General features: G+C 40.0%; 4 protein-coding genes across 14 annotated transcripts; 3 read left to right on the top strand and 1 right to left on the bottom strand.

Moving 5' to 3' along the window:
* The first annotated feature begins 14305 nt into the window (after window positions 1-14305).
* Window positions 14306-27606, top strand: oaz2a (ornithine decarboxylase antizyme 2a). The gene is given in 6 exon segments (XM_074678217.1): window positions 14306-14505; window positions 22971-23037; window positions 23039-23119; window positions 25445-25617; window positions 26059-26144; window positions 27192-27606. Coding segments are annotated over 6 exon segments (648 nt in total). The 5' UTR covers window positions 14306-14395; the 3' UTR covers window positions 27323-27606.
* An 8312-nt stretch (window positions 27607-35918) lies between these two features.
* On the bottom strand, window positions 35919-42261 carry psma4 (proteasome 20S subunit alpha 4). Of its 2 annotated transcripts, none has more exons than XM_074677651.1 (9): window positions 42198-42261; window positions 41723-41746; window positions 41157-41199; window positions 40813-40975; window positions 40633-40710; window positions 40457-40545; window positions 40132-40262; window positions 38256-38379; window positions 35919-36180 (listed from the first exon to the last, which is right to left on the bottom strand). In XM_074677651.1, exons 2-9 carry the CDS (start codon window positions 41723-41725, stop codon window positions 36026-36028), a joined length of 786 nt encoding a protein of 261 aa, XP_074533752.1. In that variant the 5' UTR covers window positions 41726-41746; window positions 42198-42261; the 3' UTR covers window positions 35919-36025. The 2 variants fall into 2 exon arrangements, with proteins under 2 accessions (XP_074533752.1, XP_074533753.1); XM_074677652.1 differs by lacking the exon at window positions 42198-42261 and adding an exon at window positions 42016-42134.
* A 10304-nt stretch (window positions 42262-52565) lies between these two features.
* On the top strand, window positions 52566-220142 carry LOC141797038 (unconventional myosin-IXAb-like). 10 transcript variants are annotated; one of them, XM_074678429.1, is made up of 45 exons: window positions 52566-52928; window positions 97906-98875; window positions 142098-142192; window positions 144738-144800; window positions 147098-147197; window positions 151014-151067; window positions 155827-155924; window positions 157264-157390; window positions 164431-164520; window positions 172963-173079; window positions 177264-177398; window positions 188595-188716; window positions 190208-190349; window positions 192963-193158; window positions 194854-194973; window positions 198503-198578; window positions 198695-198832; window positions 198990-199029; window positions 199148-199270; window positions 199450-199530; window positions 199650-199760; window positions 200018-200140; window positions 200221-200370; window positions 202744-203045; window positions 203391-204527; window positions 204743-204827; window positions 205274-205474; window positions 207316-207413; window positions 207606-207709; window positions 207835-208052; window positions 208140-208256; window positions 208375-208563; window positions 208656-208703; window positions 208918-209029; window positions 209755-209816; window positions 211672-211864; window positions 211998-212126; window positions 212239-212344; window positions 212541-212672; window positions 212952-213075; window positions 215034-215087; window positions 216313-216333; window positions 216557-216777; window positions 217134-217276; window positions 217368-220142. In XM_074678429.1, the coding sequence occupies exons 2-45, from the start codon at window positions 97973-97975 to the stop codon at window positions 217751-217753; spliced, it is 7386 nt and encodes a 2461-aa protein (XP_074534530.1). In that variant the 5' UTR covers window positions 52566-52928; window positions 97906-97972; the 3' UTR covers window positions 217754-220142. The 10 variants fall into 10 exon arrangements, with proteins under 10 accessions (XP_074534530.1, XP_074534525.1, XP_074534524.1 ...); XM_074678424.1 differs by lacking the exon at window positions 205274-205474 and having other exon boundaries at window positions 52567-52928; window positions 155824-155924; window positions 207606-207697; XM_074678423.1 differs by lacking the exon at window positions 205274-205474 and having other exon boundaries at window positions 52567-52928; window positions 155824-155924; window positions 207606-207697; window positions 207832-208052.
* Window positions 220143-222175: 2033 nt separating this feature from the next.
* Window positions 222176-225339, top strand: LOC141796835 (protein PML-like). The gene is made up of 3 exons (XM_074678114.1): window positions 222176-222669; window positions 222842-222893; window positions 224541-225339. The coding sequence occupies exons 2-3, from the start codon at window positions 222842-222844 to the stop codon at window positions 225077-225079; spliced, it is 591 nt and encodes a 196-aa protein (XP_074534215.1). The 5' UTR covers window positions 222176-222669; the 3' UTR covers window positions 225080-225339.
* Window positions 225340-232517: the final 7178 nt, after the last annotated feature.

Genomic DNA, 232517 nt, shown 5'->3' with positions numbered 1-232517 from the left:
CACAGAGATGTAATTTATTAATATTCAATTTCAGACAACAAAAAACCCATGTAGTCCTTTTAACAGCCCCTGAACATCTCTGACCTGTTGACTCCTTGGCTTCCTATCTTGCTTTGTCTGCGAGTCAAGATTGCTGAAGCAGAATCTGAGAAGAAATACATCAGAACAGAATGAGTGGGGGCAAAAACTTTGATAAGAACTGAAAACGATCAGCTGTGATGGAGCAGGGATGGACTGAACATGGATCTAGTGCAGGGGTGGCCAACCAATCAGAGACCAAGAGCCACAAAAATTACCATGGTACTACAAAGAGCCACATCACACATGTGGTTTTAGAAACGCACTTCCTCTTGGACATAAATGAAATGATATGAAATTAATCTAGATCTAGATAGATAGATAGATAGATAGATAGATAGATAGATAGATAGATAGATAGATAGATAGATAGATAGATAGATAGATAGATAGATAGATAGATAGATAGATAGATAGATAGATAGATAGATAGATAGATAGCTATGAGCACATGATCAATTGAGAGGAGCACATGTAGAGAAGAGAAACTGAAACTTAAGTATATGTCTTACCACCTAAGTATTGATCAATACTGATCCCAATGTTGGTATCAGTCTATCAATATTTCAGATTGATTGGCACACCACTACTCATAACAATATATACATATGTATTTTTATGAATGGATCGAAGAGCCGCACACTGAAAGGTGAAGAGCTACATGCAGCTCTCGAGCCACAGGTTGGCCACCCCTGAGTTAGTGGAAATAAGCCATTGACACTAGTGGCTGCCGGAGGGTTTTCTTTTTGTCATTATCAAAATTTTCAGGCTTTTTGTCTTTACTGAAAGACGACAAGACAGTAAATTAAGCAGGAAACAGAATAAGAGGTCATGATTTGAACCTGAACCTGGACTGTCTGCTTGATTGCTAGCCTTGTAGAGCCCGCAACAGTCGAAATGGTGTGTCTTGTTTTTGGAGGTCATGAAAAGCCAATGCTGGTGATAACTGTTTCTGACCAAAAAGTAAAGATTCTCAGAGCAACTTTACGCCACTTTCCACAAAAAGTTCTTTCTTCAGTGGCTTGTTTGAGAAAAATTCATTTGTGTTGACACTTAAAAACAAACCTATGTCTGACTCAAAAGCTCAAGAAGGACAGACAAGAAGAAGAAAAATGTAGAAATTCATCTTTTTATCTTTAACTTTCGTTTTGACTAAACATACCTTTGTGAATACCTGTGCTAAGGTCTGAAAAACCTGTTTAGAGGGGCATGTTTTGACATATTTGGACTGGAATGATTGCCACAGGCTTGTTGTATTTTCACACTGTACTGAAAAAGAGGTCACGTGTTGTAAACAGTGGTACATATACTTTTTTCTACTCTGTAAGACCTACCATTGCAAGAACACTCACCAAATATGAAACTGTAATCTCTACAGAAATGTCAGCAGCTTGAGGGCCTGCATAATGCCAGGATCGAGTTCAAAATAACAACATGTCCACAAAGATAAGGAAACACAAACATGCAGTGTACAAGCAAGAAAGGGAAGCAGTTTAACAAGAGCAGAATAAATATACAACATGAGTAGTAGCGTGGGAAAGGTCCTCCTGGGAACTGGGCCTGATTTTTTGTCAATGAATCTCATAACGCTGGGCTCTGACTCCAGCACAACAGAGTTTTTGGTTCCCAGCCGAGCAATAGTGTCACATCCACGACTTCATTGTTCTCCAGTTTCCTCTCTGGTTTCTTTTCCTCTCCTGTGATGTTTGTAGAGTTTGTCATGTTGTTCCCTGGAAGGAGCCTTCTTATGAACGTGGCCTAGGCCCCGTTGACACTCCGGTTCCCACGATCCCTTGCCCTTCCTGTAGAGTTACTGCTTGCTCACGGCTCTGGACAGGAAGTTGGTGCAACAAGGCCACGTAGAGTGCCGGCTAATTCAGGCCTGCTGTCCTGGGTTTCCATTGTCTTAAATGGGAATTACGTGAAGGACCATCATCTGCCTCCCATGAAGCTCATCACCCATGAATAAGAGCTGTGCGTGCCTTAACTTTCCGTCTTTCATAACCAGGCAAAAACATTGTCCAGGGGAAGGTTGGTTCCAGTTCAGAGGTTAGAGAGCAGCACAGGCCATCCTGTCTAATTTTATCAGACAAATCAGCAACATCTGACTTCACTGGCTAGATCATTCTGTGGTTTAGGAGAGGATAAACAAACAGGACATAACAACAGCAGGTTTGGATATCACTGACACGGTCGGTTTGAGGATCTCACATCTTTAATCCAGTTTAAATATTTGGACAGGTATTGGTCAGATTATCATCATCATCATCATCATCATCAATTTTTAACATTTGCTGGAGATAATGTTCCCCTAAAGATAGGTTTCAATAACTTTTATGATATCAATCTTTTTTTTTATCATTTCCAGCAGTCATCTGGTTTTTGAATCCCTCGCTGGACAGATGCCTTCTCATGTAAAACTATCAAGTTTTCACTGTGCATGCATTGCAGGTCCTTCTACAGTCCAAAATGTTTCAGGTTGATACTTTTGAGTTGCAAAATTGCCTCAAGGTGTGAGTACACTTTTTTGTGTGTTTATGTGAGCATAAAGGAATGGTGATCCATCAAGGTGTATGTACCCCACCTCTCGCTTAAGCTGCATTTCCACCAAGCAGTCTGGTTTCGGTTCAGTTCGGTTTGGCACAGTTTGATACAGTTCAGCCTGATCCCGTTTGCGTTGCCACAGCAAAACTGTGCCCTTTCGTAGTAGGCGGCGTGTAAGCTGGATGCCGTAAGCCACAGCTGTTAAACAATAGCGTGACGCCATAACAGCACGACACAGTTTACCCTGCTAATAAATCCAATGAAAAAGAAAAATGCGACACAGTAAACAAAGAGCATAGATAGAAGACATGCAGCATTTTACCCTCTCTGTGATTGGCATGTTTCTTTTTGATACAAAGTGCAATCAAGCTTTGTTTCAGAGAAGTCTGTGTGCCGCCAGGAGAAATACAGCTGCTGTAAGTGACGATTCTTTCGACCAATCAAAGGTCTGCAGTGTTGTAGCTCCACCTTCCAAGAGCGGATCGAATCAGTCTGGCACCCATACAAAAGGGTCCCAAAAAGCGAGATGGCTCGTCTCGGTTATTTGAGGATCTGTCCCGGGATAAGTCAGTGGAAACGCTGTAAAATGCGCGCCGAGACAAACCAAACAGGTCTTGGGGGTAATGCGGCTTTAGTGACCGTCATACATAAAGTCATACCGCCAAGCATAACTTTTTGTTATGATTAAAACATTAGAAAAGCACTCAGGGAGTGCAGACTGCTGTATATATATATTGTGATTGTCACCAACACTTTAGTCCTACTTTAATGTTATACTCCCTTTCAGCAGACTGTCTGCTACAATTTGGTGTCAGTTGGAGGTTTTTATGATAATTTGTTACCTGACAGTGTTGAAAATTATGATGACCCAGTACATATTTCATATTCCAGATCTTAGTATCCAGAATATTGCTAGGATCTGGATCCTACTTTTACATCTGCCAGAAATTATGGTGACCATGTCTTGTATTGTTTTGCAAAGCAATCCGACCATTTACCATGAGTTATTTACACATGTGGTGAAAACGGCCCAATCTCACAATGATAAAGAATCCTTCGAAGAAATCCAGAATCCAGACGGTGATCCAGATCACTTTCAAAGTTTAATCACTTCTTCCTTATCCCATTTTAAACATTTCCTGAAAATTTTATCAAGATCCGTTATTTTTTGAGTTATGTTGTTCACCGACAACCAAACAGACAAACTCTTCCCAAAACATAACCTCCTCGGTGGAGGTAAAAACGTCTGATCCTGATGGGTTCCAAAACTTGACCAAAACTAAATTTTTGAAATTATATTGAAAGTTTAAAATCCCTCTGTGCTTCATCTTTTCTTTATTATCTCATCATCTCATCCTCTGGATTAAAATGACAGACTGGTTAATAAGTAAAATCTCAGGGGATATTAGCTTTCTGCCCGCTCTGCATGGACCAGGTGGCCTTCACGCTCAGTACGCTCGGTGCTGGGTACTCGGCTAATTAAAGTCACCCCCCTCCTCCTTTTTCCTCCCAGCCTGGACGCATATTTTCAGCAGCATGATAAAACCATAAAGCCGCGTCATGGGGACTCTGTTAAGTGCTCTGCTCGGGACAGTAAAAGTGCTGCTGCATTCCTTTTCCTCTCATGTAGCTGGGGAACAGCACAGGCTCTTGGTTATGCTGACTGGCTAAATGAGATGTTGCATAATAGTTTTGAATTATTCATCTTACTGTAGTTCTTCGTGTTGTAGGCCTCAGGCCAGAGCTTTAAGGGTTTTTTTATAAATGTGCTGGGAGAAACAAAGTAAATAATGCATGCATGAAAGAGTTAAGGCATGTGAGTGTACTTGAATTCAATATTTATGAACACACATACCAAAAAGAAAGAACTTGTTTTCTTTACCCTAAAAGTCTCACACTCAGGGGAGGAACTTACAGGGTGGAGGGTGGAAATGGGACAGCAGGACTTACATAATTAAACCCAGAGCTGATAGACTTCTTTAAGGACGAGCAGCTCTGTTGTAGCTTGAGGCATGTTGAGTCTGAGTCTGAAGTAAAGCCCACTAAAAAAGATTCAAATTCGACCTGCACAGAGCCTGAGCAGCTAAGATGAACATCCTCCAGTTCAGGCGACAATTCTGTTCTACAAAAAGCTGAAAGGTGCAAAAAAGATAATTGGCAGCAAATGTGACGTAGGTTAAATGTTTTTTGAATTGTTTCACCATAAAGTAAGGAATTATGTACAGCAGGGGTAGGCAGCCCAGAGAAGCGGTCCCCAACCTTTTTTGCACCATGGACTGGTTAAATGTCAGACAATATTTTCACAGACCGGCTATTCTTCTGTCTCCACACTGGCTCTTTTAGCCTGCCCAAAGACACTTTCCAAATGTGTTTGTTTTTGCCTAGTTTTGCTAGCTTGGGGGGTCCAGAGTCAAGAATGAGTAATAGACAGGTATGACAGAGAGAATCCAGTCATTTTTCCAAATAAAACATCTTTCAGAATCAGACAATAAATCAAACTGGAATCATGCAAGTTGAGTATTTTTTATGTGCAGAGTTTGTCTGTTTGTCTGTGAACAACATAACTCAAAATGTAACTAACGAATCTGGATGAGATTTTCAGGAAATGTTCAAAATGGAATAAGTAAGAAGTTATTACATTTTGGAGGTGATCTGGATCACCGTCTGGATCCAGGAACTTTTTTAAGGATTCTTTATCATTGTGAGATAGGGCCATTTTCACCATATATGTATATAACTCTACCATAAGTGGTTGGATTGTTTTGCAAAACAATACAAGACAAGGTCACCATAATTTCTGACAGATGTAAAAGTACGATCCAGATCCTGGCAATATTCTGGATACTAAGATCAGGAACATGAAATATGTACTGGGTCATCATCATCTTTAACACTATCAGGTAACAAATTATCATACAAACCTGCAACTAACACCAAATTGTAGCAGACAGTCTGCTGAAAGGGAGTATAACATTAATGTAGGACTAAAGTGTTTCGTGGCAATCCCAAATTGCCACGAAATGTCTTTGGAAGGAAGAAACCTCAACAACCTAAAGTACGAAACAAAGCAACAGTACCGTGAGGGAAAAGAGACAACGTTGTCAGCAAGGCAGCAGGTTCAAAACCAGGAATCAGTCTGTAACATCACAAAATTTAAAAAGGGCAAAAAGAAAGGTTGAAGACAGGCAGAGGGTCAGAACTAGAAAACCAAGGTGCACTGTGCATATTGATCAGGTGGGCGTGGTCAACTGGCAGAGAGCAGCAGAGGTGAATGGAAAAACATTAAAACCAAGGGTCAGACTGTGACACAACTAATCTTTACTCAGCAGAGTCAGAATGAGACGTTTGATAGACTGAGAGAAGCATTTGTTCAGGCAGGCCATGAAGTCAAGCTCAGTCCACAGAGCATCACCTGCCCTTCACACCAGCTGACAGCTCAGCTGATAACATCAACACATCCAATTAGCAAATAGCAACACTGCCATTCAGTTTAAACTGCTTTAACCGGCCTCTTCTTACTGCTTCCTCTGTGAACCTCTTTACAACCCTCCTCTCCTCCAGCACCACCATTTATATCTGATTTCACCAGTGTTGTATGTATTATCAGTGATGCTTGCTCTGTTCTGTGTGCCATTTGTGCTGCATTAATCTTTTATCAGTGCATGTGTTGAGATTATTAATGTCTACGGTTGAAGTCAGCTGCAGGTCATGCTTACAGCTCCGCCTGGAAACAGTAAGACTCCTGCAGAGCTGCAAACAGACTGAGAGACAATCAGCTTATAAAGGTGCTGAGTATGACTGCAGACAGTGAACAGAGCTGAACTCAGTGGGTACAGAGATTCATCGTGTGAGTGGAGCTTCCTGAGACAAAGTGACACGTGTGAGAGGATTTAAGGAGCTGACAAACGCTGCTAAGTTTACATTTCCCCAGAATAGATGTAAAAACTTTCAGTTTTAATTCAATTATTATTCAGAGTTACAAAGATTTATCTGTATCAGGACTCAGGGCTGAGAAATAGTTTCTGTTTCTATTTTAGGCAGCTGTCAGAGTCTGAAAGCCACAAGGCTTCATCCACACCCTTCAAACCAGCCTCCAAGACGACACACTGTGATCCGATCTTCCCTCGCTGTGTGACTTTCGGAGTATGTGTAAACAATAAAATCATGTGAAGAACAAAGTGAGCAGCTTCTCCTCCACCCTGTGGATACTTACACACTGAGCTCTATTGTTGATGAACCTCACCCACAATTGAATCTCTCATCATTACCGCCGTCATCATTATCGTCATCATAACTTCCACTGATTCCCCTGAAGATTTGACAATTAAGGATGGGCTGTGCAGTCTGAGGAAAGGACTTTTTGTTTTACAGACATTAAAACATTTGAAGATGCAAGGCGTAGCGTGTCTTTGTGCTGTGATCACCTGTAACAGTAAATCCACCTTCCGGAGAGGAACAATGAGAGCTGTAATGAGATCAGGAGTTTTTCCAGGGCTTGTCTTGCTTGCCAAACACACACATACAAACACACACATGCATACATGAAAGCATTAACAATAAACAGAGCAAACATCTTCTTCATCCCTTGTTGCTGCTCTGTAATGGACTCCCTCGTTTAGCTACAAGCTGGAAACCTGAAGACAGTTTATTCAGTTAGCGTCCCACTTCTGAAGTTTCCCTCCTGTGTAATGCATATTTTGTTTTTACACATTTTATGAAAGGAAATTTGATCTGGTTATTCTTCAGCAGGTGTTTTCCATAACCTCACCTGACCCGTTACATTCACCATTCGCCAACATGTAAACATGTTTTTTTGTATGATGAAGATGGGTCAAATCAACAAAGTGACCCAGAAATGAAAATACTGAACAGAAAAACTAACTGAAAAGACATAACAGAGTTCAAAAGTCCTGTAAAGAGTATCTACCACACTGCAAAAAGTCTTATTTCCAAATGTATTTGTTTTGTTTCAGTGCCTCTTTGAATATCTCATGATGGTTAAAGCTGTCGTGAGAATCTTTTAGCTGTTCATAAAACTGCCTGAATTTAAAAATGAATCTTTCTCACCTAAAAAAAAATAAGACCAAAAACATACGAGCTCCTTGTTTTTATGTAGGCCACCACAACAACCTTTTTTAACACCTGGCAAAGATTTCGGATGAGAAACACTGCTATATTGTCCAACTCATTAGCTGCCAGGCATTTTCAGAGCATTTGGATTGATCTTTCAAGACCCACAGAACATTGTGATCTATAAATATGTAAACCCTGAAACCACCAAAAGAAAGAGCAGACTCTCTTCTTTCATCAGGAAGAAAAACTTGGTTCTACCTTTGTCTATTCTTTAGAAATCAGCAGTAGAAAAGAGGCTAGTTTCACTACAAACACTCGTTTTTGACCAAAATACGGAAAACACAAGCTTTGATTTGTTTTTCTCCAAGGACAATTTCTTGTGAGGAAAATGTTTCCATGAACGTTTTACTTACACATGTTTTCAAGCTAAAGCCTTGTTTATACTTCTGCCTCCATTTGAAAACGTACCCTACGCCGAAGGACGCAGTAGCTTGTGCAGGTAGCCTGACAAACACCTATCTATAAATATAACGACACATCAAAATGACACAGACTGCGTACTGAGTGTGAAGGATTTGGATCAGGTAAAGACCTTTAATGTGAAAGTGTGTAAAGCTGCAGTACCTCAACTGTCCTCTTGAGGCTTTCTGCCAAAACCAAAGTAGGAAAAAAAATAAAATCTTACCAAGTGTTTTTATCTTGTTTTCAGTAAAATAGAGCCCCATCTTTTAAACTTCTACATGATCTCTGTCGTCTTTTCTCACGTACACAATACAACTGTTCGAATGTGAGCTGCCTGAACTTGTTTCGACCTGCACCGCTGCCACCTACAGGGATCAGTTTGTCAGTACACTGGTCTACAAGCCTGATATTGATGGACAAGCTCCACCAGCCCGCCCCGATAAAGAAAACATGTGGTAATTGACGTCTATAGATGTCAATGGCAGCCAGTGAGTCGACTGTAGTTAGGGCTGAACAATTAATCGATTTTTAACCGACATCGCAATGCAATAGAATACAATTTTCAAATCGCAAAGGCTGCAATTAGAAAAGAAAAAGTTTCATGTACACAGACCTGAAAGGGGATATAGTAACTTGTGCTTGTTCTCCCTTAGAACCAGCAAAAGTCAAAATGCTGTTATTTTCTAACAAAAAAACCCTGTGGGCTACAAAAATCCATCCAGTAGATTGTAGAGCCATACCCCTTGGTCACTTTTTTCTGTATGCTTTGTTACTCTTACAGACAACTGAAGGTCTGTAAAATTTCACAGTGTTCCTTTTTCTTTTTTAATTAAGAAATGCAAAAAAGACTTGTTTAAAATTTAGAAGCTCTGCTGTAAAAAATACAGGTGGAGAAAACAAAAAATCCAGAACACTGGCGAACTTCCAGAGAGAAAAAAACTTTAACAAAGCAATGTTTCGGTCATAGACCTTTGTCAAGCATGCTTGTCATCTGTTAAATTTGGACTCTTTTGTCTTCATCCGACACACCTACCCGAGGAGTAGATGTGCGAAGATCTGTGCTGTTTCTAAAAACACAGGAGGATGATCAGGAAAAAAGAGGTGCTGCTTTGTCCACTAGGGGCGCCAAAATCAATACAAACTGAAAGATCCTCACTGGAGCTTTATGGAAAAATTCATTGACCTGACAAGTCCAGGGGCATGACCTCTCAAATCCAGATTTTTCATTATATTACTATCACAAATTCAGGATTTAATTAAGTTAAGAGTAAAAATAGCTGCTGATGCCAAAGCAAAGTTGTTTTTAGGTTTAGTTTCTTGTTGCAAGTCCAAAGTTTTGTTTTGAAAACTTATAAACATATGGAAAAGACTGATCAAGACTTTTCAGGTCAAAATTAGGTTACATGAGATATTTTGACTCATAATGATGCAGCGTTCATCATGCAAAGAAGGTATTGATGTAAGACACATAGGACCCAGAATTGTCGGTACTTTCTCTGGTACAAAAATTTAGTTGGATGTGTTCTTTTGAAACTTAAATACTGAAATGAAAATCATGAACTTTTGAGAAAAAAGACAGGTAAAGACATGCACTCAGGATTTCAGTCAGAAATTAACCCAATGATGAAACACTTCTTCTTGAACATGCTTAAGCGCTCATAATTCCTTGATCTGGCCCAGTTCTTATCACAACCTAACATCTGGCAACACTAGTAGGACACTCCTCAAGCAACTTTTTCTTTTGAAGGTATCCCCTGCCGGGCCCGTGCTGAATATTTCATCCTCAAAGCAGAGATACTGTGTCCCGTGTGGTTCACATGATCTGCCTTTGTCTGCGGTGTGAGGAGCTCTGTGGACTAAAGAAAATACCGGGTCTGGGGCTGTCGGTCACAAACCACATCGAGGTGACAGCTTGAAACACGAGAAATGTTTTGCTTTTCAGCCAACAGCTCATGTGCAGCTCTGTGACGCTGCTCGAGGTGCACTGAGATCATCTGATGGACAGTTTGTCCCAGAAAACCAAGATGCTGAGGGATCACCTGCGCTTTAGACCGGCTCAGATTTCTGCTGTACATCTGCAGCTAACAGTTAAAGGCAAGACCGGCTCTTTGCCTTGTGGGAGAGTTTGTTGTTTTGAATAATATATCATGTCTGCTTTGTTACACTCCATTAAATAAGATATTATGTATAGGAAAAATGTAACAAATTTGTGTGCAGCATATATATCCCAAGAAAACTCAAAACAGCATACATTCTTTGGGATTTATTTTATGAAGCCTGCATTATTACACTTTTCCTTAATTCGCTTTTTTATATCTTGGTAGCTGATCAGCTCTGGTCCACGTTTCTGGTCCAAACTGCACGATCTGCTCTGCAAATAGAAGTGCAAGTGCTTTTGCCTTACTTTCAGTACAAACTGTCAAGACTTGATATGAGCCACATTCACCTGAACTTTCACTTTCTGTGCGGATATATAAGAATGCTGTGTTAATTTCATCTTCTCTGTTTTTACACCCACTATAACCACATTGTGTTCAAGCTTGTCATGTGGAAACAGCAGCTCTCTGTGAGTGTTTGAGAGAGAAAGCAGCACAAATAGGGCAGTGGGGGAAACAACCTCAGCACATTTCTTTTGCATTCTGAATAATGAGGCCAAGAATTTGACCCAGTCCTCAGTATTTGTTTGCAGGCTCAGTGTGACTGATTTAAAAACGTTCTGATAGTCTGTCTCTTGGAGCAGAAGTAGGCCAGCCGGTCCACTTCTTTTCACTCAAGTGTGAATGTTAATGAGCCTGCTTAATACTTTCAGATTCATGTTCATGTTCATGTTCATGTTTCTCATAATTTAGTTTAAGCTTTCATTTAGGATAAAAATGCTACATTTTCTGTCAGTGCACTAAAAGACGTTTATTTAGCCTCTAAGAAGGCTTAGTCTGACACGTGGTTTAAGCTTTTTGGTTTGCTCTTACGCAGGAGAGGTTGATGAAGTTTCACATCCAAGGTGTACTACACGGATAGCGCTCTTAATCTTGTTATATCCTGTCACCCAGTGTCAGTAAAGGCTTCAAATAAAACCTAATACCATGAGGAGTTTTTAAGAAGATGTTTGTTTCTCTAGAGCTAGCATCCATAGCTGTGTAAAACTTCTCCTTTGTGTCTTTTCTAAGCTAGTTTTGACGTGGTGACAAATGTTTTTACCGTCCCTCCATGCAAAAATGTTTTGGCCTATTACACTACATGGAATCAAAAGCTCTACTGGCTGATCTTTTTCTGTTCCTGTTTCCAAATTGGGGATTTCAAAACACCGTTAGGGAGATCCTGAAATGCCTTTCAAAAATCAAGAACTGTTCACAGTTGCATGTTTAACCCATTATTGTAAAATGAAAACAAAAATGGGTCAGATATCATGCAAAACCAGGCAAACAGAAAACATTTCATCTGTTTTCCACATTTCTTTGTAGACGCAAGATCACTAAGGTGACTTAGCCAGGGTAATGAGTGTATCAGTGGCTGCAGATTAATTTAAGAAACACAGCAGTATGTGCGAAAAGGTGGCCAAATCCTCTACCAATCAGCTAAGTTATGGGTCTCCTTTTGTCTTTGTCTTCATTTTGGATATTAGTCTATCAGTGAATTTCCAAAGGTCTTTCTCCTGCATCGATGTTTTGATGTTAGTGGGCTAGTTTGGGGAAACTGTTATGCGTTGTCTTTGGTACAGACAAACCTAACACCTGGCTTCATCAAAGTTAATTTGATGGTAAATCAGAAGCAGCTTATCTTACACTTATGGCTGTATTATTATCAGCTTGTGGGGTACCTAAACAAGACATAAAAGTAACATATCCTTATGCATACATAGTAATTATGAATAAGGAGGTTCACAGAGGTAAGCCAGTCAGCTGTAACTTATCTGCACTGCGTTACACCAGTGATTGCCTCTGCTTGACTCATGCAGTATTTTACAAAAACTATACAAACCAATGAACACATCAGATCATCAGAGAGATCATACGAGGGAAAAAGTTAAAGGGACATATGGGAAAGGGTGTTTGGGTTAAACTGGAACCTGGGCTACCAGCTTAAGGACTTTATAAACTCACAAACATTCACTCCTAAGCTGCCACAGCCTTATACCAATGAATCCTCTGGGAGAGCGATTTGGGGCTGAGGGCCTTCCATAAATGGTCAAATGACAGTGTTTGAGTATGAAGCTCTCTCTGAACTTTTGAAAAACTATTTCCTCACATGACCTTTCCTATCACACAGATCCAATCAATATAACTGCTTATATGTAATTTGTTTGCTCTGTTAGGTTCTTATCCTTAATCCTGGACAAAAACACGATCATTATTTAATGTGAGCAGATCAGAAGCTTAGGTCATCTTAATAAAGATCTACAAAGACAGATTACAGATGTGGCTTCTGTTATTCAACAGTCGGGAGTACTTTAATGTAAATAACATGGCTCGCTCCTGACATAGCCGCTGTATTTTGGACAGCACTGTCTCCCCGTCTGGACTGCACTCACCGTTACATCATGTGGGTGCTGTTCCATACTGGCTGGCAGGTGGCACTGACCCCTGTGTCCCCTGTTCACCCAGGCAAGCTGGACAGCCAACATTTGCGCAGTGATGTGCCAGGATCAAGTAGCTGGGCTGCTATCTTGTTACTAATCGGATAATCTGTTTGGCATAGGGGCTCTTTTCCATTCCTCCTTACATAACTGTGTCTATGTTCAGACTCATGCTGAGAATCAGGGCTAAAAGCTGACCACTGCCAGGGGCGGAAAGACAGTTTTAGAGGAGGAACAGGACTCTGTGGTCACATCCAAGAGGAGGTTTGAAACCTGATTTCATAATTCAAGTGGATCCCTACACAGGTTTCATTTTGACAAAGGGTTAAAGGTCAACTTTTATGAAGTACTTCAGAACCTCAAAAATACTAACTTTGATCAAAGAGTTTTATTCACTGCCCCAAGATGGTAAGAAATGGCCTGATGGTGAAATCCCTGACAGCCAACACAAAGGAGACCAGTTTGTGTAACCTCAGTCAGCAATCAGCCAAAATAAAAGCTCAGAAAAGAACTAGTAACTACTAGATGCTGTTACAATATCCTACTACATTATTGACAAAAAAGGTGAATGAACAAAACAGGTTTGGCATTGAAATCAATATTAATTATAAATATTATTATAAATTATAATTCAATATTCAAAATTATAATACATTTGATATATTCATAAGAAGTTTATTCCTCAGTTAATTCCCATTTCTTGTGGAACATAACAAGCTTTCTGATTATATCAGCAAATGTTTGTTTGACATGTTATTTAGTGGTTCTCTCTAAATCCTATCACTACTGACATTGCATGCATTATTTTGTACTGTGTATTAAATAGTGTAATGGACAGTTGTAATTGTTCTAGATAAAAAGAGAACTGATTTTCCCCCAAAATCTATCCCCCCAAAATTAATTTAAATTGAGAAAAGTTTACGGAGATATATCTGAGAGGAACTATCTATTTACTCTGGCTTTTATGTAAGTCCGTATGCTTTTTTAAATTTTTTAAATTTTATTGTTTTATTTATTTTAAACTCTTTATTTTGATTAATGTTGCTGCTCCTACATAATTAATTTTTTGTGTGTTTTTGTTAATATTCATCGTTGACTTTTATCCTTACCTTTATTTATTTATCTATCTGTTTATTTAAGTATTCATTTATTGTAATAATTGTAATACTTCAAAGACAAAAAAATATATGCAGTCAAAATTGTGTTTAGTTCTCTATTTGAATGTTGTAAAAAGTCAGTAAACAGATAAATAAACAGGGGGCACCCGTGCTGTTAAAATGGGTTAGGTGTCAAGTTTAATAATAAAAATTAGAAAAAGAAAATGAAAAGAAAATAGATGTGCGCTGGAGTAGTTCTAAGTAATATCCCTGTCTAATAAGTGATACTGCTCTTTTTATAAATAATTTTGTTTATATTTTAGTGTGATTTTTTTCATTATTTGTGAGTTTCAACCGTTTTTTGTTACTTTGTTTACCTTACAACTGTCTCACTGCCTAGTATGAGGAGTTACCCATAATGCCTCGCTGCAGCTATAAAAGCCCTGTCCTGCTTCTCTCAGCTGCAGACTCGCCGCTGACGAGCGACACAGCTGAATCACTCCGAAGTTCCTTACTGAAAGTCCCTTTAAAGACGCTTGCTGCAGCGAGGGTTTACCCAGAGTTACGAATGGTTAACTTGTCTGTGGAGTTTTTGTCGAATAGTAACTGTTTTAGTTGTCAAAAAGGACCTAAAGATCCGTGTTTCCTCGAAGCTATCATGCTGAACACAGAGGAAAGGTAGGAGGATGCTCATTTTGTTCTGGAAACATTGAGAACAGATGTTAACGGTTGTTTCTCTGTGGCGGTTGGACGGATGGGTGCAGTGTGGCTCAGTTTGTTAAGAGGAGACTGAAGACATAGTGTTTTAATAGCTCTAAGGTTTGAATTTAACTAACACAAAAAGTGGAAAATAATATCGCAATGTCTCATATTAATCAGAAATTTCAAGAACTGTGAGCACACACGAACACGACCTGCAGGTTTTCTGTTTACTTACTGGTATAACAATGGAAGATAGCTCACTGACCGTTTTTCTACTGTTTACAAATTTTGATGCTGCTGATAAATCCAAATAGAAGCTGCCAAACAGACAGAAGTTGACTGTCAGAAGTGTCGTAGGATTAATATAAAGAAAAGAAACTGTATTACAACTTAAGAGCTTGCACAAGCTAGAGTTAACTTCGTGTGTGAAGGTCTCAAAATATCACACTTTAAACAGGAAACTTGTTCCCTTTAACTGTCACTGCTTCTTCCGGGAGCCTTGAAGCTGTTTTTCTTTCGTATTGCCTGAAAGGAAAGTGTCTGAACAAACATGTATTTCACTTTGTTTCTTATTTTCATGACAATAATATAATTTTTAAAGGGAGAAAACTGAATTATAAGCGTTTAACTCACCCACAATTTAGCATAGACTTGGCATTTTATTTTATTTTTTTCTGTACATGTTGTACTAAAACAGGTTTTTATATTCCCCCATACATTTGCAGCATTTTAACTTTCATTACTGCGTGCTATTAGTCAAATTCTGCTGTTTTACACACTATTGTCCCTCCTATTGCATCACGAGGTTGTCCCATTGGGAGATTTGTTGTCTCTGTTGCAGTGATAAGTCTTTTGTAAGGTGATTTAGACAATGTGTGTTGTGCTGTGCCTTCTCGGTCTGGAATAGACTCATATGCATTGTTTTCTTCCTCCTGGGGAGTCATTATCCGACACGCACACCAGGGGAGAGCTCCATTGATGCTGTGTGCCAGAGCAGAGATTATATTAGCTCTCTGAGTGTTATAGCTCTGTCAGCTAAAGGCATCAACTGGCCTACATCAGGCTGCTTATGTAACTACCTATCCTCCTCTCCTCTCCCCTCCCCTCCTTTCCGTCCTGGTGCACTTTTCAAGCATCAATGAAATCCATAAGTGCGTGTGTAAGCAGTTTACATTCAGCTAGAAACAGCTGGAATATCTGACCTGAGCAGAAGGACATCTTCCATCTCTTATTCTGTTCAACAGCAGGACAGATCCTTCACCTTAAATCCTCTATGGATGACTGCAGGAGAGGCTGCATGCATTCACATTTTGCTGCAGACTGACCTCAGATGAACACACCGACCTGCTGCTGCGAAACATTCTACATCAAAAGCGTCTGTTAAACGAAACTGTAAAACTGTAGAACATCCGGACTGTCAATGCACAATGAACTCATTGTAAAATCCTGCCTGAAGCCCAATGATGGGGACAAAACGCTGCACCAGGCATTCACACTTTGCATGCTAATATTTACTTATCAGATGAAGCCCTGGATACGCTGGCTGTTTATTCTCAACATTTTACACATCAGATAAAGACTCAGCTCTGGCTAATTTAGTGGTGGCTGCAAGGTTAGTGAAGAGGGTGGCTGAGGAAGGAGAGAAGAGCCAGGAAAAATGATTAGTGAAGAAGGACTTTAAGTGAAACAAAAGGACATTCACATTAACTTTGGAAAGTATTTCGATGTAGGAGAAAGACCTTACTTCAGTGTAAAGCATTTACAAAAAATGTTTTCATTTTGGAGGCCAACATTTCTCTAGGGCAGCAGCTATCAAATATTTTAGTATTCGAGTATTCTACTGAAAACCCCATCGATTAATCGAGTAATCGGATAAAATACATTTTTGTTTAGTTAAAGAGCATTTATTTTTTAAATGAAAAATTTTCTCTTCAAGAAATAGAATTTTCTGATACAGCATGTCAATAAGAGCACTTGCTTTGGTAGCTCCAAAATTTGTAAACACACTTTGACACATTTTTTGTGCCTTGTACATCTCATCAAATGTTGTGGACCCAAATTGCACCTGTTTCGTAGAATGACCCATTAGTCTCCAAACTCCAGAAAAGAAGCTACATTTGTTGCTAGTTGCTATTTTGTATAAGAGGTAGCTTGAGGGGTCTGAAAACTCTCTTAATATGTCCTCAGCTCTATTTGAAATACCACTCTTTGATCTTTTATAAAATTAAACGATTCCTCGAGGCGGAGAAAATTACTCAAGTAATTTTTGTAATCGAGTACCTCGAATCATTCGAGGAATCGTTTCAGCTCTACATTTCTCTCAAAACTGTTGTCACATTGGCAAAAAAAAAAGACTTGAAAAAGGCTCCTTACATTCTTAAAAAATAGAGAGGAAATCATTTGAATAAATTTTGTTTCAAATTTGTGCAATAAAAGGTCAAAATCCCAATTTCCCAAAGCATAATTTGGCATAAAATCACAATATTTGCGCAAACAAAGTCCAACATGCAGTTTTTAGACTACACAGTAATGAATCAGTTTTCAGTTTCAGGACTATCAAAAGTGAAGAAATTAGGATAAAGTATAGAACACTGACAGCATATCTCGACCTCTGTATTTCCTGTGGCATGGCTCTGTTTATCTCAGCTGACAAGGCTTGAGCTCCCTCTTCAGTTTCCTCACTCTGTAATAAACACAAACACGTGTTTTTGTTTCCATTCCCTCTCCAAGTTTTTAAGCACACTCGTTGGCATCTGCTGGTGCCATCCATTGGAGTACAGTGTGGCAAACAATCAAATGCGGTGAACCACCCAATGCTAGAACACCACCACAGATAGCTTAGAGCCAGACACACCCTCTCTGCCTCTCTGCTGAAGGGTTTGATCTCATTTCCTGTCAAAGCTGATGTTTTCAAAACAGGCGACAGACATGTAGGCTGGGATCCAGTGTTTATAAGACAGTGGATGACTGTTGTTGCTTTTGTATTTCATGTTTGATGTCATAGTGCTGTTTACTGTTACCTCTGTCTGACCAAAACTGTGTCAAAACCAAAGCAGATTAAAGAAATCTTGGAGAAGGGGGGATGATAAACCACAGTCAGCCTGCTGTTTTTCATCTATGTTGTAAGAATCAGATTAAACTAGATAGGTTTTTTTTTTTAACTTTTGAATAAACTTTTACGCAATATTTTTAAAACCAAGACAGGGACTAAAGATTTTTTTTTTCTACAGGCCCAGGTAAAATATCTTGTCGAATAAAATGATATTGTTCATGCTCAGATATCCATTGTTTCTCAAAGGATGAACCTCAGACAGGTCACCACTTGTCTGTCACTCACAAAGATTAGCATAGCATGTGATAGTGGACGAGGTGTCTGGACCGTAGACTGTATAATATATGAATGAAGTCTCTGTGACATCATCCTTCTGTTTCTGAAATAGAGTTTTGAAGCCTGTTGTCACCTGAAGCCATATTGGAAATGCTTAACTCAAGAAGTGGGTTTCAAGCCTCCTCACTAAGAGCTATAGGGTACCTGCCTCAAGTGAGCTGGGCCTCTGATTGGACAGTCTGAGCAGTGTCAGACTAAAAGCTGTAAAAGTTTTAAAGATGTTCTTTACTAAAAATCCACTTTTGAGCTTGGTGTGTATGTGGTTCCTTGTGGTTCCAGAGCCGGCCTAGGAAATGCTATTTTCAGCTTCATATTTTTACAGCTGGAGATTGCTGCTTGATCTCCTCACAGGAGCGTGTTTAATCAACAATAAAACATTGTAGCCCAACCTTGTTAGTCAGCAGTGAAAAAAAACTGTCAGTTAAACAAATGTTGTGAAATATTATTGTTACTGACTTGAAATGCTGACTATATAATGTGTCTCAGCTGAGCAGCCACACACCACAGGTCACAGCTGCAACTCAGGTTAAAGGCTACTGTCGTAACTCTACTACCCTCATGTAAACAAACACAGGTGGCCGGTGTCATCTGGTAACTTGTTGCAGTTTGTCATCATTATGATCTAATAATACTACCTATGTCTGGTTAAACTGGAATACAACTGATCACAACCAGCACAGGCATGTGAACCTTGGTGGTGCTAGCTCTGCTAGTGTCAGCCACACCCATCAAACCAATTTCAAGCTGTTTTACCTGCAGACTCAGTGATCTGTTTTAGCTGTGATTCACAAGTTGTGCTCAGTGTTGTGTGTTTCTTGCCCGTAGATGAGTCAGTTAGTCAGAATGAATCACACCTGTAGTGTTGACTAGATGAAATGGAATCTTAAAGTTAAGTGTGTATAACTTCAGAATGATTTGTAATAAACTTTATGTTCAGTAATTCCTTATCTGGGTCATCGTGGAAAAAGTGGAAAAGTCTTGACTTGTACTGATGAACACTTTACATAATGACCTGTGCTGATGGTATCTATGGAGCTGAAGAAACTTCCACACCCTTTCAAAAAATGCTTGTGTGCTGTGCAGAAAAACCTGGGAGCTCGGATCTCATCGAAAAGTGAAGGAGATGGACTTGTTGACACTGGTTTAAAGTGATCTCAAACACTGGTTCATGTTCTAAGATCTAAACCTTGATGTGTTCTCCTTCCTGTTGATGGCCTGCTCAGGTTTTATTTTCATGAACTCTCTTAAGTCAATATTGACCCATTCTCACCCACGCAGACACACTCTCAGAAAAGTGTGTCACGTTATTTGTTTAAGCATCCTGTACTATGTGTTGGTTTGGTTGGATCGTTAGTGTTTGTTTTCTCTTTGGTCGAGCACATTCACAGTTTGGCCCCAGGGGTCGAACTGGGATTTGAACAGGGTACGTCAAACCACACTAAGGTTTCAGAGCACGTGTGCCTTTCCTGTTTCTGTCTCGGCATCTTTTCCGACCCGCTGCTCTGCCAAACCTCCAGAGGTCAGAGGAGGTCTTAGGACTCTCCTGTTTATTTCCTGCGTACAGCGACATGATGTTTACATCTACGGCTTTAACGGTTTCACAACTCTTCTTCAGAGGGTCTAATAAGCTTATTTTTGTTTACTACCTCAGCTTAAACTGAGTCTCTTTTCCATTGCTAAGCTGGTAATTATAGTGTTGAAAGTGGGTTTATGTTTCAGTCTTCTTGGAGAGCCTACCGCAGCACTTCCTGTTTTGGATGAGTCGTGTGTTTCTTGGCTGTGGACCAAACTCCACTCCAGCAGCGACGGCCAACCCCAGCAGATCATCCTCATGAAACAATCCACCTGAATCAGTTCTCAAAACAACTCCAAGCCAAGGAAGGGCAAACTGGAAGTGGAAGCGTTCATCCTCAGGAATAAAAAAAAAACAGTTTCTCATGCTCACCCCTCCTTGCAGGATGGGACAATGACGCACTTGGCATCTTTGAGCTGTGTTGCAAGACACAGATGATTGAATCCTCAGCAGCATATAAATATAGCCCAGACATGTCAGTGTGCTCAGCCTTCATGCTGCTGCATGTCGTCTGTCTCACCCATCAGGGTGACCTTTTTAAAAACCTCACCTATATTCTGTTTTTAGTGCGGCCTCATGACCTATCGGGGGTCTAAAGGCTGTGGCTCTTCAGTTGAAGTGGCATCATGGGATGAGAAGGAGGGGAGGTGGAAAGGGCTGTGTGGAGTGCGGCTGAAATGTCAGAGGACCAAAGTGTTGCCTTTCAAAACAAGCTGGCATTTGGTCAAGGACGGGCTCTTGTGTCCGAGTCTGAAAGGGAAGATGGAAAAAGAGAAGTAGGTCTTGACATCTTGGCGAGCGCGTTTATCTCTTCCTGCATCTGTGTCCTACCTGTTGTCCCCGATACAGTTTCCATCAATGTTTATGGGACATGAATCCAGAGACATTCTTGGCTCCCATTACTCCAACATCCACCTCCTCCCAAAGTTTACTCCTTTAAGAGGCTTGTAGTTGATAGAAAGTTGAAGTTTTACTTCTTGAGTGTTGTTTTTTGAAGCAATGCTGTACATATTTAAAAAAAAAAAAAAAAAAAAGTGACTTATTTACCTCTGCCAAGGAGGTTATGTTTTTGGGAGAGTTTGTTTGTCTGTGAAGAACATATCTCAAAAAGTAACCAATGGATCTTGATGAAATTTTCAGGAAATGTTCAGAATTGGATAAGGAAGAAGTGATTAAATTTTGCAAGTGATCCAAATCACCATCCTGATCCAGGATTTTTTTAAAGGATTCTTTATCATTGTGTGATAGGGCCGTTTCCACCATATGTGTACATAACTCCACGATAAATCATCAGATTTGGAAAACAATACAAGACATGGTCACCGTAATTTCTGACAAATGTAAAAGTACGATTCAGATCCTGGCAATATTGTGGATACTAAGATTCGGAATATGAAATATGTACAGGGTCATCATAATTTTCAACACTGTCAGGTAACAAATTATCGTACAAACCTGCAACTAACACCAAATTATAGCAGATAGTCTGCTGAAAGGGAGTATAACATTAAAGTAGGACTAAAGTGTTGCGTGACAATCACAATATGCTTGGAGGTCTGCGCTCTCTGAATGCTTTTCTGGTTTAAAGATAAACTTCACTAAAATTCTTTAAAACACAGCAAATCAGAACAATTCAGCATCCTTCTGTAGCATTGAAACATGTAGCCTGACTGGTCAAAAAGTGTTTTATCATTCTGACTTCTCCTTTGTCTTCCTTCTTACTCCTTTGTACTTTTATTACCGGTTAACCTGCATTTCATTGGATTGATTAATCAACCACTGGATTGTTTTCTGAATATTGTGTAATGCTTGAAACCATTGCCAAAACCCCAAACTATTACCATAACAGAGAAATAAAAGCAGCTGCTTGGCTTTCTTGTTATTGTGTTGGCGTCAGATGTTTGGAGTTACAACATCCGAGCACTTCAAACAGCTTCTGGAAGCTTCTTCTATTTTTGCATCAATAGAAGTCACATAAGCTCCACATCCAGGTCACTTTACTGACAACAAATAAGAAAGAAGTCCAATTTTTTTCTGCCTTTGAGGTGTCGTGTGGAAAAACTTCCCTCACTGAGTGTGTGCAGTTGCTGCTCCAACATGAACGTGCATAATGAGCTTTGTTTTCCACTGCTCACCCTCTTGGCTCGTAGCTACGCAGCCCAGGTAGTCCAGGCGACCAGTTTGCTCTGCAGGGAAGCTCTGCTGCTCGACTCTTACAGGTTATTGATCAAAAACAAACCGGTGTGTCTTGTTTGTTCAGTTTCACATTGTAAGAAGTTTTGTTTCAAAATGTTGTAAGAGCCTTCGAGGCTGTTGAGGATGTGTAATCATCTATGAGGCCAAAATATGACAAACCCTAACCCTCATGTCCAGGCCCGTCTGGGATCGTGGGCCTGCTGCCATCACGTCTGCTTTCAAATTCACGACTGTAACTCAAAACGCTGGAGATGTGCGTTCCCGAAAGCCTCCCTGAGCTATTTGCAGAGGTGTTTACAGATCATGTGCTTGTTTAAGATGCATGCCTTCCACCTCACGCACAACCAGGAGCTCTCTGAACGCTGTTGTGGGACTCTGGTTATAAACAAACTGCCTGTGCTGGAACTTAATTCACTCATTCTCAAAGTTTGTCCACACCACATCCCATCACATCACGTGCTCGCTGGCCTTGTTTTTGCATTATGACTTGTGAATCCTCACAAGCTGGATGAGTGTGGTTTTAGTCTGAATCCCAGTTGGAGTGAAATCATAATGTGGATACATGAAACAAAATATGAAGTTAGAAAAGGGTCTGCAGATGTGAAGCAACACGTGTTTTAGTCTCACTTCTGCCTTTGAGTCACATTACCCTGAGGCCTTCTGTTCTGTATTTGCGCCTCTATTTTAAAAGTGCAACATCCTGAAGTGTGTTTTTTGAATCCAGTGCCACGTGACTTCCTGTTTTCTCTGCTTTTCTTTTCCGAAAACCATTTCTAAATGCGCGTGTAATACCAAAAAAAAAAAAAAAAACATCTGGAAACCCTTTAAAAAAAGACGGCAGTTAAAAACAAAACAGGTTTTATTGTGTGCAAGCTCATGAAAAGATTTGAATGCACGTGCAACAAATGTTCTTGGCCTACTCCATGAATAATTTCCTGAATCTACGGTTTTATTAGAGTTGCTAAGGAAGAAAATGAGCCTTGCTCAGTTTAGTTAGTGACTCATGAAACAATAGATCAACTCCTTAACAGCCATCAAGGCAGCCAAGACCAACAGTGTCAAAACAGTGAAGTATAACAAACACTGAAGTGGGCAGTGGAGAAAATGTAGAGTCACAGCACACCAGAAGCCCATGAAACTGCTCTACTTCCTTACTTCCTTATTTTATCTGATTGGAGTTAAATTGTCCTGTTGCCTGAGCGCTGTTTTGATTTCTTGTAATGTAACTTTGAAAACTTTCCATCAAGTACCCAGCCCTAACCTCTCCATCTTTCCCCTTTCCAGTTCGTGGTTAGCTGGGTCCCGGCTGACCTGCTCCATCCCTCAGTCTCCAGGGCCTCTGTGGTGCTCCTGATGCCCCTCACCCACTACTGAAGATCCCGGGTGGGCGAGGGACGGTCAGGGATCACTCTCTCGGCGTGCTACTACACAAGGTGACTATTCCCAGCTTCACACAGAAACACAAATAAACTGTAGTTCAGTGTTTGTCAAGTAGCTTCATGATGACAAACTGAGGGCAGAACATCTGGACCCATGATGCAAAAGAGCAAATGGTACAATCAGCAGGAAAGTGAGTTCATCTCTCAGGGATGTGTGGATACTTTTGGTGTGGAATCTAATATGAAAATTTTATTTAGCTTTTTTTTTTTTTTTTTTTTACCAATATTGAAATCTGTACATAGCGGTTATCAGTCATAATAGAGATATCAATATCGGATATCAGTATCAGCCAAAATTTTCATACTGGTGCATCCCTAGAAAATATCTTGCAAACAAAACGTGTACAGTGCATCTAAAAGTGACATAATACAAATAATAATAGTACTTTTATTTATATAGAGCTTTTACAAAAGAAAGTGAACTCATATCTTAATGAAATGAAGTTTATTGAGAAATTTGGACGATTAATGATACAGAATGCTGTTCCAGCAGTTGATCCTGGATGTAATAAATGCATGGTTCAGAGAAGGAGAATTGTAGGCGGAAATGTTTTTCAGTGAAAGGAGGAAGTTTTGGTAGCATGCTGTTCAAATATGAGGCTAGTGTCCAGAAGTATGTAAGGTTGCAGGTATAGAGTGATGAAGAAATAGTGGCAGCATCAGTTGTTAGGGAGACTTTTTGGGTGGTTTTAGTGGAGGATTTTGGGGGTTAATGGTTACAGAGTCAGATTTGTTGCTGTTAAGTTGAAAGAAGTTGGTATGTATCAAAGTTTTTGTTTCAGCGAGTCAGTCGGTGAGCCAGGTCGGTCAGTGTCGTGAGGATTGAAGAGTTAATAAATTTGGACATAATCAGAACAACAGTGAAAATGGAAACTGTGTTTGCATATGATATTACCGAGGAGGAGAATGAATAGTAGAGGACCTAGCATGGAGCCCTGAGGGACGCCGTGTGACAGAAGAGCAGTGGAGGAGGAGCAAACGTTAAGAAGGATGAACTCTGGTCAGTTAGATTAAAAACATATTTGAGGCGAATGTTGTGATAGATGTAGGGTGTCAGAAGTTCTAATGAGGTCTTGCAGGATGAGAATCAGGATGTTGAGGTGGCAGAGTCTGCAGGTGGGGGGAGGTCATTGTTTAGGGTGCTTTTGGTCCAGGTTGAAATGATTCAAACAGGTCATCTGAGGTTAGTTGGGCTTTGATTTGAGCAGAGACAACAGTTTAATGGTTTGACAGATTAATTGTGGCAGAACAAAAGCCTGCACGTGCTGTTCTGATTCGCATAGACGCTTCAGGTAACAATTGTGTTAAGTGGTTCTCCACAGCGAGTCATACCCTCATTTTTAAAGCTTAAAACCCCTTTAATCTGCTTCATGTACCGCTACAGCTGATTGATTCATTCATTTGTTCCAGTCCCTCTTTAAATGATAAAATACTGAGTTAGTTCAGTCGCTCAGCGCTTAAAGAAAACCAGACAAAACTTAATGAGGTACAATAACAGAGTGCAAACTATCTTTTATTGGGGAATGTCTCCACACTGGATCCTGTGTGTGTGTGTGTGTGTGTGTCTCCATGATCGCCTGTCAACTTGTACCCCAGACATGGGACTGACTGTCCCTCGGGAGATTTAGAGATTTAGGATCAGACAGATCAGTCACAACTGTCATATTGACGTCCTCATCTGTCCTCAGCCAACAAGACAAAGCTCTGTGTAACCTCACTGCTCTGGCAGCTTTGGCCTCAGCCTCCTACAAACATTTACACACTGACTTTACAAACTGATGAAAACACATCGTAAAATAGTGTTACTTGATTTTGTTTTTCAAACTGCGCCAGCGTTTTAAATCCTGTAAATGCTGACATTCTGCAGCCGCCATATCACACCAATGACTGTAAATGCGTGAAGCGCTGCGGGGAGCAGAATGAAGCCGTAAACAAAGAGGCTACACATTTAATAATGTGGGTATCCCTGTTGTTGACAGTGACCTCGTGCTATGCTGTCACATGCGCGGCAAAAAAAGAAATGATATGCTGATATCACAGTGAGTTAATTAAGCTGGAGGTCAGAGCAAATGTCAGGAACACTGCAGGACATCTGTGCTGCAGACATGATCCTCAATACTGCTGCTGCTTCCTTGAGATGACTGCAACCACTTCCTCTTTTACTCATTGCATCCCATTTTTGGGTTTGAAGTTTTGAAAATCAAATAAAAAAACATTGCCTACAAAAAGTCCCAGCAACAACTCTATAATTGACTTTATTTTTTATATTTTGTGCTTCATTAATTGATCCGTTCTGTGTTTCCCACCTGTCCTAATCAGGATGAAAAGTTAACAGTGACGCAGGGCGCTCCAGGGAGTGGGAACCCCTCTCTTCTTTGCTTCCACTACCAGCTAAGTGAGCGGCGCTCGGCCTTCTGGGATACCGTTCTATCAGGAGACAGCTTGTTTCTGGAGATCCCTGCTGGGTTGCTCGTAGAGGGGAGCAAAGAGGGGTAAGATGCACCTTGATTGTGAAATGAAGAGACTTGATTCACTTGATTCATCCTGACACATGCATAAATCAACCTTTAACTGAACATCAGTATCAGAGATGAGACAGAATAAGAAGGGTGCGTCACATTTGGGTCTAAATGTTAAGAGCATCAGATGCTTTTTTATTGTTGATTAAGGCTAACTGATAAAACATTTCTGTTTTAATTCCCTGCATTGTTGTAACCTCTGTAAGGCCACAGTAACCTTGCCCGCTGCGGGCACAGAGCCCACTCTCTCGTATGAGCAGCCACTGCTGCAGCTGCCACTGCATTATTATGTAAAGTTGCAGCTCTTATGTAAAGAGAAAAAAATAAAAAAACTTTGTGCGTCATCGCCCCGCTCTCTTATCACTGGCTGCCTCTCTTTCTCTCCCCCTCTCTGTCTGTTCTCGTCCTCCTCAGGCTAACAGCTCTGCTGGAGTTTGCAGAGGAGAAGCTCAAAGTTAACTACGTGTTCCTGTGGTTCCACAAAAGCAGAGAGGATCGATGTAAGTTCTTATTTTTAAAAGCAGCAAAAATACATTTTACAGGCAGCTATGTTTCCTCGCAGTCTTTTTTTATATTGATCGGAAAAAAAGAACATTTTTACCTGTGTGCTCAGTCAATAGTAAGGATTTTTCTGCATGTAGAATAGAAAAGAATAGAAAATGATTTATTTATCCCTGAGGGTAAGACAGTGTACAGAAAGTGCAAAAAGGTCCATAACAAAATACATGACGACAGCTTGTCTGTCATCCTCCTGTCAGCAAGCCTGCGTCCTGTCTGCTCACAGCAGGTGAAGTTCTTTCAATGGCGTCTGGCGTGAGCTCCATTAGCAATCTCTGTGAAAAGCATGATGCTACTCTGTCTTCTGGTATTCCCTCTGTTGCTGGGTTAGCATGGCTAGCTCATCTATCTTATTGGAGATAGATCTTACAGTCCCAATAACGATGAATGGAAGGACAGGTTGATGTTGTCACTTCTTAACTCTCACCTGAGAACCAGGACGTCATCCTCACCACCTCCTCCTCATCTTGTGGAGAAACATCAGGCCTTGCACCAGTTATCATTGACATGCTACAGGATGCTAACAGCTGATTTCACATGTAAACAATGCAGTCATGGTTACATGTAGGATCTCCAGACAAACACAGGAGAAAAAGTAGTAAAAATATCACTGAAGGCAAAACCAGTTTGGTGTCCATGACCAACAAATGAGCCACACAAAGTAATGACCCACTCCAAATACAAAGATGACCAAAAAGAGACGAAAAAATTACATTAAATGGACAAAGAAAAGAGAGCTGTCACAGCATGCAGCCATAACCAACTGGGCGGCGCCTAGCAACAATGTAGAGCTGGATTTGACCAGAAAAATAGCCTAAGGATCAGACTTTGTTGTTGGTTCCTGTTGACTGAACAGGCCTTTGCATGTGTATTAGCATAAAGACAGTCAACAACTTAAAAAGTGAGGAAATAAGCCCTGAACACAACAATATTTAAGGCTCAGCACTTGAGAGGTTGATCTAATCAGACTCTTTTGGTTTCCTCCTCAGTGTCCATCATCAAGACCTTCCACTACATGGGCTTTGAGATGGTGAAGCCGGGCAACCCCATGGTACCCGCCCGGCCCGATCTAGCCTTCATGGTTTACTCTCTGGACAACAGCAGCTCAGACGAGGAGTGACTGCCACACAGTCCCCTGACGCCTCCCTCGCCCTCCCGTCCCACCCCTTCCCTCACCTTCCTCCTTTATTCTCTCCCATTCAACCTCCACCTCTCTTCTCAGAAACCTCCCTCAGAGAGGCGTCTGTTTTTGTTTTTTGTTTAAAATAGACTTGTGATTTAGGAGGTGCTTCAAAGTGGTAGGATTTCCACCCCCACCTCTCTTCTTCTTCTTCTTCCCTTCCCAGAGGATCACTGCAGATCAGAGAAGGGTAGCTCGAACTAAGCCACCACATGCATCATTTTGTTTTCCTTGGTGATTCCTCGCTTGGCTCTATGATTTCTTTGTGCTCTGATCAACAACACACGACAAGGAAGGGGCGATGTTTGACAGAATAAAAAATCAGCATATCTCTCCTCCACCAGACAGCTTCAACCTTTTATAAGAAAAGAGACTTTGGTTTGTCTTTGTGTGCTGTAAAACATGCGGTGCTGGTGGGGGAAAAGAAGAGGAACTTAAGGGTTGGATTTAGTAAACAGGAAGGAAAAAAGCTTTTCTTTATAATATAAATGATGGTGAACGCCTGATGTGTTACATTTATCCTCAAAGTAAACATTTCTTTACAGTTCTTCCTATTATATGTTAAGGCATCATTCCAGCACACGTTGGGTTTCATGTTAAACTTTTTTCTCCTGTCCCACCACAGATGTTAGTCTGCACTCTGTGACACTGACGTCACAGCTGAGAGGCAGCGTGTTTATTGAATGTTGCAAAGAGGAAGCTGTCGACTCATGGGGGGTGGGGGGGCAAACATCAGATGTTTATTATTGACAGGCTAAAGAGGGAGATAGCCACTCTGTTGTTTTGATTTTAATGCTTAAAATTTATATTTTCCAAGAGTTAAAAGCTGCAGAACAGTCAGTTTGAGGTGATCAGTTTTACAGAGGAACTCCACGTATTTCTTTGCATTAAAATGTTAAAGTGATGGTTGAATTTAGTGAAGACAAAGCCCCAGTTTGAACCTTTTGTGCATCAAAACATCCCATTTTCGCAAAAATGAATAACTGATGAGATGAAAACCTGTGAAGGTTGTTAACAGGGCTTCCAGCACCCTGTGTGACTCCATTTAGTCACTTTCATAACTAGCATTTACTTTAATGCGCAGTGAAATGCAGTTGGCATTATGACATCACTGTTTTTTACTTTGTGTGAGAGTCATATGTAAGGAAATCCAACCTTTTTGATTGGGATTTCATCACTTCTGAGTCCTGTTCTCATTTATATCTGAACAAGAAGCACATCTCAGGATGAAAAACTTTGATTAAAAACAATACTTTTTTTCATGCAGTGGTTCTGGAGATGTTTTCACAACAATATTAACTTCTGTTTTACAACCTTCTGGGATTTTCCAAAGATCATTTCACCACCCTGTGACTGGAATAATGCTAATACACGAGAGGCACAAACTGGGCTCAGTGAGGCTTCATTCAGCCCCATGCAGTCATCACTTTTACTTCCCTACGTCAGCTGAAAGCTTGATTAAAAATGGGTCTTTTTGTGCCTAAAGAGGAGAGTGCAATGTCAGTGATGTTTTCTTTTTTTTACTATAGAGTCTTATCAAAGAATGTCTCCCGTGTTTCAGCCCGAGCAGGTCAGACCCGAATGTGAGAGAGTTAGCTCATGAGAGGGGACAGCAGCAGCAGCAGCGGTGGCGGCAGCACTTCAGGTTATTACCATATATGCAAAACGCAGGAGGGGAGGCGTCCTGTGCAGGTTTTCTTTTCGGTTTTTAGTACTTTGAACAAAACGCCAAAGAACCTTTTGTCTGTAAAATCCTCAAACCATGCTTTTGGAATTCAGCTGATTTAAGCCCTCGTTTGGTATGTCAAGCAATATAATAAACCTACATTCCCCATACCAGCCGTACTACCTGTAACACCTCAGAGAAAAACATGATAGTCGACTGTTCCACGTTGGTGTTGGGTTGGGGTGGGGCCTACTTCTTCTTCTTCTGCATGTGTTCAGAACATACGAGTCTTCATTGCTACTGATCGAGCCCTGACTATAAGCTGTTAGGAAATGTCAATATATGAATTTTTTTCTCAGAGGTATATTTTTATGTATGTATATTTCTCTAATGTTTACTGTGATAGTTTAGGGATCTGTTTTTTGTTCTCAGTGATGATAGTTTTAGCGAACATTCAATGACAATCCACACTTGTATACTTTGGAAATTTTTGTCTGGGGGGGGAAAACAATAAAACTTGTTATCTAAACTTGTGCTTTCTGTTTGTTTTTTCTCCCTCTTTTCATGGATTTGGGCTCAGAAGATACACGTGTGCCCCTGTCACATGTTGTCTCTGCTCAAGGCTTGGTTCATCAAGTTTCAGTGACAGTAAATAACACACAGGGTAGGGCAAAAGTCCTAAACTGAGAAACCAAACTAGTGGTCTTGAAAAAACTGAATCTACAATAAAAATGAAATATTAGAAAAAGAGGATAAATAACAGAACAGAAAATGTTGAAGTGCAGCTGTTATGATGATATGAGGAAATGAAAGTGATAACTTTTCTTTTCTGGGACAGTCGCTGCAGGAAGTTGTGTTTCAGCTGATTGCTGACTCAGGGCGTTAATCTCCAACCAGCTCAGCTCACAGCACATTACAACTCACCTCGGCTGCACGCCAGGAATTGAAGCCTCCAGAGTCAGTTGATCAAGAGATCTATTTTCAGTGTCAGGACAGGATGGACTAAGCTGGGCTATATCTGCTTCTCTTATGCAGCAGCAGCCTGTTTTTAAACCTTTGTTGTGTCCTGAAGGAGAAGAGAAATGTCACGGTGCAGAGTCAGCCCTGAGGTGCAAAAACAGTAGAACTAACTGGTAATGAATAACCCACTATACATGGCAGGATATCAAGTGGGACATCACAAATAGTCCAAATTTAGCTTTTTGACTCTTAAAGGCACAGTAAGGGATTTTCATTAAGTGTTTATTTTGCTGCTGTTTCAAGCTGTGGCTCTTAAAGTCTGAATCAATTAAAACAAAGGGATGTAAAACTGATTTCCTTTCTTTTTATGACCATTTCCTGCATGATATGACAGGGTTAACAGTGACAAAAATCAATTTAATTTTTGATTCGATTTATAATCATGGGGTAGCCTGTAGATGTTGGCCACACTTTATTTATTTGCACACACAAGTTCACATAAAATCTCATCACAAAAATAAATGAGAATGGTTTGCCAGAAGAGGTCAAGAACCCCCCAGCCTTTAAAAACAATCACACAAGAGCAGCAATAAACACAAAAAATATAAGCGGGTTAATCAAATAATGTATGATATCTTAAAACTGTACAACTCAAAAGAGGAAAAGATGAAACTACCCATCACAGCCCTGATTTCCTAAAGTTTTCTCCAGCTGTGATAAATGCCAGAATAATGTTAATGTGCTCATAGCTGAAGTGGTTTATCCTCAAGGGGCAGTGAAAAATTTACACACCCACATGAACATTAAATCTTGTTTATTGACATTTAGCTCTTTTAGCCAACAGAGCCGTTTGTAGAGTTTTTCATCTAGAACACACTGACAAAAAAACAAACATCTCCTTGCTTACCCTGCTTTAGTAACACTTAGGACAAATCAGTATACAAAAGAAAATTATCCAAAGCAAAAAAACAAATAAAAAAAAAAAACCTTTATCCTCGTGCTTGATATTGATTGACCTATTTCCAAACATTACCAAAAGAGGTCCAAACGTTGACAAATATTGACTTGGCTTTATCCAACCTTGTGGCTGATCATTTATTTTAGAATTGAGACCCGGGGGAGGCTGAAGTATAAACTTTATCAAATTGGTCCTCTGGCCTTCGGAGCAGCCTGCCTCGCCGCACACATATTAGGTTTGTGTTGCCATTTCCGATCACGAAGGTTTTCAATGCAACCCCAACAGAGTGTAATTTGACAATGTTTTATGGATTAAATTGAAGTGATGATCTTGAATTTGACGTCAAACTTCTCAGTGTTGTTGGTTTAGGAAAGCTTAGAGGAGCTTAGGAGATCTGCTGTAGCTCCCAGATTAGATGAACCAAGACTAAATTAAATAGGAAGACAGAGGAAGAAAGGGGGGGGTTGTTTGAATTTATAAGAGTGTTAACAGGGATTATAGGTAGAGACAGGGGTGGAAGTAACGATTAATGAATACTCAAGTTACTGTTATCAAGTAGATTTTTGGGTACTTGTACTATCATGAGTAATTTTTTCACATGTGTAATTTTACTCTAACTTAAGAACAATTTATACCATGTAATGTATTTCACTACTTTTACAATCAATCACAAGTGGCCACTGAGTATGCCCACCATATGAATCAGTATTTAAACCTTCCATCTGCATGATGTCCAAGCCGCTGATGAAGGCCGCTTTATGGACATAAGTTCCCCAATGTATAGATGTTAAGTTGAACTTGGCATTTCCAGTATGGCAACCAATGAAGATAGGCATTAAAACTCTGTACCAGAAACAAATGGGTGACATCACACAGTATTAACCATAGACTGTATAATTAATGGACATAGGCTCCCTGATGTCACTTGTCTGTTTCTGAAACAGTTTGAAGCAGATCGGCTATCGCAGCCATATTGGAGGTGAGAAGGGCTTCAAGAACAGCTATAAAGTGCCCGTCAGTCACGTGAGCTGAGCTGTGCCTCTGATTGAGCGAGCCCCCAATCTTAATATCCTCTAAACTGCAAGTTAGAAAAAAATACACCTGCGTACAGTGTGTGCTGATAGTGAAATTAGCGATTCAGACAGATGCTTTTTAAACCAGGCTGTAAATAGGTTTATTTCTATTGTGAAAATACCTTTTTTTGGCCCGGTGTGTATGTGACTTCCGGTACTTCTGGAGCCAGCCTCAAGCGGACGCTCATGAAACAGCAGGTTTTAACACTTCCACATTGTCTCACACTTTTCTCTCATGTTTGGAGGTTGCCGCTTTGTTGGGAGTCCCTGTGGACAAGCAGAAAAAAAAGTGTGAAAAAAGCAGATCTGATTGATTTAGAAATGACAATGCAGAACGACACATGGCCACACAAGTATGTAGTGATCTCGAGCAGCACAGATGTCGGCCTATAAACCAGGCTTAAGAGTGACTGTTTCAGAATGAAATGAAAAGTCCTCACTGTACCTTTAAACTTTCATCGGGTCAAGCTGGAACAGAAGAACATTCCAGACAGATTTAGTGAACGCCTGCTCAGGTGAGGTTTTTTACGGATCATACACAGTCAGGCATTTAACAGTATTAAGCTGCTTAGAAGGAACTTCCCAATAGTGAAAAGAGAAACTACACAGTGTGTAAATCAGCTTATTTTCAAACATTGTTCAGTTTTTATTTTCTCTGTTTCCTCCTGTGTCCTTGAAAAAAGCTGTTTTGCTCAGGGTCTCCTGCCTCCTCCCACCAGCATGAGAAAAAGAAGTCATGACACAACGTTAAAACCTGTGCCATTTAATCTGCTGGACCAAAAGTCAAGAGGCAGATAGTCCCCTCCTGGCCTTAATCTTCCCCAGAGGTTACATAAACTCACCTCAGATTGAGGCTGATTACGACATGATCTGCACCAACAGCGGGACATTTCTCAGAAACCACTTCTCTCTGTGCTGCCATCTCGGTTTGCAGTATCCGATGAGCAGAGTTAAAACCAGCCAGTCAATGGCTAATCCACTCTAAAGAGACTTACCCTGCTGGAGCCCAGGATCAGCGCTCCAATGGAAACCTACTTTTCTCTTTCTGCTATTATCTCATCGTGTCCTGATAAAACTGCAGCTGAAGAAGCCATCCACCAGACACGTGACGTAGATGTTCTGGAGCTTTCTGTCACGTCACATGATCTCAGACAGAGATGTTCATATACCTCATTAAATCAATCGCTTTAAATGAATTTTCCTTCTAGAAAAGTAAAACTTAGAGTTCTTTCTCATCACTTTGAAGCATAAATCTTTTTCTAAGATCTTTCTCATGAGATGAAGTTTTGAGGACTTTAAAATCACTCATGTGAGAAGAAGTTTCACGAAAAAACTCAGAGAATAAACTGAATTCCTGACCTTTCAAACATCATCAGTCAGATCTCTCTAAATTAGTCCTTGAGCATTCATTCTCCGTTAATTAGCGCCTGACGTCAATGCAGACATCCAATTTGTCATATATCAAGGTACTTTGGGGCATCCCCTGCATGATGGCATAAAAGCTGAGTGCATCTTGACTTTTAAGAAACGCTGCCTTTGATGAAGTTGCCACGAGATGTACCCAGTGCCTGTTTGAAGCTTTTGATCAGGGGGATTCAGATATTCACCGTAAAATGTCTTCTGACAAAGATCTCGTTATTAGTGGTGTAGCTCCAGATCCTGAGTGTCTGAATTTCATTAAAACCTGAAGTAACCCTTTGTTTTCATGATGTGAGGGGCAATAAAAACAAGTCACGACAGAGTAAAATTGAAAGGGATTCAATTTTTGAGCACTAAGTGAATGTCAAACTGATGTTTTCCCTTGTTTTAGCTCTGTTTTAGGTCACTACCTTTACCTGTTTATAAATACAGACAGCAGACCTCTATCTACATCTCCTCTTGCTGCAGGGTGACGTTACACCCCTTCCCCAGACCCCAAAAACATTTAAACTCAAGTTGGGACAATCTATAGCAGAGGAAAATTCTGTGTTGACTTGGCAGAAACATCAACATCAATGGACCTAATCCACAAATAAATGTGTGAATTTGTTCCTACTCTGTGCACAAGTTGTGTGTTTGCACAAAATCATTGTTGGATTAATGACATGTGCACACCAGCCAGTTTTCTTTTCTTTCCGCTATGCGTGTGTTACTGAATCAGAATTGTTCTCAAATGAGAGGCACATGCTTTCAAGCTGCAATCCCCAATTTATCTACCCAGTGCATCAGGGGCCACCATCGACCTTGACATACACATTGCCAGGGTTAGCCAAACCCACCACTCTCCGTCCCCTCACCCGGAGTCTTTACGGGGTGATCGATTATCAGCCGACTCTCCTGGGTGCTGTGAGGGATAGGGTTTTCTCTTCCTTTCTCAGCCATCTTAACTCTGAAATGTGGGCCTTGACAATTCAACAATAATTTGACAGTGGAGCTGTTGAAACAAGAAGGGTCTCAAAACTGTGGTCCCACAATTGCTGTCCTGAATCTGCAGCCTCTGGGCCACAGCTTGGGTTTGGAATGATGCAGTTTCAGGACCACATCCTTGGAACCCATAAGTTTTAAGTCACTGTTAAAGTTCAACTAACAGATTGATATAACAAATGGTAACTTTCCACACAGAAAACACTAAGAAGGCAGTCCTTTGTGAGCACCACTTATTTTAAGTCTCAGAATAACAGTTTAACAAATGTAGTCTTAAATCGGCAGACACGTGCTGACAATGACTCCTCTGTTGTTGATTTTGACTTCTCGCAGCCCTGTTCCTCCTCTACTTTGCACATCCAGTCAGAGCAAAATTTTACCACAGGGCTGACATGACATCCCCTTTGTTTAACTAAAAATAACTTATTTAAATGACATTTTTCCAGAATGTAACACTTCACATGAATTAGCATGAAACAAGCTAATAGGTGTGAAAGAAAGCATGTTAGAGGGAGTTTTTGTCTGTTTGCTTGACTCATGTTCTATCACTTGTAAAAGGAGGAGGTGGGTGTTAAGACCTACACTCTGAGTTATGGCTTCACTCCTGGAGCTGTTGTACCATCCATGTTTAATCCAGCCTTCAGCCTTTAACAGTTAATGAGGAAAATGCTTTTCAAACACTGTTTGTCTTATAGTGTAGCTAGTTTTTTTAAATTCAGTCTTCCTGCCTAGGGCCTAAAGGATTTTATAAAAGCAATAAGAGTCAACAGAAAAACAACAACAAACAAAGCAATATGAAAATTAGAAAAAAAAACAGTGCAGTCAGAGAGGCTGAGGAGCTATAGGTGAGGATTTTCTGTAGCTTCATCACTGTGATCCACCTCTGTCATACCTCGATCATTAATGGTTTTTTATTGCCGTATAATGATGAATTAGTGCACTAACACCAGTAAACCGAACACCTCTCTTTGCTCGGTTTCAAAAAACACATGATGAAGTATTTCCATTCAGCTTTAAATGAAAACACCCATACCATCTGTTATGAGATTTACCACCACTAAAATAACGATAAACATGTTTATTATTGCATAATGTTGGACTGTTGCTGTTTTATAACAGAGTAAAGAATGTAACACACAACTCATACAGACTACATTAAGACCATCTGCTCAGTGCTGGAACAGACTGAGGACGCACATTAGGCTGTAATCCCTCTAATATTGATTTCAGCTGTTAATGCACAGAAGTGGAAGAGGCAGAAAATGACTCTGTGATGATGTCAGATTTCACTCTGAGTGAAAAGTTATATAAAAAAAACTACAAGTTGTAGGGCGCCAGTTTGGCTGAGTGGTTCAAATGGCCTGGGTTTGATCCTAGCCTGTGGTGTTTGATGCACGTCTTCCCCAGAGGCTTTGTAAGACTTGCAAAGCTATATGAAAGAAAAAGCAAAACCAATCATTCGTTATCTAAATTTATTGTAGAAACAAAACAAACACACCTGAATCTCACTTTTTAACTTCTCATTCAAAACTCACATTCACTCTCACACTCAAAACTCTCAGAACAAGTGTTTGCCAGCGCCTCTACTTGTCCTTCTCTTTCTGCTCCTTCTCTTTCTTGTCTTTCTCAGCTTTGGCCTCCTCGGCTTCGTGCTTCTTGATCAGCTCCTCCACCTCCTTCAGCTTCAGCACCTTGATGCAGGTCTTTCCGTTCTCGCGGGTAAGGGTGGCGATCTCCACTGAAACACAAACCACACAAACAATGAGGAACCAACTGCTGCTTCAGTTTTTGTTGAGTCACTCTTGAGGATAAAATCAGATGATCTATTTAATGATACATACAGAAAAGCAATGTTTTTGTTTTGAACATGTCACTGCCTGATGGGTATCAAACAGGTTCACCAGCTCTTAGAGCTTAGACTCACCCATGCATTATGCACACCTTATATTTAAGGTAAACAAAACCACACCTTGAACAGGGGGTGTAATTATTTCCTGGTTTCTGTTATTGTTTCTGAACGTGCCTAGGTGTCGTTTAGGAACAGGATGTCCTTGGTTATTTGTTGCTTTAAAATTTACTGGGTCATAAAATCCTGTCATCAGACACGCTGACACACATTTTTAAGAGCCTCGAATACAGAGACTTTATGTGTTTAATGTGTTTTGGGTGGTGCAGTAGTTCATTATCCTCCAGTTATAATCATTAAAATTCAATCAGCTTGTAAGCACCATTGAAGAGAAACTTATTCCCAGTGTATTATTACATAAATAAGAGAACTTTATGCCAACAGCTGCTAATTCACCTACCAGAAAATGATTTTTTTCCCCCTTTAGATTCATTTTCATTTGATTATTAGTGATGGTATATTATGTTATACATGTGTTAAGCTGACTGGATTTTTCTTTTTTTTACTTGTCAGTTACAATGGAGAAATGGTAAATAAAAATGTTTTACTTCTTTCCACTCCTTTTTAAAAATTTAAAAGAAGTAAGATCGGTGCTTTAACAATTCTTTTTTGTTTACATCCTACAAAGTTTGCAAAATTGCAAAGTTTCTATGTTCCAACTTCTTTTTGACAAGTTTTTTTGTCTAGCATATTATTTTCTTTTACATTCTTCAAAAAATAAACATTTTCAATCAATCAATCAATTTTCAATGTCCTCAAAACTAAAAAACCTGATGTCTTTCTTTGGGTTTTTTTTTTTGGACCAAACCCTCTCCTGAAGTAAAATTCTGACACTTACAGAGATAATTTGGTTAAACTAAGTGAGGCTGCATGCAGCTCTTGTCAAAAGAAAATGTGAAGTATGACCCACAGAGAGTTGTATATAAACACCTGATTAGCGCGCTGCAAGTAGAGGAATGCGCATGTCTCACGTCTACAAAAACAAAATAACCGATGGCAAACTAAAGTGCTGGGATTTTTTTTCCCTCATAATTAATGCTAATTTATTGTTTCCTGAAGTAGCTAAATTATGTGAAAGCATTTACCCTGTCTGCAGCAGTAGACAGTAAAACTTGTGTGTTTGTTTTTCTTTTGACGCTTTTTCGAAAAATGGCCCAAGCTGACCAGCGCTCCCTGTGGGTGACACACAAGTAGCAATCTAAAGTCTTCAAAGATAAAGCCAGTGCAGGTGTTTTAAACTGCCGTTTATCAAGAGTCAGGAGCCACAATAAGAAATTTTAAAATCTAACAGCTTGGTCTGAATAGCTCATTTCTCAACCAGCACAAACTGTGTAGGATGAAGTTTTTTATGAATCAATAGCTTAGATATAAAATCTGAAGATTTAAAACCTCTAAATTTTGCTCAGTTGAGGGCATAACAGCACAAACTGACCGCAGGGAGACACAGTGTAGCCGATAGGAAAAACAACCAAAGGCCATTGGCCCGGCTCTGTGGCTCATTTTAAGTCAGGCTGAGTCAGCATTTCCAGTCAGACAACCTCTGTTGATAGGTGTGCTTCAGAGATAATTGAGTGTTCCTCTTTCACACTGCTTAAAAAAGCTGAACTGTCTCTTTAAGCAGCTACTAGCTCAGTAAGGTGGTTAGGTTTGTTTCTATAAGACAGCAGTTTAACATCCTAGAAAACAAAGCTTAAATAAATCTTTATAACAAACTCCTTTTTCTGCTTGATGATTGTTAACGGTCTGTTCTTTGTTCATATTCTGCTCATGTGGTTGCCCAACGAGTTTGTTTAAGTTTTTATTTCAAGGAGTCTGCTGAATAAAAAAGTCTGTGTGGCTTTTCAATCTAACTCAACCTTTGGATCATAGAACAATAGATGAACATTTTCAATGCTCGGTATCCACACCTTTCTCTGCAGACAGCTTGCTCACATCCATCGTTTTGTTGAGCACTTTGATGGCCAGAGCGAGCGCTGTGGAGAGAGTCATCTCTCCCTCCTTGTAGTCCTGCTTCAGCATAGAAACAGCAGCCTATGAGGGAACACATAAAGAAAGGAGACAATATTTAAACCAATTCTGATGACAAAAAAGTCCCAGACACTCTCCTGTTTGTTCATGCTGCAGGATCCCATCTGCTCTGTATTGTGAGGGATGCATTTACAACTCAGTTCATTCTCCACTCTCTGAAATCTGAGACCCACTCCGGAGCACAAAACTCTCCCTGTCAGGGTCAGGTGTGTGTTACCCCACCAGAGACTCACAAAGTAAACCTGCATGCACTCAGGGTTTGTTAAACCTTTGTACACAAAAAGTGCTCACACAATGTTCTGAAGCTGCTGTTACCCACAATGCTCTGCGTGCAGTCCCTTGAGACCCGCTCAGATTAGCCGAGCCATCATGAATCAGGACTTACACAATTAGACGCCCCTAGAGTCAGCACGATGTAGGCCACAGCACGTCTGTTTACTGTCAGCCTACACGGCTTTTTATAGCAGCTGGTGTTCCAAATGCAGCGGCACCCTCTGGTGGCAGTGTTTGGAACAGCATGTTTATAATTCACAAAGCACTGCACAGAATAGAAATACTTTTAACCAGGCGTCTACAACCTATGGCTCTGGAGCCTCATGCAGCTCTTTGACTCTTTGGCAGTGGCTCCCTGTAGCTTTGAATAAAAGTTGTTATAAAGAATTTTCATTTCTGTTACAATGGATATTACTGAAGCCTTGACACTAAACAAAATCATGATATCCCCATCCCTAACCCTAGAACACACCAACCCTAACCCTTACCCTATCCCCAAAACACACCAACCCTAACAATAATCCTAAAACACACTAACACACTGACCCTAGCCCTAAACCTACGAACCCTAACCAAAACTAAAAACCTAATCCTAACCCTCCCTTGTTGCTAGGCACCGCCTGGATGGTTGTGGCTGCCTATTGTGGCAGCTCTCCCTTTTTTGTCTGTTTCTTGTAATTTTTTCGTCTCTTTTTCTTAATCTTTGTATTTGGAGTGGGTCATTACTTTGTATGGCTCATTTGTTGGTCATGGACACCAAACTGGTTGTTTCTTCTGTGATATTTTTACTATTTTTGCTCCTGTGTCTGGAGATCCTACATGTAACCATGGCTGCATTGTTTACATGTGAAATCAGCTGTTAGCAGCCTGTAGCATGTCAATGCTAACTGGTGCAAGGCCTGATGTTTCCCCACCAGGTGAGGAGAAGGAGGTGAGGATGACATGCTAGTACTGAGGTGAGAGCTAAGATTTGAAGATATCGACCTGTCTTTCCATATACCAGTATTAGGAATGTAAGATCTATCTCCAACAAGATTGACAAGCTAGCCGTGCTAACCCAACAACAGAGGGAATACTAGAAGGCAGAGTAGCATCATGCTATTTGGCTAACAAAGCTAACGCCAGACACCAACACTAAACAAAATTATGATTTAACATTTTGTGGAACTAAGAAATTAGAAGACAATAAAAAATAGAGCGACATTATCAATATGGGCTATGTTAATCCAATTCAAGTCTTTTATTTGTATTTCTACAATTTCATTAATTTGAAAAAATAACTCTTGTTTCGATAAATATTCAATATATTTGAACTATGTTTAAAATTGTATACATATATGGCTTTTGGGAAAGACAAAGTGGGTTTTGTGGCTCCGGAATGACATGAATCCAGGTGAGATGAAGCAATATGGATCCTTTAAAAGTAAAGGTTGCAGACCCCTGCTCTAACTTAGACCTTAAAATCTTTGAAGTGAGACTCACAGCACTGTTATTTCCAATGCAGGTGGCCTTCCAGCCTCCGTAGTTTCCACTGGGGTCACTCTGGTAGAGCTGGAAGCCGTAGTGTTTATCCCAGCCCATGTAGAGTAGAGAGACTCCGAAGGGACGCTTTCCTGAGAGACAGAAACACGGTGTCTTTACAACACTGATACAGCTGAGGCGTCTATCCTTTTTTTCACTGTAACTTGAACGTAGCTTCTTTTGAAACTTGAGCTGACAAAACTTTCAGATGACATCAGTCAGTTTCTGTTGAAAAGAAATAGAAGTAAATGACTCTGAGACATTAATATGTGACACTTCTCTGTACCTCCAAACTGGGTGTAGGCCTGCTTGATGTCACACAGAGCCGTGACCAGCTGCTCACACGGCATTGGCTCCTGATACTGCAGCAGGTACCTGAAATTTAATACGATTATTATCACATTTATATTTTGTCTTATATGCAGCATGAAGACAACCCCAGTGTTTCTGCCTGCAGCTCACCTCTGTGCTATGAGCCTCAGCTCGTTGGTCAGTACGTTAGCATCTGATGTGATTCCCGCCACACTGCACGCCATGTCCCTGAGGAGCAAAAATACAGGTTAACTTTTGCACATCTGCTGATTGAATCTATTTGGTCTAATCTGTCTACATACAGCACTAAGGTTTATGAATATAACTCACTCATTCAGTTTGTAGATTTTCTCAGAGAAAAACACTTCATCCAGCAGCTTATGGATGTTCCTCCTCTCAGCAGCCAGCAGCACTCCATCATTAGCTAAAATACCCAGACAGGTGCCTGCATGTCCGATAGCTTCCATGGCGTACTCTACCTGGTACAGACGCCCTGTAAATGACACAGACAGTTCTGACACTGAGGAAAGAAAACTTGTGCCTGTACACGATTCTGTAAATTGTACAGTCAAAAAAAGTTATCTTAAAATGTTTGGGTAAAATACAACCAAAAGGGAGAAACTCACATTGTAAAACTAACAGCCTGATTGGTAACATTAGTAACAATCTCTTACCTTCAGGTGAGAAAATGGTTGTTCGTGAATCATATCGGCGAGACTGAAACAAAAAGTGATAACAGAATAAACTGAAGCTCAGACAAATCATTAGGAACTTTTAAACACTGATGACAAAGCTGAAAACTAAAATAGATATTTATCCAAGAATTGTAACAGATAAAGAAAAGAGTTTGCATCTTCTATACCATCCCTGGTCACAACACTATGTGAAGGTATAAACTCAACAGACACTGTCTCTTATCAAAAACATGTTTTGTCCAAATAGGCTGCGTAGCAATAGTAGAAGCCAGTGGTTTGACCTAAATAAGTAACCCTCGATGTATTGAAAAATATCTTGTTATGTTTCCTATTACAAATAAGGGTTACTACTGTATAAATAAGCCCAGCATGTGTTAGATATCGACAGACCGAGAGAAGCTGCTTTGTTGTACACATTTACAATTTAAGTGGAGTAACACCCCCCCAGATTTGCAGCTGATGGGTTCAGTTCGCCCCACATGGTTGTGTTTATGTTACTGAACAGCACTAATGTAAACAAATATCAGGTCATTGAGAATACTCACCATTTTGGAGACTGCAGTCAGACCCTGTTAACGTAAGAGACAAACATTAAGTTTAGCTGACATGATTTCATGACTTCACTTTATCACATAAACTATTGATTGGCATTGTGACCAGTAGCAGGTTGTGAAAGTGAAAGAGAAAAACACATTTGAATCCAACAGCTAACAAAGCGAATTATATTTTGGCATGGTTAAATGATGAATACGTTTTTAATATGAGTAAAACAACTTCATCAGATAGGATTGTTTCCGTTTTGCTGACGCACAGTTTTCAGTTAACGTTAACGTTATACCTCATACACGAATGAAGATGAATCGACAAAAATTCAAACACAGCTTTACTTGGAGCTTTCAAACGATACACCGCCTTACGACTTCTACTTTCCTATAATTTTACACTCGAACCACGACTGAAAGAATTTAAGAAACATAACGCAGTGTTTTTATCTCTATTTACAGAGAATTAAATGCTTACCGCTTACAGCTTGGGTAGTGGCGCGTTTCGATGACGTCACGCCATCACTGTACGTCATTTGAATGCACTTTTCTATTTCCGATACACAAATAAATCGAAAATATAAACACATAAATATCGTTGTTTTTCTAAACAGTGAAGACTTTTAATTTATATTTCAGCCCAAACTGGAAAAAAATATTTTGTTGTGTTTAATTCACATTTTCTAAAAGAGGTTCTGACTGCCCTTGGATCTATATATTTTTTTTCCTGACAGTATGATCGGAGCGGCACTTATGCCCATATGCCCCCTTTAAAACTAAAGACCAATATTTTTTTTTTTCAAAATGATTACATTAATTACATTTTTAAACACAATAAGAAAAAGAACATAAAAACCTGTCTTTTAACTGATTTTGATTTTGGGTTACGCTCATGGGTCACTTCATAATTGAAGGAAATTTTCTTTTAATCTATTTTTTCCCCTTTTTTTATGTATTTTTGGGGCATTTTCATGCCTTAATCAGATTGGAGAGAACAATGGATAAAGTAGGAAACAGAGCAAGTGAGAAACAACATGCCGGAAACAGGCCAGAGGCTGGATTTTCGTGATTTTTATTTTTGTACTTTTCCTTTGATGCATTTTGTGATTCTATGAAAGGCAATGTACTAAAATAAATGTACTCACTTACTTACTTTTCTTACATCTGTTAATGGAAACACACAAACTCATAAAAACAGCTACATTTTGGAAACCTCTGATGAAAAGTGATTAAAAAGCTTTTTTTTTTTTCCACTGGTCACTTTCTTGTTCGCTGTTGTAAATTTCCAAAATGTGGGACGAATGAAGGAGTATTTAATGAATCTAAGCATATAAAATGCATTCATTAATACTATACATCTTATGGAGCATGTAGCATTCATAGCAGAGCAATCTAGAAATCCCCAAACTGATGGGAAACTGAATGACTAAAATGAACAAGACAGAAGGAAAAAAGTTACTTTCGGACAAGACCGCCGCAACATTTCAACAGTAGATACCTTATAGTAACCTAAATTAATCTTACATTATTACAGTGTAAAATCAGTTGAACTCTGGTTGTCTCAGTTGTTGAGATGTTACATTTCTTATTCACAGTGGCAGACAATGGCTCCACATGTTGGACAGGAACCAGTAACTGGTGGCTGCCATTGATGCTGTGGGCACAGAAGAAGTGTAAATCTGCAGTTCAACACAGGGATTGACTGAACACAGTCCTGCCACAAACCAGCACGGATATACAATTGATGAAATCCCCATTGATCAGTTTTGTAAGGTAGGATGTTGGATGCCTAGTGGCCGAAGGCAGTGTAAAATAGATGCATACTTCAAGGTACAGACATCTGTACACAATTCTTACGTGTAGGTCTCTATCTGTTCAATGTGGGTGTGTATTTTTGTAGGACAGTATTCACACCACTAGAGGGCCCCCTAAACCCAACTGTGTGGTATTGGGAGGTGTGCTGCCATACAGCTCTGTATGGGCATACAGCATGACATGCTTTCAAGAAACAAGACCACAAAAATGAAAGTCATGAATCACTTTGAGAGTAAAAATATGAGCTCTTTGGGGTTTCTCTGCTGGAATGCTGAGCTGTATCTGAGCTCTGACATCTTTTAGCTGGAGGGGGTGGTGGTAGTGCGTGTGTGTGCACAGTTATTTCTCAAAAAGACTGTGTGTTAACTCTTTAACCTCCAGGGCTTCTTACTGTATTCCAGTTATTAATAATTAGACTGATGATTCCTGGTATCCCAAATGTGGGAGGTGTAGCCGCTGTCTCATCCAAGATGGTGTATAAACAATTCAACTCCAAACCAGTGACTGTAAGAGTTGCAGCCAAAATTTACATTGCCTACATGCTAGTTTCTCAACAAAGTGGGTGTGCTGACAGGCATCATCTACAGCTAACAACTACTGACAAGCACCTCATACAACCCCACTTTAAAGTAACAAACCCCACTTTTCTACGGTCATGCAAGACTTCATTCAACATCATGGATCTCATAAATAATCCAGCTGTCTGTTATTATTCCAATTCAGCATCCTTTTTTTCTCTGTGTCCTCAAAAATTTCCCCTTAAAGGAAATGTGAGCATTCACAAATTCTCAACAGCTCCTAAAACTTCTGTTTCTGATTCATTGATAAGTTCAAGTCGTGAAATAAACTCTTATGGTGATTATTTTTCAAATGTGAAAGTAATGTGGGTTAATTCTACAAATTGTAAACTTTAGATATTTAAGAAACCGCATGGGATTTCACATCAGCCAAAGCAGAAGGGGACAACAAACCTCTTTGTTTATAGTCAGAGTTTTTCCTCTCAGTTAAACAGCTCTGAATTTCGGCAGCCTGGCAGCTTACCTTGAGATTATCAAAAATAATCACATCCTCACATTGTTCTCCGAGGATTGGCGTGGGGGAGTAGAGAGCTGCAGCTGCAACACCTCAATAAACAACCGCAACACTGTGCTGTTTATTCAGAGCCGAGGAGCGTACTGTGTTTTGATTTGTTTCCTTGGCTTGAGTGTCCGCTGTGGAGCTGGCTCACAGTCTCTGCTGGATCAGGCTGAAGACAGAGTTTATAGCTCCTTCTTCGTATTTCTCTTTTAAAGGCTTTGACACAGATCTCACATTGTTCCAGCTGCTGACTGTAGTTTTTTAAAATAGGAGGTGAACACAAAACATCTATTCTCCAACTTCTCAGGAGTAATCTCTTTAAGCAAATCCAGGCCACATACAGGCTTACTGCTGAGTGATTGATGTGAACTATGCAATCTCCACTGGCATCTAATTGTTTGGTATTAGTAAAGTGGGTTATGTTTGGTAATCAGTATTTGCCTGCTAAAGCTGGAGGCTGACTACAAAGGGATTTTTATTGGCTCCTGTAAAACTCAACGCTGTGACAAAAGATGCCAAGCACTATGTTACACTGTATCTAGAAATACTTTTTATGTCAATGAAAATACAGTAAGTATAATCAAAGATAACCAATAATCATTGTATTAAATCTCTATAAATAAAAAATAGTGAGAATTTCAATTATTCTTCCACCTTTGGTTTATATTCAATGTAACCGCACGCTTTAATTTTATCAATACATGATTCACTAGCTCATTTTCTGTAGCTGAACAGGCTGACTCAACTTACACAGCGTATATACAAATGGCTAAATCTGAAGCTAACATGACCAATCAAAGGGTTTCTATAAAACGAGTGTGCAAGTTTGGACTTGTGTTCTCTGAAAGTCAGAAATTGCAAGTTTTCATGTTGACAATGGACACGTTTTTTTATGTATCAGCACCCGTGATGATTTTACTACCTAACTTATTTACTAAATGTGCAAATCTGATATCAACACTACAACAGGAGGATGAGTCATCAAGATAAAGTATGATTCATTGTGGTTGGAATCACATGACTTGATTTCTTAAGAGATTGTAAACTGAGTTGCAGATTACTCTGTGAGCTAACTCACTGGCCACCAGAGCTTAATTACTGTTGAGAAAGGTGAAAAGTCAGTGTCCTAGTTTTACAAGATTGAAAATGGTGAGGTGTTTGAAACTTTGACACCCCAATCCACTTTAAAAGTGGATTGCAGCTGTCTTGTAATTTCTGTTGGTGTCCTTTGAAAAGTTCAAGTTACTCAATTGGATTAAGCTATGTAAACTTAAAATATGTAAGTACAATTTTCTCAAATGTCTGAGTTTTCAGTGTTGAAAATGATAATTTCCAAGTAGATTCAACTTTTGTTACTGTTTAAGTAAACGCAACTTAAAATCATGAGTTTCTGGACTGCGTTTTGAAACAGTAGTGGCACAGATTGTCAGTGCTCCACATGGAATGGATTGCCCCTTGTGGCATCGATCAGCTGTCTGTGCTCTACGCGGTGTGGACTGGCTGTCTACATCAAAAATGAGTAATGTGTCTTTTTACATTTCAAAACTGGCCTGAATAACATGATAGTGCAGTCAAAAATATCATTTATATTTATATTTACCATTAAGCCCACTGCAAGAGTCACTAGGTAGAAGACCCTGTGCCGTGGAGCACAGACCAACAGTCAGTGCCATGGGGCTCAAACAACTTGTGCCCCCTGAAGAACAATGTTTCAATGTACAGCAGGGTCTCATATCTATTGCCTCACTCATGGTTACTAAAGTTATTCAATTACAGCTGATTTTTGTTTTAACAGCGTTTGTATCCATGAGTGAGGAGAGAACACTGTGGATGCTTCACTCAGTTCATAAGGCAAATTTATTGATATCATATCTTTCAGTTTCGAGTAAGGTCAACTTATTATGTTTTACAGTGATATGCAACATATTGTTAAACATTACTTAATATTCCAATTTGTAACAAATAAGCATCAGGCATATTTGATTAAAGAAATTCAGTAGAATGATTTTCTATAATAATCAAAACTACTTAAGATGTTGACTTAAATTAACTTAAGTTTCATATTTCATTACTTCATTTTTTTTAAGGTAACTGGTTTACAAGCATTTTTCAAGTAAACTCAACTTATCCGGGTTGACAGTGTAAAGTTGAGGCTGCTTGGCTAAGAAGGTCCATCTGTCAAAGGGAGCTGTGGAGATCAATGGAGAGGAGACGTGCTATGATCTCGTACTCACCTGACATGACACGCTTTTACCTGCCTCAGTTCCAAGCAGTGATTCGGCTGACATCCCACCATGATGGGAAGTAATTTTGGTTTCAGTTTCAGAATTAATTGTCTGGTGAGGCTGAGAAGTGACTAACTAGAGAACCAGAAAAGAGACAAGAAAAAGGCAGATTTACTGGATGTCGCAGGAGCCTGGAAGTAAACTTTGTTTTTGAGTTTGACTGATGTTTATTATATATTTATTCCACACCAGAACCCAGTCCATCTTGATTTTCCATCAAATTAATTTATCAAAGAATCTCTTACTAAATAATGATATAGTTAGCTGTTAGCTAGCTTTTATCGTGGTAGAGATATTCCAAAAACAAGTGTAAGAAGAATTCCAACATACAAAGCTAGAGACATGTTGTCAGTGATTGTCCCTTTGATGAACGGTTCAGGTGAGTATTTGGTGCCCTCTAAAAGTTTCTTAAATGAAGACATGCTGGCAAAAACTTCATTTAATCATACTGAGTAGATGTAAAACCCAATTTAAGGAAATTTCAGTATTAGTGGTTTCATGTGTTGCAATTTTCCCATATTACAAGGACAGTTTCAGGTTATCAGCTTTTTTATTTTCTGTTTCCATTTCTTGGATTCATGAGCCACCAAGTGTGTCAGGGGTTATCCATTGTTTTCTGTAACGTGTCAGTTGTGATGCAAGGCAAAATAGCTATAAATTACAAAATAGTGGGACACCAGAGGGACAACTTCTGGGAATCAAAACAGTTCAGTAGGCGCCACCTCAAGTGGGTGTGAGATTCAAGGATCCCTTTGTCTAAAGAAAGATATTCTAAGTGCAGTTTATCTGTTTTGTAATCCTATAGATGTTGCAATCTAAAGACACCCACACACCTCACACACCTCACACACCTCACACGCCTCACACACTCACCTGAGCCATCAGTCTATATTAGGAAACTGATTTCGCAAGAAAAGGTGATGCTATCATTCAAAGGTCTAAATATTTTAATTTGGTTTCTGTCTTAAGTTTGCTTCTATTCTTCTTCTAAAGTTGTTGGTTGCAAGTGACAGTGTTAGACTTCAGAAAATGTACTGTATTACACCAAAGAGAAACTAATACTTGATGTATATTACAACAAAAAAAGTACAAAATGATTTTCACAATAATTTCTCAGGGAAAATTTGAGTCTTTATTCCAGAAATACGTAAACATTAATTGTCTATACATAGTTTTATTTTTTGACATTTGTACTGTATAGCTTTCAATTGAAACTCCATATTGGACATTAATTTGTAAAGAAATTACACTTTTTATGAACAATGTGCCATAACCTTCTCCTATTTTGACATGTAAAGCCAATATACCACCTCGATCAGCATGATCATGTTACCCCTAGTTTCTGTCTGTAGGTTTTCTTCAAAGCTGCTCCTCTGTTCTACAGATTTTGGTAAAAATAAATAAATACATAAATAGCAGAAAGACTTCAACAGAGCTGTCAATCAATCATCTTTTAAAAAACAGATTCCATCTTAAAGTTTAGCTTCGGTTCCTTCTGTTAAAATGAAGACCTATACTTCAGCCGAGCACCAGGGGGAGCTCTAAGAGCTATGGCTTCAGTCAGAATACTTCTGATACTCTCAACATAGCCCTTACCTGTAAAATTAATGCAGTACAAAGACAGGAAAGATCACACTTCACAAAAAGGCTGTTTTCTTCTTGTTATATGTTAATTTTCTTCTTTATTTTGTGTACTGGAAGTGCTACACTGCAAAAAACAGAAATCTTATCAAGTGTTTTTTTTTTTAATCTTATTTTAAGTCAAATTTGTCTTCTTATACTTGATATGAGCCCCATTTACCTGACCAGTCCAGAAAAATGTCTTGATTCAAATTGTTTGGAGACTAAAATGAGGTCTGAATCGCTTGTAACAAGTTAAAAAAAAACAACAAAAAAACAACAAAAAAAAAAACAATAGAATACGAAAAGTTTGTTTGAAAATAATGTGTTAACACAAGTAACTTTTGTCTTGTTCCATTGGCAGATTTTTTTTACTTGTTGCAAGCATTTCAGACCAAAATTTTAGTCTTTTAATAACTTAAAATAAGACATTTTTTCTGGACTGTTCAGGTGAATGTGGCTCATTTTGAGTCTAAAAATACATTTTCTACTAAAATAAGACAGAAACACTTGATAAGATTTCCGTTTTTTCCTGTGTAGTAAAAAAAAAAACTATTTTGGAACATAAACTGTATCCAGTCTTTTTATTTGCTGTACCTAAGCTTTAAGACCTGTCTTTTTAGGTGACTCTTGTTAAAAAAAAGTGAGTGTTTTTCCCTCTAAGTTTGACATTTTTAACTCATATGACATGAAATTCTAAACAAACTCATCCATACTCACACATGTGTTTATTTAATGTACAAAAAAATGTATGAATGTCAAACTGAAATACCAAGAGGCCCCTTTGTTGCTGCTTTCTCTGTTTTTCATCCCGTCTCAGTTTTCTGGTTGACAGAAGAGTCATGTTGCCCTCCTGGCTATACTCTCCACTATTTCAACCTTTTCCACTCCATTGTCTCCATTAGCCCACCCTCTGCCCTCAGCTACTGTCTCTGTTATTTTACGTGAAGCTCCTGTCATTTCGGACACAGACGCCGGCCTGGTGTGCACGCCGAGGGCCCCTCAACACACAGGGTTGGATTCCACCTTTCAGGGCCGAAGGGAGGATTTCCTTTTCAAAATGTCTGGCTGGTAAATATGTCACCAGGCTGGAAAACCGATCCTGTGAAAAACAGGTGGGATGTTTTCAGACTCGCCACAGGAGTGTGTGCTATCTGTTTCTTCCCTCACATGCTCTTGAAGATACACAGTGTCAATCTCCTGCAAAGCAGAGGTATTGTCTGTCAAGAGAAAGCAACCCCCGAGCAGTTCATCTAAGATCTGCTAAATCTTCTCCAAATCAGATTTTCCAGACATTCACTCTGTGTGTGTGTGTGTGTGTGTTATTTCTGTGTGCCTCAAGAAGAGTTGGATTTCACTGAGAGCCCCACGGTGATAACAAAAATGAGACGACACCGACCTTTCAACTGACAGATCCATATGACAAGGTGTGGTGTGTGAGGAGAGTATTGACTCAGAGGGCCGTAGCTGTCAACACACAACTCAAAGAGGGAAGAACCTGTTACTCACTCCTGTTGTGAAGTGACAGACACAGCCCACTCAGGTGATTCTTAGGAAAAGGAAATATGTTAAACACTCACCTGATAGTGTACACCTCCATATATTTTTTAAACATATTCAAGACAGGCTGTTTGTGACTGATTGTTAAAGAAAACACCATTCCTTCCAGTGACTCATAATATCTTAGATCTGTTTTCTTTTTGTTGAATGAACTCAATATGGAGGCATATGCACACTGCAAAAACTGAAATCTTATCAAGTGTTTTTGTCTTATTTTCAGTAAAAAATTCCTTTTTAGACTCAATATGAGCCAAATTCACGTGACCAATCCAGAAAAGGGTCGAACAATACAGTTTAATTTGACGTCTAGTGATAAATATGGATTTCAAGAACGTTATATTAAAAGATTATATTGTAAAAAGATATTTCACCATCATTTTGACAGTCTTTAATTCATGAAAGTTAAGAAGCAAAAATAAATAAATTAAGAAAAAAGTGTTTTTAATTCAAGAACGAAAAAAATATATATTTGCAGAGATGGGAAATTATGCAATTCGAACAGTTTAACATCCCCTACACTGCAAAAACTGAAATCTCATCAAGTATTTTTGTCTTTTTTTAAAGTAAAAATTGTCTGATTATACTCGATATGAGCCACTTTCAACTTATCAATCCAGAGTAATGTCTTGTTTAAAGTTATTTAAGGACAAAAATAAGGTCTGAATTGCTTGTAACTAGTAACAAAATCTGCCAATGGAACAAGAGAAAAGTTACTTGTATTAAGACATTGTTCTAGTCTCAAGGAAATTTACAAGCAATTTTTTCTTGTTCCATTGGCAGATTTTTTTTACTGGTTACAAGCGATTCAAACCTAATTTTTGTACTCTGATAACTTAAAACAAGACATTTTTTCTGGATTGATAAGTTGAAAGTGGCTCATATCGAGTATGATAAGACAATTTTACTTAAAAAAAGACAAAATCACTTGATAAGATTTCAGTTTTTTGCAGTGTAGGGGATGTTAAACTGTTCGAATTGCATAATTTCCCATCTCTACAAATATTTTTTTTTAGTTCTTGAATTAAAAACACTTTTTTCTTAATTTTTTTTTTTTGCTTCTTAACTTTCATGAATATAAAGACTGTCAAAATGATGGTGAAATATCTTTTTACAGTATAATCTCTTAATATAACGTTCCTGAAATCCATATTTATCACGAGATGTCAAATTAAACTGTATTGTTGGACCCTATCATACCTTGACAGTCAGCCGTTTTACCTGTCAGTACTCAAAACATGTCTATATGCCAGCATATAAACTGTTAGCATATCGACTTTGAGACACATTTTTATTTATTTCCTATTTTAGATATATTTTTTTCTGAGATACAAGGCCTGCTACATGCTTTGGCTTTACTACTTGAAAAAATACAAATTGAAAAGTGTCCAATCCCAGATATAAATGGCAGAGTAGACTCTTTATCAGTGTCAGCTATAGCTAACCAAATGATGCCCCTTCCTCCAAATACAAGTCTTTAATGTGCATGCTTCACTTTTTTTGGACTGTTTTATTGTGAAGATGAAAAGACTGATGGGAAACTTAAAATGCTCACTGCTTTCATAATTTATGAGTAACTTCAAGTTTTAATCAACCTTTGCGAAGGATAACTGAAACCTGAAATAAATGGGGAGTTTTTTAACCCATAAATGTACATTTCATGACCAAACTACAATTTTTCTAGCTAATGTTTTGCTTGGGACAGGCCCATTTTACAGATTTAAGCAATAATTTTAACAAAGACAAAACTTTCAAGATGATGTTTGTTTCTGGCAGGATGATCTTGGTGTTGTGGCAAGCTCTGCCGCCTCACACCAAGAAGTCTCTTGGTTGAAGTCCTCAGCTGGAGAGGCTTTTCTGTCCAGAGTTTGTATACTCTGCCACTCTACATGCATTGTATATGTTCCCTCCAGCTTCCTCTCAAAGTGCAGAAATGTTTGGACACTGATTGGTCTCTAATTTGGATCTCTAACTTGTCCTGTGGGTGGGAGTGAGTGCGTTGACTCTCTTCTGACAGTGACAGCACATTTCCTTATATTTAAGCATCACGCAGCAAAGATTTGTATCTAATAAAAGCTGTAAAAAAAATCAATAAAACTATGGTGTGTTAAATTCATTTAAGGAGAGTCTGTGGGTGTGGCACCAGAATTGATGTTGGAGATGAAAATGTAAGCTTGTGGAATGGCAGTCCAATTATGCTTAAAACCCCCAGTTTGTCTGAACAGGCTGTGTGTGTGTGTGTGTGTGTGTGTGTGTGTTGAGTAGGGGGTGTCCACATTTTTAGCCACACCCCGTACTCATGTCACTCACGTTCCCGTCCGTTGACAAACCTTCTTTATGATTTTTGAAACGTAAGAATTAGGAATCAAAAGCTGATAAGCTGCAATCTCGTCATTCGAGAAAGATGCTAAAGTATTTTTCTAAATTAGGTCTTCCCATCATTCCACTCATCCATAATACTGCTTCATAGCTCCCACCCCTCAGCTCTCGCGTGGACGCGCAGTGCGAGTGCACAATCTGTTCGAGTGGCTACTGAGGAGAAAAAGGAGAGAGAGCAGAGCAGAGAGGAGCTGTGGGAGGAAGGAGACGTGACGGGGGGACTTAAAACAGAAGCTCTCAGGACTACGACAGACTACAGAAAGGAACGTGGATCATATTTCCTGCACGTTTGGAGATTAACGCGGCGGGTTCGGCTACGTGGTGCGGACTGTTACGCACGACAGCGTTTCCCTGCGGTAAAATCAGCCTGAGTTTTTGGACAGGAGACGCACGGCTCGCCTGCTCTTCCTCGTCAGAAGGGAGGGTTTCTAGCGGGGAGATTTACGGAGCAGCACACTGAGGGCGCAGAGGAAGAGGTAAGAGCCGTCTTATGCACACTTTTGCTTACATCGAGTTGAGCTGTCAGTGAAAGCAGCAGCAGCAGGGTTTGGAGTGAATGTCAAACCCCTGTGTAGCGGATACCTCGCTGTCTGTCATATTAACATCAGCTGCAGCCTCCTGATTCCCATTCAAATCCAACATCAGACCACACAACATGTAGTGTTATGGCAGAGCTGCATCGACACGGTCTAAATACTCTGAACGCTCTCAGGGCTCCAGGCTTGAAGGCTCCAGGCCCCCCACCTCTCCTCTCCTCTCTTCTCCTCTCCTTCCTCTCCTCTCCTATCCCTCCATTGCCACCTCCACCTCCACCACAGCCGCTGCTGCCGCCGCCGCATGAATGTCACGCAGTTTTCTTACATAATGCGTAAATGTGCCGTTACAGATGTTGCCCTGTGTGAGCTGGACGCCACATGTCGGCTGCAGCGTGTTTGTGGAGTGTGACACGGTGCAGCAGCAGTGGGATTTAACGTGACGCACTACATTGATGAGACAGTGTGGAGATAGATCCATCCACAGCGGTGCTGGTTGGGTTGTCGCAGACGAAGGTTGGAGCTCTATGTGGTGTAAAATGCTGCAGGGCTGTGGTTTCATTATATATTAGGACGCTGCAATACGGTTGTACGATCTGTGACGGTCAATTGTGACAGTTTGCGTCATGAGAGTGAGGCGTTGGGGCTGCTTACATCACACTGCTGCTGCCTGATGGGGCAGACGGAGGCGTGCGCTACAGCTGGACACCAGGATGTTCAGTTGCTGCCTTGTTAAACAATGATGATTGAGCTGTGGAGGGAGGTTTCATACAGTTTTGAGTGGAATAGGAAGTGTACTATGGGATCTCCTGTTGATCACAACAGCCACAGACAAATAAACCAGTTTAAGAAGAGGGTGAAGGTCTGATTTCTGAATGTTGGTATGTTGACAGACAGAAATGACCAGAAACTGATAACAGTATTCAACTTTACATATAGTTTCAGAGCAATTGTTTACACAAAATCATACGTGTTGAAAATGTTGTCAGCAAAAATCTGAGATATGGGCCTAGTAAAAAGTAAAAAATAAGAGCAACATAAGATAGATTTCTAAAGAATAGCCATAGTCTGCACATTTTCCTTCAGTTAGTATCTCAAAAGCAGCACAAGCAAAGCAGATTTGTAAACCAGGCTGTAGTTGGAGCTGAAATTAGGTTGTTTCAAGCTTGTTAACAAGTTAAAACAGGCCTGCTTGACCTCAGCCAGACCAGACTAGACCAGCAGTGCCCCCAAGGTCTGTGTCCATAAGTCCAAGAGATGACCCACCCTCCTCCTCCTCCTCCAGCTCTGAAGTGCCTGTGTTGAGCAAGAGGAGCCTTAGCTGCATGTGACTCGTCCAGCCTTTGGCACTTCTCATAAAAAAAGCTACGGGGGAAGGAGATAAAGTCATTACAGGTGCATTATATTTAAAGACAGGACGAGCGCTCATCACCTCCTGTGTGATCTGCAGACGACCAGTCTGGCTCCCCCCCTATCACCCCCCTCACACACAGCTAGCTTCACTCAGAGGAGAATTCCCTCATTGCGTTGTCAACTTTGCTGACATTAACATTTCATTCAGCTTATTACGTAAGTGGCAAAGCTCTTGAGAGCAGACCTGAAAACATTGCTTTGACAGTTCCAGCTGCCCAGCGCATGTGCTCGTGAACGTAGCTGAGCAGTTTGAAGCTTCTTAGTGAGATCTCAGTTTTAGATTAAGACAGGGTCTTTTTTCAAGGGCAGTTTGATACTTTCAGAGTTGGCAGTTTCTTCGGTATAAGCACTACTTTCTGTTCTGTTTTTGGTGTTTATGAACAGAAACTTTGACTGGGATAATCAAATCTTCCCACTGAGATTTAATGAGAGGCTGGTGATAATAAATTGTCTTTGGATGTCCCACATTTTATTTCTGAGTTAACCAGAAATTCACTTTAAAACAGAACTTTTACACATTTCTATCAAAAACAACTGATGGCCACCTAAGTTGATTTTTAGGTGAGCAGATATCAGTGTCTGAGATGTCACTGTGGTGCGTCCACACCTTCAGTTTGGAGCACTCGACCAATCATTTTCAAGACAAGATTGGAAAAAGCATCAAAGCCATTGTTTCTTTAGCTAAAGTGCTAGAAAGAATTTCTATTAGTTTCTCTTTCTGTAGCAAAAAAGTGCTTAAAAATCCCATTTAGCCTCCCTTGATATATCTAACCTTGTTTTTGGAAAGCTATCTCAGAAAAAATGTGTTATTGATAATTTTGCTTCTCTATGCTAGCTAGTTTCTCAAGCTATGCTTGCTCAGAGAACACTATAATATAGATGCTCTGCAATCCCACCCTCCCTTTGCTAGCTAGCTTTCCTGGCTGTACCTTCAAGAAAATTTTCCTGTACTTCAGCAAGGGAACAAGAATAGGAGGGGTGTCTACCTGTTAGCTTCTCAAGTCAGGCTATTTTCTAAATTTATAAATGGTATTTTACCATTTCCTAATGAAATGGAAGACTGGTGAGAAGTTTCTTCCACTAGCCTTGTTATGTATCCTACCTTGTTCTTGATAAGGATTCCCAGAAAAAAAATCACAGTAATGATGATTAAGATTCATTATGCTAGCCAAGAGAATGCTAGTGGAGAGACGCTTGTTACCGTCAGCCAACCCTGTGCTAGCTCTTTGCTGGTTGTCTTTACAAGTAAAAATTTCCTGTAGTTTAACAAAAGAGCAAGAAAAGAAAGGGATTTCTACCTGCCAGAGATATTATTTTTTCCCATGTGACTTCACCAGCTTCACTAGCTTCACAAGCTAGCTTTCCCAGCGTAATTTACTTGAAATGTAGCAGAAGATGTGTTGAGCCTAGTTAGCATACCTAACTGTGCTAGCAGGCTGTTCTATAGCGCTTTAGAGCTAGGACAAGAGATTGGGTGTTTATGTTTGGTTCCCCTATATAAGGAAGTACTAGAAAGATGCATTTCCTTTCAATTAGCCTCCCCCTGTAGCAAACTTTTTTAGTTTTGGTTGTAGGGAAATGCTCAAAAGAGGTGTTTGATAGTAGTTGGCTGTTCTAGCTAGCTTAAATGTGCTTGCCAGGGAGTGCCACAGATGTGTTTTGTGTGTGTATCCTTTCTTTTACAGCCTGGGAACGTTTTGTGTGGTCCTTGCTTTTCTATGAGCCATGATGTATTAAAAAAGCTGATAAGAACTCAACTCTTTCAATTACTTTTTACTGATCAGGCAAAGTCTTTTATAGGCTACTTACTGAGACAAACAGTTACACGGGATTGTCATTTAAAAATAACTATTTGATGGCGCAATAATAACAACAGTTATATTTATACCTTTTAAAGAATTCTAAAACTACACGTCTGCTGTTTCACTTTTGACTAAATTTTGATTGCAAGTCCTTATAACCAACACAATGAGTTTGTTTCCACTGATGACGCGTGAGATTTAATCACAGCCTTAGTTGTAGTACTTTGTCCCCTGGAAATTATGTGTATATGGTACTAAATTGTTTTCCCAATTATGTTGTGGTGACAAACGTAATTGTTGGCTGCATTTATGTAACACACTGGAGTCATGGGGAAGGGCTGTGGATGGACGGTGGGTGTACAAAGAATAGAAACCAGAGCTCACATTGAAACGGCTGTCTGTGGTACGGTTTAGGAAAATAAAGTGCTTTGGTTTGGGTTTGGAGAAATCACAGAACTAAATGTTCATGATTGTTTTGGAGTGGAACTTAGGGAACATCAAAAATCTGATATTTTGACATACAATAAAATGGCCATTGTTGATGTTGACTTGCAACTTCTCTTACAAAATAACCAACAATCTCCACATCCAATCACTAACCTACAGGTTTACTGTAATCTACAAGCTTTATGAGGATGTATGTATTAGATCATGGAGTTAATCTCATCAGCAGATTTATCTCCACTTCAAACTCCTGAAATCATTTCAGTCCACAATCTCACTGACCCACATTTCTTTTCTTCTGACCTTCTGAAATACAAGCTTCAAGAAAATTGGTTTCATTTTGTTACTGGATCCTACAGTCCTTGCTCAAACAGTCAGATCACGACCGTCCAACCTGCCGCCGCACCGCTCAAGGCTTCATGTAAGACAATACCAGGATGAGGTCAATGTTTCACATACCATGTCAGTCTAAATGCATCTCTAACCAGGTGTATTTATAGAGCCTTTCGACAATGGTGGTGGAGGTGGTGGTGAATCTTAAATAGCATGTGTCTTTGTCCTGACAGAGACAGCAGGACTGGAGAAGATACGCTGTAGTAGTCCGATTTCAGCTCTTGTCAGATGTTTTTGAAAGAGAAATTTATGGTTTGACAATATCCCTGCACTGTTTTTTTTTTTGGTTGATTCAATTTCACTTTTCTCCCTGATCCTGGTTCTCTCAGCTGGATCGGGTGACAATGGGGTTGATTCAATTCTATATTTATGTCTGGGGGAGTTGGAGTTCATATCCCATTGTTGTGAAATAGAGTAGTTCAGGGTGGAGATAGGCGTTGGACTTACAGCATGCTTTTGTGGCAAATTTTCTAGGACAAACTAGAAAAGCACTCAGAGAGCACAGACCTCCGCAAAGCATATTGTGATTGTCACGCAACACTTCAGTCCTACTTTAATGTTATACTTTCTTTCAGCAGACTGTCTGCTTCAATTTGGTGTTAGCTGCAGGTTTGTGCGATAATTTTTTAGCAGCTAGTGTTGAAAATTATGATGACCAAGTACATATTTCATATTCAGGATTGTAGAATCCAGAACATTGCCAGGATCTGGATCGTACTTTTACATCTGTCAGATATTATGGTGACCTTGTCTTGTATTGTTTTGCAAAACAATCCTACCATTTATCGTGGAGATCTATACACATATGGTGAAAACATCCCTATCTCACAATAATAAAGAATCCTTTAAAAATAATTCTGGATCCAGACAGTGATCTGGATCACCGCCAAAAGTTAATCATGTCTTCCTTATCCCATTTTGAACATTTCCTGAAAATTTCCTCAAGATCCGTTTTTACTTTTTGAGTTATGTTGTTCACAGACAAACTCTCCCAAAAACATAACTTCCTTGGCAGAGAGAATAAAAAAGACTTCCATCCAGATATTATTGAAAACATCTGAGAAGTTGGTGAAATTATTGTCTTTTAACTTTTTTTTATAAATTTTTTTATTTACAGTTTTAATTGAGGCCGATGTCCCCTTACACATTACAGAGTAGCTGCACAGAGGCACGCAGTCGCCACAATAATTGTCGGTATCATATCGGTTTCTGGAGTAGGCTCACACCAAGTCAGATATTTGTATTAGGATTAGGATTTAAGAAAGAAAGCATATTTGTTTTCTCACACACTTGGAAAAAAACTGGATTTTGAGTTTGCATCACTAGAAACCTTCGAACTCTTTCCAGCTGCAGCTAATACTGAAGCAATATCCCTTTGAGCAGATTTACAGGTAAAAACCAAACCCTCAGTTAGTAAAATCTTTGATGTAAAATACATCGTAGGGGTATCCCAGTCTTCTGTTTTTCCCCCTTTAGCTTTCAGCTGTTGGTGATTTCCCAGAATGCTTTTCAACATCTCCCACAGACTGAGCATGGTCTGGCTGCGTTGAGCTGTGGGTTTTAAGTGTTGTTTGGGTGAGCTGTAGTGTTGTGGAGTGGGAGACGAAAAGCCTCACAACCCGCAAATAGAAACAGACGGTCATGCAGCTGCAATGCATTCTGGATAATTGAGGCAACTATTGTTTTGAAATTGTTTCATGTGTCTTTGTTTTGTATTGAACAAAAGAAGGAAGACTGTATCATATTCTTCAATGCCTTAAAGCTCCAATGATATGATAAAATGTTAGTTGGCATTTTTACAATGAAAAGAAACAGTGATGCTCAAATGTTTTCCTATTAAACGATAAAAACAAATTGTCCTGCATTTGTACACAACCGCAGCTGAAAATAGTCCCAATAGTACACTATCTCCTCTATTTGTTTACAAAGAAATAAGCCTGTTTTGAATGTGATCATGTATGTTTCTGACTTGTTTTGAAGGAACCACACAACTGCACAAATATCAGATAAAAGAGTACCCAGAGGCACTTCGGGGATTGTTTCAATGAATAAAACATCAAAAACATGAGTCTGATCTTTAGACTTCACTGTATCTGCAGTAAAAATAGCTCAATGTGTCATGTTACATTCTGTTGCGTATATTTTGATAAGTTCACGTCATGAATCATTTTTCAGGAACATGGTTGCATTTTTTTTAGCTTCACTCTAATCTGACATGTCCTACATGCTAACAAACACTGAGTCTAAGAGAAATTTAAAAAGAAGCTTCTGAACTTTGAAAAAGCTCTGCATACTGTCTGTATAAAGCACTCGGTTAGATCAATCAGTGGACGTGTGACTGTGCTGACACACTTTGATGCTGGCAGTCGAAGCCAGAGTGTGACCTGCTGTCCTCTGTGACTCTCATGTGATGGAAACGACCACAGCATGAACTTTAATGAGCTTTATCTGATGCAGACACCTTTACCCTTATTAGAATTCATTCACAGCTGAGGTTAATCCAGATTCCTCTTGTTGGGTTTGACTCATCTTTAGGAGAAGAAGGAAACAACGTGCAAGAAGAAGAGGAGAGACAGTTAAAGATACCTCTACCTCACGCATCTGTCCAACAATATTAACATCAATGCACTTTTTGCAGATTGTATGCAAGGAGGCAGGAGTCACTTTGATTCCTACATGGCTTGATTCTTAACAGGGATTTACTGTTTGTTATTCTTTCAGCTGTTCAAAGCCGGTTCTCGAGTTGAATTTCTGCATCTATAATCGCCTCTTACATCTTTTTGTTTTATTCATTGAACCTTGCACTGTTGCAGCTCCAGGCATAAACACCCCCATGAAAAAAATGGTTTCTCATTATGCAAATACTCATTTCTTGACTTTCTTCTGGAAGTTTTCTGTCACGTGGAGAGTTGCAGCACTCTGTGTTTTCTGCAGCGTGCAGCAGCTGCTGAAGGCACAGATCAGTCCCCTGGCACTGCCCCGGGGCAGAGAGCAGCCAGCAGCACTGCCACGCTCCTCTCCGTCCTGCTTGGCTGATCACAGACAGAGGGAGTGGAAGAGAGAGTATGACAGGGGTGATTAGGAGAAGGAGTGTAGGCATTAATACATGTTGAGGGATTCCCTTAAATCAAACAGCCAACAGGCTCTCTCTGCAGATTAGAGCTGTGCAAGGAGCTTTTTAATGCTTGTACTGGCTTCTTTCCTGTCAGAGTGTGTTTGTGAAATGTTGACAAGTGTGGATTTAAATTTTGATGTTGTATGCATCATGTCTTTTGATGCAGATAAGTTGTCTGTTCATCTTATTAGACATCCACTCCATGTTTACCAGGAGAACACTGAGAGTTAGGGTTAAACGGTCTTAGTAGTTTGGTGTAGTAGTTTGACCTGGAAAATGAGACCGGCTTTAAGTGATTGTTGTTTATGTTTGGGCCACATGCAGGGGCGTGTCCAGACTTGTTTGACAGGGATCGGTTGGCTGTGGTGGGCATTAAGTTTGTGTTCCCACGGACTGTGTTAATATCAAGCGGCAACCTCTGGTCTGAGAATATGAGTCGATAGTGAAGTGCTAAAATCTGCTGTTTCTTGAGTGTCCGCTTGAGGCTGGCTCCAGAAGTACTGGAAGTCACATACACACCAAGCCAAAAAAGCCGTTCCTTTCTGATTTGCTTAGTTTACTATCATTTTTCTAACTCCACTGTTCAGAGGATATTAAGATCACAAGCTCTCCCCATCAGGGGCTCAGCTCAGGTCACGTGACTGACAGGCATCCTATAGGTGTATGCGAAGCCCTTGCCACTTCCAATATGGCCACAATTCCCGATTTGCTTCATTTTCCATTTCAGAAACAGACGGGTGATGTCAGGGAGACTACATCCATTTCTTATACAGTCTTTGGTTAATACTTAGATGTAGACTCTGTGATGTCACCCATTTGTTAATGACACAGAGTTTTAAAGCCTATCTTCAGCGGGTGCCATACTGGAAATGCCAAGCTCAACTTAACATCTATAGATGTAGAACGGGGTAAAGAGGTGGGCTTTGAGCCCCCGCACTGACAGCTACAGTGTGCCCATTGGCCAATAACATGAACTCTCAACAAAAGACCGGTTTATGAATAATTTTGTGGATATAGAAATAATTTTGTTACACATCATAAAAGTCATCCTTCTGATTCAGTGGTTGAATTACCACAAACCAAACAGATATGGGTTGCTTTGATGCAATGTGGGTGAGATTGTCCCAGTTGTGACTTTTTCTGGTTGAAATTAATAACCACTATCAGGTGGTTTTGCATTTTGCACAGCTGAGCAATAAGTTTAAGATATTACAATAACCTGGGATCACCCTTGGCTTCTTGGCTTTGTTTACTCAACTAGCTTGTTGTTTTCGATTTACTGAAATTGACTTCCCGTAACCAATAAACAAAGACACTGAGAGTGGTTAGAGGGAAGCAAAACCATAACAGCTGCAGCATGACAATCAGTGTGACTATCAAACATTATAAAAATCAAGCCAGATTGACCTGGATGATCATCAGGCACTTTTTTTAAAGGTTTATGACTAAGGAAATCCTGTTGGGCCCTAAAATTAGTCTGTGAAGAAATATGTCTGACTAATTGTTGCATATAACTTTTTGAGGTATTTCCCAAAGCCTTTTTTCTATGTCTTGTTTCCAGGTTTTAGTAATTACCTTGTTGAGGCCAATGTTAACACACTTGAAAAGGAATGATAGCAAAAAAGACAAAAAGAAGACCTCAGCCATATGAAACTATGTCTCTTTCTCTTCACTCTTCAACTCCTGGGTGGTTTACTGCTTGGAGAGCCCGTCCACATGATCCGCATGACCCCTGTCCAGGCTTTAAGCTGACAGTCATCTGCCTGCTGGAGTGTCTTTGATCGGATCCCTGAATCCTTAAAAAGCCTTGAGGTCACAGTGACACAGCAGACCCTGAGCTCAGAGGTCTGCAGACTGAGGTGATTGAAGAATTTCCCTACAGCAACATACAAAATATCACATTAACCTCTTTGTTTGGAGGAAGTTTAATAGCTTTTTGGATGGAGCACAAGAGGAGCAGCTGAGGGGAGGCATGAGACAAAGTGTGGCTGGACGTTTAATAACAGGCGGATAAAGATTGTTGAAAGTGATCCACAAATGAAATGAGCATTCTCTGCTATCCTACTAAGAGATGCTTTGCAGGTCTGCTCAGTTACACTATGTGTTTATTCCAGAGGTATCTCCTCTGCTGTGACCTTCCACTCACATTGCTTCAGTGACTCCAGGTGCTCAGTAATAGCTTTCTCTGTGTTTTAGCTCTGCTGATGCTGATGTAGATGCTGATGCTGACGTGTGCTTTGTTTGTCTCACTGTGTAACCACCAGATTGATGGAGCTGCTGCTCAGATTGACAGATCTAGGCTCAGTCAGCCACTCTCCCCTAAAGCCAGCCAGAGCCTGCCTGTGAAAACACGCCTGGGAGGGTAAATCAGTAGTAAGAAAAACTATTGCCCTTCTGCAATTAGCACCGTGTCATTTTGGGGTTTGAAAGTAGCCGATAATGTCACATCTCACTCTTGTCTGTGGTGCAGATGTTAAACGTCTCCGACTGCCTGCTTGCAGAATCAGGAGGCTGCGTTACCCAGCGCTCATAAAGCTGGATGGCAGCCTTTAATAAGTGCTTGTTTCATATTTGTGCCGTCTGTGCTGTCAGTTTTTCTGAGCAGCGTCTGGTTTCAGTCACTGTGGACCGGCTGCGGGTTTGGAGCCAAATGACGCCCCGCTGAAGAACGCTGGCAGCCGACACACACGCCAGAGGAATTTGAATACAGGCACAATAAGATGGGCAGGCTGGACGAGCGTGTGACCTACTATCTGTCGCTGATTTGTTGCAATATGCTGTTGGCAGTGTGTGTATTTTGTGCGCGTGAGACGGAGGGAGAGACAGTGTTGGCCGGGGCAGAACAAAGCAGTCTGCGACCAGAGGAGATGGGTGTGGCTCTCAGTTTGATGGAGCACCAAATGAAGTCCGATCCCTGTGCTGTCCTTTTGTTGCAAACTCCTCTGCTCAATGACACTGTTTGTTTTTGAAGGTGCAGCTGTGTATCAAACCTTGTGTCTTAGAAGAAAGACTGCGCTGTGTCTGCAGCATCATTATCAAACCTTTGTGAGCTTTGTCAGAGTTTTATAGAGAATTTCCATAAAATCAGGTCCAGTTTTGACAAATGATTCATTATAAGTCACTGTTTTCTGGCAAAAATAGAAAACATTCCTGAGTTGCAGCTTCCTTTTTTTGTGGATTTGTTGTTTTTTTCCTCTCTAATATGTTAACCAGAAAACCCAATGTCTTTGTTTTGCTGTGTTTGTTTAAAGAAATGAGGCATCTCTTGAAGTCTCTTCTCGCTATAAGATACTTAGACTGTGACCGCTGTTCGGGTCTGCTTTTTTTTGGCCTTGACCCTGATCTGAATTTTTACAATTAGATAATCTGTAAAGCCCCTAACTGATGCCTGTACAAGATCCACAAAATTATTGAAAAATGCAATACTGTACGCTTAAACTTCAAGGTAGGGTCTGCAGGAATTGCTACTTGTTAGTAAACACAAATTCAAACTGGGATCCTCCTCCTTGGATCAGTGCCAGCAGCAGCGCACACCCACTGCCTCTGACCGAGGCTACGTGAACACAATCACTAGCTCAGCAACCGCCTGCAGCATCATGTTTCTATGTGGGTGAGACTTGTGAGCCATCTGGCATTTTAGCACAAGCTAACCACTGGGTTATTTGACACATACCTGGTTAGCAGAAAGCTAACTCGAGTTGTTCTTCATCCCGTGCTGCTCTTCAGGTGAGTGAAAGTTGAGCGAAGTTTCACCCTTGGTTGTGTTTTTCTTTCTCTGTGCTACGCCCACTATCGTTGCTGCTCAGGATAGCTTTGCACTCTTGCTAATCAACACGCGAAGTCACTTGCGCACTCGGCGCTCTGCGATTGGCTGATGTAGTCACACTTACTTTCCACCTAGAAACATCCCAATAAAACCAACACATCAACATAGAGGCTTAGGAGAGAGTTTGAGGCAAACACAGACACTGACACATGTAAAGAAGCCTAGAAGTGACGATTGAGCAGGATTGTTTCAGTAAAAGTTGACATTTTATTTTTTAGGAAATCCTGCAGACTCTATCTTTAAAGGTGGGGTAATCAATCTAGTAAGGATCGAGGCTCAGTAATGGCTTGAGACAAATGTCAAACCTCTGGATATCTGTCGTATAACTGTTGTTCAGCTCAAGTAACTTCCAAATGCTTCTACTCTGCTTAAGCTGCATTAGTTATGTGCATCCTGCTCAGTTGACATGAGCTCATATAAATAATCAGGGTGAGATAATTGGCTAAATTGCAGGTCCCATGTTGGTAAAAAAAAAAAAAAGCTCAGATCAGCTTAATGGTAACAGATATAATAGTTATGAGAATAACAGATCAGGATCATGACATACCTGCTTTGTTTTGAAATGTTAGTTTCAGCTTCAGCCTTGTATTGCAGTAATTACAAATGCAAACTGAACACATACCCTGTGCTCTGTTTATTTGTCTCCTTTCTCTTTCTTTTGTTCTTTCTTCCTTGTCCCTCTCTGTCTGGGTTTGTCTGGCTTTAAAAGCTTCGTCATTCTGCCAAGGTTGTCTGAAAGTTGCTCTGTTCTGGGGTACGCCCTACATAGGTACTAGACTCCAAACTGGGACAAACAATGCAGATTTAGCAGGTAGAAGCTCAAAGTCACAGGTCGTGTTGATCGGACACTGCAGGTCCAGATATTTTGGATGTGGACTGTTTTATTTAATGTTTGTGTCTGTCAGGGGAAAGTTTTAGACATGTTAAGGTATCTTAAAGCAAGACACTGACAGCAGATTTTCTCAAGTTAAGCGTTTCAAGGGAGGAAGAGTATTTTCTTCCTCTCATGAACCACTAACATGAGACTACACTGTTGAACAATGGGCTGTGTGCCTCGTTAAACATCTTCCTTTATCTTTTAATACGATCATTAGACGACGGTGTCTGTTTTGTCAGGTTGCAGTAGCATAATTTCAGGCTACTCTTTTGTCTCCATGTTATCTATCATCTTATCTTACAAGAGCGTTTCGGATGTGAGAGTCCCCCGCTCTAGAGTTCAATTCAATCATAAATCTAGTCAACTTTGGGTCCTTTTTGGGGGGTTATTCCAGTGGACACATTTTTAATTTTTCATTCTTGAGGCTCCAGTGGTTGCCCACCTAGAAAGACAGTCTAACAAACAAGCTACAGATCAATTAGCAATTAAAATAAAGCAGCTGCTTAACAGCTAAACAACTCAAGGCATCCTTTTATTCCTCATTAGGATCCTCATTAAATGGTATCTGACTTGTAAGAGAAGCCATTTGTTTGGTTTCAAAGACCGTTTGCTTCTGTTTCTGCCAACTTGATATGGCTAAAAGGCAACTCAGCGCTGGAATAAATAGTTGAGCAGATGACAAATGGAAAAGTAATCACTGAACATCACCAGTGATTCATTTAAGGCACAGGGTATCTCAGTTGTATGACTCATAATGATACATCTGATTTACTGAAGAGAACGAAACGCTGCTTAAAGGTCAAGGGCAGTGAAAGTAGTGACATTTTACCAGATTTTTACTTTATTTTCAGTCGCTGATCAATCTGTAAGAGTTGAATCAATAATGATGTTCATAGACCTGCTGAATCTATTTGAACCCCAGCAGTTTGAGATCTTAACAGCATGTCATCCTCCACCCTCAGCATGATGTCAGAGGAAAATGGCCGTCTTCTGATTACGGTCAGTTGTCTGTGTTTGTCTGACCGTCTGCTTTCCTTCATCCTCATCATAATGAGAATCTGTCGTCCACACAAACACGAATCCCCCAGAAAATCAAAGCTTGGCCTCTCCTCCCTCCGTCCTCTTCTTCAGATCACTTTTCTGTCATTAATTTGACTCTTTACTGGCTCCATACCTCCTCAGCCTCCCCTGACAGGAGGTGGTTGCTAGGAGCCAGACTCTCTCCCTCTCCTGCTCCTGCGCTCTCTGTCGCTCTCCAGTTAGAGAGAGCTGGTGTAACAATAAGGGTCACTGCTGATGAGCTGCACGGAGCTGTTTTTCTGTATTTATTAACTCACGTTGTTGGTTAGAAAGGTAAGCAAGATTCCTTTTTTATAATTGTTTTGAAAGTTTTGAGTGGAAGATTCCTTTTTTAGTTTGCATTCTTAAAATTCCTGAGAAAATATGGCATCATGTGTCACATAAACTCTGTTTATCTCCTATTATTTATCTTTAAATGACAACTAGATTGAAACTTAAAAGATGTAATATCCCTCAAGGATATCTTTTAAATTTGGTAAAAGATAAAATCTGTCAGTTTGTATTGTTTCAGAGCATTGAAATATTAAGTTAATGAACCTTTTAGTGAAATGACATTGGATTAAATCAGTTACTATTTCTAAAACAATCAATTAAATAATAGAATACAATAGAATGTTCTTTTATTGATCCCCCTTGGGGGAATTATTTTTGTCACAGCAGCTGCAGTAAATGCAATACCAATCAAAAAAATGTAATAATAATAAGAATATAAAATTACAAATTAGTAACATACATAGAAAAGTAGAAAATATAGATCAATAGAAAAATATTTCTTTTTACATATTTACATCAAGGTATATAACATATAAAAATAAAATAACAATAAATACCAAAAAATAAAAATAATAATAATAGATAAATAAAAATAAAATTTGTGTAGAATAGCTAAATGAAATTATTTTTTGGTTAAAAAAGATGAAATCAACTTCTTTGCTTCTGCCAAATTGTGTTATTTCTTTTTTTTAATTTTCCTAAATTAATACCAAAAAAAGGCAGATTAGTCCATTATGCATAAAAATGTGTTCAAATCTGAGAAAAAAAAAAAAAGACAAATGAGCACATATAATGAGAGCAGTCATCGTTAACCAATGACGGATCAACAAATTGATCCCTCATGAAAGTTGGATGGGAAATAAAAAAAGAGGCTTAAAGGCGTTCAGTGTAAACAAAACCAGCATGCTCCGCTGAAAGCTGATATCACACACAGCTTAAAGGAGCAGTTCATGATTTCCAGTGGACACACAGATGAGCAATTAGAGCTCCAGTTGTTATTGCCGAGACGTGCTGCGCGTGCTTCCATCAGGGAGTCACGTCCTCTGTACAGATGTTCTCTTAATGAAAAGCTCTCCGTTTACTCGGCGGCTGCAGAGGCTCTGTGGAATAATAAAGCAGCACTACAGCCTCATCTGAAACACTGATGAAAGCTGCTCATGGATAACGAGCCTCACACCGAGCGCTCTGATTGGTTGGTGATGAACGAGGGAAGGTGTGTGATTGGCTGTTGGCTGTGGAGTAGCTGGGATGTGGTTGGCTGTTGTCACGGAGCTGAAAAGGCTCACTGGAGAAGCTTGTGTGTGTGAGTGAGTGTGTCTAAATAGTAACAGGATATTGGTGACAGTGAAAAGAAAGCGTAATTGTGATTGTGTATGTGTGTGTGTGTGTGTGTGTGTGTTGTTAGGGTGTTAAGAAGCAGAGGTCAAGGTGAGCACAGTGGGTGTAATTTAGTGAGGGAAGGTGTGAAAGCTCGTCACTGTGGGCTCATGGGTGTGAAAGAAGAGTCTTTGAGTCATTACACACAGCGAAGAAACTGACATGTGGGCACACACACACACATACACATACACATGTATTCACACATGACCTTTAATTTAAAAAGTCTACATCTCCCTTGCTGAATTATAATTTTAAAATGTTCATGTATTCATGGCCTGATCGTCTGCTGTTGTTCCTCAAGTGTTTGATAAACAAGGTTAGGAAAATTACACTTAAAGAAAGTATCCTCTTTCACTTAGAAAATTTTAAGACAACCTGTCCCCAAAGATTTTATTCACACGTTTCTCACAGCGTAACGTTTTCAGTGACAGAAGGTAGAGGAGGGTCTCAGGAGGCAGGATGTAAAAGGAAGCTAATATTATGTCGTTGACAGGATGTGTATTTTTTTATTGCCTGTGTATGCTGCCGGTCCTGAAGACACATTTCACTTCATGTGGAAAAATGAAAAAATGACAATAAAGAATCTGGAACTTGAATTTTTAATTTGGGGCTGGCGTGGAAAAATAGCACAACATTTAATCAATTGTATTCACACAGTCAGCTCATCCTGGTCATTTTGATAAATTTGTGCATTTTTAAGTGTACTTGACTTTTATTGACCAGCAGTATGAATGCGGGGTGCTTGAAAGTGAAATGAAGGGACACAGATGGCTTAGCTGTCCAGGTCACACCCCGCAAGGTTCGCCCTCGAGTGGGTTGCCCGGTCCAGCGTATGGCCTGTTTCCTGCATGTCATTGCCCAGTCTTATCTTGTTTCCCACTTTATCCACTGTCCTTTCCTATCTAATTAAATGAAAAAGACCTAAAAAGTAACTTTAAAAAAAGTAGAACGGTGAACTTATAACAGGATTGGTGTTTCTTTCTATGACACAACCAAATGTGACTGTCGGATGTGTAAACATTTAGCTGACTGACAGATTAAAACGTTGGTGTCCTTGCATCTACAAACACTAAGGATTGTCAATCATTTACACAAATATCAATATTTCATCTCTTTATATTGATATTTCTGTTTAAATAAGAATTCATATTTTAGGCGAGTTGGAAGTACAATATGTCTTCTGCACCTCCACTGCCGTAGATGGCGGTAAAGAGCTACTCTGCTGTTCGTTGCCCATAAACTGTATAATAAGTATAATCTCAAATTATATTCAAAATATTTTATCTCTAAACTTGATGATTTGGGTTTTGATGCCATAAACATAAATTGTATCTCTCTATTCTTGGGTAAGTTAGTTTAAAATCCTTTTAAGTTTAATTTTTACGGTGTAGTAGACTGATAAAATAACAATCAAAGTCATGTTTGTGCAATATTAGCATGAGTATCATTGGTTACACCAAGTGACATTTATCAGTTTCACCAACTGACCACGGCTTTCACCCAATATCCTTTTTTGCAAAATTAGTTTAATGACAAACACTGCATCTAACAGTAAAACAGAAAAGTTGTTTCAATTAAGTAGAATATTGCTTTATATTACAAGATTGGGATTTTATGATATTGTGATGTTATCGTATCGTGTAAGTAGTATTGAGATGCGTATCGTGACGTAAGGTTCTTGCCAATACTCAACACTATTAATGCTATAGCACTGCCCCCTAGCCATAGTTTGGTAACTCGGTAATAGCAACTGCCACACTGCTATGATGCACTACTATATGGATACAAACAAGCAGACATAACAGATAGCATCTCATGACAGGCTCTGGAAACACAGAAAAAGTTGTGTATAGTCTCAGACAGGGGCAATGTGTGGGGATGTAAACCTGCAAGGGCTGGTGGTGCTAGCTCTGCTAACCAAGGCCGTAACGAGCAAGCCAGTTTGACATAGTTTACCAGAAGACTCTGTGATCCTTTGTTTTAGTTATCAGTTATAAAAAAGTCTTCATCAGCTCAAAACAGAAAATATTTGATGTCTTAATGTCTCAATTTAAAAGAATCAAAAAATCGATCAGCTGGTGTATCTTTGTGCGTAGATGGTTGAGTAATAAACATTGCAGCCATGTAGAACTGTGTCATACAGGTGTATCTGTAACCTTTATTTTGGTGCACTGAACCACTCAATCAATAGGCGTGGTCAGGGAACGTGTGTTGTGTGTGTTGTGAGTGTGTGTGCTTATATTAAATGCAATCTCATTAGTGCATCTGTAGGCCTGTGAAAATGAGTGACAACCTCCATTGCGCCCTTTTAATCTCCTTTGTCTCCCTCATCACCTCCCCTCTGCCTGACCCTCCCCACTCTCCCCTCACTCCACACAATCACTGAGATGATTTTTTTTCACCGTGTGATAAGTTGGCTCTTTTATTCTCCCTCTTGTTTCGTAAAACCCCGCATGCGTCATCATGGCTAGACCACAAACGTCACTTCTCGTGTGCGGATGAGGTTTCTACCTTTGGTGTTTCATTTTGTTGTTTTTTTTTTAAATCTTGAGGTTGAAATAAAGATGTCTCCTAAAGCGTCACTGAGCAGGGTTTCCTGTTATAAACTTGACATACTTTTTAAATGCAATCACATTTGAACATGAAAGTGTCTTTGTGTTTTTGACTGGCTTCACAGACAGCATGTGATCCCTAGATGCAGTCATGTATTCATTGTCCTTTAAACAATCGTAAAGCCTCGGCTGGATTACTAAAGGAAATGTAAATCTCCTACATCTTCAGCCCGTCTCCGCCTGACTGACACTTGATTAGGTGGTGGAGACTGAGGAGAAAGAGCGGAGCAGCTGCTGCCAGAGAGAAAACAATCAGCCAGTCGCACACTGGCCTGTAAGTGGATTTGGTGGCTGGAGGGAGGAGGGGGAGGGGAGGGAGACGGCGTCTGTGCTTCATGTCTAGATCGCCCTGTGGACTTCATGTGTGTGTGTATGTGTGTGATTAGATGTGCCTTTTGTTTTCAGGAAGTGTGCTTGTGTGTGTGACACCAGTTTTCAGTAGTGATTTGCCAGCAGTGTGTTGGACACTCATAGAGGTTTCTGTGTGTGTGTGTGATGAAATTTTAATGATCCATGTGGAAAAACTGGGTCGTTCCACCAACAAATTAATAAGATACGCTGAAATAAATAGACTGTTTTATCAGAAGAAATTGACACAGTCTGTGTTTTTTAAAGGACAGTGTGGGCGGATGATGAGCGACATTTAGACACACTAAGTTACAGTTTTGTTGATCCTCTTCTGCCAAATTAGTGTGGTTATTTTTAACTTTGTAGTCTTTTTAGTCTACCCTCGTTAATGTAAAAGGACTGGACCAATTAATAAAAGCACCCGCCCCCCTCAGAGAGCCCCCTCCTCTTAAATGAACATGATTGATTAAACCCCTTTTGGAAACATTTTCATCAAATTACAACATAACGTCTTTGAAGAAAGGATTTATTTTGAGACCTTATTTATTTATTCACATCACTTCCTTCAACTTTTGATCCATTAATTTATGATGTGCTGATTTTTGTGAAGCTATATGCTCCATCTCTACATTTAAACACTCTAAATTATACATGTACTCTTTGCTTTAAGTAGGCCGATACACTCTGATGCACAGTGCTGCAACTTCTAAATTTAACCTTTTGGTGTACTGGAACATTTCTCATGCGAGGTCCCTCATCTGTCCTCTCTGTGATGCAGTTTTCCTCTAAAGTTCATTAAAACACCTAAAATACAGTATCCATGTTGGACAATGTGATTCTTGCATAATTTCTCAGGTATTACCTGATCTTTCCCCTGTTTTGGCCTGATTTAAAAATTGGATGGGAACATGGATATTATATTCTTTTCTTGAACAGAATTTTTTTTTTAAGTGGCTCTTTGTTTTTCTGAATTAATATCTGACTTCTCAGAGATTTGTGCTGTGAGTTGTGCTGGCTCAAGTTTGGGAATGAAGATGTGATTTCATTTTGAAAATGGTGAAGTGAAGGGAAATTTCTAAGAAGGAAAGAGTTCAATTAATTAAAGCACCTTATGCTGCCAGATGGTGTTCTTGATTTTGTGACATAAATTTGTTTCACTTTGTTAATTTTCTAAAAATTAGCATCATCCTCTGTAGGGCTCTACGATTCTTGCAAAAAAAATGAACCACAATTTTTTTTGCTTAGAAATGAGATCACGAATCTCACGCATGATTCTTTTCAAAACATGTTTGTTGAACTGATGAACTTTTTTTTTTTTTTTTTTTTTTTTTTAAAGGATGCTGAAATAGCCAGTCATGGGTATGACATAAAGGATTTTACTGACTTAATTATTGATTAATGCTGTCATATACGCATGCTAGGAAGTGGGTCTTAAAGCTCCTTTGAGGAACCTTTGATTTGTGTTGCTTTTGGCACCCCCTGTGGATAGAAGACTACAGTTTTTTAATCTCCTGCTTTCATCCTGTCTAGCAGGGGTAGGCAACCTGGGCATGGGTGCCAGAGCTGGCGTGTGAGGCATTTTATGTTGGCACCCAGAGAATAGTTGCAATTGGGCTAAGGACAAAATAAATAAACAAATAAAATAAACAACAACAAAACTATTGATTTTTTTTTTCTATTTAACACTTCACAAGAAATTGAGCACAATATAAATGTTCTTACATAAATATCTAACAAATATTGTTAGATAATACATTTAAATGTGACCTTACAAGTGCGGGACTGTGTCCTGCAATTCCATCCATGTAGCGGTATTATCAAGGCAAACAAACTAAGTTCCAGTTGTTCTTTCCAACAAAGTTGGACAAGGCAGTATGGGTTTATTGCCAGAGGAGATCAGACAATATGGACTCAATGCTGTGAAGGTGCGGTTTATAGGACATTAAGTGTGCAACGTTTTTTTCGAGATCAAACACAAAACATTTCAGAGATAGACCGATAAATTGAAGTCAGTAACAACAGCATTAGTAAAGTAAAATACAGAGCAACACATTCAAAATGTTCTGTTCTCTTAAAAACCAGGCAACAGAAGGAACAGCAAGGTGATGTACTGAAAATCATTTGCTTTACTGTGAGAAGGCTTTCTTCTTGACTGCAGTTTTATTAGACGGAATTCCCAATAAAGAAACAATTATTTCCAGATTTAAAGAGCTGCCCCTTTCAGCAAGAACTGTGGAAAGGCATTCAGGATGGGTACCTTTCACATTTGAAACGATCCAGTACCTGGCAATTGGTATTGGTACTCAACGGTACCAATTTTAAGTACTTTTTTGTGTTTATGTGGTAAAAAATATCATTTTTAATAACAAAATGTATGTTTTTTTTCAATTTAACATATTTATTTTTCAGTATGACCTTATAATGTTGTGTTCATGTCCAGCATGAAAAATAGCCTACTCTTCCACTCCCTGACAGTCACAAGGATGCATTTAGGTACCTAAACATGGTAACGTTTGATTTTTCATGAAACAGTACCCAGTACTTTTGACAGAATTGGGTTGGTACCTGTAAAAGTACCTAGTTCGGTACCCATCCCTAAAAGGCATGTTAGTGAAATGGCAGACAGCACATCACAGCGGAAAACTTATGGTCTACAAAATGCTCCTGAATTTAGCGTGGCTGTGGATGAAAGCGTGGACTTAAACAATGTCACACGCTTGGCCATTGTGGTGAGATACAGTGATGGAAAACAGATGAGGAAAGAACTCTGCTGTGAGCATGTTTAAATACTGCAAAATCATATAATTTGTCAAAAATGATGTGAAAGAAGTAAGTATCGGCACTTTGGGCATGAACGCATTTTTTAGTAGCACAAGGGTTTAGGAAAAGGTTGCCTACCCTTGCTGTATAGGTTTAGTTTTGGAGTTCTAATATATCTTTCTGTTGTTGAAATGTTAAAAAAGTCTGTTTTTGTTGGGAGGAGTAAATCCCTTTGCCTGACACCTACCCCCTCCAATAATTTTAGACTGATTAAAAATAAACATTCAAAATTAATAAATGTTAACGCATATGGTCTTGTTTTTTTTTCTTTAGGCTATACAGAAAAATATCACAGTAATTTGAGTCTCTTTCTTAATCAGCTTAAAACTCCTCATAGGAGCTTTTAAGCACCTCTCCTCCCTGTGACACATCACTGTGCTCCAGCCCTTTTAAAGGTATTACACCTTTTTTTAATATCGATGATGGCAAATGTGCTTTGAATACAGCTTCTGATTGGAAGAGTTGTTGTTTTCTTTGTATTAGTCTTTTACCAGGTGCATCCTGGGAAAGAGAGTTTGAATAGGAAAAACAAACAAGCGTGCCAGAAATTGTGTCTGTGTTACTCTAGTGCTGTCCTCCAAATGTTTCTCCTTTGTGGCTGTGAAGTAAAACAGAAACACCAAACCAGAAGCCGTGTTTTTGCTCACATATGTCTGTTGTTGATCTGAAGTTTCATCACATTTTCATCAACAGCTGCTGCTTCAGCTCACTGCGACTTGCTCTGTGGCTGGATTTATCTTTGTTTGTGTGTGTGTGTGTTTGCTAAACTTTGTGAGAGTTTGTGGTCGGTCTTCAAAAGACGTGGGGAGAGCTCTGTTTCAGTCTGTCACTCAGCTCCTGTTTGTTACAGTCAGTGGATTCAATCAGAGATAACACAAGCAGATGTCAAGTTTCTGCAGATATTCTGTATTTTTGCGCTTTTTCTTGGTTCAGAGACAGAAAAGCGATACATTTATACACTGTTCAGTCAATGAAGAACGCCTCACCTTAAGTGTCAGACGTTCAGGCGTCCCCAGTTACATGTCATGTACTAAATCACATGTCACAGTAAAAGAACGCATGTTGTTAGAAAATGCAACTCTCATTTTTGTCATTTTTTCTCATGTGTGGTTACAGTTTACTTAAGATTTGACCATTTAACTCCTGCTGCCTTCAACCCTTTCTGAAGCTTGTTTTACATTAGTAAAAGTGTGTGTGTTCCCTTTAAAATTCCTCAGTCCCATAGACTTCTTCTCCATTTCACCGTCTCATCCATACCTGATTTATTGATGAGGCTCTGATCGTCTTTCTCGTTGCCGGTGAAGATTCACACACGTCTTTTGTATTATTCATCCATGCATGGTCAAGTGTGTGAAAATTCACAGAATAGAGTGATGTGTGTGTCTATGAGTGTCATATCATTCTGCCTTTGCATGATGATGATGATCCCTCTAAGTGTGTGTGTGTGTGTGTGACTGTCTTCAATCCAGCCCTGTTTTTTGAGACATGCCCTGAGGCTCGTCCTTGTGGGAGATGTGTTGGGTCTAATGGCTGCATTCTTGGGACTAAATGGAGTGTACCTAATCCACATCATTGATATCCCCACACACACACACACACACACACACACACACACACACACACACACACAGTGACACACACAGGCTCATGTCTCCCCTCTGGGCCTCTGTGCGGGGAGCAGACTGGTGGCCATCGCTACAAACAAATCCTCGACCGTCTTTCTTTATAATGTAATCTTTGATGTGATGTGTTCAAATGCATACAGAAAATATCTGACATCACAGTTGTTCCCTCAGTTAAAGAGTGTTTGAGCATTTCCAGCAGCACAGTGTTACATGACACAGTCTTCTCTATTTTTTCTACCCTTCTCTCTGTGGCCTTTCTTTTTTTCCAAGCTGACATTAAACATAAACATTTTTTCTGCAGGCGACACAAAGGTTTGAAAAACTTCCTCTGAGCTGTTTGGAGGGTCAGCTGCAGTCTGTAATCTGAGCACAGTAGTTTTGAGTTATGAGATTGGGAAGTGCCATTTCAGGATCTGCCTAGTCCCACCTCCAAAGCTCATAAATGAGTATGATGTTGTGTGGACCTTATTTTGTAACGTCTTACTAAACTACATCTGGACTGCGTACTAGTTGTAGCTAAAGCTCTGTATATTCTTCAAAAACATAATAACTCTTACAACTGATGTGTTTTAATTAGGGCTGTCATTTTAACGCGTTAATTAGATTAATTAATTGCACCGCAAATTAACACGTTATAAAAATTAACGCAGATTAATCTGGATCCAAACCCGCTGGGCGTTCAAAGATGCACTTGTTTTCAAATGTCTGGCATTTACAAACCGTTTGTCCTACATGGAAAAAGTGGTGTTCTTGTCAGATTTTCAAATTTCCCATGGTCCCTGAATGTATCACACGTGATGTTAGCAACATGCTTTGAACCGGGAGGAAGAGAGTGATTTTTGTGAGACTGCCGTCCACATCTCGTTAATTCACACATCGTTTTGGAAAATCTGCAGAAAATCAACCGTTTGCTTTAGCTCAATTCTGTAAAAAACAGATAATTCTACACTTTTTACTGCATTAAACAAGCCCTGAATGATCGATATTTGTCCTGTATTCAAATCTAAAGAATTATTAGAAAATTTGCTTCCATCTTCCTGGTGTCATGTTTCAGCTTGGGGCTGCTCTGAACCAATAAGCAACAGTTTGTGTGTTCAGAGCATGTTAAACTGAAAATACTTCACCTTTCTTTGATCCAAGACCTGAATTAAGAATTTTGTACATAGTTCCTCACAGTTTTTAGCCTTTAGCCCTGGTTCTCCTGACCTCATAGAAGTATAGAAGTTCATATTGCAGTGAAAATTGAGTTCACATCGAGTAAGATATGTGACAGAAGCAAAAACCGTCCTAAAAATCAAATGAGCTTATTTTAGGTGCAGGACTGTGTAGATTTTGTCAAGACAGAACCGTAAAACTTTTTTCATGTGTTCCTTATGCCTCAGGTTACCTAAAAATGTGTTGTATATATTTCCACCTTATTTTTAAATGTTTTTTAATGTCTTTTAATGTAATTTTAATGTCCTGGAATTCAAATTCTTTATTTTGGGACCTTAAGCAGATATGAGATTAAAATGCGATTAATCAGATTAATTAATTACAAATCCTGTAATTAATTAGATTTTTTTTTTAATCCCCTGACAGCACTAGTTTAAATGCATGTTTTATTATGATGTTAAATCGGCTTCAAGATAGGGATGCACGGTGATTGGTGGGAAAGGGGCTGATCCATGGTGCCGGTCCAGGCAACCAGCTCTATGCCTTTTTTTACCAACACTCTTGGATACTTGATTTAAAATGTTTCCTTTGATGCACTTTTTTAATTTATTTTTGCTGCTTTACCAGTCTACAGGGTATAAAAGTTTACAGTTAAATAGAATTTCTGTACATTCTGAAGCATTGTTTTTACCAAAATACTGCTAAACATTTAAATATTGTATTTTTAAATGAATATTAACTTCACTAATTTCATCTTCACAATTTTTGCCTTTTACCTAAAACATTACCAGTCTGATCCCACAGTAGGGCATGCAGGTTATTATTTAACACTAGTATTGGATCTATATTGGTATCGACTGATACTCAAGGTCCAGGTATTGGTATCGGAACCAGAAAAGTTGGATCGGTGCATCCCTTCTCCACGAACATCCAGGCTTAAAAAATCAGAGGACACAAAACCAGATATAAGTAATGAAATGGTGCAAAAAAAAAAGAAGGAAATTTGTGCAGATTAAGAATTATTTGGGGCTAAAAGTGTTGTTTGCAGGTCAAAATGGTCAGAATATGAAATGCAATCCTGATAAAATCCAGATCCTGACATAAAATAAAGCATGTCATATTTTCCCCCATATCGCCCCCTAATGGAGAATATTCGGAAGCAGAGTTTGCTAATGTTTACGCAGCAGGTAACACTGCAGGTAACTGACTTCTTATCATCTCGTATCAAGAGACATGGTACATGTGTGTTTGACCACACTTATGGACAGATTTGTGTCTGGAACTCACGAAAAGAAATAGTAATCAAATAGAGAATCTATATGTTACTTTAAGGGTTAATAAATATGTCTGTACTTGTTAACCCTGCCAGAGCTGCTGGGCCATGGTCGTTTTGAAAAAAGCTGTGTGTACTTCTGTTTCCTCCAATTTTCAAATGAAGAGAGCAGGAACAGTTCAAATAACTTGCGGTTAAGACAAAGTCAGGGTGACTGGTGTGTTTTAAGCTCTAATTTTGTTGATCTAAGTCTTAAAATATTTGATCAGCTGTGTTTCTCCATCTGTTAATTATTTATTTCTGCTTGTATTTGGGGATTAAACCATTTCAGGCTTTGTTGTCTCAGTAAAGCCTCGCTTCATGTTTCCTTCTGAAAGTTAGTCTCCTCTAAGCTGGTCTGTGTACTTTAATGAAAGGTTGAACCAGTCGTGCAGCCTGGTCATTACCTGCGCTCACACCACAGCCTCAGCTCTCAAACCTGCACTTGACAGTTGTCTCCTCTGCTTGTTTTTGTCCCTCGTGTCAGTCTGTGTAAACTCCTGAAAGCACTACAGCAGCAGGGACAACAATGCAGGGTGTCAAGGAGGCTTGTAGCCAATTTAGTTTGCCTGTCAGGTTGGGTTTCTTGTGAGTCAGTGGTTGTAGCTCTGCTAACCTTAAACCAGCAGGTTTCAAAAGAGGATGTGATGATCTTCTGCTTGTCTGTGCTTTTAAAACGACCATCACGGGAAATGATTCACGTGCTGGAGGCAGAGTCCAAAGAGCTCTGTGGCTGAAAACTGAGAGGTGGAAGTGAAAGTCGTGTCCTGTTTCACCAGAATGAAAAAGAGAACCTTGAAGCATCTTCCTCTTTCCCTAATTGGAGACTCATTTCCTTTTTGGATGTCAGGGGAGGAGGGAGGCGCCTCATTTCGCCCAAATGAAAACTGAGAGCCACGATAAACCTCTGCCAGACAGAGAGAGGGAGAGGATCAGACTGCGAGGGGCTGCCAGTGAATGTACGCAGCTTTGTTGTTGTGTCCAGCCAGGTTTTATGCGCTGTAACTCAAGGCCTGTACAGTGAACACACTGAGGTGTGGTCCAGGCAAACAATGCAGGCTTTTCCTCAGAAAACAAATCAAAACGTCACATGATATTACTTGGAAGCTGTAGCAGCAGTTAACTCTGTACAGTAAATAGTCCCTCTTAATGAAACACCTCGTTTTCAAGCCACGGGACCCGGCTTGACGTGTTGTCACTCTGTGTGCAGGGTCAGAGGTCAAGGCTGAGATGTTTTCCACCTCAGCGTTGGACTGAAGTGTTTATGAGCCTGTAAACCGAGCCTGTCAGAGCGCAGACATCTGGTCAGGGCACATTCTTCTTATTTTTGTCCAGTGATCTCAGGTTTTTGGACGACTTGTGCCCCTCCCATGCTGTCCTCTGCTTCTCTTTTGCAAACATGAAGTCAGCCTTGGGTTGGATTAAAGCCCAGACGACAATAACGTAAATGTGGTGCCTTCAAATTCCTGCAGTCTCTCTGAGAGTGTGTAGGTTGTGGGTTTCTTATCAGGTACATTCACCTGTTAACTGTTCGTCACCAATCTCAATGCAAAGAGAAAAATATATCTTCAATATTTATTGTGGAAAATTTAATCAGAGGCTGCGACTATTAAAGGGCAAACCACTGAACCGGTCAGTGTTTTTCTTCTGGTCTCATCTACTTTCTTAGGTCATACAAAGGCGTTGTTATTAATTTCCATCTCTTTTACGAGAGCTCTAGATGAATAACCCTGCATTACGTCTCTGTCTGGTCAGTGGTTTTTTAAGTGGGTCGACCTTCAAGATCTCAGGCCTTCATCTTTGCTCTTCCTCCATCTGTCCTCGCTGACTTCAGAGAGCATAATGGTTTCTCTTCCCGTCACTCGAATGACGACATTTCTGAACACTCGTGTTCATTTGTTCAGCTTCATGAGTCACTGTGACAGGGGCTGACATACCCCGGAGCTTCTCTCTTCCTCTCCGTCCAGTTCATCTGCTTTTGGTACACTGTGTCGCTTTCAGTTGTAATCTGTATTTTTTTTGTATTAAAATCACCCAAAAGTAGAAACAGCAACAATGGTCAGCTGTATTAGTTTCTGTTTAGCTCCGAGAAGATGTGGCTTATCTGCCGCTTGTCAGCCATGTTGGATACAGTATTCTGTATCATTATCTTCTGACTGACATAGTTCACTAAAGATGCAGCAGCTCTGATTTAAGGGAACTCTATCACATATCTGTGCTGGATGAACCACTGAGATTTCAGACAGTGTTGTCAACTTGGCCCCTTTGTCACCTTGTTTAGCAACTCTCTTTTAAAACAGTGACAAGCAACAAATCTGGTGACTTTTTCTGGAGTTTGGAGCACAGGGTGCTGCCGTGAGCCCCTCCCAAGTTCCAGAGTACTCAGAGGCGGACAAGTCCTTGCTCACAGAAGTCTCTCCCAACTGCAGCCAGAACAGACGACTGCATGCAAATTAATCAAATGTGCTTTCCCCTTTTGGGTCACTTTGCCAGTCCAAAGCCCAGATAAAGGAAGAGGGTTGACATATTGGCATTTGTAAAACTAGAAAAGCACTCAGAGAGCGCAGACCTCCACCAAGCATATTGTGATTGTAGAGCAACACCATAGTCCGACTGTTATACTCCCTTTCAGCAGACTGTCTGCAGCAGACTGTCTGCTACAATTTAGAGTTAGTTGCAGTTTTGTATGAAAATTTGTTACCTGACAGTGTCGGAAATTATGATGACCCCGTACATATTTCATATTCCTGATCTTAGTATCCAGAATATTGCCAGAATCTTGATCGTACTTTTACATCTGTCAGAATTTATGGTGACCTTGTCTTGTTTTCTTTCGCAAAGCAATTTACACCATTTATCGTGGAGTTATATACACATATGGTGAAAACGGCTCTATCTCAAAATGATAAAGAATCCTTTAAAAAAATCCTGGATCCAGACCGTGATCAGGATCACCTCTTAAATTGATTACTTCTTCCTTTTCCCATTTCAAACATTCCCTGATGAAAATTTCATCAAGATCCTTTTGTTACTTTTTGAGTTATGTTGTTCACAGACTCTCCAAAAACATAACCTTCTTGGCGGAGGTAAAAAAAAAAAACAAGAAGAACGTTCATTTGTGGTTCTAAACATATTCACTGTGTTTTTTTACACACTTTCTGTCCCTCCTAAGATGTTATAACTCCCCCCTACCTCATCCATGATAATTACATGCATATGGACTACTATGCAAAATTAGGCGATTGCATCATATAGAGACTTCTAGAACAGCTAATGGCTACTGTCCTTCCTTAGGATTTGGCAACGCTGAATTCAGGTAAGGTTCAACTTAAGTACCATCTAAGAACCAGCTTGTTATGCTGCAGGCCTGGGCCACAAAAGAGTCACCTTCTTTCTAGGGATGTCCTGATAAAGATTTTTTGACTTTTGACTTCTGATCCAATCCGATTATTCCATGATATGCTGTAAATGATGAATCATATTTGTTGTATCAAAGTGAGCCCTCCTCGAGGAACACTCACTTTACAAATGTTTTGAGACGCTGTTTTACTATCATTGCTTTCCAAAGAGAAGTTGTTCCACACAGCAGACATGTTTGCGGCGTGGTTTGATTTGGTTTGACAGCAGCCATAAAGCGTGACATTGCTGAAAACATGTGAAAACTGGATCATTCCTGATCAAGTGACAAAATCTGATGCTATACGCTCCTCCAAAATTAGCCATATCAGGTGCCGATACCGGTCAGTGTATCGGACGTCCCTAGTTGTTTCCCAACTACTGTTTGAAATGTCTCTGTATGTTCAAATGATCCTGAGGCAGACAACTTTAATTTTCAACACCATGCATTGGTTGATCCACAAAAAATGATTTGACTGCTCTGAGGCTGAGTATCAGAAAAACACTGATTTCAGAAGACTGAGAGAAAAATGTGAAAAAGTAACTCTGATAGGAGGAGAAAGATAAACAGACAACTGGAGTGTAACATGAGAGCATGAATTCACAGCTGTTTTAGGCACAGCAAATTTTGAAGTGTCGTAATTTTGGATGTGGTCAAACAAGTTGATCATCGAATGGAGCCAAAGCTTCAGTAGAAATGTCAGAGACAGAGAAACTGGTGCCCCAACAGACGGCACGTCATTTTAGATCATTTGACTTCTGCAGAGAGCCGCTGTCAAAGGCAGAGCCTAAAAATGTGGGCGCAAACATGCAATTTGACATCCTCTTTCTGATGTCAGATTCCGTCTGTTGCTGGAAAAACATGCCTCTGGTAATTCCTGTGGCACCCTGGTTTTGCTTCTGCTTGCCCTCTGGCTGCAACACAACTAGAGTCATGTTTAAGGACACTTACAGTGAGGTGCTGCAGACCTCTTCATCACCAAGCCATGTCAGCTTTTCTGTGTTTTCACTGATGCACTCAGACTTGTGCAGAAATTCAAGCGTGCACAGCCTCCTGACCTGTTTTGTCTGTGACCTGTGAACATTAACCAGAGGTGGCAGGCCTGCAGGGAGGAAGAATTTGGACTTAACTGTCACTTTACCTTCTACACTGTCCTGCCTGTGTTTCTTAATGCATGATGCTAAAGCTTCTGCAAAACATCACGAAAGCCGTGCAGTATGTGGAGCGCCAGGTTTTGCATCTGCATGGACGAGTGTAATCCTTGCTCTCAATGCAAAAACATGCACATCCTGCTGGTCGTGACATGTTTGCCTCTTCCTGGTCCAGCGTTGTGAGGGCCATTATTAGGGCCAGACTTGCTCTGCTTTGATCTTCCCAAAGCTCCACGGACTCACCATTCATTACAGTGCAGAAATAATGCATGGAGAGCTGTCGGTCTGTGAGCATTACTCAGCCTGAGCCCGTCACAGATGTAATTTGAAAGTGCTGGAAAGGAGAGAAAAGCAGTTTTAAATTATTGAGAAGAAGAGGATTACTTCATGTGGGGGGATTTTATTGATCCGGATATTTTTGATGTCAGACCTCCATTGTAAAATCAAAACCATAATGAGTCAGCAGTATAAAATAAACCTCTCTGTTCTGTTCCTTCTTAATTTTCTGGTCTTTCTGAACTAAATTCTGTGTCAAAGGATTCATTCAGCTCTGCCCTGTTGCCTTTTGTCATTTGGAAAAAAAAAGTCTGACTTTATTTCAGCATTGATTGTTTGAAAATGAAAGAATGTGGACCACTAATGCACGAAAACCGAAAGGCTGATATTGATTGTTGTTCTGCAGACACGAATCCCAGCACAGAGCTGCAGGACAGACGGGAAACAGAGGTAGAAAGTGAAGGATCAATGCGGATGATGGAGCCATTAGTGACACTGTGACCCTGCTGAGGTTCGATTGGTTTTGTGGCAACGTGTTTGCAAAGTAGGACTGTTGATGCTGAGAAGCTGTGTGATGGATGCAGACAGCACTGACTGTACTTTCTGTCTTCATTTACCTCAATGTCCAGTCGTTACTCAGCAAAAGCTCTCCTGGATGAGGTTCAGCTGACTTCATCTTTAGAGTAGAAACTGCAGGTAAATCATTTTTTTACACTGGCTCACAAGTCTTGAGTAAGGCTGCTTCAGCACACTGTGTGAGGTGTTTCTGTTGTTCTCACTCGGATCATGGGAGGGAAAAAGTAGGCTGAACAAGTCCTTGGCTTGGTTTTGCATCCTACTTAATTCTGTGCAGTAACAGCAGAAGAACTGAAAGACTTTTGGGTGCAATTGTTATGAAAATGTAACATAACTTTGTGAATCATTTAAAAAATTTTGTCCCTGATGGAACTTAGAAGAAGGCAAAATGACAGACGTATTTTGATCAGGCTGATGTTCTCATTCATGGTTTCGGTTTTGCTTCAAGAATGAAACCCATGTCAACTTGAGTGAGAGGCCCAAAACCTGATTGGCTTTATGGAATCCCAAAATGGGATTGGCTATTTGTCTTCTCAACTACTTGGTAGGGATGCACTGATACCAATTCTGGTATCAGGTATTGGTGTATCAGTGTCCCTCAAAGCTGGATCGGTATCAGTGGGAAGGAGCTGATCCATGGTGCCAATCCAGGCAACCAGCTTTTCTCCCTTTCTCCTTGGATACTTGATTTGGAATGTTACGTCTGATGCACTTTCTTTGTTTTTTGCTGAATTACCAGTCTACAGGGTGAAAAATATATTGCAATTGAAAATTAATTTCTGCACATTCTGAGGCATGAATTCTACCAAACTGATGGTACACATTTAAATATTTTATAGTTTAAACAAAAATAAACTACAGTTATCCACATACTCATTTTTTTTCTTTTACTCAAAGCATTTCCAGTCTTACCCAACGGAAGGGCATGCAGGTTATTATTAAACAATGGTATCGCATCAGTATAGGTATTGGTATCAGTATCGGAGGGTTGTGTTTCAAGGGGAAGCTAGTGACTTCTTTTGATACCAATGTGGAATTAATTTATTTTGTTGGCACTTTGAATGGTGACTTTGGACAAACTTCTTCATTTTGAGTCCTTAAGTAGTAATTTTTACATTTTATTGCATATTCTGGAAAAGAAGTAAAGTAGATGTCTTGGTTTGAGCTCTTTAAAAATAATCAGTGTACCCAGCGGATAAAAGTTTCTCCTCTCTTATTTTTCAGAGGGATAAGTCATTGGTTCCAGGCAAAATGTCTCAGTGGATAAAAGATAAATTTTCATGCTCCCTAGATGATACACTGGGGCTATGATAACTGTTGTATATGCTTGAATTATCAGTTAGCACCACCTGCTTGGAATCATTTTTGACTTCTGAAGTTGAAAGCATTTATAATTTATTTTAACACTAAGGACAGTTGGCAGACTAGGTACTACTCAGAACTGAATCCCAGTGGCCCTTTTGGGGGTCTTCAGCTTCTGTAGGAAGCATAATTAATCCCTGAGACAGATGAGAGGATGTTGACATCCAATCCAACAGCTGCACCACCCTTTATAAACCTACAGCTTCATCCACTCAGGGTGCTCCACCTGTAAACTGCCAACGAAGACCCATGTGGCAGATAGAGGTCACACTTGGACCCAGACAGACACAGATCCTCAAAACTGACAGAGCACTCATTCATAAAAAATGCAGAGCCCTCATATAGAGCAGGTAAAAAAGGCTTCAACCAGGGATGTAGCACCACTTTCACTCTCTGCTCAGTGACAAACAGCCGCTACCTAAACAACACAGGCCTGAGCCTCAGAATTGCTTCATGTCGTCTCTTATTAATGCACACCACTGTGAAAGTGAGCCTCTCAGGTCTGCGACTCTTCTGTTCCAGAAATATCTGCAGCAGGAAACTGAAACCGATTGAACTTTTTGTTCTCTGTGCTGTAACTGATTCACACCAGGGGGTCCAATGCTGCTACATTATGATTCAACAAGTCAGCAAAGTGCTGCTGAAACGCCTGATACTCAGCTTCTTTTTGCTGATCAGCTCTTCCTGTTTTAGAAGAATAATTCATCATCTCCACTGTTTAAAATGCAGATTACACCTTCTGTTGGCAGTTCTGATGATGTGAAATTTCCACACACAGGATGTCTGATGCAGAATCTGTCAAATGTCGTTTGATCAGTCATGTTAAATAACAAAATGCTAATAAAAACACCCTCATGGTGCTGGTCTGAATGTTCGTCCTGTTGGTCACGTTCAGACTGAACCTCGGGCAGAAAAACTGCAGGACCCACCCAACCACCCTGCAGGGGAGGTCGACATTTTCTCCATGCTCACAAGCTCGGATCAATAACCACACGCTGTTCATCACTCATAGAGTCATCTGTGTCCCACTGGGGGGTGGTTAGCAGCACAATGAGACAGAGTGGAGGACAGAGGCAGACTCACTTTTCTTTTTACATGCTGGACAGTTTTATGAACATTTAGAAGCTGGTTTCACAATTTACAAAGCTAGTTAAACACTGATATGAGAGCACTTTGAAAATCACACACACAATTGCTATGCGATGCAATTTGAAGCACTGGGATAAGTTGCTTTATATGATGCTTGCATGCACGCGGTGTAACTTTTATGATTCTGGTTTATATCATGTACTTATGTCCAGTTTTGGTTTTTTACACCGTCTAGAAAATTTCCTTGAAATCAAATAAGAATATGAGAAGAATCAACACCCTCAGCACTTGTTTTCAGTAGTATTATGACAAACCCTGGCTGCTCAGAGTGTTTTTTATATGATTGGGCGTAGGGATGTACGATATATTGGTATGAATATCTGTATCAGTGGATGTGTAAAAGTGGGCTGATATTTACTCACTAGCTGCTGGCCATTTTAGAGTATCTTGAACGATCTTTCAAGACCTAAATGATATTCTTTTCTATGACTATGTAAACACCAAAACTACCCTAGAGGAGTAGACTCTCTTCTTTTTTGTTTCATATCCCTTTTTTTGATCCAAAAAACAGGCAAAAATCCTTTTTTGTTCGCGTTCATCTTGGGGACTCCAGCCTTTGATCCTCCCCATGGTCATTTCTTCTCATGATCACACCGCTCTTTCTGTCTGGACTACCTCAACACATTGTCTCAGGCTGTTTTAATTTGTTTTTTACCAATATTGATATCGGTAAATAGGGATGGGTACCTTTCACATTTGAAACGACACAGTAACAATACCACGTACCTGGCAATCGGTAAAGGTACCCAATGGTACCAGTTTTCGGTACTTTTCTGTGTTTATGTGATGAAAAATATCAATTTGTTCAATAATTAAGTGTAAAAAAAAATCAATTCAACGTTTCTATTTTTCAATATATAACCTTGCATTGCTGTGTTCATGTCCAGCATGGAAAATTGCCAACTCTTCCACTCCTTCATAGTCACAAGGATGCATTTACGTACTTAAACATGGTACCTTTTGGTCTTACATGAATGGATACCTGGTATTTTTGCCAGAATTCGGTCGGTACCTGTAAAACTACCTAATTCGGTACCCATCCCTATTGGTAAATATGGGCTGTCGGCCATAACTGCAATATTAATATCAGATATCAGTAATGGCCACAATTTTCTTATGGGTGCATCCCTAATTGGGGGCAGTGATACAGTAGTTAGCCCTGTTGCTCCACAGTGAGAAGGTTGCTGGTTTGATTCCCATGCTGTGTGGAGTTTGCATGTATAGGTTTTCTTGGGGTACTGGTCTCTCTAGATTGCCAGTAGGTATAAGCGGTTGTCGGTGCCTAAGTGTTAGCTCTGTGATAGGCTAGTAGCTCATGCAGGGTGTACCTCCCCCTTATGCCCAAGGACATCTTAGATAGGAAGTGTGGGGAATAGAGAGTCAGGGATGAGATGCAACTAATGTCCAGACCACAAATCCACCAGTGACATGGAGAGGACAATAGCCTCTGTGCTCAGAATGCTAGATCAGTGGTTAAGTTACAACCTTGTTTTGGTTTGAGGACCTAGAATATTTTTTTTATCTCTCAGATCTTCATCTGTTATGTTCTTACTGTGGCAGAGAAAAGTGACAGCTTCAATAGAAACTGACTGAATGACACCTGAATCTTCATCTTTTCATGCAGGTAAAAGACAGACAAGGAGACAGGACACTGAGAGAATGCAGAAAATAAAGACGGTGACAAAAACCATCTTTAGTGTTTCCTTAACCCAGAGGGGTGAAAAAATAAAACCTCCATCATGATCTTTAGACTGAGGAATAAATCTTCCTGTTTCATAGAAACACACTTATCGTGCATTCAAAAGGATCAGAAATACAAATGGCACTAAATGAATTCAATAACCCTGTTACCATGGCAACAGAGATGCTCAGATGATGTCTGATTGTGGTGGAGAGGGGGGCGGGGCCCTCAATCAATACAGCTCCAAACAGAACAGAGGTCTCTCTCTCTTGACAGTGAAGATCCATTAGTGTGTGTATGTGTATATGTGTGTGTGAGTGTGTGTGTGTGTGTGTGTGTGTGTGTGTGTGTGTGTGTGTGTGTGTGTGTGTGTGTGTGTGTGTGTGTGTGTGTGTGTGTGTGTGTGTTTGTGTGTGGACCCCGTAGTGCCAGGAGGAGGGTGGTGCAGGCTGAGGTGATGTCATCTTCCATGGGGGAAAGTAAGGGTGTGTAGAGGATGGAGAAGGTGTTCTGCATCATGTCCTTCACACACACACACTCACACACTCACACACACACTCTCACACACACACTCTCACACACACTCACACACACACACACACTCACACACACACACACACACACACACACACACACACACACACACCAATGCACTCTTCCCTCTTCTCCTCTGGTTTTCTTACCTTCCTCTCTTTCCTCCTCTCATCTTAAAGTTTCGTTTTCACTTTTATTTTATCCTCTTGTTTCCTTTTCACCTTTTTGATGAAGTATTTCATGTTTATTTTATGTGCCCATGTAGTTTGAATCTTACATTTGTCTTAATGCTTCCTTTTTGCTAGAGAAGTTGTTCCATTAATGTCTCCCACTTTTCTCCCCTGCATTTGAAAAGAGCTGTTGGTGAAGTTAGACATTTTCAGTCCTGAGGGTTTTATTTAGCATCTTTACCAGTTCAAAAAGCTTTTTTGGACACACACACACACACACACACACACACACACACACACACACACACACACACACACACACACACACACACACACACACACACACACACACACACACACAGAGCTGCACTGAATGACTCGACACTCTGTCTCGTTGTGCAGTGTGCAGAGTTTCTGGCAGATGTTTGTGTCTGTGTGGGCTCAGTTCCTGTGAGCTCTGCTGGCCTGCTGGAATTCAGGAATTCACACACACTCACACATACACACACATGCACACACGCACAAGGCGTTTATTATTTAGCTTTTTTTAATACTTGAACTTTAACTTTTCCAGAGAAAGTTGCATGAACACAGTTTCTGTTTTCCAGGAAAAGTCAGTGCATCATATTTTCACTCAGGGTAAAAGCTGCAGTAGAAGCTCAGTCTGGACTCTAAAGAGGTCAGTGTTACAAAAAAAAAACAAGATGTCAAACCATCCCTTAAAGCAAGCTTTTGCCTGTTTTAAAAGAAAAAGCACCTTCAGAGAGCAGTATACAGCAGGTTAAAGCTGAAAGCAGGCACAGAAAAGGATGTTCAAAATCACTGTGACGAAAGGGGAAACGTGATATCCTTTTCTAACAGCAGGGGGTGCTGCCTACCCCGGACTCTTCTTATAACATCACTAACATCTATAGCTAAAAGAGGTGTACAAACATGCTGAAAACTAGTGAAGATTTTGAAACTAAGGATGTGTTAACAGTAGTTTCTACAGTTTGATAAAACTCTGGGTTCATGAAAGAGATATGCCAATAGAAATGTTTGGATGATGACAAAGAAACAAACTGAAAGCATGGTTGCATAAGGCTTCAAAAAAGGCAACAAAAGGGCACATGATATATGATTAAGCCAGCATATCTGTGTTTTTTTGTTTTAACCTTATCATAATGAACTCTAATGTATTAAAATACATCACACTCTCCTTTATTTTATCCGTTTGAGGTACTTTTATAGATACAGACCTAGTTATGTCTGCAGTACCAACTGATTTTTTATCGAATCAAATGGTACCACAGTTTGGTACCAAAACACATCCTTGTGACTGTGAGGAAGTAGAAGAGAAGGCAATTTTCCGTGTTGGACATGAACACAGCATTGCAAGTTTATATATTAAGAAATAAATATGTAAAATTGAAAAACTTTGGGGTTTTATTATTAAACAAATTTACCACATGAACACGCATAAAAAGTACTGAAAATTGGTACTGCTAAGAACCGATACCGATTGCCAAATACCAAGCATCAGTACCGTATCATTTAAAATGTGAAAGGTGCCAATCCCTAACTGTTATTGTATTGTGTTTTGTTGTATCATACAGTAACTAAACACAAATCACATATTATCATATCTTATTGTTATTGTATTGCATCTTATTGTAAATTAATAGGGCTGAGACGATATGCTATTCCTGCAATTCAATTGTATTACGGTTTTTGGAGTGCCAATTTGACTTAGATTGCAACTCTTTGATATTCATGATTTTTGCGAGTCTTAGTTTGTTTTTTACCCCAGACTATGTGAAAAAATTAATTATAATGATAATGTCTACAGACTAGGAGCCATGAAATGCACATCACATGAGTCAGAGAGAAACATTTCACACTCTGATGGAGAAAAGTGGTAACTTTTTTCCATCCAGTTCATAAACAAAGACTGAAATGAAGAATTTGAATTTGAAAAAAAAGGGATTTTTTGACAAGGAATTCCGATTTTGATATTGTCAAACAAAAAATCCCAATAAATTGATTTTCAGTTTTTCTCCCTCCCCTATAAATTGGGGAATTCAAACACAAAATAACAGATTGTATTGTATCCCACAGCATCACAACTTACCGTACCTGATTGTACTGTATCCAACTGTACCGCTGGTGTGCACAGACTTTTTGAAGGGCAGGGGCAAAACGAAGAGGAAATGGCACAAACAGTGTGTTCTCACCACTGAAAAAGGAACTTTAGTGTGCATTGTTGCCTCTCGAGAGGGCACTTAAAATATGTATGGCTCCCACTAGGGCACTGTCTCAAACGTTTTTCAACAATTGGGCTACGAGGTGGGGAGATTGCCCGACCTTGTATCTTGTTGTAACGTCTGATGTTATGTCTTACTGTATCTTAAAAAAACTGTATAGAACTATATCAAGAGTCGGTTGTTGTGCCTTTACTTCAAATTAATGTTAGGAGAAGTTACAGAGAAAGTGAGATAACGGCTCATAACTGTATACAATCTTGTGTGTGTCTGTGTTTAATGTGTGTGATTGATAATTATCTCCTTTACCTGCCACTCGATACCAATTGGACAAAAAAACAGTTGACAGTTAAACTCCCAGACTCTCCTAATACCAGCTGCATGCAAATTACACACACACACACACAACCACTCAAACGCACTGATGACGAGATATGTGAGCCCAAGGTGTGGTGTCTGTCTGATCCGGTGCTTTTGGAAGTGTGTAGGTGTGTAAATGTGTGTGTGGACTAACCCTCAGAACTACTGTAGAGCAGCAGCAGCAGCAGCCAGTGGTGAGGAGTAAACCACAGGGAGTTTAAATATGCCTGTAATCCCTGAATGATCCTCTCTGATGAGTGATCAGGGGAGGGAGCCAGTGTGTGTGGAGGTAGAACAGACTTACTGTGCGAATAACAGCCCTGAGTCTAATTTAACCATTAGCCTCTTTCTTACAGATTCAGGAGGAAAACTCTTGGTAGACGGAGTAAACACACCGTCTTTGTCTAAAGATTTCAAATTAAGTGAATTAGCGTGTTTATGTGTGTTAGCAGTGTAGAGGAATGCTGAGGTTTGTGTTTATTGCTGTTAAAGTGGTGAGAAGTGACTGTGAGAGAGGAGGGGGTGTTACTGTTTACCAGCCAGACTCTGCAGACCTGCACATCGAGTTAAGCTTCTCACCTTCTTCTATTTAATGTCTTGGATGTTTGCCTGTGGCTGGAAGCTTTCTCGGTTCTTCTATGAGCTTAACAACTTTCTGTCTCCTCTAATGCATTTGTTTAAGAGGCAGGCTTGTTTACTACAGAGGTGCTTTGATATCACTTTTATTCTCTTCCTTTGCCAAACAGTGATGTAGAGGTAAGATGTACGGATTTTTGCTTGTAGATTTTAATGATCAAACCTTTCAAGTTGGCCTTTACCAACAAAATGTGGTTCCAAGTGCTATCAAGGTGCAGAAAATGGACGTAAAGCAGCCTACAGTTTGTGAATCTTAGAGCGTTTGCTGTATCCAGTGACCTACTGTATTGTGTTGTTGTGCACATGACAAGAAACATGCTTCGTGCTTGAATTAATCTGTGATTGGCACTAAATGAGATGAATCAAAAGCCCAGTTTCTACCAACCGGTTCAGTTTGGTTCGTCTCTGTAAAGCACGCATTTTTTGGTGTTTCCCCTGACTAGTCCTGGGACAGATCTCAAAATAACTGAGAGGAACCTTCTCACTTTTTGGTACCCTTTTGTTGGGGTGCCAGACTAAAGCTGTGTTTCCACCAAGTAGTCCGGTTCGGTTCAGTACGGTTTGGCACGGTTTGCCTGATCTCGTTTGCGCTTCCACAGCAAACTTTGCCACCTCGTAGTAGGCGGCGTGTAAGCTGGATGCCGCATCTGTTAAATAACAGCGTGACGCCATAGCAGCGTGACACAGTGTGTCCCGCTAATAAATCCAACGAAGAAGAAAAACACGACACAGTAAACAAAGAGCAACGATGGAAGACATGCAGCAATTTGTCTTTGTTGTGATTGGCATGTGGCCTTTTGGTACAAAGTGCAATCAAACTTTGTTTCAGAGAAGATGTGTGCTGCTGGAAAAATACAGCCGCTGTCACACGGTAAGTGACGATTCTTTCGACCAATCAACGGTCTGCAGTGTTGTAGCTCCACCGCCTGAGATTGGATCGTCTCTGTTATTTGGTGGTCTGTCCCGGAAGCAGTCAGTGGAAACGCCATAATATGTGTGCCTTGCCGAGACGAACCGAACTGAACCGCTTGGTGGAAATGGGGCTATACTGATCCAACCCCTGAAGGTGGAGCTACAACACTGCAGTCCACTGATTGGTTGAAAGAATCGTCACACATCTTGCAACAGCAACTGCTGTATTTCTCCTGGGATACAGCCTTCTCTGAAAAAAAGCTTGATGGCGCTTTGTAACAAAAAGCCACATGCCAGTTACAAAGTGGACAAATTGCTGGATGTCTTCCATTGTTCCTCTTTGTTTACTGTATTTTTCTTCTTCTGGGATTTGTTAGCAAGGTACACTGTGTTACATAACGTGACGCGACTATTGGCATCTGGCTTGCCCATCTTACCAGGAGGGGACAGGGTTGGCTGTGGAAATGCAAACAGGATCAGGCTTTACTGATCCAACCCATACCAAACTGTACTGATCCAAACCGGACTGCTTGCTAGAAACAGGGCTTAAGAGGATGAGCGTGCCATTCTGGTCCTCAGCTCTTTCACTTGTCTCTCCATACTCTCGTTAAATATTAATCTGTATCTGGAGGGAGCTCTGTTTTCTAACATTAGCAGTTTCCCTCCACCTGACTGATGTCTGTAAATGGTGCTGACCTGGGGTTGAACCTGTCGAGCAGTCAAATGACTGGCACGCTCTCATTAAGACGTCCACTTCTCTTTCAATCTCTCTCCATATGAAGCGCTCACTCATTCCTCCAAGCGCCAGCTCCCGTCTCTTTCTCAGAACCCTGTCAGCACTTTAGATTCAAACTGTGTCAAAACAAGACACAACAGTCGTTTGGCTCCCTCTTCTTCACCACCTCGTTTTTGTTTGTCATCTTTCCACAACTTCTCCTCATCTCATTTAGCCCCCTTCTTTCCTCTCTGCATCTGCCTCTTCTCACTTTCCAGCTCCATCCATCACCACCAAAAACTCCCACAGCATTAGTTTCATCTGTAAATGCTGAACAAACAGTATTAAAGTCATGTTTTTCAGTTGAACGTGGTGTGTAATAGCCGTCTAGTTCCTGCCTGGATGACCTCAACACATGCAGCTGTTCAAGGAAAATGCCAGAAAAGTTTTTTCCAATCTCCCCCAAAACGTTCTCAGCGTTCTGCAGCTCCACACATGTGATTTGTCAGAGCCTCAGCTGGAATGTAACCTTGGCTTCTCACTTTCACCTTTGACCCTTAAAGACCATCCATCAGGCCCCCACCCCTGATCCTTAAGACGGTTCATCGCAACCTCTCAGCTACTCCTGATGTCTCCTGCTGTCCAGTTTGCTGGCTCGTAAAGTCTCAGTAGACAGGCCACTGAAAACAGGCTGAAAGGTTAATTTCTCCAAACTTGTCCAGTGATTTTGAGTGAGCAGGGTCTCACTTCAAACCAATAGCGGATGTGGACACAGCTTAAAAACAGAACAATACTACCAGAGTGGGATTCAACTTACTGCATTCGTGGGTTCAGGGTAAAAATGCCATTACCAGAAGTAGGGATTTAGATTGCTCTCTTAGCCCTTGAACTGCTAATCCTTAATATCCCTTTATTTGGTGACAGCTGGGGTGTTTTTGAGTGGAATTTCCCACACATCATTTGAGCATCTGAGAAATGTCACCATAGTCAGATGCAGCTTTTGTGATGCAGACCCACAGTTAGAGTTAAAAACAAGGCAGTACTGCCCTGTTTAGCTTAATATAATCACAACTAGTGAAATGTTATCAGAGCCTCATAACCATAGAACAAACCCAAACAAAGATAAGAAACTTAGTTGTTTAAAAAAGGCAATTCATCAGGCCCCTTTCTTTGGGCTGCTAATGCTAGCTAGCTTTGCCCTGCAGCTGTTGTTAAGTCCACTTTACCTGATCTGTTGCTCCTATATTTTATATTTTCTGGCTTTTATGCTTGACTGAATCGCCTTTTATGAGGTACTATAGCTTGATGCATTAAATAACAATGAACTATTTTAGATAGCAATCAAGCTTTCCCTAATGCTAATAGTTAATAGTTGCTAACTGATTGTTGGTAACTGATTGTAGTGTACTCATATTAACCCTGAAACCTGTTATGACTGTCTGGTGTTGATATTTTTCTGGCAAGCTAATGGGCTACTAGCTCTGTTCCACTATGCTAACTATAGACTAGCCTGGCATGCTGGCTAGCTACTACTTTACCTGTCAAATGTTGAAGACATTGGATGGATTTTGATCTGCTGATTTCCTTTTTTAACACACCTTTTCACTCATTGTTTGTTTACCATTTTCTAACTACTATCATGAGTATTACATTGATGAGTGCTGTGTTAGCTAGCTAGCAGCTTGCCACAGTGCAGCTGAGCAGTGTTTGCAAGGGAGGACTGACAAGCGAGCAGTAAGTAGATCAAAAGCTGAGTAGTAGAGGTGGACAGCAAATTTTCAACATAGATTTTGGACTGAAGTGTTCTCTTTTTGGCTGGCTAGCTGCAGTACACTTTATTTCAAGCTCTCCTGCTAAGATTTTGTCATTGAACAACATAACTGTGCCTGAGTAGCAGCCTTCAGGTCTTTTGTGCATCTGTATTGTACCTAATATGAAAGAGAGTGGCTAACGTCCAACAAAAGGACCCCACCAGACAGCATACACAGACCATCAGTGCTTACTGTATTAGCATTTCTGCATAATAGCCTTGAACTATGACCTTCTACCTTTATGAACAGCTCATTAGTGTCGTAATGTATCAGTCCCAGGGGGCATACTTTTGAATCTTGTGTACTCTGTCATCTTTTTCTGTTTTTTTCAGGTCTGGTTTCTCTGCCTCTGCTCTCTTTCATCCCTCGCAGCTTACCGCTTTGTTTCTTACAGACACCCAGCTGTCTGTTTCCTCTCTGTGTGTCTGCCTGGTGGAGGTGGGCTGCAGCAGACTGCTGTAGGTGGTCAGGATCACTCCAGACGGGCAGGAGGGAGAGACAGAGAGAAAGAGGAGGGTCTGTCTGGGACTGGCTGGTTCATCCTTAATGCTCCTCTATTTTGCTCTCTGTCTCACAGATGCACTTAGCTGTGGAGAAAACATTTAAAATGAAAGCAGGGATCAATTAAAAGAAACCTTTGAGGGCTGTCATAAACATTTGACCTCAGTAACACACCAGAAAAGTCAGGAGTTATGTAACTGTTTGTTGTTAAGGGGGATTTTCGTCCTGCCTGTACGAGTTTTTCAAGAGACCTTGACCTTTCATCGTTCTGAGGTTTTAAAATGTAACGACTGAATATCTGAAACATTAACTGGAAAGACGGATAAGTGCAGTGACTCAGAAAAGTAAGCTTACTGGGAGTTGTACATCTTTTGTTGTGACTGTTAGGGATTAAGGCTTCACGGCGGTGGTCTTGGTTTTGACCCACATTTAAGCAGAGCTCTTGCTTTGGGTTGTGATCCATCTTCTTGCGGCTCCAAACTCTGGCATTTTGATGGTTTAACAATCCATCTTTGTGTTTCACATAAAAACTTAGGCACAGTGTGTGGACATTTGGAAATGTCATTGAGATTTGTTTCAGTAAGATAAATACTTGGCTATATAGTAGAACAGGATTCTCCCCCATTTGGACCAGTATTATATTAAAGCGGGAACAGTCGCAGCGCTGTTTCTGCTCATGATTTTCCTCGGTACAATTAAAGATATTTGAATTAACAAAAAAAGCACAAACAGTTGCATTTGTGGGATAAGCAGCAGAGTTGAGTGTGTGGGTTGTGGCCATGAATGTATTTGCCGAATCTCCCCTGCCAATGCCAAACAACTTTTTTTCTGATATGGTAATACTGAAAAAGGAAATTGCCAAAGGGAAGCATTGTGACAAAGAAATAATTAATCAAACACAAATTTCTTAAAAGTGTAGTTTTTAACCTGATGGTTTCAGCTAATTTCAACATTGGACGACGTTTTGTTTGGTTTTGCTTTTTACCCACAAGACTTAGGGCAATGTTTGGTTGGGACTTTCACAGCTTCTTGCAGTGTAGGAGGATGATGATGATGACTGTCTCTGCAGCATCATTCTGGGTTCTTTCTCTCTGGGAGACAGTTGCTCATGCTGGTTTAATCTGATACGCAGTGCTGATGTGCTTAACCATGAAGGTTATGTTCATACTTGCAAGAAATTGTTTGCAACATAAAATGTGCTCAGCTCTCTGCTTATCTTCTGCTTTGGAAAGATTTAGTCAAACTTAAAATCTCTATTCACAATCAGCCATCCCTGCAAATAAATTTGTGTTTTGTGCCTGAAACCTGTTTTCACAAATAGGCAGATATTTTTGTGCATCAGAAACTTGATTTGAATGACTTGACCTAACACACTGTGCTACATTACAGGATCAATGAGAGTCTATAGCAGAATCAATGTTCCTCAAGATCATTGATTTTCATGTAATGAAAGATATGAACTGAGGCCCTTAATTAACCCTGTTTTGATCCCTATCCTTTCAAGGACTGCAATGAAAGCAAGCATTTTTCACAGGAGATCATGTATCCCTGTCTTTTGGTGGAGGCTGCTTATGTACAGAAGAAGTACTACAAAATGTGCTGTGTGCAAATTTCCTTCTTTTTTTGCACCATTTTATTACTTATATCTGGTTTTGTGTCCTCTGATTTTTTAAGCCTGGATGTTCGTGGAGTAGGGATGCACTGATCCAGCCTTTCTGGTCCCGATACGGATACCTGGGCTTTGGGTATAAACCGGTACCAAAGTTGATCTGATACCAGTGTTAAATGGCAACCTGCATGCTCTACTGTGGGATAAGTCTGGTGATGTTTTGAGTAAAAAATAAAAAAAATGAGTACATATGGAATTACTGAAGTTCATAGTTTATAAATATTCATTTAAACTATAAGTGTTTATATGTTAACTGCAGTTTGTTTAAATAAATGCTTCAGAATTTCCAATGACTATTTCATTGTAAAATTTTATGCCTTGTATACTAAGATACCCGATACCCGATCCAGCTTTGAGGGGCTGTATTGGCGCCGATACCAGGATCTGATCTGTGCATCCCTAGCTCAAATAAAATCAAGGAAATCCGACCAAATTTACATATATTACAGAATAAAAACAAAAAATAAGATAAAAATATCACTCTCTAAACACTCGTCTTGGTAATATGCTGGTAAAGATGGTAGTTATATGTTTTAAAGGAACATTGGTTACCTTAGTTGTTCTTGTTTGGCAGTTATTTAGATGTTTTCCGTTAAATAACTGTTACATAAGACGAACACTCTTGAGCAGCAGTTTAAGACACCTCCATTTGGTTCAGTCTCTGTCCTATAATTAGTGAAATACTCAACGGTACTTTACAGTCTATCAATTTAAACATTTAAAGCTTTGTAGTCTGTGAAACTGAGTGTGAATGTGTGTGTTTAAAGAGAGAGAATAGAGTGCTGTGTTCACTATCAACAGGGAAGTGGTGAATTACACTATTGTGCTCTCATTACAGCCACTTTTGTGTGCAAGGTGGCAGCTGTTAATCTTGGCACACGGCTAGAGCCTTTGGATTATCACATGAGTACACTCTCAGACACACACTCACACAGCTACACACGTTCACACACACAGGGTTTGTGGCTCTGATAAGCTGGCTGCTAGCCTTTAAATTCATGAAGCAGCTACTGTTCCTCATTGTTTTGAATGTCTATCAGTCCTTGTCCCTCTCTTTGACTCGTCTCATGCTCCTCTTTTGTGGCGTTTGTGATAGTAGTTTCCTTTACAAGCTGAAACAGAAAGCCTATTGAGTTGTTCCACTCTGTCATGGGACAGATGAAATCTACATGACTCTGCTGACCCTGTAGTGACTCAGTGAGCTGGAAATGCCCGAGGCTGTGAGGACACGAAGTGATGTCTGAAATGTTCTGTCACTAAGCAGTCATGTTTAACCTCTTCCATCTTCTCCTTCTTCTCTTCCAGTTGGGATGTCCTGAGTCGGTCCTCCTGGCCCAGAGAGCGGTGTGCTGATGGGACCTGCTGCGCCACCATGAGCTTACAAGATGGCGGCTGCAGCTACGCCAGCAGCGCCAACATGGCCTCCGCTTGCGGCAGCATGCGGCGGCGCCTGGAGGACCAGGACTTCAGCCTGCGGGTCTATCCGGGTGCCCTGGCTGAGGGAACCATCTACTGCCCCGTCAGTGCCCGCAAGAACACCACGGCTGCTGAAGCCATCGAGTTCCTCATCCAGCGCTTATGCTTGGAGCGGACCAAATGCTACGTCTTGGCTGAGGTAAAGGAGTTTGGTGGGGAGGAATGGATCCTGAACCCCAGCGATTGCCCCGTTCAGCGGATGATGCTTTGGCCACGTACTGCCTTGGAAAATCGCAGTGGCCTTGGCAGCGGGGAGGACTACCGCTTCCTCCTGCGGGAAAAGAACCTGGATGGATCTATCCACTATGGCGGCAGCCTGCAGATGTGGCTGCGGGTGACTGAGGAGCGCCGACGCATGGTGGAACGGGGTTTCCTTCCCCAGCCTGCAGGGAGTGACCCTCCATCTGACCTCTGCACCCTCCCGGAGCTAACAGAACGTGCTCTTTTGGAAAGCCTCCGTGCACGTTTCCGCCAGGAGAAAATCTACACATACATTGGGAGTATTCTTATTGTAGTTAACCCTTTCCAATTCCTGCCAATCTACAATCCGAAATACGTCAAATTGTACGACAACCACACATTAGGGAAACTGGAGCCCCATATTTATGCTGTGGCAGATGTGGCTTATCATGCAATGCTACAGCGAAGGAAGAACCAGTGCATAGTCATCTCTGGTGAGAGCGGGTCGGGGAAGACCCAGAGCACTAACTTCCTCATTCATCACCTGACGGCGCTCAGCCAGAAGGGATTCGCCAGCGGGGTGGAGCAGATCATCCTGGGAGCAGGGCCTGTGCTGGAGGTAGGAATCTCACCTGACAAAACCTGCTGTGGGGAGAAAATGATACAGAGAATGTGGTCCTGCTTACATAGTCCAAGACGTGTTGGTTTTTCTGCTGGATAGATGTCTTGAAGCAGTTTTTCCCACTTCTTCCAAAGCTTTATAACTAGTATCGAAAAGGATTCCCCGATGCTTTCAGTGCTGTATATATTTTTTACCTTGAACAAGATGTTCCTGATTTTGAGATAAGACTAATAGTGTCCAGTATACCTCTGTGCCTCTATGAGACCTTTTCCTGAACTCTACCTGTGGTGTGATCCAGACTTGGCTCAATGTTTTTCCTGCTCAGTATTGTCTCCCTTCTGAAAAAGTTTAGTCTGACATGACCTTGGCAACTGACACAGAGTTTACACAAAGGAGCTACAAAAAGAGTCTGCCTGGTAACTTAATTCTTGAGATGTCTTTCTCAATGCTTTCTGTTGAGTGTACATCATAGGAGGATAATTTATAGCGGAGACAAAAATACACTAAAATTTAGGATAAAACAAGCTCAGACAGTGAACGAAGTCAAGCTCAGCCCACAGTCCATCTGATTGGGGGTTTTTGATGTTGCTCTCCCTGCCTTGGTTTCTCATGCATGCAAATGAAAGGAAGGGGATGAATGTGCTCTCCCTGTCTGAGGCTTTGGCATTCCACATGTGCATGTGGAAGGGCAGGGAATTCTCAGAACATTGCAGTACCACCAAATATGACTTGCATTGGTTATTTTATCTTTGACAAGATGGTTTCTGACTGAACTAAAGATCAAGAAACATTCCAAATTACTGTGAAACCATGCACAAAGGCCACTTCACTACCAGAGGTTCTGATATCTTTTTAGGCCCCTATTGCTCAAGTGGCCATCATCACTTTTCTCCCCTTCTCTATGAAGTCTTGACTTTAGGAGTCAAATGTTGTAACTTCCTTGTGTTTCTACAAAGTTAAAACAGTTTATCTGCGTGTCAGTGAATCCTATGGACTGACGCCTCACTAGTAGAAAGGATGTGACAAAAGCCTGATGAAATCTGCAGAGGAGTCAGCAGGTTATTTCTCTAGTGTTGGAATGTCAGCTCATGAAAGGATTAAAGAAATATCTTTCTGAAAATGGGATCCTTTCACATCCAGGGTAACCTATATTTAGACCTGGCTTTAGTACATATGACTATTATGTGTATTGTTTGACCCAGAAACACGGTTTTCCACAGGAGCCAATCTCTGTGTTGGTGGAAAAGAAAAATCTAATGGAATGTCACCTAATCCGCCCTGGATTATAGATCAATGAAGGATTATGGATTATGGAATTTCATTGGGAATTTCATGTTTTGGGAAGGTCTCCTGAAGGGCAACACGTTCTTTACAGACATGTGGATATGACTTGATGAGCTCTGTGCTTCTCAATGGTTATGTGTTTTCTCTTGGCTGTTTTGTTCTGTGTGCTCACAGCTTCCTGTCAGAACGTATTGGGATGTCATGTCAGCACACAGCTGTGCATGTTGACACCATGTGTGTCCCATGTGGAGGTTTGTACAGTATGAAACAGGGCTGCTGTACGGTCAGATTGGTATACAGCCAGTCATCTGGAAATCATGAATCACCTTTTAGACCCCCAAGCGTTTTCTGGGGTAGAAACACGTGCATGCAGCTGTGCTCCTTGAGTCTTTCTAAAACCATTATTTTATGCAAAGTATTTAGCAAATAGAACGTTGAAGGCACAGAGCCGTCATGTGACCACTGCTATGCTATCAATCCAAAGAATCTCTTTCAAAACAACAAACAAGGCCTGTATTACACATGCCAGAAATGATAAATAGTATTTTGTTCGTGTGCTCAACATAGCTGTGGTTGAACCTTGCCATCACGTGTTCCTGGTTGCACTTCTCAGCAGGTGATGATTTGACACTAGTGACTGAATACCTGTCAGAGCCTGGGTGCTGGAGGCGACAGCACTGGGAGGGCTGTAAAGGCTTGTTTTTGATAATAACACAGATACAGGAACATCTCTCTCTGAGGAACTGGATACTGTACCGTGGTGGCTTTGTGTTTCGTGTGTAGGAGCATGACAGTGTCCCGTGTTATCACTTCCCCATCCATCACCTGTCTGACTGAGGTGTGAGAAACCGTGTGCTGGTTTGAATGTCACAGAGACAAACACGCAAAGGACACAAAGACTCCATCTGTCTGTCCCAGTTTTTTGTTGTCTTTCTTGTCTTCTTGTTGATAAGATCGTTTTCAATTTGTAGAAAGCACATTATAAGAAAGAAAGAGCCTGAGGTGCATTGTAAAATCTAATAGAGTCTATCTCATTAACTTGAGCTGGTGCTAGTGCTGCTAGCTTAGCTTTTTTCAAAGGCCTGTGTAACATTATTTCACAACATGTTTTTTTTTTTCTTTTTTGGTTAGTATGTGAACATAGTTTAAAAAAACTATTGTAAGGTATTTATCTATTTCCTCATGGGGGGTCTCTAGCAAGCTAGCCAGCTAACACGCTAACCCTACTCATAGCCAAGAACACCCACTCATTGAATGGCTATATACCACAGTAAATGTACAGATAAAGAAGTAATGTATTAACAAGCCAGTTCTTATTGGTGCTATTCCTCAATTCAGGTACATTTTAACAAAGGCTAGCTGTATCACCCTGATTTCAGTTTTTATGCAAAGTTACACTAGCAATAGCTTCACTTTTAGCATACGAAAAATAACATGGCTTCTATCCTTTTGTCTCACTCTTGCCAAGAAATTGTATAAACAAGTTGAGAGTATCAGCAGTACAGTGAAGGATTCTTTTGGCTTAAAACAAATAAGTTCAGCTAAAGATAACAGACACATTTTTACAAGATGTTTAGGCGATAACTAGTATTCATTGATCAAAAACAGGTACAACTTTTTAAAGAGTTTTTTTTAAATCTAGCCGCGACCTCTGGTGTTGAAAAACTAAGCCAATGCAGGAATGTAATTGACTGCAGTTCCTCAAGTGTCCACTTGAGGCTGGCATCAAAAGCATAGGAGTCCCTATTAGGTCTGGTATTAAATTGGTCGTCTTTACAGCAAATATCAAATATGTTTACTGTGTGGTCCACAAAAATTTGGGGTACATAGCTCATTTATTTGCTCATACTTTTCAAGGAAAGAGTAGTAGAGTTTGATAACCTAATCCATTAAGATAATATCAAGGCAAGAAGTCATTCGTGAGTTGGTATAAATAGGGTGTGGCAAAGTCATCCGTAGTTCAGTAGGACAGCAGAGGAACAGAAGTATTGGGATGAAAGAGTTGGAGCAACCATATAAAATGGCAGAGTTTGGGTTGAAACCAGGACAAAGTAATGACTTTTCTCCTCACACAGAACATGTGCCAACAGCGCGAAAGCAGCGACCCTGAAATTCAGTTTTCTTGTTAAAAATCTGCTTTTATTAAAAGTTAATCAGATAATGAGAAAAACAAGGAAACCCACATCCCAAAAAGACTATGTCACACTGTAAGAGCCTATGACTCACATATATCCATACACAACTAACAGCTTCCCTGTGTTCTGGAGCGTCTCTAACACCCTGACAACTGTACATGATGTCCACATTAGCACGCCATGTGCATGCTGTTGGCATCCTATGACCGACAGCTTGGTGCAGAGACATAATGCGCTGCTGTCAATGACGTGTTTCTTTACAGATGCAGCTCTCTTGGGACTAAAAAACGTGCTGCCAGCCAAGAAATGAGGCAGCTGGGTTCAACCCTTCTGAATATTTTGGTTTCCACAAGTTGTAATGCCAATTACAGAGCGATTTGCCTCGGTCAGATGCTGCCACTGCTTCACTGAGGCTTTGTGAAAGTTTGAGTGTCGGCCTGAGGCGGAGTAAGGCTGAAAATATGAGGTCAGCTGGCGTAATAAGATGGATTTCAAATGCGTGAAGAATAAATGTGGCACATTTGTTGGTTTTCTCATTAGTTAAATACCTCCAGCTGATTTTTCTCTCAGCTTAATGCTCCAGATATGATCCTAATAGCAGGCCAGCCCCAGAATATGATGAATAATTACTATCGGTCGGTGGCATTTTGTCATTTTCAAAGTAGAAATGTCAAATATTGATATTTTTTTTGTGCCGGAAATTTAATTATATATGGCCTTTAGATGTTTTTCAAATCAGTTAAAAATATTAAGTTACCATCTTAGAGAAACACTGAAACAAGCTTATTTAATCAGTTTTGACATACCATTAGACTTTTTCCCACAAAACAGGAAAGTAATCATCAGATGACTCAATTATTGAAATTATGCAGCCCTTTTTTGTTTTTAGATCTAATGACTGTAACTCACATTAAATTTGTTTTGCAGTGGGATACTCATTCTTTGAAATTAGGGGATCACCCACCAAAAGACCACATATGAATCATCATTGAGTTAACAGTCCTCTCCATGGCACGTTTCCTGTAAACAGGAGCATTTCAGGTCCACTTTGGCTCCCGAATAGTTCCTAAGTCAACAAGCTAAGGACAGTAGAGGCCCAGACTTTGACATAAAGTCTGAACCAGCCTGATGAAAGAAGGTCTGGAATCAAACGGAAAACATTTCTCAGGATGAGCTATGTCTGGCTGGCAGCGGCTGATGTGGTTGGACGTGGATTTGAGAACATTTGTGTAAGCGCCTGTAGACTCAGATAAGTCATTCTTTTTGGATCCACTTAAGGAGCTTACTGCCAACTGCATGAATGGATGGAGGGAGGGGAACCTGCAGGCTAGTGATTTGTGACTTTTTAAACCTCATTCTTTAATATTTCAGACCAGTTTTATTAATTCCACTTTTATTGACAACATCAAAATTCACAGGGGTATTACATTCCGCTTCTCTCGTCCTAGTTTTTAAAGGTAAAAGCTTTCCTTGCACAAAAAATGACCTTTTGTCTCAGTGAATCTGAAGATAAGATGGAAAATTCAGATCTGTGTCAGGTTTCTTTCCTGTATCCCTCCACCTCTCCTCCACTGTTCGGTCCTGTGGTGGATCCAGCTGAGCAGAGCAACCGTCAGCACAGTGCTTCACATCATGTCACGCTGAAGTGCAAGGTCAGCGGCCTCGTAGAGGGCAGGCTATTTTGGTCCTTTGTGGGGCCGATGTGGAGGACTCTCAAGACAATACCCACGTAAAGCAAACTCCCCAATAAGCTCAGAGAGGCTGCTTCAAAGAAAGGCAGCTGCAGACTCACTGATATCACTACAGAGGATAACTGAGTTCACTTTTTGTGTTCTAACTCTGGTTCCTTTTTAAAGTCTATTTAATCCTTTAAAATAACAGAACATTGTATACCCATATTAGCACATTGGTGCTGTGTGTGCTGCAGAAAAATGCTCAGCTGCTTCCAGCTGCACGATCATTTTACTCCCAATTAAAATAAAGAAGACTCTGGTTAGTACAAGCTTTCAAAAGTTTCAGTTTCTCATGCCTCTGGTCTGGTGATTTTATTGTTTTGTACTCTATTAGATTGTTTATTTTGAAGCAGGGCTGTATGAGGAACTTGTCAGTAGAAATATAACCCACAGAGGATGCAGATTTGAGAACTGGCGAGGAAGCTTTGCTATTAATCACTGCAGTTTAACTACCATGAAATTTAGCTGACTTTAAGAAACATCCACCCAGTCATTGATGTCAACAGAAATCTATCTAGAAAAAAACCTTTCGTTTTTTTGCACCATGTGGTTGGTTTTTCAGCCAAGGAGCAGAGCTAACCAGGATGTCCTGTGGGTAACACACCTTCTCAAGCATGCACCTCATATAATCCCACTTCAACAAACAAACAAAACAGCTTCCTTTTCAGATTCAAAGTAGATTTATATCGAGCAACACAAAACAGTGGTGATCTACTGTAAATATTTTAGAAAATTATGTTTGATTTGTTGGCTGGGAAGGGAAAAGTGAAGGAGTTAATAAAGTGATGCAATCCAATATTTATTTTAATTTTTGTTTTGCATTTTCTTCAATATAATAGTTAGAAAAATACATGATGGTGTGCATACAGTATGTGTTAGATAAGATTTGCATGTCTATTGTGGATTTCTCATGCATTACCGTACTTTTCTTGGGTGAGTGGTGTAACTGCCAACTTTTAAACCAATATTTGTATTCTGCTTTTAAAGTTTTGCAGGCAAATGAGACAGCAAACCAGTGCAGACATTGCACACCTAGCAGCTTTTTAATCTATGATAAAGTCCTTTTCATTTTTAACATGCATTTTTTTTTCTGTAGTTCTGTTAGACTTCTGTTTTTACATGATGCACTTTGATGACTTGTAGTCAGGATTGGTGGAGTGACATTGTTGTTGTCAGTAATGAAACACGATAGTATTAAATGTTGTTGACAGCACTGACAAAGCAGGAGTTGTTTGCCTAACCCACATCCTGAAGATATATTTAGTTTGTGAGGTTTCTCACTCATGGCAAGACACTCCATTGTGTCACTTAACAAGCAGCATCACATAAAGTGTGGCATTCGACCTCTACTTAAAATGTCCTTTTCATTTTGACCTCAAGCAGGTGTTTCTATAACTGATCATTCAGATAGGTTTTAATAATAAATTGCATAATTGAAAGAGGAAAGTGAAAATATCCCCCCAAATCCTGGGTGATTCCTTTAATTTTTTATTTTTTTTTGTCAGCACAGAAAACACAGATCTCTCAATGATCGTGACAGAACAGTGATAACAACTGACTGAGTTAGTCATTTGTTGCTGATCAATTTTCAATCAATGAGCTGATAATTCAGTTTGTCCTTTATAAATTTACTCACACATCCATGTGCACTGACTCGTGTTAACATCTGCTTACCTCAGTCTTGACTGTGCGTCCCTCCACTGAAGGTAAACTGCTGTGACTGACTGTGCTCTTCTCTCAAGGACACACTAGTGTGTGAATGTGTGTGTGTGTGTGTGTGTGCCTTGAAGGTAAAACTCTACAGTCTTCTTTTTCATTCATTTTTAGCTGCAGTAACCTGACTCAGTGTGTTAGAGCACATAGAGCTTTATTGTCTTGATTGACGCCCCTCAAGTCTTGATAGGCGCAACGGCAGCCGCTGGGATCAGTCATGTGACCTTTAGGTTACACTGTAGGCTTTGTAACCGCTGTGGTGCAGCCATGCAGCTAACAAGGGCAGGCGGTCAGCATGACATCACGCCCCGCGGTATCATCTGACAGTCCTCTATATGCTCTGATCGCCCGCTGAAATCATTTCATGTCATGAAAAGTCTTTAATAACGCACTGCAGATGGTCAGTCACTGCAGTGGTGTGTAATTTGAGCTGCATTCAGAGGCAGGCGACAGTACAGATATGACTGCATAGGAGGAAAGTGCTGACGGGAAGACAGCTGGCAGGCCGATGAGAAAGACTTGGGTCCAGTGTACTCTGATGTAGTTTTCTGGTTGTTGATGTGAAGTCTGAAGATGTTCCTTTTTAGTGGAGACTGACATAAGCTGCACAGACTTTCACATAGGTTCATAAATCTGAATGTCAGATTTCTCCTGAACGTTCTGCTCGGCATGAGAAACAGGCATTTTTTCACCTCCAGTTTTCACATTTAGTGATTGATGATTGGCCTGATTCGAGGACATTTTGAAAGGTTGCACAGCTGTTGATGGACATGTTAGCTGCAGCTGCCAAAGACTTCCTGACCCTAACCCTGGCTGCTAGCCTGCAATGTTCTGCTGGAGTGTGTCCAGGAAATGCTGGAAAACCTTCAAAACAGAAAAAAAAACTTTTTCAAATTAATGTTTATCCCTGATTGTGTGAGTCCTTTTTGTGTTGTAATTTGACCAGTAAAGGTGGCTCCTTCATGGTTGCAAAAGGACTAGTATGGCTACACTGTGGTGTTGCATGAGAGGCATACATCCGCTCCTCAAATCCTCCTGAAGACTGTCTGAGGCTATGAGACTGACCCCAGCTGTGTGGTGCTGTATCTGGAGGCTCCTGCAGGGCCGCGAGGGGCCACATTACAGCCCGCCTTTGTTCTGATGGTGTGACCAGTAGACCTGCCTGCCTGTCTGGTGCATTAGCAGCCAACCCCAGGACCCCCCAGACCCCCCTTCCCTTCACCAGATGGTTCCCATCCAGATCTACCCCCCTGCTCTCAACCCAGCCCTCAGGGACAGGACCTGTCTCCTGTGGCTGATAGATGGCTCCAGGTAGTGCCTCGGTCCTCTGGTTTTAGGAGTGTGTGTTCAAAGGCTTGTGTATCGTTAAGTGTGTAAGAAACTGCCCAGGACCCTTATCCTGCTCCACAAACCCTGAGATTGCAGACAGCTCCTCACTTTAAAGCTTTAAATCTCTTGTAGCCTGGACATATCGCTGCACTTACTGTACAGCAGCAGCACCGAGGCTGTGACTGAGCGCTATGAACCAGAGGTGTACTGGTGTTATACATGTATACTGATTCATTCTGACAGAAATACTAACAGAGGCACATTAAATAAGTTGAGTTTCCTGGTACTTTAGCAGACACATCAGGCCTAAGAGGTTGCAAACTGAGCTGCCGTTTCTTGTAGTCTAGCTTATTTGTAAACTGTCTCTGGGACTTGCTCAGGATGTCCAACACTTTCATCAATCCAAGTATGTATGTGTAACGGGAACCAGCTTAATTGACAAGGAAAACTTGACCATATTTGATAGATTAAAGAAAAATAGAACTTCATGTTGGCAATGAGAGTCCTGAGCAGACAGTAGCTCCCTGATTCAAATATTAAGTTCTCAAAGTTTAAAGTTATCTGAACATTTTATTATGCAACAAAAGTCTGTATCAGAACTACTTTTATAACCATATGAACAAGGGCATGGCTGCTCTACACTGTTCCCACTGCTGAATGTGTAATAGTGTGTGTGTGTGTGTGTGTGTGTGCTGCAAACCTGTGTGCAGAGGAGAGAGGCTCCTGCCACAACGTGTTAGCAGTCAGCCCTCCCAGCAGCAGCGGGACCTGGAGACATTCGCCCACGATTGAGTGTGTCCTTGCTCTTTAAATCACAATGAGACATCCAAAAGCTCTCTGCCATCAGAGCCGGTCCCTGCAGAGGGAGGAGGACAGGCTGGTTTATAGCACAGCACTTTAGACTGTGGGTCTGTGCATGAGGGAGTGACTCCCTCGATAAACGGTCACCTCAGATCTCATTCATTGTTTTGAAGCGGCTAAGATTTCACTCTGGAGGGAAATATTTAGAGAAAATTTGCTGTGGTAGGTTTAGTTGTAGAAGTTTTACAGGCATATCATGTTTAAATAAGATATGATACTCCTTTATTTATTCCACAAGGGGGAATTTACAGTGTTACACCAGCAAAATAAAGTGATATTATAAGTGTTTCCTATTTGAAAATGTACAGAACTATTAACAACAAGAAATATAAATACTGTCTACAGTAATAACAATATGACAGTACTTGAAAATTTTTAAAAAGGCATAGAAAAATAATTTTAAAAAGATCTGATTTTTTAAAGTTAGATGAAGATTTCTGTTGACTGCTGGATGTTTCCTTTTAAAAACTAAAGGCATCGATCATGCTGTTTATATTTGTTCCCTTTACTCTTTTAAAATGTTTCATTACAACTTAGTTACTGTCATTAATATAGAAATTAATTCTGTTAACTTATCACATAATGATAATAGATGATTTAGTACAGTGTTAGCAGAGTGTAACATTAATGCTAGCCAAAGCTAGCAAAATAAAATATGTATCTATAAAATATATATATAAAATATGTATATAATATCTATCTTTGTTACTGAGTCACTTCCTACAGCTTTATTCTTCTTTTGTGTAAATTAAGGATAACAATAACATCTAAAACCCTTGTTGAATTGTTTTCAATTTGAAGTCCAAGTTTTTTGAATGTCTTTCAGTGAACAGAGATATTTTAAAAAGGCTGTGTGGAACCATTGTGTAGCTAACGTTAGCTAAGCTTCTTTGTAGCTTTATCTCTTGTTTCTGTAGCTTTAATTTTTCAGTGTATAGAGGCTGTAAAACAGGAATGATATCACATCCATACAGGGCTAGATGTTAGTTATGAATAATATACATATGTTACATAAAACATACATATCTAGGTTAGCCTACATTTTAAAGCTAGCTATGCGCTGTAACTGGAAGCAGGCAGTCAAAATTGTATAAAAAAGTTTAGTTATCTTTAGGGACAACCAAAAAGTAAAGTTGAATGTCTGTTTCCAGCTGAAATGTCCATCCCACTCTTCTCTTCTCACACGACCTCCTCCTCCTCCTCCTTAGCATGCTACTTTGGTGCCCTGTGTTTTCAGTGCTTCTCTAAATCCCAGCTTTTCTCCAACAGCAGCAGCAGAATGTGTCCCACTTTCATTACATGAGGCTTAACAATGGCCGCTGCCTCCACCTCAGAGAGCAGTGCTCTGGCTAGCTATTGCGTCTGAGTGTTGGCTAATCACGTAGCCCACCTCCAGCCCCCCTATGTTCCTGTTAGCACGTCTATAATCCGTATCCTCTGGGCAGAGCGCTCTTCGATGAGCTCCCAAACATCTGTTGGCTGGATTATCTCCATCTCCTTCTTCACTGGGCCTTTCTCTGGAGCATTCTCGTTTTTCCTCTATCGGTACAGTGAGCATTATCCCCACAGACAGCTGGACACAGTGTACTCAAACACTCTACAGTCATATACTTGACCTGGAGAAGGTTCAACAAGGTATCAGAAGCCAAGTTTTCTGCTTCTGTTACTCCTGGTGCAGCTCGGGAATAATTTCCCGCTCTTTGTTCTGTCTTAACTTCTTAATCTGTTACTTTTTCTGTGTCGGGGATAATCACTTTTTCTTGTAGTGTTATTTTTGATGGCTCCCTTTTGTAAGAAAAGCTTTCTCTGAGCATTAAGCAGAGTAATCCTTCATTCACTCCATGTCCATTAGCAGTGGGTGACGCATATTAAATTTTCTTATAGTGAATGCTAGAGTAAAAAATTGGGATAGAAGATGATTTCAGTGATGAGGGCAGATTGTTCACACGATAATGTAGGAGCAACGGTACTGATAGTCATAAATAAAGTCAGTAGCCTATAGTCAATATCATGTATTCCTACAAAGTTAGACTTCAAATTAAATTCAGCAGTTTGACTGCAATGAAACTGAATAGTTTTAGTTTAAAAGCTCTATTAAATGAGGGATAATGCTGTATGAGGTGTCCATTATCAGAAATGAATGGACAACGCCCACCTTGGATGGATGCTTCCATGTCGTCCATTCATTTCTTATAACAGACACCCCATAGAGCTTTATCCTGCTTACACCATAGTCACTTACGAAAGAAATAAATACTGTTTAAATTAGAATAGAATATTGTCATCGTAACAAGTACAACGGAATTGAAGTCACAGCAGCAATCAAGAAAACAAAAGTAAGAAAGTGTAAAGAAAGTGCAAAAAGGTCCATAAGAAAATAGATGATGACAGCTTGTCCATCATCCTCCAGTTCAGCCAGCCTCCACCTCCACAGGGTCCAGGACTGAGCTTCTTCAGTCATGCTCCATCTCTGTCTCTCTACCCTGTCTGCTCACAGCAGGTGAAGCTCTGCCAACATGGCATTGGTGTCTGATGTTAACTCCGTTAGCCATGTCTGTGAATAGCATGATGCTACTCTGCCCTCTAGTATTCCCTCTGTTGCTGGGTTAGCTAGCTCGTCCATCTTATTGGAGATAGATCTTACATTTCCAATAACGATGGATGGAAGGACAGGTCGATGCCGTCACTTCTTAGCTCACACCTGAGAACCAGCACGTCGTCCTCACCTCCTTCTCCTCACCTTGTGGGAAGACATCAGGCCTTACACCAGTTAGCATTGCCATGCTACGGGGTGCTAACAGCTGGGTTCACATGTAAACAATGCAGCCATGGTGACATGTAGGATCTCCAGACAAACACAGGAGAAAAAATAGTAAAAATATCACTGAAGCCACAAAAAGTTTGGTGTCCATGACCAAGAAATGAGGCAAACAAAGTAATGATCCACTCCAAATACAAAGGTGACAAAAAAGAGATGAAAAAATTACAAGAAACAGACAAAGAACAGAGAGCTGCTGCAAAAGGCAGCCATAGCCAACAGGGCGGCGCCTAGCAACATTGCAAAACTGTAAGTTTTTAACAAGAAGTGGCTAAATAGACTATTTAATATCTCTAGTTGTGATGTGTTGCCAAGGTAACCGTCTCTGGCCACAGACCCTGCTGCTGTTATATTAGGCCCTAATCAGTGGAGGAAAGGAGACATAACATAACATAACATAACATAACATAAGGGTATGTTATGTGATACAAAGTAACATTTCAGAGGGCAAGTGCACCTCTTATCACTTGTGTGTTTCCAGAGGATGATGAAAAACTTTGTTTCAATGAGTCAAAGTGACCAAATAGGTTAAAGTAAACTATAAAATCACTCATGTTTTGTCTACTGTCTTGCCATTATGATAGATAAACTGGGAATTAATGTATGTTCATGTATGTTCTGAACTTCTGGTGCCACGTTTACCAACTAGCATTGGAGCCAGCGCAACAATTAAGAACACTCAAGCTATTGACCAGAACTTTTTTTTAATAGGTGTCCTATAACACTTGTTATCGAACACTCTGCAGCCAATCAAAATTGAGTATCCACCCAGAATTAATTCTAAGTTCATTTTTTCATTTGTAAGCATTCTTGGATTTGTTTTCCTGCTTTCCTTTAAATGTGAGTCTTTGCTGTGGAAAGAAAACCTGTTTAGACACAGTCAATGTTGTAGCTTAAGGTATCATTTGCTGTATATAAAGACATCAAGGTCAATTTCAGTATGTTATGTAAAAAGCGAAAAACTTCCCACAGGAGTCTTGACTCAATAAAAACGACAACTTTGGCATTTGAGGCATTGCGCTACTGATTCACGTGTAGCAGTTTGCTCCCAAAGAAGTGTCAAGGCAAGCTCCAGGATGTGTCACCAAACAGGCAGACATACAGGAGTTTGAGATGCTAAAGAGTGCCTTCTAAGGATAAAGTGATTTTCCTCATAGTGTCATGATAAATGAGTTTTTCTGGAGTAAATGGGTGTCTTTGGTTCAGTTTAAAGAGAACTGTTAACCTTTGTGACAGGAGTAATGTGCTCCTCTTCCCGGTCAGAGGGAAAACTGCCACATTTCATCCATTCCTCATTTGTCTCTTTGTACTGACTCTATGCGACCCCACCCGGTCAGATTCAGAGAAAGGCTCACGACAGGAAATTGATCATCCAAATGGGCCTGATTCGATCTCAGCAGTGCTTGCGTGGTGTCACAGCAATCAGCCTGAGATGAGATTACTGACATTAAGAGGCGAAGTCGGACAGGAAGCCATCTGTGCAGATTGGAGCAATTTAGCGAACAAGATCTAATACGAGTTAGTGATGTCTGTTTAAACTGTTAACTAGACTAGTATCAATCAAAGTCAATCTAATTAATCATCATCTATCAAAAACAACCAGCAGTTAATGTCAGTTTTCAGAAAGTGTTTTTTTAAGGCAACTTTTTCTTTCCTCTAAAGTTTTCAGTACTTAGATTTCCATCTCTCCTGTTTCTGCTTCTCAAACACACAAACAGCAGCATGTTACTCATTACCTTTCTCTCTGTAGTCTGTGGTCGTGATCCACCCTTTGTAGAGTTATTTTAAGTTTCTAAAGAAAACAAATTCAGCTTTTGTTTGTTAGTTTCTGGGGAAGCTTTGCCTCAGACTAATTGGTAGCCTTGATGCAGCACATGGTGTTACAAAGAGAGATTTCAGAAATGATTTAAAACAATGTTTTCCACCATTGGCCAGCAACATGTGGGAGTTTGAAAACAAATCTATACTGTAAATAGTCAGTTCAAAACACAATTACAAAGCACTTTAGCAAAGCCAGGAAAGAGAGCTAAGCATAAATAATCACAGTGTCAGGTTTATTTTCAGCTCTTGAAGGTTATTGATGATGTTTTTGTAAAAGGGAAATCCACAGAAATCCACTCAATTTACCCATAATTCCCTTAGATCATATCTGTACAGCACGTTTGTTGCTGGAGGAAGCAGAGAGTGAAGCTTAGTGTGTTAGCATCTATCATGGACAAACATTCCCTGTTTTTAGTTTCACACAAGCTAAGCTAACTGTGTGCCAAATGTGGCCACATACTGCTCAGTGAACAAGAAATCTGGGTCATAAACTGCAACTCAACTGGTGAAATGTGCCAGTGATCATTGTTGCTTTTCTCGTCCTCTTGTTTTCTGTCACCAGTCTTATGACAGTGTCTTATGAAGGTGTATAAATGCCAAAAAAAGTGGTTTTAGGAAAAAGTCACTGGATACTTATATAATCCAAAAGGCCCAACTGCTGCTGAAATTAGCCATGATAATAACAATAAGGCCTTTATTTTAGGCTTTAATGAAGAATTTAAGTAACTTTTATCACATTCAGCCTGATGGCAGTTTACTGAAATTGCAGTTTCCCCCTCTGTCTCTCTCCCCAGTCTTCTGCTCCATCATGTGTCCTATTGATGAACTAGAAAATCACTCAGAGAGCGCAGACCTCTGCCAAGCATATTGTGATTGTCAGGGAGTATAACTTTAATGTTATACTCCCTTTCAGCAGACTGTCTGCTACAATTTGTTGTTAGCTGCAGGTTTGTACAATAATTTGTTACCTGACAGTGTTGAAAATTATGATAACTCAGTACATATTTCACACTCCGGATTTTGGTATCCAGAATATTGCCAGGATCTGGATCGTGTCAGAAGTTATGGTGACTTTGTCTTGTACTTTTTTGCAAAGCGATCCAACCATTTCTCGTGGAGTTATATACACATACTGCGAAAACGGCCCTATCTCACAATGTTAAAGAATGGTTTAAAGAAGTCCTCGATCTAGACGGTGATCCGGATCACCTCCAAAATCGAATCACTTCTTCTTTATCCCATTATGAACATTTCCTGAAAATTTCATCAAGATCCGTTTGTACTTTGTGAGTTATGTTGTTCACAAACAAACAAACAAACTCTCCCAAAACCACAATCTCCTTGGCAAAGGTAATAATTAGGGGTGCACCGATCAAATTTTCTGGCCGATCACTGATCACAGATCGTTAAAAAACCTTACCTGCTGATACTGATTTTTACTTTTTATTTATTACAACTGACCGCATATGCCTTCAATGTTCCAATCTTATTTTATTAAAAATGATTGAACAATTCCTGTGAAACAATACAATCTTTATGTTTTAACTTAAACAACCAATTAAGTGTCCTGAGTTTTAGGTCTCAGAGAAAAAAGTAACAATGGCTGGCTGCCAGACCTTCCCAGAGGTATATAAGATCAGTTTTATATTTAAAGATGGGCCGATCACTGGTCTCTGATCCCCCAAAATAAAGGAAATCGGCACCGATTTGTGCATGTCTAGTAATAATATTCTAATATTAACTGAACAATTTCAGGGTTTAAGTCACATGATTTTCTACTGTGTCTCCATCTACAGGACCATAGAACTACCTTTTGGCATAAATGACTCAGATTTTTGCGCAATGAAATCCTGATTTTCATAACAGTTGTTATTTTAATTCAGTAAAACTGCTTTCTGACTTTGCTCTTTGACTAAACGTAGGGTAAAACTTCTGAAAATTTGACTTGTTCATTCGTAAAGTAACAAATTCAATATCTCATTAATACGACTCTCATTTCAAAATCCTCTAAATAGCACTTGAGGACATGAAGTTACAGGTTTGTCAGAGGGATGGCGCTGCGAGTGCTGTGTGGTGATGTGATTTATTTTCACTACTGCTTCGGCTCCATTTTCTAACATGGTTGATTTAGCTTCACATTTGGGAATGAAAAATGTGCTTAACTGATCCATCTGTGCCATTATTCATCCTTCATGACTTTTCTCACACTTAACACAAGATCGCATGACACCTCCTTTTGTTGTCCTTGCAATTACTAGCAGTCAATGTAAAATCAAACCAGGATCATAGTCATTACCTTGCTTTGAGGGTTTTTGGTTCACAAGGACGGATCATTAACTGTTTTAAGCAAAGTGTTTAAAGTGCTCTTCAGGTCAGAGGAGATCTGGTTCGGCTGCATCAGAGGCTGAGTTATCGTCATGGTCTGTGCGCAGTCATCTGCTTTGGTTCAGCCTTTGTCTTTGTGAAGATCAGTGTGTCTGTGTATCTGGATCACTGACAGAGCTTCAGACAACACGATTCCTCATCACCATGTTTGTTCTTACTCACAAAACATAACTTTAAACACAAAGCCTCATCCATCAGGTTTCAACAGGTTTCTATGTTGAAATGCACCCAAACAAAGCAGACCCCTCCCCCTCGCCCACCCCTCGCCTTAGTAGCCAAATAAAGTACAGTCACGTTCAGTCTCGCCACTGAAAGCAGAGCAGTGTGTTGTGGGTAAATGAGTGATGGGATGAATGGTGCAGATGTGCCATTGAGAGCAGCGTGCAGAGCGAGAGCGCGGCTGAATGAAAGGAGAGTGGGGTGGAAGTTTGAACACGTTTCCGGATGGAGACAGGTGACGCTTTGGTGTGGTTACTCAATTTATTGAGCAAACACCTGTTTGTGTGTGTGTGTTAGACCGGTTTCTGTTAATACACAAAGCTGCCCTGTGTGTTGGATTTTGTATATGCAGCTTTCTTACTTAGTCATGCTGTTTTTTGCATCTTCCTCTTTTCTATTTATGTCTCAGTCCTTTCATAAACCCTCCGTAGTAGATATTCAATTCAGTATTCAGTTATGCTACAAGTTTCTTCCATTGTACTCAGATGTATAGCTCAAATTTAAGGCCATTTGATCATATTCAAGTGTCCAAGATAAGACAAAGTGTATTCTTTTAGTCATTGTTTTGCACAGTAATAAATCACATCATCTTGTCTCGTCCTATCTGTTGGTACCCTGTGATTGTGGTCTGATGCTTTAGTGAGATTCATATTGTTCCTAATGCACCGTTTGCTCTTCTCTGATCTATATCCTGTACTCTTCTGGTGCAATGACCTGATTTCCCCCGTGGGGATCATTAAAATTTCATCTAATCTAATAGAGCGTATAAGAGGGCAGATGACTGATGCTGCTGCTGCTGCTGTGAACTCTGGTAATGCAGTGTGTTGTTCATTGTGCAGCCAGGCAGCTTTGGGAGCGTTCATGTTAAATGCTACATTACTACAATTAGATAGCAATAAGCTCATGCATTAGACTGGAAATAGAAAACTGGATCAGGAGTCTAGACAGTTGTTTTTACAGTTAGAGCTCTAAAGCTGTGGTTAACCTCACAGGTTGCTGCAGTTTGATCAGGGATTTGTCATCAATCACAGTTTTTGTGCAAATCGTTTTGACATCACCTGAAGAAATGTATAGCTAACATTTAAGCAAAGACAGTCTTGTTTATACATCAAGGATTAGATTTAAAAAAAATAATAATAAGTTTGGGGGTTGAATACTGACTAACTTTAAGCTCCGTTTTGGTCTCCACCCACTCCTAAGTTAGATATCTACTATAAACCTGCTTAAATATACCCTTTCCTCAGTAACTTTGTCCGCTCCCTGGTTATGTTGAGTAGATTGTTTAAACTGTAAGCAACATAATGAAAGCTATGAGAATGAATATATTTCCAAGTCAAACAACAAATTTCTTATTAACCTATATAAATTTGCAGGTTTGAATTTTCTGTGGGCTCAGATTTCATCATAAACAAAGTGTCAGGGTCACAGCAGGGCAGCCTGAAGCATCTTTCAGAAGCTTGTCTTCACCAAGCAGAGATCTTGACTGTTTAAAAAATTGAGCTAATAAAAGAGCCACAAATCTGCAGTTCCTTCAGTTTCAACTTGAGGCCGGATGCAATAATCAAAGAATTCCCTTTAAGTCTGATGTGTTTTCTAGAAAATTGTGCAACCTGGTTGAACAACAACTTCGGTATTGCTCTTTTATTTATTCATTTGCACTATACCAGTGTTTCTTAAATTGTAGTCCAGGGACCATGGGTGGTCCACCAGTGCCCCCTAGTAGTCTGCAAAGACTGCATTAACTGTTTTATTTTTGGTACAGTTACGAAATATGTAGGCCAAGCTACATAAGCAGCGGTATTCATTATGCTGGCTGCAATGTTTATGATGCTGCTGAGGCATATGGAGAGGGAAGGACATGGTGAGGAATAATTTGAAAAAACAATGTTTCATGTACGATGTGCGTTTATAATACATCAGTTTTCTCAATTTTTCTATCTGGGCTCTTGTTCCAGGGCTGTTTAGCTTGGTGGTCCTTGAGTGTTTTATTTGATTTGATTTGATTTTTTTTTTATTTATTTATTTATTTATTTATCCATTTATTTATCTATTTATTTTAATAATGTAGAATAATCTAGCCAACTAATCACAGCTAAAAGCTGCAACAAAATAATTCAACCTTCAACAACGGTCAGTAATTGGCGCTGAAAATTCACTGAGATCTGAGCCTGACACCTTCTGACTCTTTCTACCCCTGAGGACAAAGAGGAGAAGGGTCAGCTTAAGTGCTTAGGTGTTCCCAGAACAGATGAGTTTTAGACATCTCTTAAAGTAGAAAGGGACTCTGCGGATCATATAGAGTGAGGTGATTCATTCCACCATTTGGGCACAACAGAGGAGGAGAGTCTGGCTAGAGATTTAGAGCCGCACAGGGCTGGGAGCACCAGGCGTCTTTCACAGGTAGAGCATAGTAAGCGAGAAGGAGTGTGGACCTGGAAGAGGGACCCCAGGTAGGAAGGAGCTGTTCTTGTCAATATTTGTAAGCCAGAAGAAGAGCTTTGAATTTGAATTTGAATTTGGGAAACACTGCGCTATATACAGGGTGAATTTGTTTTAAAACCATCCATTGAGATATTTCAGAGGTTGAGTTGCTTGAGTTAAAGGTCAAGGTTGCCACACTGTAGTAGTTGAAACACTTGTATAGAAACCATCGGGTGACGTCAGTAAGGCTTTGTCAGTGTTTTATTCAGTCGATGAACTTGACTCCTAATAACCTTCCTTCCAGCGAACACAACGCTGATTGGTAACAGAGAAGGACAATGGAAAGAGGAACAGGGGGCATGATTCACACTCTTGTTTTTGCTGGATCTTAAGAACATGGGTGAACTGCTCCTGGACTAAATCCGTCATCTGAAACATCATGAAGGAGAAGGCTGTTTGTCCCAAAGGGAAAGGGAGTATTGATAAGCTTCAGAGTAAAGAAAAATGTCAAGATAGGACAGACTTGCATGGCAGGGATGTCTGAGAAAATAGCAAACTGGGTGTCCTATTTAAACAGAACCAGCATCATTAATGCTCATTCTGGAGTCTTTGCTGCTGCTCTCCCTGCCTTAGCTTCTCATGTATTTACATGAAAGAGAAAGGAGGTGTGCTCTCCTCACCTCTGGTGTTCCTCCTAGTCACATGGAAGAGCGGGGAGCTCTCAGAACAGAGCTCTAATGACAGCTTATTGAGGACAAATAATTAACTCTCATTGATAACCATTTGACATCCACAGCCTCTATGAATAAAGTCCTTGCAGAAAGTAGGTCAGCAGGATGTAACACCATCCAGGATAGGTTATTCCTGTTACGACTTCACATGTTCCTTGTAAAACAGGATGTAGCAAAATCTTTATAAAATTGGCTTTGTTAAATGTGATAACAAACAGGAGTTCTGGGTCGGACTCTGTAAAACCTGTGTTGTACAGCACCAATGTGCTTGTTCTGCTGCATCACTCCGGCTGTGTCTCCCTCCTGATTTCACAGCCCTGCAGAGAGAAGATAAAAGCACTCTGTTGCAGCGCCGAGCCTCCCTGCCTTCATCTCTTCTCCATCCCATCCTCCTCTCCACAGCACCGGGGGCACATGGAGGGGGTGGCAGATAAAAAGGAAAGGGGGAGGATAAGAGAGAGGGAAGAGAGGAGGATGTGGGGGATGAGAGAAGAAGGATGAAATCGTTGCTTAAATAATACAGAGCCAGAGAGTCATTTTTCACGCGGACGAGCTCCCCGGTGTCCCAGTTTCTGCGGTTTAGTGAAATGGAGATGAGACCGGTAATGCCGTCAGATTTGAAGGCCATTCCCTCTTTGCAACCCCAGAAAAGGAAGAGAGCGGAAACACTTCCTGTAACGGCAAAATGATCCCCTCCGCTCATTCATACTCCCCTCAGCTGCTTGTTCACCTTGTAAACAGGCGGCATCAGGAAGGTTGACTGAGTGCTCTTAGAGCTCCGACTTCCGTAATGACCCTTTTAGAGTGTTTAATAGATCAGGTCGTATGTAGTCTGTGCTGTTTACAGCTTCCTCTTGGTAAACACTTAACAGACCCTGCTCCATTTAAACCTCTGCTGCTCTTTTTGGGCCTGAGGTCAAGGCTTATGTCATTGGAGAGCCACTTTTATTCATAGGAGGTCTGCAGTGTACACGGCAGCACAATGTGCCACTTAAAAGTTGTGATAGCGCTGATGTTACTGCTTTTCATGGATAGATATGAGATAATGAAATGAAAAGAACACGCTTTCAGTGTCTTCTCCATCAATTTATATATTTATTTGGCTGTGGCACAACCCTGGCACGTAGCAACAGCCTGTTTTCCCTCTGATAATAAGATAATCAAAGTCTCACCTCAAGATAACAGCCTTGAAAAAATAATTTCATGCAGAGCTGTTCTTGGCTTCCGAGGATTTGTAATGTGTTGGGAAGAGAGGACGACATGTGCCTGCTTTCTCCACCCACACTGCAAACAAGCATCTTATCACGTTCATGCTTGTTTACCGTGTAAAGATAAACATGGGTGATGGGAAGCTGCTATCGCTGCAGCATCATGACACGGTTGTGTGTCAGCGGCAGTGCGTATGATACTGTGTTGTAGCTGACGGTTTCACGGTTACAAAAAAAAAAAAAAGTACAGCTCTGAGGCTCACACTTGTGGCCTGTTGCATTTTCTTGCTGCATCTGTGTGTAAAAATGTATTTTAGTGCTTGTGCTGCAGAGTAAAGTATCATCCTGCAGTCTGACACAGTAAAGTGAGGATAATGAAGTTGAGAAGTAGGTAAAGGAGACAGAAGCAAAGGCAGCCAAAAAAGGCAAAGAAGGAGGGAAAAAGAGGGATAGAGCGGCCTATAATTAGAAAAACTTGAGAGGTAAAGATAGAAGAAGAAAGGATGAATGGTGGCTCAGTTTCCAGCTAATTTTCAGACACACAAAGAGGAAACAGAGCAGTCTCAAAGGAAGACAGTGTCTGTCTTTCTCTGGCTTCACCTCTTTCCGATGGTTCCTTCCCCCCCGACAGGCAGAGATAAGACAGGAGGAAATGCCATGCTCCCTTATTGAATTAGTTTGCCAAATCCACTGTTCATACAGAGCACTAATTCAACTTCCCCTCTCTTCCTTCCCCTGGCACTCTTGTAACACAAAACCCGGTCCATGAGCAGAAAGATCGGACGATAACTCCACAAGAGCTGCCCTTTAACCTGTCGCTCTCTGACTTATAACCAGTCAGGTGACTCTCAGGTAAAACTATAGCTGCATTTTAGGCGATCATAAAATATGATTTATACTTGGAAAATACCCAAAATCCAAAGAGGACTCTGTTCTGCTCTTTAATTTGAAGATTGTGTTTCTGAAAAGAGAGTCAGCTCTCCTCCAGGAAGATTTGACCTAAATATGGAAGCTGCAGGGCTTAAAGCTGCTATGTCTTGTGTGTTTAGTAGAATAATGTTTTAGCTTTGCTGGCAGCCTGGTTTTACAGCCTGTAGTGGTTGGTCTTTCATTTTTGGGAACATGACTATTAGTATCGTCAAAATCAAGGTTTTTTACGAGTTCAGAAAACAATGTCTCTGATAATCCCATGACTGTTCTGAAAGCCACCTTAAAGTCAACTTTTTTAAAGTCAATTTCAGACCTTAATTGCATGTGTAGTAACTATGGACTGTATATAAAGTGGACAGCGTGGCTCCGCCATTTACCATTGTACGGTTTTGAAGCCAAAATACCCGTCACAGGCTCCGTTATTGGTAGCGGTTGTGCAGCTAGAGTCTGCGCAGTTGAGACTGTGAGGGATTCTGTGAGAATCTGAGTGGAGCCGGGTGACAAAATGTTCTTTTTTTTCTTTCGTGACTTGAATCACTTCTTGACTCTACCTCCTGACTTATTTTACAATACCTGAAAAAAATACACAAGAAAGGCAGCTGTCAATCATCATTTAATGTGATGTAAAACCTCATTTTTAACCTCTCGTAACTAATGAAAACGAAACTTTTCAGGAAAAGGAGAACTTGAATACAAGGCAGCCTAATGATATGACACATTCCTATGAGTTGTTTTAATTTTTTAAAGTTTGACCACAGCCCATCTGGAATGACTAGAGAGACAGATTTTTTGACCAATACTGCAGCCAGCCACCAGGGGGAGCAGTTTTTTTTTTGCCTACCTCCCATTTTTTTTACAGTCTACGGTAGTAACATGTTGACATTGACAGCCATGCTAACTCTTCATTGAAAAGTAAGACTGTTGACATTCCAGTATTTTCAATATGTGTTTTTGTTGTTGTTTTTGTTTTTAGGACTTTTTTCCCATACGTCCAATTTTTATTGATAATGAACCCCCAAAAGGATTTGAAATTAGTCTGTAATTCCAACACTGACTCAGTCGACTATGTTTTCTTGTTGCAGAGCACAATTGAACTACGTTTACCAAGATGCAACTTGGTCAAAAAATGGAAACTGGTCAAAAACATCCTCTGCTGCCATGCTTTAGCTTGCACATTCTGCAGTTTGTTTTCTTTTTTGGAGATAATTTGCAAATAACAGAAGTAAAAGAAAAGAAATCAGTTGTTCTTTAGGGCCTCACACTGTGACCAGACACTGCTGTCTTATACTTCTAAATCAGCATACAAAATGCTGTTTGAAGTTATGGGTATGACACAGATTTTTCTCATGCAGTCCGGTTTCAAACCAGGACCTAGTCATTATAACACCTTCTATGGTCCTGAGGAGAATCACACACCTGCTTTGATGTAATTCCTACTGAACCACTGCCCCTTGAGTTCAAACTGAATCTGTTATCCTCTTATCAGTCCTGTCTAAGCTGACTTAACTTTTCACAAACTTAAGCATCATTTTTCTGTTTCTGTTGGCCACTCTGAAGTTGACTGAAACGTATTTGTTTGTCGAAGCTGTCAGCAGCCTGCAGAGTGAGAAATGAGAAGCTGAGAGCAGTTTGATAAAGAATTATTGGAGGCACTTCTAGCAGCTGGAACTCATCCTGCAAAGTGTGTATCATCATATCAGCCACCTCAGAGCAGGGGACGGCGTTGGTGATGTTGGACATCTGCTCAGAGAAGTGAATTAAATCGACCTGCTCTGGCTGAGTCATGTGATTTTGTGGTGAGAGTCTGATGTGAGGCTCTTGTTCTCAAAATGACGTCTCAGCCCACAGCCAAAGATAGAAAATGACTCTGCTCCTCTGTATGAAGCAGCAAGCTCTCCCTCTCATCATTTCTGACCTCTCAGACACAAAGTCTTCATGTGATTGATGAGGTCCTTTGTAGCACTTCATCTCTGTCTGCTGCAAGTGTTCATGCTGCGGCGCTTTTTAATGTACTCTTTGCTAAAATGCTTCATCATCCCTTAAATGATTTCTAAGCTTTTTTTCCATCAGTACGCTGCTTTCACTTTGCTCCATACATGCTGCTTTTATTAAGGAGCTGTGTTATAGATGGGTAGGTAGAAGTGACCTTCATGGTTTCTGTAAGTTCAGGGGACTTCCAATATGAACTGAAAAGAAAAAATGAACAGGAAGTAATGCTGAGACAGTTAATTTCTCCAAAAAGCAATTAAAAGATAGTTTAGGTCATTTAAAGAGGGGGTGTTATTATATTTTAAACACAGACATAAAGAAACAATACTGGATGTTCATACTAAACATGCCAGCCTTAAACACCAAGCTCTGCCCTCAACAGGCCTCCAGAGAGCTGGCCAATCAGAAGGAAGGGGGCTTGTGGAGCAGGGAGTTTTAAAGAGACAGTAGCTTAAGTGAAGTGTTTCAGACAGAGGCTGAAATAAGGCTTTCTAAAACACCTGTGTTTAAAAAAAATGGGATTTTTTTTAGCTGTAAATTATGTAAAAGCAACTATGGGGGCATGATAGTATAAAGCCTTAAAAAAGAGCACCATTCCCCTCTTTAAATTTTTTACATTTTGGCTGTACATGGATGCAGATTTAGGTGTTGTGGTTTTTGTGTCTTTTTTTGCCTCAACATTTATGAAGACTATGCCTTTTAGATAAGATAGACAGGACTTCTACGTACCACAACATGAAGAGCTGAGTAAAGGTATAAAATTGGTCTTTACTCATTGTTGGAAATGGTAAACATGATGGTTTAGCCATACCAAGTTATTTGGAAATATACTTTCATTAAGTTGTTTAAATCTTAAAAGAGTGGATGGGACCTCATGCTTGATAACTTTTACGTCAGGAGGAGATGAAACTCTTTATTCTCCTTTTGTTGCCTTCATCATGTCTCCGATGGCCACCAGGCTTTGACTGCTTTGTTTGTGAGTTTAAATGCATCAATCCTTTCTTCAGCTTTGTTTGTGTTTCTCTGAGTTGGACCATAAACAACAGCAGACTGCTGTGCTGTAACACAGGGCTGTTTTTAGTCAGACTGCTCTGCCTCCAGCTGTTGTGTGATAGATTTGTCTTGTGGTTTATGTATACAAACAGAAAATATCTTCTAATTTCTATAATGCATGTGTTCTGTGCGACACATAAATGTTATATGGGACAAAGATGCTGCATATGAACTTAAATCCTCATATGTATATTTTATAAACAGCATTACTTGGAGGCTATGCTGCTCACAGGGTAATAAAAAGGAACACAGAGCTGGCTGCAGCCTGTGGAACTGAGTTAATGAAGTGAGTTTAAGAGTGTAGAGGAGGGAGAAACCGATGAGAGGGAGAGGAAACGCCGGAGGTTGAAACCAGTGTTCGCTTCCCCTGCAAAAGCCCCCAGTAAACAAAGTACAAGCATGAGCAAACAAAAACACACGGACGAGGAGACTGAAACATACTGTGGGATTTATTCTCATTGGATGCAACTTAAAACAGAAGAAAATTACACAAATAAGGATTTGAATCATGATTTAAAAAGTTCTGAACTTCTCATAAGATACCGTTCAACAGATTTCTCAGATCACAGGCAGACTTTAAACTTCAAACTTAGAGAAAAAGCTTGAAGTTAAATAATGCAGCTGGCAACAGTTTAGCACAAACATACTACAGTGTACAGATGCAGCACAAATGTGTATGTGCACGCAGCACTGGATTTAACACACACACGCACACCCTACATAAGAACATCCAAACAGCAAAGCACTGCAAAAACAAACACACACTTCAAACACTGCAAACACACACTCCTCCCACCCAAATCCCCGAATTAATCATCTCTCCCTACTACACACACATAAACACATACATTGCAACACGTAGGAGTCCAACTCTCGAGGGATTAACACTTCAACACACTCAGTCGTGGGATTTTCCCACACGGCCTCACAGGCTGAGTTACATTTTCTGTCAGTCACACCGTGCTGCGTTACAGGCTCGCTGCCAGCTTCCAGCACACTCCCACAAACCCTCAGGATCTGCCAAACGCTGCAACGCTGCGGTGCGTTAGAGCGCTGGATCGAAGCAAAGGTGGTTTGGGGTCTATTAGTTGTCCTAATGTTTGTTGAAAGGTGTATATTTTTCTTTGAGGCTGTTTTTTTGCAGCAGAAGTTGAAGCAGAAATTGTTAACAGCTTCCTTGGCGAAGGCGCAAGAACATGAAGCTCGGGCATTTATGAGGGATGGCTGTACCGACACAGACAATAGTTACTTTAATGCAAACACCCACACACACACACTGCTCTGGACCCAGCTGTTCAGAGCTGGTTGAGTAATACATATCTTCTGGGAGGGCTTGAAATCAGATCTTTATCCGTCAGTGAAAGGTTGTATCTCACAATCTTTTGGCCTGACACCTACACACCATTATGGATTCAGACTTTAAAAAATAACTGCAAAACAAAATTCACTCTTCATGGTGATGATTTTGTTCACTTTTTTAGGTAATAAGGAGACATCGCTTTTTGATTCAGTCTGTTTTGTAATCAGCTAAACAATCCTCATAGGAGCTTTAATGTTTGGGTGCTGATTTAGAGATCCAGCCAAAGGTCTGTTAGCTTTGTTTTGGATTAGGATTACCAGTTAGGATATTTCCAACGTCCACTTCACTGGCTACGTTATTGATGGATTTTTTTGCACATTAATCAGTTGCTAACTTTCCCTTTTTTAAGTTTTTGTTTTTTTGTTTGTTTTTATGTTTTTTTTTGTAATTTGCGTTATTTCATATTAGCGTTAGCCATGTTATCCCTACAGTTTATTAGCCTGTCTGTGTCAAGCTTAATAATATATATCCCTGAGCAGGAGATATTTTTAACCAGCATGAACTAAATGAAAGCTTGCCTTTTGAGATGCTTCCCATGCTAGCTTAGCTAAACTGTATTAAGACTGAAGAGCAAACAGCTAAGCTAGCAGGCAGAGAAGCATCCCAGCAATGACGATAAAACAATTATAAGCCACAAAAGTAGTCCTAAACTCACAGCATAGCTATGTTCACACTATTATAACTGATTTTAAATGTTTGCTGACTTTCAGATAAGTCAAATTGCATCAGTAGCTAGCTAGCGAACATTAGAGTGGTTTTAATATATCTTTATCAAAGCATTAATTATTGTTTTTGAATTCAAATACAAAATTCATGACTTCATAAATGATGCATGAAGTCCTCTTAAATTAATTCTTATTTTGGAAGTTGTTGGAAGAAGAAATTCAAATTTCTTTTACAAAATGTATAATGAAAAAAAAATGTCACTGAAGTCCTTTTTGTCATCCTTACTCCTTTTTTTGAACTATCCCTTCTTTATTTTCCCTCTCCACTTTTCTTATTCCTTCTCATGCCTCCCTGCCTGTCCCCCTTCTCCTCTCTTTCATTCCTCCCTCTTTATCTCATTTTTCCTCTTTCCTCCTCCTCTCCGCCACCTCCTCACTGACAGTGGTAGAGGGTCTGTTGTCAGTCCTCTGCAGAGGAGGGAGGCTTTTATTGGGCCTCTGTGTTCAGCCCTTCCTGAGGCCAATGGGATCCAGATGTGGCCCCAGCACTCTAGTGACAGCAACCATTTATGGAGAGAGAAGGAGAGAGGATATGTGTGCGTGTGTGTTTTTAAGAGAGTGTGAGAAAGATGTGAGTCGTCTTCCCATCATGGTCCCTCACTCCCCTCAACACGTGTGCAGATGTGTTCTTAGAGAGGCATAAAATGCATCCAGGCACATTTCTTTGAAAAACAAATCCACATGGTATTCACACACAACCAGACGACTCAACACACCACAAGCTCACAAGTTTGAGGACATGGTTGTTTGTGAGGACCACTTTGGAGAGGAAGACATTGTTACAGTGGACATTTTTAACATTCCTTGTGTCTTCAAAGAGCTGTTTGAGGTTTAAGTTGGTTTAATGGTTTCAAGAATCAGGTCCAGCAGAGTGTCTTAATGCTCTGTGGTCTAGACGCATACAAGTTCTCACATTTTGGAGCTTTGTTGCATGCCATCCCTTTGCCTCTCCCCCATGTCTTGTCTGTCAGTACTTAAACACAAGACAGAGACCTTTAAGGCCCTGTGAGGACAGGTATCACTGTTATCAACGCCTAACAGATAGTCCTCACAGCACTTTCAAGATTGCTTGACGGCAGCTACACAGATGAGGCTGCCTGCAGTGTCTGCAGACTTTTTTTTAAAATCGGTCTTATGAGTGCAGGTATCAACTAAATGGTCTGCTATAAGGCTGCAACTAATGATTATTTTAGTAATCGATCAATCGATTATGTTTATGATTTATTAATGAGTAAGGAAAAAAGTATGAGAATGCATAGAAACAACATATTTGAACATAGTTTAAGCTGACAGGATGCAACATTTATAAAGTATAACAAATGACATGAATGTTACGTCACTTAAAGAACCAACAGTATGGACAAAATAATAGAAAATACATTGTTATGTCATCAGATTACGAACTTGGCCAAAAAGGCAAATAAATACACTTGTCCTCAATATTTTCATCTTCAGGTCAAACAGTACAGTACAGTGCCCTAACACTGTCTGTAGCATCTAACACTAATGCTATCATCGGTTTAATGAACTCCTCGAGGTTTTCAAACAGGGCAACGGTTCAATAAAAAGACAAAACAAATCCTAAAAGACATACCAGGAATTTTACAACATATAAAAGGAGTGTATGTGGGATTTTGTAGCTCCTCGCCTCGATGTTGAGGTCCTCGGCTCATCAATGATGAGCCAAACATGTTTGCGTTTTCAAGTGCTGTATCATTGCAGTTGTACTGCCGTGCCATGGGAGGTCAATTTTGAAAATGTTGCAGCTAACAAACTCCGGAAATATTTCGGACAGACGGCCTCTTCGGCTTTGCCATAATTCATGTGTTCGGCTCGGCTTCTTCTCCTCCACGCTGATCTGTTTACGTGTGACACATACAGCCCTGCAGCCCAGGTAACCTACACTCCAGTCAAGTAGGAGGCAGTAATGCACCTTAAGCTAATCGCCAACCGCTAAATAATTCAACAAAAAGGAAGAAGACAAATAATCTGAAGACAAACTAATACAGTTATGAGGCAGCACAGTGCATCGTTGATGGAAAAACGTTAACGCTTTCACTAATCGGTTTTTATCAATTTATCGGTTTGTCTTAGTCTGAAAGTTAGCCCTAGTCTGCAGTCATATCATATCATCCATACCAGAGGTAGCATCTCAGTTTTCTGAATCAAGAAGCTTTCATACAGGCAGCTTTATAGAAGAAACTAGATTTATAGAGATATAAAGCAGAGAGTAATATCACCAAGTACAGCTCCTTAAGTTTTTCGTTTGCCCCTCTGTGCACCTCTTGCCATGTTTTCCCTTTCTCTTTTATATTAAGCTGTGAAGGTTTGTCCTTGCACGTATGTTGGTTGACGTGTTAACACTCATCATCCATGTATGAATGGACTAATTGGTTTCCGTTGAAAGGACAACCCTGGTGAAGCTTCAGCAGACAAAGATGAAGAGCTGCAGATGACTCATTCTGTACGTTCATGCCAGCACTTCACGGATACACAGAGACTTTGGTCTGCACACTCATTTAGAGCTCCCTCAAGCCTTTTTATTGCTGTTTCTGAATGTACAGTACATATGGAGAAGAACTGTGCTCTCTTTGTACAGTATGTTCTGTCTGGAAAGTGCCAATAATTCCTCAGCAGCCAAGACAAATGTCCACTTGTTTATTTTCTTCTTTTTAAACATCACGTGATCTCTGATGGGGATTATTGGGTGATTTCCCATTTGATCTTACACTGATTTAATTCATATCACCTCAGATTTTTACATTCCACTCTCCACTGTAGAGTGTATGACTAACCCCACTTGTGCTGGAATCCACCCATGTATAACCTCATATAGTCAAAATAACCATTTTGCATTTTACAGCCATGTCTGTTTAAGCTCTTTGCAGATCCTTTGCCCAGCTGGCCAGTTCGAAACCTTTTTGTGGTCAAATTGGGCAACACCGGACTGTTTTACTCTGCTAAATGATGGTCATGGAGTAAGGTTTTTCACGTCAGGCACCAGCCATCAGGCCGTGACTTAAACCGCTGGCACTCACCACATGAAACAAAACTGTCTCCTGAGTGTGTCACCTAATAGCAGAACTATTAGCCAATAACTACACCCACATGGAGAGCCTTAGTGGAGCTGGTTCTTCAGAAAACTTGGACCTGAGCAAACCTACTCTGTAGGATAAGAAAAAGATGGAATATCCAGACATTTAACCTGTAATTGAACTTAAACCAGGTGATTTGTGAAGGCAGTGGCTCATAGCAACTCAAGCTAACACAGCACTAACTAAAATGGAGATGGGAATCATTTAATTTATCTTTTTTTGGTTCAGATCTTGGGAAAAATTAAACAAATATTGAACATTGCAAGAATAAAAGTTAGCTCGTTAGGCTACTTCATCTTGGCAGGGACTACAGATGGAAACGAATGCTTTGGCTAACTCCGGCATATTTACAAAAATGTTAAGAATACCTATTTTCCCTGTAAATTAAATAATAAAAAAAACCTTTCAAGTAAACTGTCAACTGTAGGAATGGTTTTTCCTTTATATTTATGAAATATCCCTGTCTTAATGGGATGGACAAGAGGCTACAAACCAAACACATTACAATATAAAACAATAACGTTACCTTTAGCACACTAAACCAAAGTATTAACTAAGTCTAACCCCCTTCAGCACTAACTTCACTGCACAGAGACTTCCCTCCACTATATCCTTGCCCATCTCGCCTTTCATCTCTAAAGTGAACAGATTTTCTGGACCCCAGGGACTCCTCGTAGAAACCATGGGTGAAAGGGAGCTCTCTGACTGGTTAAGATCTATACAAATGTGAGATGAGACATTACTACACCTGTGGCAGAGGCATTTTTTATGAAGAAGGATATGCTTGCTGTCTTGCAGTGACAATATTTGGAATGAAGCTTAGCCAAACTTCAGAGGTTGCAGCAAGTTTGTTGTGATTATTTAAAGAAAGAAAAAAAATACACCTCAGAATACATTCTGAGGTTTAATCAGGAAAAAAAACTGTTTGTTACAGTCAGAAGCTGACAAGGGCAATGAAAACACACATGCCTCTACGATTCCACAAATCTTGGAAATTTTGGCCGGCTCCAAAACCGAACTGGTTCTTGTTACCGATCTTGAACTGTGGCTCTCATAGATATTAAAAAAGTTATGTACTAGTAGATACAATTTGTTATGGCTTTGGACTACAAAGACTAACCCTTTCCTCCTGTTCTTAGTTCTTTTAATATGCTAAGGTTCATGTCTGCATAAGTGGCATGACAATGCAAGTTAGCTTTTAGCTAACAGTGCACAAAACTCAAAACAAAACTACAAATGCTGGCCTAGAAATATCAATATCTACCCCGATTGGTTCATTTTGGGCAGATAGACATGAATGTTAAAACTTAAATGTAGTAAGTCAACAGGGTCAGTTGGGGCTGCAAAGCTCACAGAAGTAAATGATGCTATCTGTTCTTTATAACTGGGGACTTACCTCAAGCATGTTACAGCTTTTCTACGTCATTCTGACTTAACTGGGCGGTTAACAACATATTTTTCAGTTCAGAGCACATATTTTCCACCACTTCACACGAAACATAATCAACAATGTATCTTGTAAACAACAGAAGACAATACTTGGAAATCATGAAACATATGTTTGAATGACCACACTGAATGTCCCGCCAGTTTATGAGGTTGATGTTAAGTTGACGTTTACACAGGAAATAAGGTAATGGTCTTTTACAAAAGCCTGGAGGAAATAAGGAAGTGCTTGATGACCATACACTGAATGTGCCTGTGAGTGTGTAAACTTGTATAACTATCTTCGCAGGGACCTTGTTTTTTTATACTTCGGATGTGAAGTCATTTTTGGATAGTGAGGACTTTATAGGTGGTCCTCTTTTGAAGGTTCAGACTTGTTATGATTGGAGCGAGTTTAATGTAACAGTTAGAGGTTGAAACATCCAGGAAGGTCAGGAGGTTCATATAACTGTACATGCACTAATGTTTGTGGGTTGTGACTCATGACGCTGAATATTTACCTCAGCCGTTTTTATTCTCTCAAACTGTATCAGATTCTTTCTTCCTGCGTCACACAAACTAACTCACTTCCTCTCTACACATGTTTGCTGTTACAAGGAGGCCCCTTCGGTGTGACCCGTCAGGATTACGTAACTACACTCCTCCGCTGTCCTCGCTTTCTTTTCCCTCCTTTATTCCCCCTTTTTTCCTAGAAATGAGGGATCTGCTCATGTGTCTGAAGTAAAGCCAGGACAACAAACCCCGAAAGAGAGAAGAGAGGCAGACACAGAGATGGATAAAGGAAAAGTTTAAAGCAGATCATGAAGATAAAAAAAGACTTAGTGCAGGTCTTTGATTTCAGAGATTAAACCCCCACAACTTACTTGTGCACATTTTCAAAGAGGTCTTGGTCAGCTGTGGTTTCTGGCCTCTTTGGGTGGATGTGAAGTTTAGAGGATGGAGTGGGAGGTCTGTGAACGAGTGTTCATTTTTAATTTAAACCCTTTAGATTCATATGGGAAAAATCTATGGTGGCCCTTAAGTGCAAAACAAGATAACAACAAGAAAGAGCATGACAACAAAAAATAAAAGTCTCAAAAAAAAACATATGGAAAAGATAGGAACCTGTGGGTGATTACAGTTGTTGCTAATGGACTAACGCATTTGGGGAAACTTTCAATCCCTGTTGTTTTCTGTTTTTAGTTTTCATATTCTCTTTTATGTTGTTGTGTTTGCTCTTCAAACCGTCTGTAAATATCACATAGAAACCTCATAAGCTGAATGATGAAAGCAAAAATTGTGTCAATCTTATGTTAGAGTTTTTCTGTATTTTGGAGTCTCTTGAGTTTTAGAGTTGTGCTAAACATTTCTTTTACATTATTCTGTTTGTTCTGTAATTCAGTGAGTAGTTCAAAGTGAAAGACATAAAGCAATTAAAAATATCAAAATTGTACTTACTGAGAATGAATATGAATTATATTCACTCAGAACCTCTCCAGTCAAAATGAATTATTTGTATGTGATAAGTTAAATTTGGCAGTATGTTGTAATTAGTTGTTGGGCTCTGTTCTAGGGGTTGTCTGCCCTTCCACATGGGTATGTGAAATGCCAAAGCCTGAGAAGGGGAGAGCATTCCTCCTCTTCATTTTCTGCCTCAGATCTAAACATTACAATTTCAGTTTTGATGAAAAGACCATATTAACAAAAATTCACATCTTGTGCACAAACATCTACTGATTTATTTACTACAGGTTTAACAATAGCACAGAGAAACAGGTTCATCGGTAGTGATAATAACTGGTTGCAGCATCCCTTGTATGTTGCCAGAAGGATCTTTTCCAGTGATGAGGGAATTATACCCTCTTCCTTTCTTCTTCCTCCTTCTTTTTGCATCAAATCGAGCTTTGCACTCTACTTCCAGTGTGACTCAGCCCACCATCTGCTTGTGACAAACACCACTTAGTCCAGATAATGAGGGCTTGTGAATGTGATAAAGAACCACAAACACTATTGTGGATCTGGTCTCAAAAAGATTAAAGGATGAGATTTTATATTCACACAAAAAACACACATACACACACACAAGCATAACAGTGCCTCATCTTAACAGCTCGCTGTTAGAAGAGCAGAGCACTTCACATGCACCTGCTCTCCTGCATGAGTGTTTGCTTTCAGGCCTGACCGCACACCTAGAGGAGGAGCTGGCATTAGCACTGATCCAAACCGCACACTCAAACACACACATGCTCTGTTTTCCCAGCCGTGCCATGAGAAACTGAGCTGCACCTGCTCGTGGAGGAATGCAATGTGATGTCATCTCGCTGAGAGATCCTCTCAATGTGGAAAGAGTCAAGCTTTAAAAAAAAAAAAAAAAAACAGCCCATGGGTCTGAAAGCAGACAGAGCTCTGAGGTGCATGAAATCACTCTGAGAGATAAATCTGAGGCATGTCTGCTGCACCAGATGCTGATGCTTTACAGAGGGAGACAGGGAAGAAAAGGCAGATAACACAAACAGAGGAGGTTATAAGTTAAAGGGAGGCAGCTCTTCTCTCTTAACCTATCTGAAATCTGTCCTCAGATTCTGTAAGTAGCATTTAATGTAATACCTCAAATCTCAGATCAGAAATTTAATCTTGTGTTTCCTCACTCCTGATTGGACGATATTTTGCTTTGATGATTAAACTCAATTGATGTTTTTGTCATATTCACACAGCTGACATTTTTTCCCTAAAAGTACATACTGTACTTTCCGTTCTGATACAGTAGAATAAGCGAGTTGGGTCTTCCCTAACCTCGAAACCCTGCTGTGACTGTCTCTCTGTGTTTTTACATCACACTGTTTAATTCTTTCAGGGCACAGAAACACTAAAAAGCAGACGTCTGCTCTAATTAGCTGCTCAGGAGTAAAGCGTGATATTCAAGCTATTAAACACGCCGCAACAGAAACACTTTTATTGAAAACCTTTTTTTTTTTCGGATACATTTTTCAGGATTTTTTCCCACTTGACTTGCTTATTGCTTTAAGGACTTTGGTGTCGATAATGCTCTTTCAGCTGTGATTAAGCTGTCAGAAACAGTTTGACATGTATATCTGATCACATGTAACAGCTGTGTAACACCTCCACTCCTCCTGTCATGTAAAGCAGTTTAATGAGGCAGCAAAAAGGGTTGGTGTGATGTCGAGTCTATGAAGTGATGGCATTTACTGTATCTGCAGTCGAAACCTTCCAGCATGTGGTTATGTGCGTGTGTGTATATGTGTGTTTTAAAGCCTGACTGACACACTAACTGCAGACCATGTAGTTATACTGCTGCTGTCTGGATCCCCGCAGGCTGAATGCAGAGCGCTGCTTCCTGGTCTGGTTTTGTCACAGTAAATTGGGAGAAGGAGCTTGAGCACTTCTGGCCTCCTGCTGCTTTTAAAGCAGAGTTTACATGCAACAGAAATGAAAAAAAGTAACCTGCTGTTTGGGACTGCATTGGCCTCACTGGCTGCAATGTATCTGCAGAAATTCAGAGGGGCAAGGTTTGAAACGTCTTCTGTTATTCATGATCCAGTGGACATTTTTTCGGTTACAATTCTCGAGTTAGCAGAATGATGAACTTAGCTCTGTTGGGTTGAGATCTGGTGACTGTGGAGGCCACTGGAGTACAGGGAGCTTATCATCATTTTCAAGAAACCATTTTGAGAGTGGAAAAGCACTCAGAGAGCGCAGACCTCCGCCAAGCATATTGTGAATGTCACGTAATGCTTTAGTCCTACTTCAGTGTTATACTCCCTTTCAGCAGACTGTCTGCTACAATTTGGTGTTAGTTGCAGGTTTGTACAATAATTTGTTACCTGACAGTGTTGAAAATTATGATAACCCAGTACATATTTCATTTTCTGGATCTTAGTATCCAGAATATTACCAGGATCTGGATTGTACTTTTCGATCGGTCAGAAATTATTGTGACCTTGTCTTGTATTGTTTTTGCAAAGCAATCCAACCGTTATATGGCATTATATACACATGGTGAAAACATCCCTATTTCAAAATGATAAAGAATCCTTTAAAGAAGATCCTGGATCCAGACTATGATCTGGATCACCTCCAAAATGTAATCACTTCTTCCTTATCCCATTTTAATAATTTCCTAAAAATTTAATTACGATCCATTTGTTACTTTTTGAGTTATGTTGTTCACAGACAAAAAAAACAACAATGAACAAACTCTATCAAAAAACATAACCGCCTTGGCAGAGGTAATCAGTAGTGATGACTTTTTAGTACCTCCAAAAGTAATCAACACCACTAAAAACAAAGCTCATATTTTCTGTGGTTGTTTTGTAGGGTTAGACAAAGCATTCTTTCATTAAAAATGTTCATGTTGGGAGAAAACAGGATGAATCCTCCCAAAAGCTCTTCTTATATAGTCACATCACAAAATTACTAATGGCCTTCCTCAGGGATTTTGCTCCATATTGACAGGATAGCATCACACAGTTGCTGCAGATTTGTCGGCTGAACATCCATGATGAGAATCTCCCGTTCCGCCACATCCCAAAGGTGATCTATTGGATTGAGATCTGGTGACTGTGGAGGCCACAGGAGTACAGAGAGCTCATCATCATTTTCAAGAAACTAGTTTGGGCTGATTGCCAAGAAAATATACCCCACATCATTACACCACCAGCAGCCGCCTGAACTGTTGATACAAGGCAGTATGGATCCATGGTTTCATGTTGTTGACGCCAAATTCTGACCCTACCATCCAAATGTGGCAGTAGACATCCAGACTCATCAGACCAGGAAGTGTTATCTGATCTTTTACTCTATTCTTAAATCGCCTTTACTCTCCATCCTGACACTCAATTTGAACATCAGCAGGTTGTTTCACCATGACTTTATGCCTAAGTGCACTAAGTTGCTGCCATGTGATTGGCTGATCAGATATTTATAGTTTATAGTTGATCTTTACTTCATTCATGTTGTTATATAAAAAGATATACACACACAATATAAATATAAGGGGAAAAAATCTGAAATGAATGAAAAGGAGCAAAAAGAAGAAAAATCTTATTGTATTTACCCTTTCTCTTAGATATTAAGGTTAATGAACAGCCGAACATTTTCACACATTTTCATGTTTTGCTAACTAGAAGTGCCAAAAGTTGTTGAACCATTAAAAAAAAAAATCTAGACACTCAGAATAACCATTTTTTTCTCAATAACAGAAAAAAAACAAAGTTCTGTCACTTTAGCCTTTGACATTAACATGAACCAGACACTTTTGAATTATTATTTTGAAACTGTGAAACACAGCATTTTTTGCCAAATTTCTGGTTTGATCATCAACAACAAAAAAACAACACATTGAAAAACAAATACAGATATTTTAAGTTTTAAATGTCTAACCAAAGTGCTGAGTTTTTATCAGTTAGCTGGATGTTAAATCTCAGACCATATGTTTATTTCTCTTGCCTTCTGACCACTCTGAGAGTTTTTACATGACAAGACACATTAACACATTCATACATTAATTGAAGAACTAAATGACTCCACCTCTGAGCTACAGCCACAGCTGTGGTGTTTGACAAACTCTTTTTTTCCTCTGATAGAAAACTTGTGTTGTCGTCAGGATATCTCTTGGATGATGTTTGAAAATAATGGACTTGTTGGATGAAGTTTTCAGAAATCATAATGTTTGTGGGCTTGTCAAATTTTACTTGGTTGTTTGTGGTTTCATTCCTCTATGGTCTACCAAAAAGGACCCCCCCCCTAGGTTTTGAGTCTCACCCATGCCCCACATGATCATGTCAGCCCCCTCTGACCTGGATTTCCACAACAAGCACCAGAACCTTCATATAATATCCCGCTGACGCCAGCAGTCACCATCACCTGGACATTAGAGCGCTGCAGCCAGCATCAATAATTTTAACTACTCAGCACTCGATGAAACATACAAACTAGCTAATGGAAGCTCGCCCAGTGGTGGTTTTGGCAGGTCTCCACTTGTTTTCACAAACTAGGTCACCAAATGGTTTTGAGAGGGTTTAGGGAAACACTGCAGCTCCACTTGGGAATGAGACTAAGAGAGAAATAGAGGCAAAAATAGAGCATGCAGCTGATTTTAGCCTCACCATCCTGACATGCTAATTAAAAATGTAGCTCTCATTTGCGCCCATTCCTCTGAAATGTTAATATGCGAAATCCAGTTCTGAAATAGAAGCGCCATTGCTTGTTTCCTCTGAGGCCGAGTAGCAGCGCCAGGCTGCAGCGGTGCGGGAAACAACTAGCTAACGTAATGTGACAGCGTGGAAGAGCCCACAGGCGCTAACACCGCACATAAGCATACATTAGCACACAGTCAGAGTTAGCATTCGGACCTGAACACAAACGCAAACTAATACTCACACACTCACAGCAGGATTAAGCCTCAGGGTCAGCACATTTGCTTCAACATACAGTGTAGCATATGGCCAGCTAAGCGTTATATCTGTGATTCACTTAAACGGACAAAGTGGTGAGCTGTTTTTAACACACTTAATTCATTTATTTCTGGACTCCATATGGCGCTACAGGCTACCCAGTGAAAGCTGGGGTTAATTCAGTTTTCACTGAGTCAACTTTAATTTCAAATTGAAATGACAACATGGTCTTTTTAAGTCCCTGGGAACAGCACATGTGTCCAGTTTGTGCTCATTGTTCTGGGATGTTTCCCCAAGGCTGCATGTTCTCTTAAAAAAGAACAAACACAAATCACAGTTTGCTGTTTCTTCAAGCCTGTCATTGATTTAGAGCAGGATCAAATAGAAAGCAGATAGAGGGACTCTGTTGAGACATGTTAGTGTTGGCAGTAGAAGTGTGGAGGTTTCTCTGCATGACTGTATAGAAAACATGTCAGAAATAATGGTTTTGGCAGCATTTTCTGTCCAACATGTATGAGTCTAACGTTTTTCGGATAAGTTGAATAAAAAACACTTTTTAGAATCAGACTCAGTGAAACAAACCGCTGAGCTCACAGCCGGCTGCTATTCTTCTCAACACCTGTGCTGCATATCAATGCACATCTGCTGCTGCTGCTGCACACAATGAAAAACTGTAACTCAGCAAAAACACTCATTTCCTTAAACTGAGCATGTTGCTGGACATTGTGTCTTTCTTCAATTTTTCAAAACATAATTTCACGTTAAGGCATTTTATTAGTTGAGCTTGAGGCCTAAATGTTATTTTTTAAAAACTGAAGCCTTTAACACTTCTTTCACTTTGGCCATGACAGCTGAATTGTTTAATCCAACGAACTCAAAATCAGTTTCAAAGATATCACTGTTAATGCTGCTAATGACATGAAAAAGGAGATGGAGGCAGGAAGAGAAAAGAAGAGAAAGACAAGGGAGAGAAAGGGTAAAAGATGGTAAAAGAAGAAGGAGAGAAGGGAAGCAGAGACAAAATGTAGAGGGGGACAGAGAAGGAAGAAATTACAAGAGAGAGAAAGAGAAATGGAGAGAAAGAGAAGTGACAGAAAGAAAAGGAAAACAAAAGAGAGGGAGAAAGACAGAGGAAGATGAAAATATGAGAGAGAGAAACAAAGAGAAAGGTGAAAAAAGAAAGAAAGAAAATGCAACAGGAATCTGAGAAAAGAGAAAAAAAATAAGTGTCGTAGAGAAGAAAATGCAAGAAAAGGGGGAGAAAAAGAAGGATGGGAGAGAAAATGGAAGAAATGCAAAGAAATGTAGTTAGATACAAGGAGTGAGAAAAGGAAAAAGTAAGAGACAAAGGAAAAAGGAGAAAAAATGGAGAGACAAGGAAAGAAATGAAAAAGAGAACAAGAGAGAGAAAGAAAGACAAGGGAGAGAGGAAGAGAAAATGGAGAAAGAACAGGTAAATGTGACAGAAAGTAAAGGGAGAGAGAAGGAAAGACAGAGAAATGCAGAGGGGGGAAGACAGACAAAGATAAAAAATGAGAGAAGGAGAGAAAGAGAGAGAAAGGTGAAACAAGAGAAAAAAATGTAAGAAAGGAGAGAAAAAGGAGAACAGATGTGAGAAAAAAGAGTGTAGGAGAAGAACTAGAAAGAGGGAGAAGAAAAATCAAAAAGAGAGGGGTAGTGTATAGAAAAAAAGGAAGAAAGGAAAGGAAAATAAAAGGAGGAGAGAAAAGAAGTATAGGAAAGAAAAAGAGAGAAATGAATAGAAATGTAGTGAGAGATCAAAAGGGAGAAAATGAAAAGAAAGAGAAAGCTGTAGTAAAAAGATGGAGAGAAAAGATGGAGAGAAAAAGAAAGGAACAAAAAAAAGAGGAAAAAAGTCAAAATAAGAAACTGAGAGCTAAGAGAGAAGTAAGAAAGAAAGAAAAACCCACTCAGTGGTTTGTCCTCCTTGTTGCTGAATGTTGGTTAACCCACACGCGTGGATTGTTTTAACATGTGGATCCAGCTCAAGCTGTGGATCTGTTGAGAAACCAGAAACAGTTTTGTCATCATGGACTCGTAGCGGAGAGTTTCTTCATTTCAAACATCTCGGCCTGCTGTCCTGGAACAATCATACGAATCACTTACCAGGGGTTAGCTCAGGGGTTAAATGATGTGCTTCATGTGCAGTGGCTCGGGACCAATTTCAGCCTGCAGCCTCTCACCACTTGTCATTCCCAGCTCTCTTCACAGTTTTCTATCTTTCCCATCCTCTCATCCTCTCAGTGACAGCGTCAAAAAGCCCCAACTTAGTGACAAACATCACTAAAAACTGGGGTAGTTACCACAGAGATATCAGTTTCTTGTCAAGTTTCATTTTCTTCAATTTCCTCCTCTTGCAAGCCTCTCTTATTCACATGCTCAACACACACACACACACACACACACACACACACACACACACACACACACACACACACACACACACACACACACACACACACACACACACATAGAGTAATCACTGATCCACAGTGTGTGTTTTCCTGCGCTGTGGTCTCAGCAGGCGTTGACCATGAGGCAGAGTTCAGCACTAAATCATCCAGACACAGCAGCCCTGCTCATTAATCTCTTTCATGCACACACACACACTCACACACAGCATGCATCCACACATGACACACATGCAAAATGTAGCTTTCCTTCAAAACACACCAGTTTCCACCAGCTTTTCCTGTGCGTGTGTGTGTGTGTGTGTGTGGGTGGGTGTGTGTCCTCTCAGCAGCGGTTTGATTGTCACTGAGCCGGCCTCATTTCGCCATCATTTGTAAAACTCCAAAGTGGAAACATTTGGAGATAAAAGGAGGCTCTCATATCCAGAAAGGATTGAGGATGAAAGCTCTGGTATTATCATGTTAATTTCAGTTTGGATTTACATTTTGGATTGAGTGAATTGGATGAGATTTCTCCGCGTGCTCAGATATGAAAAAGGTGGAGGAAAACAAGTCACAGGATAAAATAAAGATAAACCCGTTGTATCTTTTTTTTCCTCTCTTCCTGCAGCTGCTTGCCTCTGATTGGCTGCCTGAATGTGTGTCAGCCCGCCGCTCTTAGGGGAGTCGTTTTTTCTTTGAATGAATCATCACGCGGATCAAAGCCTGATTCAGGAGCAGGATTTCACTTTTATTAACCGCGTTATTCCAGCGCTGTTACATCCAGCCAGCAGCCACAATCAATTACCCAACGCCCACTTCTCTCCCTCTTCTCCTCCCCCTTTCTCTCCTTCTCTCTGCTGTTTCTTATTTAGACATTTATCATAACTCCAAAATAAAGATTGCATCAGCCTGAGATTTCACCCCTGCTTCTGAAAACCAGGATGCTGAATTATGAAAATATTTCTCCTACTCTTTTTCTGTCCTTCACTCCCCCGCTCTTCTCCTTCATCCTTTTCTCTTCCTGTGCTGTTTTTTAATTTCTTCTCATCTCCTTTTTCTAATATCATTTCTCATTTGTTTTTGATCTTCTATCCTGTCCTCATTTCCTGTCCTCTCCTTTTTGGCTTCTCTCCTTCATTCCTTTTATCGTCTCCTCTGGTTTTGATGATCACTTTTTTTCCTCCTCTGGACCCTGATTTTATCTCGTCCTTTTCTTTCTTATTTCTTAATATCTTTGAATATCTTTCTCCTTTTTCTCATCGATCCACTTGACATTTTTTCTTCACTCTGGTTTACCTCCTTTTTCATCATGGTTAAGTTCTTGCTTCTTTTCATCTCCTACCTTCCTCTTATTTCCTCTCATCATTTCCCATCCTAGCTTTCTTCTTCTTCTTGTCTCCTCTCCTTCTATTGTTTTATTTCCATTCCTCACCTTAAATTTTTTTTGCTTTTATCTTTTTTCCTCTGCTCTTGTCTCCTCCCCTCTTCTCCTGACATCATCTTTGTTTCTCTTCTCCTTACCTGCCTTCCTTGTTACCTCTCTTCTCCTTTTTACCCCTCAACAAAAAGGAGTGTAGGAGAGAAATTAGGAAGAGAGAGAAGAAAGATCAAAAAGTGGGAGGTAGTGCATAGAAAAAAAAGAAAAAAGAAAAGGAAAATAAAGAAAAGTTGGAGAGAAAAAGAAGTATGGGAGAGAAAAAGGAGAGAAATGCATAGAAATGTAGTTAGATACAGAGAGAGAAAATGAAAAAGAAAGAGAAAAAAGGAGAAAAGACGGAGAGAAAGAGAAAGATGACAAAATAGAACAAGAGAGAGAAATGAAAGACAAGGGAGAGAGCAAGAGAAAAAAGAAAGAGTCAATGTCACAAAAGGGAAGGAGAAGGAAAGACATAGAGAAACAAAAGAGCGAAATGGAGAGGAAGAAAAGGTGAATAAGATGAAAAAATGAGAGAGAAGGAGAGAAAAAGAGAGACAGGTCAAAAAAGAAAGAAAATGCTACAAGAATTTAAAAAAAGGAGAGAAAAAGGAGAAGAGATGCGAGAAAAAGAGTGTAGCAAACTAGAAAGAGAGAGAAGAAAGATCAAAAAGAGAGTAGAAGAAAGGAATGGAAAATAAAGAAAAAGTGGAGAAAAAAAGAAGGATAGGTGAGTTACAGGGAGAAATGAATAGAAACGTGAGACATTGAAAGGGAGAAACATATTTATCTCCTCATCTTCATCTTCTTTGCCCCATCCTTATTCCACATTCTCATTTCCTTCTCACCTTCCTCCCTCTGTACTCAGCTCTTTGCCTCCTCTCCTCATTGTCCACTCTTCTTTCTCCATGTCATACCTGTCGACATCATGTTAGATCTTTTTATTCTTTCTACGTCTCCTCCACTTCCGGTCCCACATCACTACTCCTCTTCTCTCTGAGCCACCCTGCCCTCCCTTCTCATTGTCTTTCTTGTTTTTCTCTCCTGTACTTGTTGTTCTTCCTCTTTCCTCTCCTCTTGTCTCCTCTCCACTGACTATAACCAGCTCCTGAGGGCCCATCAGACTCCTAATGAGCTCCTGAGTGAATCCTCCAGGGGCCTCTAATGATCAACTCCCTATGTGTGCACATGCATGAGTGTGTCAGTATGTGTCTGTTTCGATCTCTGGAGTGTATTCGCCTTTGGAGGAATTTGGCAGCTCAGTTCATGGTTGACATGTGGACTAAATGTGTGTGTGTTGTTGTGTGTGTGTACCTCTGTGGGCCTCTTTCCTGAGCCTCCAGTTGCCTGTGACAGAGCTGTGATTGGCTTTTTGATCCTCACCTGTTTTTTTTTTTCACTGTGGCTCATAAACAAACATATAAGTAGACTTTTTATGCAGATAGATATTTTTTCTGTTAAACCTTTAATAGGAGAAATGATGTTTTCTTATTTTGCCTGTTTTTAACACCCTGACTCTGCAAAGCCATAATTCATAATCTGTTGTAACATCATACGTATAAAAAAAAAAAAAAAGGAAAATAAAAAATGTAGAAGTTAGTATCTATCTTGCTTTGTGTTTAAGCACAGAGGAAAGGTGTAGAGCTCCACTCTCTACCAGTCAGACTTCACCTGTCTGTCCGTCTTTCCGTCTTCATGCTGGTGTGATGATCTCAGTCCTGACCTTCTCTCCTCTCTCCTCAGGCCTTTGGGAACGCTAAAACCGCCCACAACAACAACTCCAGCCGCTTCGGAAAGTTCATCCAGGTCAACTACCAGGAGAGTGGCACCGTCAGGGGGTGAGGCACACACACACACATACACCACACACACACACACCACACTTGCAAACACATGCACTAAAAACACAAGGATAAATCACTTAACACACAAGTGCATGATTTACTCATCTACAGGAACTTAACCTCCTGAATTCTGCAGGGTGCTGACAGTCATGACTTGCAAATGGATATTTATGAATTAGGGACTCTATTCATCATTTAATGGTTAAAACACTGAATAAAGGCATCATGGTAAGTTTTCATAACGTAGTCAGTATCTTTCGGGGATGAAGACTGCATTTCCTATGAGCACAATCACCTACTGTCTTGCCAGTGTGTGCATTTTTTATGATTCCTTTATCAAGACAGCAACACAAGACAACATTTTACTCTTTGATCCTTTGGTAGTTCATCGAGTTAGTTGTAACATCAAAGACATTGTAACAGTGAAATGTATTATAGGAACAAAACTGAAAAACAGAGTACAGATGAAATAAATCAGAATAAACTAAAATTTAATTCAAAAAAAGTAAATATAAATCTGATCATTTAAAAATTAATTGGACAAAAAATTGATAAAATAAAATATGAAGACTTATACACAACAGTTACATGCCCCAAAAATTTCCACAAATGTCTGAATAACTTAATATGCTTGCAGATAAACTATATAGTCCTCGCAGTACCTGTAAAGAGGAGTTATTGTGTTTTCCTTCATTTGAAACATGAGTATAAACTTTAAAGTAAAGATACCAGGTGTTCAAACTGAGCGTGTGCAAAATTTTTGAAGTGTTTTTATATTGATATGTTATAGAAACCCTTGGATCCGTCTGTAATCTTTACGTGACCTTTAAGAGGCTTGCTGAAAAGATGATGTCACCAAATAAGGATCTCCTTACTACTTCACCATAAGCTAAAATGTGGGCCTCAAACACAAAGGTTCACCCATAGCGCCACCTCCAGATAGCTGGCCAATCAGAGGAAAGGGGGTCCATGGAGCAAGGAGCCTTATGCCGCGGCCACACCAAACGCGAACTTGCGAATTTATTTGCGCGAATTGCCTGTAACGCGCCCCGTTAACGCCCAAGTTTGGACGCTGGAGTATTTTGACAAGCTGAAGGGGGAACACGCGTTAGCGCGGCACTGTGCATGCAAAGTAGAGAGCCAGGAGACAGGGGAGTGTGTAAAAGCTTTGGAGATTACAATCAATGCCTGCTGCCTCTCCCTTATAGTCCACCGGCCCTGCCTGGCTGTTCCTTGCGATCTCATCCTCGACCCCCCAAACCTCCGACCTCCCGAACCCCAGACCCTCCGAACCCCTGACCCATGTTCTCTGGGGATAATGAAGGGGTGGAGGAAAGAGAGGACCGCAGAAACTTCCATCTTTTCCCTGGCCCTGCCCCTGCCCCGCTCTGTCCTCCTCTCTATCAGGCTCAAAACTCCACTGAGGAAAACACAGTCATACTCAGTGATGACCCGTGCAGGCAAATCCAGCTGGACATGAATGTTTACAGAACTTACCTTCAAAACCAGTCTCCTCAGCGACTTTCACCCAAGCCCTCTGCTTTTTTTCTGGTTTCTGTAGTATCGTATCGTATAACTCTAGATAATGACACACCGCACAGACTATTTTCTCCTCCATCTCCCGGTGGGGTTGGAGTTGGAGCAGGTGGAGGTTCCCCCCCAGCGTCATCAAATCAATGACGTCGTGGGGGAATGCCATCACTGATTGGCTGCCGTGGCACAGCCTTCATGCGAATTTGCGTCGAAAGTTCAATATTTTCAACTCAAGCTAATTTACGTCTGCCGCCCAAATGTACGAACGCTCCAAACGCGCAAACGTACAAATGCCCCAAACACACTGTCCGGGGCGAATTGGTGTCTAAAGGCATCTTTGTATTGACTTTGTGTGTAATCTCGCCGCAAATTCGCGTTTGGTGTGGCCGTACCATTAAAGAGACAGACAGGAGATAAAATTAGCTCTCAAACACTAGTGTGAGAAAAATTGAGATTGTTTTGAGCTTTTGATCATGTAAATCTACTACGAGGAGGAACCAAAGGGACTACTAAAAAAAGCACAATACCCCCTCTTTAAGTATCTGATTAGTGTCCCTCCATTAAAAAGTCACAGCATGCTAATGATTTCTTTGTCTTGTTGATGAAATTAAATGTCCTACACCTCAGCTAATTCTGTAATTAAGAAGTCTTCATTAGACCCTGATTGTTAATTTATAACCTCTGTTTAAAGCTTTTCATTCCCTCTTGTGAGCAACAGAATTAATGAACCAATAAGTCACTTTGGGACGAAGTAGATTAAATCTCATTTCTCAACAAGTTAAAAATAAATTTCATGAGATCACATTACATTTTAGTTTTCCCTCTTGTATGTTTTCTTATCTTTTTTGTGAACTCTTGTTTGTGTTCATTTTTATTGCATCAGTCTGTAAATCAGCTCTGTCTCTGAATGTGCTGACACAGTTCATAAAAATGATCCATATCCTCAGGTGTTATTATCATAGAATCATTATTTGACTCCTTCTCTTGCTCATGTGTTTCTCCTCAGAGCGTATGTGGAGAAGTATCTGCTGGAGAAATCCCGTCTGGTGTACCAGGAGCACAATGAGAGGTGAGTGGAGACATGTGAAGTTAAGCTTTCTGAAAACAAGAGGAGAAATAAGTTCTGTGGGACTTTTGGTGATTTTGTGTCACAAAAAAAAAGAATTAAAATCAAGAAATAGGAAGCACTGATGGCCTGATTCGAGCTTGTTTAACAGATTAGATTTCAAATCCATACCTCTGCACTGATATGCTCTTTGTCTCAGAAACATAATACTAAAATAGCATTCACTTCCTCTGCATGCTGAGGAAATATCAGGTGTCCATCAGAAAAAGGCCCCTGCCCTCTGCTGAGTTAACACTGACACGATCGGATTTCACTTTGATACACAGAAGACACGACTCTGTCTCTGAGCAGAAATAAAAACACCAGAATAGTTCTGGAGGATGAGAAAATAGATTGCAGCGTGACGGCTAGCCCATCTGCTCTCACTTCTTGCTTTTGTTTTCACACATGAGCCAACGTTATGTTTGAATTACTCATCTCAAACTGAGCATGTTCACACACACACATACACACACAGATACACATATGTATGCAGCACATGCTGAACGTGGGAATTTCCACCTGCAATAACATCCCTAAAAGCATCTTTGCTTCTCTCAGACACACACACATACATACACACACACATACATACACACACACACACACGTTCTGCCTGTTTTACCATCAGTCCCAGACGACAGTAAAATATAAAATCACTGACCCCAGCAGTGTGATAGCTTTGTGAGGGGAGAAAAAAAACAATGTAAAACCATCCATGGGTCATCTAATCCCTCTAACCCGACTGGCCCGGGGGTTTCTATTTCATCCCGCTGACAGGCCCTGGCGGCCATATTGATGGCGTGGAAACTGAAGACGAGACCTCCCAGCCGGCTCAGACCTGAAACAGGGAGGCGGGGGGAGAACGCAACCTGATGATAAACTGCAAAATATCTCAAATCTTAAATCCCGTCTCCTGACAGGTTGCCTCTAAACGACCCCGCAGTAAGAATGAAAATACTGGGAGGAAAGAAGCCAAGCTTTTTACGGAGATGCTGTCAGGTTTATGAGTCTGAACTGTAAGGAGAGAGAAGACAGAGAAAGTCCCAGAAACCTTATTTTGATCTCAAAAGGTGACTGTAGACCCATCCCCTATGTACTGAACCACCCACCGCCATGTTATTTGATCAGCAACTGTACATTCAACTCATTTAACATGGTGTCCGCGGGGTCTTAAAAAGTATTAAAGTTAATAAATCAATTTTGGGAAAATTAAGGGCCTTAAAAAGTATTCAAAAGTCTTAATTGTGGTTTTATGAGGTGTTAAGTTTCATAGGTATTCAAGCTTTGACCCAAAAAATATCCATGAATATTTATTTTCCTCCTTGCAATTGTCCCCTGATTGGGACATTAAACATTCAGCCGATAAAGTTCTAAAATAGAATAGAATAGAAAAGAATAGAGTGACTTTATTGATCCCAAACTGGAAAATTGTTATGTTAACAGCAGAAATCGATGGAGTCAGTAGAAAAATACAAAAATAAAAAAGAATAGAATAAAAAAAATACATAAAGACTCTAGTTACAATGAAATACAACAATAAGGATTGTGAGCGGTATAAACACCAGCTATAAATTAATGTCATTTCTAGTTTCATAAAGAGAAATTAAATCCAACATTAAAGTAAATCACACAATCTCCGACACATGTCCTAAATTTTAAAAATGATTAAATAATTTCTCATTTTCTTCAGCAAGTTGGCCTCGAATAACTGCTGTTTCTTGTTGTGGGAGTGTCGATAAACCTGCCTTGAGTTACATTTGTTATTTCAAGCTCTATTCCTCCTTAGCTTACATCATTTCTGTAAAAATGTAAACTACAACTGTTAAAAAGTGGATGCCAACAACAACTGAAAGTTGCGATAAAGTCTTAAAACTTTTTGAAAGGTTTTTGAAAAAGTCTTAAAGGGGTATTGAAATCAACCTCAGGATTTTAGCATATACCCTGTTTAAGTCAAAGTCAGTCAAAGCTTAATAACACATGATGCATCATTCATGATCTGAAGTCTGAGTTCGTTCCGGCAGACAACTCGAGCTGCTACTTTCACTTTTCTCTGCATCATCCAATCAGCTGACGATGCATCCTCAAAAATCATGTTCACAAATTTTGACTCATGTTGCAAGTGGTGGTTGTGGTTCATCGTTTGCCTCTCACAGCTTTGAGTCTGGTTCCCCTCCTCCTCTGAGGGAGCCGAGTCCAGAAATCAGTCCTGTGCTGAAAAACCACGCCCCCCAACCTGTCCTAAATGTGTGTCTTTGCAGGAACTATCATGTGTTTTACTACCTTTTGGCCGGAGCCAGTGACGAGGAGAGGAAGTCCTTCCACCTGCTCAAACCTGAGGAATACCACTACCTCAACCAGGTCGGCACACACTCACACTCACAGGCACCATCTGTTGTGTCATCTGTCAGATTATTCTCTGTGTCTGCTTCTTTACATTTCACACAATTTCTCTTTGTGTATCATACTTTATAAGGATTGAAAGTAATTTTTAAGACTGTCCTAGCCTCAAAAAAGATATAACAGAATATAAATGCACAAAACAGAAGATGGATACCATAAAATGCAGCAAACAAAGGCTGTCATTCAGAACATATGCTAACTCTCATCCTAACTCTTGCGATGACATGCTTGTAATGGAACCACCATACTGTCTTAACTGCACCAAGCTGTAGTAAATCTGCTGCATGTTCTGCACCATTTGTGAGCAGATTTCATTCATAAATGTGTCAACAAAAGTAAAACAAACTTATTTGAAGAGCTTCAAGATCTGGCTGTTGTAAGGCAGCCACTGAATGAATAAAGCCACATTGATAAATATGTCAATATGTCAAGAGGTGGGCTCAATAACTACCATAAACTCCAAAATCGCAAGCCAGTAAGACTTGATATTGTCTTCCTGCTATGAGTCTGTTGATGTGAGTCTGTATTTATGTATGATAGCTTGTGTGCATCATGTACAAGGCTCATTTGTCAGATTTAGACCATTAATGAAATCAGGATTAATCCCAAATAGAAGTGATTGTAATACGTCTGCATTAATGATTGTCACATGAGTTTAAACTTTGAAAAAGTATTGTAATTAACTTGCAGAGTAAATATCAAACATTTCAACACTGTTTTCTTTACTGTAGCACCAGAATGTGAGCAGAAGAAGAAATAGCACACAGAAAATAGCTGCTTTTTAAAGTAAAGAAAAGTGGCATAATTTGTCCTTAGGCAACCTTTTTACCCTGAATGAATTAGGACGATCTACCTTTAAATATCACTGTCACAGTGTTGTGATGGCTTGTTCATCTGCAAAGATTCTGGGACTGTTTATTGTGCAGAGGTGAGAAAAAGTGCTGTTGGAAAATCACACCTCATAGCTGAGAAACGATTCATTTCTCAGTTCAACCACATTGTTCAACTCTAATGAAGGACTTTTTCTTCACATACACATGGAAGACCATCTCTTCCTTCATTTTAATGCACACAAAAGATTATAACAATCTTTTCTTTTTCTAGCACCTGTAAAGACAAATGTTTATGCTGTGCTTTAACAAACAGACAAAGCACAGTAGAAATTTAGGAGGAGGATGAAGTAATCAATTCACAGAAAGATAGAAGTTTGAGAAATACAAGAGAAAAATATAAGGAGTGAGGCAAGAGTAAGTGCAAATTAAGTGGAATGAATTAGCCAGATGTTTTTATAACAGCTGTAGAGCAATAAATCATTGTTAATATAACGATTAAAAGCATTAAAGGACAAAAAAGATTACTCTGTATGTATTTTCCCCAGTGTAAGCACTTTTCATTACTATCGTTATTGTTTTAAGGTCCATGTTGTTAAAATGTATAAATATATACCCACAACATATATTATATATATTCCACAACACTGGAAAAAAAAATCTTATCAAGTGTTTTTGTCTTATTTTCAGTAGAAACTGTCTTTTTAAACTTAATATGAGCCTCATTCACCGGACCAGTCCATAAAAATGTCTTATTTCAAGTTGTTTAAAGACAAAAAAGTAGCTCTGAATTGATTGGAACAAGTAAACAAAATCTGCCAATGGAACAAGAAAAAAGTTACTTGTATTAATCAAGCGTTGCGTTAGTTTAGGCAGGCAACAACGTCAAGCTCTAACAGCTTGGCTGTCATCATTGGTGCAGATCACCTAATTGCTCAGGTGACTCCCGTGTCTGCTTCCTATTGGAAAGTTGCATTCAGAGCAGGGTATTTAAACAGCTAAAGCCCAGCCTCCTTCCTGTTTCCTCTGGTGGTATTTTGCAACCCACCTCCACCCCATCTCCTCCTGTTGATGTATTCATGTCGATTGCTCTGCTCTGTCTGGGTTTTTGTTTTTGCTGCTGCACTCCCTGCTTATGCCGTTCACGATGGCTCGTGATGGACAGGAAGGTGTGCTCTTCCTGCCTCAGGCTTTCCATGCAAGCGTATGGAAGAGCAGGGAGTCCCAGAACAGAACCATACCGCCAAATAAAACTGTGCAAGTTAATAAAGATTATTTTGACAAAGTGGTCCTGACTGAAAGACATTTTTCTAGTTTTAAGTAAACTTTGGAGCAAATTTCTCTTGTTTCTTTGGGAGATCTTTTTTACTTGTTAAAAGCAACTCAGACCTCATTTTTGTCTCTAAATAGCTTGAATACCAAGGCTTTGGGTATCGACCAATACGGATCCTGATCCGCTACCAGTGTTAAATGATAACCTGTATGCTCTAATGTGAGATAAGACTAGTAATGATTTGAGTGAAAGACAAAAATGAGTACGTATGGAATCACAGAAGTTGATATAGATTTAAACTATAAGTGTTTAAATGTTAAACAGCAGTTTGGTTAAAAAATGCTTCGGATTTACAGAAATTACTATTTGATTGTAAAATTTTATACCTTGTAGACTAAAGTTTAGCCTTAGTTTCGAGGTTGGACTTATCTTTTTCCACAGATACTCGATCCAGCTTTGAGGGGCTGGATTGGCACCGATACCCGTTAGCAGGATTGGATCAGTGCATCCCTACTTGAAACAAGACATTTTTCTGGACTGATAAGTTGAATATGGCTCATATTGAGTACAATAGGACAGTTTTTACTTAAAATAAGTGAAAAAAACACTTGATAAGATTTTTTTTTTCAGTGAACCTGACCTGCATTTGAGTACGAATGTCTACTTTTTACTTTGTGCTCAAATCTGGGACAGATGTTGAGGGTAGCAGAAAGTCTTCAGTCAAAAATAGATACATGTGTGTTCAAAAAAATGTTTCTGGTTTAAACTCAAGAGAGGTAATTCAGTTTTAGAGCGCTGTAAAGAAAGCTTCCATGCCAAAAGCTCCAGCTGCACGTAGAGAGATAGTAAAGAGCCTGAAGGTGAAGATAGAGAAATTTCAGCATCCCTCGTCCCTTTCCTTCCTCTGTGCTCATCTTATTCACGTGTGAATCATGACTGTATTTGGTCTTAGTGCTCTGATGTCGTTAGCATCATTTCATGTAGTTTCAGCCCTGAATGCATGTGTGAGTGTTGGTTATTGTTTACATTCTTGGGTACATGCCTAGAGCCCTCATATGTGTGCATATTTTGCAGTGTATGTTTGGATGTTCATATCCCCTCTTCCTGTGGCAGTAGGATGAGGAGGAAACTCTTTGTTTCTCTCTTTTGGCTTCCCTAAAAAAGTAACAGTTGTTTTTTTTTCCCTCCCCCCCTGATGAAACCCCCCATCAGCCAGCCCCATCCCATCCTCTGCCGCCTGTTACTATGCAGCTCTGTTTCCACGGCAACAGCAACACTCAGTAGGCCAGCTAATCTGCCGCTGACTCGCTCTCGTGCAGAGGGCGCCGGCAGTCGCGTGTGTTTGTGTGCACACGTGTTTGTGTGAGCACACTCACACTCGGGGTGTCACAAAGGAGTAAAATAATTACCCGTTTTTAGCTCCTCTCGGATTCTTTCATCTGTCACCAAGCGTTAGAGGTCTTTCGAATCTTAAAAATTTCATTAGTTGTGTCTTTGGAATGACCTCACATGATGAATCTCTGCAGCTTTGAAGATGTGTGTCTGTTTGTGTGTGTGTAAAGATGTTTTCCCTCACTTATCCACAGCATGTTGTCTTCCTCAGTCTCATGAAGGGAGCATGTTAATGTGTGTAACTCATGCCCTCTTTAACTCGCTCTGCCTTGCTTCCAGATGACAAAGAAAACGCACAAACTGCACTGGGACAATTACTATGAGAGCGATCTGGTCAGTATCTCGTGGACGACGACTTGTTTGTGTGCGTCTGTGCTCATGGGTGTGTCGTGGTGCTCTGGGTTTTTTGGTGCCAGTCCTGGTCTTGTTTTCTCCTCGCTGTCCACACACGCTTGCTTTTACTGGAGGATGGAGGCGAGATGAGCTGACCCCGGCTGGTCGGGCCGCCTCCTGAATGTTAAAGGGATACCTTTAAGTGTAACAGCTTTAACTTGATTTGATAGATTATTTTTCTTATGATGAGTATTCTTGAAGAAAGTGTTAAGGTGGTGCACATACAGTGTTTGCTTTCAAGATTAAAAGTAAGATACATCAAAATTAACTGATGTATTTTTATATCTCAAGTTCTTTGCTCTCTGAGTAATAAGGAAGACAAAAAAAGAGACTTAAATTTTCTGTATCGAGTCAAAATAGCATTTATTGGTAAGAAAAATGAGCTTTTGCAGTTTTTACTTTATTTTACCACCTTTTATTTTAACTATATTTCTAAACTGTGCTAAGTAATCAAAGAAAACTCTCACATGAAGGTATCCCTTTAATCTACTCTTTGGCTTTGGGTGCTTTGCTGTCTCAAGATTGGTGATGATGTCAAACATGGGACTTACCATCATTAAAGGGAAGGTTCAGGATTACACTCTCAATCTGAAATTTAAGTTTAAAGCAACTTAATAAATAAATAGATAAATAAATAAATAAAAAGGCTTGTAACAGCCTGTGTCCAACACTAATCAAAACCAGGGTAGGACAGGATCTCCAATACCAGCTCGAGCAGTTATGGTCAATTTTGTCTAGCAGCTATGGTCAACTTTGTAAACCACTCATAGAAAGATTTATTTTACAAGTTTTTGAGTTGTCTCCTCCAGATTTGTTCTCATAGACAACTTTGTAGCAAGAACACAAGCCATCAAGAAATGTTCAAAAATTAGGGTTTTGGGAAACCCCCCCATAGAATGTAGTAAGTGGACACAGGCCCTCAAAGTGTTTCATGTAATGCAAAAATATCTTGGCTGCTGCTTTAATGATAGAATATGCAGTAAGCTCCAATATGCAAAGAATATAATTTTAAAATGCACTTTTCAAATTGAAAGCTTAACCTTCTTTTTATTACAACGATAACAGATGTTTCATATACAAAGTTATAGATTTGAAAAAAAAAATTCTGTTCAACAAAATGAACTGTCCTATCATGTCTTTCCTTATCTTGTTGCATCATATTGCATCTTATTGTTTCCCTTGTATCTTGTTATGTCGTATCCAGTGAAATTAAACTTGTCTTAACTTATCTGAAATAATAACTCTTTCCTATTTCTACTTATTCTCATCCTATTTTATCATAACCCCAACCTCTTATCATACTGTATCTTATTTAAACTTACTGTATCTTATTTTAACATACGTTAACGTATTATATCCTGTTACGCTGTATCATATTTTTGCTTGTCCCGTCGTTTCGTATCCTGTAATAGAGTACGAATTTCAATGATTTTGCATAATAAACAAGAATTTTGGTTATACGAACTGTAATATTTGACACTTAAAAGTTTGAATTCCCAAGACTTACATCTTTGTTGATCCAGTGGCCAACCTAAAAACTGGAACACTAAAGCAGCAGCAGGAAGGGCTGCTAGTTATAAAACAATCATAAAAGCATCTAAGCACACCTGTTATTATCAGGGCAGTATGAAAGTGAGCAGATAAAACTCTGTCATTGAAATAAAAGTACTCTTTATTTTTTAAACATTTGCATATGTGACAAGATTATGTACAGTGCAGTAAATAGCAGCCTGGCATCTTATGCTGCTGTTAAGAAACCCTGTACACCAGTATCAGAAACAGGGTTTGGTTTCAGAAACATTTAACATTAGAAGAACCGTAGACAAATTTGTAACAGAAATATGTTTTGGGGTTGTAATTTTATAGCTGGACATTAAATACTAGGATCAGGTATTTGCTCAGAATGTGAAATAAAAGCCAGTGTATTGATCATGGTTTAATTTAAGAATGATACATAAGTAACATAAACCATTATCTTCTCGTTCTGCTGTAACAATGAGAACATGATTTACAGTTATCCACAAAAACTGCAACTTTACATCCTGAAACTTCCCTCTAAGTGTGTGGTCCTTTGTGTGTCCATGTGTGTGTTTGAGCCTGCTCTGTGTGTCCTGCCTCCACCTGAAGTGACTAATGTTTGGTCAGTGGGATTAGTTGTGTGTGGTTCGAGGACTCGGGTTACTTTGACATTGCTGGTGAGCAAACACTCGACATGAGAGTCGGTCAGTATAAATACGACTCATGTTTTGGTCTTACTGTATTTCCCTCTTTACTTTGGCTCTTCATCAAAAAAAAAAAAAAACTTGTTCAAAATTTCCTTTATCCTGGAAAGGTTTTCTCAGGACACCAACTCTTGTTTCACTTTCATCTTTTTAAAGGGATAACCCACCAAAAATCTGTCTTTTGATATCAAGCTCTGTTCTCTGTGATGCTTTTAAAGTGCTCCTCAAAGAATGCTTCATCTTTGTTCCCTGCAGATTCCCAATGGTAACGGTTAAAGTAAAAACTGTGTAGAAATATAATCTTTTATTCAAAACAAGCTCCATCTCTCTGCCTAAATGAAGGTAGCTCTTTTCATGGATGCCACAAACTCTGAAAAGAACATTCAGAAAATTTTGAACTATTCCTTTAACTCTCTAAGTCCTGTTTCCCTCGGCTCACTCCCGCTCATATTACTTCCTTAAAACAACCGTCCCTTCTCTCTGTTTGCTGACACACCGTCTCCCCCAAAGGTCAAAAAGTGACCTCATCAGTCTGTGACCCCAACTGTCTGAGGAGGTGATGTCACCGTCTTTGCCTGTCAACGCACACACAGAAACACACACACTCACAGGAGGAGAAACCTTAGCAAGCCTTGACAGCTGTCTGAGTATCTGACCATCCCCTTGGGCCTATTTAACCTTTGACCTCTTCCATTGGTCAACATGAACGCTGCAGTGAATAGAGACGCTCTGCACTTAGAGCAGTGACAAGTATTCGTCATATTCCAGATGCAACATCTGGAGCTGAGATTAAAAAATGGTAGAAAAATGCACATTAATTCAAAGATCCCAAAGACCAAACATTTCCTGGATGTTTGAATCCGATGTAAGCAGTCAGGGTGTTTGGTCCCCGGTCTTCAGTGGCTGTGGTTTTGCTTTTTGTGCTTGATTTGGTGTCTTTGGTTTTTGGCTGTGTGGAATGTCTGGTGGTGGATGGCATGTTGTTTCAGGCTAACACATTTGACAACATAAATCATGATTAAGACCCGGTAAGTTACAATTAAGCCTCAGCTGGAAGCACCAAACTTTTAACTGGATCCATCAGCGATCTGTTAAAAAGCTTCATCTGCTGCGTCTGCTTGGCTCCTGAATTTTACTCCACCAGAAGTGTTGCAGCTGGCGTGAAATCCCATTTTCAGGTTAGAGAAGGAGTCTTTGTTCAAGATAAGAAAAAAAAGGAACAGATTGTTTCTAAATCATCCTCAAACTGCACCCTGTGCTTTTAGCAGCATTAGCTCAGGCTTGGGTTTCTGACCAAAGCATTCCCTCTCAGCTGCACCAAATTGATCTCTTTATTTTCTCAACTTCCTTCATCATATCATGTTGTGCTGCTTGGCGCTGAAGCCCATCATACCCAGCAATTTGAAAAGTGTCTTTTCCCGGGCCTCTACGCGGATCGAGAAGCCTCAAAACCCTCTTTTGTTGCAGTTGGAGGAGCTGATTGGAGAAATACGCTTACGATTCTTGGCTCTGCGTTTTGTGACAGGTTCTGAGCCAAAGGAATAACAATGGAGAGGTAGAGAGGAGCGCCTGATGTTGAACTGTAGCACAGGCAGAGTGTGTGGATTGTGGATTATGGGTTCTTGTGTCTTCTCTCGCTGGCCGCTTGCTGTGGTATGTGCTAATTACAGCCTGAGAGAGAGGCTCTCTGCCGGAGCAGAGACAGGCTGACCAACCAGAGGGCTGAGGAGACACTCAGTTACCTCCTTCCTGTACAACCAAACTGTGAGATGACTGTCTCTAAATATCACCCATGAAAAGCTGTTACCAAAGCCTCATCTGATATTAACTCAGAGGCCATTCTTGGTTATTGATGGCGCCTGACCACGACAGTCTGAGTCATCGATTATGAGGGCTCTACTGTAAGATAAATAGGGATGTGTTTACTCGAGTCACATGACTCAGCCCCCTGGCAAGTATTTCCCCAAACCCAATGGCTGAACGGATGTTTTTAATTAAGATAGCGTGTGTAAATTTGATCTGAAGGTCCATAATTAAGCTCTAGTGATGTCGTTTAAAATATAATGGTGAACACATGTAAGAGTAAGATGTTTCACTGTCACAGTATACTTTAAAAAATGCTTCTCAGAGAATCAGCTAACCAAGATTTAGATTTACTCTTTTTCAGTCCAGTTTCTCGTACACTTATGCTTGAGATCATTTGAAATCATGGACACAAAGTATCATGTGTTGTCTTATGAAAAACCACTCTAACATTTAAATCAGAGAAGGGTTCATTGTGATCTTTCAGGGCCTCAGAATACCGGGTTTAGATCTTGCACCTGACTTTGTTCTTGTTGGTCCAGACTTGGAAAGTTGGAAAGCCAAGACTCAGTGTTTATGACTTGAAACTACCTCTGAAATAAATCAAAACAAAACTCTTCTTGATACTGATGACCCTCTGTGTCTGTCTCTATGTCTCCACCTGACACCAGCAGGACTGCTTCACAGTGGAGGGAGAGGATCTGAAACACGACTTTGAGCGGCTGCAGCTGGCGATGGAGATGGTCGGCTTCTTACCCACAACACGAAAACAGTAAGACCAACATTCTCATGTATATAACTCTTCTTCTATGGTTGATTACAGAGCTGCAGCAGTGTTTACAGTAGATTTAGGGCCTGTGTCCACTGTTGTGATTTTGGGGTGGTAGCGCCCACGCTCCTCGCTGAAGTTTACTGCTGTGTCCTTTCATAGTAACCAGTTGAAATTACTATGTATCCTTAAAACTTTTTTTAAAAGAAGGAAATTTTCAAAGAGTTTATAAAAAAGCAGAGAGGATTATTGTCTTGGTTTTAGCAGCAGCTCCAGACCTGATGTATATTATGCTTCTAGTTGTTGGTGATGGAGACGTGACACTTAAAAGTGTAGCAGTGTTCCAAAAGCCGAATTATTTTAGGCTGAGTGTTGCAAAAAATAAACTTAACTGCATTTGTTAAATGGAAAACATGCCCACTACAAGTGAAAAATTTCTGTTAGTGGAAACAGGCCCTTGAAATGCAGAAATTGTTCCATTGATAGTTTTGTGTTCCTGGTTCAGCATGTTTGGTAAAGGATGCAATGTAAGGTGACCTAAGTAAAATTTATCAGTCTTCTTCATTTGATTTAAGGGTTAGAAAGTGCTTTTGTGTTTTCACAAAATGTCAAATTTCTACCTCAAATATCTTTATTATTTAGATCAGGGGAAGCCAACCAGTCAGAGACCAAGAGCCACAAAAATGACCATGGTACTACCGAGAGCCACGACACGCACGGGGTCTTATGACATAAAATGAAAATCAGAACATTTCCAATTTTCAAAACGTGATTTACTGTGTCTGCAAGTGTGTTTAAATTCGTACCAGAGAAGAGAAACTGAAACTTAAGTATCAATGTGTACACTCAAACATTGATCAACACTGATCCCAACTTTGGCATCTGTATATCAATATTTTAGACTGATCAGCACACCTACTATTAACTATATAGAGATTTTTATGAATGGATTGAAGAGCCGCACGCTGAAAGGCAAAGAGCGAACTCCGACTCCCGAGCCACAGGTTGGCCACCCCTGATTTAGATGATGAATTAAGTCCCAAAGGTTATTGTATTTACCTTAAAGAAATTGCAACAGGCAGCAGACATGGAGCTTTGAAAAGTTTAGTCCTCAGATATAAAGCTCAGCTTTCATCAGACTTTGCATCCTGCTATCTTCTATCCAAACCAATACAATATATTTGAAGAGATATGTTGTTCTTGATGTTAACTTAGCGTGGTGATATAAAAAAACTGACCTAGGATCCCTGAGGCAGGAAAGTTGTTCATAAGAAAAACAGAAGAATTACCAGCTCAAACACTGTAAATTTCCTGCAGTAAGTGTTTCTTTTTTCACGGTCAGAATCTTCACACTGCTGTCAGCAATCCTCCACCTGGGAAACATTCGCTACAAGAAGAAGACCTACAGGGACGACTCCATCGACATCTGCAACCCAGAGGTCCTGCCCATCGTCTCTGAGCTGCTAGAGGTAGGCAGCTTTCATCAACACAGTTTCATATTATTAAACCCAAAGTGCTGATCATGAGTTAGGTTGACAATCACACATTTATGGAGATTGTTGGAGTCTGTGATCAGAAATTGAGCTCAGATTCAATAACAATCTGGTTTTTATCTTAAGTTCCATTAGGAGAAACATATGACATATCTGAGTCAAAAAACAGAGAACAGTTTGTCTCCCTGACTTTATACTGGAATACAATACCCTAAATACTTTGAAGGATAATAAAAATGAAGAATTGGAGCAGGCCTTTACCACAGGGCTTGTTTATTCTCCCTGAATACTTTCTTTGCCATTTTGTCTCCCAGAGTTATTCCATTACATGCCCGCTGGAGATACTTAAAACTCCATGGACTTCATGAACTTTGTGGAACAAGCAGCATTTATCCGAACAAATGACTTTTCCTTTAAGTGCTCTGTTTTATAAACACAGTGTAAAATAATGGTTCCTGTTGCCTGAGTTTACCTCCCCAAAAAGCCTTTTAGGGAGCTGAGGCTTCTTGTGTATGAGCACAGCTTGTGGTGACAGCGGAAGTGAAGCTTCAGGTCCCAAAGAGCCGCAGAACCGAGAGCGTGGGCGAAGTTTACACCAGGAACAACAAGTCCTGTTGTGAATAAACTATTGTTTGGGGTACCTCAAGCTTTATCTTTGCTTCCTTTTGGGGAAAAATATGTTACCAGAGTAATGGATAAAAAGCAGAAGGGGGAGTAAACCTCATCCACATTTTATATCTGACAACTTCTGATACGAGAGAAAAACTGGCTCAAGCTTCAACAACTTTTGAAGGATTAAACTAAATCTGTCGTTCATAGCTTGGGCTGTTAAATGTCTATTTGTTCCTCATTTCTGAGGTGAAGTACTTTAGTAAATCCATTTTTGTTTATTTTACATATTGACCTGATTTCTACCTGGCCCCTTCAGTTATGAATTGTTAATCCCTGCTTACAAAATGCAACAGTTTCCTTTCTTATTATAATAATAAGTCGGATTGGTTTATTTAGTGGAAGCTGTTTGTTCCCCTGGTACAAGTTCAAATTCAGGTCAGCCAAACTCAAGTTTTTGGCAACTTGAATACAGACAGATTGTTAAAGTCTGACTGCTTCTTTTAGTATCTACACATTTTGGGTAGGTTTATGCTGTTTCACTTTTTATTTTACATGTTTTAAGATTATGAATGCATATTTTTGAATTCTAAGAAGCCATTAAAAAATTCAACAATTAATGCTAGGAAGCGTTAAGGAAAGGAAAGTTGAAATAAAACCAAAAGCAAGATACGGGGGAGTGACAATTACACATTTTCAGTTTTATTCTCACTTGAATGCTTGATCTCGTGATTTTTTTACTTCCTCTATGTTGTGGCAAAGGAAAAAAAGAATTGTGTTGAATTTGTGTAGACCACACACACATGTACACACATCCATCAAAGCAGACAGCTCGTCCACACACTGTGCTGATTTGCCTCAGTATTGAACGATGGTGCCACTCCTCAGTCCCTTTTTTTTCAAACCTCAACGATCGGCCGGATGTGCTTGTTGAGTCGCTGGCAAAACAAAGTCCGAAGTGTGCCTGAGACTGCTGTCAGCAGCACTGCGGGATGTTATGACTGAGGAGAGCTCAGCTGAGGTTCTCCTACAACATCCAGACTGAGACTCTCCAAAGGTTCGGAGAGGCAGTGACGCGAGGCGAGCCACATGTTGGCCACATGCTCAGGGGGGTTGGTGTTTTAAGTGGAGTTCAAGTTTATTTGGATGTCTGTTGGTTGGTGCAGAGGCTTTGCCTATTTGTCTCCAGGGACGTATAAAACATTCTTAAAGAGACAAAGAAGGAAAAGGAAACCAAAACAAAGCTGAGTGAAATCCAACAAATCGTCCCAGTGAAACAAAACTCTGTGGCTTCTGAGATTTTTAAATTGGCAACATTCATACCCAGACATTATATCATATCCTGTGTTGAAACTGTGTTTCCAAGAACTATAAGGCTTAATGTGAAGCATTATTTTCCTTAAGTAATTAAGACAAATAGTGCAATATATATAACTCATATTCAATCTCTGAGATTGTACTTATCCCAAGGGTTTTCCAACAAGTTTTTAAAAAAGAGAGGACTACATTTTCAATCAAGATAATGCTGGGTTTCATTTTGTCTCCTTGCTAACATCAGCTGATGTTCCCATGAGCAAATATCACCCAAAACCTACTCTAGCTGACGTTACTCTGCACTTGTTTCATTGTGATAAAATCTGATTAAATATTTAAACTTCATTAAACAGCCAAAATAGTCAAAATGCTCTTTCATGGAGTCATTTGTCAGTAGTATTAGACAGTATTGCCTAAAATTAGAACTGTAGCTAACATTGGTAGTAGCTTGTTGTGGCTAAATTTGCATGCTACTTGAATTAGCTAACTTTAACAGCTGACACCAGCTTACCACGCTTGAGATTATTTAGTTGCTTTATAATTATAAGAACCAAGCTGATAGTTTCTTTTATCAATAAAATCTAAATATTATGCATATCCAGAGTTTCTTTTTACATCATACCAAAGGTTTTCAGTGACATTCAAACTGTTTAAAATCTGTAATTGTCATCTTATGTGTACGTAGCAAACATTGCTTGCTATTTTCACCAGCTAATGTCACTTGCACCGTTCACTAGCTAACATTCCTTATAGCCCAATCAAAGACGGTATGAAATATGGATGTAGTCCCTGTGATGGCAGGTGCCATATTGTATGTGCCATGTGAGCTGCGCCTCTGATTGGGTAAACTCACTTAACATCTTCTTAACTGAGTGAGAAAAAAAACTCTACCACAGTGTGCCGATAGACAAGTGAGGCTATAAAAATGTTTATCAATGCAGTAAAAGTCTGTGTACGTGGTTTCTGGTCTTTCTTTGCTAGCCTCAGACAGACTTTACCATAGGTTTTAAAAACAGATGTTGCCCCTTAAGCACAATCTAGCAAATGATGCCTACTGCTAAGTTAGTGTCACTGCAGCTAACCCTGCTAACATTATTCTTCGCTAACACTGGCTAATGTCACTTACAGCACAAACTAGTGAATTCTGCCTGAAACAAACACTAGCTAAGGTTACTTCTAGCTGACACATGCTAATGTTGACGCAGTTATTTAGTTGAAGAAAACGTTCAGCAAAGAAAGTTAACTGAATGAAATGCTAAAAGAACATCGGAATAAAGTGTGTGAGAAGTAAAAAACCTGGACAAAATAGGTGGCATTAAAAGAAGTTAGCTTGCCTGTTCTGTTGACGATGCACAGCTTTATTTTAGACCTCTTTGCATATAAGACTGAAACAGTTCTGGTTTCCTGAATGCAGTTTCATCAGTCACGCGTGGCTGGAGGGAAAGTTTGGGCTAAGTCCAGACACGAGCTCTGAGTGAGATCTACACTTGAATCAAAAACCAGAGTGAATCAGTCCATCCTCCACTCTCTGATAGGTCAGGGATATTTCAGACAGGATAAGTCCGCCTTTACCACACTGTGAATCACCTCTTCGAGCAGCACTGATTGGCACGAGTGTGGATTGATGACTGAATGGGAACGAAACTCACCGGGTCTTCCTGTTTCCTGTGGAGGTGGAACTGGAAGAGGAAGTGCAGCCTGTAAGAGCTGATGGACGGCTGACCGGCGGGATCCTCTGAGGTGTGGAGTTGAGTGATTGGACCTAACGAGAAACATTCCTGTGCTAGCTGCTAATCGGTCCTGAGAGGGAGGCTTACTGTGAGAACAAATCCTGCTTAAGCTTGAATTCGTTGATGGTATTAATGCTAAAAACAGTCTTTTGGAGCACAAAATTTGGAGTTGAGGGCATTCCAGTCCAAATGTTTTGTTCATTCATCACAAGCTGACGTAGACTAATACACTTTGATTAAGTCCTGACAGATTTCTGTTTTATTTTCCTAATCAGCAGCCTTAAAAGATTGTTTCCTTTTGACTTTAAGGACATTCTTGTTGTAATTTTTAAAATAAAATGTCCCATATCTCTTTCCAGATGTTTTTCCTCAAATTAATGAGTTTGTGTTTGATGGTTTTATGTGAAAGTAGACAATGAAACCATTAAATAAGTCTTTCACATCAACACCTGTTGATGTAGTTTGCTGTGAATGTGACCAGTATCCACTAATTTTGAGGACTGATCACTTTTAGTCAGGACCGTGGGAACACAGATATGATTCTGGGTCAGAGTACATTTGTGGTTTTGTTTACAAAAAAATCTCACTTCCTCAAAGGGCATCAGACGTTCTTGAGAGCTGTTCTTTTTATTGTTTGTGCACATATTTCAGCCCCTAGACAAGAACAAATACAGCTTTAATGCCAATAAACATAAGAACAGAAAAGAAATCGGCTGCCCTTTCATATAAGCAGAATCAGCTGTTCGAATGAGAGAGGAATATTGGGGAAGTACATGAGTAAAAGGACACAAATTAAAGATGAAATTGAGCCTCCCAGGAAGCAAATGTAGGAGGAAGATTCAGCTTGTTCAGAAACAAGCATTTGTATTCTGTTTATTATGGTATTTGATTATAGGCAGAGCAGAAAACCCGTTACCAGGCGACTAATACATGGAAATATAGCAGCTAAAGACCAATCACCAGGCTGCAGAATAGGCTTTGCTCTCAGTGGAGGGATTATCAGGCAGTGTGAAATGAAGTCTGATTATGCCACCCCCCCCTCATCGACCCACTCCCACTCCCACACACACACACAGCCCTCCCCCTGTCCTTCCTCCTGTGTTTATGTCAGGCTCTCTACAAAGGAGACAGTTAACAAAACTATATCCATAATGGTATTAACCCCAACATTCACACCCTCTGCCTCGTACATGAAGACATCAGGCAGTCACACAAAGACATGCTGCCACAAGTATTCACACACACATACACACTCTCAAACACACATGTGGTCTCAGCAGCAGCTGTTTGGTCCAATCCCATAATCCCTGTAGATGGAGGAGATGTGTGCGGTGACATCTGCTTCTCCCAGTGTGGCCTTGTCATCAATGGTCCGTCTGGGGGGGCAAGTTTAAAACCAGTGTGGACTCTCATGTGAGGTAGAGTACAGTAAAGTGTATCACTATGAGTGTGTGAGCACAGAGAGGAGGGTTAGCGTGCTAATCTTGGAGGGATATGTTAGTTAAAGCAGCACATTAGCTGGAATCATTTGAGTGGACTTAGGGGTCAATCAGGGATGAGTGATTCAGATAAGATCTTCTTCTGTCACTGCATAGTAAACAAAGTCAAGAAATCGCTTACGCTTGAGATAAAATATCAAACAAGAACAGAAAGATCTTTTGCTAAATCAAACTGCTGTTGAACTGGTTTAACTGGGTTTAACTGGTTTACTGTTATAATGACCCAATGAAACCACAGACATTTAAGAAATATTAAGCTTAACTGATATGTACACTCTTTCCAAATCTTAAACAGTCATTATCAAACCTTTATTTAATCTTGAGGAGACAAAGTACAATTTATGGGAACATAGGCGGATCTTCAGCCTTTTTGTCCCCCCGCTTATCAGTCAAGCCAGCTGTGCCTCTTATTATATAAGACGTGTAATCTTAATATCTTTTACGTTACTGAGCTGAGATATAAAGTAATGCACCCCTGTACAGAAATGAGCTCTTCAGATCAGGCTGTTAATATGTTTATTTTTTTCTATGAGGATCGTTTTTCTTAATGGGTGTGAATGTTGCTTATTATATTTCTGTTTCCAGCCTCAAGTGGACACTCAAGGAACTGCAGTCTTGAGCACTCCAGCATTGGGCTACATTCCTCATGGCTGGAAGTTGCCGCTCGAATCAAACAGTTAATTGCATTATTAGAAATATGGGATACTGGCTTGTGGTGCCTTTATAAATATCTCTATTGTACCTCTTAAAGTTGAATCGTTCAAAAAAAGTATTACAACTAAGAGCATTACAGAGTATTGGATGATTCTTCAAAATTAAAACGTGAGTCCATCTAACTAGTATTGCAGGTATGCTAAATGATCATTCTAGCTAAAGGAGCTTACAATTTCAATTCCATGAATGGCAAGAGTGATGTAAGTTGTTCTACTTGGAGTCATGTAGACTTGAATTGAAGGTATTGATTAATTTTAATTAGTAATTTTCTTTTCTTTTCTTTTATTTTATTTTATTTTATTCAATTTAATTTAATTTTATTTATTTATTTATTTATTTAATTTAATCTATTTATTTATTTATTTTCGACAAAATAGTACATAAAACAAAAATAAATAAATTCAAGGGTATACAATACCATAATACCATACACCTAATTACTAAAGCTTTTTATGCGTCCAAAAAAAGGAGTAGGATGAAGCAGAAGCTTTTTGAGTCCTTCCCCATGTATTCTTTAGGGGTGGGAGAAAATTTGAAAATTGTTATATTGTGATTTATTTTTTTTATTTTTTTTATTTCTTATTTTTTTTTGACAATACCATTTTTTTTTTCGAATTCAAATTCTTTTCAGTCTTTTTTTAATGAAATGGATCAGAAAAAAGTATCTCCAGCAGAGGGTGAAATGTTCCTCTCCGACTCTTGTGATGTGCTTTTATGGGAAAATATGGCTCCTGATGTTCTCATCATGTAACTTTTTTACAGGGTCTGGTGTTACAAAAGCAAACTAAAAATCTCAAAAATCATAAATATTGAAAAATCGCAATTCAAATCAAATCGGCACTCCAAAGAATTGAATCGCATGAACAGCATATTGTCTCGGCTGTAGTACCCTCCTTTTATAATAACCAAAATGTGCTTCTATTACTTTTTACCATAAACCCCCCTCACCCTCTCATCTGTATTTAATATCTATTGTTGGTGTTAAATGTCACCAGCTTGACGTAGTTGTCATGTTAAGTAATTGCAACAATGTTTATTTTCACCCTGATGCTGTACAGTTTCATCACACTTGATCACCTCTCTGCCTCTTTTACATTATGTAAGCATGTAAGCCTCCTCGTCCTTACCTTGTACTTTTTATTCCCCTCAGGTAAAAGAAGAGATGCTGCTGGAAGCACTGACAACAAGGAAGACGGTGACTGTCGGAGAGAGACTTATTGTACCGTATAAACTCGCTGAGGTAACCACAACCCCAAACCCACATCTTTCTGCTGCTCTTAGTCTCATACACACACTTCTAAAACTGTTTATCTATTATCTATAAGCCCCATCACAGTCTGTCTGCTCTAAAAATTGCCTCCACATGTAAAGAAACTCAGTGTTTTGAATGCATTCTTTTTATTTCATCATGTATTTCCCTCAAATTGAGGTCAGAGCTGCCTACGTGTGGGTTGCAGTAGGAGACTGTTTGAGTCCGTGTGCAGAGAGCATATTGGACTCAGCTGTAGGGGGGACTCTGTGTTTGTGTTTGCATGCTTTGGGAGCTTGTCCGGGGAGTTTGTTGTGGCACTTCCCCAGCCCTCTGCCCTCCTCCCTTTTTTCTAAGGCTCTTTTGATGGGGGTCTCTTCCTCTGCAACTTCCTGTTTCCTGTCGAGTCAAGACACAGGGCGACTTAACCCACAGCCCTCTGCACTCAGCCCGTCTAATTTACCTCCAGGTACCTCGGCTGACCCACTTACACTGTGACGTCTATGACCGAGCGTGTGGATATTAATATTCAGCGGGGTTTTGAGATTAATTGGGTCCAGTTCTGTTCGTGTCTGCACGGTTTTTCCTCTGAGATAGGAAGTCTAGCACATATATAGTCTGTTACCCCCTCATGTAATTTACGGGTTAGTTCAGCCCAGCAATGCTCGCTCCCACTCTCACACACCCCCCATCCCTCCAGTCATGTGGTCTGGTCTCAGGAATGTGCAACCTCCACTGGAATATACAGAACAGAGGCCAAAAACCAGATCCTGAGTCTGTCTCTGTCTCCTTCACACACATTTTCAACACATTCATACTCTTATCCCCATCCAGCTGCATGATCAGAAACCTAATCCTGGACAAGGTCAGCAGCTCTGATAAATCCTGTCCTACAGCTCCCCTTGCCATGCTGTGGAAGTCCCCTCCTGTCCGTCACCCAGGGTTTTATCTTGAAAGCACTGAGCAGCAAATCTTAGAGAAAGACAGGGAGAATATGTCGCAGGAACTTTTTCATTTCTAAAAGTCCCTGTTGACAAAAAGGAAACAATAGAAATCAAACAAATAGCATGGAGGGGGATCCCCATGTGTGCTTCAAGTCAAAATGAAGCATTAATATTTATTGTAATCCATATCCATCTTATGATAGTTCCTCAAAATCACAATTTGGTACCAGCCGGGCTACAATAAAATAAAAAATCTCATATCAGTCAAAGTTTGAGGCTGCTGCGTCAGCTTTTCTTAAAAGGTTACTTTTAGATTATGAGGATGTGATAACAGAACATTTCTGTTTTTCTTCTGGTGTGAAGAATAATCCAAAAAACTTAACCCATTGTGCCCCTTAACTTGAAATACTTAGCGACAGTAAAGACAAGGGATGGGTACCTTTCACACTATAAATGATATAGTACTGATGCCCAGTACCTGGCAATCGGTATGTGTTAAAAATATAAATTTGTTTAATAATAAAATCTAATTTTTTTCAGTTTAACATATTTATTCTTCAATGTATAACCTTGCAATGATGTGTCCATGTCCAGCATGGAAAGTCGCCTACTCTTCCAGTCCCTCACAGTCATAAGGATGGGTTCAGGTACCTAAACATGGTACCTTTTGTTGTCAAGTTCTAAAACTCACAGCAGCTCTAATGCCCTTTCAAGTTACTTGGAATGTTATTATATAGTTATGGATGTGTTTTTGTTAATTAATCACAAGAAGGGAACAGCTTTCAGATGCCCTGCAACCACCAGGTGCTAGTAAAACATCTAAAAAACTATATTTTTGGATAAGATAATTGACATGTGAACTATTCAATTCTTAATAACTTGATGGTTATTGGAGAATTCAAAAATCACGAATCACCCTTGTATAATATGTGTTCTCATTCAATATAAATTACACATTCTGTGCGTCAGATTGATGTTAATTTTATTTTGAGAATTATATTACATTTCTTGGCAAAACTTTTTTTCTATTTTAAACAATATTAAGGTGTGACTGATGTTAGATCTTAAATTAATTACGTCTTATTTTGACAATTCTTTACAATTTCTTTCAGATTTCTATAACAAATTATGTATTTCAATAAAAAAATTGGGCCATGTTTCTAACACATTATCTTTAGCAGTTAGCCACCAATGAAATAAAACTACTACTATAGTTAGTCATTTTTTAACCGGCAATCATAATCAATGTGATAATGATATCATCTGTTATTGGACTGGGATTTTTTTTCCTTACAATGCAACACTTAATGTTTTACTATCTTATCAAAGAACAAAGAGACAGCCTCAAGTGGCCACTTGTGGAACTGCAGGTTCAGCACTTATGTATTGGCTTCATTTTTTAAACACTGAAAGTTTCCAGGTTGACAGTCTTTCAAAAAAAAAAAAAAAATTTTATTTCAGCATTTTCCAGAATTTTTGTTTCTAATCGGAGTAAGGTGAAGAGATTTTTTTTAGGCCAAAGTTTCGAAAAGTGTAATTTGTATTAATAAGGTTGATTTTTTAAGGCTTTGGTCAGTGGAGATTTTAGTTAAGCTAGCAGATGTATGTGCCTCTTTAACTTCTTTACTAACTTTTTCTTAGACCATCACAGCTACGTTACTATGTTTGCAATCCAAAACTTCACCAAAATCTTAGCCTAAATAAGAAGAAGTCAAGAGCAATCAATTCCTACTTTCCCTTCCTTTATCTATCAGTCACATCAGCGTACCAAAAACACACACTAAATGAGTAGTGGAAGTGTAGCCCTACCCTGATCTGACTGAGGGCCATGGGAGCAAGCTGAGGCCACCTGTGGAATCCATAACACGCCTGTTTTTATACAAAGGAAAGCCTGAAAAAAGAACCTGGCAGATGGTGCTGCTTCTTCTCAGAAATGATTTCTTCCTACTTGGATAAACGGTTGAGAGAGCGTGTTGGACAGCTGTTCCATCCACCCACAGATGAGATGAAGGGGTTTTGGCCAGGAGTCTGACCTGCTGAACCTCTCCAACTGAAGAGTTTGGCTTCTCTCAGACTTCAGCCACTGAGATCTCTAAATTCTCTGGACGGGGCTCTGGTTGAGTCAGGTGGAATGCACTTCTGAATTCTTGGTTTCAGCTCCAGAGTAATAATGAGAGTCAGAGTCATTTTCTTTCTGAGCGGGGAAACTTGGCGAGCTGAAAGGAGGTCAGAATGTGGAGTAGTGAGTGTTGATGTTTTTCAGTTTTACTCAGGGATAATTGATCTGGAGGCAGGTCTCCTTCTCTCAGGAGCCGCATTTGTCAACAGACATCAATCACGGCTTTATAGCCTCTTTTAAAGCATCCTGTGCTCTGTCACATTTAAAACAAATAATAAGTCCAAATGTTGGATGTCTGCAGGAGAGTATAGAGGTCACTAATGACTTTTTTTTCTTCTCTGAGGTGAGGCTAGCATCAGAAAAAGGAAAATTCTGAGACTTGAGCCAGAATTGTGACTTGTTTTCTTCAAATTTTGACATCAGTTTTTACATTATGACCTTAAAATGACAATTAAGTTTTCACAGATGTCAACACTCAACTTACAAGGTAACAGTGTGTCTAAGTGACTCCAAGAGGAGGTAGTCAGCTGGTCTGAAGTGAACAGCTTGTTAAAAGGTCATATGGTCTTAAGGCGTCTTTGAGTTCTTGAAAAGTACTCTATAAATGAAATATGTTATTATTATTATTACCTCCAGTCAGCCAGCCTCCACCTCCACAGGGTCCAGGACTGAGCTTCTTCAGCAGTCTGTTCAGTCTCTGTCTCCTAGATCCTGTCTGCTCACAGCAGGTAAAGTTCTCCCAGTGTGGAGTTGGTGTCTGGTGTTAGCTCCGTTAGCCATGTCTGTGAAGAGCATAATGCTACTCTGCCTTCTGGTATTCCTTCTGTTGCTGGGTTAGCATGGCTAGCTTGTCCATCTTATTGCCGATAAATCTTATGTTCCCAATAACGATGGATGGAAGGACAGGTCGATGTCGTCACTTCTTAGCTCACACCTCAGTACCAGCATATCGTCCTCACCTCCTTCTTCTCACCTTGTGGGGAAACATCAGGCCTTGCACCAGTTAGCATTGACATGCTACAGGCTGCTTACAGCTGATTTCACATGTAAACCATGCAGCCATGGCTGTACGTAGGCTCTCCAGACAAACACAGAAGCAAAAACAGTAAAAATATCACTGAAGACACAAAACCAGTTTGGTGTCTACAACCTACAAATGAGCCATACAAAGTAATGAGCCGCTCCAAATGAAAAGAAGACGAAAAAGAGATGCAAAAATTACAAGAAACGGACAATAAAGACAGAGCTGCCGCTACAGGCAGCCACAACATAGTGGCGCCTAGCAACAAAACAGAAATATTTAAAGATTTGTCATGTCAAATTGAAAAAAAAAACATGAGAAGCAGAATGGAAAATTATTTTAATGCATCGCAACAGAGGAGGAGGCTTCCAGAAAGCTGACCAATCAGATGAAAGTTGGCCTGTGGGGAGGGGCTTTGAGTTACATGAACTGAAATGAGGCTTTTCAAACAGAAGCAGATATCAGGGCTGTAAATCATACTACGCTTCCACAGAGGTATCAGGGGACAATAATAGTGAAAAAAGTGACAGGGATATGATAAATAAAAACTCTGAAAAAATCACACACACTAGGATCAAAATGTCAGCCAGCTGTATTAACAGAAACCAGGTCAAAAGACATCTTAGTGGACCAATTTTTCAGTTTTAATCTCTGTCCTTGTCCCATCTGTTAACATGGGTGAGGAAGGCTTTATGACTTCAACCGGTCACCAGGGGGAGCTCCAAATGTATAGGCTTCACTTTTTTGGAGGACTTGTGCTGAAAGTCAATGACGTTTTGCATTTCTTTCAGGGTGTTTTGTGTGAACCCATGTCTGAAAAGCCGAATTGTGCTATCAACTTTGACATTTTTGATGTGGCTTCAGATAAACTGTCTCCACCGCTTCCTTCTTCCTGTTTGTACGCAGACAATAGGAAGAGGAAGTGAGCGATCAGACGCTCATTGATGTGTTTTGCATTCATTTGAAATCTCCTGTCGGTTTATCAGCAACAGTTTCAGAGGTGTTGAAGCCACATAGTGAGAGTGTGAAGTCATCTCTCGTAAAACATATCACACAGACGCACGTATAGGATGCCTATCTGCGTTAGCTTATAGACAAATAACTACATAAAAGAAATGAAAAGCACATGCAGTTTGGCATAATATGGTGAAACACACACACACACACACACACACACACTCACACAGCGAGGAAGCTGGCAGGCCACGTGCAGGGTGATCTCATGCTGCTGTTTCACACCTCCTGTGGTTTTCAGGAGAAAGAAAGAGAAACGACTTCACCTCAGCCCACTTTTATAGTCACAAACACACAGCTTAGCGGGGCTTTAACAGCCGGGACCATCTACGGTTTTAAAAAGTGTCTGATAAAGTTCTGCTAATTATTTCGTCAGCTTCGTGGGTGGCCCTGCAGTTAAACATTTTCAATGCCTTTGCTTCCAGCCATGTTCCTCGCTACTTCTTACCCGGTGCCATTGTGGTGAATAATTAAATTACATGGCGAACACAGAGACATGGCACGCTCAGTGAGCATGTCAAATTTTCGCCCATCACATCAGCTAATCCCCTGAGTTCCTTCCCCAGCATTTAAATCTTGATTCTTCCTCAAATGTTTTATTATTCATAACAATCTTGCATAACATTGTGGGAGCAGGGACGTCACAGGCGTGCTTTCTAAAAATACCACAAACAATCAATAATGCAGGAGTGAAGAGGCAGCTTTTGAAACGCAGTTTTTTTTGCTTCATCACGGCTGCTGGCTGCATGTGGCCTCAGTGGGCGGCGTTTCAAAGAGGCCTTGATCAGGTTCACAGAGTCCCACAAAGGCTTCTGTCAGGAGGATTTTTTTTTTTTTCATTGTTGTTATGTAACTGATTTTAGACTCTGTTGCTAATTCAGTTTTTATGTCCTGGTGGAGTGGGTCTGTGATGGAAAGCTGATTAACTTTTCCAGGAAATTTGTCTGAACTTTAATGTTTTACTCTCTCTAAAATAGGGGGTTGTTTTACAGCGTAGAAAATGTCATTCTTAGTGCGGTCTTCATCTGAACAGAGAGGAAAAAAAGGGATTAGAAGATAAATTTTCACTCTAAGTCCATGCTTTCCTCTCCTCCTCAAAGTGGCCATTAGGCAACCATTTGCAAATCAAGATGGTATCTTAACTCTGACCTTTGAATACTTAAATTTTCTTGCACATATTTGGTACATAATCTACTGAAAGTTTTTTCTTTTATCTGTCTTTAATGGTTGGTATGTTGTGTAGAAAGTGAGTGGATTACTTAGGGATATCGAGCAGTCAGATTCGAGATTGAAACACCTCTTTGCTCACCCCTGTAGTTGAAGATACAATGATGGAATTTGAGGACAAATAGCTCCTATGGTGCATGAGAAGTACGACCCTTTAAATCAAGTTTCTACCAGGGCTGGGACAATATGCTATTCTCGCGATTCGATTCTATTACGATTATTGGGGGGCCAGTTCGATTTATTTTGCAATTCTTAAATATTTACGATTTTTGCAATTTTAAGTTTGCTTTTTCAACACCAGACCATGTGAAAAGGTTAAATGATGATGATAATGTCTGCAGACTATATCAGGAGCTATATTTGCCCTTAAAATGCACATCACGTGAGTCATAAAGAAACATTTCACCCTCTGCTGGAGAAAAGTGGTAACTTTTTTCCAATTCAGTTTATAAACAAAGACTCAAATGAAGAATTTATATCACGATTTTGATATTGTCAAACAAAAAATCCTGATACAACAATTTTTGATTTTTTACCCTACCCAGTTTCTATTACCAAAAACTTATTTCAGAATTTTTTTGTGCCAAACAACATCTCGTCTTCGTCTTGTTTTAACCACTATCTAAACGTGAAACATGTCTTTAGTTTGTCACCTGTGTGCTGCAGTAGAAACATGCCAGTGCAAGTTAACAGCCTTGAGAAAGTCGGCCTGCTCCTATTTAGATTCAAAAGGCTCAATATAAGTTAACAAGAACAAAATACTTTTATATTCAGGTGGTTAATAACTAATTTCAACACTTTTTAAATTTTATATTCGTATCTGCCATTTTTCTGTTGTGATAAATGCTGCCAAAAAAAACTACACGCTGTGCCTCTAAATCAAATTGCATTTATCTATGTGTTGTTGTACCATTACCGAAGACAGATTTCTCTTTGGAAACAAATTCTGTCCAATCTATTCTAATTTGATCTGATAAAACTTACATTAATTGTTTAAATTTGAGTTTTTATGGCTTCTTCTTCATGTCTCCACTTTATCTTTGTGAGAAAAGTCCAAGCAGTAAATCAAAAAAAGGGGAATTCCCATCTTAGAAATTGTAGGGTATCTATTTAATGTTCATACTGGTGATTGGCTTCAGATACACTGTAGAATAATCTTTTGTTTAACAATGACTTTTTCTTTCGTTTCCCATTATTTCCGCTGGGACTGCATTCAGCACTGTCTGATTGTTTGAATGGGCCCACACAATAGTTGGAATAAACAATTTAAAAAAGAAATAACCAGCAACAATTATTTATCATGTTGACATGTGAACCGGCTCTGCAAGTTGAAAGACACTGGTTTTGCCCATCATCAACGCTGCATCCAAGTTTAGGAGATGTAACAAATGCTAAGCACAAAGCAAAATTCAGGGCCAGAGCAGAACAGTCCTCCGTATAAGTTATATTGACAAATTCCTCAAGCAGCCCCCCTCTAAAACAAAGGCCCGTCGCTCAAACATGTATTATCACTAAAGTTGTTTCTGTTATGACAGAGAGAACAGCCTGATCATTTACCACATTCTCCAGCTCTGTTTTCGGGATGGTTTCATGATCTTTTTGTTCTCTCTGTCAGAGCCGTCAGATGACTCAGCAGCTCCCCGCGCTTTAGTTCATTAGACCCCTTTCTCTGCTCACTACGCTCATTTAATAAGACACTGATCCAGTTACAGAGAAGACAGAGGGAACACTAACACCGTGTTCATCTTGTCTCTGTGATCTAAGCAGGCCGGACCATGCTGTTGGCATGTTTCTGATATATTTCACTCACATGATACAAGAAAAACAAAATGAATGACTTCACAAAGGTTTGGAGGGCCTAGCTGGTTGCATAAGTGCTCTCCTAATTTAACACTTGTGGGCCACCGCAGCAACACTACCACTGTCAAATAAAAATGCCTGTGCAGCAGAGCAGAGTTCCCCCAGAAAAACCGAGAGTGAGAGTGATAAAACACATTAAGTGGACTCCTGGTCTGGATTAACAAACCCAGATGTTTCTGATCGAGAAGAAACTGACGTGTTCTCTGTTTTCTGTGTGTGTGTGTGTGTGTGTGTGTGTGTGTGTGTAGGCGGGGACGGTGAGGGACTCAATGGCCAAGTCACTGTACAGCGCTCTGTTTGACTGGATTGTGTTCAGGACCAACCATGCACTATTAAACAACAAGGACCTGGAGGATGATTCAAAGGTGAGGTCACAGCACACACACACACACACACACACACACACACACACACACACACACACACACACACACACACACACACACACACACACACACACACACACACACACACACACACACACACACACACTTAAAACTGAACATTTCTATTGAAGATATGTCAGACAAGGTGAACTGGACTGTTGCTGGAAAAGTTTTACCTCTGCCTCACTCAGCTCTCTTTGTTGGCAGAAGACACACCCTTATACGTAAAGTTTTGAAGTTTTAAGGCATTTCTCTCCTATTTTGCAACACCAGGTCTATTATTGTTGAAAGGCATGTATAACCTTACAGCAGTGGAGCCAACACCTCAGCACACACCTCTCTTTTCCAGGGGGACTCAGAATACTCTGACCAAAGGGATGTGAGATAAGGTTCATGACTGATAGTACAAATGCAATAAATGGGCGTACAATACCAAAAAACAGAGTTGCAGTAATTTATTTTGACCACTAGGAGAGCTGTTGGACCATTACAAGATAATGATATGGGTTTCAGAGTGGGGATACATATCGCAGAAGTTGTTTGGGGTCAGCAGGTCCAAAAACAGACACCAACTGGTTGATTAAACAAAATAAAGAAGAAACCTTCCTATTAGCGCCCCCAGCTAACAGGAATAACCATATTTTACTTAAATTTAGCAACAAATCACTACAGATTACTTTTGTTTTTTAAAAGACATGGTCTGGATACTTACTGAATTTTTTCTGGATGTCATACAAGCAAATGGATTATCATAGGAAAACATGGAGTCTCAGGGACAACTACATATCTCTAAAATACATCCTTCTATCTTTGGGGACGGTGAGTTAAACAAAACCTATTCAAAATAGAATAGAATGGAATAGAATAGAGTAGAATAGAATAGAGTAGAATTTATTTATTCTCAAGGGGGAATTCAGAAGTCACAGCAGCAATCAAAAAATAAACATAAGAAAGTGTATAGAAAGTGCAAAAAGGCCCATAACAAAATAGATGATGACAGCTTGTCCATCATTCTCCAGTCAGCCAGCCTCCACCTCCACAGGGTCCAGGACTGAGCTTCTTCAGCAGTCTGTTCAGTCTCTGTCTCTTGTACCCTGTATGCTGCACCAGCAGACAGTACCGTCATCCTCACCTCCTTCTCCTTGCCTTGTGGGGAAACATCAGGCCCTGCACCAGTTAGCATTGACATGCTACAGAATGCTAACAGCTGATTTCCCATGTAAACAATGCAGCCATGGTTACATGTAGGATCTCAAGACAAACACAGGAGTAAAAATAGTAAAAATATCACTGAAGACAAAACCAGCTTGGTGTCCGTGACCAATAAATGAGCCATGCAAAGTAATGGTCCACTCCAAATGCAGAGATGACGACAAAAAGATGAAAAAATCATTAGAAACAGACAAAGAAGAGAGAGGTGCCACAACAGGCAGCCACAACGGGGCATGCAACTGCTGCAACCCTTAAGTTTCCTTTTAATACCTTTTATCAACTCAGAGATGCTCTCACCAGCTCTGCTGCCATTTCCTGGATTGCAGAATTTTATGCCAATTTTCTGCTCAGAGATGATCGAGGTTCATTAGCTCATCAGGCTACTCTCTGATTGGACTCCATTTGTTTTTGCCACAGTATCAACAGGCAGTGATGAAATGTGAAAATAGCTGCGTATAATTATTACCCACCTTACAGCGTTACTAGTTTAATTTACTAGTAAAAATCTCCTCTAATTCAACAGTCAAACTGCACCAACAACCCCTTCATCTTATTCCTAAATGGCCTTTGTTCTTTCTGTGCCTCCTTATTCGTCTGACTCATGCCTCCTGTCCTGCTGCTGTCTGTCTTTCAATCACATCAGCCAGTCCGTCTGACTGTTTTAATATCATGTTATTTCTCTAGCTCCATCCATCCCCAGAGGAAAGGAGTGATATGATAGGGAAAATTCACATTCCACTGTGTTTGCGTGTATCTTTTTGTGCATGTGTGTGTTTCATGTCCAGTATGTGTATTTTTGTGTCTATAAATGTGTGTGCTGGAGTGGCAGCTGGCAAGTCATACCCTTTGGGGGCAACTGAAGGATTAGCAAACAGATCATTCTGTGTGTGTGTTTGTGTCTGTCTGTCTGTCTGTCCCTGTGTGTCTATGTGTATGTAAGGGTGTGTGTGCCAAGAACATTGGGCAGATGGCATCAAGTTCCCCTCAGCTCAGTTTACCCCCTGTGGCCCTCTGTTGTCCCATTGCAGCGCAGTGAGTGTGTATCTGTGTGGTTTTGTGCATGTGTGTGTGCCTCCCTTGGCACTGACATCATCTGTATGTGTGTGTCAGTGCTCCCTTGGTACCCTCAGGGGGTCGATGAGGTTGCACTTTCAGTCAAGGTCATTGTTCTTCTGTGCAGATAACAGATGATATAAGCAACATGCTTTTGTATGTTTTCCTGCCAGATAAAGCTAAAATAAAAACCGGCCTTCAGAGAGGAATAAAACACGCCTGTACCAGATTAAATTAAACTGGAAACAGCTTTTACAGGCCATTTCATAATTAAAGGCCCTCGCTGAGGACACGCCTCCTTCAGATGGTGCAGATTAAAGATTTATGATGATATGAATTTTGCTCGACACCCACAGGACGGCGGGGCGCCGAAGACGGAGAGATGAGGATATAAAAGGAAATGCAATCAACGAATCTGGAAACATAGACGATAAACAATCATTATTTCTTTAGTGATGTTTACTGTGCTGGCAGAGAATTTACGATAATCCTTTTTTTTTTTTCAAAATGACCTCATACGTAGAATCTATAGCCTTAGATGTCTCAGATTGTCCTCTGTATCATCTCGTGCCAGAAAAATACTTTGTTTTAACTATGTGTGCTGTGTCCTCTGTGTTAGTTTGGTCCTGAAAAATTTAAGACAGGTGCAGTATGCGTGAACGTTATGGGTGGTGTCGAGGCAGAGAGGATGTAACAGGCAGCTCAGAGAAGGACAACAATGGAGGAAAGATTTGAAGATAAGCTGATGCATCAAGTTTGCAGCTATCTTTGTGGTTAACAGTGCATTTTCACTGCACAAAAAACAAACATACCAGATGTTCATGACAAGCTAATGTCACTTAATGTATTCTTATGTTCTTATTAAGTTCAATTTACTCAAATGTTTGAGTTTTCAGTGTTTAAACTGATGATTTCTGAGCAGATTTAACTTTGTTTACTCTCTAAGTAAGCCCAACTTAAAATCATTAGTTTCTGAGACTGCGTTTTGTAACCGTGAGTGGGGAGGGGATGCAGTCCATATGAGACCCTGCTGTACTTCTAGACGTGCAGCAGTGGCACAGGTTGTCTGTGCTCCACATTGCATGGACTGTTTGTCTGTACGTCACAGCATGGACCAGTTGTCTATGCTCTGCATGGTGTGGACAGGCTGTCTGCGACATAAATAAATAAACATATCTTTTATATTTTCAAAATTGGCCTAAATAGCATCATACTCTAGTCAAAAATGTCATTTATTAATATATTATCCATTAGGCACACTGCAAAAGTCATTAGGTACAAGACCCCGTGCCATGGAGCACAGAACACCAGTCAGTGCCAGAGAGCTCAGACAACCTGTGCCCCCTGAAGAACCATATTATAATGTACAGCAGGGTCTCATCTACTGCCGTCCCTCCTCACTCACGGTTTCGAAAGTTATGGAATTAGAGCTGATTTTTGTTGTGATGGAGTTTGAAACCATGAGTGAGGAGGGAACGCTGTGGATATGAGACCCAGCTATACTTTACAATGTTATTTAATTTAGTTGTTCAGATCTGCTTCAACTTTTTATTATTACATTTGCTTAATTAATAAGGCAAATTTATTGATATCACATCTTTCAGTTTTAAGTAAGGTCAATTTATTATGGTTTACAGTGATATGCAAATAAGCATCAGGTTTATTTGACTAAAGACATTTAGTAGAATGATTTTTAATAATAATTGTAACTACTTAAGATGTTGAGTTAAATTAACTTAAGTTTCATTTCATTACTTATTCTTTTTTTTTTTTCTAGGTAACCGGTCTACAAGTTAACTCAACTTTTGTGGGGTTACAGTGTAGGGACAACAAGGCTGAAGAACAAAATAATACATTTGTCAAATGAAAATGTTAAGAAAGATTTTTTTGTGGTCTAGATTCTGTCCATTGGAGTCCTGGACATCTTTGGATTTGAAGATTACGAGAACAACAGCTTCGAGCAGTTCTGCATCAACTTCGCCAACGAGCGGCTTCAGCACTACTTCAACCAACACATCTTCAAACTCGAACAGGTACAGTCTCATGATTATCACTCCAACCTTTTTATTATCATTCAAACAAGGGCTGTTGTGCTGCAGCTGAATGAACATTCCTGCTTGTTGTGCTTTACTACCATTGTGATGATGTTGACAACGCCCAGCATTCAGACATCATCTGCTGCTGTGGGTCTTGGTTCACACACTGACGTCACTTCATTGTGGTTGTTACAAAGTCCTGTCTGCTTTTGAATGAATCCACAGACGACGGGAAGAATAGGCAGCTCAGTTTGACTCTGCAGTTTTCCTTCAGACGTCAAACTTGATGAAAAATAGATGACTTCCTGTTCAGTGGAGAGCTCTGCTGCAGGTTTCTAACAAACTGAGGAAATGAAATGATACGGTTCTTGTAACTTCGCCTTTGATTTTTGAAGATTTTTTATGTTGTTCATCCAGTTTGTAGCAGTTTAGCAGTAGAAATAAAATTTTATTCAGTAAGCGTACAAATAACATGTTTCCCTGTACACTTTAAACAAGTCCACAGTCACATTCGAAGTGATGACTGAACAGACAGGAGCAGATTTAACATTTACAAGCTTCTTCAACAGCTTTGTGAACATTTCTTTTGAAAACTAGAAGTTAATCACAAGTTTTCAAGTTTGTACCAGCATCATTCAATGAATAACCCCGACAACAGAAACACATCTTCTTTTGATACTTTAGTTTCTTTTTGGCCAATAAACTTACAAACACCTTGCAAATCATAATGATTTCCTAAAAAGAAGAGAACTTTTGCGCTTGTTGTGTTTTATGGTTGATCCTCACAACTCTACACAAAAAGAAAAGTAGTGACCAATCAGTGAACAGTTCATTATATGTTAGGCCTTATAATTTAATATATCTTTTTGCTTGTACAGTATTACAATTGACTTGGATTTTTTTCTTTCATCATTGTTGATATTTTATTCTAATTTTTAATTGTGATCAAACACTACCCAAAATAATTTTGTTTGAATAGCTCATTCACCGTTAACATTACAGGTTTTTAATGTGATATCCTTTTCATTTTCTCCTGGTTTACAAAAACTATACATTTTGTTTTGGATGTTAAAGGGACTGTGAAGACTTCTGAATGATCTAGAAAAAGTCTCCCTTCTGGATATATGCCTGATCATAATCCACATTTTAAAATGAAATTATCAGCACCATGTAGATTATTTCTAAATGCTATTTCTTAGCTTCCTGATCAGGTCGGGACAGCACATCGAAGTCCCTATGACAACACCATGCTGATCGACAAAGTTTAGTGCTGAGAAGAGAGATGTGCATTCCCCTGCTGAAAACCATTTCTTGGATTAATTTTGTAGTAATGTCAGACACTAGAGCTGAACTGACTGAAGAATAAAGACGTCAGAGCAGGTGGAAGCTAAACAGGAGAGTGATGGAGCACAAGCTAACACACAGGCTAAACCTGTTGTGATAATGTTCATTCCAGTCCACAGTCAGCAGTTATTCTGCTGTGGTTTGTTCAAACTTGAGAGTCTATCGGTAAAATGCAGAGAGGGGCCATGTTTGCTCTGCTTGGTGAGGTGAGTTGGTAGATTATCTCTGGTCAGACATAACCAGGTCACGTCTCAGAGCTCTGGGCTGTGAGTTGCCTTAAATAAAGCCTGTTACTAAACTATGGTAGAGTTTGCAAAGTTTTTTGTTGTCATGTTTCAAACAACAGTGGTGCATAACTACAAATAATTGCATTACCTAGAAGCTTTGAATCCTGTAAAAAGTCATCTTTAACAAAGTAAAGTATTATTTGCTTAAAAATGAATAAATAAATAAAAACAAACGCCTTGACAAGAGTCACCTCCTCACAACCGTGGTTGCTAATGATCTTGGGAAATACAGTTTTTGTCCTGGAAAAACACTAGCTTTTTTGAAGAGTCCTTACAGCCTCTTTAACATCAAACTGAGTCTTTAAAATTTCAAGCTCTCCATCCTTTCTTAGCAAAAGATGGAGACAGAAGATAACCTTTGTTAGGATAAGGTCTAAATGTCAGGTCAGTAGACCTTAATTCAATAAAAGTAGTCTCAAACAGAGCAGAGGGATGTTAGTTTAGCTCTCGCTGAGGTCAGACAACATATTTCTTGTCTATTAGGATGCTCAGATTATCAGATTAGGTGATCACAGAGCTGTTTGTCTTAGTGCAAGCTGAATCAAATTGTCTGGGTTTTGGCCAAGGCCAGAATTCAGATCTCCACCTTGTGAATTTAGCCAGTACAATTTGATGGTGTCATGCTAGACAGCCATATCCCTGCTGACATTACAGGACAAGCAGCTAACTTAAGCTAGAACGCTCGTCCATTAAGCAGAAGGTCAGAGGAAAAGTGCTGAATGACCAGGAGAAGCTGACAGGCTGGGTCAGAGTGCAGGAGTCACTCAGCTGCTCAAGCTGCTAGCTGGCTGCTAATAGCCTCTGAATGCAGCAACACTTTTAGCCTTTTGTGTTTGTTTTTTTTTGCTTATTTTCATTCCTCTTACTAGTTCACAGCTATTTTCACTCTCTAAATCAACTCCTACACCTTTGTCTTTCATTGAAACGAGCTACTCCTGAACCACTGATCCCTAACCGGCTTTATTATGCATTCATTAGACCCATTTATTCAGAGAGCAACTGCCAAACCACTCATTATTCAGTCAGTTTTATTTGTATTCCAAATGATTTCCACGGAAAGCCAGAGAGCAGTGTGTGAGAAAAAAGAGGGAGAGTCTTTGTAAGATAATGAGGTTTAGTTACACGGAGTCTGTCACTGCAGCTGTCAGTTCTTCTCTCTCTCAAACTGAGCTCTGATTGGGCGTGGCGTTTTAGCAGGCGGGTCCATCGCTGACGGCCAAACGAGAACGGAATCAGAGTGGAAAAAAAGAGCAGTGTTTCAGTAAATGGGAGCAATAATGTCCCTTCAGCTTGGATGAGGATCACACAGGGCCGATGCACTAATGGCTCTGTTATCTGTTTCTGACAGTTAGCCCTCAGGCACACACATACACACACACACACTCACGATCACACACAGCAGGATGTAACAAGTTTTAACAAACCAGTTGTGTTACTGTCACTGAAAATTTGAGGTTAAAGCTGCAGGGCTTTCATATTTATGTAGACTGTCTTCTGCCGAAACTATGAGGACATAGCTAAAATAACTGCTGGAACAGACAGGCTGAAAAAATCTTTCAGTGCAGTTTAAATTTGTCCTGGAGAAACTAGAGTGATGCTTTTTTTTAAATCACCAAAACATCTTTAATGATGTTTGTGTTTTCAGTCGTTGTCAGTCTGCAGGTGCTCCTAGATGGTTATCTCTGTTTTGATTTTGTCTCACACTTGACGGTTTGTTCTTGTGTTCTCTTGGACTAATAAGTGTCAAAGTGCTGCTGAGATGCTCGCCCTCACAGGATGGTGTCTAATATTGTTTCTGCAGAGTTCAGGTTTATTATCCTTTAATCACCGGGGTCCTCTGAACTCTTGGCTCAGCGCCTCTCCTTGGTTTATTTGACAGGACAACAGTTAGTGGTGAGGGTGCTGAGCTCTGAGGCCCCTCTCTGGCAGCCTGGTAAAGGCTTCCTGATCGAGAGTCTGCATGATCTCTTCTGATTTGTTTGTTTGAGAAAGGCTGGGGAGTTCACGCCGCAGGTCCCCTTAGCCGCAGTTTGACGTCATGAAACATCCCCACGCCTCGTTTGTTATGATGTGTGTAGCCTTAAACTGCTGCCAATCATGTTTTTCTCTTTTGGCTTATGTAACCTCATACACTTCACCTCATCTTAATGCTGAAGTTCCCTGTATTCTTTCTGATTTATGAGCTGATTTATATAAAAAAAACCTCAGATATGATCAGTACTTTAACGCTTTTTTTTTTACTGAATAAAAAACCAGAATACAAGCTTTGTTTTTAAAACTATCTTTAACCTCTTAAGACCCAAGCTTTTTTCTGGTGTCCAATTTTTATTCACCTTGCTATTTAGGATAAGTAAGACCTAATACGTATAACAACTAAACTTGGTCTTTGTATGGGAAGTTTAATTATTGTTGTTTGTTAGCAGTGTTTGTACTTAAATATATTGGAGTTTTTTTTCACTAAAATGGGTGTTGTGTTGTGATTTCACCAAAAGGTGAAGTGGGCAGTGTCCCTAAATGTGGCTAATAGGTCAAAGTATCATGGGTCTGAGAGGCAGAAATGTTATGTCCACATATGTGGATGCTGGGTCTTAAGAAGTTAATGGAGAACACCAATCTAAAAAAACAAAACAAAACACAATTTTGACCTCAATGCTGCTGTTGTTTTGAGTCAGTGTTGCGGGGTGAAGATGTCTAAAAAGGCCGTAAACACCAACCACTCTGTTGGAGATCCAAAGGCAACAGTGGTTGGTTTTCATTTATAACAAAATCAGGCTACGGACATGTGCTAATATGCTAACAACTTTACTTTGGACTGCTCTTACAAGGGAGGGATAGTTTCACAAAAAAGGCAAGAAAAAAAGAAAAACACAAATTTTAAAGCACAACTCAGAAACATGCTGCTGTAACAGTGTCTCCTGTTTATTTTGAATCAAATGTGTCGTGTGCTGATGCTCGTTCTTCTGGAGAGCTCGCCATGTTGTTTTGGTGTTTTTCCGCCTCTGCATTTATTTATAGACCACTAGGGCCAGTGCATAGATAATGAGATCCTCTACTGAGTCTGGAATTGTGATAATTGAGTATTCATTCGGTTTTTGTTTTTGTTTTTTTGTTATAACAGAGACACAATAAAAACATTTAAACCAGCAACATTTATGTAAATTTGTTGTTTTGGATTTTTTTGTTATTTTTAGGCTTGAATTCTTTTTATTAAGAAATAATAGGATAGTGGATACAATAGGACACAGGGTGAGGATAACATTTGGGAAAGGGGCCAGAGGTTGGATATGAACCTGGGCCACCGCATTACACCATCCTCCAGTCATTTTTGATTGAAGTATTTTCCTGACAGTGGGTTTGGGTGAGAAAGCAGTGATTTAAATTGTCTTAATATATGAATTTAGCTTGCTCAAATGTCTTTATTTACCACAAAATACAATCCATACGGCATTTATTAGAGAACATACCCGTTAACTTATCACTTATATTATGGCCTCACACTGTATTTTGGACATCACAGAAGTCTCAATGATTACTTTACAGGCTACTCGTCATTCTTACGTAATAACATTTCAATACAAACTATAACTACAACTATCTAAGTCAAGAAAACATTTAAGGGTTAAAAATTCTTTAAAAATCTGTAGCAGCTGAATATTTGTACCTCCTCTTTTCACTTTGAAACACATTTGACTCATTTGTAATGGTTTTCTTTTCTCCTTACTTCCCCTCTGGGCTTTACTCTCCTTCAACCAATCAGCTGCTTTTAGCCACAGTGTGTGTTTACTTTCAGAATACAGCAGCCAAAGCTAACAGGACCACACCAGCATGACAACTCCAACCCTCAGTGAGATACAGGAGGCTGTGTGTGTATCTGAGTGTGTGTATGTGTGTGTGTGAGGGTTTCTGTGTGTGTGACTGTCAGGTTCAATGTTTTCACTCTGTTATCTGAGTGTGTATCAAAGTAAGAAAATACCTGACAGCCTCCACCTTATGCAAACAAATGATGGAGTTCAGCTCATGAGATACGCTAACTCAGCAGAAGAAGATCATGTAACCAGGTTCAGCTCCACCTGATGAACCCTCTGGTCAGGATTTTGAAAAGATGTTATCTCTCACTTCTTTTTTTCAAACCACACTCATCTTGTTAACTTTCACCCTCCACCCTTATTCCAATTAGCAGAGTCCGGTTTCTTCCTTGACGTCACTTTCTTGTGAGTCATGCCGATCCACAGCTGCCTCCTTTTCCATCTAGACCACAAAAAGTGTGTTTGATGACAGCACAGCGAGTACATCTTCTTTACCCCTCTGTCAGTCCTCTCTCTGTGCTTATGAAACCACCAGAACTTTCTCCAGCTCCCATGATTGCACCGCTGCTCCTCCTGTCCGCTCCGTGAAAACACGCTGCTGTCATAACAGGAAAAAACGGGCGCAGAGGGAGGCAGAGATGTCCAAGAAGAAATTGAGAGATACAGAGGATGTTCACAGCCTTGCTCACCTCTGCAACCAAACACTGCTCTTAACAGAGTCAGGGCTGGTTGGAAACTGTGTTATCCAACAGAGAGCAGGCACAGCGAGGGCTAATAGGTGCAGAGAAAGCTACAAGTCCTGAGTGAATTTATCGACTACTACAGAACTGGATGCTTTCTGAGGCACAGCAGGGTGCGGGGTTAAAGCTTTTATTGCTCACAGATTGTTTTGGTCTAAGCTTTTTATATCTGGATCTATTGTTTGACCCAGATTCTGTCATGTGTCTGTGTTTATAACAGTCAGAGGAGGATAAAAGAGGCTCCTGGGCTGATAATTTAGAGTTTTTTTGATAAATATCTAGGGTTTTGTCAGTTACATATTATAAAAAATACTAAAAACATCTCAATGTTTAACTAATTATATTATTTGTCTTTATATCTGCCATGTTTTTTATGGCAAATTCAAAAAAATGTCTTATTTTGAGATATTAAAAGAGAAAAACAAGACTTGTATTGAATTACTGAGAGTAAAACTATCTGCCACTAGAGTAAAAAAAAGTATGTCTAGTTTCTTAAACAAAGATGTTTTTACTTCAAGAAGCTTGATTTTTTTTCTTGCCCCATAGGCAGATTTTTTTTAGATAAAGGAGTTCAGTTGTTATTTTTGTCTTTGAAACAATTAAATAAGACATTTTCTGGACTTATCAGTGAATGAGGCTTTTATGGAGTCTAGTAAGACAATTTTTGCTAGAAATATGACTTTTTGGGTTTTGCTTATTGTAATTTTCTAAATTGAGCATTTCTGCTAAATTTCGCTAATATTCAGTGGCTGGTGGGTTTGCGACGATTTACAAAAGCCAAACACGAATGTGGGAGCAAAAACATGGATGCTAAAGCAACAACACAACAGAAGTATGGCCACAACAGAGGTTGAAAGAGGCCAATTATCCCAACAGACATAGAAAAGTTGTAAAAGTCAGTGAATGATTTTCTCTTTTAATGTAAGTTATCATAAATATAGCTTCGTCAGGGTGTCACCTTGTGATATCCTTTACAGTACTTATATTTTTTTCATTACCCTGTCATATTTTAACCTATATTTAGCTCTATGAATCAGTCATGTCATGTTGTTTGCATAAAAGCTATATTTATTAGGGGTGCACCGATCACAACTTTCTGGCCAATCGCCAATACTGATTTTTTTTATTTTTTATTTTTCATTTTTTTCCAATCTTATTTCATTCAAAATCATTGAACATACCTGTGAAACAATAAAATCTTTGTGTTTTAACTTAAACAACCATTAAAGTCACCTGAGTTTTATGTCTCAGAGCCAGAAGCAACAAAGGCTGGCTGTCAGATCTTCCTGGAGGTATTTAAAATCAGTTCATATATAAGGATGGGCCGATCACTGATCCCCCAAAATTAAGGAAATCGGCACCAATCGATCGGTGCATATGTAATATTTATCATAGCTGAAGCTAAAAAAGAAAACAACTGTTTACTTACTTTCACAACTTCTCTGTGTCCGTTAGAATAACTGTCCTCTTCTGTTGTGGCTGTACTCCCGTTGTGCTGTGGCATTAGCGTTTGTGTTGTCGCTTTCGCGAATCAGCTGGCACCTACTGGCCACCGTACACCGTGCACATTGTACCTTGATAGTGACCTCTCATTGATACCCTGATCTGTGTAGCACTGTTTCTGCAGATTGACACTGTTTGAATGGTAGTGGTTGTGGATGATCACAAATAAACATAAGACTCGAACTAGCTGAATGCAGCAAAAATGACTAACTCACTCCTCAAACAGCTGTTTCTGCAGCTGACATGTCCCTGCTCAGAGCCACTCGTCCGCTCTGGCATTTCCTCGAACCATAACTGAAGCATTATCTGTGCTTTCCTCACACTGACTCACAGCTTTGTTGTCCTGTGTCTGCAGCACCGAGCTGTTTTCCTCATGTGTGAATGTGTGTGTGTTTGTCATAAAACGCCTGATGAGTATTTATGTGTGTGGTTTTATCTCCTTATCCGTGTGTCTGCGTCTAATTGCCTCTCTGAGTCAACACACATGTGCGTGAACCCGCTCGCAGACACAACAGAGTTCACTGCATGGCCTGAGTCAGTCATCAGCCCGGGCTCAGCTTGATGAGATTTGAACAAAGGCACACGCATGCAACTTTTTTTATTTTCCTACGATCACATTTTGATTTAGCGGGATCCGGTGAGCGTTTGAACAAAGCCAAACATGCCACATGTTGTGAATGCCTCGTCAGTGATTCAGCAGACTGGAAACAGAAGAGAGGACAGACGTGCCACATATGTAAAAATATCTGTCAGCGCTGCTCTGAATGCTCGTCTGCTGTCTCATTATACTAATTGGAGGACGTGTGCTTTAAGTGGTTGTCATAATATTTTACATTCTCCTTTTATAACAATAATGATGGTTTAAAAAGTCTCTTTCTAAAGATACAGGACTCTGGTGTGCTAGTGTGGAGACATTAAACATTCCAAACCTTTAAATATTCACAGATGCACTTACAAACATGCATCTGAAGCTTCAACTTTTAAACCTTTCACTGACATGTTGGTTAATTAAATGCCTGGTTGTTTGTGTTCAATTGTATTGTGAGGCGGGTGTACATGCAGAATTAATTCTGAGAGCAGCATCAAGTATTAGTCAAGTCTCCAATGTTTTGAAAAAAATGAGCACAGTGGTAGTTCAGGTAGGCCCCAAAATCAAGCTCGGCAAACAGAACATCACCTGCGCTTAACGCCAGCTCCTGTATTTTCATGCTGTGTCTGATTTGACCAGTGTCATACATATTGTCACTAATGCTCCCTCTCTGCTGCTCTGCCTGCCTTGGCTCTCGATGTATTTACATGGCAGAGAGGGGAGATGTGCTCTCCCCATCTCAGGCTTTGGCATTCCACATAGACCATCCTTGTTTTTCCCCTGACTTCATCCCTCACACCCACAGACTGTATAATTAATGGATGTAGTCTCCATGCGTCACCCATCTGATTCTGAAACAGATTTTGAAGCAAATGAGCTATTGCTTTAGGGCGTCATCAGTCATGTGATCTGAGCTGTGCCTCTGATTGGGCGAGCTCTGGATCTTCATATCCTCTAAACTGCCAAGTTAGAAAAAAATTCACCCCCTGTACAGTGTGTGCCGATAGTAAAATTAGCGATTCAGGCAGGAGATTTTTTTTTAACCAGGCTATAAATTGGTTAATTTCTGTTTTGAAAACCCCTTTTTTTGGCTTGGTGTGTATGTGACTTCTGGTACTTAAAGATTTTAGCTTTTCCGTATCATCTTATTTTCTTAGACCGGAGGTTGCTGCTTGCTCACACCTGGACGTCTCCCCTACTACGCAAAGTAGTGTGTCCTGCCCTTGACTGTAAAAAAAATGGATGTCCACTTGCTCGGCTCGAAGTGAGGTCTCCACAAAAACTGCTCCCCCTGGTGGCTGGCTGCAGTATAGGTTAAAAAATCTGGCTTTCCAGCCATTCCAGATGGGCTGTGGTCAAACTTTAAAAAATGAATACTCCTCGTAGAAATGTCACGTCCGATTGTTGTGGTGAAGATATCACGTTTGACAATGATTGACAGCTGCCGTTCTCATGTATTTTTTTCGGGGCCTGTAAAATATGTCGGGAGGTAGAGTCAGGAAGTGATTAGACTCTCGAAGGAAAACTAAGTTATAATTTTTGTCACCCAGCTTCACTCAGATTCTTCCAGAATCCCTCATTGTCTCTACTGCACAGACTATGACTGCACAGACTATGGCTGCACAACTGCTACAATGGCTGCGCCTGTGACGGGGGTATTTTGGCTTCAAAATTGTACAATGATAAATGGTGGAGCCAAACTTTCCACTCAATATACAGTCTATGGTCCTGCCCCATGAATGTATACATTGCCCAAATCTTAGTTTTTGTTTTTCATTCAACTATTTGTTTCTGCTGTTTTGCCTTTATTAAAGGGAGACATGACTTGATTAAGCAGGAAACAGGGTGAAAGTTGGGAGTGACATTTGGGAAATGGGACCCACTTGAGGGCTAGACTAGTGGGGCGATGAACCTCACTGCTAGTCCATACCAGCATGCCCTCACTTTCTTTTCTGATCACTCTTCAGGACTGGATGATGTGTTGTGAACAGTTCTCCTGACTGCATTCTTGGCATGATGAGCAATCACCTTCATTTATTCAGTCTTTGTGTAGTTTTTCTTTTGTTTTGATTATCAGCTACTCAAACTTTAGTCTCTTAGTGGGTTTAAGTGGCATACTCAAGGTAGAAACTGTTTTGTTTGGGTTTTTTTTTTAAAGCATCTGCTTGAATGCCACCAACACCTCAGAATGTGTGTTTGAACATCTAAACTTCTGTGTGTAAGCCCAGGAAATGCACCAAGCCCATTTATGCCCCTCTGAGGAGCAGTTTGTCAACATTACACACAATGATGTGAAATAATCTAATAGGCTCTTTGCCATAAAGTTCTTAAAGCACACTCCATCTGAAGAGGAAATCACTTCAAGGACCTCACTTCTGGAGCAGAAATTGTTGTCGTTCTTTCAGTCATTTAGGGAACATGCATCAACCAGGAGCTGCCGTAAATGTTTTCGACATGATTGTTTTCTGCTAAAGCTGGTGCTCAGAGAAAATGTATTTCCTCTCGCTCTTTCTGTTTCAGACTCTTTATCCCATTTAGAAACTATCTCAGCTTGCTGCTGGTTTCTCTCTTAGAGGTATCAAGGGGACATGGGTCATATACCGTCATCCTTCTTAGCCCCTGGGGCCACATAGATGTTAGGTGTGATTTTACAGACTGACTGACTCCTGGTTAAATTGGGACCAGCTTCTTTTTCACAGTTAATCTCTCAGAACTGATAAGGCAGCACTTTCCATTCAAGGTGTCAAACAAGATCCCAGCAAACAAATGATTCCCCATGAAGTGTTGAGTCAGTTGTTTTCAGGTAAAGGTGAAAAACCATCTTATGTCAGCAAGTGTCTTTTTTTATCGCTGTAAAGCTCTGACAGGAGATCATTTACTGCGGAAGTCTTTATTGATGTGGAGTCTATGTTTGTCTCTCACAGGAGGAGTACAGGGCGGAGGGCATCACCTGGCACAACATCGAGTACATCGACAACAGCGGATGCCTCAACCTCATCAGCAAGAAACCCACGGCGCTGTTCCACCTGCTGGACGAGGAGTGCAAGTACGTCACGTCAGATAACTGAAGGATCTTTGAGACATGCATGAAAATCCTGAAATTACCCAGATAAGAAAGTTTTCACTCCTGCTTTATTTGGTTAATTGTTTTAATGCAAGAGGGTGGGGTAATACGTAATATTAGAGACTGATTTCAGACATGTTTATCACTTGTCTGGGGTGAAGGTCTTTTCCCTGGGAGTCTCAATATCTGAGCTTGTAGAAAATTACACATACTCTGCTGCAGCGTGCTTGGTTGACCTCCTGATCATCCTGCACAAACCTGCCTTTCACACAAGTGTTGAGCCGAAGAGACAAACTGCTCCCCGTGCAGACCTTTGGCTCATTAGTTTGATTAACACCGACACTGGGGCTCCTATCAGGGTTTAACTGAAGCACAGAGACGTGCTTATTCCTCCCGTCAGCATCCCTGGATCACGTGTGATTTCTTCGCTGCCGTCTTGTTGTGAAACCCTCTTCTCCTGCAGGTCATCGCTCTGCTTCGACACCTCACTCCTCCATAAATCAAATCCAGCTTTGTCCCGCCCCCCTTCGCATAAAAACACATCATGTGGTGCACACATGGTCATATTTATCAATGTTAGCTGTCATCTTACCTGCCACTTAGCGTAGCTGCTTCATCTGGATCTAATAGCACCTTGAGAGTATGTGTTTGTACATGTGTGTGTGTGTGTACATCATGTGTTTGTGCAGAAAGGGGGACCACTTTGGGAGAATTGGGGTCAAAGGGGAATCTCTAAGGAAAAACCGAGGGGGGACAGGCTCTCTCCTGGGGGTTTCTGCTGCCACAGAAAGCGGCTTCATGCTAAATGATTACACAGAGAGAAAGAGGGATGCTCACCGATCCCATCATTCACAGTTAGCGGAGAGCTGGCGAGGCTGCGGGGCCTCTGGAGAAGTGGATTAGGTTACGGTAGAGTCGGGGGCGAGCGCGAGGGGTTCATTTCTACAGTAACAGCATCAGGCTTTAAAACCCCTGCGGTTATTCTTCAGCCAGGAGTATGTGTGTGTGTTTTTAAGTGTGTGTGTCACAAGTGTGCACAGGTTTAGATGATGTGAAACAACCGTACAGGGATGTTGATCCGACCACCTGAGGTTGGATGTGAATCGGGGGAAATATTCACGAGGCAAAGGTGAAAACAACAGGGAAGAATGTGCAAGAAGAGCTGCTGTAAGCTCGGAAAATTAAAGCCGTGACATTAAGTTTGTGACAGAGTTTAATCCCTGAGGGTGGAATTTCAGACTCTGTGTGTTTTCCTTTGGGTTGTGAGAGCACATACTGTACATTAGCTGCAACTGCAGCGCTGCTGTGTTGTAAACAGAAACAAAAGCATGATAACACATCAGTCAATAGATTAAATACTTTTCTTCACAGACAAATGCTGACTGAGTGTTCCCAGAGAAAACCTTTATGTGTAGTTGTTTTATTTATTCCAGACTCTGAGTTTTTTTGTTTTGCCCCCGTCCTTTCTTCCAGTTTCCCTCAGGCTACTAATCAGACCTTGCTGGACAAGTTCAAGCGTCAGCATGAAGGAAACAGCTACATCGAGTTCCCTGCTGTCATGGAGCCCGCCTTCATCATCAGACACTACGCTGGGAAAGTAAAGTACGGAGTCAAGGTGAGAAGCAGGCCATAAAGTTCTTATGTGAACGGCTTTATCACAACATCCAATACTACACATTTTCAAGGTATTAAAAATGAAGAAAAAAATCATCTCAAACCTCCTTCACAGATTCACATGTTTGGTATTTGCTTGTTAAACCAGGCAGGTTTTCAGTCTTTTAGTCTCATCCTTAGCTTGTTTATGGGGTGAGAAATGTGCAACTAGAAACTGAATTTAAATGATTTACTGAAACCAAAATCCTGCTCTAGCTTTCTGGAGTGTCTGTCCATCCTCACATTCTGTTTAGGGGGCGCGTCCATCCTTTCACCCTCTCAAGACACTTCACATAAATTTGTTTGAGGCAGCCCTCGATGCACTGCGAAAAACTGAAATTTCGTCAAGTGTTTTTGTCTAATTTTAGGTAAAAATTGTCTCATTATACTCAGTTTGAGCCACATTCAACGTACCAGTCCAAAAAATGTCTTGTTTCAAGTAAATAAAGACAAAAATGAGGTCTGAGCTGCTTTTATCAAGTAAAAAAAAAAATCTGCCATTGGAACAAGAAAAAATTGCTTGAAAATTTGCTTGAAAATGTTTCAATACAAGTAACTTGTCTCTTGTCTTTTTTTTTAACTTGTTACAAGAAATTCAGACCACATTGTTATCTTTAAATAAGGAACAAGGCATTTTTCTGGACTGGTCAAGTGATTGTGGTTCATATTAAGTCCAAAAAGACATTTTCTACTGAAAACAAGACAAATACACTTTATAAGATGTAGTTTTTTTGCAGTGCATTAACATGGAAACCGAGGGAAGTGAGTAGGGATCAAAAAAAAAAAAAAAAAAAGAATCTGAATTATGCAAACTGACTTTGGACATTGGATTTTTTGATAAAAGGACTAACAAGAGTTGAATACTCAAATAGTTGTGAAACAGCTTCAAAGCAACTGCATTCTGTTTCAAAACATTGAATTTAACTTTATATCATGAAGCAGCGTCTGTACACTCATACAAGTTGGTAAGGACAGATCTGTTTGTGAGGACCCAAGTGGTAAAAAAAAATAATCAAAAATTGAACTCCAAATGAAAGAAATCATTTTTTTAGAATAACTGAATTACCCATCTGGGATTAATCATATATTTTTTAATCTCATGTTCAGAATATTTTTTTCCCCTTATGGGCTAAGATAGCTCCATCCTGAGGGGTTTTAAGAATTCAAGTGACAGAATGTTGACTTTTAGTCTCTCTGGCTCTCAGGACGATGAGTCTCTTCCAAAGAATGAAGTCCTCAAGCTGGACTCCAAACATTTTTGGATCCCACTTTAACAGGACGCACTAACTTGGATATCCACAATGACGTGACATTTTTGGAGAAGGATTTTTTTTGTCCTAACTCACTCTTCATAAACAATAAATCTGGCCTAAGCTGTCATGTGAGGAAAGTATTTTTGAAGGACGATGGTTTATCTCAGCTATCAGAGCAGAAGCCTCATGTTCAGAAACTCTTGTCTTTGCTACAACGGTTGTAGGATTGATTCCCTGGTATGATTTGGTGCAAGTCAACCCACATTTTCTGTGTCTGTCAAGCTGTCATGTCAAAATAAAATAAAAAAGACTGAAAACAAAACATATTTCCTTTCTTAAGAATCAATATAAGATCTGGACTTAAAGAAAACATTTCCTACTGATAAAAGAAGCATCTTAACCTCTCTTTACCCATCATGAAACCCTGCAGGCTGCAGCACACCTACTTGTTGTTCTCTGTCGACCTATTTTTTCAGCTAAATCAAATTCTGCGCTGGCCTCCCAGCTGGGCTTTGATAAGAAGCACATGTGCTGGACTGGGACAAGCGTATTGTTGTTTGACTGTATAATATAAATCTATAACAGTTGGTTATTCTGGATGTGGAAAACTATCCCATTATCTGCCCGGAGCCAGAGAGCTGTTTGGTGTGAAATGTGCAGAGAGAGCCACAGCCGTGAAATGTGTGTGACGTCGGCTCGGCAGAAAACACACAGCTGACTCGAATCATACAGAGAGAAAAAATATGTTGAAGGGTTTATAGTTCATGGCTGTGTTATCTTAGCAAAGCCTCAGTCACAATATTTAATTACATACAGACTGATGAAACAGAGGAGAGGAGATTGAGGTGAACTCTGTGGGTTAGCAGCTGTTTCTGATCCTCATTTTGAACGTTTGAAAGTGACAAATATGAAAACAAATAAGACCGTGTGGATCTCTAGTCTGTCTGGGATTATAAGACACAGATACTTTCATCTGTTACTCACTCCAGAGATTTAAACTGTAAAGAAAGTTCCAGATTCGTGTAAAGTTTAGCACAAACACAGGAAAAGAAGGGGAACAGTAAGCTCACACATCAGTCCAGAAATAGTGCTGCAATTTGTTTTTTGTAGAAATGTAACAACATATGAAATGTTTTTTGGTGAGCCCAAAAGATTTTATGTAGCCAGAGGCAAGCTAGCTGTTGATGCTAACTGGATTCTGGCAAATGGGACCATGGCGATGACGTCCATGTCTACATTTAAGTAAAAAAATATTAACAAGAGTAAAGAAAGAATAACACGGTAACACTAGTTTGATGCTCGTCTGTTTTTCCTTCGTGCAGGACTTCAGGGAGAAGAACACTGACCACATGCGTCCAGACATCGTGGCCTTGCTCAAGAGCAGCAAGAGCGCCTTCATCTGCAGCTTGATGGGAATCGACCCCGTGGCCACTTTCCGCTGGGCTGTGCTGCGAGCTTACTTCAGAGCCCTGGTGGCTTTCAGGGAGGCCGGTCGCAGACACACCCACAAAAAAACAGGTGAGAGCGTGAGGATGTCATCTGTGCACCGTATGATCTGCTTTAGCTACCAAAGCTTAACTCATTCATCTATCGACTTTCTGTTTGCCACTGCTTTGCTTCCTGGGTTAAAGTGGGCGGGGCTAAGGTTACCAATCAGAATCCAGCAGCATTTGAATTTTAACTTATTTTTCTGTTGAAAACACACCTAATGATGCTTTGATGTTTTGACTTTTTAAAGGCGTGAATAAAAGCAAAGGTTTTTCTTTCATGGAGTATGGATAACAGTGTAATCAAATAGAACTTTGATTTATGGGCTGACATTTGTGCTGCTTGTATAAAAATAATTGAATGGCATGGATTGAAATTGAATTTAATACTTAGAAACTGAATCTGTTTGCTTTGAAATTTTATTTCAATCTACTTTTTTTGTCAAATGCTTTTATTGATTGTATTGTGATTTATGGGATGGGGAGAAAAGAAAATGATAAAGGACATTACAGATAAACACCAGTGGTCATCTCTCAAATATGATAAACTTTGTCAAAGATTAAAATAAAGTTTCCTTTAAAACCAAGCTGCTTTAGTACGACGGCGTATAAGGGCCACTGAAGAAATTTAATAAATGAATACTTTTTCGAGGAAAAAATTCGAAACTGAAGAGTTCATGCTGCTTTTTTCTGACAATGTCTTATCATGGCCTGATTTTTTATAATTATGCAATGACTCTGGGCTATTTCCAGTAATATCTCCTTATTGCTAAGTGCAACTTGAAAGTACAATCTGATATGGCTCATTTTGGTCCATCCTGCCGTGAAGTACGTAGCTTCATAACAACCTACAGATTCGAAGCCTCATATAAATCTGTGATAAATTGAAATTTACTAGTCTATAAAGTTGTAAATTTGCAACTTTTTGAACTAGTAAGTTTTTGAGTTCAAAAAGTCGCAAATTTACAACTTTACAAACTCAAAAATTTCATGTTTTTCTCGAAAATTTTGAGTTTAATTTCTTGAAAATGTATTTTTATTTCTTTAAATGGCTCAAATATGATGTTAGGAAGTATTAATAAGTTAAGAAATAATTTAACAAAAGGAATCAAAGAAAAAAAAAGAAAAAAATCATGATAGTAATATTTTATCTAAGTTGATATTAAACTGTTTATATTCCTATAATTCAATATTCAATTCCAAATTCAGTTTCTTCATTCAATTTCAGATCAGTGAGACACACTTAAATGTCAAAAAATAACAAGATTTTAAAGCCAATAAATTAAGTTTCAAAATTTGATACAGTTTCAAATCATGTCAGTCAAACTGAGTTTTTAATGAAGTTCTTCAAACTGAGCATTTCAAATTTAGTTTACGTAATCAAATTCAGTTTCTTGTACATATATAAGCAACTAACAGTTTTACAGAAGATAACATGGTAAAAAATAAGTGATTTTTCTACCACTTAGTTCTAAACAAGCCATCCTAACAATCCTTTAAGAGCCTGCAATCGCTTTCAAACTCAGCCAACGTGGAAAAAATGTTAAACAACTCTTTGACCTGTTCTTAAAGAGCTTGACATTGGTACTTTAACATTTTTTCTCTGTTTATAATCAGACTCCTTTCTTTATTTTTGTTTTTTTCATCTTTTTCAGACAGTTTAAAGTGTAGATCTGTCCAGAGTCAGTTTTCTCACCCTCCTGCTCTTTCTCTCTCTGTGTTTTAGGAAACGATGCAGCTGTTCCCTGTTCTGTTGTCAAAACTGTTGACAGCTTCAGTTTCCTCCATCACCCAGTTCACCAGAGGAGCCTTGAGATCCTGCAAAGATGCAAAGACGAGAAATACAGTAAGTTAAGATCCCCCAGAACTCTGTACTTAAAATACACTTACCATCAGTGGTTTAAGATTTTTACACTTTTTTTAGAGGGTTATCGAAATCAATTAACTGTCAGAAATTTTCCTACAGTTGGTAACTTCTACAAACAACAGGCATTAAAGGGGTAAAAAGGAAAAACTACTGCAAACATTAAAAGGCCATTGGAGCTATACTGCAATTCAAAATTGACATTGAGCCCCTTGTGGTCTATAAGGGTACTGCAGTGGAACTGCAAGAGGTTGTTATAGTTTTCTTTTTTGCACTTTTGTTGCTAAAAAAGTTTGATGAATATGTTTAAGTGATCTTTTGCCTTGATTTTTTTAGGCTAACTGTTGAAGAAAATTTTGGGAAAACTTTATTAACAAATAAATCTCTCCCGGAAATCAAGCGTTTGTACACTTGTGCTCTCAGTTTGAGTCCCAACCAAAGAATATTCTTAGAAATCAGCTCCTACTTTTGCAGTAGCCCTATCTTCAAAGTTAATTTTGCATAACTTTTATTTTGAGTGGATTTATTGTATTTTCAGTAAAAACTCAATCTTTATCCCAGCAGCATTTGAAGTCTGCTTCCTGTTAATGGGGTTTGTATGAAGCCATGGATCTGTCAATATCATTTTTTGAATTGAAGTGAGCTGAAGCGAGAAAAACCTTCATTTCCCATTTTTAAAACCTTTTACTGCACTCGACCCAGCGCAAAAAAATCAATTCCAGGCTGTATTGAAGAGCGCTCCCTGGTCAGGTGAAGAATAATGGATCAGGTTTGATTTTCAGCCTCAGTGAGCTGCTTTTATCACAGCTGTTAATAAGACATGGAGATCAGATACGAGGCTCATTGTGAGCTTGGGTCAGGTTGAGACACAGCAGCAGAGCTCATAGCCGTTCACGCACACATATGTACACACACCAGTAATCGCACAAAGGAGTCAGTCCCATGTGGACCAGCAGACTCTAATAACACCCGCTGAGTCTCTGCTCGTCTTTTAAACACATTCAGCTTTTGATACTATTGCACACGTGTGTCTTAATGATACTTCAGGATCCTTGCAGGATTGTGTGTGTGAGTGTGTGTGAGTGTGTGTGCATGCTCGTCACATGTCACTGTGCGTTAAAGCAGCACACTGCTTTCAAGCATAATAAAACCCGCGGGGATTTAACAGATGCCAGCACTGGAATTGATTTCGAGGAAAATTTCCAAGTGAATTCCCCAAAGAGTTTCCTCCTTTAAAGGGAAACTCCGCTGATTTTACACAACTGCATCAGCTTAAAGTCGGAGTGTATCATGTCTCTTCTTGGGTTTTAAAGCATAAAACACAAAGCTTTGTTGCAAAGTGAAGGCGTGAAGTCTGAAAAATGTGGGGATTAACCACGCTTCTGTTATAAACAGGCTATAGTGTTGGATTATGAAGGATAAAAGCAGTGTTTTAGGGTGATTTACCAGCAGAAAGACCGATTATTGGTCTATTTTAAAACCTACCACATGAATTTGAACCACTTTTATATCTTTTGTTGATCTCCAAACTGAGAAGAATGGAAAGATTACCCTTCTTAGATAACACAAAAAGTGTAAGCATTACAGAAACAGCTTCACAGTTTGTCAAATTGTTCTAAAAGCATGCACAGAACACTTTCATTGTGAGGGGAAACTTTAAACCAGGTGAAAAAAGGAAATCAGAGCTCTGTAACAGCTTTGATCAGCACTCATTTTTATCATTGTGAGAGCTGGGTGTACTGTGTTTTTAAGCCTTTGTGCTAAGCTAAGCAAGAGACTTGCTCATATGTGTCAAAATTATAATTTGCTTTGTACAACAGCTCTCCTGGTGTACATCGCCACCATCATTTTCTCTCTTTTAATCTGAAAAATTATGGAAAATTAAATAAAAGAGAAGAAAAAACTAGTTGCTGGCTGCTGGAAAATAAGTCCTGCCATAGTAAAAGTTTCAAGCATTTACAAGAGGAAACCACAAAACGTAAAGTGGATACATTGAGCTCATTAGCTGCTTGTTTTCATATAGAAAGTCTTCATATGTTCCACTGCCAAAACCACGAATGCTCACAAACACATACAGACATGAAAACACACCAACCCTTTGGAGCTGACTGTGAAAAACAACATCATCTGTGTGGAGTTTGCATGTTCTCCCCGTGTGTGGGTTCTCTCCAGGTTCTCCGGCTTCCTCCCACAGTCCAAAAACATGCTCATCAGGTTAATTGGTCACTCTAAATTACCCGTTGGTGTGAGTGTGTGTGTGAATGGTTGTCTGTCTCTGTGTCAGCCCTGTGATTGACTGGCGACCAGTCCAGGGTGTACCCCACCTCTCACCCAATGACAGCTGGGATAGGCTTCGGCCACCCGTGATCCTGAACAGGATAAGCGGTTGAGAAAATGAATGAATGAATGAATGATTTTGTTTTATTAAGGTAACCACGCTTGTTCTCGTGAAGCTCTCTGAGAACCAACTGTTTTGAGCAGTTTACAGGCAGATTAAAGGATTTCTTCAACATGTAAATACATAGAAGTTTGAAACTCTGCACACATTCAGTCTGAGCATCCAGCTTTGTTATTTTATACTTATGCTTCAGTTATGGGAAAGCATTATACTCCTCTTTAACACTTCCGACTAGAACATTGTCTCCTAGTTTTAGACTCGGGACCCCTCAATTTGTCCTCTATGTGCTGAAATGTTTAAGGTTGATTGTGAGAGTAATTAAATGTGACAATGTAGAATTCGTTTTTGAATCTTCATGCAGCATGTCAGAGATGTAGAAAATCAAACAAATGAAACAAATAACAAGGCACTGGCTGAAAAATGACAATTTGGTAAAAGGAAGGACCTCGTACATGAAATTTATGAGTTGTAAAAAAATCACAATGAGAATCAGAAACCAGCGCTCTGTTTTTGAGAAAAGTTTGGAGAAATGAGAGAGATACACAATGAGTAAAACTTCAAATAATTCACTAGTTCAAAGTAATAAATAATGATGAAGTATTTAATTCCCTCTATTATGTGATATGTTCAATTTACCTGGGATATTTAGTTATTTTCCTCTTTCCTCCAAGTACTTCCTGTACATATGAATTTTATACAGAAACACTTTCTATTTTAAGAATTTTAAGAAATTTTCCACTCAGTAACATATGAATCAATTCATTTGGACTCTGTTTATGCTAATAATAAGAATCATCATTAATTCACATAACAGGGAGTGTAAGCAGCACACCACAGAAAGCATATTTGAATGTAATGAAATGTGTTATCATAAATTATTACCATTTTTTTGTGATTAATTTTATCATTATTATTTTTATGTAATGTAATTTGTTTCCTTTTTTTAATTGGGCTGTGATTTATTATTTTCTTAAATCTGTATTATTTTTTCTTTACTTTGACTAACCTCATCTTTAAGTCTTGAAAAATGCAAATTAAAAAAAAAAGAAAATCAAAGTTTAAATCCCCCTTCTCCCCTCACTTCTTTTCTTTTCTTTTCCTTTTCATTTCCAGGTATCACTCGGAAGAACCCTCGCACTCCTCTGTCTGATCTTCAAGGCACCAACACCCTGAATGAAAAGGCCAGCTGGTGAGCACGACACAAAACAAATGTCTTTGAGGAGTCACAGAGATTTGATCCAGCACTCCGTGGACTGAAAACCTCTCACCTCTCTTGTCTTCTTTCCCTCCTTCCTGCCTCTGCAGGGATGGCTTTGGCGTTGGCTGCAACGGTCGCAGGTCTGGTCGTCTGTCCTCGTCAGGGGGCCCCGCCCTGGAGGAAGACGGTATCTTCATCCATTCAACCAGCAGCAAACTGCTGGAGAGAGCTCAGGGCATACTAATGTGAGTGATTCTCATAGATATCACACACACATTTTTTTCTCTGGCAGCACTGATTCAAACTCTCTGAATTCCTTCTTTTGTTCTTACAATCATAAACATCTCTGGATGCTGCTTTTTGTACATTTCTGTTTATAAAATAAATGTCTCTCATCTGTAGGAGAAACAAAAACTGCAAAATCAAGCCCACCCTTCCAAAGGTAAGACACAGAAGTGGCACCAGGATATAGGAGAAGCCTTTAAAAAAAGCTCTTAAACATATCATACCATAAACATGGCTGCAGCAGGTTCATGTGTTTTCTGGTTTTGTATTTACAGCACTTGTTGGACGTGAAGTCTCTGCGTCACCTGAGCAGCGTGACGCTCCACGACCGCATCACCAAGTCTCTGCTCCACCTGCACAAGAAGAAGAAACCACCCAGCATCAGCGCACAGTTTCAGGTCAGTGTATGTCGCCCTCTGCTGGACAATCAGGGTATTACAACAACACTGACTCAAGAGCAGATTTGGTCCAGAGAAGATTTTGCGAAGAGTTTAAGAAGCACAACATGGAAGCAAGTAGTTTTTCCATACTTTAAACAGGGATGTGACGTCTGTGTTTCTTGTTTTTTTTCTTTCAGGCATCTCTTAACAAGCTGATGGAGACTCTTGATCAGTCAGAGCCGTACTTCGTCAAATGCATCCGCTCCAACGCTGAGAAGGTGAGTGTTAGCTGTAGGAGCAGTCATCTTATAAATAAAGCATCAGCTTGTAACTTAAGACTGTTAATGTTTAATCTTTGTAAAACATTTCTCTTTCTCTGTCTCTTCTTGGTCCACAGCTGCCGCTCCGTTTCAACGACAGCTTGGTGCTCAGGCAGCTCAGATACACTGGCATGCTTGAAACCGTCCGGATCAGACAATCAGGATACAGCATAAAGTACACCTTTCAGGTAAATGTTTTGAAATGATAATTCTTACTTTTTTGTGTCCTTATGATACTTTAAATAGATATATGAACCTTTGCGTAGCTCTTTTTTTACCTATTTTAGCTGTCATTTGGTGTAGACAAACTCAGTGAGCCATCTGTCAACTGTCAAAGATGCTGAATTCTAACCTGACTTTAAATTTCTACAGATTGTTGAGAGTTGAAAATAAGTTACGTAACTGTAAACTTATTTGGCTCAATTAACCTCATCCCTTCCTGCAGGACTTTGTGCGACACTTTCACGTGCTGCTGCCTCGAGGCACCAAACCCACCAAGTCGGGCATCAGGGAGTTTTTCAGACAGATCCACCTGCAGCCGGCCGGGTATCAAGTGGGAAACACAATGGTATGGATCCTGGAAGCTAGTTCATATCTTTTGTTGCCATCTTCTTGAATAAATGAGACCATGTTTACTTTGATCATCAGGTGTTCCTGCGGGAGGCAGAGCGTCAGCGCCTCCAGACCTCCCTCCACCAGGAGGTCCTGAGGCGGATCGTCACGCTGCAGCGTCGCTTCAGGGCCGTCCTGGAGAGGAAGCACTTTGTAAACATGAGGACAGCTGCTGGGGTCATCCAGGTGAGACTTTGTGGTCTTCATAAGTCTGGTCCATGCATCTGAATCAATACTTTATTCCCTGATTAGCTGTAATGTTTGGTTGTAAATGCATCGTAAATTAATTTAACAGTCCCGTACTGCACCTCAGCGTTTCAGGAGGAGTCTCCATCATCCATTATGACTGCTTAGCCTCAGACTGCTAATACATTTAATGATTGATAGTGATGCATTTACTGCACAGAGCATGGTTCAGTAAATACCATCACTCATGTGGAAATGATTAACATTTGTGTCTGTACAAGTTCCCACTTACTGCGCTCACTCTGTGAAGTTGGCTTCACATTTGTCTTCTTGGGATATTTACTTTCATTCTTTTAAAGGTCCCATATTATGCTCCTTTTCTGCAGTTTAATATGGATCATTGATGTCTTTATTAAATGGTAGTAACATTTTTTGATCCAAAAAGCCAATAAATCAAGCACAGCAGCATTGTTTCCAGGCTCTCAAAGCCCCTCTGTTCAGAACGCTCTGATTTAGTGGGCGTGACCTTCATATGTAAATGAGCCACCGCTGATACCGCCCCACTCTTCCACGTCACTGAGAGCGGTGCCACAAGCTCCAAGTGCACAATGTTTAGAACACAGCGAAGCTCGTTTATCGTAATTTTACAGGCTAAAACAACAGGCTAACCGCAGCTAAAGTTAGCATCCTGAAGCTAACACAGAGACAGGGGGGACACTGAGGAAAAGCTCTTACATCTGCTCCACAGCACACAGCATTTAAAATACTCACATTTCCAGGGTCCCAGGTTTGTTGGTGGATGGTTGGTAATGCGCCTGGATTCAGGACCAGTCTATTCGCTTGCCCTCTGTTGCACTGTCCAAAGTTGGGAAAGCAGTCGGCAGTGAAGTGACTAGCACACACATGCACAGTTTTACTGAGTGTAGCTGGCACATTTCCTTGATAAATGAACTCTAGCCACTTAGTCTCTTTCTTTGTCCGAGATGGGAAGCTTGTGCATGGAACTATGTGGCTATTTACAGCCAAAAACAAAGCAGTGACGGCTCTTCAACTTTGGCATTCTCCTCCCGGAGGGGAGTGGGCAGGGAGTGGGCAGGGAGTATCTGCTTCGGTGGACCAATCAGGTCAGACTTTCTCCTGATTGGTCAAAAAAGGGAATCGCTGATGTTGGCAAATTCAGAAAATTCCAAACAGCTCGTTTTAGGTCATGATTTTACGTTGACAAGCACTACTAAGTACAGGTTTTGTCATTAAATATCACATTTTGTGGGCTGGGAGGAAAGCCAAAGACCCACAAATTTCACTAAAAGACTTAATAAAGTGATTTTTGTATAATATGGAACATTTAGAAAAAGGATTTCACTTTGAAACATTTCAAATTCAGTTTTCTAGCAAGTTGAAAAACATTACTAATAATATCTTTACTGATAGATTTTGCTGTCTCAAAACTCTAAAGGCTTTTATTTTGCTATCTTTTGCTACTACTGATAGAGTCAAGCTTGTAAGACTGAATAAAGACATGTTTTTGACTACAGAACCACATTCTTATCTCTGTAAGAAGGGGAAAGAGGGAAAGACAGACTGAGAGAAAGAAAGAAAGCAAACAGTGAAAGGACTGAGCGAGGGAGAACACAGCATTCAGTTGACTGTTTTTTCTGGAGGAGCTCTCAGAGGGGAGCTGTCCAAATCTTTGTCAGGCTGAAGGAAAACAAACACAGTCTGTCCAGAAACAGTGAAACAAAGAGCCAATGTAGCACAGATTCTGTTCTATCTGATGGAAAAGTGTAATAAAAACACAAAAATGTAGCACAACATTCAATCCATTTGTCTGTAATGATGGATAGCAACAGTTTGCTTTGAGTTAGTGCTGATAAAAAAGGGAAAATAAAAGAATTAGGTTTGCTTCATTGGCAACTTGCTGATAAATCAACATGGCAAGAAAAAAATCTGACATTTGAAGTGTAATGTTTTTAAGTCTTTTCTTCTGAGTTTATGGTCCATTATTCTGTATAACATGTTCCTTTTATGCTATAATGTACCATGAGCTAGGGTGGATTGTTTAGGTCAAAAAGTTGGCAGGAAGCACAGGAAGTCTTGAGATGGTCAAAAAGAGATCAAAACCTTTTCATTTAAAGAAAAATCAAATTTTTCAAGGACATCAAATTTCAAAGAGGAAATCAGTTAACATGCATGTTTTGGACAAATCTGGTCAAAAAAATCAGGAGTGTTTGATCCTACATCTGGAAATCATCTCCTGCTCCAAACAGGTGCAGATGTAAAAAGTGGATTTTTATCTTCCCGCAGCCTGTTCCCACCTCCCTTTAACTCAACACATATTCCCTCTCTTTCTTTCTTTCTTTCTTTCCTCTGCAGCGATGGTGGAGATCTTGTCTCCTCAAAGAATCCACAATGGACCCCAGCTATGAGGAGGAGGCCGCTGTGTGTCTGCAGGCCGCCTGGAGAAGCTACAGGGAGCGCAGGAGGTTCCTGCAGTGGAGAGACTCCGTGGTCATCATCCAGAGGAGCTGGAGGCACTGCAGCAAGAGGAGAGCACGGGCGGCTGTGACGCTTCAGGCAGCGTGGAGGGGATTCAGGGAGAGGAGGCGATACTGGCAGACGCACAGGACGGTGACACAGCTGCAGGCGGTGGGCAGGGGATACATGGCTCGACTTAGGTGAGTGGCGGATTTCGAGGATTGGTTAAAATCTCTAGCCAATAGACTTTTGTATCAACAAAAAGACTCAAAGATGGAGTTTGTAGACAAAACAAGAGAGAATAAAGCAAAAACTGAACTAAATGGTGTACCGGACTGCTGTAAACTCAAAGCGAGGCTTCACCAATCTGATTATTTATGTTGAAAAAGCAGATTTCTGCCTTATCTAAAACAACATGTTGATTTTTGGTGGTTGATCTAGAAATCTGTGCAGGGTATAAAAGATTATTGTCGAGTATAAATTCTTGTTCTCTTCCTTCATGAGAAATTTGTAATTTTTAATTGTTTATGATCTCGTCATGTCAGGTTCAGGGAGCTGAAGCAGCAGCATGAAAGACTCAGAGACCTGAGTCCCCCAGCAGAGATGGACCCAGGAACCATGGAGGAAGAAGTTTGTATCCAGGACATCTCTGTGGAACTTTCTGAGGACTCTAAACCGGTCCTGTGCGACGTGGTAGATGCCGAAAGAGAAGAGGACTCAGAGCGAAGTAAAGTAACGGACGAGACGAGCCATAAAACCAGATCCAAACGAGAGAGCAGGCGGATGAGAGAGCTGGAGCAGGCGCAATTCAGCTTAGAGCTCCTCAAAGTCCGAACCACCAGCATGGGGGGTCCTCCTCAAGAGGTCCAAGACAGCAGACAGTCACCTCGGGGGTCTCCTGCCAGCCATGGGAGTTTTGAACTGCTGAGCGTGGAGGACATGGAGACTGAAGGCTCAGGAGGTTTTGGTCCTCAGATGATAGAACCCCAGGTGGTGAATACTCAAATACACGAGAAGATGAGGGACTCAAACTTTAACGAAAAACCAGCGATGGAGCTTCCAAACAAAGAGGAGAGTCCAAGAGCAACATTTTATATCCCTTCTGACCAAAGTCCTGTCCATGAACCAAAATGTGAAAGCCCCAATAAAACCTACAAAGACAGGCGGGAGTCCACGTCTCGGAGGCCCGTGGTGGTGTTGATCAGTATGCAAAAGGAGAGTCCTGTGGAGGAGGGGGAGCTGCTGGCAGCCAAAACCCTGGAGAAAGCTCTGGAAACACAAGCAGCAACGCCTGCTTCTCAAACCAAACCCATCACCGGCTTGGAGGTAGCATCAAAGATGGAGAAGCCTCACGTGACGACCGCGCAGGCAAAGAAAGACACATCAGAACGAGTCGTGTCTTCAACTGCAAACACAGCAGCTCCAGAAGCAGCAGCGGTCTGTTCCTCCGAGGTCGACATCCACATCACTCTGGGACCAAAAGATGGAGTCCCAACTGTTCTGTCAAAACATAAAGAGAAAAAGACGTCCAGGTCTTCAAAGGAGGCTCCTAGCCCGGTTCTGGACACCAAACCACCTAAGGCTCAGAAGAAGAGCTCAGGCCAGACTGTGATCGTGAACATGGTGGAGAAACCGTCCAACTCTGTGTTCTCTCCGCCCAGACGCAAGCTGCCATTCTCCAAGTAAGATATCAGGAGGAGCAAAGGATGACTGGTGCTGGGATAGAAAAGCTTCATAAAAATAAACTTAATCTGGTTATACTAGAGATGCATGAAAGCCAGAGATGAATATTAGATATTTAAAGACTCATTTAAGCTGACCTGACCACAAGCCTGTTGATCTTATCAGAGATGGAGGTCTTTTAAAAAAAATTTCTCAACTTCTTTTTATTTTGTAGGTCAGATAAGGATTTGGTGAACCAGGAGAGATCTCTGGCGATGTTCAGAGATGACTCCAAAGCTGCTGGATCCAGACACAGAGAGGTATGAGAAATACACACAAGTCACATGATCTGTACTTTAACATAGAGGTGAAATTTTGGAACTTATTACATTTTTCCATCGACTCTTAGATTTACTATGGGTGCTGGTAAAAAAACTGTTTGGCATTAGCAGAGAAGATATTACGCAGCAATTAAGATTTATTGCCAGGTAGCGTTGTTAAAACAAAGAAATGATCCAACAAACTCTAGTTTTTCTCGCGTTTGTGTTAAGTTTATGACACACAAATGATCATAAAGTAATTTTTTCATTTTTTCATTTTTTTAAGTGTCAGTTTCTATTGAAAATACAACATGCAAATATATTGTGGGGTTTCACAACGTTTACTTTCATGAGTCAGTTTTGTGCTGCCTCCACACAAACACACAAACACACACTTACAAAGACCTGGGCCTTGACCTGATGTCCCTGTGGTTGCCTGGAAGCAGGTGGGCCGCCCCGGCCCCAAAAAGAAAGCCCGAATGTCCCGGACACGCTCTGACTTCCTCACCCGCTGTAACTCTGAGGGCGCCACGCAGTCGGACGATGATGATGAATACTACGTCCCCGTCCACTCCCACACGCTGCCCCCCTTCCTGACTCCCCCACGCGCCCATGCCGAGGCTGACTGCCACAGTGACTCTGAGATGGTAAAATATCGGATCTCTGGAGGCTCCTTAACCTCCAAGTCTCCTATCTGCTCTCAGGCTGCCTCCCCAGTCCACCCTCTTTTCAGGTGGACCTGTCCAAGCAGCAGGGGGCGCCTCTAACACTTCTAACCCTCACTGTAGTCATTCTCCAAGACCTCTGAGCTGCTTGGTCACCTCAGCTGGTCTGATGTGAGGACATGCACATCACTCTGCTGGCTGTCTGAAAATCAGCCAAATCTGAGACTCCTCAGCTTTCTAAAAACTCTGTATCAAGGGATTCTGCAGCATTTTGGAGTTTAATCTCAAATTTTTCCTTTGGTAAACATGTGATGTATTCATAGCCAGAGTGCAGCTGAGGATCGTTTGGTTCTGCTTCAATTTATTTCTTTGATTTCGGAATTAAAGTTGTCCTTCTCTTTAACCAGTCAAAGCAAGAAGAAAGACAGAGGAAATTTGTCTTTAACTTTTTCAGACATCTGCAAAAAGTTCAAAAATTCAAATTTATAGCGATCAAAGTCAGAAAAGCAAAGCACAGACTTCCACCAAGCATATTGTGATTGTCACGCAACACTTAAGTCCTACTTTAATGTTATACTCCCTTTCAACAGACTTTCTGCTACGATTTGTTGTTAGTTGCAGGTTTGTGCGATAATTTGTTTCCTGACAGTGTTGAAAATTATGATGAGCTAATACATATTTCACATTCCAGATCTTAGTATCAAGAGTGTTGCCTGGATCTGGATTGTACTTTTACATCTGTCAGAAATTATGGTGACCTTGTCTTGTATTGTTTTGCAAAGCAATCCAACCATTTATCGTGGAGTTATATACACATATGGGGAAAACAGCCCTCTCTCACAATGTTAAAGAATCCTTTAAAATAATCCTGGATCCAGACAGTGATCCAGATCACCTCCAAAGTTTAATCACTTCTTCTTTATCCCATTTTGAACATTTCCTGAAAATTTCACGAAGATCCGTTTGTTACTTTTTGAGTTATGTTGTTCCCCGACAGACAAATTCTCCCAAAAACATAACCTCCTTGGTGGAGGTATTAATTAATGACCCATCAAAAGAGTTAGTGTTGGATTTTTGGTTGATCAAATAACCATAAAGGGTTTCAACACTTCTAAACACTGAGAGTAGGCAGATATTTCTCTGTCATATTTGCATCTTCATCCTCGGATTATTAATTTGATGCTGCTGGAAGCCCCAGTTTCTGATGAGCACTTGAAGAAGTAATCCTCTCAGTGTCACAGTCTTCTGAAGGAAAAATGAACGTTTGAAACTCAAAATGTCTGCACATGAAAGCATCCCTTACATAATGTCTTTGAAATACGCTGAGATTTTCACAGTGAGGACTGACTGTAAGGACTCTTACTCAATCTCCAGCCCCTGACCTGTCCTGAAATCATCACGCCTCGTCTTCTGCTGCACGCCGTCTGCTGCTGCATGCTGGAAATACTCGAGTCCAGACACTTCTCACTAACAGGACCTTACCAGCATGTCTTCTGTTTCTCTTCCAGTATTTAGAGATCAGCATCACTCTATGCAATACTGCTTCTTTTACTCCGTCTCTTCAGACTCAGTACATAAATTATAACAGGAAATCTTTCTGTAGTATGACTTGAGCAAGAAGAAAAACACTAACCTGGATGAGTAGATATAACATTGATGATTTAGCACAATTTCCTCACTCAGTAGAGTCACATTTCTGCTGTTTATTGTGAAGAAATCAAGCACCTTGACGGTTACTTCTGCCAGAAAAGATGCTGGCTCCTGGGAATGAATTTTACCTTTTTATTCCTCATCTTTTTTTTTTGTGGTTTGCCGATCTTCAGGGGTCTCACAAAGACCAGAAGAAGATCCACAAGACTATGTCATCAGGAGACCTGGGTAAGGTTGAAGTCCTCAGGAAAACCTCCAGTCAGGATGGAGGGTAAGATATTGGAGATACTTTTAAACACATACATTTAAAATTTTAATTTGGTAAAATAAATCTCCTGTTTGCTCAATTAAATTGTCATAAATCCATTTTCTCTAGTACTGTTCTCCTTTTCTTTGGGTATGAAATCTTTTTTTTCTTGCATTTATTGATTTCAAATTAATCCGCTTTGTTTTTCAATTTTAGGATAATGAGAGGAAAGATGCGATTCTGGGGCAAATCGAAGCACGGGGAGAAAAAGCTGTCAAGAGAGAAGCAGGCCAGCCGGACAGAAGCCGGTGAGACACACGGTAAAGTGAATATTTACGGACACACAAATGTGGTTTTAGACTTTGTTTTATATTAATCAAAAAGTGAAAGAAGACTTTTCATGGGGAAATGAGTTGATTTAACTGTCTCTTTCTCCTCCCAGAAGGCACCTCTCCCCCTCACAGCCCTGACCTGGAGGCCGCTCCTTCTCGAGGGGTCAGGGACAGCAAGGAGAACAAGGAGCCGTCCCCAAAGATGAGGAGGCGTCGCAGCCTGAAGATCGGCACCATCACTCTGGAGCCTGCTCAGTGGCAGAACGACTCGCTGCACATCCTCTCCTCTGCACACGACTACCGCAGCATGAACGACTTCCTCATGAAGAAGGTAGGAGAGCAGACGCCAGGCTCAGGCATGATGCTGCTGTGATCAGGGAGATGATGATTTATAAACCTTGATGTTTACCCTCCTTAGATTGCTGACCTGGAGTCTGAAGACGGGAAGAAAGACACCATGGTGGATGTCGTCTTCAAGAAAGCACTGAAGGAATTCAGGATTAACATCTTCAACTCTTACTCCACTGCTCTGGCTGTGAGTTCCTCTTGAGGGTTTTATGTCCTTGTTAATTCTTTACTGCATAACTACTGTTTCTGAATCATCTGTAATAACACATGCACTGACAATTACCACCTTTACCTCCAACTACCAGATGGATGATGGAAAGAGTATTCGTTACAAGGATCTGTACGCGCTGTTTGAACACATCCTGGAGAAGTCGATGCGTCTGGAGCAGAGGGACTGGAGTGAGTCACCGGTGAAGGTGTGGGTCAACACCTTCAAGGTGTTCCTGGATGAGTTCATGACGGAGTACAAGCCCATGGAGGGAACTATTGGCAGGGTAGGAGAGAGGGATGCTCATTTTGATACAGATAACAGCAATAACAATGTGGTTTGTTTTCATGAATTGACACATTGATGCTTTGTTTTCAGGCTCCAAAACGTGAGCGTAAAAAATCCAGGAAGAAGGAAACTGACATCGTGAGTTTTCATTCTAACCTTCATTAACTTAAAGATGCTACGAAGAGAATTTGTTTGAAATGCACTCCGTACACTTTCGCAAATTACTCTTAGTGAGGTGTTTGTTTTAGGATTAAATGACAATTTAATTTAATACACAGTACTTTAATACACAGAGGGAGAACAAAAGTATAATCTGAGCTGAGCTGACAGCTGTATCTCCTGCCCCCTGCAGGTGGAAGAACATAACGGCCACATCTTCAAGTCCACACAGTACAGCATCCCCACGTACTGCGAGTTCTGCTCCTCCCTCATCTGGATGATGGACCGAGCCTGCGTCTGCAAATGTAAGGCCTGGACTCATACACACCAAAAAAACACACCAAAACACACAAGACTAATTTTTTTTTAATCTTTTTAAGCCTTTTTTAGAGTCAGGCAAATGGATAGAGCTGAAAACTGTAAAGAGATAGTGAGAAATGGCATTTTGCAAAGGGCCGTGGGCTTTAGCTGAACAGAAAATATAAAAACACTGTTGATGTTTGCCTCTTCTGTCTGATTACTGCACCAACTGGACTCAATGTAAATATGAAGTAACATTTTTTAACATATTTTTTTCTTATGTCAGTATAAAGTCACCTTAATATCTAATAATACACACAGACATACAGCAGTATCTAATGCTCCTCTAACTCACTTATCCACAGGCACTCACGCCTGTGTGTGAAGTTTTTATTTCCACCCACACAGCACATTACACCCTCTCCTACTCACACACACACTCACACTGCACAGTAATCCTCACACACTTGCCCAGCCTCCCTGAGTGTCAGAAAAATTGAATTAAGCGTCCTGCTCCTTCCATAAATCCATCTTCTATCTAGTTACAGTCTCCATCTGCACTCTTAGAGAGCAGCAGACTCCACGTCCACGCTGTCTGTTGCCGCCGCCTCCTCCTCAATGTTCACCTGACTCTGAGGTCAGGATGGACTGCAGCAGCTGCTGATGTTGCTGCAGTTGTGTGGATGTCATCACATCAGCGTGACTGTGTTGTTCTGTGTTGTTGTTGTAGTGTGCCGCTACGCGTGCCACAGGAAGTGCTGCTCCAGGATGACCACGAAGTGCAGTAAAAAGGTAAGAGGAGATTTCTTTTTCCTATTTTCTGAAAACATCTGGATTTTCATAGAGATACTGTGATGACTGTTTTTTTATCTTCTGATACAGACTCCATTATTTAAACTTTATTATCTGTAGAAAGAGAGTAAAGACCTCTGTTTGATGCTTGGCTGGTTATAACTGTCAGAAGACTCTTCACAGAGTGTTGGTCTGTTGGTCATTTTGCTCTATAAGCTTAAGTTTAGGAACCATGGAGTGACCAACATACTTGTGAAATCCTGTTTCAACTCTCAGGAAGACTGGCATTGTATCAGAAACACTCAGATTTCAGGACGCTGTAATGTCGACTGTGAAAACGTTCAGAGACAAAGAAGGACACGGATATCCAAGCACATTAGTTCAATCTAATTTCTTTTGTAAAGCTTTTGTGTACCTCAGTGAAATGATAGTTTGCCGCATGTATTTTTGTTCTGTTTTCAGATTGTATGTTTAAAAGGTATACATAAATTCTTCTGTAAGATTGAAAACACGGAATAACTCACGAAAAAAGAGATACTGTACTATAAGACATTTAAAAGCAACATCTTTGTCAAGTAAGATAATCATTAACTATCAACAATGAATTATTTTTTTTTGGTCGAATGTTGACAAAAGTTGCGCATAAAAGCAGGAACCTCAAGTGTTGGAAAAACAAAGACGATGTAAAAACTGCAGTTCTTTGAATGTCCACTTGAGACTAACTACAATAACAAAGGAATCCTGTTTAGACCACATGAAAAACACATACTCAAGCCTCCGCAGGTCTAATATTTTACAACCAAGCCACTAGTATCTCATACAGGCGAGGGGTTTTACACAAATTTACACCATAAGCAGCAGAGTTAAGTTAACTTTGTGTTGAGGTTAGTTGTAGCTGTTAAAGCCAGCCTCAGCCCCACTTGATTTAATGTTTTCAGATGTCAGTTTACAGGTTTGTCAATTTGTGGTTGAGTTAGCATTTTTAGCTCAGTGATTTAACATGAAGGGTTCAAGGTTTCTGTTCAGAAACCTACAAGTGACATCACAGTCTATATTTCATACAGTCTCTTATTGTACCCATTACCTTGGACTTCTTTTGGTGTCACTTCAGGGGAACTGTTCATCAAACTGAAACAGTTTTAGTGTCCCTGTTGACATTGGGACACTACTGACCATAAATCAATCTTTGGGAGTGTTTCCACTGCACAAGCTGTATTTAAGTGGACTGAAATAGAGACTGAAATACACTTTGAATGCATGCAAATTTTAATGCATGAAAAGAGGATTATTTTGCATATTAGGTAAGGCAAGAGATTGTGTCCAATGGAAAAGAAAAGCTCTGACAACTAGAGATGGGTACCTTTCACATTTGAAACGATACACTGCTGATGCAACAGGTATTGTTACTCAACGGTACCAATTTTTGGTACTTTTTTGTGTTTATGTGTCAAAAAATGATCAATTTGCTTTAACATAAAATATAATTATTTTTTCAATTTACATATTTATTCTATAATGTTTAACCTTGTAATGCTGTGTTCAGCATGGAAAATCACCTACTCTTCCACTCCCTCACAGTCACAAAGGTGCATTTAGGTACCTAAGCATGATATTAAATGAATCGGTACCCGGTACTTTTGACAGAATTCAGTCGGTACCTATAAAAGTACCTAACTCAGTACCCATCCCTACAGACAACACAGCACTACTTTGATCAGCACTAATGACTAGTTTGTATCGCTTTGTAATGGAATATAAAATGATTTTACTGTAGATGTTTGTTGAATTGGGTTTACAGGAGCCATAGTTGAAGTTAAACACATTTTAATGAGACGTCTGTGTTTTTGTACATTAGTACGATCCGGAGCTGTCGTCTCGGCAGTACGGCGTAGAGTTGTCCCGCCTGACCAGTGAAGAGAGAGCTGTGCCCCAGCTGGTGGAGAAACTCATCAACTACATCGAGATGCACGGCCTCTACACAGAGGGTATCTACAGGAAGTCCGGCTCCACCAATAAGATCAAAGAACTCCGTCAGGGGCTGGACACAGGTGAGACTAGATTATGTGTGGTGTGAACTTCAGCGTTTGTTCCCTGTCTTCATGGAAAATATCTCATAAAGAGTCACATAAAGAGAAATGTGAAGGTGAGTTGATTCACCCCAAACTATCTCTCTGTTTTCAGATGTGAACAGTGTGAACCTGGACGAATACAACATCCACGTCATCGCAAGTGTTCTCAAACAGTGGCTCCGGGACCTGCCCAGCCCTCTCATGACCTTTGAACTGTACGAGGAGTTCCTCAGAGCCATGGGTAAGCTCGTAATCAACTCCTTGAGTGACTCTTTTATGATGCCCCAGTTTGGAGTCACTTTCAGGAGGTGGAATGTTTTCTCACGTAATGGTGTGTTTGTTTTTCTTTACAGGTCAGCCAGACAAGCGGGAGGTCATCCGAGGAGTGTACTCAGTGATCGACCAGCTCAGCAGGACGCACCTCAGCACTCTGGAGCGCCTTATTTTCCATCTGGTCAGGTGAGGGATGGAAAACTATTTAGCCTCAGCTACAAAGCCTCAGGAAAGAAAGCCAGGGGCTGAAATTTAAAAAAAAAAGATTTTTTTTTTCTTTTAATGCTGTCACACCCTCTCCTGAGTATGTGATGGGAAAAGGTGTCATACTCTGAAAGGATTGACATCAGGGTTAACAGGATTATTTGGTGCTGTCTTTCAGGATCGCCCTACAGGAGGAAACTAATAGGATGTCAGCCAACGCACTTGCTATTGTCTTTGCTCCCTGCATCCTCCGCTGCCCTGACACCATCGACCCGCTGCAGAGCGTCCAAGACATCAGCAAGACCACAGCGTACGTACACTAGCTTTTGGTAGTAATAACATGGAGGCCAGTTGGGGCAAAGTTTGAGATCAGTAATAAAAATAAAAAACATAGGTATAGGTTTTACCAGCAGCAACCACTCTGAAGTAGTACTAGTTTGAAATGATGTGAATTCACTGATTTTGGCAAACACTTTGTAACTGGATGAACTAATTTGCTGAACTCATAGTTTAGTCATTTGCAGGTTGTTTAAACAAAAATGACCTCAGTCTTCTATTCTGATTCTAAACCTCAATCTGTTTCCTGTAGATGTGTGGAGCTGATCATAAATGAGCAGATGAGCAAGTACAAAGCTCGTCTGAAGGACATCAGCAGTCTGGAGTTCGCAGAAAGCAAAGCCAAGAGCAGACTGACCCACATCAGGAAGTCCATGGTAGGATCAGAGTCCTGACAACAAGTCCCACACTCATTCAATTTTTACTGAATACAGTCCTCACTGCCTGACAAGGGCCATGGATGTTCTCCTCCTCCTTCCTCTCACTCATCATTGAAATTGTGACACTGCAGTTTTCAGCTCCCGGAGCAGCTGGCATGGTTTCCACACCGCCATGACAGGAGTCCATTCCTCTGTGTTTTTGACATCTTTCATTGACAGATTTTGCCGTGTTTTTGTAACACAAGCAAAAAGCTGATCAAAGAACTCACAAGGAAGGGGATACGCTGGTTAAAAATTGCAAAATAGGACACATTAGTTGTTCATGCAAAAGAAAACCCAACACAGCTTTGTATTAATGTATGAAAGCTTATTAACTTTTCTTATCACCTTATCTTCTATATCTCACTCTAGTGGTTTTTCAAAGTTGAAGTAGGTGTTGGAAACTGCACCAGAAGCACTAAAACTTAACTTTACATTGTACATTTTTGTTTTAATTACAAATAAAGCACAATAAAATACAAAAAGCAGCCCAGGGCCATTTGCCACCTGTATGCAAAAGCTACACCCATATCAGCTGTTTAGAATATATGCAATATTAGAAAAGAAATAAAACCACTGATAACAAAGAAAACCGTCATCAGAAGGTTCATAAAGAGACATGATATTAATTCTTACTAACAGTTTTCCTTTACCAAGAAGGGATATACACAGGGTATGCTGCTTTTTTATTGTTTAGAATAAATCTTAGCTCAGTCAGTGTTGTGCTTAAACAAGTAAATATGAGCGCATTCAATGAAGGCACTCATATTTTCATGAATGGTGAACTGATTCACTCACTTTATAGCTCATCAACAGTAATGAAAGGGAAGTTCATTCCTGGGGCAGAGAGGGGCCGTTCACAATCCGGGGGGCACCGAGAGGTGCAGAGACATAGGAGTAGTTGACAAGAGGTGCCAGAAGCATACAGGGATTAATTTATGTATGGAATTAGTTCGATGGATATGGATTAAAGCATAGATGGTGTTAAAAAAAAAAGAGACCTTTGAGCAAAAAAAAAAAGAACATGAACTAGTTCATTTTTTGGGCTATGAACTGTTCAGAGTTTTCAAAAATAAACTATGAACATGAAATAGTTCATTTAAATTGGTGTGAGCTGAACGTTGAGCTAGCTAACTTTGCGTGTGAGCTGGCACAGCACTGTGCTCAGTAGAGAGCACAGACTGAGCAGCAGAATAAGCAGTTTGGCATTGACGGAGAAGATTTGGCAAATTTTTCATTGGTGCAACCCACATACTCTACCTCGCTGCTCATGTTCCTCACAAATTTTGCACCATTCAAAAATGAAAAGAAAAAGCTTGACAATGATTTAAGATTTATCACCTAAGAAGCGTGGTTACACCAAAGACGTAATTTACCAAACACAAATTTCCATAGGTTTTGTGCTACGTGTAGATGGACAGGTTAAAACCAATTCTCTTAAGGCTGCATTGCATACTTTCATTAACAGAAGCACTAACTTACACAAGGAACAAACTGGCTTTACTACATTAGAACAAGGTGTGATGTACAGCACATCAGATTGTTTAACACATTAATCTAACAGATACCACCAACTTTGACTTCTCTCAAGCCTTCCACATTCTTTCACCAGCAAACAGTTTCTAAAAATACCCCGTGAGTCCAGTTTGATTAATATGCAGAACAAACCATGTTAGAAAATTGACGCTGAAATCTGATAATTTTCACAAAACTGAATCACTTTTAATTGTTTCCTTCACAGCAGCTCGATTACTGACACAGTTTTATTCAACAATTTGGTCCTCCACCATACCTCCAGATCAAATTCTTCTAACCAAACTGCTTGGACCAAATCCTTGCCTACTTACCTCCAACACACCTTAACCCTAATCTGTCCTTCCTTCCTCCCTCCCTCCCTCTCCCACCCCTCCTTTCAGAAACCAGTACTAATTGCTGTTAGGTTTATGAGCATAGCCCGCACTGCCACCCCGGTATGTATGCCCCATCTTCTCCATGTGCCCGCCCAGCATCACTAGTCCTGTCCTATCCATCAGTCCTGGTCCGTCTAATCACACTGTCCCAATGCTCGTCACGTCTGTCTGCTAGTTTTTAGCTGTCTGATCTTTCTGTGCATTTGTTGCTGTTGTTAGTTTGTTACAAAGAGCCACAAACCAGGAACAACATTTTTGATATTGTTCATTTCTCTCTATGGAAACACCACCAAAGAAAAAATGTTATCTTCTTTGTTGTTTGACATTTTGTTGGATTTTTCACGATGCAACTCAAAAGTCTCACAACCAGTTTTAGTGTGGATGGGACTTTTTAAATAAAAGAAATAACTTTAAAAAAACACACAGAGGCTTCACTTGAGGTGTAATGGCTTAACCTTTCAGAAACCAATTATTTATCAAGGATAAACTGCTGAGAGTCACAACTTAGCAAGAAGATGCTGTAGTGGTGCTGCCCTTTTGTGATGCTAATTTTCCTAAATTCAGCTTCACCCTAAAACCAATGGTTTTTATTTTAGGGTAAGACTTAATTAACTAATTAATAAGTAAATTTACTTTAATATGTCTGAAAACTTAAGTCCAAATTTGCACTTCAGTATGTTCTACTTGTGAGCCTCATGTAGCTAACATTAGCTGGTATGCTAACAAATAAAAGCTTATGACTAAAACAGTTAACAGATATGAATTATTATTATTGTTATTTTATATAGTTGTAAAAAAATATAAGATGAAATACATTCATAAGGTTTTTACTGCTTACTACCATGAGTTCTTGTCATGAAGCTAATGTAGCATAGCCTACTGCAGCTAAAATGCGCATAATTGGTAACTCTCTTTTGAATTTAAATACAGCTAATAATTTAGCTTTCATATTTGTGTTATGTTATCTGTTTGAACAATGTTCATTGCTTCTTGTTGTGTTTCTGCTAACAAATCAAGCTAATAGCAATTAATAGCTTGTAGCAGCAGCATCCAATACAGCGTTAGCGTGGCAATACATTACAGCACCAGTATGTGAAAAATGGAGGTTAATGTTTCTTATTTCTGACTTAAATTAGACAAACTAGGAAAGTAGTGTGTCTCTTTATTAGCTCTAGTTTTATTTTTGCTTCATGTATGAATATTTGTCTGAAGCGCTTTGAGCTAGCAAGCAGCACTGACTGCCTTTTGCTTTCTGTTTCTGCTTCACAAATGTATTAACATGCAGCCTAACTCAGCTAAACTTAAGGTAAAGCAATATGTGTTTGTGTATGTGTGTGTTAACTAGAAGATATCGTTATTTCTTAGCGATGGTGTTGTGAGCATTGGTGAATACATTCTTTGTTTAGCCTGTATGTAGTCAAAACATCAAACCATATGTAGCAAATCAGCTGTCTGTCCCAACAAAGTAATCTAAAATTTTGTAAATAACGTTTTTTTGTCCTTTTCTTTTGTTTTCTGTAAACCTATAGAGCAAAAGCCGTGTGCGACAAAGCAGCACCCATACCACCTCTCCTCCTCTAAGCCCCAAAGCGCCCTCTGTGCCAGATAGTGAAACTGCAGGAGGGGGAGGAGGAGGAGGAGAAGGAGGAGAGGATGCAGCAGAAGGAGGGCTGAATGAGCACCAACAGCAGGCAATGCAGCAGGAGGAGCGAATCCTCACTGAGCAGATCGAGAGTCTGCAGAAAGAGAAGTATGTCGTCTTTTTTTGTTGAAATGTTCAGATGAAAAAGTGAGTTTGATTTGTGACTTAAAATGCCTCAATGAGCCACCAAACAGGCAGATATTTTTCTGTAAAATGTGTATGTACTCTAACTGTATATCCAAACCCAGCAATGATTGCTGCAGTGAGTTTTGTTGGTCTCATTGAACACACAACCACAGCAGACCCACATCTCTTATCAGGCACTTCAACCTTTGCACGTTGTCAAATTTGATGATAAGCCAGTAGTAACTCAAGAGTTCAAATAATTATGGAGCAGTTTAGGTCATTCGTCACTAACCAAGCAGTATTTTTTATCGTTTGTGTGTGTTTCTGTGTGTATTCAGGGAGGAGCTGACGTATGAGATGTTGATTTTGGAGCCGCGGGCATCAGACGACGAGACTCCTGAATCGGAAGCATCCATCGGCACAGGAGACAGCTCTGAGAACATCACCATGGAGGCAGAAGGAGCCACCTCAGACCCCTCAGGTGGGTGTGTGATTGTATGCTTTGCCCACAGTTATTCCTTTTTTGGTCTATCCAGACATTTTAATTTTATCTTATTTTTCTTCTTCCACAGAACACGGCACTTTTCGCTCCAGGAAGTCTGAGGCAAAGAGCCGACGAGCCTTGCATCGTCAGCCTGACTCCCAGGACTCTGCAGACTCCACCTCCACACTTTCCTCCTCCTACCACCCCTCCTCCTCTCTTTCCTCCAATGCTTCCGGCTCTCCCTTGCCTCACTACCGCTTCCGCTCCTCCTCCTCGGGGCCCCTGCTCACCACCTGCAGTCTGGGGACCCCACTGGAGGCAGAAGGGAGCCAAAGAACAGGTAAGACCCGGCACAGGCTCCGACTCAGCCGCAGCTCCCCACGAGACCCCACGGGGGGCCACCGAAGAGAGTCGGACTTTGGCTCGGGGCCACAGCAGCTGGTACTGTACGGCAGCAACGAGTTCATGGTGTGAAGATGAGGAAAGATGGGAAAGCGGCGTCCGCCTGAGCTGTACAAGAAGGAGAGGTGGGAGAGTCTGGGGTCAACGAGGCTGGTAACGGGGCGAGGTTTGAGCCCCTCCTCTGTGCCCACCCCCTCCTCTCCTGGTTCAGGAGGAGCAGAAATCTGTGGGACTGACAGGGGAGGAACCACAGAGGGACAAACAAACAGAAAACAGTGGTGACTTAGTGGAGCAGAGGGATGTGTAAAGATGTGGTCAGCCATGTTTGTTGCCCATATGATACTTGCCCAGGGTCAGCCGGGGGAAAGAAAGGAAAAGGACGTAGAGGGAGGAGCTTCGAACACCCACACCTGCAAAGCCAAATCTTATAGTGCCCCCATCTTTCTTTTTGAGCATGTGGGCAGTCACCCAGAAGAAATGTAGCCATACTGACTGACTGACTGTCTGAACTGGCGGACTTTTTGTCTGTAACCAGCGCCAAGCTAAGTCTGCTTTTTCACGTTTACACGGGACACACCAGCCGAGAGGCTGCATGCTACTCCATCACACTTTTTCCTACGTCGGTTTGAAGAGACTGTACAGAAGTATGTTACAGCTGTATGTTACATTATTATTATTATTATTATTATTATTATTATTATTATTGTTATTATTATTATTATTATTATTATTAATACTATTAAGTTGCAGAGGTAAAAAGTGTAAATAGAAAGAAAAGTCCAGTGCTGCTCCTGGGTCGTTCATTGTTGGTTAATCTCTATTTCTTGTTCTGTTTTTGCAAAGTGAAGTGTCTGGAGATCCACTTCTGTTTCTGTGCTTGCTCTGTTTTCTTTTCTTTTCCTCTTTTCACAATGAACAGAGCCAGTGATACTCTACAGAAATGATAGAAGGAAAGCTGTGGATGTGCGCTCGCAGTGCTTCGTTGTCGTCTGATGTCACGTTTACTAAAACCTGAAGGGTCAAAATGTCAATCAGCCATAAGTGTATTGTATCTATCTGCCTTTCCCTGCAAGCTCATCTTTTCCTTGTTTTCTTCTGTTTTTATCCAGAAACATCAGTGTTACTACGTCAGGACTTGAATTTTTTAAATATAAATATATTATTGCTGTATTATAGGTGTTGTTATTGATATCAACGATGACATGTTTTTGCTGTCAATACTGTTTCACGGTTTATTTTTGCTCAGATGAAAGCCATTAGTTTCCTTTCTCTCGATGTGTGTTTGTGTGTGCATGTCTGAAAGGATGGATGAGTGACTCCTGCCACTGTATACACTCCCACTTTGTGCATGTGTTGTACTCTCTTCACACACATTTCCATCCAAAGTCTTGTAAAGGTGGAAAAGTCTTGCAGCCAACAGGTGACACTAAAACAAACTCCAGAGTTACAAAATCAGTCATCAGTCTGACTTTTCTGACACCTGTGGGGAATGATGTACTCACCTGCACTATCAGATCATCCGTCATGTCCTCTGAGCCATCCAGAGCACTCTTCTTCTTCTTCTTCTTCTCCTCCTTTTTACCATATCAGCAGCTCTTCCATTCATCTCTGGCTGTAAAAAGTAGCATTAATCAGACTAAGTAGCATCTTCCTCATACCGTCCATGTCTTTCTGCATATTCTCACTCTCTGTTTCTGTCCATACATTATCCTGTCAGTGTACTAACCAGTTCAACAAAGGTGTCTCCACTCTCCGTGCCTGTCTTCAGATATTCTCGGTAACCTCCTTCAGATCTCACAAACACAGTGTTATTATAAACTTACCTTGGAGTTGGCGGTGTCAGTAAGACTCCATGCAGATGTGGAGACTTGCACAGTGTTGTCTATTGTTAACATTAACCGTTATCCTGTTAAGGAAAAAAGAAACTGAGGTGAGCTGAAAGGACAAAACTGATCCCAGGTCAGATATGTCTACGCTGGTGATTAACGCGTGGACTTTGTACATGTTCAGATGCAAAAAAAATACGTAATAATAATAATAATAATAAGGAAGAAAAAAAAGTGAATGTACCTGTCACTGGAAGGCATGCTCTGCTTTTTCTGGTTGTTTTTGTTCCTCTTTTATACACAGTGTGTGTACTATTTATGACCATGCTTTTGGGATGTACATTGGCTGAAAAGAATCTGTTATAAAAGGATATATTATCCTGTGTACGGTTCATTATCTACTATTAATCATGGCTACATTTGAACAGGCCACACTCGGACTGTCATGTTTGTGCTAAGCAGCAGGAAAAAAAAGTGTCTTGTGTCTCTTTGTCTGCACCACTCTGGACACAGTTATGTAAAAGGTGCAAATTGTGTTATATTTCTTTTTTTATGATACCAACATGTCTATGGTTGTAAGAAAAAAAAAGAATTTATGGGGGAAATTCATCTGCTTATTAAAAAAGCAAAACTGCAGCCAAACACGTGAGTGGGGTCTTACTTTTTGACTTGAAATTCATTAAGAAATGAGCTTTTAATTTGAAAGGATATCTCTTTTTTTAATATTTTACACCACACATTGTTACTTTACAAGAGTCACCGCTTTACTTTTAGTATCAACAATGCTCAAAATGTAAACAGAACAGAAAGACTGTGAAAGAGTCAGTAGAGGAAAGGTCACAGTCTTTCAAGTCTTGGCAGCAAAAATCTACTTCACATTTACAAGAGGGTTGTTATTGAGTGAAAATAAATATGTTGGTCACATTTTTCATAATTTTCGACATTAATTTTCAGGGTTTGTTTTGTCTATGAAAGTAAAGCCACATAGTTTCACAAGCCATTGTCTACTTTCAAGTTAGCCAAACAGATAACACAAATAGTTCTCCCCCTGAGAGGAACAAACAGCTTGTTCTCCTCAGATGACTTGAGCGGGAAAGCTTCTTTCATCTTTAGTGGTTTCAAAGCTTTGACTTATAATGAGTCCACAGAAAAACAAGAAAAGATCTGAATACATAATTCTTTCTATATGAATTGAGTAGGGTTAACTCAACTTTTGCCAAAAAATTATGGCAAATCATGTTTTTTTCTTTGCTGGAACAATACTTCTTATCCTGTTGAAAAGCCTGTTTATTTCACTTTTAAATGGTGTCACATGGATCCTGCATTTGAGGGTCGGCAGCAGAGATGTGTTGCTCCCATGAAAAGTTTGTGAAATCATCTCTGCCTTAGCAGCTCATTCTGCCATTTACCCTTGTTTGATAGATTAGATTAATGAAGTCTGAAGCAATAAACCAAACACAAACTGCTTTTCTTAACATATACCCTATCCATCCATTATGCTAGATATGTAAACAATACCCAACAAAAGATCTTTCTATTGGAGTGTCAGCCTTAAGTAAACAAATCGAAGCTTTTAAGTACAGAAATATTTATATCTCTTGAGCTCCAGCAAATGTTAAATATTTATCTTTCCAGAGAAATAAAGGTGATATAAGAAGGACCACAGCCCATGTGATAAGCACAAATGTAAGCAGGTTATATGCAGATATCTTGATGTACTTAATATTTTATCTTTTATGCTCTTAACCTATTTGTTTGTTCCTGTTCGCCTCAATTCGCCTTCGTTGGTCCTGTTAATATACATTTATTTATTCACCCATTTGTCTATTGATTTACGTTTTTTATCTCATTTTTTTCATCTCTATGTTCATCTGATGTGATGTCAGTTTTTCCTTCTTCTCCTGCCTCCAAAAACCTTTTTTTAATTCCTTTTAACATTTTCATCTTCATGTTAAAAGCCAACTTGCTTAATCATGCCATGGCTGTTTTTTTCCTTCTGTTAAATGTTTATCTTGGTGTCCCCCTGATTTTCTGCAAAGCTTTTATCTGACAAACACTTTGTTAACATTTGTTTTGAAGTTTGCTATATAAATGCTGTTATTGTAAACATAGTTATTATTCACAAAAGTGTGACATCTGGAACACTACATGGTCATGAATCTAGTACCCATAGTTTTTCAGATTGCCAGTAAAAGTGTTAGGTGCCATGTACAAAAAAAAAAAGAAAGAAAAGAAAATGAAGATTTTTGAACAGATGGTGGTAGATGTGTCCCAGTGGTAAAACACTGTCCACCCTCAACCATGCTGATGATGGCTGTCTCTCTGCCAAAGTTTCCTTGAGCAAGACTCAGCCAGCATTCTGTGAATGTGCATGAATGGGACTAAACAAAAATACAAACCAGTAACCTTAATTGGTAAGTGATACATTGTCCTTCATGAAGTAGGAGATTCATTCCTGCCAGAGCTCTGCAAGGTAGTCGTAGTTCAAGAAATGTACTCTTTGTGAAGTCTCAGCAAACTACATGCTGTTGTTATTCTACCAAAAATGGAAACATGGTCAGAGGGAACACAGCACAGGAAAGGAAGTGAAGTAGAGGAAGTGAGAAAAGTGAGGAAATAAAGCAGAAAACAGGATCTGCACTAAATAAATGTGATAGAATTAAGCTGGATAATAAAACAGGATGACTTCTTGTTGTTTATTGTTTAAACAATTAAGATATGAACTGATTCATCGACAGGTATAAATGCCAAAGAAAGACTGAGTTTCATTCTCGTGAGCTGTCCACGCAACAGTTGCCACAACAAAAGCCTTTTTTGTCACTTCCTGTCCTGTGACCCACCAGGTGAAAACCGAAAGTAAGCGAACAGCGGCGAAGATTCCACCTTGACGGTAAACACAAGTGTCTTTTGTCGTGTCGTGTCAAGCTGTGGATCAGCCGTCGATTCACGGGAAGGAGAAAAGAAAGTATGACACAACGTAAAGTTTCCTTTCTACTGAAATGAAAGTACGACTATAGCTTTAGGTTTTGAAATACTGAGGCAGTGATTCACCTGCTGCACCCTTCGGGTGAAGAGAGCATAAAACAGCTGATCTGATGTGACTGCCTTCATATGAGAGCGACCTAAGAGACGATCAGCTGATCCCAAGAACCGCTGTCCACGGTGAGTCCAGACTTAGACAAATGTTTGGAAACTTAAAGGTTTTTTTTGTTTTGCTTTGTGTTTTTTTTTTTTTTTTCCTATTAAATAGCCTGTTTCCTTTTTACTAATGAATTACTGTCTAAAACATTAAAGCAATATTTTTCTAACTATTAATCTCGTCTTTAATCCTTAGATGACTGACTTCAGAACCATCGTTTTCTTTGACCTGGAGGCAACTGGATTAGGTAAGATTACCTTAATGTCTCTGTAACTGTCAATTTGTGCTACAAGAGCTACAGTGTCATCTATTCAGTTACTTTACAGTCGTACTTCTAGAACTTGACCAACTCTATTTGTGATTTTTTAAAATTATTTACAATAGTTGTACATTTTTTTTGTCAATTTTATTGTATTTTTTGTGTTGCTGTTGTTGTTTTAAAAAAATACTTATTCATGAAGCTTTTTCATAATAATTGATTCACTTAAAAAAAGAATTCAAGACATTTGGTGTCTTATTGAATTAATTACAAAAAGACATCTTAAAAAAACAGAGCAAAAAAAACAGATGTAAAGTACTTTGATCTAATAAGAGGATATATCAAGCCTTTGTAAAATATATATATATATATATATATATATATATATATATATATATATATATATATATATATATATATATATATATATTTACATTAGTAGTAGTAGTATTTTCTGATAATTTGAAAAACTGGAAGTTTATCACTCTGCTGATTCAAAAGAGGAAAAAAAAAGGTCCTTATTTCTTTTACTTGGGTCCAGTCACTCATCAAGCATCAAAATGCCCCTTTATGCATTTTAACTTTTAAAGTTGGAGAGTGTCCAACCTTTTTGACAGGATGTGCTCACGCACACATAGTTTCGGTAAATGTCTGTTATAATTCAGTCCTTAAAAAAAATGTTAAGAAATGTGACAGCATGATGACTCATTAATCTGAAACAGCCAATCATAGTTTAAGGTTCTGCCTTCCTGTGTTAGCCAATCAGCTCTTGAAGGGACCAGCGTTACCTCAAAGCATCCATCTGGCCATATTCCTGTCTTAAAGAGCTTGCAGGGACTTTGTTTCATTTTTTTTACCCAAATACATTCAAATAAAACTGAAAATGAATATTAAAACTACATTGATGAATTGTCTGAACAATGCTTAGAATATTTTTAAAAAATTGTGCACAATCAACTATCAAACAGGGAGTTTCTGTTTTGATAAAAGCGTTCCAAATGTTGCTTTTTTATTGCCATTATAATAAACAAAAAAGATTAAAAAGTTGCTCAGTTAAGTACTAACCAACCTTTTGGTTTGTTATTATCCTAATCTGTAGACTCCAGCTGTTAGCACGTATAGGGTGGAGTCTTTCTGTGATAAGAAAGAATTGACTGTGTTTTAGTTTCTGCTATTTTTAGCTCTCTCATGTGACTCCTGCGTTGCTTCCAGTTCTCGAGAAACATAAGCTTCAGTCTGGTTTGAAAAGGGGAGGAGCTGTATTAGACTTTGAGTCATTTCAATTACCCAACAGAGGAAGCACTTGGTGGTGCCCAACCACAGGCCTGTCAGAGATGTCACACAGGATGTCTGTACATGAAAATAAGAAGGCTGCATCAGACCAGGAGCTTCTTATCATAATTTCCGAGTAATTACAGACACATCCCAGAGTTCCGTAGGGTCTCCAACATGTATAAGACTTTTTAAACTTTAAACTTTTTAAACTCAAGTTCCATTTTTAATTTAAAGATAATTAAAGCAAAGGTTTGGAAACGTGCATTTAAGCACATGTATGAGTACCACAAAACCATAACAGATGGCAGCTTTATAGCAAAAAGATGATGGTTTTAACTTTTAACTGTTGCATTTCCACAGATACAAGTGCTAATGACATCATCCAGCTCTCAGCAGTCTGTGGAGAAAGAGTCTTTAATGCCTACATTCTCCCTCGCCGTGAGCTCACCGACAGCGCCAAACAAGTCACAGGCTTCACTGTCAGCGATGGCACCTTGTTTCTTAAGGGGAGACCTGTCGACACCACCCCACTGGACGAGGCCCTCACCTCCTTCATCGCCTTCCTTCGCTCTTTCCAACGCCCTGTGCTGCTGGCAGCTCACAGCGCCATGCGCTTTGATGCACCTGTGCTCATGCGAGTGCTGAGACAGTGCTCCCTGCAGCAAGAGTTCCTGCGGGTGGTGTCGGGGTTCCTGGACACCTTCCCACTGGCCAAGAACATCCATCGTAATCTGGAGAGTTATTCTCAGGTGTACATGGTAAACCACTTCCTGGGGGAAACCTACAACGCTCACAATGCTGTGGAAGACGCTCGGATGCTGCAGAAGCTGTTCAGCGCATGGGGACTGAGCAGACGGACAGTCAAGAGATTTATCTACAGCGCCTCACGCCCTTTTTAATAAAGCTACAAAAAGCTGAGAAAAAGACAATCAAACCAAAAAAATACTGTTCTGTTTTGCCGTTTTGTACTCACAATGCACTCTCATTTCCAATCTGTTCTGCTGGTTAAAATTAATAAGTGTCAGCTGGATTTAGTTTCTTGTAAGAAGAGACATATCACATGAAGTCTAATGATGCTTGTGAAATTATTCATATACTGTAACTTATCTTCAAAGTTTTGTACTGTCTGGTTTAATTTAAGTTCATTCACTTTCTGTTCAACTTGTTACTTCTTGGATCAAATCTTTTTATCTATTGCTTATAAAATATGTTTAGAAAAATACTTTTTTCCTTGTTTTTTCTTTGTTGTTTGGAAAAGAAAATAAGTTGGATCTAGATGTTTAGTACCCAGTGAAATTACCACAACTTTGAGGCATATTCATTGCAATGAACATACAGTTCAAAAAAGTATAAATCTTATGCTTGTGGTCTCATAGCTTGGTTATAACCAGCTGAGAAATAATCAAACCAAACAAAATTTCGCTTTATTATTCGAAGTAAGATTTTATTGCAAAATCATTTTTTTATTTGGAGAAGGGATCTTATTTATCAATGGAAAGATCTCTCATTTATGGAAAATTCAAAATTCATCCTAAAAGAGGAATAATTTATTATTGGGGAGTTAAAATTTGGATTTGTAAATTCATATTCATTTTACAGGTTATGGAATTACGCAGCGTGGGGGTCAAATTGTCCGTGTTATAAATGTGAGGAATAAAATTAAAGTAACAAAATCAAAATGTTTTGCCACCTTAACACTAACACTATTACTAATAAAGTTGGGCGATACTGGGAACTTTGGTATCGATCTGATACCAAGTAAATACAAGGCCAGTATTGCCAATAAAGAGTAACCATACTGATACCAATACTTTTTATTATTTAAGATTGATGTATTTCCAAACTGTGGACCTCAAAGTGTTCTTGTGATTTTTTTCCTATTGATTGTGTTGATAATACCTAGGACAGAATCAGGGCAAAGTTTAAAGGTGACAAATTACTTTAGTGTCATGATAAACATTTATGTTTAGAAACAATAAAACAGCAAAAAAAAAAAAAAATGCCCTAAACATTGTTATGTGAAATTATTTTCTCAAGAAAATGAAGTGCAAAAAATTGTCCCTTTAAGGTAAAAACTAAAACTTTTTTTTAAGGTACTGAATTGAAGACTACATTACAAAAAATAAATACAAAAAAAACATTTTTCCACTCTTTTTTAATATATAAAGTATAAAGAATTACTACACCAGAACAAATGCTATAAAAAAAAATCAAATAAACTTATTTTTTTGGAGTCTGGTTGCTTGTTTCTCTAGTGCCACTTAGCCACGTGACGATGCGTCATCAAAAATCAGGAGGGGGAGCACTGTGCCACAGCGGCACTTACACAGTCACAGACACAGTCGGGTCGCCACTTTTATGATACCGCAGCAGTCAGTGCATACAGGAGAAAAAACTAAACTAGAGTGTTTATCTTTATGCACTTGTATTGTTCGATATCAATACCAAAGTTGGTATCTATATTACCAATATTTGGATCGATCCGCCCACCTCTAATTACTAATAAATGTATGTACAAAGAGGGTGCCAAAATATAGAGAAGGTTCCCTCGCTGGAAATGTAGTATAAGTATTGTGGAAATATTCCACAATACTTAGAATACAGTACGTTGATTGGTAGTCGCTCAGTAACTCCATTTCCTGGTCACCAATCAAACAGTACACATGGAGTAAGGTGTCCTTTACTTTTGACCCTCTTTCGTCACACTGTCACTATATCTTGGGGAAATACATGCTGGCAAAATAAATTTGAAGTCAATAACAAGTTTCCAAACAGAAGGGACAGGGGCATGTTTACAATTGCATTGCTTCACCTCTTCAAACAACACTCTGTAAATGTTTGGGAAGTAAGAAGACCTGTCTCTGGAGTTTTAATAGTGAAATGTTTCATATTAGCGTGATGGTGGATTTTAGCTGCTCAGCAGTTTTCGGGGTCTCCTTTTAGGGTTTGCCAAGTGTTCTCTGGGGCTGATTAGTCAGGGCAGCAGGCAGGCCTGTAGAGCAGTTGGACTCTTCTACTACAGAGCTATGCTGCTGTAATATATGAAAAGTTTGGAAGTAGTTGTGTTAATGTTGCACCAACCATTGTTCAGTATGACCGAATGTGAAAGCCACCCATTCATTTGACACATGTATCCCCATGCCATCAGGATTCAGGTCGTTTGAACTGTGCACTGAACTATAAACTGGGTGGTTCCTCATCTCATCGGAGCAGAGAACATGAAATCAATGATTTCTAAAAAATGAGCTAAGGCCCAAAGAAGTCATCTCTGCCTCTATGTCTGTTATTTTGTGCAGCCACAACTTCTTACAGAAAAATGTCTTTGTATGTGATTTTGAATGGAGTGCCACCCGAGGGCCCAAACATCTAATACTCCAAACACACTTTGTCCCTTTTGCTTAGCGATTTCTCCACATTCTCTCAAGTTTTCATATTATGTCTTGTTGATGAATTCCCAATTCCCTTCCAATTTTGGAGAAGTATTATTCTTGAGTTATCTCCTTCTCAGTTACTTACAGGGTGGTGAAACTTTCTCTTTCTTACTCCTGAGAAACTCAGCCTCCCTGGAATGTCTTTTCTATGCCCAGACATGTCACCTAATTCATTTGTTTGTATTTTTTGCAGTACAAAACTTTTTCAGTGACTGTTATCATCTCAGTGTTTTAATAAAAACCTGTTGCTGCTAACACCACATAGTGTCCCAGCTCTTTGGAGCTACACACCTTAAGAATTTCAGAAAGCGATCAAAGTGTCTGTCAATAATGTTTCATAATTCCTGCAGTAAAATAAAAATTAGGAAAAGATAAAAGATACACCTGAACTCACCATACCAGCCTGATCAGTATACAGTTTCTTGCATCAACTTGCACTAACGTGTACCCCACAGATGCTGAAGCCCTAGGTGCTGCACACACTCAGATTATATGGAGGGGTGGTACTAGTTTGACATTTCATCAAGTTTTGGCTGTGTGCCATCATACCACTCCTTTCTGGATGAAGATTTGTGGGGTGGTTACGGCTGATTTGATCTGACTGACTTCACTTGAATTCTGTCACAGAGCGGATTAGCCTACTCCTTGAAACAACTGGCCACGGTGAGCCAGACAAAATGATAGGAATTTACTTTTCAAAGATCACTTTTGCATTTTAGCTCAGTTTGTCAAGCTGCAATTGTTTCAGTTTCGTGTTTTCCTCTCTTGCAGATGTCTGACTACAAAACACTTGTTTTCTTTGACCTGGAGACAACTGGATTAGGTGATGTGATGTCTTTATGTCTTTAAAAGTGTCATATTCTACTTAATCAGTCTGAGATTAGTGTAGTTATACCTAGTTCTATTTTTTTTAACCTACCCTGCTAGTGTTACAGTTTTAGTTTGTAGTATTTGGCTACAGTACTTGATTACAAGTGTTTTTTTTTAGCTCAATGGACTTCTTTAGTTAACAATCAAATTATTTGCAAATGAAAACTAAGACAGTGTACAGCTTTATTTTTGCCGAAATAAATTTTCCTATAACAAACAATGGTAGAGCAAAACCTAGCGACCTGACAAAAAGCTGGGCGTGAAAAAAATGGACAAGCAATGATCAGACAATTAATCAGTTTAACAATTGCCCAAAACCGAGTAGAGCCACTTTCTCAACCAGGTTACCTTTAAATTTAGAAATATTATGTTTTATGGCAAAATAATAGAAGATTAACAATAGGACGGATGTGAAAAGTTTTTTCCATCTGTCATGTCTTATTCAGGAGAGGTTTTTCATGCATAAAGAAAAGGTTTTCATTTCAACTCAAACTTGATGAACATACCAAAAAGCTACTAAAGACACAAGTGGAAATTAACAGGCCTGTTGGTGCATGTCACAGCCGCTGCACTGCAGGAAGATCTGCCTCAGTAAAATAAAGCCATGTATGCAGATGAGGTCTGCCAACAAAGGGTCACTTTAAATGTAGAGTACGTTTCATTATTGTATGGCTGTGACTAGAGCTGCAACTATCGAGTATTTTTGGAATCGAGTACTCTGTAGATTATTTCTTCGAGTACTCGAGTACTCTAACGAGTTATACTATTTTGTTTTTTAAACAAATTAATCAATTATATAGAATAAAACATGTTAAGGCTTTTAAAATGAGCAACCAAATACTGTTTTTTCCTCAGAAAAGGTTTTTTTAATGAACAACTTTAAAAGTTTTAACCAGTTCTGGCCTAAAATCAAAGCCAATTCAATACTGCTTTACAAAACAGTAATATAATTCTGCAATCCAAAGCAGCCTAAAACACAGGGCATAAGAATGTAGTGTATTAGTATGAATTTTTCCAACATGTTTAAGGAAGGCTAGGAAGAGAGAGAGATTAACTCTCAAGTCCCTGTAGAAAAAGAAAAAATCACAACACTACATCAAAACATAGTTAAGATATGTGATATGAGAGAGGGGGGCTGCAAAGTGCTGCTCCTCCCCTACAAAAGCGCACCCTGTAAGGCAGGGGTGTCAAACTCAATTGCACATGGGTCCAAAACTCAAAACACACACTTTAGGTCAAGGGCAGAAAAAGAAAAGTAGATTGAACACATTAAATCTAAAATGTTTTGTTAATAAATATGAATAAATGGACACAAATACTATCATTATAGAAAAAAAGAAAAATATGAATAACTATGGATAACTTAAAAAGCTTTTGCTCTCCCTAAAAATGTCTCCTGTCAAAATAAAAAGTTGAAAATATGAACATGAAAAAAAACAAAAAAAAACTGAAAATATTATATAAAATTGTGCTTTTGTTTTCCATTTGTCTCTTGTTCAGAAAGGCAGCTGTTCCACTGCATTATGGGATCTGTATTTTGTGTGTTATCAGCACTTTATAGGGCCAGACCATTAGTAAAAACAAACAACAAAAACAAAACAAAAAAACAATATAAAACTATCGCGTGGGCCAGATATAATTGTCCCTCGTGCCCCCTGGTCTTGAGTTTAACACATAAACTGTGAGAAGTGGTTACAGCTGTATTTACGTGAGTGAGTAAAACTTGTCATGCTTCGTACTATACAACAGAGTCCTGCGCGGGTCCAATTTTCAAGATCCGACCCGCCCGCCCCGACCTAGGGACGTACAAACCCGCACCGCAAACTCGCGCATCAGCCTGATTAGTACCGCAACCCGACCCGATCCGTGAAAACACGACCCGCAGCCCGACCCTTAACATCATTTAAAGTATTCATTTTGGGTCATATTGTCTGAAAATTGAACGGTATATCGCCATAGTTCAGATGCCAGTGAGTAAACAACGCACCTGAATGAAGCAACTCTTCCAGTAAAAGCTTGACTTCAGCTCCATCATACACCGTCTGTGATCTTCTCACATATAACTGTAAAATCACTCGTTTTTTAACGTTTAATGCTTTTAAACTTTTAATCTCTTAAAAGGACCTTTACATGTGTAATAGTAGACTTACTTTCTGTCCAGACTTAAGCGACGCTCAGCAGGTACGAGCCGTGATCATGTCTCAACCATGGATGTAGTATAAGAACTGGATCGCGTGGCTATATGGTCACAGCCCTACAACCAGCTTACACCTTACGTTTTTTATTTATTGTATTTATTATTATTTTATATTAATTTTGATGTGTCAACGAAAATAAAACCCGCGACCCGACCCGCATGTTATTTTTTCCACCCAGATCCGAACCCCGAAAAATAAAAGTTTTTAAAAACCACCCGCAAATCAGCTGTTTCTGCGGGTACCCGACCCAGCGCAGGACTCTGCTATATAATGTGCAGGCGCTAGGGTTAGCAATTTTAGGTAAGTTACCCTGTAGAACCTCCTCCACTTGGAGTGGTGTAGTGAGGGTGTTTGCGTTTAAGGTGCTGCAGTATCGCCGACGTGGTGTGATGGTATGCAAGTTCGGCTTTGCAGTATACACACTGAACGATATTTTCGGCACTTCGAAGTGTGAAGTGGTCCCACACACCAGACGTTTTCGGTCTTTTTCGTCCACCTTCCGCCATTGTTTAAGTCCGGCATCGCTGTGATATGTCCGTCAATTAAGACAGTCCGGGTGACACACGTACACATACACACACACACACACACACCTCCTCTCTCTCTTTCCCTCTCTGTCCGTCAATCACAACAGTCCGGTGACACACACACCTCATCTCTCTTTCTCTCTCTCCTTTTCTCACACCATCTCTCTCTCACGCACACATACATACACAAACGCGCGCGCACCTGATAGCTCTCATCGCCATGTGATGTTAATTAAACGAAGCCTCGAGGTAAAGAATTTGCCTCGATCATTTTTTGTACTCGAGGTACTCGAGTTACTCGAGTAATAGTTGCAGCCCTAGCTGTGACTTTGATATATGTTTGGGAGTAAATATAGCTTTTGCCCAATAGGTGGGGCTTTTCTGATGACCCAAATGCATGTGTATATAAGTCGGACAATGTATGTGAGTGATTCTACCATATCTTTTATAGAGGGCGACACTAGCACAGAAATGAGCATATAGATGTTTTAGGAGGTGGACCTTGATCATGTATGTGAAATTTGAAGCAGACTGGACCTTATATAAAGGAGCTACAATGACTTCCTTGTTCATGGTGAAACTTCAGAGTTGACCCAATGCTGTGGACGCACCCTTTGATTACAGGACATGACCCAATATGTTTAATAAGGGGAGGAGTTTTTAAGTAAGGAGGAGTAAAACATATGACTTTCTGTTGGCAGTAGGGGGTGCTCTAGTTTTAGGAGAAAAAAAACTATGTAGATATGCTCAGGGTGTGAAACTGTGTGTTAGTCCAGTTCCACTATTGTACGTGAGTATTATTAAGGTTTGTGTGTTGCCAAATTTTGTTTGGCAGAGATTGGATTGGGTATAGATTGGGCTGCAGTTCTACAAATTGCCAGTAGAGGGGACAGTTGTGTCTCTGAAGTACTGAAGTCAACATCAAAACTCTCCAAGGCCTCAACAAATCCAAAATTAGTGTAGCAGACTTGTGTGACTAGAATCCTAATTGGGAAACCTTGTAGCCCAACTGCTTTTTCTAAAGAGCACCCCATAGACAGCTTAAAGCAGAATCGGACCAAGCCTGCCACAAGATGAGAAAGTGCTAATCCTTGTCAATGCACCTGTTAACCAATTCTCTGTTAAGTTATGCTTCCTTATCTTCTCTGCTTTCAGACAAAGAGTGCGACATCACACAGGTGTCAGCAATATGTGGACAGAAAGAATTTAATGCCTACACTGTACCAGAGCGCGAGATTACTCCAGGCGCTTCAAGGGTCACAGGCATCACTCTGAAGGATGGTGTCCTGTATGTCCATGGAGAACCTGTAG

The sequence above is a fragment of the Halichoeres trimaculatus genome, unplaced genomic scaffold (genome assembly GCF_033239565.1).
Source record: "Halichoeres trimaculatus isolate MK-OKI-2021-1 unplaced genomic scaffold, fHalTri1.1 fHalTri1_scaffold_10, whole genome shotgun sequence".
Lineage (NCBI taxonomy): Eukaryota > Metazoa > Chordata > Actinopteri > Labriformes > Labridae > Halichoeres > Halichoeres trimaculatus.
Note: the sequence above shows the minus strand (reverse complement) of the source record. Positions and strands in the feature narration are given on the sequence as shown.

Excerpts from the sequence above, each read along its gene's own strand:
- LOC141796835 (XM_074678114.1), top strand. The coding sequence starts at position 222,842 with ATGACTGACTTCAGAACCATCGTTTTCTTTGACCTGGAGGCAACTGGA. Across the intron at positions 222,894-224,540 it reads CCTGGAGGCAACTGGATTAG|ATACAAGTGCTAATGACATC; the intron begins GTAAGATTACCT and ends GCATTTCCACAG.
- LOC141797038 (XM_074678429.1), top strand. The coding sequence starts at position 97,973 with ATGAGCTTACAAGATGGCGGCTGCAGCTACGCCAGCAGCGCCAACATG. Across the intron at positions 207,414-207,605 it reads ACCTCCAGTCAGGATGGAGG|GATAATGAGAGGAAAGATGC; the intron begins GTAAGATATTGG and ends TTTCAATTTTAG. Across the intron at positions 208,704-208,917 it reads GGAAGAAGGAAACTGACATC|GTGGAAGAACATAACGGCCA; the intron begins GTGAGTTTTCAT and ends TGCCCCCTGCAG.
- psma4 (XM_074677651.1), bottom strand. Across the intron at positions 40,546-40,632 it reads CTGAGGCTCATAGCACAGAG|GTACCTGCTGCAGTATCAGG; the intron begins GTGAGCTGCAGG and ends ATTAAATTTCAG. Across the intron at positions 40,263-40,456 it reads GGCCTACACCCAGTTTGGAG|GAAAGCGTCCCTTCGGAGTC; the intron begins GTACAGAGAAGT and ends TCTGTCTCTCAG.